The sequence below is a fragment of the Phoxinus phoxinus genome (genome assembly GCF_949152265.1).
Source record: "Phoxinus phoxinus genome assembly, chromosome: 18".
NCBI classification, from domain to species: domain Eukaryota; kingdom Metazoa; phylum Chordata; class Actinopteri; order Cypriniformes; family Leuciscidae; genus Phoxinus; species Phoxinus phoxinus.
This window is the reverse complement of record NC_136893.1, coordinates 26,070,521-26,358,878: the sequence shown is the minus strand read 5'-3', so window position 1 is coordinate 26,358,878 and position 288,358 is coordinate 26,070,521. Positions and strand designations below refer to the sequence as shown.

Sequence of the window (288,358 nt, the reverse complement as noted above, 5' to 3'; positions counted from 1 at the left end):
TTAAAAAGTTGAGGTATCTCTCCAAGTGTCCATTATTTGGTTGCCGTCACTAAACACTGAGTCTATATAAATTTCATTATCATTGTGAATGAATAAATAACAGCCATAAACTCACCTTTTAAACAGCTTTGCCACTGTTTCCTGCCCTTTCGACTGATTCACACAGTTTTCTTGAGAGTAAAATCCTTCGTAAGTTTAATTCCATGTCCTTGGGCTCAAGCAGTCTTGCTTGCTGTCAAACACACACACACTGACACACACACAACTTGAGGCTGACTCTCAAAGTCAGGCTGAGCGTCCACCGCGTCCACACCTCTATGAGATCAGAGAGAGAGAGAGAGAGAGAGAGAGAGAGAGAGGTGGGGGGGGAGAGAGCATATATCTGATGATCATTCTCCTGATGCACCACCATATCACAAGACACACACACAGTCGATTATATTTTGTGGATACAGTAACTGGATCACAGTTAATGCTGCGGGCAATGCAAATAGTAAAAGTACTAGAACATAAGAAAGAGTTTGAGAGAAAGAAAGTTGGAGAGAACCGGAGGGGTTAAGAAAGCGAGAAAAGAGCCAAGGGCGAACCGTCCTCCTCACTACACACACACACACAATTGGGTCACTTTAAAGAGGCTACACATTCAGAAATAGATCTGAAAACAGTCTGAGATAGACGTAGAGATGGGATTTCAGCTCAGCACTCAGTCAGGAGCCAATGCTTTGAAAACACACACACACACACACTCAGGGTGTAACTGCAAGAACCAGACACTTGGTTGACCTTCAGTCAACAGAAGAGAAGAGAAAACTTCACCTCACACACATAAACACCCTCCAGAGGAAATCGGTGAAGTTGTATGAGACACAAAACATTGTCATGGTGTAAAAAATGGCCATTGTTTCGATAACTGTTGCACACTCTTGAGGAAAGTCCCTCAGTGCAGTCCAACAGTCATTCCTGCTTCCTGATACTCAAGTGTTTCCATCACACTTCAGTTTTATACTAACACACACACACAGAACATATTTACGACCTTAATCATGACAAAAGATACAATGCAGCATAAATAATAATAAATGTCCTTGTAAAAATGCCATAAGCACATAGACACACCCGCAAAGGGCACACAGGGGCAACACTATTTGAGCTTGTGTGAGATTTAGGTCACTGTCTGTTATTTGGAGGTCTGGCCCACCCTACGTGGGAAACATAAAGCTAATTAAAGCTGTAAATTGAATTAAAACTTACTTAGGTTTCTGTGATTAATCGTAGATAAAAAAAATAAAAAAAATAAATATGTTTACTAATTGAATTCCTAAATTAAAGTTGAACCAACATTAGGCATTTAATACTTGTTTAATATTATTTTTTCCTAAGCACTCTAATATACCAATACCAATACATAAAAAAAGGTGAAGCTCGTCAGGAGTTTGGCATATAAACTGCACTAAAAAAAGAAGAGGTGAGTTTCAATTCCAGACTAAGCTTATGCTGTTTTCTTCCAACACACTCACGAAAGTGTGTATCTAAAGCAAAAATTAGACTTTTCTCGTGCCATTTACGCCACAAATATTTTTTGCATGCATATGATACGCACCCTTGGTTAGGATTAGGGGTGTCGAGTGCATGCGTACATGAGTACATGCCATAAAGTGCGTATCATGCACACGAAAACTACGTATCATATGCACGCAAAAACTATTTTTAGCGTATAAATGGCATGAGAAATAAAACTTGTGCAATAGATACGTACTTTCGTGAGATTGGGCTGTTTATTCTGTCTCTCCTACCTAGACTCCAGTGACGAGTATGCCCACTCAGCACAAGATAATCACCATCACGCACCTAACGAAGTTAATAAGGAGAAAATTGGTTCACTGGTAGGTTTACCACAGCACAACACAAGTCACAGCCAGCACTGCAGCCACCAATCACACCAACCAACTTATATCCTAAACCCTTTGTCAAATAAAGCGCCCTGTAGGATAAATTCTACTGCATAATGTGTCGGCACTTTATTCCTCCTGCCACAAGTGGTGGAGAATGTGGGCAGCAACGTAAAGGGTGAGAACATATTAAGAAAATCATGAAGATGTTTTCTTCCATTACAGATTAGCTCTCAGATAAGGACGGTTCGCCCTTGGCTCTTTTCTCGCTTTCTTAAACCCTCCAGTTCTCTCCAACTTTCTTTGTTGGTGGTGCATCAGGAGAATGATCATCAGATATATGCTCTCTCTCTCTCTCTCTCTCTCTCTCTCTCTCTCAACATGCATGACATCGTCCACCAACTGACATTACCCTCCACCAGCAGCAGTTCTCTGAACAGATGGAAACTAGGCAGGCGAGGGTGGAGTCGATTAGAGACTGCATTTCACACTGAGATCCCCAAACCCAATGCCTGAGCTAATCAGTTCTTACAAAGTTGACAGAGCAAGATCATATGGAGGCATTCTTGCATACATTTGAAGTGGTGGCCAGAGGCAGAATACTAGTTTCCTTTCTCACTACGCAAGTGTAGTTTGCCTACTACTATCTAGTCCCACACAAAAATTATGACTATGGTAGTCTGAAGTAAGATATCCTGGCAAGGTTGTGGCTTTTACTGGTGTGTGCGTGGCAGCCGTTCCATGAATGGTTTTATGAATCTCACATCACGGTCTACGTCCAGGCAGCCCAATTAACCCGCTTAGGTCATCTGTGGTAGTTGTCAAGACAATACAACACAGAGTAAGTAGCTGAGAAGGTGAGGTTGGACAAACCTTTGTGTTCCTTGGCATGAGTCCATCAAAAGGCGGTAGGGATCCCTGGACTGTCTGCCAACAGTGGAACCCGATAACAACCGCAATGGACACCCCGAGGACAGTGAACCACACCAAAAGAGATGGTTAGATGAATACTCCAACCCAACTCCAAAATATGTTCTCTAATCTATTCAAACAGGTATTGGTAGTTTCAAAAACAAAGAATGTGATTGAGCTTGTACAAACCAAATAAAAGAGATCAGTACCACTGGCCTGGCATGGAGGTAGTAAGATGGTTTTGCCAGAGTTGTGCAGTTTGTATGAGAACAGCACCCAGGCGACCACCCCCCAGCCATCTTATTCTACTGCCTATCATTAAAGGTCCTGTTTTTCCTGTGTTTTTGAAGCTTTGATTGTGTTTACAGTGTGCAATATAACATGTGTTCATGTTTCGCGTGTAAAAAAACACTGTATTTTTCACAAAATGTACTTATCTGTATAACGCTGTTTTCACTGTCCTAAAAACGGGCTGAGGACTTCCTTGTTCTAGGGAAAGTCCCTCCTTCAGAAATACGTAACGAGTTCTGATTGTGTCAGCGGTTCCTGTGTTGTGATTCGCCAGCAGCTTAGCGCACGTTGCCCGTAAAGGTCACGCCTCTTACCATAGTGGAGATGCATGCGCTCAGTGTTATTGTAAGGTGATTTGACTCCGGGATGAAAATAACAGCTTTTGGCGTACAGAGTCCATCAGCCAGAACGTAGACGGGTAGAGCAGATCTATTAAAACCTGCTAAAGTAGTGAGACAAACCGGGTAAGTCAATTCTCTGATGTCTTTTCTGAGTTTCCTGGAAAGACTAATGTTTTCCAAAATTAAATACAGATCGCATTAGGAAAAACTGTGAGGCAGCAGCCCTACCAGGTCCTAGAGCACATAGAGAGTCTGGGCCAAGCTCGCTACATCTCGCTACATCAACCCTCGGCTTAAGAAACCCTCCCTCGATCCTGATGTTTTATCAAATTACCGGCCCATTTCTAACCTCCCATTTCTCTCCAAAGTCTTTGAAAAAGTAATTGTCACCCAAATCCATAACCACCTTCAATCACACAGTCTTTATGAAAAATTCCAGTCTGGTTTTCGCTCCGCTCATAGTACAGAGACAGCCCTGGTCAGGGTCACAAACGATCTGCTTGTGGCTGCTGACCAGGGCTCTCCATCCCTCCTCCTGCTCTTGGACCTCTCAGCCGCCTTCGACACTGTTAACCACACCATCCTCCTCCACCGTTTGCAAAACTTTATCGGCATTTCACACACAGCATTTCAATGGTTTCGGTCCTACCTGACTGATAGAGTTGCGTATATGGCCCTGGGGGGAGCCAGGTCGAGGCCCCACACAGTTACATGTGGAGTGCCTCAGGGTTCGGTCCTCGGCCCCACTCTTTTCTTCATTTATATGCTCCCCTTGGGCCACATCATCAGCAGGCATGGAGTTGCTTTCCACTGCTATGCTGATAATACTCAGCTCTATGTCAGGTTGGATCCCACATCTTCCGCATCATCACTCTCCACTCTAACTGTCTGCCTGGAGGAGACAAGGGCATGGATGACTGACAACTTCCTTCAGTTAAACAGCTCCAAAACTGAAGGTCTCCTCATTGGGACCCCACACCAACTCCGATCCTCTCCCTTGACCGTTTACTCATTTGCTGGCTATGACATTCCTCTCACATCCTCTATAACAAACCTGGGAGTTCGATTTGACCCCCACCTATCATTTAACACCCACATCCAACTTATTTGTAAGACTGCATTCTTTCACCTCCGGAACATCTCCAAACTCCGCCCCTCCCTCTCTCTTTCTGATGCAGAGAAGCTGGTTCATGCCTTTGTCTCCTCCAGGCTCGACTACTGCAATGCACTCCTCATCGGGATCCCTGGCAGGAGCCTGCAGAGACTGCAGTATATTCAGAATTGCACTGCCAGGGTCCTGATGGGGGTGCCCAAATTTGAGCACATCACACCCATCCTCCATAAACCTCACTGGCTTCCTGTTAGGTTCAGGATTGAGTATAAGATCTGTCTCCTGACCTATCAGTGTGTCTACGGCAGCGCACCATTGTACCTCAAAGAACTCATCAATACACACAACCCAACCCGGCATCTCCGTTCCTCTGACAACCACAAACTTCAGGTCCCCAAGTCCAAACTCTGCACTATGGGAGATAGGGCCTTCCAGGCGGCTGCGCCTCGACTGTGGAATGCCTGTGGGGTGCCACAGTCTATAGAGGTTTTTAAAAATAAATTAAAGACCTACTTATTTTTTACTGCTTTTTCTTAATATAATTTTGTTTCTTGCTGTTTTTGACCTGTGCAACTGTAGCACTTTGAGATATGTTTGTTCACGTCTAAAGTGCAATATAAATTAAACTTATTATTATTATTATATTATTATCTTGAAATTAGACCTCAGAATTTTTTTATTTTGCACACCAAAGTCATACTAAGTGAAAGGTGGCATTATAGGTTACCAACTTCCAGACTGCACGGGGCACCCTTCATGTTCCACTGCATGATAGACATTATATTCTGGCCTGCCCTTTAACAGACCTTACCAAGAAAGGGCCAGCCAGAGACTTACTCATGGCTAATTATCAAAAGGTGAAGAACCACTATCATGCTTTCATTGTCAAACTACAATGACTGTTAAACATGTTAAACAGTAGACTGCACTGTTTTTAATGTAAATATACAATGGTTTTATTCAGAGATATGTTCAACTGATGTATTTAAAAAAGTGTCACGTGAATGTACTAGAATTAACGTTAAGCCGGTGACACACTTAACGACTGTAGGGCCTTACCTAAAAAAATGCATACTGTACCTTTAATGGAATACAAAGGATGAAGAAGTCAACTCAACAAGGTTTCAGTGTCTTTCGTAAACTAGTTTACGCGTTTACAGTTCACTAGTTTACAGACACCGCGTTGCCATCCCCCTCTCACCACATACCCCCACCACCCGGTTGGTGCGACCGGGCAGGGGTGAGAACACAGAGCGAGCAGATTGACTGGGATAACTGCTTCTGGTCCGAGATTATACTCTACCGAAATTGCTGTCGCTAGCTCAATTGATGTTCTGTCGATGTCCCCTCATTCAAGCGTTTTAGCAGGTTGAGGTGATAAATTGGACATGCATTACCCCTGACCATCCACCTTACCTCGTAATCGAAATCCCCAACTCGCCCTGTGACCACAAGGACTGTCACTTGGTGAGTAATTAAGAGCTGGAGGTCGGAAGCAATACAAGCACTTTCTCTCCCGGTGTAAAATTTCAATCAACATGCACTGCTTCAAGTCAGATGGCGCCCAGTCTGCACAGCACCACATGAAGTCAACCACGCCTATAATTTTCACATTCAGTTTGGACAAATTGCTAGTTACTGGGATCTTATCAAATTGCACCTGGTATAATGGTAAAATGGCTAAAGTATAATATTCTAGTCAAAATATCATAGAAGGCAGCACAATGTTGCTGTCTACCATTTAGAACCTTTTAGATCATTTAGATTAAATGACTCATCTGTCCACTGATAACGTCACCCATTTTTCAGTGACTAGCTTGTTAAAACAAACAAGCCACACATTTCAGATAAAATCATGTGCAGGAAATGCATCATAATGTGACATCAACTAAAATATACTATTGAATAATTGGCCATTGTGGTATGAGGGGGTTCACAGTTATCTTGTTCTTCTGATTGGCTACGAGCCATTGAGTGATTCATTGATAGCACATCAGAAAGACTCTCGACAGCCAATCAACAGTGAGCATGAGTGCTCTGTTTACAGGTCAGGTGACTACCGCAACAGCACGTTCGCATTGCAACAGGAAGCTCCCTACTTCCTGCTCCGGATTTCTGGAGATTGGGAAGCAAACAAGATGTGATGTCATCTAGGAGAGACCTCAGTCATATGGTAATTAATGGATATGACCTCAACACTATTTATATTGACTCACAAACATCAATCCTGCACAATCACGCTGCTGTACATTATTACTCTGAAAAAGTGCATTAAACACATGCACAGAAGCTACACATACGGAGGACATAAAAAGCTCATTTTATGCACAAAGGCAGAAATAGACAGCGGTTTTTAACACACACTTATAAAAATGGTGTGGGTAAGCCAGTATTGGGATCCCATGTGTTTGGTATTAAAACTGAAACCACAGTCGCTAAAATACAACCCAAATATAACTGAAGTCAAAAGTATCACTGGACTCGCAATAGGGTTTTATTGTTGGATTATCTTTCAAAGTTTGCATGTGCATAGAGATATTAACTTTAGATTTTTGACTGATTGATGTCTGTACAAAACTCAGCACAACAATGCTAGTGTATTGAGGCTTATTCCAATGAAGTTGCTATGTGGTTCCTAAGGGATACTTAGAGGCTCTGAGAGAGTTGCTAGAAAGTTGTGGTTGACTGTCAGGGTGTTGAGTGTGTAAAAATTTAAATGTATTCACATGTTTGATGTCAGAAAGTTGTAGATGGGCCTAGTTTCAATAAATGTTCCTTTTTCATTGTTGAAGGTTGAGGATGATTGACAGTTATGCTTTTTTTCAATGATAAGTAAATTACTGTATTTTTTCTACATTATGAACAATGATGCATGTGGTTCAGGGCTCTGATCTTTCAGATAAAATATTTTGAAAATGAAAATTGTGAATACTTCATAATACACACAAGTCTCTCCCTGTCCCAACAAATCTGAAATGTGAAAACACGAAGAGAGAGAGAAACTCTGTAATTCATTTGGGCTTGGTTTTCTGGTTTCATTGTTGGCTGGACGACCAAAACCATTAAACAGGAGAGCACATGTCTGACTAATGAAGGGTTACCTGTGTCAAAACTCCTCTTAGACATGTATACGCATTCACAAAGCAGTAACGGGCCCAGATGTTTGTCGAGCTAAACGTATGAATATCTCAAAATGTAAAAAATGTCCTGACACAGCAAACTGAGAGACAGCAGATGATCCAAATATTCTTTCTAAACTTCCTTCTACCTTCAACGGAAATACTCAATTTTTTTTTTACTATTTAGAAGAAAATTTGCTAACACTTTATAATAACGACACACTATTAATCATTAATTAAGTATTAGTAAACAGTTAATTCATAATTTATAAAGCATTAACATACATTAATAGATACATACATTAACTAAATACATACAGCTATAGATGCTTTATTATTGATTTATAAGCATATATATAATGTATTTAATAATTGTATTGTCATACTTTATTAATGATCAATTTATAATTTCTAAATTAATTATTGCATTATTTACAAACCAGTTATTTAAGAGTTGTCAGTGATTCATAAGATCCCTTAAGTGTAAGTAAATATAGTAAATGCAGGTAGTTATAAAGCATTTAGTTGTGGTCAGTTAATTATTTTTGTGAGTTTATGTAAAGTGAGGACTATTCATGCCTTGTAAAGCATTAATAAAGGAGACTAAAATGCTTGTTTATCTTCTAAACAGAAACAAATACAACACAGTGATAGAGAACATAGAAATATTAACATATTTAAATCTCCATTGTAAATGCTTTACCACAACTAAATGCTTTATAACTACCTGAATTAACCCTGAATTACAGTAGAAACACATGTTGATAAAGCATTTAATAACACAAGTAACTATTACTATATGCCTGAATAACAAGATGTATGAATGTACATTTAAATAGTTTATTAATCGTTTACTTACACTTTCTAAGGGATCGTATGAACCACTGACAACTCCTAAATAACTGGTTTGTAAATAATGCAATTCTTCATTTAGAAATGATAAATTGATCATTAATAAAGTATGAAATTACAGTTATCAAACTCATTATAGATATGCTTTTAAAGAATAAAGCATTTATCTGTATTTATAAACTGCTTATTAATGTATTTTAATGCTTTATAAATTATGAATGAATTGTTTACTAATGCTTAACTAATGATTAATAGCATGCAGTTATTATAAAATGTGAATGGTGTTTACCTGCTAAAGTCAGCACAATGAGACCAGGATTATGTGTGTGGTGGTCAGGTTGTTACTGGATGGTTCCTGCAGTGCAATAGATGATTGGTTAGGTGGATACAAGACTGGTAAACCTGACATTACTCATGGAGAAGTAATTTTTTGTAAAAAGAAGTAAACTATTAGTGAACATCCGATGCCGCGCACCATGCACACTTTACTCTCAATAACAAAAAATCGACACACAACAACAATGACAGCGGTGAGAAAACAGCAGTTAAGAAAGCATCTGATCATAGCGAGGAGGATAATGTTTGCACCAGCTCTGCAGTTTACCACGTTTATTTATATAGCACTTTATACAATGTATGAATATAAAAGCAAGCAGCTTTACAGTATTAAACATGAAAACATGTGTCAGTGTCTCTTTCAGTTAGAATTGCAACTTCAGTTTCTTCTATAAAGCGGCTCTCCAATGTGTTCATGTTTTCACTTGCGAAGATTTCCACGTCAAAGAAGGCGGAGCCTCAGAGCCACACCCTCGTATTGTGTAATCGCCAGGGACCAATGGTAGTCCGGGGGTGTTTACTAGCCGAAAAGAAAACTTTTCTGGAAAGTTCGCTTTGGCAAGCTGTTTCGAACTCCCAGAACACACTCCAAAGAAACCTCGTTTTGACCTGATTTTCTTTTTTTTTTCTTTTTTTTTTAAATGACTTCACACCAGTTTAAGTTTAGTGGCCAAGAAGTCCATCCTGGTTTTTGTGTGCATCGTCAAAAACCATCATGTAAAATTCATCAGCCAGGACATTTTAAGAATGTGATTATTTAGTAAGTATTGCCAAAAAACATATGCTTCTTCCTTCGAAGGGATTTAGTAATAGACATGATCCAGTTTAACTGGTGGAGCTGTTTTCAGTATAATATTTGCTTACACATGCTTTAGAGATCCGACACTTTTGTGACTGCAGGTTGAGTAAAATGTATATCCTGGGCCGTGTCCTGTAATACACAGATCAACACGGTGAACTGCTGCAGGCAGATCTGCTGTAGCACCGCATGCTGCGCAGACACGCATGTGTGTGTGTGTGTGTGTGTGGACACAGATGGTGAACCTGTGAGTCATCTCTCTGTTCTGCACATAAAACAGCCTTATAATTCTCATTCTGATCTCATATTTCTTGAGTGTTTAATTTAATTTCGGAGCTGTTGTTTTACAGGGCATGAAATCATCATCTCTTTAGATGTCACTTGTTGCTACAAGTTTCTTTCAGGAGAGATGTAAACAGTAGCAGGAATACTGGCAGTGCAGGTGGGATATTGCACTGGGGGCCACAGAACAGGGGCCCATTATCACACTATTTTGAACACGTATACAGCCCTGCTAGATTACATTTTGAGACTCTTAACAGTGCGTGTCCGCTGTGGTGTGATAAATCTATGAGTGTTGTATAAACTATCAGTGTTGTTGACTAGACAAGACCAGACTTAAGACAGAGACTTGGAGGGTCTGAACGATTCAGACACTGTAAATATTCTTTGGGGCGAATGAAGTTAGGGTCACTCGAACCTTCACAGTGGATCACATGCACGAGTTAGCACAGAACACAAAACATGTCTGTCCAAATGCTCCCGAGCCCATGACAAGAAAACATTGCCTTGGAAATAATCTTTAGTTGTTTCCAGTACACAGCCAATATAATCATCATATATATACACACGATTGATATTAAAGATACCGTGTTAGTTTAATGCACTATTGTTAAACAGTCAGAAAGCATCCAAATTGCATATGAAATTGGAATTAAATATGTAAACAATATGATTTATGCACTAAATCCAGCAGAAACTCTGGCTCATGACAGACTGGCTGCTGCCTGGCATTTTAACTCAACATTTGCATATTTTTAGCATTTCTCAACTTTTGCACTCTCTATACCACTCTCAATGCTTTCTCTGATCCACTGTCAATCCCTCAATCGCCCGTGCAAGTGCGTAAGTGACACATACTCCAGGGAATCTTGGGATTTTTTTTATTTAGAAAGTGTTATTGTATGATGTCATTTCTGTCAAGCGTTTTCGTACTGGGGTCCATGAGATCCTAGTTACAGCGCTGAATCCCGAAAATGTCTCAGGTTTACCAGATTGAGCAATAAAATTCCCCTCTGGGTGGAGAATTCATTGTGGTGTGACTTAAAAGAGAAACAAAGTGATGAATGACTAATTACATTAGCTATAAAATTACAAACACGGTGCTGTTAGCTCTCGGCTCTAATGTTAGCTAACTGTACAATAAAACCAAGGTACTGTAAACATACCACAGAAGAGAGTGGTCGACAACCGTTACTAACCCAGTTTATGACCCAGGTGCTCCCAGCATTACCCTGAGGGGTCGGCCAACAACGAAAAGATATGAAGGTCCGTTTATAAATCTGTTACAAATAATAGATTATTATGTCTGTAAAAAATAAAAAATAAAATCTAAATTAATGTAGAAACTCACAGAGACCATGCATTATTCTTTTTTGTCTTTTCTCTTGAAAAGTGACATTTAAAGTAAGAGTTTTGCTAACTGTATGTTGATGGACCCCTTCAGATATTCTGTTAACTAAGCAATGTTGCACATACTCTTCAACTAACTCTCATTAGAGTATTAGTAGACTGTGCTTAATATCTGCTAACTCTTTATTGTGATGCTCCTCAACAGACCTTCTACTGACTATGAGTAACTTTCCAACTGCATGTCAACTTATTCTACTAACCCTATCCCCATATTTTACACTAACCCAAACCTACCCCTACCAGTCTACTAATACTCTACTAATACTCTAATGAGAGTTAGTTGACATGTTGGTGCAACGTTATAGTCAAAAAGATTTAAAGGGAACCATCGCAATAAAGTGTAACCAGATTTTTTAAGTGCCTCTGCAAGAAGAAAAATGAGAAGGAATATTATTGCTAGGTGTAAATTATATTTCAGCTGCACAAATTTATTACATATATTTCATGATTACTGCACGTCATAAATATTCTGTAGAAGTGAAGGGTTGCGTCTGAGCGTTTTCAGACCTGTAGATAGTTTGCTTTATTCTGAAACAACAGATTGTTACAACGATACCTTTTGCCTTGGTTTAGTCGTAGTTGTGTAAGGTAGTTGTTAAGTTTAGGTATTGGGTAGGATTAAGGGATGTAATATGGTCATGCATATATTAAACGGCCAATATCCTAGTAATATGTATGCTAATAAGCAACTAGTTAATAGTGAGAATTGGACCCTAAACTAAAGTGTTACCCTTGATTCACACAACAGTTAAAAATGAATAAAACATAATTTTTCAGACTGGGAATCAAGGCTTTTTTTGGGCCAGCATTCTTGCAATGCTCCAGTTTCAGAGAAGATCAATTACAACACATTTTAAGAACTTCGGTTTTCAACTGCAATAACTAATGTGCTTAACCACACAATTAGACACTACTGCTTTTTATCACATTTCCTATTATGAATTATGACACAGCTTGATTTGTTGGCCGGTTGGGTCAGATTGCTTTCTCATCACAAGCAAACCGCACCAGAGTCTGTTTTTAGTTGTGCCGAGACCACCAGGCGATGCCAGTGCAGATATTTGTGCAGGCTCCGATTCACATACGATTTTATTTTTGTATTGCTGTATAAATGTGTAAAAATGTGGCCAATTTTAGATTCCAGTGTCAACAGATCAGAGGTGGACAAAGTACACAACTTCCTTACTTGAGTAAAAGTACAGATACTACTGGTCAAATATTACTCTGTTACAAGTAAAAGTTGTAAAGACCGATTTTTACTTAAGTAAAAGTACAAAGTACTTGTTTTTAAAAGTACTTAAGTATCTAAAGTAAATTTTTTTTTTTTTTGCATTGTTGTATGTAATACTTACAGTACCTTCATGCCTCTGAATCTATGCCGGTCTACCCTCATATCAATATCACATTTATTTCTAGAACACAGTTCCAGTCGTGGCATTGAATGTGAGATTGAATAAGTGCACTCAACAACGTCCACAATGGTTTCGGACCCCCACCATGACTATTCCCTCAAATATTGCCCTAATTCAAGTTTTTGGGCTTTTTGTATGAATATGTTAGCCTTACTGTTAGCTAAGCTAGTGAGCTCAAAACAATGACAGAATTCGCATTTAGAAGACCAAACCCAACGTTGAAAATGAAAAGACGTCACGCAGCACGCTGTCATATGGAGGTAAACAGGGAAGACATTAAAGTAAGTGATTAAGCATTTATTTATAGCGTGATCAGCCGCGGAAGACAGCAAATTTATGCGCATGCAATATAAAAAAACAAAGATGAGGATGCGAAAAAAGAGATGCGAACGTTGCTCTAGAGTGACTTCCGATGTGACTGTTCAGACTGAGGTATGCAAAACATCTGCCCTGTATCGGATTCAGGATCACATATGTGAAGTGTCCCGAACCAGAATCGAAAAGATCAGATTCCATGAGGTTTGTGTCGTTCACACATGTCATGACAAAAAGTCACAAAAATATGATTTGTGCCATATTTACCTGAAGTCTTAGATACTCATAAAGTTAGCCAAACCTGGTGACATCTTTGGATCCTGCAGCTGTTTGGATTATGTCTTCATTTCTAAAAGGTCATGATGACATTCACGTGGCACCCTAAGGCTAAACCAAACACGACCACACCCACACACATCTTTAATAGGGTCTCGGTAACACACCTGCCTTTGAAACCAAATCTCAACTGAAAACAACAGTAAGGTCCACCCTTACACAAAACACACACACACACACACACACACACACACTTCTTTAGTCTGACACATACAGTACTGGTCCGTCTCAGCTCCCAGTCACACACATGGCTCTGATCTTCAGATACACTGCTCGGCTCGTCTTTCGCCTCAAGTGTGTCACTAATATAGGACAGCTGAACCTTTAGCGACTAAATACAACCTCTCTCAGCTCCCCATAACTCCCCACGGTGCTGTCACAGAATACAGGAAACTAGGACGGAAGACAGGAGGAGGAGAGCGTCAGTTCTGGAAGCAGAGTAAGAGTGCTCTCCTTTCAGAGAAAATCCAACTGAAATGTAACTAATTCACTCTTAACGATAAACTCGATCCACACTCACTCAACACATATCTCCAGAGATCAACCTCTGCTTTTTTAACCAGGGGTGCACTTCCCATTAACATTGTTAGCCAAATGTTCCATCAATACTAACTATCCGCTGTTTCCCAAAACCATAGTTCCACTGAACTTCAGCATCGCAAACTTGTGTGTCTGGAGCTACTGCTCTCGACCTGTGGTTAGAAGCACAGTTCCTTGTTAGCACGACAAGTGGATTTAGGAAAAATAAGCACACTTAAACATGCAGTGGATTTTATATCATCCCTGCTGGAAAATCCAGCATAAACCAGTATGAATTCCATGTTGGTCCAAACTGGTTTGTGCTGGTCTAGTTGCATTTCCTCTTTCCATGATGGAGACCAGCAACCAACATCCCATGCTGATCCCAGCATGTCAAACATACCTTATGCTGGTGACAAGCAATTCAGTAGGGATTATATATTTCAAACGAACGCCAGTTTTAACGACCATGTTACTACGGTTACAGGAAAAGGTCATAACTAGCTAGTTCATTTTTGTCCATCGATGCATTGTACTATGGAAGAAACGCACCCCAGGTCAGTTATTATGGTGAAGGTCACTAGCTGCACTTCCATTTACAGATTTGCACAAAACTTTTGCGATATTTTCTAAATGTCAATAAAAAACTATTGCAAAAAGACAATGTTATGCGACTAACACTTCCAAAAAGTATTTTCCAAAAATCATGGCAACGGATGTTGGTATAGGTTTACGTATATCTCATCCACCACTAGCCATTATTTTTAATGGAAGGAGACATAGGCGTGTTATCCAACATTAATGGCGAGGTAAAGCCGAGGTAAAGAGATAAAGCATCTTATAATAGTGAGCAGCACATGTGAGGAGTTTCTCCCTCATATCTGCTTCAAGGTCATGATCAATTGTGGGATTTCTTTGTTGTTTAGAATCCAGTATTCCTGTAATACTTTTGTCTTAATGTTTCATGAAAAACTGTCTCGTCTTCTGCCCAAACATACTTTAAAGAATGACCGACTTTAACATACGCCATTGTGAAACATACGTTTCCATTGCAGTTTTGCGAAATATTCCTTTTCCGAATTGCTTGAAAAACCGCCACATGCATGTACACACCGTTTTTGTGAACTTGACTTGCTTCCATTGGGCGTATTTTCCATTCGGAATTTCAATTGCCGCAATTTGAAGGGTAATGGAAACGCGGCAACTGACAGATTAGCCTCAAGCCCAAATTATACTTCAGTTTTTACACGTAGGTTAGGGTATGCTTACAGTGCGTGTGATGTACACTTCATCATCAGCATTGTACTAGTGCACTATATGTGCACCGCTAGCATTTTTATTGATTCTAACTTCTGTAGACACTGCTATTTACACGACAGCAATGCACTAAAAATGGAAATATTTTTCCACGCAAAAACGACAACGTTGTCAAAACGATCCCTGTTCGCACGGATCTGCAAAAATGACTAAAATCGCTGTTATTCATGCCAGGCCATTAGGTGGCGATGTCACTTATGTAAAGAAACACTACTTGCCTAAAGACTGAAAACGTAATAAACACGCGCATGATGTTACCGTTTTCTCAAATTCACATTTTTGTAGTTAAAACGATAATGGTTTCGTTCTCAAAAACTTTCAAAGTTGAAAACGGTGTCATGTAAACGGCCAGAACTGATGTACAGGTGCTGGTCATATAATTAGAATATCATCAAAAAGTTTATTTATTTCAAGAATTCAACTTAACAGGTGAAACTAATATTATATAGACTCATTACATGCAAAGTGAGATATTGCAAGCCTTTATTTGTTATCATTTTGATGATTATGGCTTACAGCTTATGAAACCAACGAAATCAAAATCCCAGAAAATGAGAATATTACATGAAATCACACAGTAATTACACAGTAATACCATGGTCATTGAACCAGGTTTTGGTTCTTCACCAGCAGATGACATGGCACCCCAAACCATCACTGACTGTGGAAACTTTAAACTGGACTTCAAGCAATGTGGATTATGTGCCTCTCCTCTCTTCCTCCAGACTCTGGGACCGCGATTTCCAAATGAGATGCAAAATTTGCTCTCATCAGAAAAGAGGACTTTGGTCAACAGTGCTTTATTAAATCCAGAGTCAACGCAGCGTCTACCAGGACATTTCCAGAGCACTTCATGCTTCCTTCATTTTCCAGCAGGATTTGCACCTGCCCACACTGCCAAAATAACCAAAACCTGGTTCAATGACCATGGTATTACTGTGTAATTACTGTGTGATTTCATGTAATATTCAAATTTTCTGGGATTTTGATTTCGTGGGTTTCATAAGCTGTAAGCCATAATCATAAAAATTATAACAAATAAAGGCTTGAAATATCTCACTTTGCATGTAATGAGTCTAATATATTAGTTTCACCTGTTAAGTTGAATTCTTGAAATAAATCAACTTTTTGATGATATTTAAATTTTATGACCAGCATCTGTATACTTTGGCCTCAGACACCAGCAGACTGAACAGAAAGTGAACACATTTACCCAAATTATACGCCTGTTATAAAATCCGTGTGAGGAAATCGTTCGTCCTCACATTCAAAATTGCGTGGATTCCTACAGAAATATCTGTGAATTTGCAGAACAAAGGTAAATGTGACCACACCTTAAGGGTATGCAGGTTTTTATTGGTTCACTAGATCATTTAGATCTCAAAATCAGGCCCAGCCCACCCTGGCTTTTCTGCTCTATTTTCATGTATTTGTTGCAGTCTCTCTCTTTCTCTCTTTTCGTTTTGACTCTGATAATCATTTCCTGCATGTTGTAAGAGGTCATCATTTCAGAAGCACTAGCATTGTGTTTTATCAGTGTGTTCAGCGCTGCCGTTATCAGCGGCTGATAGCATTATTCTGTGTGTCTGTGTGTGAATGCGGTTTAAGGTTAGGTGGGAGCACTGTAACAGAAAGAGATTTATTTCTGGGTCTCTTATCTGAGCTGTATTTAAATCTTCAACCCTGTCTGCCAGCATGTAGATCTTCACACGCACATACACACAAATACACACACGCACATGCCCAGTTATATTACATTTAATTTGTGTTACATCCCATGCCAAACACCTGTTGAAAGGAGTGAAAGAGTCACAGAGTTTGGACAAAAAGGCCCATATGGGAAGTTTTGAATGTCTTTATAGGTCCAAATGCCTTCGCATGCTTGAGCTTTGCAGCTGCCCGCACACACACACACACACACACACACACACACACACACACACACACACACACACACACACACACACATACACACACACACACACACACACACACAAACAAGGCTATTTATACACAGTTTCCTTTTATTTATCCATTGCATTGTTTAGCGCACATCTGCTGCAGTCATGAGCACAATGGACGGGCCACATGACACACAAGCAAAGAGTTACGAACACAGTTTGTTAGAATCAGACTGAAAAAAGTTGTGATGATTTATTGCAAGACTATACCAGATGTTAGCGTCCTACCTAAACAGGATTTTCAGGCACAATTCTGTCACAAAGATCTTCCACAAGATATACTAAGCCAAAGTCTAAGGGCATCAATAGGTTATACTTTAAACCAATTTAAAAATACTATTTTACCCAATGTTTATGTGGGCTTATTTGAGTATCACATTGTTAGCTTAGCTACATGCTAACATCAAATTCTATTTAAATCATTGCGTCCTCTCTACGTTTCGTGTGAGAATGACTATTTGTGTTACACTCAGAGTTACTGCCTAGGTTCAAAATCAATCCGTTATGAGGTTATATTTCAGCTGTGCTGTCTTGAAAGAGGATTGTTCACTGTGTTTTTAAAACCTTTCTCTCTTTCTCTTTGTCCTGTGTTCTTCTCTGGAAAGAGGTATGGTATTTGGACCTGGAAACAACTGAAAATGTTGTGGAAGAAACCAAACAAACCAAATATAGCTATCGAAAAAAGGGCATACCATAGACTTCTATTGTTTTTATACAATAACTAACCCCAACTTTAGCACTACCAATAAAAGACAAGTTAATTTTTTTTACTTTATGTACCTTTTAAGAACAAACACAAGGGAAGTTTTGCTAATGTTTTTTTGAAACGGGTCTTGCCCCAAACTCACGCCGTTGGTTTAGCCAGGTTACGATGTCAGGATGCTTATGCCATAGATATCCACATAAGGCTAGATGTCTTAAGGCGGAGTCTCGAACGCCATTACCGGCGGCCATCTTGTCACAGGCAAGCTTTCTGGCGGACTCTGTGGTATCTGAAGTAAGGTGAGTGATCAGGACGAACACAAATCCTCTTATCTTGCTGAAATCTTGACGGATTTACAAACGGTAATATATTAATTGCACCTATCTGGATCTGTTTAATAATAGGCTATTTACATATGGAAGTCCATTGTTATAATTATTCATAGGCATGCAGTGTCATAACTACATCTTTGACGTTTATAACAAACCAAACCGTTTGAATCGGTAGAAAATTGAGCAAGTTATGGTTATTTAAAAAGTACATGCACCATTAAAACAATGTTACGAGTGAGCGAGCTGACTGTGGCAAGATGGCCGCCATGTGCGAACGTCGACCTCCATTGGCCAGCAGCGCGGATGAGACATCTAGCCTTCATTATATGATATCTATGGCTTATGCTGCCTTCAAGTGCACCTGGGACAATCATACTTCTGATGTGGACATTCATTATAGTAGCCTAAACAAAACAAAATAATTATATTGTGAACAATAACCCCCCAAAAACTACATCTGGATTCAAAATCCTATCAAAAATGATATCACTTATTTATAGTTGGTACCAAAACTAAAAAGGTTACACTTTATTTCTATGGTCCCCTTTAGACATAAGTAATGTTGGTTGTTATGGGAAGGGTTAGGTGTTAGTAGAATAAATTGACATGTAAGTGCAACGTTATAAAGTGTTACCAAACTAAATGTTTGTGTTATATAAAGCAAACTGTGAAAGCATGCAGAGGGATTAACTTGATTAACGGATGTTATCTACCAGCTGTTCCATACATCACACCTTTAAAATGATTGAAATACAGCATGTCAAATTGAAATAACACTCAAAACCATCATAATTCATATCAACAGAGCCCTGCCAACTTGGCAACACATGTATAGTTTAGAATTCGTAAATACAACTTCGTTCATTCATTCGTATGCTCGCAGCTTTTTTCTCCTGTCTTAGCACATTAAACGTGTATATTTTAACATTGAAAGAGTGGACTTGACCTAGTAACCCCCTCACCACATTTAACAGATCAGAGACACTCCCTGGCCATTTGTCTGGGACCACCAAGACTAGATGGTGTTCAGAGACACTGTGTCTTGAACTTCAACACAAGCATTGAAATAGCCTCGGGTTCCCCAGGCTTCTGTCAGGCTAAAGATGAGTGAAGGGGAGAACTGACAGGTTAAGCTCTTAAAAGCTTCCTCAGCAGGTGTCACACACATTAGGAAGCAAACACACAGAGACACACACACAAGTAAACCTTATCAGGGTAGACAACACATTTAATATTTCACAGAAGAAAACAAGACTGAGGGGTGGATGTACAGTCCATTCAATGGCTTCAACTCTCCAAATGTCTCATGATGTGTTTTGAAAAGACCATTCTATCCATCAATCTGATTTCACACACACACACACACACACACACACACACACACACACACACACACACACACACACACACACACACACACACACACACAAATTCCTACCCTCATTTCCTGAATCTGAGTCTCAAAATGGCTGACTGAACTGTAAACAAGATCAGTATCGCACTACACACACCCACAGAATGCAACATCCCAAAACGAGACAAAACACGGCTCTCTAAAATGTGTAGTGTGTGTTTGTGTCAGAGTGGATCAGAGACCTGCATTAAGACTCTTTAACAATGCCTAAAACGCAGCCAGTCAGTCCCCGGGCCATTCCTAAAACACACAGCTGTGAAAAACATGCACACATCTAGATTGTAGAAAGCTGCTGTTGTTGCTGGGTGCTGCTGAGGAAGGTTGTACCGGTTTAGATCGAGTACATTCTTTCCTCCCCAGACAGGAAATGGCAATTTGTCATTGGCTCAAATAACAGTGTTTACTTCTTTTTGCCATCAGAGTACGACAACTGGAGAGCAGATAGAAACTGGAAAGCACATGTTTTCTGGGAATTACCTTAAAGTTATTCAGTGTGTTGACGTAATTTCCACTGAAATATGAAGACAGGACGGGACATATCAAACAGCTCGTCCCTCTTTTTAAAATAGCCAATAGTGTTTTGTTTATATCACAGCTCGACTAGAGACATTGAGCTCGGTAAAGCCGCAATTGACCATTCGCAAAGACCCGCCCCCTTAGTTACCGTCGCTATGTCCGTCAAGCTACGCCGCTCTCACGCCACACCATGTTCTCACGCAGTGAACAACACATCGTGGAGCAGAGAGGAGACTGACAACACACTGACAGACAGGACAGACCAGGTCACTTTTCGGTTACTTTTGATATGAAACATATTAAACAAAGTCTCACCTTTCAAATTTGGTAATTTTTAAAAGAAATTTAAACAATAAATACTGTTTTGTTGCTCTTTAATGTGTCTGACAGATCGCTGTAGAGCCTCAGTTAAAGCCGCTCGTGAACCGATCATCTCTTCCTTCTAGTTCATTTATAGCATCAAATAAACATGAATGAACATCAGAAGGAATGTTGTTTTAACCGCGGACAGGCGTCAGTACACTCCGCTTCTCAAGCTCAAATCCTCCCATGTTGATCTACTAACTCTCCTGACTGCTTTGTCGGACAAAATGGCGGATGGCGAAGTATGATTGGTCAGATCACCTGTCAATCAAGCTCCCTGCGAAGGGTCAATTAATGACAGCCAATCTAATATATTCCCCTTTAATTTTTAATATGAAACTGTTACTAAAGCAAAACAGTGATCATAATCATGCTGAGGATGTACAGTTTGAGATGTGTGAGTTATGTCAACCCGATCTCACGGCAATTCGTACGAATTTTACGAGGTGGCTAATTCGTACCAATTCATACGACCTCACTCGTACAAATTTGTACGTTTTTTGCTAAATCGTACATATTTTACGATTTGCCAAAATCGTATGAATTCATACGAATGACCTACCCCTGACCCCGCCCCTAAACCTACCCATCACATGGGTTTAGACAAATCGTACAAATTCGTACGAGTGAGGTCGTACAAATTCGTACGAATTAGCCACCTTTTAATCACTCGTACAAATTCGTACGAATTGGTCGTGAGATAGCGTTGGTTATGTTGGTGCACGGCACCGTTATCTCTTACACTCGTTAAGGCTTTTCTAATGCCGAGTCTGTCTAACAGTTTCTCCTCCTAATCTCCTCCATATTGCTTTAAAATATAGCATTCGGTGCATAACTCAAATGGGTCCATTATGTTTTCTGGTCTCGACGCCGACTCGATCATATAATCCGCCCTGTGCTATCGTGTCTCTGACCGGAGCTGACTGTGTGCGCCCGCAGTTCGCGTGACACTAACGTGAAACCAGACTTCATTCGCCCCAATGGAAAGCATATTTACACTGTCTGAATCATTCTATATAGTGCACTATGTGCCATTCACGGTGTACAAAATAGCAAATGTGTGAACAAATGACCGATTTCAGCCGCAGCTATTTATAACAGGGGGCGGAGCTTCAGATTCTAGAGCATTTGATTGGACAGAAAATCTGATGAAATGCAGAGTGATATCATCAAAATCATTGACCCATATTGGCAGAAGTCAGAGATTAAGTTTTGAATACATATATCTTCTAAATGCAAATTTTGTCTTTTCGAAACATTGTTTTGGAGCACACTACTGTAGCTTATAGTAACAGTAAGTCTAACCTATTCATACTAAAAGTCACAAAAAAAATATTTTGAGTTTGTGGGGTCTTTAAGTATAAAAGTAGGCTATACGCTTTATTTTAATGGTCCACTTTAAACATTCTAACTTTACAATCACATGTCAACTATCTCTCATTAGAGTATTATTAGTATGCTTAATATCTGCTAACACTCTAACCCTAACCCTACAGTGGAAGTAACTTTGCAAGTATGTCAACTTATTCTGCTAACCTGAACCCTACCAGTCTACTAATACTGTGATGAGAGTTAGTTGACATTTAGGTACAAAGTTACTTATAGTTTGTATGTCTAATGTGGACCATCAAAATAAAGTGTAACCAAAAAATACACATTATACAAACATGGCAAGTTTCACACCTGTACAGATGATGTATGTCATTTTGCAAGAGCTTATAAAGTCATTTTCAAACTAAACAAGTGAAACAAGTGTGGTGTGGATTCTTAATTATGCAAAGAAGGTTAGAAAAAAGAACAAGCAGATTTTCTCCGCATCTCTAAACTCCATTCTGACCGCAGATCTTGTAAAAGTGCATTTAATATGCCATGAAACTGGACCTGCACATGGTGGCTTAAACTCAACTGGTGTTCAGCCAGACAAAAAAACAAAAAAAAACAATACGTTCTTTTTTTTATATTCTCTTGACTATAAAAATGTCCTGAGAAACTAAAATGTAGAAATGACCATTGCCATAAAAATAGTTGATGCCAAGGGAACGTGGAAGTCAGGAACTATTTGAACTAATGAATATTTGCTCTTTTTCACACACACTCAAATAATATTCGTGACCACTAAACTCTAGCATTAACTGCGGGCCCATGCAGGCATCTGATGTCCCAGCTTTTTCATGCCTCTCATTGGACTCGACTCTCTGTTTCTTCTCTGCTTTGCATTGGGGGTTTAATTTTTCGTGCTGAACAGGTGACTGTACATTATCCTATACTTATCCACCCATTATAAATTGGGTCATCAAGCTGAAAAGGGAACTTGTGTAGTGGGAGAGGTCCAGTTATGGACAAGTTATGTTCCTGAATGACATACTAAACAATGTGTAAGTAACATGCAAATTAATGATTAAGAGTTGGATTTGCAACTTAAACAGTCAAAAGGTAAGCATGATAAGCATGCATGAGAAACTATTTACAACTCTTCTCCCCAATGACCCACAGGCATCATCAATCAATCATCAGTTTTACATGTATGCTGAGAAGACGAAGGGGGCCAAGTACTGAACCCTGAGGTATCCCTATAATAAAAATGGGATATAGCCTTAAAGGCCCGCTGAAAGTTTTTTAGCTTTTAGTATGCATATGTTAGCCTTAAGGTTATGAATAAGCTGGTGTATTCATAAAAAAATTACAAAATTTGCATTAAGGAAATATAAGCATTCAAAACAGTCTCTCACTTCCACTAATACAGATCACAGATTTTTATGACATCATGCGGACTTCAGCTCCTCATCACATCTTCTGTCCAATCAAATGCTCTCTAGAATCTAAAGCTCCGCCCCCTATGCTATAAACCCCACCTGATCAAAGCGACCGTTGTAACGTCACAGAGCAATATGGGCTGGAGATGTGTGTTCGGTTGCTCAAACGCTCGAGTTTTCCGTTTTTCAACGGTATGTTGGTTAAGAATGAAATGGCTAGAATTGATTCACTCCTCTACTATTGAATCTAGCGTATCATCAGCGCTCGGATTCGCTTCAATGGTGCTGTCAAGTATGACCTGCATTCTGTGAGGTAAACTAAACGCTATTGGCTATTTTAAAAGGGGGAGGAGCCATTCAATATGTCCCGCCTCAGCTTCCTGTTTCAGTGGAAATTATGCCAACGCATCAAACAAAGCTGCGCGTTCCCAGGCACTCCAGTGGGGCTTTAACACCCGACATGAAAACTTTAATGTGAGCGACTAACTTCTGCAGTTTTTTTATATTTTATGACATTACATTATTAGCGTTTTAAATATGTTGTGTGAAGAAACTGAAAGGATTTCTTATTTAAGTATTGACAAATCAACTCTCTCTTAATAGCAAAGATTCCGTTTTCCTGCCTTCTAATGTTATGCTGCTGAGAAGGACATTGTCAGTGAGCCTAAAAGCTGGAACTAGGGCATACTTATATATTTTTGGTCTTACACTTTATTTCAATAGTCCACTTTAGACATTCATCCAGGGCCGGAGTGGGACTCATTTTCAGCCCTGGAGTTTCATGCCTTAGACCGGCCCACTTTAGTTGCCGACTGACTATATTTTAAAATAATGTAATTAAACCCTCAGTATATAAGTCTGCAATAGTGCACTGTTCTGTACAGCCTTGTAATTCATTGTATTTTTCAAAAATATAATTTTCTATTCAGTGCAATAGCCGTACACAGGGTTTTATAAATACAGAGGTCCCAAAAGTGATCTGGCAAGGGGGTTCGGGGACATATTATTTTTCCACTGTGTCAAAGAACATAGGCTATGTATATCTGTGTTAAATACTAAATAGGAATCCATTGTAATAAAGTTATTCTCATTCTGGGCACAGTATGCAATAGGCTATTCCTCTTCTCTCCTCTCTCATCTCCTTCTCTCGTTCTTCTTCTCTCAGTCTCTTTATCTTTACCTGTAAATCTCCCCTTCCCGAAGCTGAGCTTTGATTGACAGTCTTAAACTGATTACTTATGTCGGTTGTTTAAAACTTCTATCGTAAAACAGCTGTTTAGTTTAGCCACTTGCATCTTATCTCGTGAAGCATCGAGTTGGGATTCGCGCGCGCGGCCGCGGCTTGAGCTTCTGTGAACATAAATCCCGCTTGCTTTGATTGGTCATCTCAAACATTTTGCCATTGCCTACGAGCGGTGTTTGAGTGCTGAAGCAGCTCAGATGAGGAGGTCGGTTATCGTCGCGATATGCGAGCAATTATTTCACAACGTTACACTCAGAAAAATGACGAGGTCCGGACCTCAATGGTGGGTAACATTACGGCTCTGACTCGTAGGCTATTTGGCCGCTTGAGTTTCTAGAGATTTTTTATTATTCTGGCTTTTTCAGCGTTTGCGCCTATTATCCATGTTTTGTATCTCTTATTTTTGTGGGGCTGCGAGAAAAATAAAATAAAATAAATAGTGGGGCTGCGCTGTGAGACATATAGGGAAAGCATTCAACCCAGTGCATGACAACACCGGCCCTTCTGGCCAATAAAACAGAACGGCCCCGATTAGCCAATCCGGGCCTGCATTCATCTAACTATAAGTAACTTTGCAACTACGTGCCAACTAACTCTCATAAGTACTAGTAGACGGTATAGGGTTCAGGTTAGTAGAATAAGTTGACATGTACTGTAAGTTGCTTATAGTCAGCAGAATGTCTCTTGAGGAGCATCAAAATAAAGAGTTAGCAGATATCTAACACTACTAATGACAGCTAGTTGACATTATAGAATGTCTAAAGCGGTCCATCGAAATAAAGTGTTACCAATTTGTAAATTGTTAAGGCCCACCACCACAATTGTTGAAACTGGGATGTCTCATCACATTACAGTGAAATCAAACTGTAGAAATGTCTGAAGTTGACAGCCCACACACGCATGGCTGCACTTCAGTCTGCCCATCATTATCCCCCGAACTTTGACCTTTGACATCACATCCCAGTTTCTCCTCTTGGCAGACAACAGACTCTGACTGACCTCTGAGGGTCATTTCATCTCTGTAGCCTCTAACATCTATGCACATATCAGTGAACCCAGCATGTGCCCGACTCTGAACCCTCAACCCTGACCTTCGGTGACTGTAGCAGATAATGGACAGGTATGTTACTGAAGAACTCGCACACTAGCAGAGGAACAGACTCTGAGCGGGACAGATAGAAAATAGACACTGAGGTAAACATAATAAATGCAGCTCCAAACTTCATCTTACCACAAGAACCAAACGTTCGAATCCATATTTAGCCCTGGATACTTACATGGAATAACTCAGTGAACATCATCAAAACACTCTCACTGAAAAAATACACAACTCAATAGAATTAAACGAGGAAATGTGGAAGAATGGTTAGCTTACACATGGAAGACACACACACACACACACACACACACACACACACACACACACACACACACACAGGAATCCATGCATACACAACCAAAATATAACACGGGTGAACAGGCCCTGGCCCGCTGCCCCAGGATACAGTCTAACACATGAGACCCACACCTGTGTGAATTTCAGGAAGCACACACACACACACACACACACACACACACATACACCGAGACGTTGGGTTTGCATGTTTTATTTGGACTCTCCATAGAGGCAATGGTTTTTAAACTGTGCAAACTGTATATTCTCTCCTCTTACACTAACCCTACCTCTAAACCTACCAATCACACACAACTTTCTGTATTTGTAAAAATAATAATAATGGTCATTCTATATGATTTATGAGCTGTTTTCCTCATGGGGACCAAAAAATGTCCCCACAAAGAGAAAGATTTTGCCATCTCTGTGCGGCAACTCATTTGTTCTTCATGTCCAGGTGTTTGTGATTTAGTTCCTCATATACTGTGTGTTTAAATATCCCTGTTATGGTTATTGTGTTGTCAGTTCACGTTGACGTGGAGTTTGATTGTGCTTCCCTTATTTTAATAAAGCCTGTTCACCTTAATCGTCTTCATCGTGTTCCTGCACACACCACGCTTTACCAGAGTGTGACATACGTTATTACTTTGTACTTTTTTTATTTGATAGTTACGCCACATTATTATGTGATTAAATACGAAAAAGGATCAAATAAATTGTTATATATATATATATATATATATAATGTACAAATAATAATATAATTTTTGTAACACTTTCTAAGCTTATAATGAATTATAGCCAAATTTATACTTATTTATCATTAAGTATTACTATAAATACTATAAGACTCATTAAGACTCATTGTAAAATAGCATTAAGTATTATAGTATCAACAGACAAAAAAAATACACAGGATGTGCTGTGTGTGTGTGTGTGTGTGTGTGTGTGTGTGTGTGTGTGTGTGTGTGTGTGTGTGTGTGTGTGTATGTGTGTGTGTGCGTGTGTGTGTGTGTGTGTGTGTGTGTGTGTGTGTGTGTAAAATCAGATTGATGAGGTTATGACAGACAACAGCCTTGATTGGTCGACAGCTGTTTTCCATGCCTTTCCTGTTACCCTTTTTGCCACACACACACACACACACACACACACACACACACACACACACACACACACACACACACACACACACACACACACACACACACACACACACACACACACACACACACACACACACACACACACACACACACACACACACACACACACACACACACAATGCCAATATAAGGGGTTAAAGGCATCCTAAAAGTATTTTATTAAAACATTTTCACAATGGTTGCGACAAGTTCACTGTGCGTACATTTCATTCAATATCTAAAAGGTGTATAAAGAAGTAAAATCTATTTTTCCTTTTTTTTTTTTTTTTGGCGATTTATTTTTGGCTATCCGCCTCACCCTGGCTGGATGGCACCAGCAGACGCTTGTCCCACTTCCCTTGAGAAAAGGGTCAAGCGTGAGAACGTAGCTTTCTTAATTTTGAATTTATCACAATGGGTGCATTTGGTGTCAAATACCTGGGACACGGAGGCACACACTTCCTGAAAATGCTTGTTTGAATCTTTATCCATGACCATAACATTAGCTTTCACTATGCGCTAATACAAATAAATGGCTGAAGACAAAAAAGCTGATTACGTACATTGTTGGTCCCCCTGGTCCCGCTCTGATAATGATGTCATAGTTATTTATCAGCCAATGAAATTGTCATATTTGCACACATGGTTCAGACACCGGTCACACTGATGGCGTTCCCCATAGCGTCAATCCAAGACGTAGTGTCTCGTTCCACTTCGAAAGGGAACTAGGCACTTACTGGCCCAGATCAAAAGAGCTCTCTATGATATTCTGATCCCTATATGGTTGTATGAACAATAATGGCGATGAGGTAGCATTAAATAAAGGGGAAAACAAACCATATTTAATATTTGAAAACAAGCCAGACTCTGGAAAGTAACAGAGAACTTAACCGAGATGAAGGGACGATGTTTGGAGGAGTGTTTGGTTCATAAAGATCTCAGGAAGACAGACGTTTACCCTGCTGGGACTGAAGTGTGTCTGTGGCTGCCAACACAGCTGACTTTCCTTGTGTTTCCTGTACGGTAACAAGGAAGAGTCATTCAGCGGGACAGGATGTGCATCTTCCTCTCTGTCGCGGTACGGACACGAAGCATTAGAATCACACTCACTCTCTGCTGATTATTGTGATGATTTCTCAGTGATGATAATTAGAAATACAAAGATACAACAAAAGACAAAGGAAAAACTTTCGGTGCATATCTTTCCTCCCACCATTGACAACATGTGTCTTGATGAGAAGAAAATCTGGATATTTAAAAATAAAAATTGTTGTAGAATAAAAATTCTGTCTAAATGTGTTCTCATGTATACATACAAAATTTCATAATGATTTGGCAGTGTAAGGTTTTGTACCATGTTAATAAACTTAAATATGAATCTGAGAGGGACAGAGAGAGGAAGTAGGTTTGTGTTGCTGACAAGAAACAAAAGATGAAGGCACATTTCTCTTTCCCCGTCTCTCTCTCTCTTCTGAAGCGTGACCTCTCTGTGGGTAGTTTGTGAGAGACAGGTGAAAGGTCGTGACCTCGGCGTAAAGCTCTGCTGGGTGCTCTGAGGGTGTGGAAGAGGGTCACAGGTGAACCCCGCGGGGCGAAACACAATGCTCACGCACTTCTCACATGCACCGCTCAGGAACATGTGAAAACAAGCCAATCATCACAGGAGAAAGCTCAAATGACAGCCAATCACAAATGGCTTAAAGCGTCCACTGGCCTCATCCTCATTAAAACATGCGGAGAGCTTCAGAAAAGGCTTTTGGTCTATTCTTCTGATTCTAATAGTCCAATGCAGTATTTGTAATAGATAAAAGATTCTGTTGTGTTAAAGAGTACGGACACATTTAACAGCACAGCAACCACAGTAGCCTAATTACTTTTGCTCTGGAAACATTATGTTTCTATAAACATAAATCATCAGCTGTATGGAATTCAAAATACGTTTTAATGTATTTTTCTGCCCCGGTTTAATGAGCAGAGTAAGACATTTGTAGAGTGATTTTGAAGCATAAACACTGCAGCTATTTGGGGTTTTCAAAACACGTCTCTATTTGTCTGAGAGTCTCAACATGTTGACATAAAGCTAAATCAATGGTGTGAGTTTGGAGTGGAACTACCTGTCAGATCTGTCGGGTGTGAGGCCCTGTGCGAATTTCAGTCAGGCTGCATACAAAAGATAATTTCACTTGGGACGTGGCTGTAATGGAAGAGAGTAGAGCAAGGAGTTTATTAAACAAACATGCATAAACTAAAACTAGAAACAAAGGAACCCGAGAGAGCTCAATGAGCTGCAATTGAAGGAAACTTATGCACATTAAAAAAAAAAAATAAAGAAAGAAAACATCATAAGTTTGACAACACATGTACTGCAAATACTCACAAAGCAAACAAATACAGTCACTTTTGATCAATTTAATGCATCGTTGCTTAATTAAAAAGTATTTTTTAAATCTTACTGACCACATTTTGAACACTAGTGTATACTTACTGCACATTTTGAAAATTACATATTGCGAAAAATTGTGTCCTTTTTAGGCATTATCATCTATAGTCATCTATCAATAACAGTAAGCCATGGCCAATAAAAAATGTGTTAGGTCTATTAAATGTCACAACATGTCAGGCAAAACGAGGAGAAGTTAATCTAATTGCAGCACTTTATTTCTAAACAAAAACAAAGGAGAAATCTACAATGAAGATGATCACAGTAGAAACACGTTGGAGTAAAAACAACACAAGACAAAAAACTGAACAAACTAAGGGCTATATATACACAGGGCAAACTAAACAGACTAGAAAACGGTGTGCAACTAAATCAGTAACTATGGTAACAAATGAAAACCAGGAAAGTGGGGAACAAAAGGAAACAGGAACAGAAAACAAGGTGATACAAAATACGGTGGTGGACCCCGAGCAGGACCCCGAGCAGGCTCTGGTTATGGAGCAGGAAGTACAGACTCTTCTAAAAAAAGGAGATATAGAAAGGGTTCCTCCTCCCAGCTGGGAGTCAGGGTTTTTCAGCTGGTACTTTATCGTTCCAAAAAAGGATGGGGTGTTGTGTCCCACTCTAGATCTGCGCCAACTAAACCGCAGGGTTCAGAAACTCAAGTTCAAGATGCTAACACTCAAACAGATCGTGTCACAGATTCAGTCCGAGGACTGGTTTGTCAGGATAGACTTGAAGGACGCTTACTTCCATGTATCCATGCATCCTCATCACAGGAAGTTCCTGAGGTTCGCTTTCGGGGGCGAAGCGTACCAGTATCTGGTTCTTCCGTTCGGCCAAGTTTTATCACCCCGCACCTTCACAAAATGCGTGGATGCAGCTCTGGCTCCCCTGAGACTCCAGGGCATCCGCGTGTTGAATTATATCAACGATTGGTTGATTTTAGCTCAGTCCGAGCAGATGGCAGTTCGGCATCGAGATGTCGTTCTGTCTCACATAAAGATGCTGGGGTTGAGGCTCAACGCCAAGAAGAGTGTGCTTCTCCCGTCTCAGAGGACCACTTTTCTAGGTGTGGTATGGGATTTGACAACGATGCGGGCACAATTGTCAACGACACGTATTTCTTCGATTCTCTCAGCCGTAAATGGGGTGAAACTAGGCCAGTCACTCACTGTGAAACAGTTTTAGAAACTGTTGGGTCTCATGGCAGCTGTGTCCAACGTAATAACTTTTGGCCTCCTGTACATGAGACCCCTGCAGTGGTGGCTCAGGACCAAGGGGTTTTCTCAGAGGTCAAGGTCCCGCGAGGATGCCTATGTGCCTTAGTCATGTGGAACAAACCTTGGTTCCTCGCCCAAGGCCCAGTGTTGGGGGCTTCTTGTCGACGGGTAATACTATCGGGGGGCCCAGGTTGGGGGGCGATCATGAGTGGTCGCTCATGCGAAAGGTCTTTGGCAGGACCATCTACTTTCTTGGCACATATATCAGCTAGAAATGATGGCGGTGGTTCGAGCTCTCAATCACTTCCTGCCAGACCTGAGAGGCCACCATATGTTTGTCCGCACGGAAAACACGTCGGTGGCCTCCTATATCAACCATCAGGGGGGTCTGAGGTCACGTCCTCTTTGCAAACTGGCCCATCAGATCCTCCTATGGGCCCAGGGGAAATTATATTCTGGGGCATCTAAATTTGGGAGCGGATATCCTGTCGAGGTAGGGGCTGAGGCCCGGGAATGGAGACTTCACCCCGAGGTGGTGAAGCTCCTTTGGGAAAACTTCAGTCAAACTCAAGTCGACCTTTTCTCATCATCAGATACAACTCACTGTCCCATGTGGTTCTCCCTCACGCACCCAGCTCCTCTCGGGCTGGATGTGATGGTCCAGGTGTGGCCAAGTCTACACCTGTATGCTTTCCCTCTGATATCTATGCTTCCGGGAGTTCTGGAGAGGGTTCGCCGAGAAGGGGCCCGTCTATTGTTAGTAGCCCCGTACTGGCCGGCCCGAGTATGGTTCTCGGACCTAGTGTCCCTTCTAGACGGCTCTCCCATGGAGATTCAGATCAGGAGGGACTTATTGTCCCAAGCAGGGGGCACGATTTATCACCCTTGTTTTAATCACCCAACGATTTATCACCCAACAGTTTTGTCTGTTTCGGGTCACAAAGAAGAGGTTACCCTTCTTCCAAGCAGATAATGAGCAAGTGGGTGGTCGAGGCTATCTCACTTGCTTATGAAGCGACTGGTCAGCCTTCACCCATGGGTGTCCGGGCCCATTCTACCAGGAGTATGGCCGCTTTATTATCGGGGGTCTCCCTCCATGACATCTGTGATGCGGCGGCTGGTCCTCACCGCACACATTTGTTGGCTCTCCCATGGAGATTCCGATCAGGAGGGACTTATTGTCCCAATCAGGGGGCACGATTTATCACCCTTGCCCGGAGTTGTGGAAACTCTCGACTGAGGTCGTGGAGACCATACTCCAATCTAGAGCTCCCTCCACGAGAAGACTATATGCATTGAAATGGAAACTGTTCTCTGCCTGGTGCGGAGAACGCCAACTGAATCCTGTTATCTGCCCTGTTGGTACAGTACTTGATTTTCTGCAAGAACGTTTCTCTGCAGGGTTATCCCCTTCCATCTTGAAGGTAAATGTGGCGGCTATAACTGTTTACCACACCCCTCTGGGTGGTGCATCATTGGGGAGAGATCCTCTCATTGCTCGTTTTCTCCGTGGCACCCTGAGGCTGAGGCCTGCACTGCAAAACTTTTTGTCTGTTTCGGGTCACAAAGAAGAGGTTACCCTGCTTCCAAGCAGATAATGAGCAAGTGGGTGGTCGAGGCTATCTCACTTGCTTATGAAGCGACTGGTCAGCCTTCACCCATGGGTGTCCGGGCCCATTCTACCAGGAGTATGGCTGCTTTATTATCGGGGGTCTCCCTCCATGACATCTGTGATGCGGCGGCTGGTCCTCACTGCACACATTTGTTCGATTTTACGATTTGGACCTAGGCTCCACTCCAGGGTCTAGGGTGCTTGCTTCTTAGTGTGCGTATTGACTTTGACACACAGAACAGGCATTTGCTATATGTCGTCGTGGGTATGAGTGTTCCCACCGCGTCTCAAACGCAGCTCGAGTTCCCTTAAAAGGGAACGTCTCAGGTTACGCATGTAACCCTGATTCCCTGAGAGGGAACGAGACACTGCGTTGACCTGCCATACTCCCTGCATGCCTGTGATCGACTTGCTTCAGCCTATCAGAAGCTAACGCGGTCTGTGTTCAGGTGTGCTTTATAGTTTCCTGGTCGATGACGTCACCACCGTGACATCTTGTCTTTCCATTGGACTGATTTTACATGTGCTTCACGACACAATCACGCAGGGCATTCCCACCGTGTCTCAAACGCAGCGTCTCTTTCCCTCTCAGGGAACCAGGGTTACATACGTAACCTGAGAAGTTTCTTCTCCAATCTGCTGTTTCGAGATCTCTCCACTGGTGCTCAATGGGATTTATATCTGGACTCATTGCTGGCCACTTCAGAAATTTCCTGCGCTTTGTCTTATAGTTTTTGGGTGCTTTTTGAAGTATGCTTTGCATCATTGTCCTGCTGTAAGACCCATGACCTCTGATGTACATTTACATTTATTTATTTAGCAGACGCTTTTTTCCAAAGCGACTTACAAATGAGAACAATAGAAGCAATTAAACTAGCAGAGACAACAGTATGTAAGTGCTATGACCCTTCGCAGTTCAATCTAACGTAGTTTTTTTTTTTTTTTTTTAAAGAATAGAAGAGAAAGTGTTAGTATTACTTGATCAAGGGCTGCCGAAAAAGATACGTCTTCAGCAATTTCTTAATAATGGCTATGGACTCAGCAGCTCTGGTTGAGTTAGGCAGATCATGTTACGTAGATCTTTCGTAGACCATGTTACGTAGACCTAGCTTTCTGACACTGGGCCCTACATTGCGCCCGATAATTCTGTTGTAGTCTTCAGATTTCATAATGCCATGCATACAGTCAAGACAGACAGTGCCTTAAGCAGCAAAGCAACCCCAAAACATCAGTGAACCTCCACTATGTTTGACTATAGGGACCATCTTCTTTTCTTTGAAGGCCTCATTTTTTCTTCTGAAAACAGTAACATTATGTGCTTTACCAAAAAGCTCTATTTTAGTCTCATCTGTCCACATTCTCCCAGAAGGATTTTGGCTTTCTCAGGTAAGTTTTGGCTTTTTTAAGTTTCTGTGCCAGCAGCGGGGTCCTCCTGGATCTCAAACCTTTTCATTCAGATGGCGACAGATAGTGTGAGCTGACACTGTTGTACCCTTGCAGGTCAGCCTGCAGGTCAGCTTGAATTTTTTTGGAAGTTGATCGAGGTTCTTTATCCACTATTTGAACGATCCTTTGTTGCAGTCTTTCATTAATGTATCTCTTTAGGGAGATCAGCTCAGAGCCATGGGCTGTAAATTCATTGACAATGTTGTGCAATGTGGATTCAGGAATATTAAGATCTCTGGAGATGGACTTGTAGCCTTGAGATTGTCCATGCTATTCGACAATTTTGGTTCTCAAATCCTCAGACAATTCTTTAATCTTCTTTCTTTTATCCATGCTCAGTGTGGTACACACAGACACTCAACACAAAGGTTGAGTCAACTTTGCCCAATTTGGCTTGCAAGTGTGATTTATATATTACCAGAACATGTAAAATGGTACAGGTGAGTTTAATTACAATATAAAGGAGCATTGCATAAGTCCATTTTTGGAGTTTTGTGTGGAATGTCTCGGATTTGGCTTTTTTTACACCAGCTTTTTTTGTGTTGCTCCAATGTAAACAAAGGAAATAAACACGAGAATACCAAAGCATTTGTAATTGCAACTATTGTTTGGGAGAAGTGGCACATTATTACAGAAATGCAGGGGTGACAATATTTTTTGACAACGACTGTATATAAAATACAATATTTAAAGTATTATACATTTTATCGGGACAAAATGTGTTTATTATTTTAGGGGAATGTTGTTTATGATATAAGAGATTAAACTTAATGGCATATTCAACTCATGTGGCTAGGATGTAAATGTAAATATTTATTTATGTAATACTGTTTGTCGACACAAAATGACTCACTTCACCTTTTAATTATGCTACAAATGAAAATTTAATTTTGGTTTATGTCACCAATTACAATACTTTTGAGTTCTTTAGAGTTCTGCAAAGATCTTGAATGACAGGAAAAAGACAAAAAGATTATAATATATAGTCTAATAACAACAACACATGCCTTTGAGCAGTTTTGTCTTTCTCTCAGATGTTTGGTGGTATGTCAAGTATTTAGATCTACACTGCAGGGATTCATCCCTCTACTGAGCTTTTCCGTTCAAACACACAGTCTGCATCTGTTCAAAGACATATTTGGTAAGTATTTGTATGTGTGCTGTTGAAAAGAAGCTGCCCACAGTGTATACGTTGTGTATGTTTCGTAAGCACAGTAGCTATGTGAGAGGTGTCTAGACAAGACCTTTTGATTACAGGCCATCCACATCTTCAGCCGTCCTGCAGAGCTTTCCCTGAAACATAATCATTCACTCAGCATGTTGTTTCTTTATAACTTATAATAGAGCTTATGTAACACACACACACACACACACACACACACACACACACACACACACATTAGGGTTTTCATGTTTTATGGGGTCTTTCCATAGACATAATGATTTTTCTTACTGTAAAAACTATATATTGTATCCTCTAACCCTAAACATAACCCTCACAGAAAACTTTCTGTATTTTTATGATTTATTTTTTCCTCATACCAAAAATTTTCCCACAAGGATTTTGGATACATTTTTGTGGGGACCCTTTGTGGGGACATTTTGCAATATATAATATCTTACACCTCCTCGCTGATGTTCTGTTGCCAGTGCTAATCCTCATGCTTACAATATAAACAATCGAATTGTTTGGTTTTAAGTGTAATTTCTGACTATGCAATATTGATTGTATTGAAGTATTAGGGAGGATGGTTTCCCTTAAATGTTCTTTTAGACTTTCCCTTCACTTTGCACTTCACTTTTTTGAGCTTGCAGAAATAACATGTCATGCAATAGCAGGTGTATTATCTATTGTTGTGCACCAACTCTAAAAGCATGCTAATGGATTGCTAATGGATTTGCATAATTTGGAACCAATCCTGAAGGGAGCACTTAGAGATCTTTCAAGAATCCCTGCCCAGGCTCACAGGGAAAAAAGCGTTACCTACATTTTTTGCAAAACTCCAAAATGTACCAATAGATAAAATCCACTGTGGTTCCCAGCTGAAAAGAACACTGGTGGCACTGGTGGTTTTTTTATCTCTCTTTTTTTTTAGCGCTAAGACACATTTCTCAATACTCGGGTTACTTTTTCAAAACTCTTCACATAGTGATCACAACAGCAGTCTGCATGAGGTAAACTATGGATCATTTATCATTGCTTTAGCACAAAATGTATTCAATTTCATATTACATAAAACTTTTCTCACTTAGACACAACAACCACCAAAACTCTATGTGCCAACAGGCCGATTTGCACATGATTACATACTCTTCTTGAAAAAGAAAACTGTTAAATTTAAGTTTAAAACCTAACATAAAATTGTGTTTGTTGGGAGATAAACTTTGCTAATGCTATGGAAGAATGAGTTGAATTGAGACATGAAGTGTTTTGGTAGATTTAGTGCATTTTGAATGGGAAATTAATTGCTGTGCCAAGTTAAAAACTGGTTAGAAAAAGTATTGAGAAATGTGCCCTAGCAATAGTGAAAACAACAACAAAAAACCTGTAAAAAACAAACAACCGCGGCACACTTGCGGAGTGTAATCTGTGCTAGTTTGTGTTTGTGGGTGGGTTGAATTCATATGTTTCGGTTTGTTGATTTGATTATTCATATGTTTGGGTTTGTTGATTTGATTATTCATATGTTTGGGTTTGTTGATTTGATTATCAATTGCACCTGTTGTTCATTGCATTGATTAGTTTGCCTTTTGTATTTAAGCCCTTTGTTTTGTTCAGTTCTTGTGTCTGTTCTCGTCTGGTTTAGCGGTTGTTCTGTTCCTGTAAATCCAGTCTAAATACTCTGAATATTTTGTTTCTTTAAGGTTTCATTTAATAAATCTACTGTTGCATTTAGACCCTGTTGTTGCTCGTTGTTATTGCTGACTGAAGAACAGACCGAACAAATGGATCTAGTGGCAGTTAGAATCCTCCTGAGAGATCCAGAGGAATTTTTAGACCTTGTCCATCTGGTACATTACGATAAAGACAGCCTCTGTGTGTTCTGCTCAGCGAAGGACCTCGAGGGAGTTTCCAGGAGACCCGTGACACAAGAGTCATGACCACAGAAGCGCTAAAGCCTTGTAGAAACAATCCAAAATTGCACCGTTGCTTCACCAAATGCGTTATTTTTTTTCTCAGGTTATCATTTGCCCAACCTATCGGTTACATTTATTGGAAGAGTTGCATGTTATTTTAAAAAGCATTAATATTTTAGTGCTAATAACTGGATATTTCATTTATGACGTACTGTAATATATGCATGCAGTCGTATTAATAAAATGTTACTTTATGTAATGCTTTTTTATCACCAGTTTTGAAACTGCCAACAAAAAAAAAGTGCAAGAAGCAACAAGATATAATTCCAGTCAACTTTCTTAATGTCGGGCTACAGTTTGCTGCTGTGAGCCCCTGGGTCATGTTCTCATGTTGACCGGTGTCAGCATCTCATCCGCCGCAGTGGTGTGGGGTTTGTCTTCATCTGCGCTCCAGTCTTCACTCCTCCTGCTGCTGTAGCGGGACGCCGCTGGTGAACAAGCCGTCTGTAAAAGCCCCTGAAAAGCTGCTATTGAGCGGGGCTGGGCAGATGCCAAGCTCTGTGGGCAGACTGCAGGACTACACACTAATAGATGAGGAGGGAATTACACAGAGATCTGAGCGCTTTCACTTGGAAGAGGGCTATCGTTTTGGTTTCAAAATAACTTCCAGAAATTTTTTTTACTTTGAAACTCTGGGAAGTTTTGTAGTTTTCAGTGTTTTCCTATTCCCCCTACAGTATTATTAACCTTATCTTATTGAGTCTGAAGAAAATTATAGTAATGCTTGTTCATTTAAACTCTTGCCACTATGATGCTAGGCTGTTGTGGATGGTCGCCATGGCATTACTATAAAGTTGTTGCAACTGAAAAGAGCGATATTTGGACATGTGTACGGCCCTAGATTCACACGGAGTCGGTGTTGTCCTGGTCATGACTGTGTGCTGTGGTGATCTAACCCACATTCTGATCACGATGTCTGTATGTAGGTCACAGCAAGCCAGGCAAATGTCATAAAGTGGGTTCATATCTGATTATGCCTCTTCAGAAGACAATGCAGAGACTGAGATAGAGTGTGAGAAATGAAGGATCGTGAGGCGGAGAGAGAGAACTGAAGAGAGTGGGAGAGGATGAGTGAGAGTTTGAAATGTTAAATATCAGTGCCAGAGTTTGTGCTTCTGAATACAGTTTTTATTATATTTGTTCATTTTTTGGGGGTATTTGATTTCAGGTAACACATTGTATATCTTAGCCAGCATACTGGGTCATGGGTACTTGTGAATTACTCTTAATGCACATAAAAAATATATATTTTAGATTAAAAAAAAATCTTCAGCTAGAATCTGAAAAAAAAAAAGTCAACGTAATATTGACCAGTGATGCTGACTTGTTAAAGTCATGATGCAATGGATTAAGAGAGAGGTTATTTTGCTGTACATTCGGATGTAACAGTTTATAAACAAATAAAAAGATGTAGGGCGGGACTTGGTTCTATGTATCAGTAATTGATTGGATGTTGAGATGTGGGTGTAACTCAAAAGTGGAGGATTATGAACGCAAGCTAGGAGGGGGCGGGGCTTAAACTAACTACATGATTGGAGAAGTCCAGCATATGTCACCAGAGAGAAGTCTGTCATTTTCACTGGAAGATTATGGCATTTTGGTTAAAAATGAAATGCATAAAAAAAAGAAAGAACAAGGAAACGAATATGAAAGTTGGTGTGGATCAATCTATAAATGTGGCCTTTCTTGCTTTGACAATTAGCATTTAGTGACTGAACAAAGGGACATAATTGAGGACAGCTAAGAGGATAATTGTACTCAACATCATGTTGCCTTTATTTTTTTACAGTGTTTAGAAATAATGACAAATAAATCAAAATATGACAATGCTGTTGCGTTATTCACTTCAAACCCGTATGGCGTTCTTCCTGGAATGCAAAAGGATAATATTTAGCCTTTTCAATAGTGAAAGTTAATGAGGACTGGTACAGTCAAGTTTTAAAAAAAGGGAGTCTATAGTCACTCCGACTCATGCACTATATTACAAGATTCATGAAGTCATATGATAGCCTTGTGTTCGAAACCATTAACTGTTAGTCTTCCTCATCACTGGTTCATTTTAGCTGAATCACTCCGACTCATGAACAATTGAGTCAGACTGTGTTCATGTGTAGATCAACAGACTCACTGAAAATATGTGATTTAAAAGAATTGACTCATAAATCAGACAGTGTAACTTCTCTCTCCTATCACGTGGCTTTAGAAGAATGCAGTACAAGGACAGTTATATTGTGTGTTTTGTAAAAGTCCTCACTGACTTTCATTGTATTGAAAAGAAATCTAATGTAGAAATCTAATGATGTGGATACTATGAAGAACTGAATACAAAGACATATATAAGAGGATCAGCTGGCAATTATCTTAAACTATTACATGATCTTAAACAGCAACAAGCAAACCCAAATGTCTCAAAAACATTAAATGCAAGTGCTAAACTATTCACAGCAGCAGTAGTTCGAAAGAAGGACGGTGATATTAGACAGACAATGAGTGTGTACTTGTTTATAACTTGACCTTTGTACGATAAAAGAAGAGTACAGAAACCTGGAGCCTGATCTCATTGATCACCCACTGAATAATGAAGTTTATTATGAGAGTACACTACTGATAGGAGATCAGACGTGTGCACCGATGACTGATGGACCCAAGGGACCGGTCTTTATTCCCAGACTTCCCCCGGACTCTGCACTTACCGGCACTGAGAGTGATGTCAGCAAACCTCAGAGAGACAGGGAGCGAGAGACAAAAGCACAGGCAGAGAATAGAGAAAAGAGACACAGACGCTCACTTCCGTTATCATTGAGGTTTCAAGTATCATATACGCCTCGGATGTTCTCCTGAAATTCATTAAAAGTCAATTGTTGAGTTTTGTGCTTTAAAATGAGCGTGGATAGTTCAGATCGTTCGGTGTTGAAGGAATTAAATGTTCACTTTGAGAACTTTCAGTTGCGGCATCTTTGTTTTTCTTGAAGAGAAACGGGACTTTTATTTTGTCAGAATACATTTCTGATGTTATTTAAAATACTATTTAAAACATTTCTGATGTTTTTGAATAGTTGTTTAAAAATAGATGCTCTTTGCAGGCAGATGGAACAGATGTAAAAAAATAATAATACTCATAATAAACTCTTTCACCGCAAGCATAAAAAAAAAAAAGGTTGCCTGCCACCGCCAGCATTTTCTTAACATTTACATGAATATTTTGAATATCTGAACATGCAATGAATCAAAAGTTATAAGGTGCACAAGTATATTTAAGGCTGTTGAAAGTGAAAGTGTACTCTCTTTAAATACACGTAATGGGCCTTTATTTCATTAATGTTATCTGCAAGTACAGATTTGAAAAATAAATACTTTCATAGTACTGTAAAATTCGAAGTACATTACAAGTGCACATTCATTACAATTTATTACCATTTCCATATGTTGTTTGAGTCTATTTTTAAATTTTCATACAATTTATGAAGTAGACATCTTATTCAGAAGTAGTGTTGGGAGTTTGGCAGATTTAGAAATGAATTCAACCTCTAAGAAACACAGAAAGATCCCGTATGTGCATTATAGCTCGCTGCCACATCACAAATGCTGAATCTATTTTTTTTTCTTTATATTAAAAACATTTTCAGACCTTTTTTTCTAAAATAATTGAATGGATGCTATCTTTTGAACTCTTGGCATGAAAACAAACTGAGGTTTCTACCATTCTTTCATGATTTTTCATGTTCATCACTATTTCAAAATAAAGGTCTGAACACGCCTTAGGAGTATGAAAATATTATTGTTGCAAATTGATAAATTACGTCTCCTCTGTAATTTATTTTGAAAATCTGTCACCAAATATGTAAACTAGAGATTGTACGCTTTCAAATGATGTATAGTTTGTCAAGATTAGTTTAGGTTTAGTATAGGATATCACTGTTTTAAATATGTAATGGCTGTGCCAATATAAGGGGTTAGCACACTTATTTTTCAGCTTATCCATACCATTGAATTTACTATACGTAGCCGGCGTTTCAGACGAGAACCAGTGTGTGTGAAAGTGTTAAAAAGCGAGTTAGGATTCAGTGTTTACATTAATCCTCTAATATGGTGTCTCAGTTTTATTTTTGGTTATGGTTATATTTAGAGCCAGTGGCTGTAATTGTGGTGTGTAATCGTTGCAATGTGTCATCAGGGAAACATTTCAGCACGTGAAAATCCTTTTTTAAATATTTACAGTAGTAGTTATGTTTTAACTAAGACCAGATGTGTCTTAGTTAAATGTGAAAGATGTGAAATGTAATTTTTAAATGAAAGATTTGAGCGTAGTACTAGCGTCTCGCACTCGCTGCACATTTCTGCAACTGATGGTTCAAATAATGAAACGTGATTAAAGCCAATAATGACTTACTGAGAGACACAGACACTTCAGATTACATCAGAAGAGACACACAATTACGAGAGTCAGAGACAGCTGTAGTTATCGACAGCATCCAGACGTTGTTTTGTCTACTACTGCGTCTTAGAGAGACATTGTTTACACATTACAGCCGACTAACATACTTTACCTTTGAGCCATGCTGCCAATGTTTTCTGAACTGAGAACATTTAAAAATATGTTTTACTGTCTGTCCACAATTTGTATTAGATTAATATTATAAATACTTCATCCTATCCAAGCAAGAAGCACTCAGTATTATATTTTTTTTTTTTGCTATGTTTTACTCATAATGTATATTCATATTATGAGTCATATTTCAGAAAGATTTTATGCTGCATGGAGCAGGCCATGGGCGCCGCATGCTAAGATCACATGACCAGTCGTGTTATGTATTTAAGTATTGAGTAATAATGTTAATGACAACAACAATAATAATATATTTATTATGCCCATTGTTCGGACTCATTACTAGGTCTTGTATGTACAATAATACAAGATGGCGCTGCCCTGCCGGCGACATGGAGGAGGGCTCCTGCTGCAAATTGTTTGTTTACTCGTATTCGTTATGTCTCCGTTTATGTTCCCGTATTACGTCGGTGTCCAGGGGGCACACTGTGCAAGACTTACGCGGACAGTGACTCGTGCTCTAAACTGTTTACTATATATATGCGACATGAGACAGAGGGGAATGGAGCGGATAGCATTGGCGTGGCTAATCCTGTCTGGCCAGTTCATCCAGTGTTTTGCGGATGGGATTATCAACCAGCTAACGTACAGCGGAATTGAGCTGCTGGCATTGCGAGACGGCGGAGTTCTACCATAGGCAGGACTACTCAACGACGTGCCCAGGGAGCTATATCGGCATCACGGCGCAGGTCATCGTCGCGATGGGAAGGCGAGGAAGAGGGGTAAGAGAGGCGGCTTGAGACAGCGCACTCGGAGGGCTAGTAAGTTACCGTTGCCTCAGATGCTGCTTTGTAACTCCCGCTCCCTGAGAAATAAGCTGGATGAACTGCGTTTACTGGCCAGTGGTTGCTATGAATACCGTGAGTCAGGCCTAATGATTTTCACTGAGACATGGCTTAGTCAAGATGTACCAGACAAATTTGTACAGGTAGACGGGTTTTCTCATGTACGCCTGGACAGAGACACAAACTCGGGCAAAGTAGGGGGAGGTGGAGTATGTATTTATATCAAAGACAGTTGGTGCTCAAACTTTGCAATAAGAGACACTATATGCAACCCGGACTTGGAGCTATTGTGTGTCACTTTACGTCCACACTACCTGCCAAGAGAATTTAGCAACATTTTTGTGTGCGCTGTCTATGTCCCACCAAGTGGGAATGCCAACAGGGCAGCAAACCAAATTGCTGACTGTGTCCATCGTCACCTACAGAATAAACCTGACGCCCCAATATTGATATTAGGGGATTTTAACCACAGCAGCCTGAACAAGAGTCTACCTGGTTTCTATCAATATGTGAAATGCAATACTAGGAAAAATAACATTCTTGATAAGTGCTATGGTAATGTCAGGGATGCTTATACAGCCAGAGCCAAACCACCCCTTGCCAACTCTGACCACAATGCAATTCATCTGCTACCTACATATCGGTCAGTCTTTAAGTCCAGCAAACCAGAAATCCGAACTGTACAGGTGTGGTCGGACGATAAAATTGAGGAACTGAAAGGATGTTTCCTCTCGACAGACTGGGACGTCTTTCTCAAGGAGGCGGACATTGACAGGGCTACGGAATCCACAACTGCCTACATCTCCTTTTGTGTTGACTCCATCATTCCACAGAAAACTGTTAAGATATATCCGAACAATAAACCTTACATAACAAAAGATATCAAGGAGTGTATTAAGTGGAAAAAGTCTGCCTTTAAACTTAGCGATAAAGATGGAGTCAAAACAGCTCAAAAAGAGCTAAATAAACATATGAGAGCAGCTAGGCTGCAGCACAAGGAGCGGGCAGAACAGAACTTGTCCATGTTCAACTCCAAGAAACTGTGGGACTCAATTAGAGAAATGACAAACATGGAGGCTAAAAGGAAGCCCCTGTTTGCTCAGGATGAGAGTTTAAAAGCAAATGCACTGAACCAATTTTATATGCGTTTTGAATCTGATAAAAATAGGGAGTGCATTAGATAATGTAAACTGTAATGTGAAGGACAGGATTTTTATAGATCCACATGCGGTAACCAAGGTTTTTAAATCAATGCACCTGAAAAAAGCGACGGGGCCAGATAATATGTCCACTTTTCTTTTAAAGACATTTGCAGAGGAATTGTCTCCGGTATGGCACCAGCTGTTCCAACTTTCTATTGATAAACATGTTGTACCTGAGATTTGGAAAAAGTCCACTATAATTCCAGTCCCAAAAAAGGCATGTCCTCAGGAGGACAACGATTATAGACCTGTTGCATTAACTTCCAATGTCTTCAAGGGCCTGGAACGACTTATGGTAAATGTACTTCGCTCAGAGGTGGAGCCAGTATTAGACAAATATCAGTTTGCATATACAAAGAAACGAAGTACAAGTGATGCCATATCAACTATAATGCACCTTACATTGAAGCACCCAGGTGCATATGCTAGACTGCTCCTTATTGATTTTAGCTCTGCTTTTAATACAATTCAGCCACATATTCTCCTAAGAAAATTAGCCCTTCTGAATGTAAATCCATTTTTAATCAGGTGGTACCACTCATTCCTTACTAAGAGGCCACAGCAGGTGAAGTTTAACTCCTCCTTATCAAACACAGAAATATGTAGTACGGGTGCCCCTCAGGGATGTGTCAGTTCACCATTTCTGTTTATTCTGTATACAAATGACTGTGTTAGTTCTGAGCCTAATCAATACGTGGTGAAGTTTTCGGATGATACAGCTGATCTTTGTCTGCTCACTAAGAACTCTGACTCATCCATTCACAGAGATGCTGTGGACAGGTTTGTGGACTGGTGCGACAATCATAAACTACAGATTAACACCGGTAAGACCGTAGAAATGCTCTTTGATCCCAAATCAATTGGTGACCGAAGCCCTGTGACCATACATGGCAATAACATTAATCAACCAAATTCATGCAAGTACTTAGGTATTCACATTGACAGTGACCTGAGCTGGCAGACACAGGCAGCCACTGTCTGCGTCAGAATCCATCAGCGCCTCCACTTTTTACGCAGACTGCGGTTGTTTGGTGTCAGTAAAAACATAATGTTAATATTTTACAGGGCAGCAATAGAGTCTATTTTACGGTATGGTATCACCAGTTGGTTTGGTAATCTGACTGTCAAACTTAAATCACAGATTCTCAACCTGGTCAGAGTAGCGGGCAGGATTATGGGTCACCCCCCCCCCCCCTTAACCCTCAGGAACTGTTCAATGAGGCTATCCTTATTCAGGCAAAAAACGTTTTAAATGACAGTTCACATGTTTTGTTCAGCGAATACTCGCAGATGCCCTCAGGGAGAAGATACAGGGTCTTCTTATGTAAATACAACCGGTTCAAATATTCCTTTGTCCCAGTGTCAGTTAAGCTCATTAATGAGCAAATGTAGGGAGGTTTTACCAAAACTGTAGCATGTACCAATACCTTTTTTTTTTTTTTTTCTTTTTTTTTATGTACCCTCTACTTTGTTTGGATGTTTTATGTTTTATGCTGTCGTGTATATATGTTTTATGTCTGCTTATGCAGCAGTACCCTGTCTCTAAACCAAATTTCTCCCATGGGAGACGAATAAATGAACTTGACTTGACTTGACTTGATTTGACTTGACTTGAATAAATGTAAAACACACACACACACACACACACACACACACACACACACACACACACACACACACACACACACACACACACACACACACACACACACACACACACACACACACACACACACACAATGCCAATATAAGGGGTTAAAGTCATCCTAAAAGTATTTTATTTTATATCATTGTTGTAGACACACTTGTGACTTTCTAACTTTGAAATGTTTTGGCCAGTGTTTTGGTCTTGTATGTACAGTAAATGTAAAACACACACACACACACACACACACACACACACACACACACACACACACACACACACACACACACACACACACACACACACACACACACACACACACAGGAAGTGGAGGAAATGCCACAGAGGGTGTGTAATGCCATCTCTGCTGTGTTTTTAAAGCCTGCCTGTCTATTGATAACGGCGGATGTGTGTGTGTGTGTGTGTGTGTGTGTGTGTGTGTGTGTGTGTGTGTGTGCGTGTGTGTGTGCGTGTGTGTGTGTGTGTGTGTGTGTGTGTTTTACATTTACTGTACATACAAGACCAAAACACTGGCCAAAACATTTCAAAGTTAGAAAGTCACAAGTGTGTCTACAACAATGATACCAAAATCATCTATATTGTGTTTTTGTATAGGCCTATTACAATTAAAGTTATTATATTTTAAAGATTACCTATTATGCCCTTTTTTAAAGTCACACTGTGCTCTGATTGGTCGGGTGGATCAGTGTGTTGTGATTGGTCAAGCGCTTCGAGTGTCAACACACTACTAACTCACGAGCAGGCTCCGCCCCTTTATTCTGCGAATGCCTTTGGCAGGAATTATTTAAATGAGGAATATTGTGACGTTATATTGTTATATCGTTTCTGGAAGAAAACTCATCAAGGCTACAATGGAGGCTTTTCCGGGAGTTCAGGAGAGAATAAATCCCTTTGCCGTGACTTGCTCAAACAGCAACATTACACTTAAGAAAGATGAACATGTAAAAAAGCATCATAGGTCCACTTTACACGACTTACTTTGTGTAGGGGTAAAAAATATGGAAGTTAATACCGTCAACTGTTTAATTTACACACTTTACAATATCTTCCTTTGTGTTCAGCAGAAGAAAGAAACTCATTGGAACAACTTGAGGGTCAGTATATGACAACATTTTAGTTTTCAGTTTTAATTATCCCTTTATGTGGGTCAAACTAGTTCAGCTTATTGCACTTAATATACAAGTAAACTATAATACATTTGTATTTAATTGTAAAAGTGTTGTAGCAACACTTCTAAAAGCAAACAAAATCATCCACCGGTTGGATGAAAAATAACTTGGTGAGAATCCTTGAAACTATCATTAGCTTTTCTAAATATTATTGGATCATAAAACATTCAACTAAGCTAACTTTTTATAACCATTATAAAGCTAATCAATTATTTCTCACCTAACAATTTAACTATTATTCATTTCACATACAGTGCATTAATGGTAGAGCTACATTTTAATAGTACATAAACACATGCAATGACTTTGTGAAATAAGAACTACTTGAAAGGATAATATATTGCTTGAAATAAGACCACAGATGGTCTTTGGCCTGTTTGAGAGTTTTTAAATCAAGCTTTAAGATCCAATAATATTTATGCTAGTTTCAAGAATACATTTTTGTCAGTTTTGTCAGTTTTGCTGGCCCATAAACTTCCATTGTAAGTGCATTGTTGTGAATATGATTTGTGTTTGGTTTTACAAACTGAAGGGCCAAACCCTAAATATGTTTTGAGATAATTGACAGAATGATAGATGCGACGCCACAGCAATGTATACTGAACACACAACACTCCTTAAAGATTTTGACTTAAACATGTTCTCGAAGCAGAAGTCAGAGACTCGTGAAAATTACAGCTCAAAACGCCTTGCGAACTATAATTGCAGCCTTATTTCCTACACCTGTTAGAAAAGCTTTCTTCAAGCAATTAGTTGCATAACACCTTGATATATTAATGGCCAACCCACACACACACACACACACACTAACGGACGCGCTGCTAATGCCACTTTATAGCATCTGTCTTCCACAATAAGCCCTTGCGTCACAGTTCGGTTCACTTCAAGCTCGTCACTGGCCTATTGTGCAGTATGAGGAGCTTCTCCACACACACCACGGCTTGATCACACAGGTGTTTGCGTGAGCCTTTATGAAGACTGAAGAGGGTCTCAGATGAACCTAGACTTTGAGTTAATCCCTGTTCGGTGAAAGCATAATCACTGTTATTATCTTGTCACGTTTCGAATGGAGCATAAAGCCAGACGAAGGGTTTTGAGGCATCCTCTCAGCTTCAGAATGTGTTATGTAACATATGATGAACATTATGGATTCATGAGGATAGGCATGAGTCAAACATAGCTTTCTTTTTGTTAATATTATATAGTCACGCTTTAAAGGGACGTTTATCTGACCAGGAAGAACTGTTCTAAGGAAGCCACATGGTTAAGCAGGGGATAGGGCGGCCATCTTGATAAAAAGACAAGTGAAACTCGAAAAATTAGAATATGGTGCAAAAGTTAATTTATTTCAGTAATTCAACTTAAAAGGTGACACTAATATAGCTCATTACATTTAAAGTGAGATATTTCAAGCCTTTATTTGTTATAATTCTGATGATTATGGCTTACAGCTTATGAAAACCCCAAATTCATTAGAATATTGTGAAAAGGTTTTCATAAGCTGTTTCATGTATAGATGAAGCAACATCAGTTAGTCTAGAAATCCCTTCTGCTTTTGACAGAAGGACTCTACCTCTAAGGGACAAGCCCCTTAATAACCAGAGATTATTAGCAGAATTAAAGCAGGATTAAAATTCAGAGAAACTCTTTCTTGCTCACTTTTCGAGACAACAACTCCCAAATAATGAACAGCTCCTTTAACAGGGATACCATCCATAGATACAAGGCAGGAGCTTTTCAAGGCTAATATGTATATACTATACTATATATATTAAATATAGGTACAGACCTGAGGCATTTGAAAACAACTAAATACTTTTAATTGCCTGATGAACCAATAAAAAAAAACATAAAAAAAAAAAACACTGTCAACCGCTAGTTGGCTAATTAAAATACTTCTGCCAGCAATATGAATTCCTTCTAGCTTACTATCCTTAATAAATGACAGAAGGCCTGTGCTACAATAAGAAAAATATACACTGAGACTGGACAGTCTCTTTCTAGGTTGTGCCATGCCCTAATTTCACTGAGCTAATGCTTCCTGCAAACAAAGTTTTCATGGCATTACAAAAATAGGGCCCGAAACCAAAATGCTAAAAGAAAACTAAAAAACTAAAGGATGCTGTAATTTTTTTAAAATAATAATTAAACTGTCATCCTCAATAAGATCAGAGTAATCAATGAGGTCGAAGACAAGTCTAATATTATTACAAATATGGCGGCTTTTCATAAAACCTGAATGATTTTCATCAATAATGGAGTTCAAAATCGACTTGAAACACCTTAAGAAAATAACGACAAACATTCATAATCATTATTAAGACCCATAATAATCATTATGGGTCTCCAGTTGTCTAAGAAAAGTGAAAAGTTTAGGTTTAGGTGTTAAGCAAATGACACCCTGCTTCACACTTGCTGTAAGCTCTGAGAAATGAAAGATCTCGAGGAGGAAAGGGGATAATCTCAGGATAAGACCTTCAGCCGTTATCCCGTCGTGAACAGGCGACTTGTTACTTTTTAGTTGAGAAATTGCTTCCTTAACCTCATCAACAGTAATTGGAGAAGCACAAAAAACTTTTTCATCCTGATAAATAGAATTAACATAACCAAGGTGCTTACAGAAAGTCAACTATATTACATCTATAACTAGAGTGATTTGAATAAATTGTATAACAATATTTGGAAATTTCTGTAGGATTTTCTGAGACAGACCCCTCAATATTTATTTGACAAATATAATTGTATTTAGCTCTATTTTTCTCAAGTTTGAAAATAATAAGACGACATCTGTTCTCCAAATTCTAGCCACCTTTGCCATGACCTAATGAAAGCACCTTCTGCTCTTAATTTATATAAATCATCTAACCTAATTGAAGACTAAATCTTATTCTAACACTTGCGTGACATCATTAACCAACATTGAACAACCAACTTGCGACGATACGGTTTCGGGAAACAGAGTCGTGACTAGCTAGTTGATTTCTTCAGCGATGCATCGGTAGTTAAGCAGCGAGTTACGCCGCTGAACGGGAAACACACCCCGGCTGTGTTCAAATTCGCCCCCATACCCTTAAACAGGGCACTACTTGAGGGGACACCCATTTGGTGTCCGAAACCCCAGTGGATGTTATCGAGTGCACTCATTCAATCCCATAATGCACCACAACAATGAGTGTACAACCGATGTACGCTATAGAGAATACCCATAATGCACTCTCTCTGTGAGAGTCGCCGGATTAATGTATTCTTGGACTAACTCCTCCTTGCACTCTCAAAAATACTTGGTTGTTTCAACCCAATTTTGGGTCAAATATGGACAAACCCAAATGTTGGGTTAAAAATGTAATGTAAAAATGTAATCCAACGGCTGGGTTTGTCCATATTTGACCCAAAATTGGGTTGAAACAACCAAGCATTTTTTAGAGTGTGGTGGGCGGGATTGCTCTAATGAAGACCATTTAAGGAGATCCTGGATTTTGTCTAGTTCTCTCTCATTTTTGTTTTGCGTCTTTGTTTGAAGAGTGGGTTCTTGAGTTTGTGTTCCCATGATGTCTACGACTCTACAAGCTCCATTTCTAACAGTTTATTGATTTGATGTTGTATTGATATTTACTATTATTACCTTATATTTTGACCCTAGACACTATTTGTTTAACTTATATATTCTCTATTTAAACCAAACTTGTGAATTGTTCTCTTTATGTCCTCTTAATGTTATGACTTTGAGCCAGGTCGTAACATAAACTGGGCGCGCCGAATGAATTCCCGCATCTGACCAGAGGAAGGCGCCCGCAGCTGAGTCATCCATTCATTTTCCAAACCGCTGGTCTAATGTGGCTAATATCCTACAGGTATGAATTCCTATTTAGTTGGTTATTAAATTGTTTAATTAAGGTTTATAGATGCTAGTTTCCATGACAGAGTTCAAGATAAACCTTTTCATCTCACTGGAGCTGCCTGTTTGCTAAGTTGTTAGGAAGATTATGTAGTGTGTTTTAAAGCCAGACTAAGGCGATTAGCCCTGTGAAGCAGTGGCTTACAGTGAATATAAGGGCATTAGCCATGGAGAGGAGTAGCCTAAAACCCACTCAGCTGTTATAAATTCACAGTAAATCATGGCTTATTGCTTTTAAACAATAGTTACACCTGGTTAATGCAGTCACAGGTGTATGTTTATAGAATAATTTACAACGGCTTCGAAACCAGCTCAACCAATCAGAATCAGAATTTCTGTCCCTATTTCTTGAAATTCACATTTCTGTGGATTACTTCAAGTAAACATGTCGGAAGACAACCGTCAGTGAGATCCATGTGTTTATATTGGCTAATGTTTGGATGTCTTTAATTAATTTGTATTTGTGGTAATGGGGTTTGTTTGATGCTGTTTGTTTTCATTTATATACACTGTCAGTATTGAAGAAAACTTGGCTTCCAGTGTTCACAAAACATGGAGTATAAAATGTTACTTGCTTTGAATGGATGGTATTGATCCCTTTTGGTAACATGGCACTACTTACCAATTTGTGACATCCTGAAAGAAAAAACTGACATTATAAAACGGATAGTTCCGGTCCTTGATTCTGATTGGTTGAGCCGCGTTCAAAGCCGTTGTAAATTACTCAACAAACACACACACCTGTGACCGCATTACATTAGTATTACTGCGCAACTGCCGTTTGTGATTATTTGTTGCTGCATGTGTTGCTTAGCAACCTCTTTGGAACTACATTGCTTGGCGGAGAAATAAATGTGTTATTACGTTATATTTTTTGTTGCTGGGGTTTATTTTATGAATAAAATAAATATAAAAATATTTTTATGGATTAACCATTTTATAAAAGCAATAATCCCCTTGAAGTGAATTTAAAACAGCTAAGGGGCATTGTTAGTTAGCTATGGTGCGGAGCGGGTGTGCCTAAAACCCGCTCAGCTTTTCTAAATTCCCTGTGAAACACGGCTTCGAGGGGCTTATTGCTTTAGTAGAAGATGATGGTTTACACCAGGGTTCCTCAAACTCGGTCCTGGAGGGCCTCAGTCCTGCACAGTTGAGCAAACACACCTGAACAAGCTAATCAATGTCTCCAGGATCACTAGAAACTCACAGCTAGGTGTGTTTGATCAGGGTTGGAGCTAAACTGTGCAGGACTGTGGCCCTCCAGGACCGAGTTTGAGGAACCCTGGTTTACACTAATGCCCACTATAGCACCCCGTGAGGTATCACTGAGAATGTGACACATAAGCCACGTTTCCACCACAGGAACTTTCCCCGGGAACTAGGGAATTTGGGGTGCTACTGAAAAATGGCCCCCTCAAAAAGTCCCTGCTGGCGAGGTAGTACTTTTTCAAAGTTCAGGAACTTTCGGAGGCGGGACTTGGGCGCTGAACACGCTGATTGGTTGAGTTCACGCCACATTTTGATTGGTTGACTCCACACAGTATTTCATTTCAAACACCATTTTTTTTCAAATCTGTTGCGGTGCGTGCAGTCCTACATCACAGGACTAATCTGCCAAATCTTCACAGTACTTTAGTCCGTGATGGACACACAGACAGCAAAAGGTTTGGGGGAAAAAGGTTCCTAGGACATATTGTTTTGGGTAATTTCGGTGGAAATGCGGCTGTACTTGAATTGTGTTATGAATTGCTTTATGACACATTTCAGAACAAAACGAAACCAACCTTGCATTGCTTGATGCATTTGTGTATAGCCGCGTTTCCACCGAAATTACCCGGAACAATTTGTCCCAGGAACTTTTTTTGCCCCAGATCGGTTGCTTTCTGCGTTTACACCGCGGTCTAAAGTACCGGGAAGATTATAACTGCGCTCGACTGCTCCTCCCAGTCTGCGGCGGACAGTAATCAGTTTTGAGCGCCACATTTATAATAACTATGGAGGAGATTCAATCTGTGCTGCAGTTGTTTGTGATGTATTGGTTTACTAACAAGGTAATTAACAAAACGGCAGAAAAGAGACGAGCACTGATACTAAAGCGTGTTCAGAAAGCTCGTAATGCTAGATATAAAATTAGACGATGTATGTTATCAGCTATTGCGGACATTGACCGTGAGACGGCTGGGACGAACGCGCAGAAAATTTCCTCTTCCACAAATACGCTTAATAAAGCCTGAACCTCGTCGTCGGTCCAGCTGTGTTTAAAAAAAAAAATGTAATTCCATATTTGCAGACAGACTCTTACTGCATGAAGCCACGAACCGCAATAGATTTTTAAAAATGGCGGTTAAAATAGAATGCTGCGTGGAGTCATCCAATCAGCATCTTCAGCGCACAAGTCCCACCCCCGAAAGTTCCTGAACTTTGAAAAAGTACTACCTCGCCAGCAGGGACTTTCGGAGGGGGAAATATTTACCCAGAACTTCATTTAGACCCTGATTCCTGCGGTGTAAACACACCGAGTACCAGCCCAAAGCTCCTAGTTCCTGGGGACGATCCCGCGGCTTATGTCGACCTATATCCCAGTACTTTCAGCACTAATAAATGAATGAATAAATAAATGGTTAAATACGACACAGATGTTTTATATCACATCTAAGATCAGCTGCTAACAGCAGTTTCTAGCATCAGCCGAAAGGGAGTTTTGTTGTTGTTCTCTGGCTTTCCTTCAGCCGCACATCAGAGGGAAAGACAGGCTTGACCTTGAATGATGACATAACCCACTGGAGGACTGAAACTGTGACGAATCAGCCTCTTCCTCGGCTACTTTAACCTCTCTATTCCTTCATATATGAGCGTTTCCCTCCTGACCTCACTCCTTATTCTGTCGTGTGTCATCTGTTTTCCCCATCAGCCGAAGGGGGTTTCTCCTGGAGCTTCTGCGGGGAGATGTGTCTGCTATCCCCATCAGCTCGGCTTCTGTCTGGCACTCAGCCTTTTAACTTTCCACGCTTTCTCACAACACTACTGTCACTAGACACTACACAAATAGGCCAAAATTCAAACACCTTTGTTATAATCCCTCGTGTGGTATTACATGATTATATATTGTGGTTGTCCCTGCAGACACATGCTCCAATCTCTTTCATTACGTCAGTTCTCCAAATGCTTTCTGGCTCGCAATCACAAAACAAAATGCAAATGTGTCCCCAATCCTGAGTCCTGATATAGGACACGTCCATGATGTACAGCAGTCAGTTCACGTTCAGAATCCCTTTAACACCATTGGACCATCAAGTAATATTTTGCTGAACCCAACATTTATCCCATAATCCACGAAACCCCAGGAAAGACAGTGGTTGATGTTGGAATGAATTTGGCCAATTGTTACCTCAAATCATTGTGATAAGAACCGACTTTTATATCGAAGATCATGTCAAATGTTTAGTGCATACCTATTTAATATGCACATCCCACTAATTCACATTTTTGACATCAAAACCAGGGGTACATTTCACAAAAAAGCATCGTTAGCCAAGTATGATTGCAAGTTTCGTTGTTACCAACACAATTCATCGATCTGATGTTTCCCATAAGCACAATTACAGCAATGTGTGTGTGTGTGTATAAACCCTAGACAAGATGGAATACATGTTGAAGCAGACATCTGGAAATAAAGCAAAACAACAGAGAATAAAAATGGCAAAATATCCCTCAGATGTCATGTTCATTATAGTAATAATCTGACTTTAATTCAGTCTCTAACAGATAAATTAGCAGATGTCATTACTCATTAACAATAGTTCTATATTCTTTTATCAACATGTGTGTTGTCCAAATGGCAGATGTGCAACAAAGTTGCTACAGTTTTGGGATAATATCTCCAACGATGCATTGTAGTTGGGCAGTGAGTTACTGTACTTTGTTGTACGGGAAACACACACCGACACACCTTTGAACTGCCAATCTATCTTTCAGAACTAGTAGCACCATTGGGGTCCAAACACCATGGTAAAACATAAATGCAATACATGTCCCCAAAACAGCATTAAAACGTTAGCATGTACAAATGCATGTAGTATTATGGTACCTGTTCAAAAACCTATGGAAACACCATAGAACACAGGCCCTAAAAAGTGTTTTTTATGCATGCACACTTTCTGTGTTTCTCTTCAGCTGGCTAAAGTGTGCTGTAAAACTGAAGTTTCAAATACCTCTCCCTCCCTGCAAGCTTCTCTCTTCACTGATCTGTGCATCCTCACCAGGGTTTGTGCTGCTAATCTCCAATATATCTGGTGTCAGTTACTTGTGACCTCCGGGAAGCAGTGAGAAATGTGAACTCTTCAGTTCATGCTGGGTCAGTGTGAAACTGTGAAATGACATTTGAAAAGGTTTGGCTTACCTGCGCGCGCGCGCGCACACACACACACACACACACACACACACACACACACACACACACACACACACACACACACACACACACACACACACACACACACACACACACACACACACAATAAAACGTGGGTTTTCATATTTTTCATGTGAAATGACATTCCATGCATAACAATTTTTATACTGTAGACTATATTTGATCCTCTAACCCAAACCCTACCAACCTCACAGGCAATTTTCTGCATTTTTACATTTTCAAAGAACATATCTTAGCATGATTTATAAGCCGTTTTCCTCATGGGGACCTAAACATTTCTCCAAAGAACAAGGACTTCGGATATTGCCATCTTTGGGGACATTTTGTCCCCATAACGAAGGGTTTACCAGGACAACACACACACACACACATCTCCAAAAACTTCCACCATTTATCATCGTTCTCTCCTCTTCATTTTTCCCTGCAGCCGTGTGTGTGTGTCAGAATCCCTCGATGATAGAACTAGATCTTTTTAAACTGGGTGAGTGCGTCACACACTCAGGGACAGGTTGTCCCACAGCCCGCCCCAGATTAGACCCAAGCTGCCGGTAGCGCTAAAGTTAGCGCTGTAATTAGCACACAGGCTAATTAGCCTAGAGACATACAGAGTGCGCACACACACACACACACACACACACACGACGACAGTGATGGGGGGCAGCGGGTGCCAGTGATACACCACCTCCTTGTGTTCGTGACACTTAAGGTTAATTTCAACATTTACTAATACATTATTAAAATCAAAAGATGTATCTGTTAATATTTAATGGACCTGACTATACGTGAACTAAAAATGAACAGCTGTATTTTTATTAACTAATGTTAAATTATGTGTCGAATGTTGATTGTTAAGTGAAGTGTTACAAATTAATTTATTTAAATAATACATTAAAAACAAATTTGTACATACAGTACATTGACCTGAATGCTGCTCTTCTATAATATTGTATAATAATGTTTTTAATTTCTGCAGAAATGTAAAGTGATCCTATTCTGCTTTTTCAGATATTACTTTTCATGTATGTGTATTTATAGCTGAATGTGAACGTAAAATGTCTGCAAAGTTTCAAAGATTAAAGTGCAGATAGAGCTTTTGTCTCCCAAAAGAAAGAAGCGATAGAGCCTTTTCACATTTTCAGCGTTCTCAGCATAATTTCCATGACTTTCCAAAAGAGGGGAAAATGTATCACTTTAGTTTAACTTTAGGGAACATATACCCTATTAAATAGTTGCTTATTAACATGCATATTACTAGCAAATGGGCTGATTATTAGTGCTTATAAATCACATATGAATGCCTTATTCTGCATCCCTACCCCATACTTAAACATAACCATTAGTAAGGACTATCAATAAGCAGTAATCAGGAGTTTATTGAGGGAAACCTCCTAGTTAATAGTGAATATGTGTTCTCTAATCTAATTGTTTCCAGGAAAAATATTGAGAGATTGATTACAGCAATCAGAAGAGAAAAAGATGTCGAATCCGTCAGTCCCTCAGCCGTTGTATTAGAAACACACCTCGCAGCAGCATTGATTCATTTTTTTTTTTTTGCAATATACTGCCTAGGTAATACATCACAAAGTATACCATTATAAATGTATATTAAATGAAAACATGAAAAAAAACTTTACTAGATTTGTGATGTTGATAACGCCTTGGTTACTATTGTAACCTCCGTTCCCTGATGGAGGGAACGAGACGTTGTGTTGATGTACTGACACTGGGTGTCACACTTGGGTGCCCCAAACACTTCTGATACTTTGAGAAACGGCCAATGAGAAATTACGAGTGGAATTTGCATGTGTCACTGGACATAAGGGGATAAAAAAGGTGGCGTGCATCCGCTTATTCAGGTTTGTGCTAAGGAGCCAAAAGCGTGTCCCGGCCCTTCAGCAGGTAGTTCAGCATTCAGCATCAGGGAATGTAGATTACAATAGTAACCAAGAAGTTCACCATCTGTCAGTCACTTTGATATTGTGTCGCTATACTGACACTAGGTGTCCCTGTGGAAAGCGTCATAACAGCTGAACTGAGTTAGGTTAAAACTGAGGTTTTGGCAGGGCAGATGTGGGTAAGCTACAGCGTGCCAGGTAACAAGTGCACTCACAACATCGTAACCAAACCTACCCCCAACACAGGCCGTGTAGTCCTTCGTACCATGCGGGACAGATGCGAATATATCCTTTTCTTTTCTGATAAAATATTCACAGCTTTGCAGCTCAGAAATTAGCACTGGGGAAGTGCTCTTCCTATTAGGTAGCAGAAAGGACAGCATTGTGGTCATCAGGGATTGGAGATTACAATAGTAAGCAGGAAGTTCACCATCTGTCAGTCACGTCGATGTTGTGTTCTCCTAGGTAGGAGAAAGAAACCTACGGAGACCACATCCTGCCTGAGAGGAGGTTAACATGTGGAGAAAACATCACATGGACTTAGCAACTGGGAAGTACCACACGTGGAAAGAAGTCTCGGTGGGAAGTCCCTACCTGAAAAGGGGGGAGGTCTACAAAAAACAGCAACTGGTGGAAGAGCGGAGCTCTGTCTAGGGAATACACAAGTTTATCGTCAGCAAAACCGTGCTGTGGACAATACATCATATTGGATTACCATCAGGGAATCACTACATCTGGAGCCCCTAGCCAAAAAGTACACATGCTGACCAGATATGGACGTACCTCACGTATTTTGTGCTTGGCATTGAATTCCTGGACATTTGTTCTAGGGGAATCCCTGCCTGTAGAAATGCAAGGGCTGAACATACGGGGACAGATCGGTGTGAAAGCCACGTAATTCAGCGCCATGCCCATCTCGGGACTCAAGTCTGAAGCCAGTGCTGAAGTGGTCTCATACGCATCAACCCAAGCGGCGGTTATGGCCGTTGAGGACACCATATGTCCCAGGAGCCTCTGAACTTGTTTAAGTGGGGCCGCTGTTTTTCACCTGAATGACGTCAGGCAATCCAGCACTCCAGTCGGCTGTGTTCGTTTGTGAGATGCGCTGTCCTGGTGACTAAGTGCAACTCCCTCTCGAGAAAGGAGATTCTCTGCACTGGGGAATGCTTGCCCTTTTCCTAGTTGACCTGAAGCCCCAATCGGCTGAGGTGTCTGAACACCAGGTGCCTGTGCACATACAACAAATCTCAAGAATGAGCTGGGATCAGCCAGTCATCAAGATTATTGGGAATGCGGATACCAACTTCACTTAGCGGTGCAAGCGCCGCCTCTGCTACAGCCCAAAGGGGAGGACCATGTACTGGTATGCCTGACCCTTAAAACTAAACCAAAGAAACGGTCTGTGTTGAGGTAAAAATCGAGACATGAAAGTACGCGTCCTTCAGGTCTTTCGCTGCAAACCAATCTTGTTGGCAAACATGTCAAAATGCGCTTCTGCATTTGCATCTTAGACGGGAGCCTGTGCAGGGCCCAATTCAAAACTCGCAGGCCACCACATTTCTTCAGTACGATGAAACAAGGGCTGTAAAATCCCTTCTTCATCTCGGCTGGAGGGACGGGCTCTATTGTGTCCTTAGTCAAGAGGACCCCAATTTCCACATGCTGGACATGGGCACCTTTGCCTGCCACTGAGGTAAAGAGGACGCTGTTGAACCTGGCCGGTGCCTGGCGAGCTGAATTGCATAGTCGATTATTCTGACTGTTCTGATGAGCCTGTCGCCATTTCAGGAAGCAGTGCGTCCCGACCCTGTGGCTGTGGCTGTACTGGGACATCTACCTTGCTCTGTAAACCCCAACTGTAACCAAAGTGAACCTACAGGCCCTGGATGGGATCCTAGGATAATATCGCCAGGTGGTGGCGTTCTGTGACCCGGTGGAAATGCTCCCGTTGTTGCCGCCCTCAGTGATTGCTGTGGCCGCCTTGTGCATTGGACTGGGGGGGGGGGGGAGTGACTGAAATGACTCCTTCTCTGACTAGGAAAGAGATTCGCGACCGCAACATTGCCGTGGTCATGTTATCAAAATGAGGACATTAACCATCCACAAACTCTTTCTCAGCGTGGAACGACCCAAACCCAGGAGAGGCAGAGATTGTGGCACTCCGATGATGAGATAAATCGACCGCAACCAGAAAAACAGGCAGAAAGGCATCTTTTAAAAAAGACTCTCTCTGGCCTTGCTTTTAGCTCTTTTGGGAGAAAGCTGCTCTTTTAGCTAAAGTGCCCAAGAAAAGCTCTCTGCACTTATCCGTGCCCAGGTAGACAGACTGCTGTGATGTCCTGTTATCGCCAGCAATACTCAGCTTCTTCGCAGAGGTGAAGAACAAATCTGAGTGGATACACACCATCTCCTTTTTTTAGACCCGTATGTCCGGGAGGGAAATTCCACTCGCCAATTCTCATTGTCCTTTCCTCAAATTATCAGAGGTACTTTCCCCCTTAGTAGAAATCGCATCCCAGGGGGGGTGGGTTGGGAAATCGCATTACACGGGGCAGAGCGAAACGACAGGATAGGGCACTTTCGCTTTCACTATTAAAGGGGCAGAGGCTCATTCCTGCCATACTCTTATTTTTATACCTAATATTACAAGTGTTTAAATCTGACTGATGCTTGAGTTCAAGAATCTCTTTCTCTACAGTAACTAAAATGTCCACGTTCCCACATGCTCTCTTAATGGTGTCACTCAGCCGAAACATATCCAACTGATGAAGGGAAAAGGAGAACGAACGAATCTCAAAACAAGAGCCCCGGGAAAATGTGTGCGATGGTAATCAAGACCACAGCCAAAGAATGCAGAGTGAAAAAAATCTAACAATTACGACTCTGTTGGTCAGTAGGAAACTGACTCAGGTGCAATCAGCCCTCATTCACACATTAAATAGAGCTCTTTGTGGGTTCAAACACACACACACACACACACACACACACACACACACAGTATCGCGCCGTATCTCCCAGCATCAGAGTATCAAGTGAATGAATGCACCACACGCATTCTCTCTGAATCATTGCCGGTTACATATAAAAGAACACAATGAGAACACATTGAGGCATCAAGTAACATAGCACTCCCTAATATGCAAAAGCACACACTCGATTGGCCTATAATAAACATGCACACTTATTTCAAAAATTTCTTAAATTCTCTCCTCATTCCCAATCCCTCACAGTAATAGTAGCTCATGCCTCGTTTTTCCATGCACACATACCTGGTTGTGAATAGATGTGGCAGTAGCAGATGGAGCTCCATAAATCACAGCCACAAAGAAGAGTGTGTGGCCTATAAAGCGAGCAGCACTGTGGGGAGGAGCAGAGGAGAGTCCCTGGTCTGGTCTCCAGATCACCCAGGAGGCCACAGGCCTCGAGAAGAACCACAGATCACACGAGAGGACTTTTTCTGTGTAAAGCTAGACTGGGTGAGAACGATTTCTTCAGATATCATTTGTGTCTGTGTAATAGTGTGCACAAATATGTCGGTATATGCGTTTGTGCAAATGTGTATGCAAGTGTGATGGTGTGCATAGGTTTATGTATGTAGGTCATGGGGTCAGGTGGTTATGGTTTGAATATTTCCAAACAATTATTTGCAGGTTATCAGGTTTTGTCCTGCTCTCAGAGGGTTTGCATAAGTGTACACTGTGAATGCAAGTGTAGCCTACTGTAGATTGCCAACATAATAGTATTAGATTACTCTAGTAACGATAGGAACTCAATTTTTATGGAAGGCACAGTTAAAAGTTCAGCCACGATGAGTGACAGGACATTGTTGTATACGCTGCCCTCCATTAGCCAGAGGGGACTTTCCAAACTCAGCACAACCAAACCACTTTTCTGCATCTTTCTCGTCACGGTTTGCTGTGGTCCGGTCATCTCCAGCGTGACCCGACAATAGCACTCAGCAGAGAAACATGCTCTCTTCAGGGCCAGTTAGTTCCTCCTCGAGCCCAGATTTAGACTCAAAGTTTCAGGCTGGACTCACACAATGCCGGCTTTCACCATCTGACTTCACGCATGACCGCAACATCTCAATGACGCCTTCGGCAGGATAATCTACAACCTCGCACACACACACAGACATCTGATGGAATGACATTCACACACATTCATGCAAACACAGCAGCGGCATTCAAATGAAGTAATATAAAGAACTGCAGTGCTGCATACGGCATTTAGTACTGTAGCTCACTGCTGCCTCCTTTTGGCTCTGGCAGGAACTGCGCTATCAAACGTCTAAACATGAAGTTGCATGTTTTGTTGGGTCATTTTGCAGCATGAATGGTTTTAGTGTCAGCACTTTTTTAAAATATACTTTAAAGGTGTAATTTTAGTGATGAAGGAGAGGGACCCATGTAATATCTAGAACATTAAAGAGACTTGGGGATGGACAGTTTAGACCTGGGTCAGTAAGAACCGCCTAGAAACCACACAGAACAACCTAGCAAGAAGAACACTTTCAACCACAGCGGCTCGCACTGAATCTGCATGTGCAGAACTTCACATTAAGAGCACATTTGACCAAGTTCAAATCCAACTCTATATTTCGGTCAGTATATGTACATATATATTCAAACAAGGGCTGTTTTTTCCGCAATTTCAATCTTGTTTCATTGACATAAATGCGACGCTATACTCCATTTGTACATTCCTAAAAGAAATAACACAGTCACCATCAACAATACACGTATTTGTGTCTCTTACTTTAGAATAATGACAGCAACAGAGTTATTTCATTTTCACTCTGCCGTGTTTGATCAGATGCCAGAGAACAATGTGTCCGAGGCTCAACGGAAATGCCGTGCGATGCTTTATGATTCAAACCTCAAGTGACGTGTTGAAGCTCACACCGTGTCCTAACCAGATGCAGCAACACACTCTCCTTTCCACACTGAAGGCCGGTTCACACTGACACCGATGTGCAGATAAAAATGAGAGTTGGTGATTTGAAGCGACATGAATGACGTTGTTATTTGAAAAATACGTAATAGAAAATAAAGTTTACTGACTCTAAACGTTTTGAATGTCATTGATGTCCAAAGTCCAAAACAAAGGGAAACTGAGACATATGCATGGATGAGAGTGGTTATTTCGTCCATCTGCGCCCTAATGTGTATGACATTTAAAAGCTCCAACCTCAACCTGAAAAAAATCTGAGATCATTTTTGTTTTATTTTACAGCTTTAACCAATGACGCACTTTCGTTTACCCGAGTAATCATGACGGTAGGCCATGTGTCTGATGGCCTGATCGGACACAGCTGTGATCTGCGGTCGTGTCCCTTAGCATGGTCAACAACAGATTTGAGCGGATAAATTAAACTCATATGATGAAGAGGAGCCATCTAGTGGTCATTGCATTATTTACTTTAACCTAGTACTAATCTCAGTGCAATGCTTGATATCCCTATTGGTTTATTTTCTGGCTATTTTTGTATGTTGTTGTGCTATCAGAGTTTGTCCCAAGTTTTTTCTGCGCTGTCTGAGTTTAATAGAGCGAAGCGGGGCGAGAGAAAGGGGGGATGTAGAGCACATTATGAAAGCAGCACGCAGAGCTCAACTCTGATTGAAAACATTCCAGTGCAGATCACGTCTTTAAAGAGCTCTCGTCATGAAGAATCAAACCATTCCTTGATCTTCTGAGAGTAAAGAGAAAACAACTGCAACTTTCTCAAAATTTCCTTCTCAAAAAAACAACAACTTGTTCTGAATTTCCAAAACGTTCTGAGGTCAGACACATGAATACATCCATATTACTCTGAGGTAATTATAGAGGAAGCAGGAAACACACAATTATTCCTAAACTCCGGAATAAAACGTAGAATGCTGTCGAAGCCTGTGCCGTTTCAGAGTGTGTGTAGCACCTACTGCTCTGCAGATCTGTCATTTCTGTCTGATCTCAATAATTTGCATCATATTTCAGAAAAGTGCCCGTATTTCGCTATTTTAAAAGCTTCTAATTTTGTTTTGGAGGTCTCTCACGACAGATCTACATGCATCACATCGGTTCTCACAATGGTTTGTTCAAAGATTCATTCTCTCTAAACCCCGCTATTCCACAAGCCTGCTCTGCTCTGATTGGTCAGATTGTCCAGCTCCAGTCTGTTGTGATTGGTCTACTCTGCTCTAATTGGCCACATGGCCCAGTCTGTTGTGATTGGTCTACTCTGCTCTGATTGGTTAGATGGCCCAGTCTGTTGTGATTGGTCTTCTCTGCTCTGATTGGTTAGATGGCCCAGTCTGTAGTGATTGGTCCAGTCTGCTCTGATTGGTCAGATGGCCTAGTCGGTTGTGATTGGTCTTCTCTGCTCTGATTGGTTAGATGGCCCAGTCTGTTGTGATTGGTCTAGTCTGCTCTGATTGGTTAGATGGCCCAGTCGGTTGTGATTGGTCTACTCTGCTCTGATTGGTCAGATGGCCCAGTCTGTTGTGATTGGTCTACTCTGCTCTGATTGGTTAGATGGCCCAGTCTGTTGTGATTGGTCCAGTCTGCTCTGATTGGTCAGATGGCCTAGTCGGTTGTGATTGGTCTTCTCTGCTCTGATTGGTCAGATGGCCCAGTCTGTTGTGATTGGTCTAGTCTGCTCTGATTGGTCAGATGGCCCAGTCGGTTGTGATTGGTCTTCTCTGCTCTGATTGGTTAGATGGCCCAGTCGGTTGTGATTGGTCTACTCTGCTCTGATTGGTCAGATGGCCCAGTCTGTTGTGATTGGTCTACTCTGCTCTGATTGGTCAGATGGCCCAGTCTGTTGTGATTGGTCTACTCTGCTCTGATTGGTCAGATGGCCCAGTCTATTGTGATTGGTCTTCTCTGCTCTGATTGGTTAGATGGCCCAGTCTGTTGTGATTGGTCTACTCTGCTCTGATTGGCCAGATGGCCTAGTCGGTTGTGATTGGTCTTCTCTGCTCTGATTGGTTAGATGGCACAGTCGGTTGTGATTGGTCTACTCTGCTCTGATTGGTCAGATGGCCCAGTCTGTTGTGATTGGTCTAGTCTGCTCTGGTTGGTTAGATGGCCCAGTCGGTTGTGATTGGTGACAAACCAAACTCTTCCAGTCTCATCTACAACTACATTGTCTGAGGGCGGGGCAAAGACGACATCGTTCACGGGTTACATAGGTATGACGACTTGTTTCGGCAGTTCATATTGTTTTTGACAATAAATTTATTTTTTGTAGATTTTGATCTTTAAAACTTTGCAGACCTTTTACATTCACAAACAGCTATATTACACACTAATAATAATGGTAATATTCGAAAAAGCAAGATTTTGATCCTTGGAAAAAGAGTATCTATGAAGTGTCCAGGTAAAGAGTAAAGCCTCTTACTGTATAACTGTCATAAGGAAGTTCACAAAGTTTGATTAGCTTACATGACAGTGAGAGGACATCTGTCTGAAATCAACAAACTGATACTAAAAAAACAAACAAAAAAAACCGTCAAGACCCAACAAGTTCCAACCAACCAGAGCTGATAACAGCAGACAGATCAGATAGATCCGTTTCTGTCTGTCTGAGGCAGAGCAATACATCAGTCACACACAGTGATAACATCTCTCTGTAGAACTAAAGAGTCTCTCAAAGATTTACAACTTCACATGCAAAGCAGAGAACAGTTAAAAGCATCTGCACCGTTTTATTCTGTAGCACAAATATTGCATAATGTGCATTTTCAACTCAACAATCAACTCAACCGATTCAGTTCAGTTTGTGCTTACCTCAGCTTGAACCAGTACAATTCAAATACTAAAATATCTATAAAGGAATAAAGTATTCAACTGTAAAGAACACATTAGGTATATTTTAAGATATTTTACCTCATTATCAAAAGAAAATAAAAACATTATTTTCATGAAAGTGCAATGTGACCTAGACATGTTCTTGGTGGGTTTTGTGAGATTCGCCCTAAAAGAACGATACTAGAAAAAAAAAAAGTTCAAACTTAGCAATCTAATGTAATAAAAAATGGTCTAAAAAAATGTCATACAAATCGGTTCAGTACAAGCACGTACAGAATAAAAATGTACAACAGTTTTAAAATCACATATAAATAACATCATAGACTGAGTTTCTTTAAGAATAAATAAGAGAACTAGTATTAGTAGATGTAGTGTTAAAACACACTGGCAGGGGCACAGGAGCACTACAAAATCAGACATGTATGACATTGATTTCATATACAGCATATCTAGAAGTCTTTATATGACTGCTCTGCTGAGATCTATTGTGCAGTGAGCAGGGAGGCGATGTAGACCCAAACGGAGAGCACGTTACCGGGGTACGGGTGCACGTGGACCGCCAGGGCAAACTCCACGTTTGGCGCTTCCGCCTTATGAACCCCTGTGCTGTGAACGGCTTCAATGATTGGCCGAATCTCTGAGAAAGGAAGGTGCAGGGGAAACCCAGATATCTGAAACAGAACAATTAACATGTATGATTAAATACAGTAGCCTTATACTGATCTGAGAACAGTGTTAGCTAAATGAGCTGGCATTTGGGTGTTTCAGAGAGACGGAGATCAGGATTGGAAAATAAACATTATTTACACAAACAAAACAAGAGTAAATCCATGCACGGGACAGGGAGAAGTAGACAAAAACAGAGTAAATCCAAAAATAGGGACAACGACGCACACGATACATCCACAGAGGACAACAACAGCAGACACTGAACAAGGGAAACAAATACACCGGATAACGAGAGGCTAACTAGCAACAGGTGAGGGTAATCAATCACTATGGCAACAACAAACAAGGGTAACTATAGAAACAAAGTATACCAGGAACTAAACAGAGGACGTGAACACTGGGAACAGAAAATACACTTCAAAATAAAAGTCCAAACAGTACAACAAGAAACACAAAACCAGGGAACATTTAACAGCGTCATTACTAGCAGAGCACTCACCGTGTATTCTCCCAGAAGGCTTTGCAGCTCGAGGCGATGTTCCTCAGCCACCTCTCGTCCTCCGCTCAGCTCTAACTTTGGCAGGAACTGGCGTAGCGTAGAGATGCAGTAGCGGTTCCAGCGAGTGGGGTGACGGGGGCGCCAGTCCATGATCTTCTCCCTCAAAACCTTCTCTATCCTACATCACGGGAGCATGATTACTGCATATGAATATTTCATAACATGCCCTAAAATACGTGTACCTACAGTGGATGTGAGAAGTCTACACCGCCCTGTTAAAACAGTTGATTATTGTGATGTAAAAAAATTAGCCCAGATATGACAGGTTTGGCCAATACCGATAATTCTTTATATTTGAAAGACAATAACCAATATATTGGCCGATAAATCTAAATCCAAATCCAAATTTTGATATCATTTTTGAGAGCCTGATTACAAAAACAAAAGTCTTACCCTTCAAATTCATGTCCCAAACACACAATTATAAGGATGTTTTTTTTATGTAGCCGATATGACAGACTTATGTTGCACCATTATTTATCGGCTTTAATATATCGGTCAAATTTTCTTATAGGGCCAATAACGAAAACATTAAAAATGAACATCGGCTGATACTGATATGGTGGCCGCATAAGTGTTCACACCCCTGAACTGGTGCGTGTCTAAACAAGACTTTTACTACTAACCTGTCTTGTAACTCCACGGCAGCTGCTTTGTCCGTGCGTCGGTACACTAGTGCCTCCGGCTGAAAAACATCACTCAAAATCAATTCTGACAACACAATTTGTGACCCTGTTAAATGGAGGCCTGTGATTGGTGGAGCCGTCCTCACCTGCACACTAGAGAGGCCGGGGTCAGGGAACGATCGTGAGAAAAACGGTTTCCAGAGCTTTGGCTTAGAGACATCAAAACTCATTCTCACGGGTGCAGCGTACGGCTGGATATTAAACCACACCTGAGACACATGGGCACAAATGTACAAATAATCATACACTATTTGACCACATCATATAAAATAAAAGCCAAAACACACTGGAATCAACTTCAGTGCAGCAAACAGGTCAAACGTTTTTAAATATTTGTTTAGTTTTTGAGGCTCTTCTGCTCACCAAGGCTGCATTTATTTGATCAAAAATAAAGTAAATATTGAGAAATATTATTACAATTTAAAATAACTGTTTTTCTGTGTATATATATTTTAAAGTGTCATCTTGGTGAGCAGAAGCAACTTTTAAAATCAATACAAAATCTTAATTATTCCAAACTTTTAAACAGCAGTGCATTTGAAATTGATTGTAATATGTATTTTTGCACTGCTTAAAGGTTGGGTAGGTAAGAATCGTCTAAAGAACTTTTTTTCACATTGGCTTAAACTGTCTTTATATACCAATACATAATTAAAATGTAAGTACTTTGAAAAAGCGAGTATAAAAATTGAGTGACTATAGTGTATTTAATCTTCAAAAAACACAGCTCATTAATTCCTACCGGGACGAAACAAGTGATTGGCTTGCGCGACTGTCACTCTCCGTCGCCATGACTACCGCCGCTATTACTGGCTCTGCCCACGTGCGCGCAGTCGCGCACCCGTTTTTAGGTGGGAGTGAATGGAATTAATGAGCTGTGTTTATTGAAGATTAAATACACTAGAGTCACTCAGTTTTGTATACTCTCTATTTCAGAGTACTTGCATTTGAATTATGTATTGGTATATAAAGACAGTTTAAACAAATTTGAATAAAAGTTTTTTTTAGACAATTCTGACCTACCCTACCTTTAAGTCAGTTATGTGAGTTGTATATGTGGTTACACTAACGTTGTCTGAGTTGATCAGGCAGCCGATGGTCTGTAGGGGGCAGAATATGTCGTACTGTCCGTAGTGCTGCCCAGTGCTGGGATTCCAGATCAGATAGCGGTTCTGCTCATACGTCAGAACGTACGCTGTAGGGCCCTGAAACATGACAGCCATCAAACAACATGTCCATCTCCACTGATGCATGAAGTCAGTCTCACGAACACAGAGATGAGAAAGATGGGATTATCCCACATTAGCAAGTTGTTAATTTTGAGGGCAAAAGTCTTCTGTCAATAGCGTAGTGACGTATGAAGCACACAAGTCACTGTGGTTCAAACCAAGCTTTCTGCTGGTCAGTGTGGCGAATTCACGTGACCAACTTGAATCTGATGCGAAATCTAGTGAGGAAATCTGTCATCCTCACCTGACTTTCCTGATTGCTTGGATTGCTATTGAAACGACTGGACTTGACCTGTGTGAATTAGCCAAACACGATTAGCAGAGAGGCCCGTGACTGAGACGGAGACTCACCTCAGGAATGGCGGATCCTATGATCAGCCAAGCCCGTCTCCCCATTGACAGGAAGTAGTTACAGAGCAGAACTGCATGCTCCTCCTCATCTCCAGCTAGCAGCGTTAGGAATTGCTAAAAACAGCACAAATTAAACATAGAGCATATATATATATATTAGGACTGTCAAAAGATTAATCGTGATTAATCACATCCAAAATAAAAGTTTGTGTTTACATAATATATGTGTGTATACTATGTAGAATTATTATGTATAAATACACACACATTGCATTTATATACTGTATATAAATTTATATTATTTATATTATATATAAATATTTTATATATAAATATAACCAATTTTTCTTAAATATATACATGATTGTATGTGTTTTTATATATATAAATAATTATACACAGTTCACACAAATATATTATGGAAACAAAACTTTTATTTTGGATGCGATTAATCGCGATTCATCTTTTGACAGTCCTAATATATATATATATATATTCAAATTAGAAATTATTCAGACACCAGATATCATTTTTGATATTTTTTTTTACTAGTGGTTGCAGGACTAGTAACATTTATACAAATTTAGGACCAAAAATTATTCAGACACTTTGACCTGATCATGTTTTGCTGAAGTGTTTTTTCTTTAATTGCTAATGCGACGTTTTAACACAGAACAAAATGAAGCATTGCTTGGTAATTGAAAGTTCGGAAAGACCCGCCCCCCTTAGTTACTGTCGCTATGTCCGACAAGCTACGCCGCTCTCACACACACCATGTTCTCACGCAGTGAAAAACACATCGCGGAGCAGAGAGGAGACTGACAACACACTGACAGACACACACCAGGTTACTTTTCGGTTACTTTTGATATTAAACAAAGTCTCACCTTTCAAATTTGGTCATTTTTTAAAATTCATTTTAACAATAAATAGCGTTTTGTGGCTCTTTAATGTGTCTAGTAGATCGCTGTGTCGCCTCAGTTAAAGCTGCTCGTGAACCGATCATCTCTTCCTTCTAGTTCATTTATAGCATCAAATAAACATGTATGAACATCAGAAGGAATGTTGTTTTAACCGCGGAAAGGCGTCAGTACACTCCGCTTCTCAAGTTCAAATCCTCTCATGTTAATCTACTAACTCTCCAGACCGCTTTGTCCGACAAAATGGCGGATGGCGAAGTATGATTGGCCAGATCACCTGTCAATCAAGCTCCCTGCGAAGGGTCAATTGGTTGAGCTAAACTGGTATTATCTAATTGTGTAGTTAAATTTAACAGCTGACAGATATTCATCATAATTCATGTGTGAAACGTCTAACAGAAGGATGGACAAAACCAGTGAAATATCCACTGATCTGATAACTCTGTTCTTCTCATATTTCATTACCATTTTTTAAACTATAGCGAATAAACTGTGATAATGTAAGAAATGTTGAAGGTGTCTGAATAAATTTTGGTTTGACTATATATATATAACACAAACTCAAAGAACAGAAGCAAATGATGAGAGAAGCGCCTCACGTCGCACGTGCTCCATAAGTCACAGACTCCTGCGAACGACACGCTGTCTGGAAGAGAGGGAACGAGCGACACGTATCGTGCAACTAACTCCTGAGGAGAGACAGAGCGGGAGGATGAACAGAAAGACACCAGAGGAGGACGTGTGTGTGTGTGTGTGTGTGTGTACGGACCGCGGTCTCCTGAGGGCTGTTGGGGAAAGCGTCCAGCAGCTCCTGCGGGGGGTTCAGAGGTCGTATGAAGCGTGTGACGAACACGGTTTTGCCGTTGATGTCGATGACGGTAGAGAGACAGGGCCGGTCGGGGAAATGCCGACTTGCCTCCTTCTCAAAGACTTCACTCGCTATCAGCAAACGCTCAACCTCCTGACTGTCAAACTGAGAGGAGGGAAAGCTCACTAGCACAGCGGTTTCTCTTATATTCATTCATTTGAGCAAAATGTTAATTGTAGACATTGCTAATCTTAGATACAGTACATCCACTACCGTTTGGGGTCGGTATGATTTTTTGTATGTGTTTGAAAGTAATCTTTTATGCTCACCAATCAAAAATTCAGTAAAAACAGTAATACTGTGAAATATTATTACAATTAAAAATAACTGTTTTCTATGGAAGCTTGTTTCCGCCGTGGAATAAAAAAAGATAATTGCAACTTTTGTCTCACAATTCCCACATTTTTCCTCGCAGTTCTCACTTTTTCTCGCAATTCTGACTGTCTGGCAATTGTAGGTTTATATATCGCAAATCTGACTTTATTAATTTGCATTTGCGACTTTATATAACACAATTGCGTGTAAAATGTATTATGAGATAAAAAGATTACCTTTTTTATTCAGTGACGGAAACAAGCATCCTTAGTTTCAATATTGTAAAATGTAATTTATTCCTGCGATCAAAGCTGAATGTTCAGCATCATTACTCCAGTCTTCAGTGTCACATGACCCTGCGCAATAAACATTTCTTATTATCATTATGTTAAAAACAGCTGTGCTGCTTCATTTTAGTGTGGAAATATTATATTAGTATATAAATAGTATATTTTTTCATTATTTTATGATGAATAGAAAGATTAGAAAAGAACAGTGTTTATTTGAAACAGTAAACATGTTTATAATGTAAAAGATTTCTATCACTTTATGGCATCCCTGCTGAATTAAACTATTCATTTCTTATGAAAAAAATAAATAAAAAATCAAACTGACCCCAAACTTTTGACTGGTAACGTATAAACAAGTAAATTTGACATGGAGAGATATTACACTTCCTGATCTAAACAAAACTCCACTAACACACAACACTTACAGGGATGTTCTGGGCAAAGCTACACGTAGTACAAGTAAAGCTCTATGACGCTCACAGATGCTGTCGCTCACGACAGAAAAACATTTCAACTTATCTCTCCATTAGTGAAACGAACACAAATCGTGTAATGCACTTACTTACAAGTCTATGGGGCAACCGAATTAAGATATTCTGAAATGTTTCAAATAGAAATGTGCGGCTTGTGTATTTGTTAAAGCACTTATATTAATGTATCTCCTTCAAATGTGATTTATATGAGCTGTGAAGTTTCTAAATGGACTTTTAGAGGCGAGCTACAGTTCTGGGTTCCTGTGGGTGGATTTCTGACATGTGCATTTCATGTGAAAATCTCCCAGTTTACTGGCATTATAACTTTACACAGACAAGGCTACTCATAAATGTTACAACATTGATCCCATATTAACAGAGCATTTTAAAATATGTTGGTCATACTCCAAGAAAAGTGTGTATTTTACTGTAATTGAGGGATAAGTCGAAAATATTTCCTGTGGTAATTGACATAAATTCAGATTGCTGTACTTCTACTGATCCCAGAATATTCCTTCATAAAACTAGGATATCTGGAATATAAGACTCCAAATCTGTTACCTTTATTTCCTTCATCTATTAAAAGCAGTCCAAAGACAAAAAATAACAGAGAGAGAGAGAGAGAGAATACTGAACAAAATGATACAAATCATACTTTTCTCTTAAAAGCCGTTTTGGTTAAGAAGATAAGAATTAAAATACATAAGCTCATCAGATAGCACACGACGCGGTCAGCTTTGGCTCCTGTACCTTCTCTCTGACGGTGTCTCCAGGCACCAGCTGGGGCTCAATGGTGATGAAGAGGCTGAGGAAGGTGCCTTCGCTCAGGCTGCGGATGGTGTCGTATCCCCCTTCACTGCCCAGACTTCTCTCCTTACTGTATCCCAGCAGCACTGGAGGAGTGGACACCTTAAACGTCCCGTCAATCTAAACTCGCAACGTACAAATAAAACAAAACTAAAAGATCACGATCAATCGAACATGGATATTTTCAGCTTTACGGAAATAAAATAGCCAATCAAATTTAAGGGTGTGTTCGCACTTGTAGTTCGGTTCTCTTTGCAGACAAAAAAAAAAGAAAATTACACATTTAGTCCTGGCTTGCTTAGTCATTTTAAACACCGAACCTAAACATATAAAATAAAGAACAGCTTTTATGATGTATATTTTCCAACAGAACTTACCGAATATATAAAACAATGCTGTGTTCTGGGCTAAATTTGCATCTTCTGACATCACATCCTTTTTTTGTTTTGTTTAGATGTCTTTGGTCTATGCTGGGTTCATATACAGTCGAACCGCACCAGAATGCACTTGGAAGTGGATCTCGGTCTACTTTTTTGGTGTGCGTGGTTTACACTTAAGGCACATTCACACCAAGGACAATAACTGTAAAGATATAGTTCTAAAAAACATCTAAATATAAAAGAAAAGCTGAGTCCACACAACAACTATAACCATAGTGGCGCAGTGAAACAATATGGTTGGAATAACTTTCAGAACGATTATTTTTTTCCAGCTGATGAATGATAAAACCACTGACAGCCAATCAGAATCCATCCTGCTTTAAAGAGCTCAGGCATTTAAAACAAAACTGGAGTGTGCGCTTAGAATAAACAAAACAATATCATCCGCTGGACACTAATATAGTTATCTTTATAGTGAACAGGCTTTTATTCAAATGAACTGTACTAACAGAGCAATCGCACCAGAGTTTGTTTTCACTGAACCAAACCTGCCACATGTGAACACACCCAAACAGAAATGAAAGAAAGGTTGAATGAAAGACAGAGACACAGAGTTGGTATGAAGGATTAGCGTTTAGCATCTTGCCCGAGACTGCAGGTAGATGGTGCTGAAGGGAATCTTGATGGAGCCGAGCCAGTGCCTCGCTATACGGGTGTGAATGGTGTTTTCTCTCTCCCTCTCGTCCTGAAGGAGTTAAGATGTCAGTATCACATCATGAAGATCACCGCGACACACATCTGGATGTTTCTCACCTCCACCACATCACTGAGAAGCTCGTCGAAGATGTTGATGAAGACCTCGTCTCTGACCGACTGCAGGCTGGTGGAGCTGTAGTCTCCGTTTGGAGCACTGAGTGAGATCAAGCAAAACAAGATCATCATGATAATACTTCAGCTCTATGTGAAAACTGAGGAAATAACACTTCTGACTAATAACCTCGTGAACTGCCTGCCAAACCACCATTTTACGGCATCATAGGTGCACTCCCAATATGAAGGGACATTATGCGGCCTTCTAACACACTTCATTTTTGGCCAAATTGTATCATTGCACAATGAAAAAAAAGAACTCAGAAGAAATGGAAAATTTTCATAAATGTATATTTATGCTTCATTCAATACTGGGGAATATCAATTAAAACAATTTATTTAGTTTAAAGAAATAATAAATGTTTATATTTTTCCAATCTTTATGCTTCATTTAGTACTGGAGAATATCAATATAAATGTGTTCAAAGAAATAATAAATATTCTTAAAGTGTTTTTTTAACCTTTATGCTTCATTCAATACTGGAGCATATCAATAAAAATACAATTTGTTCAAAGAAGTAATACATATTATTATTTTTTCCCCCAATATTTATGCTTCATTCAGTACTGGAGAATATTAATTAAAATTTGTTCAAAGAAATTATAAATTTTATTAATGTATTTTTTTTTTTTATCTTTATGCTTCATTCAATACTGGAGAATATCAATAAAAATAAATTTTGCTCAAAGAAATAATAAATATTATTATTGTAAATTTATTTTAGAAAATATGTTTGTTTCATTAAATACCGGCCAATATTAATAAAATAAAATCTGTCAAGAAATAATAGATACTACTGATGCACTTTTTTTGTATGCACTACTGAATACTTGTGCTTTATTCAATACTGGAGAATATCAAGAAACAAAATAAAGAAACTGTAATTTTTCAAGATAAATTATCAATATTAATGTACATTTATTTAAAAAAAATGATGTTTAATTTGATACTGAAGAATATCAAGAAAAAAAGGCCTATTTTACCCCCATTTTGTTCTATGTGCTGTGGATTTATATGCTTATTAGAGTAATGTGTTATCAGTTTAGCAACATGCTATTCGTGTGTTGCTTGGAGCCGCTGACAAATGAGCCACGGTTGAGGGATTAGAAGACAGCAGCCTATGCAGACAGCAAGCCGTTCACTAGGTTGAAGACAGCAGCCTATGCAGACAGCAAGCCGTTCACTAGGTTGAAGACAGCAGCCTATGCAGACAGCAAGCCGTTCACTAGGTTGAAGACAGCAGCCTATGCAGACAGCAAGCCGTTCACTAGGTTGAAGACAGCAGCCTATGCAGACAGCAAGCCGTTCACTAGGTTGAAGACAGCAGCCTATGCAGACAGCAAGCCGTTCACTAGGTAGAAGACAGCAGCCTATGCAGACAGCAAGCCGTTCACTAGGTTGAAGACAGCAGCCTATGCAGACAGCAAGCCGTTCACTAGGTTAAAGACAGCAGCCTATGTAGACAGCAAGCCGTTCACTAGGTAGAAGACAGCAGCCTATGCAGACAGCAAGCCGTTCACTAGGTTGAAGACAGCAGCCTATGCAGACAGCAAGCCGTTCACTAGGTTAAAGACAGCAGCCTATGTAGACAGCAAGCCGTTCACTAGGTAGAAGACAGCAGCCTATGCAGACAGCAAGCCGTTCACTAGGTTGAAGACAGCAGCCTATGCAGACAGCAAGCCGTTCACTAGGTTGAAGACAGCAGCCTATGCAGACAGCAAGCCGTTCACTAGGTTAAAGACAGCAGCCTATGTAGACAGCAAGCCGTTCACTAGGTAGAAGACAGCAGCCTATGCAGACAGCAAGCCGTTCACTAGGTTGAAGACAGCAGCCTATGCAGACAGCAAGCCGTTCACTAGGTTGAAGACAGCAGCCTATGCAGACAGCAAGCCGTTCACTAGGTTGAAGACAGCAGCCTATGCAGACAGCAAGCCGTTCAATAGGTTGAAGACAGCAGCCTATGCAGACAGCAAGCCGTTCACTAGGTAGAAAACAGCAGCCTATGCAGACAGCAAGCCGTTCACTAGGTTGAAGACAGCAGCCTATGCAGACAGCAAGCCGTTCACTAGGTTGAAGAACAGAGCTATGGTGGCATGCTGATGTGATGTTACACCGGCTCTCAAAGCCTGACCTGAACGGCAGAACAATCTCCTCGTTCCAGCAGGGGTTAGGACCCTCGGCGGCGGACGTCTGCAGCACTGAACGCTGGAAGGACACCTCCACAAACGGCCTGATCAGAGGCTAAAACACATGCATGAATACACAGTTCTGAGAAAAGCTGTTGAAAATGTGATTATTTGCTAGATGTCTGTGCTCCCTCACAAACTACATCTCTTTGATGTTCTCTGGATTTGTTTGTTTGATTGGACTGCATGATGAGTAATATTACGACATTCACTTACACACTGTAAAAGCACAACAGTAAAAGTAGACGCCTCCGTCTCAACATACTGTACGTGACCGTTGCGACGTATATTCACATCAAATGTCAACGCAGAGGAACTGGACACTGCAGTTCACAAAAGTTCATTATTTGCATGTGATTTAAAGCTTTGCTGGTTAAACGTCATTCACACGCTTTTCTGAGTGCAAACACCCGACGCGCACATGCACTAAAAGCCTGTCAAACAGCGCCTGGTTACTGGGATAAGTTATCTTTCGAGTCTTATTGCGCTAATACTGTCAAATACACACAATGTTTACATAAGCAAAGTTGGACATGTCTAAAGTGAAAGAAAACAGAAAATGTAGAGAAAATCTGCTTGTTAAATGTGTGTATATTAGACGCGTCACGTGCAGGTCTTAAAGAGACAGTACCCATATATATAATAGTAAACACGCTGCCGCTTGTCCTTAAAGTGATAGTTCACCCAAAAATATAAATGATGTTATTATTTACTCACTCTAATGTTGTTCCAAACCTGTATTAACCCTTTCGCACGTACGATCACACCGTTGTGATCAGTCTTGGCTGGTCCCTGGAGTGTACGATCACACCGGTGTGATCAGTCTTGGCTGGTCCCTGGAGTGTACGATCACACCGGTGTGATCAGTCTTGGCTGGTCCCTGGAGTGTACGATCACACCGGTGTGATCAGTCTTGGCTGGTCCCTGGAGTGTACGATCACACCGGTGTGATCAGTCTTGGCTGGTCCCTGGAGTGTACGATCACACCGGTGTGATCAGTCTTGGCTGGTCCCTGGAGTGTACGATCACACCGGTGTGATCAGTCTTGGCTGGTCCCTGGAGTGTACGATCACACCGGTGTGATCAGTCTTGGCTGGTCCCTGGAGTGTACGATCACACCGGTGTGATCAGTCTTGGCTGGTCCCTGGAGTGTACGATCACACCGGTGTGATCAGTCTTGGCTGGTCCCTGGAGTGTACGATCACACCGGTGTGATCAGTCTTGGCTGGTCCCTGGAGTGTACGATCACACCGGTGTGATCAGTCTTGGCTGGTCCCTGGAGTGTACGATCACACCGGTGTGATCAGTCTTGGCTGGTCCCTGGAGTGTACGATCACACCGGTGTGATCAGTCTTGGCTGGTCCCTGGAGTGTACGATCACACCGGTGTGATCAGTCTTGGCTGGTCCCTGGAGTGTACGATCACACCGGTGTGATCAGTCTTGGCTGGTCCCTGGAGTGTACGATCACACCGGTGTGATTAGAACGGTCAGCGCATCACGTGATCAACTGCTAAATTCAAATGTGCTTTGGCGCGTTGGCTGGCGCTGAGCCAGAGATGGACGTGCTCGCGCTTGTCATATATCACAACTATTCAGTGTTTTCAACCACATAATGTTTATTTTAGGTTTCAGGCATTTAAAATTACATAAGTACTAGCAAACCACTGAATTTGAGTTTGTAAAATACACACAGATGTCTATGGAAGCGGCAATAATAATCCTTTCCATTATAATAAGACGAAACGTTTTATTCATATCAGATACACAATGTGTAAGTAGGTTTACATTTTACCCTATTCTTCTCCCAGTTAACCTGCCACTTACTTTCATGTATTTCGTGAGAAGTGGAGGAATTGACGTGTTGTAAATTCTCTGAACTGTGGCACAAACTAACATGGCGCCGCCCATCGCGCATACTGCTCAACTAACGCGATCGTTATAAAAGTGTTTAAACAACCAAACACATCCACATGCACATATTTGACAATCGGAATATCCGTGTTTCATGCTATATATAACATATTGTTGAATATTTTGAATCAAAAAGAGAAAATTACATAAAAGCAGATCATCATTCATTCAGCGCTGTGTTGTGTTTGTGCTGTGTCACGTGACAAGCAATGACACGTCACCATGGAAACGATAAAGTGACAGGTTCTAAATAACGGTCGCCTTGAAAAACTCACGCTGGGGGGTCAGTTAGAATATTTTAAACTTACGAGTGAAAGGGTTAATGTATTTCTTGTGCTGAACACAAAAGAAGATATTCTGAAGAATGTGGCTAACCAAATAGTTGCTGGTCCCCATTGACTTCCATAGTAGAAAAAAAGATATACTATGGAAGTCACTGGGGTACATCAACTGTTTGGTTAGCCACATTCTTTCAAATAACTTTTATTTTCAACAGAAGAAAGAAACTTATTTGGGTTTAAAACAAACAATCAGGCCTTGAATCTGTTGATGGTATGTCATATTTGTATGTCTCAAAATGTCCATTTCTATCCACAAAACTTGCCAGAAGAAGTCATGGTTTAAGGGGTAATAAAAAATAAAAAAACCTTTCAATAAAACTGCATTTGGATCCCCAACCTTCATGTCTCGGAGCAGTTCGTGACGATAAACAGTGTCTCTCAGAAATCGCTTTCTGCACCTTTAAATATAATTACAAGTAAAGGTACAGGATTGATGCAGTGATGCCGTCATGCTGTTACCTGTCCGAAGGGCCACTCACTGCCCTGTTGGTTTATCTGGGACAACACAGGAGCTGCAAACGGCTCTGTGAATGATCGTCCAGACTTAGCCGACACAGGCGGTTTGCTGAAAATACAACAAACAACACATGAGAGAAAGCGGTCATTTAGTGTCCTCTTATCGGGGTGCACAGGTACCTGGTGTGAAGTCTGCGGACAGGGATGTCGTATCCTCTGATGATGTTGACCAGGAGTTTGATGTCTCCATCTGAGAGGTTTTGAGCGGTCACCTTCTTCCTCTCCTTCCTGTGAGGCTTCAGGGGCCGCTTGGGCTCGGCCAGTTTGAACAGGTTCCAGCCCAACACCCTGAAAAAGCACCCGCTGAGAGTCAGTGTGGAGATATCCCATAACACACTGCGGTATTAGTGAGGGATTTCAGTTAACAATACACATTGAGACACAGGACTTTATCAGCCTCACATACAGTTTTTTTTTAAGTCTCTAATTCTATCCTGTACACCCACAAACACACATCTACTAACAGATGCTCACGTTGAACACACAAAATAGTATTTCACGTCTGACTCTATAATGTTATATTATTGAATTTGATTGGTTGAGCGGCATTCCAAGTCCAACAACAAAGAGTTTCTTCAATGTTTGTATCACTGTAGTTGTCTGTGTTTGGACGTTCCTGATAGACTGTCAGTCTGTTAGTGTGTATTAGTGTGTATTAATGGTGGAGATTTATCAGTCACTCTTTCTGCAGGAGACAGAATCATGACTTAACTTCTTACATTTTTTAAGAACGTCATATGGCTTCTGAGAGTGAGAAAAAGCTATAAAGGAAATGTTGTGAAAAGCCCTAATATGGATATGATGTGGGTGTGTTTTATGCAAATTACTACCATGGGGCACGTGATCACTCATTGAGAATATTCAAAATTCATTAACATTACGAGGTTAAGAAATAATTTTTGATGTGCAATTGTGCATACACATGAATTGTGTATTAGGCTAAATTTAAGGTTGAAAATACAAACAATCGACGTAATTATTGGTGAATGAGACCCACTATCTTTACAAGCGAGTCATTGAATTATTTACTTAACTGATTCATTCAAAAACACTTTTTTCAGGAATGAATCACCACTATAGTGTGTTGATTGCGCACTGACTTCGTTTAGTGAATTATTTTAGCTGGCAGAGCCAAAGTAACTGACAATATTGAGTCTAAAATGTCAATGTTTTCATTTATTGATCTGCTGTATAAAAGCTAAATCATACTCCCAATAATGCTGTTGTTCTGAATATCACGGTTACTGTGAAAGCTTAAGCAGAGAAGATTATCTTTCAGCCTGTTCCTCACACAAAGCTTTAATCATTTTATAATGTTGGTTGATGTATGATTTCATTATATGGAAAAGAGCAGCTTGAACACTCAGCTAAACCTCTCCTTTAGTGCTCCACAAAGAAAGAATGGCATTGGGTTTGGAACATAATGCAAAGAGAATATAACTGCACACACTCCCTGAAGCACATTTTATTATTACCAACGTTTCGGCAATTCCTACCTATTCCTAAATAGGAATTATACCTTGACAAAGGCTACTTGTTGTATATAAATAATAAAAAGTGCTTAAAATCCCCCTGTAGTCAATAATTTTATCACTTAAAACTCATCTTTGATCACCAAAATTCCACATTTAAACATTTTCCTTGAAAATTCATGCCTAAAAATAGCTTGAATGTAACTCGACACCCTGGCCTCATTTAGTATATTCTATGCATATGCAAATGAGCCCCGCCTCCACTCACTCACTCAGCTCAGAGATCCACTCGTTGACGATCACACGTTGATCTGATTGGTTACAAGGTAGTTTGTGACGTCAGAAACACCAGCGATTTCACACCGTGTTTTTGAGACTGTCTTTGGTTCACTGCAGTTTTAAGCAGAAAATACTCAGCAATGCTGTCGACTTATGAATTTGCACATGGCTTGTCTTAAAGCAGATTAAAAACACCACAGAGACATATAAACAATATTAAAAGCTTGATTTTCACCACAGGGGGACTTTAAGAGAGTGTGTAGTTATATTATCTTTGCATTAAGTCTTTTCCTTTAACTTGCACCTCAAAAGGTGTGTTTGCTTTGCTTTGTTTTGAGGGATATGGGTTTGTAACAACATGAGGGTGAGTACATACATACATTAGTACAGTTGCTCTAAACACACTATCAGTACTCACCATTCAGCAGATCAAACACACAAACACTCTCTGAGTGTGTGATTTCCACAGTAACACACACACACACACACTGCATTGTGGGACTGGACTCCTCTAACATACTTTACACTGACTAATTCTACAGAAAATGGCATCTCATGAACACACAGATCTGAGGGGGAGGAACACAAGGAAAATAAAGGAATACAAAAGACTGAAAAAAAGAACTGAAAAATCCTCAGAACATACCCAGCACCTGGACCACTGAATATACAAACATACAGGAGAAAAAAAAGAGAAATAAAATACGAGAGCTGTCAAATAAAGATCACTTTATACAGATATCAGATCATAACTGGCGCTCTGCAGTCTGTGCTCAAACTACACTGCTCATGAACATACCATAAACTGCTTACTACATAACAATCATCCTCAAATACAATACTTGTTTAATTAACTACAGTGCATGAACTGGATTTAGCTTGAAAGGAACGTGTCAGGCAGCATTTGTTACTGGGTGAGTGTGTGTACCAGACCACATCTGAATATGACATCTAGGAGTGGGCGGAGTCTTAAAGATGAGGATGCCTCAATACGCCTCTATTTAAAGTCTAATGAAGTAAATGAGATCAACAATAGAGACGTTTTACCCGATACTGGGAACCTCGTCCTCCGAAACCACATCAGACAGCATGAAATGATGCTTCGCTATAAGGGAACGATTAATGACTGACTCCCGAACCTGAGACAAACAGAGAATTTAAGAGGGAATACACACCACATTTATCCTATACACAACTCGCATTACTGTCCACTGTCCTTTCATGTTTAAAACAGAAAGACAAAACATATATTTAGGGTCGGTATGATTTTATATTTAATATTAAATAATAGTTTTATTCATCAAGGATGCATTATATTGATCAAAAGTGACAGTAAAGACATATATATATGTTTATTTTTTAAATAAATGCTGTTCTTTTGAATTTCATACAAGAAACTTGAAAAAAAAAATCATAAATGCTCGTTTAACATCAAATCCTCATATTAAAATGATTTCTGAAGGATCATGTGACACTGAAGGCTGGAGTAATGGTGCTGAAAGTGAAAATCCAGCTTTGATCACAGGAATAAATTACATTTTAACATAGTATATTTAAATAGAAAACAGTTATGTGAAATTGTACTAATAATTCCAAATTTTTTATTAAATAAATGCAGCCAAGGTGAGCTTAAGAGACTTCTTTCAAAAATATTTGTAAAAATCTTCCCGACCCCAAACTTTTGAACGCTAGTCCAAGTAAGAAAGAAAGCAAAATAACTCCATAACTCACTTTTTGCAGATATTTGGCCACGAGGGCTCGATGTGAATCAATGTGCTCTTTTGTATCGATGATCTCGCCATCCTTTAGTCTCTTCTCATAATCCTGAAAACACAATGATGACACAAATCCACCCATTTGTTCTTACATATGTTCAATTAACATATGAACTAATTACAGGTAAATACTTCCTAAAAGATAAGACTGTAATTGCATTGCACTGCAGGTGCTGGAAACCTACATTAACTGCACATTTCATTCACACTTGCCATGACCTTGCACAGACATCTACTCGACACTAGGTGGCACTACAATAAACTATAATAATTGACCATTAAAAAATAATAATAATTCTATTTAATCTTTAAATGCAACTTTTCGACTCCTAGGACGGTCTTCCCATTTTTATAAAGTATATATTTCTCAAACACTATTCATCTAGTCTGGACAATCTTAGGACACCCACCACTTCACAGACAGTTCTGTTGTAAAAATGTTGGACACAGGCCGTTTTAACCGAGCGGCAACCTTCCGGTCTCTCTCTTGAATCCAACACGGTAGTGACTTAAACTGCAATTCATCGACTGGCCGCTAGAGACAGGCTCCAAAAGAGAGTCAATCCCATAGACCCCCATGTTAATATGCCCAATTTTACAGCAGAAAAAAAAACATGTTTACAGCCTGGTACAGAATGTGCTTTTGGTCTATATATTTAATTTTGCCCTTCATGAAAACTGTGAGGGGGGTGAATTTTTTTAAAACTCATCTGTTCAAATTATATTAAGCCTTAAAGTTCTGCATAATTAAGGGCGTGGCCACTTGAGTAACAGGTCATTGCCGCTGATACCAGCCGTTTGTCCGCTTTCTGTTAGCGTCACGTCACCTCAGCTAATCCCGCCTTTTTGCCCATTTTCTGTTATGCGGGAGTGACGCGCTGCCAAGATGGCGACAGTCGGCTCCGTCCACTTTGGGCTTCAAAAATGCTCTTCAGAAACCTACGGGTGACGTCACGGACACTACGGACACATATTTTTTACAGTCTATGGTTTTCACAGAGGTTAAGTGATCTCACCTGGAACACTTTTTGGGATATCTCGCGCTCCATGGAGGGGACGCATTTAAAGTGCCGGAACTCCGCCACCTCCTGACTCCGCAGCCTCAGGAGACGGAAGCGACGGGAAAGCTGCAGCTCCTCATCGGTCAGGAAATTAAACTCCTCCTGAAGCTGCTCCAGACGAAAGTATTCAGGTACCGCCACATCTCCACCACTCACCACCTACAGAGACAGAGAGAGACACCAAGAATAATAGATTCCTATTGGTATTTTCGACAGTGGTGTTGAGTACTCAAATATATTTTTTTAAATGACTAAACTGCATATTTCACCATCCATGGCAAGGTTTTTGTCTTTTTTCTAATTAGAATGGCTAATTGGCACAGTCTTGTGACTCGCAATGATTAAAGGTGCATTCAAGAATTCTGGGAAGAGTACCGAGAGTAGTTGCATGATGGAGGTGTTGTTGGGGTCGTTAGGGTCGAGGCGAGACTCAGCCGCCCACTTCCCCAATTTCTTCATGTCATTCAGACTAGATGCCCCGATACAGGCTATAGCGTCCATCTGCCCAAGACCACTGAAGAGAGAGAAAACAGTCCATCTTATCCAGCACAACTCTGAAAACAACCCGCTAATGCAGGGCTGGCTCTGACCTGTACATGCCCCCTCCAGGCTGACTGGACGGGGGAGCAAGGGGGACGTCATCTTCCCCTACCGCCCATGACACGCAGCAGGAGAGCTTCCCTGACGTCAGCAGGGTCTGTGTGCTGGTGCCGTCAGTCTCGAAAGAGAACGGGACACCTGCCACAAATGAGATATAAAACAATCTGAAGTCTTCCTACAGTTTGACACAGCCTTTGCTTTGGGGGCAGGGTTTAAGAGTGTTTATTACACGGCTCAGTGGAATACTTGATTCTGATTGGTCAATCGAGCCATCCAGCGGTATGTTATTCCCAGATAACAACTGCTGAAAACAGAAACACAGGCTCATCCGGGTTACTGAAGTCAGCAGCGCTATACGCTTGCTAGGAACGTTTTTTCTTCGTGGAAGTTTAGCAGTTGGTGAGCTAATAAAATATTACAAATATTTTGTGTAGTTATTTAATTATGCCATCCAGCATCATGAACTCTCATGTTTCACACAAACGCTGCTGCCATTTTGTGACTGTTGTTTTGTACACTGTTGGATGATAAGAAAACAGCTATGATTTTATAACAGTTTAATCTGAAATCAATATCTCCATAATTATTTATGTGGCGAAATGCTGTGTAATAAGTGGTGTGACTGACTGTATACCGTATCTCTTAAATGTCCGTCTAGTTTGAACTTGCCGCGTCTGAATATCAACTCTTGTTTCGCATTGGGGTCTTCATCACCCTGTCGGGGTTTATTCTGAGATAACAACCGGCTGGATGTCCACTATCCCTTACTTACCACTGCCAACACCCTCGTGGTTGAAGGTGACTCTCTGGTTGCTGCTGAACTCCATCTCCTCAGATGGTGCACTGCCAGTCAGGACAGAAGATTCTGGAACCGGCACACACACCTCCACCAGCAGTGTGGAAGATGAGCCGACACCCTCAAACACCTGCGAGACAACATCCAGGACGTCTTAAACGCATACACACAAACGGCAATGGAATTGTGCATATACACTCAACCCAACCGTACCTGCAGTTTGATGCTTTCTGGCCAGTTCACAATCTTCAGGTTGAAGATCTGACCAAAGTGGACTCTGAAATCCATGTTGAGGGCTCGACTGTCCGTTCTGGAGACTTCTTTATCGTTGTACAGGACCTTGATGAAGAGGGCACGTTTGGACACATCCTCTCTACGAGCAAACTCGGCACTAGACAAGGCACAAACAAAAGCTAGTTAACTTTTTCTGGAGAAACTCTGAGTCTTTACCCAGGCAAAAGTGACTGAAACAATGCAAGGGTTGATGGTGGGGGTTTTCAGGGAGCTGTTAAGGTGTCCTCCTGAGTGGTCTTAAGGTTGTAATGGTGTTATTGGTGTTCGCCAGAGCCAGACTTTCTAAAGGCACAGACACATCAAACCAAGATCAAAGAACTAGCAGCAACAAATCGGACTGTGTTGTCACCTTAACACACCACAAAGCCAATGGACAACTAGCACAATACCTTGATTAAACATGCAAAAAAAGCTGCAGACGGGGGTTTTACTAGAGTCAACGGTGTAGAACACACTGCAAACAAGGCTGAAACATGCTCAACGATGACCCGACACTGATCAACCGTGTGTCACAGCCTCGAGGTAGGCCTATTCTACATGTTTTAGCAGTAGCACGGGGTCTTGAGGGGGAGGCTTGGACATCCTGGGTACTTGTGAAGGCGTTGCTGGAATATTGCAGGCTTTGCTGTGTGGTTGTTAAGGTGTTTTAGGTGAATTGTTTTTGCCCAATTTATACCCACAAGGTTCATCCATTAAATATCGTTTTGACAATGGTGTTGCCTGTATGCGGAAAACTCAAAGGAAAAACTTCTCAGTTTTAAGCCTATCATTGTCGTATAAACGTACTCTAAGTGTTGCTTACCTTGGATAAAACCGTTAGGGGCCATTCACACTGAACGTAGGTCAGTGAAGCGAAAAAAGTTTAACTCATTTTAACTTGAGCGCCCCGGTTTTAGAATGGTGCGTCATGCAAAAGACTCGAGCGCAACAGTTTAACACGTCCATCTAGCACGTGTTTACAATGAAAAACAATGGAAAAGTAGAGCAGTGAAATGGAAAAACGCATCCTGTGTGAACGGCCCTCATTTATTTATCTTTTTAAAGACACTCAAAACCCTGAAGATCTTTGGTAAGTGTATCAGTGTGTGTGTGTGTGTTCATTCACCGTGGACACTGCTCATTGGGGGTGACGGGCCCGGAGACGGTAAGTTCTGGAATCAGAACCGGTTCTCCAGGTTTCCTGCGGATCCTGGCAGCCTTCTCCCGCACTTGCTCTTCCAGGGAGCCCGAGTCTGGTTTCTCTGGAGGATCCGGCTTCTCTGGCTCCTCTCCCAACTCCTCCTCACTTTCCTCATCCTCCTCTTCTTCCTCCTGCTGTCTTTTCTTTTTCTGCTTTTTCTTTAAGACTTTCTGAGAGAATCAGAAGCATGTTGTGAACATCTCATGTCAATCTGGTTTCAAACAGGATTATGGATGCATAAACAGTAGTTTTTAAAGGGGACCCATTATGCAAGTCTCTGATGTCCCCAGAGTGAGTATGTGAAGTTTAAGGTAAAAATAACCAACAGATATTTTTTTTACAGCATGTTTAAATTGTCACTTTTTGGTGCTCAGAAGAACGCGCTGTTTTAGTGTGTGCCCTTTAAATGCTAATGAACCGCTGCTGCACGGCACAGGGGGCGGAGCCTCACGAGCTCGCGCTCAGTCTCAGGAATGATGATAATATCAGAAACTCTCAGTAACGGTGTTCATTTCGACCCGGAGTCGGACAATAATGCCTACAGAGTCAGATAATATGCTGTATGGAGATGGAGATGGTCTTATTTAACTCGTCAATCATTAGATCTTCATTTTCCAAAGTTTCTTACGTGCAGAGGTCAATTTACTATCAGATTTAGGGGTACTAAATTATGGAACAGTTTTTCCCACTTAGCAATTAACTCCTCCTCATTAAAATGTTATAAAAGAGATTTAAAAGCCCATTTAATTGCTGTTCTAAATTTTTTATATAGATATTATTATTTTTTTATTTTATTTATTTTTTAATGTTATGATCATATTTTTTGTTTATTATTTTCATTACTGTATTCGTCATTAAAATTTGTTGATGGTATGTGTATTTATACATGTATGTGCATGTGTTTTTTGTGTGTTTGTTATGGATATATGCATTTCATTAGTTTGTTGTTACTTTTATGTAATATAATGTTTTTGTTTTTTATGTTTTTGTTTTGATTTTATTGTAATTATGTTTATAGGTGGAGGCGTTAAATAAGCCCAGTTGGGGTTTTTTGCCTCTTCCTGCACATCATTAAATTGATAATATTTGTTTTATTTTTGATTATATATTTTATGTTTTGTTATTATTATTTTTTGTCATTTTGTATTTCATGGTGCAAAAAAATAAATAAATAAATAAATAAAATAAAATAAAACAGGTGTAGTTTAGTTTAATTACGGTTATAACGTATTTGTATAACTTGGCTCCACCATCTGCAGCAACCTATCCCTGGATACCAAGCTCAATATAAGGATAGGCAAAGCAGCTACCGCCATGGCTCGACTAGCAAAGAGGGCTTGGGACAACACTCTGTTGACACTCAAAACTAAACTGAAGGTGTACCAAGCATGCGTCTTGAGCACCCTCCTCTATGGCAGTGAAGCTTGGACTTGGATATTCTCGCCAAGAGCAAAGACTGAATGCCTTTCATATGCGCTGCCTCAGACGACTCCTGAGCATCACCTGGCAGGATCGTATTACAAACAGAGCCATTTTGGCTCAGGCAGGTATGCCAAGTATGTTCACCATCCTCACACAGAGGCGACTGCGCTGGCTTGGCCACCTGTGCAGGATGGATGACGGTCGAATCCCAAAGGACGTTCTGTACGGGGAGCTTGCCACAGGAACACGACCAACTGGACGGCCAACCCTGCGCTACAAGGACGCCTGCAAGCGAGATTTGAAAGCATGCAGCATCTGCCCAGCTGATTTGGAAGCAGTGACATCGGACCGCGAAAATTGGCAATCCACCGTTAAGACCGGTGTCCTTCTAGCCGAAGAAAAAAGAGCAATGCAGTGGGAGGAGAAGAGGACCCGTCGGCAGCAAAGCGTTCAGCTTGCCCCCACTGACACCACCACTGCTTACATTTGCAGCAAGTGCCAGCGGTGCTGTCGCTCCTGTATCGGACTCTCCAGTCATAGCAGAGTCTGCAACCAAACCACAGACTGACCTGGGTGCAGATTCTAAACCATTGTCTCTCGAAGACAGAAGGATGCCAACAACATCTGCTTGTATTTATCCACTATTAATCGATCAGGGCGGTTCTATGTTAAAACGGCAGTGTCTGTCAACACTCGTGGGCGGGGCCTGTGGCTTTAGTGACGTCACACCAGCCCCATGGCTGAACACAGGTCGTTGGGGGACACTGCTTATGATTTATGGGGATTAATAAAAAAAAGGAGTGAGTGGATTTTTATCACTATTGGGTGGTTGTGTACACACACTGCCAAAACACATTTATGTCCAAACAGCATGCAAAAGTGAATTTAGCATAATTGGTCCCCTTTAAAGGAACACTCCACTTTTTTTGGAAATAGTCGGAAAACTCCACTCATTTTCCAGCTCCCCTAGACTAGAGTTAAACAGTTTTACCGTTTTCGAATCCATTCAGCCGATCTCCGGGTCTGGCGGTAGCACTTTTAGCATAGCTTAGCATAGATCATTGAATCTGATTAGACCGTTACCATCTCTCTCAAAAAAATCACCAAAGAGTTTCGATATTTTTCCTCTTTTAAACTTGACTCTTCTGTAGTTACATCGTGTACTAAGGCCGAAGGAAAATAAAAAGTTGTGATTTTCTAGGCCAATATGACTAGGAACTATTCTCTCATTCCTGCGTAATAATCCAGGAACTGCTGCCGTACAGCAGCGCAATGATATTACACACTTAGTGCCAGTCACGTTGGAAGTTACGGAGCTGGGGACTATTTTCAGGCGCTGCGTAATATCATTGCGCTGCTGGTACGGCAGCAGTTCCTGGATTATTACGCAGGAATGAGTGTTTAGTTCCTAGTCATATTGGCCTAGAAAATCACAACTTTTCATTATCCGTCGGACTTAGCACACGATGTAACTACAGAAGAGTCAAATTTAAAATAGGAAAAATATCGAAACTCTTTGGTCATTTTTTTGAGAGAGATGCTAACGGTCTAATCAGATTCAATGATCTATGCTAAGCTATGCTAAAAGTGCTACCGCCAGACCCGGAGATCGGCTGAATGGATTAAAAAAATGGTAAAACTGTTTAACTCTAGGGGAGCTGGGAAAATGAGCATATTTCCAAAAAGAGTGGAGTGTTCCTTTAAGACAAAACATAAGTGGCTATTAACATTGACCTGTTTTGCAGGGACAAAGAGAAAAAATCCTTGATTTTAAGTTATTGAGTTACAAGGCGACTAGCAATGAGAATGCAAGCGAGAATACCTGTTTTCTCTTCCAGGATTTCCATTCCTCATGTTGTCTTCTGTATTCACTCATCTTCTTCTGATAATCTTCCTCCGTCTCCGCCTGCAGCTCTTCCACTTCCGCCATAATGTCATCCTCACACTCCTGCTCGTCCTGCTCTCTCTCCACCTTCTCCCTGCAGAGGTAAAGCCACACGTCCCATCACACAAAGCACAACACACATGACACATGACATATGATGACGTACCTCCTGACGAAGAGTTTGAAAGGCGTGTTGGTGAATCTCTGGAAGTCTCGGAGAGCTTTGAGCTCCTTCCACACCCTGATGATGCTTTTGAGGAGAGCTCTGTCCTTGTCCTGCTCCACATCTCGCAGCTGACGAGTGTGTCTGACAATACAGACGACAGATTTAAATGTGACAGAATGAATGACTATCATAAATATAATACTGAAGGTAGAGGTGATTGGAAGTTTCTTCAGGGTTCGTACAGATACTGTCAAATTAATTTCCAGGACTTTCGAGGACTTTTCAAGCACTACTTTTTTGGTTTTGAAGAACTACAATCAGAGACCGCACTTATCAAACAATATCTTTAGTATTTTGTTTAATCAAATTTCAGATATAAGGTATCCAAAATATAATACGCGTGAAAATATTGCATTTGTGTTTTTTCGAATACTCATATATGACTATATATTGAATTTAAATAGGTCAAGCATTTTTCAAGTACCTCTTCGCAAATATGGCTGTTTTCCAAGACTTAAATTTCAAAAAGTCAAATTCAAGTACTTTAAGCACCTTGTGCGAACTGTGTTTCTTACCTCACTTCCTGTTTGTACTCTGCCATTCTCTGCTGGGTCACCTGACTCAGAGCCTCTCCTCTGTGTAGCTCCAGCATATTATGTATCGTGTTCCTCAAGCCGTTCAACTACACAAACACACACACACACACATTCAGAATGAGTTTTAAGACCTTGGTTTTGATGCCCCTCTTCTGCGTTACCTTATCGGTCAGGAGTCGCGTGAGGCTCTTGTGCTGTCTGGTCAGGTGCTGATCGTACAGCTGGGCGAGACGGGCTGCCAGCACATGTTCACGGCTGAAGAGAGGATGATGGGAGAAGATGAGGCCCGACACATCTACATCCAGCTGGTAGTCCGACTGGGGATCGCCCATTCCAGATATGTAGAGGTTCACATGCTTCGACTTCAGAGCCTGAAACAGAGCCGGCAACCGTGGAAACACCATATGTCATTCATCCAGTAAGACGTATGCATTCATTAGGGATTATGCATTTCCACTAATAGTCTTAAAAGTAAATGTTTTGTAGCAAAGGGTCAGTGAATACAACTTTTAGGATATTAAGTTTGTCCCGTGGTTTAACTCTGCTCTAAATAAACTGAATGGCGTCAATGCTAATATTAGTCTATTCACATTCCTGCCAACCCTAGGGATTCTTATCCTGAGGTGATTAGAGATCCAGCTCTGGCTCAGTGAGCTTTGGCTTTTCAACATCTACATTAAGCTCAAGGTCCATCTCAATGATTCAGCGTCTGCTTCTCTACAATCCTCCATAACAGAGGATGAACTTCGGCTGCTCCCAAACTCTGCATCTCCCTGCACTGCTCAATCCTGGACGGACAGATACCTTTCAGTTTTGTAGCAGATTGTCTCCAAATATGAGTTTAGGGTCCAGGTCCCACTATTAACTAACTATTAACTATGATTTTTCCTTCAATAAACTCCCAATTACAGCTTAATAATAGTTAGTAAGGCAGTTGTTAAGTTTAGGTATTGGGTAGAATTAAGGGATGTAGAATATAATCATGCAGAATAAGACATTAATATGTGCTTCATATATACTAATAAACAGTCAATATCCTAGTAAACACATGCTAATTTGCAACTAGTTAATAGTGAGAATTAGTTTAATTAGTAATTTCATTCATACGTGTCTTGTTAATCAACTTATTAGTTCCCTTTGTTTGTTCAGCTTATAGGTCTTCAGTTCTCCCTTAGTGTTTGTTGGTTCAGAATATTGAGAATATATTCCAGAATATTGAGTATGTAAGTCTATCTCCTAGTATTATTCCTCGCCTCCGTGTGCTTCAATACCACGTACCGTGACTTTAGCATTTAGCAACTTTATCATAACATAAATGTGACAAATCAGAGTTGACATGTCAACATTTTTGTTTATCACTTGTTCTAAAAGAAAATGGAAAAACAAAAAAAACTGTTTTAATTGACCGTTCGCAAAGACCCGCCCCCCTTAGTTACTGTCGCTATGCTCGACAAGCTACGCCGCTCTCACACACACCATGTTCTCACGCAGTGAAAAACACATCGCGGAGCAGAGAGGAGACTGACAACACACTGACAGACAGGACAGACCAGGTTACTTTTTGGTTACTTTTGATATTAAACGTATTAAACAAAGTCTCACCTTTCAAATTTGGTCATTTTTAAAAAATAAAATTAAACAATAAATACTGTTTTGTGTCTCTTTAATGTGTCTGACAGATCGCTGTGTCGCCTCAGTTAAAGCTGCTCGTGAACCGATCATCTCTTCCTTCTAGTTCATTTATAGCATCAAATAAACATGAATGAACATCAGAAGGAATGTTGTTTTAACCGCGGAAAGGCGTCAGTACACTCCGCTTCTCAAGCTCAAATCCTCCCATGTTAATCTACTAACTCTCCTGACTGCTTTTTCCGACAAAATTGGCGGATGTTGAAGTATGATTGGTCAGGTCACCTGTCAATCAAGCTCCCTGCGAAGGGTCAATTGTGTCAGGTCCTATTTTGTAGCGTACCATGGCAAGTGCCTGTAATAGTTTTTCTTTCTTAGGTAACCGGGTTGAATGGTTGATAGTCAACACTACTCCTCGACTGTACTGTACTGTGCATGAGGACTAAGTATACTGTGGCTTTCTCATTGGTTATCAGCCATGCACTCCTGATATCCACTTCATGTTTCTCATTTTCACTCTTTTATGTTTTAATGGGTTGCATTACCAGAACACTTTGTGTCAATTAGCTCCACATGTCTGTGAGCACTTTAATATTCAGATGTCCTCATGGCATGTTCTTCTGATTCATTTCAATTTGCATCCAGCAATCATAATACTCAAGTATCTCGATTTATTAAACACACATGGCTGAGTGGGTGTGTTATCACTCCGTGTGTGTGTGTGTGTGTGTGTGTGTGTGTGTACATCCTAATATCCATTACATATCTCCTATTTTGAGTTCTGTAAGGCGTGACCGGCACATGTGACCTCACTGCCCCGTCTCACAGCAGAATCCGTGACATCACCACACATCTGGATCCCATCTCCGTTCTCACACCTCTCATCTCAACAAATATTATTGGCAGTTCATATTGCCTGGAAACACACTGCATGGAGGATTTGAAACCAAAAACTGCTAGTAAACATTACAGGATTGCATTTTAACATGATTTTCAAAAGTCGTAAAAGCGCATTAAAGATTTAGAGCTAAGATAAGCTTGTAAAAAAATATTTACAACACAAATTTTCACAACTTGCCATGATATTTTATTCCATGTTCTGCAGACCTAGTGACCTGAGGTACCTGGAATTAATTATCTTCTAAAATCAAAAGAAAAAGAAAAAAAAGAAAAAGTAAACTAGATTGTGAACAGGGTCCTGTGTTGATTTCAATAATGTTATGTGGGAAAGAAAACAACGGATTCTTCATCGCAAGACAAGCATCAGGGGTCTGGACTGGAGCCTTGGGACCATATAAAACTGTCATCCAAAACCAGTGCATTTAATACGAGTCATGCTTCCTTTGAAACTTTGGCAAATCTAATAACTAGTTATTTTTTGATAAATATAGCCTGGGAACTTGTACATTAACACTGTCAAAAAATGTGTTTGTGATATAAAACATTATGTACATCCAGCCAGTTGTTATCACAAAATAAACCCAAACATGGTGATCAGGAAACCGACGCAAAGTGCTTATTACCGAACGCCTATTTGCCACATAAGTAAATAATTAAGAAATATTGATGTGTGTTTAAATATGTTATCAGCTCGTTAAAAAACGCAAAGCTTCCGAGAATAAAACCTCACAGAATCTAATGTGATTATAGTTATCATTAGCTGGATCTCTGACCTTCCTGTAGGCCGTCTGCAGCGCAGGGTCCAGCTCGTCCTCCAGGTGGAAAAGAGGCGGTCTGGAGGAGGACTCTTTGATTGGGTCGGGCAGAGCCATAATACGCCCATCGTCTCCAAACCACTTCCTGCCCTGCAGAAACCACACACACCCACATTACAGATAATTTATATGTTTTTATATGCATTTGTAAACATGAGTTTTTTACAGTATCATTTTTATTAAGGATGCGCAATATATCGGCCACAATATCGGTATCGGCCGCTATATGTTCACACATGGATTTTAATGGTGAGACTTTTGTTTTTGTAAAAAAAAAATATAAAAACTTGGATTTAGATTTATCGGCTTATACTGTATTTTATTTTTATTTTTAAACAGGAAAATATTAAAGAAAATCGGGCTGATTTTCAGCAGGTTCCTGCTCTGCAGAACATAAATACCACATACACAACAAAACTCCTAGACAAGACAACAGCAAACACACAAACCAAGAAAATAAGTATCAGGGGGAGGCCATAAAGCCATCTCAGTGGTCACAGATATACCTGTCCATTAGATGGCGAGCAAATGTTATTTTAAATAGTCTTGTTGATGTTATAGTTCTGATGTCCTGTGGAATCTCATATTGTATATTGATTATCGGCTTTCAAATATAAAGAATTATCGGTATCAGACAAAATTTTCATATCGGTGCATCCCTAATTTTTATAGAAGTTAGTATATGTATATATATTAGGGCTGTCAAACGATTAAAATATTTAATCGCGATTAATCGCACATTTTTATCTATTCTAAATGTCTCTTGATTTCTTTTTGTCCCATTATTTTTTTTCTCATTTTAATGCTCTTATCAACATGGAAAAGTGGATCGGCTTGCTTTGTGCAAATGTTTTTTTTAATTATTGAAAACAACATTGGCATTTACTGTGTTCAATTTCACACTAACATTCTCACTTGGAGCAAATAATCTCTCACACAATGTAACACTATCCATCAATAAAAGGGTGAAAGAAATACTGACGAGGTAACGTTACTGATATTGACGAGTGGGCGTAAACACATCAGCTGTGTGTGTGCTTGACTATCAAGTGGTATTTCAGACTGGACGATGATAGCTCAGTTCACAACGACACACACACAGATCACTTTGGTCTTGTCAATTGAACCATTTGGCAACTTTTTAAAAGTAAACTTTCCATTCAGAATCTTTATTGGCCTCCATTTCGGCGTCTCTCGCTCATCATTCATCTACTCAAAACGTAACGTTCAGACGAGAAGCGCCGCGTCGCGCAGCGGCTCGTATTTAAAATTCTAACACATTATTATCTATGAGTGTACACACACCGGCGGCGCCATTCAGCGTTTTTATTGCTGGCCATAAACTGAGAAAGTGCGCGTCCGATGTGCTAGACGCGCTCAGTTGTCCTAGACGCGGCTCGGCTCTGCGCTTCTCGTCCACTCTTTGGCGGCTCGCAAACCCAAACAAGTGTGTGCGGTGACAAGTGTGTGCGGTGACAAGTGTGTGCGGCGACAAGTGTGTGCGGCGACAAGTGTGTGCGGCGCCAGTTGTTTTGTTTCTGGTCTAGCTAGATCCGCTGTGGTGTTGTAGTTTTAATAACGTTACTAGTTGTTGCAAAAGCATGTGAAAAAAACTACAAAGTTTGCTAGGCGTTAATCTCGCGATAAAAAAATTGACGCCGTTAAAATGGGTTTGCGTTTACGCCGTTAATAACGCGTTTAACGGACAGCCCTAATATATATATATTCATTACCTCGCCCTGCTTGAGTATTCGGTTTTCCAAAATGTTCTGATTTGTCAGGCCGACGTGTGGCCTCTCGCCCACATACAGCCCCTCCTCCTCCAGGTAACGGGGACGCACGTTCTCGGCCAGCTTACTGGAGGCAGGAACTGTGGGACACACGGCACACACATCATTTTAACCTGCTCGAGGAGGGTTAAGATCAAGAGCGTTTCTGTTTGTGTACCTGTCCTCATGCTGGGAACAAACAGTGTGTCTCGCTCCCTCTGCAGTCGCCTACTGTAGTCCACATACTCCGCTCTCCTCACTTCCAGGAAGTCCTGTGCTGATTGGTCAATGAGGAACAAATCCTCCTCCTCGTCTCTGACCAGTGGAGCATCTTCATCCTAAACAGGGATTGAATTGCATTAAGGGTAGTTTATATGAAATTTCAAGGTAGTGAAGTAAGCTATATCTAATCAAAAACTTGTTGTTGTTGTTGTAATTCTTTAAAATTACAATAAATGCAATTTTTATGGGATAATATTAATTGAGAGACTGCATCGATAACTGAAAATATATTTGTATAATAAGTCATTGCTCAATGAACTGCAAAAAATGTATTAAAAAGGTGAAAAAAGATGACCAGTCATATATAAAAATAATACATGTAAAATGTATATCAATTTGAACTAGGGCTGTCAATACAATAGTTAACTATTTTTAATCGTGATTAATCGCACACTTGCAGTTTGGACTGATTGTTTGAATGATTTCGCTTACTGGATTATTGGACTAAACACTTTCCTAGAGTTTAGCGGCTTAAAATGATCTGAACAGAGAAGTGAAGTCAGGTTAAAGGGTTCAAATGGAAATTTCAGACTGCCAGGGTCACATGAGCTTGTGTCATATGGATGCTCAGCTTGATAAACTCCAGACTTTTAAGATCATCTAACTGCATGACGTAAATTGCGTTAATGAAGCAATTTCGCATGCTTCAGTAGTTTATTTGTGTTAAAGGCGAGACACTACAGGTGAATAGGGTAAAATTTTAAAATAATAGATATCAACATAAAACTTTCTCAGTTGATTACTTACACAAGTATATACAAAAAAATGTATTACAAGTTTTTGAAATTTGTATGTTTAATTGTGCAAATTAGGTATTATCTCATTAAATATGCATGATTATATCTTCAGTAGATAGATCTGAACATAATGATAAAGTCAGGTGCAAAATTCTTTTTTCATTTTGATTACACACAAGATGAAAACAATTCAGAGGGATGTCAGGATATATGCTTTCATTACCTAGGAAATCAAAATATACTGTCCATAGCCTTAAAAAATAGATTTTCGCCATATTTTTTTATTAAAATGTCACATAAATCAGGCCAGGAATGATTTATTAACAAATCCCTCTGAAAAAAATATCTTCAGAATACTGCTAAGTGTATAACTGGGAAGTTTGGTGTACATCGGTGCTACATAGGCTGAGATATTTGTACTGGAGAATGACAAAAACATTTTTTTTGAGAAAACGGCATTTAAAGATTTGCAATGTAAAAAAAGTCATACTTTTTTTAGTAGAAACACCTATTTACAGACACAATATCTTATCAAATCATTAGCAACAACAATACAAACCACCTAAATCACATCAAAACTTATAAACACAGCATTTATGGCCTTCAACTGAACAGAAAAACAGTCAAAAACACACATCTGAATGTACTTAATTTTGAATTAATCGCATGTGTTAATGTTGACAGCCCTCATTTTTCATCTAATATTTTGGTTCACGGACCCTAAAACATGTCTGCTGATTGAATGGACAACGTTTGGTCACTGATATAATTTACATGTGGAAATTGCATTGTTGTTTGTTAGTGTCCATCTTAACATAAAGCACACATACCATAAACAGCCTTTGTTGTTTATTGTAATCAGAAACAAACACATAAACACGACTCACCCTGGCTTCAGACTCTTCCTCTCCTTCACACTCCCTCTCTTCCTCCCCTTCTTCTTCATCCTCTCCATCTCCTTCCCCTGCTTCCCCCTCTCCTTCCTCCTCTGCTTCTCTTCTCCCGGGACGTCTTTTCTTGCGTCGGGGTTGCTGTTGAGGCTCGGGGTCGAAGTTGAAGGTGAAGAAGTTGTACGCCTCTTCAGCGGTCGGCAAACCAGCCTCGGTCTGCTCAGAACCAAACACACACACATCTATGTCAGGATTTGAGGATTTCTAAAGTATTTCTTAATTAATTCTGTTCACATACTTCACCTGGGGTCTCATTTATAAAACTGTGCGTAGGATCCTTACTAAAAGTGTACGTGCGCCCAAAAGCCAAAAACGGCGTACGCAACAAAATATTCAGACATATAAAAGCGTGCGTACGCCAGAACCTGCAGGATTCACTTTATAATCCCAGTCAGCGGAAGATTGTGCACATGCGTCTCCTCCCCGAAATAACCATATATGGAGCTTACAACGCCTCGTTTTACTATGCATATCCTCATCTGCATATCATTTGCATATGATTATTCATCCACGTGATAACATGTTTAACGGTACAGGACATTATGAAAAAATTAAATACGGATGTGCCGCCACATTCAATGAAAAAAAAAAATTTAGGAGCCTCTCATTGCCTTGTTTTTGAATAAATAAATAAAATAGTGTAAAATACATTTCAGAGAAAGTTTTTCTCAATCTTGTCCACTGACCAAATAGTATTTTTAATTGATTTATATTTTTAATGGAACAGATAGACCTCGTTGTGCATTATTTGCACGAAACTATTTTCTCAGACAATCTGCTATTATCATGAGAAGCAATTATTTCTCCAGTTAAAACATTAAAACACAGCATGCCAGAGGAAAAGTGTTCAAAGGCATTGCATCCGCAACAAATATTTATATTTATTGAATATCATTTTTTTTGTAACTTCTCAGTAATGATTTCATGTAGTTTAACTCTATTAATGAGAATGGCATATTTAATCTAAATGTTTATATCAGAATTAAAACAAATCATTATTTTATTTATTTAAACTGTTATTGTGAACATCCACTGTATTTATGATTAGGACTCATAATGAAGATTTTTTACTTAATCTGCCGTTAGATATGCGTCAGTTTCAATAAACGGCCCAACGCGCTCGCTGGCTCGGACATTTAAGATGTGGATATTTGCTTCAAGTGATAGGCTTGGTGAGTGAAATTATATTTGTATTATCTTTCTGTATATGTATACATTTATTTAGATTTTCTGTCTAAAAGTGACCAAAAAGACATTTAACTCCAGCTCACCATCGGTGTCGCCAAACTGCTCCGTCTCCAAACCGTTCGTACGCAGGTGCGCACATTTTCCCGTCAAGTTTGTTTTTTATAAATCACAACTTATGCGTCGGAAGTGGCGTACGCCTCTGGCCCTGTTTCGTGCGTACGCAACGGTTATAAACGAGGCCCCTGATGTGGGAAATATCATCTTTATTAATACACACGTGCAACTATGCACAATGTAGAGTGTAAAGAAATATTACAAAGTCAGAATCTATCCTTTTATAATATGTAATATCTATTGCTGTCTTTACTCTGAGGATGCGTTTGCCCTGGCAGCAGAAGCAGTAGTCTCGAGTCTCTTACCCTTTTGTCTGTGGTTGCCCGTCTGGCCACGTCACGAAACTTCAGCCTGGCAGTGAAGGATGAGTCTTCATCAGCCCGTAGATCTGGGTCCGTCTGGAGGAGGACAGCGTGACAGGATGACAGCAGATCAGATCACATTTCAAACTTCTAAACAAGAGGTGGTGTTTTTTACTCTCACGGTAATTATAAAATCATTTGTATTTACTACTGTTCAAAAGTTGTTGTTTTTTTATGTTTTTGAAAGAAGTCTCTTATGCTCACCACCAAGACTGCAATTATTTAAATGTATTTATTTAAAAGTACCGTAAAAACAGCTTTCTATCGTAATATATTGTAAAATGTAATTTATTCCTGTGATTAAAGCTGGATTTTCAGCAACATTATCAGTCTTCAGTGTCACATGATCCTCCAGAAATCATTATAATATGAGGATTTGATGCTCAAGAAACTTTCCTGATTATTATTTATTATCAATGTTGAAAACAGTCGTACTTTTTGTGGAAACGGTGATACTTTTTTCAGGATTCTTTGATGAATAGAAAGTTCAAAATAGCAGCATTTACTTTAAATACAAATATTTTGTAACACAATTTAATCATAATTGCTGAATAAAAATATTAATTTCTTTAAATACAAAAATTTCTTTAAAAAATAAATAAAATAAATCTTACTGACGCCAAACTTTGAACGGCAGTACACATTATAATATTTGGTTTATGGTGACAGAGAAACTAAATGAGACAAAGAATGCTTTAAACATGACCATCCCAGGACAATTGAACTTTTCATACGTTACATGTTGAGATTTTTCTTACGTCTCTGTCGAATCGAGTGAGGGTCTCCCGGTCCCGTAGACTCTGCAGGCGGCTGGCGGGCTCAATGATGCTTTCCTGCTCTAGAAGACTAGCCGCTTTAGACTGAGGGGACGGCACAACTGTGAGTCAGTATTCTGAAATATATCCTCAAATACATTTCCTATTTTAGACGAACTTCACCTTCGCTGCTCTCAGCTTCTCCGTCATGCGCTGTCTCATGGTGTTCTCTGATTGGCTGGATCCCGGCCTCATCGCGGGACGAGGAGGAAGATCTAGAGAGATTGTAAGGAGTCCTAAGAATAGTGTGCACAGAAACCAAACAGCTTTTTTTTTTTTGTTGTCACTAGGGTTGCCACCCGTCCCTTAAAATACGGAATCATCCCGTATTTACAAGTAAGATGATGCGTCCCGTATCAAATCAATAAGGGACGCGATTTGTCCCGTATTTTACATTAGGCCCACATATAGTTGAATAAAAACATAAGGATTTTGCAGTATGGATAATACTAATAGCAAATATAAAGAAATCAATGTCGTAGTAGAGAAGCTCATTGCGTGATTGCATTTTAGCGTCTTTGTTTCTATAGCGACGGAGTCTCGTGAACATGCGCTGTAAACCTGCACATTTTTTAACCCCTCGTGCGCTGTTCTGGTCTCTGACCCCAAATGACGTTTGCTGAAATAAATACAAAATTATCTTTGTCCAAATGGCGTGAGACTTTGCACGGTTGACAACACTTTCTAGATCTACAAAAAAATGTAAATCAATTTGAATAATATCTGTTTTTTATGTTAGTGTGGGGGGAAAAAAGTCACACTTGTGTTGTTTCAACAAAATGTAATTTTGAAACAACATAATAGTTTTTTTTAGGATTTATAGTTTTAGGAGGATTTATTATAGATTTTTTAATTTAGGCTATATAAATAAAGAAATAAATATTTTTTTATACAAAAACAGTTTTTTTTTTTTTTAAGTAAAATTAACTTTATAAAAGACCCACATTTCTAACGTTCATGGATATGGATAATTTGACATGGTTTAGTCGTGTAAGATTTTTGCCCATCTTTTGGAAAATGGTTTTAAAAGTAAAGAAATGATCACTTTAGTAGATGGCTGCAGAGCTACACAATTTGCTATTTGACTAAAATACATATTTTCACTAGTTTTTAGTTGGATTCATACCTACATATTATGAAATCACAATTATAACAATAAAAATTACTTTTTGTCAAAGTTGAGCATTTTTTGTAAAGGCAAAAATCTGTTTTTCTAAAATGTTACATTATGATTAAAATCAAATTACATCAAGGTCGGACCCTGTTTAGAAGATTGACAAAATTCAACCTCAAAATCAGAAACAACGCAAAACACACATAAACAGTTGCAAAGTGGCAAACTTTAAATTTGTACAATTATATAAAAAAATGGTCGAAAAGCTCTATGGGGGGGGGGGGGGGGGGGGATGTGAATGGGTGTCCCTTATTTTGTCAACCCTAGTCCCTTATTTTGTCAACCCTAGTTGTCACATGCTATATACAGTCATGGCACCCAGCCCTAGTGAAACCCAGGCTTTGTAATGACGTCTATAATCGGAGAGTTCCCTCACCTCTCACTGGCTGTACATCATCATCATCATCATCATGAGGTCTGTCCTGCTCCTGCACTGCTGTCAGCTCCTCGTCTGGAGGAGACTCCACCGGCATCTCCTTCAGCAGCTTCACCACGGACACCACACGCACACATCAGACACAAGCAACCCCAGTGCCTCGTGAGGTCTTATGAGGCCTCTGAGAGGGAGGATCTTACGCACCAGTATTCACACTGTTGTACTTTAGTTTGCAAAAGAAAGTTATTACTTGACTTTTTAATAGCCATTCATTTTCTAAAATCAGAATAATGATGAGAATAGCACAACAGTAATAATAATTAACATTATGTTTTATTGTTGTGGTATTCATCGTATCAAAAAAAGAAGCAAATAAATTGTTCAAACTGATTGCTTTTTATTCTCATCTTCTAAATAAATAAATAGTAACAGAATATTCATAAGTATGTTTTTTATTGTTGTAGAAGTCATTGTGTCAAAAAGAAAATAAATAAATTAATGATTAAAATTGATTGCAGTATAATAACTTATCTTTTAATAACCATTTTCTAAAAAATTAATTAAAATAATAGTACCGGTAATGAAATATCCATGATTATTTTTTTATTTATACGTTTTTTTATTGTAGTAGTCATTGTAAAAAAAAAATATATATATTGTATATTGGTAACTATAAACTATATAACTATATAAAAAGTTAGCACAGTCCTGACCTTCTTCTTTTTTTTCATTCTCTTTGCCATCATTGAGCGTCTGAGTGCCTCACCCGGGTCCTCTTCTCCACCTGCCAGCATCTAAAATAACATATTTAGGAATATTACAATAAAAAAATAATATATATGATCATCAGCACTATATATATATGTGTGTGTGTGTGTGTTTTAAATGTCTATATTTAAGTCCACTGTGAACATATAGATTTTTTCAATTTGTAGGTTTTCAGAATTCTGGTTAAAAGTCAAAAACAAGTCCAACAGGTTTAAAAATAAATAAATAATATAATATAATATTGCAGTCCAATTAAACCCAATTATTGCGGTTATCTCAAATAAATCCAGGGTTAAATCCTCAAATAAATTCTGGTCAGAAGCAGTTTTTAAGGAAGTCACATGCTTGGACACAAGAAGAATGATGAAGAGAGCCATTGAAAGAAGAAAAGCATTGAATGAAATGTGTTACTCAGCCTATTCAAATCAAACTGGTCCATATGCTTCATGTAAAAGCAGAAGACTTGGAATCATATGCACCAGTTTTAAGACACATCTACAGGTGTGGTGCTCTTCTTCAGTCCTTAAATCACGCTCCACTTGTGTGAATAAGAGCAGTGTGGAGATTCTGGAGAGTGTGTGATGACAGAGTGCGTGTGTGTGAGGGAGAATACTGAAGGAAAGCCTAGCAGGAAGTGTTAGAGCACTAGAGGAAGCTGAAAAGGTGAGTCCAGAACCACCAACCTCCACCGCAGTGTGACCATTGTCCTGAGACAGATCCCAGTCTGACGCAACCAGAGCCTACAGCAGACCAGCACAGACTTGACAATGACATTCATGTGTGCAGCTTTATTCTGCTTGACAAGCTGCTAATATAACAAACATGTCTAGCAACTTCAGATGTAAAATATACAGCAAATATGATGTGCATATAGTGCCTGCACACTTTTCCAGCGGCACTGGTTCCGGAAGTTTTTCTTTTTAATTCATTTCTCCCATAGGGATTTAAAAATATCGGTAAAGGGATATTAGCAACGAACCAAACCAGACGGCAACGAGGCGAAACACAACAATAAAAACTGTGATTTGAAGCAAAAAAAAGGTTTTGAAAATTGGTACAAGACTGTGTAGTTTTAGTGAGGGAAATAACTACAATCCCATGAAGCATTGTGAACAGCATAATCAAATATAAAACTATTCATTGACAAATGTTATTTGTCAATAAAAATTTACAAATTATATATACATATAATCAACATTTGTCAATGAGTAGTAGTATATTTTGACATCATTTTTTATTTGATTATGCTGTTCACAATGCTTCATGGGATTGTATAAAAACTATATATTTTAAGTTTATTGCATAAATGTCAATATTTTTAGTGTAGGGATGGGCTTGATTACGTCATTCGCAGTGCTTCATGGGAGTGGGCGGAGCTAAAGAGGCGGGGTTTTCTTCTTAATACTCTCTGATTGGTGTAATGTCTGTACTGCATCATGGGTGGAGCAGTTTTTCACTTCAAATTCTGCTAATAAACACGATTATTTTTAAACCAAGCTGAAATAATGCAGGTTGACGGCTTCAACAGAAGCAAATGCTATCGATTAACAACCTCATGGCTCACAGTAGGGCAGTCTTTAAAGGTTTATAAATGTAATCGGTTTTCCCTATGGAGGAAATGAACGGATTTCCGGAACCCGACAGGTTCGCTCTATTACAGCTTAAAAAAGAAAACAGGTGATGAACAACAAAGATAGTACATGGCAATCACTGTCCATTATATTATACCAGGGGTTTTCAATCTTTTAGATGCTGCAGACCCCAAATATGATCATCCTCGTGTGAGGGACCCTGTCCTAAAATGTAATCTATCATAAAAAAACACCCAATTTATACACTGAAAAACCTATATAATGAATCTAAAATTAGTGTTATTTAGATACATTATATTGTTGTACTCACTACAGTAATGTACTGTTAAATGTATTATTTTTATTTATTTTATATATATCAATTTTTATGTATTTATTTTAATCTAATTTAAGATATTTAATAGATGAACAACTAATATTTGTATTTTTATCACGTTGTATTTATTTATTTGATTGGAATTAATTTATTTAAATACTTTTTTTTATTTTAATTTTTTTATTTAGAGTTTTTTCTCCAAGCTTTTCCCCCGGACCACAGGTTGAAAACCCCAGTAGTACTAATAATGTTCTGCATACTGCTTATTATTATTATATTATTATTATAACCTGTTTATCATCTCTGACTCTTCCTAAAGACTCCTGCAGTTCTCTCCTCTTCTTCCTCATCTTCTCCCGCACATCACTGAAGACAACAGGACAGAAAACTTACTCTCACAACAATCAATCACACTTTATGTGTTTTATTCCTGAAGTAGTAAAAAAAAAAGGAAGAATAACGTTACCTGGGCGAAGACATTTTGAATACAATGAATTAGTTCCTGATGTCAGATATCTTCCCAATTCATATCAGATCAGAAGTAACTTCACGGGCACTTCTTGATGAAACTGTATTAAAGTGAGTTTATAACAGAGGGACAACACACGGTCGTCTATAAACACACATCTGATGTTTATCTTATAAAGTAAGTTCCAGTGCAGTAAGTAACGTTAAATCTCTGTATTATCTCGGTGCAGGAAATAAACATCACCCTGAGTGAAAAAAGAATGCAAATGCTTTCCAGACTGCAACAATGCGTACAGCGTTAGTTCACTGAAGGAGCAGATATTAAATATGTATTTTGGTAGAGTTTTACCGTCATGCTGCGTCTCGCTGCCTGGTAACGGATGTAAATAATCTGCTGCAACCGAACCCACAGCGGTTTGCGTCCGGTCCGTCCCACTCAGTGTCAGAGCGGCTTTTCATTGGCCCAGACTCCCGTCAATCACATAAATCTGCTGACGCCACTAATGTTTATTTTATTTTATTCTTCTTCTGTCGTTTTTTTGTTTGTACACGGCAATATTTACAATACGACTAAACTTATCTATAATGTAAAAATAAAGATATGTTCAGAAAAAAAAAATATTATTAAATATTAGGTCTACCGTTTTAAACTAAAACCAAAAGGATTACTGCAATATTGTCTTAGATGCAATAACAATTTGCACTCAAGTTATAATACCACAAATTTGCCGCTTTCATTATTCCTGATTATTTAAACAAAACCAACCTTACATCAATCAAATGATATTATTTCTGAAACAGACCAGTTCCAATAATAACAAACGTCACACCCCATTTTGATTTCAACTATGTATTGGGTTTATAATTTAAGATTATAATGATTTTAATTATAATCTAAGATCTCTAAACCACTCAAGAGAACTATTCGGCTGCAATATGCAAATAAGTAATTAGTTAGTGGAAGAAATAGGACCATATTAACAGTATTTCCTGTTTGCTTCAGAAAATATGCTCTAAAGCTGTAGAATTTTTTCTTCTTCTCAAGTTTCATCTTTTCCAAAAGAATGCAAAGCCAACCAACATGGTGAGTAGTATACATGTATTAATTCTGTACTGTATGTTATTGGATCCCGTTCAGATGGTTGCAATCAGAATTCAGAGAGGGTGATTTACAGAGAGCTTTTTCCCCCCGTTTGCATTACTCATGAAGGCAGTAATAAAGTACACTGATATTTAGTGTATAATGTAAAATATAAAACTTTTTAATCTTCTGCCAAAATCATCTGTCTGGCCATAACACATTTTCCCACTATTTCTGGCCGGTGTCACATGGAGAATGATTACTCACTAACATGCACATACAAGCAGAATTAAAGGCCGGATACACTGGTCCAAACATCCCATTTATTAAAGGTTGATCTTTGAAATCAAACTTGAAACAAATGTTTGATTATTTATTATTATTATGAACAGATTTAAAAAAAAATCTTCTTTTTTTTATCTCCAGGCAGCATATTCAAAACAAATAATATGTAACTCTAACACCATTAGATCCTTTTGTTCAGGTCAAGGTCTCTGAACAGTCCAGATGGTTGAGCTGTTTTCTCTGACAGCATGAACTCTCCCATGACATATTGAGCTGAATTCAAGATGCAAGTGACTCATCGACACAATAAAACCAAGGGAGTTTCTGTTCAAATGTTTGGATTCATTTGACACATGAATTCATAGCAAATAAATAATGTAGCATTAGCTGAACATGCCAAACAATGTCTTTATAGTCAGCAATGGTTTATTGGTCAGCAAATTAAACAATATATGCTCTTTGTACATTTATAATATACAAATGTAATATTTCACATGAACACTTCGCAGAAACGAAGGGAATTAATATTTCGCAACAACTTTTTTTTTTTTGCATATTTAGTAAGTAAATTAGTATTTAAAAAAGAACTTTGACACATAATCAACACTTAAAATATATACACAAATAGTTTAAGTGAGATTTATATGAATTTGAATATGCTGTGGGCTATATACAGTATGTACAAAATATGGGAAAAGTTAATTGCCAATAAATGTGGGGAAAAAAAAAATTCAGCCTAAAAATGGTTAAATCCCAGTTGAGTCTTAAGGGTGGGTTCAGTGCGTTAAGTGATCATAATTGGTAAGCTCCATCCACACACAAAATATAATCAGCATTTTTTAAGCCACTACATCAACACCTCTCATAATGTAAGTGGAACAGATTCCGACAGATTTTTTTTTTTTTTTTTTTTAGGTGAAACAAGTTCAAGTTCCGGCTCGGGCCATTTTTTTGATCCCATATTTTCCTATTATAAAAAAGGTAAAAACTCCAAAATATATTTCTTTAAACTGGTGCCATTGCATGATTGACTTTTTCACACAGATCAATATAGTGTCCAAAAAAGATCTCATCCTTCTTTGTATAATCGGTAACATCATAATTTTCATTGTATTTCGTGTCAACAATATACATGGTGACTTTCAGCAAGTCAGAAGTTCTTCCGTGCAAAAACAGCTGACGGAGCAGAATTCAGGGTTCTTGAGACAAGTTTTGTACTATTTTTTACTTAACTTCTTTTTATAAATTGAAACAGTGTCTGTAAAAGCAACGTTCATGCCGTGAGGTGCTGACAAAACAGCTTGACCCAATACAGGGTTACAGACAGGAATGGACTGTCTAGAGGTAGCACCATTTGTTGATGTTAACGTAGCTGCTATTTGTAGTCTTCCGCCAATGTATCCATATAGTTTGTATCTGCATAAAGTAAAAACCCAGAGAACAGACTGTCAGCCCAGCCGGGGTCAGCAAACAGGCCGTTCTGGTCCTTGTAGAAGATCTCCAGCCATACCTCATCCTCTGGGTTGAGAAACATCACGGTTGAGCCAGACGCCACGTCATGGTTTCCGGTGTTGGCATCAAAAGTCTTTATCCGGTACTCTCCGTTCTGGACAAGCCCAATGGCCAAGTGCTTGTCAGCCAGAGTTATGTCATAAGAAAAGTAGTATATTCCTGGGTACGCACAGATGAATTTTCCCGTCTCGGGGTTGTAGTGGCCACCTTCATTAAACAGGACTTTGTTGAACTTGATAGGGGCTTTTTCGGTGGGGTAGCTACTGGTGATGCCTACTGAGAAAGCGGATTTGGGAACCAAACTTCCACATCTGCAGATACCTGGTTCTCCCGCAGGGCCACGTTGGCCCTTGTCACCCTTATGTCCAACACGTCCTGCAGTACCAGGAGGCCCTAAATCTCCAGGATCACCCTCAGGTCCACGTTTCCCAATGAAACCTCTCTCCCCACGATCTCCGAGTTTCCCCATAGGTCCGAATCGACCTCTGAGCCCTGAAACAAACACAGTCCTCTTAAAGATGCTGAATTTTTGGGCTAAAACCATACCCCAGGTAAGGGGTTTCTAACCCTGCTCCAGGAGGACTACCTTCCTGCAAACTTCAGATCCAACTCTGCTCCGACACACCTGCCTGCAATTTCCATGTAAGTCTGAACACCTTGATTAGCTGGTTCAGGTGTGTTTGATTGGGGTTGGAGCTGAACTCTGCAGGATAGTAGCTCACCAGGAGCAGATTTGGATGACTCATCAATTAAGCTGCATAAATTAGGTCAGTCGGAACCAGGAACACTTCCAATAACACCCAATGTACTCGTTACATCATAAGAAGAATGGCATCTATGCTAATATTAGTCTCTATGTTTATCCCGGGGTTTACTGTAGTCAACCGGATCCGGGTCGTATCCAGATCAGATAGAGGACCTGCCCCTGGACACGACCACAACGCATCCCTGAAGTGTCAGCAGAGGTTGTGTCCACTAGACTCTCCCCTGTGAAGAACTCATCGACACATGCCATTGGCACTGATCCTGAATCATGCACACGCGACTAAACATCGTGATGTCTGTCTATCGGCACAACCCTAATGGTATATTTTTTTATATTTCTTCTGTCATGATAGCGATGGTGCTGTCAGTTTACCTTGTAGTTGCATCTTCAAAAGTGCACAATAAAATGTGACGCTGAATTTGAAAAAGCACATTGTAATTTCCGCATCTTATCAAAGTATTTAATACAGTGGAAATTAGTAGAAATGTGAATATTTGGTTAGCATGTTGATTTACGATGTGTGCCCCTAAAATTTTCAGTTGGGGGCCACTGTGCACCTAGTGAAAAAAGTTAGTCTGGAGCCCTGTTTCTCCCAAGGATTTTTCACTTGATGGAGTTTTGGTTCCTTGCCATTGTCACATTTGGCTTTTGACTTGCTTAGTTGGGGACACTTAATATTCAACAATATTTTTGATCTGCCTGCATTGACACCATTGAATGAGAACTGGATTCAATGAGAACTCTACCTGGATCTCCTTTTTCTCCCTTTTCTCCCTTCCGTCCATCCCTCCCATCTCTTCCAGGGATTCCGACATGGCCATCCTCCCCAGGAGGCCCTGGGGGGCCAGACTTTCCTAGTGCCCCTGGCATCCCTGGAATGCTGCAAATGAATTGAGGCAGGGCTCCTTTGGACTTGGCCTCCAGCATCTGTCCCATAATGCACTGAGAGAGACAGATCACACCCACCATTGTCCACATCCTTAGACCTAAGTGAGAAAAATAGAAGAGCAAGGGAGTAAAAAAACAATGAACCAAATTGTTCACCTCAAGAAAGAATTTAAATTTTTGTCTGAACTCTTCCTTTAGCCTGCTGGTACCCAAACCAGTATATGTATAAGGAATCAGAAATGTCGCTATTACGGAATAATAAACTGTTCCACATGAAGTAGAAGAGGAGGATGATTGACCTTTTAATGAATGCTGATTTTGAACTTCATAACAGGTCACTTTATTATTTTGATTGTCTGCTGACCACCCTCACACTGATATTATTTGTAATTGGAAAAAAAAGTGTATTAAATGCAGATGGTATGTACATATGTTCCGTGCATGCATGTCAACCATAATTATTCGCTTTTTATTGCATCATTTCAGGAAAAAATTTGTAATGTTATAAAATTGAAACATCTATTAAAAGAGATATCAGATCCTAAGGGGAAACTTACCAAAAAAATGCTAAATAATAAAAATGAAAACACAATACTGAGACTCTTAAAAAGGAAAAACTGCAAGTCCAGTCTTGAAAGAGACAAAAACAGACTGCACAGCTTCTCAGCACGTGTTTTCAATGGGAAACAACTGCATGAGCAATTGATTGTGATTATACATCTCACTGTATCCCTGCCAAGTATTCCAATAAGATCACACGATGTGTCCTTAAGAATTCAGATGTGCACGGGCATGCAAGTACCCAAACCGTGCTTTCATACGTACACAAATATGCACAGATAAACTGAACTCTAGCAGGGCTGTGGGTGTTTGACAGATGCATGGCATGTAGCAGGAGTGATTTTACAGACCTCTCTGAATGATGATATGGTAATAGGTCTGAGGCTCTGATCCAGCTCATTCCAGAGCTACAACATCACAGAGAAACATGAGTGCAAAACGCTGCAAAATACTACCAAATTATTCTATGTTCCTGCTGAAAAAAATTCCAGTGATATTCAAGAATCCTTCAAATAAGATATAGGGTACAACGGGGCTAAAGTTGGGTACAGGGTAAAAGGCAGCTTTGATTGTATTTTCCTCTAAACAACTTAATGGCACAAAAACTTTCAAAACATTTTCTTTTGGGATCCCTGACGCGATCACGGACAGCAGCGGAAAGTTTCAGATGTTTTTTTTTAAATGTTTTAGATTTAAGTAGCGAATACGAATCACTAAAATGATTAAGATATTATTATATTTTGAGACAAAGATCTATAAATGATTTTCAGTTTTGTTCAAGGTAAATAAATCAACAGTTTGAACAAGTATTAACTTTGACATAACATTGTTAAAAACACATTATTTACCTAAAGTATTTGTAACAATACTTTGTCTTTTGCCCCATGGTTTTACCCCGTGTATCTATTAGAAGACCCACCTTGCCACCTCATAAATTACATCCTCATACACAAGAATTTTAAATAAAATGAAAAAAGAAAATGGTTTATTTTCACACAAAATCTGTTGCTCCGTCAATGTACAATACAAAAAATAATAATAATCTGCAATCATTATCATTATCATCATAATCATGTCATAGTTATGTTATGTTTTATTGTGTTTCCCCTGTGACCTAGTTTGCCATGTGTTCGATTAGTCATTTAGTTCACCTGGTGTTCATCAATTATTGTATTAGTTCCCTCGTTTAGTTCCTGTATAAGTACTCCCTATTTTGTTTAGTTCTTTGTCTTGTCTCATCTGTAAAGTGGATGTGACTCCTGTGTATACCCCATTGCCTGTGGATTATTGAAGTAAAGACTTCGTGAGCTACTTATATCCAGCCACTCATGACAGAAGACAGGGATAAGCTCAGACTCTGGCTTGTGTGCCAGACACACTACCTGGACCGCTTGCTCTGTGTATTTTATCACACCAACCTGAGCGAGTAGTCCAAGGCACGCCTTCAAGCGGACGGTCCAAGGGAAGACTTCGCTGCATTTGTGGTTAACAACTCCCCATTAACCATTGTGTCAGCTGAGGATGATACCAGCCCCACTCCACATCCAGAGACCAGCCACCCGCCACCGTCGACAAGCACGATGGAGATACGAGAGCCCACTGCAGACCGTGGACTTCAGCCTGCCGTGATCGATAAGCCTGAAGAGAGGACAGGAGTTGTTGCCCCGGAGCTTGAACCATAAGGTGTGTCTGACCAGATACATGTGTATTGACAAGGGAGGATTAATGGAGTATGAGGGCTGGGACGAAAGTCCTGCCTACAACCCCACTGCGGTGGATGGGGATATTATGGCCTTTGGAACAGTTTTTGTATTGTTGAAGGTGCTTGTAGATCTATTACCCCTATTTCTCCAGACCCCGCAGGTTTTGCCTAACCCTGAATCGTAAGTATCCCTGCTGGTTCCACTCAGCCCTCAACTTCCTGTTTTCCTGCTATTTCCGCCCAGCACTGACTCTCCAGTTTCACCGCTGGTTCAGTCCATCCCTGAATCTCCTGTGATCCCTCCCAGCTTCCCTCTCCCACCTCATCAAACAGCCAGTTCCTCAGCCCTTCCTCCTCTGGTACCCTTCAGCCCCTCTTCTTCCCTTGTACTGAACCATGTGGATCTGATTCGGTTCTTCAGTACACCAGCTCCGCCTCCAGCCTCTGAACCCAACACTCAACCACGGCCTGTCAACACATTATTTACCTTGGCTCCACCCTCATCTACACCAGAAACCTTCAGCCTTACGACTCCACCGTGCTCCCACGATTGGTTCCGTCTGGCTCCGCCTTCCCCCTTCGTCCTCCGTCTCACCGGTCCGTCTCAGTCTTCGGATCCCCGTGTTCCACCTCGGATCGGTCGCCCCGACTCCACCTCAGTCTCACTGTCAGCAGTGTCATGTAGGCTCTTTGGTGTGTCAGCTCCACCTGGGTCTCCATCTCCATCCTGTGCCTGTCAAGACCCCACCCTGGGGCCTGGTCATGGCTGGTTCTCTGGACCAACATCTGGCTCCACCTGTTCTGGACTCCCCCTTGACTTCTCCCACCCTCCACTCCCCCTTGGACTTTTGTGTTGGACTCTTCTTTCACCTCTCTCCAGTCCTCTGAACTCTTTACGGCGTGAGGTTGTGCCTTTTGGAAGGAGGGGCCTCTGTCATAGTTTTGTACGACGTTTTCAGTTCTTTGTAGTGATGTCCGGTTCGTGAACTAATCGTTCTTTTTAGTGATCCGGTCAAACCTATTCACCAAATTGGACTGAATAGTTCAAAACAGGTCATGTCTTGAGTCAGCGGTGATCCACATTTTTCTAAAGTTACTCACATTCCGATATGCCTGACAGACTCCTGTCATAGTTCTGTTTGTACTCCATTTTGTTCAGTTCTTTGTCTCGTCTGTAAAGTGGATGTGTCCCATGTTTATACCCCATCTCCTGTGAATTATTTAATTAAAGACTATTTTGTTGTAATCTCCGTGAGTTACTTATATCCAGAAACTCGTGACATACACAATGAGAGGAGTGAAAAGCACACAACATTTTTCTTAAAGATGGGGTATGTGATTCTCTTTTTGTCCATTTTTTTCGAAATCCTATTTCCTATTTAATCATCTGTGGAACGGGCAGGACTCGGAAAAACTCTAGCCAATCATTTCCAAGACCACCTAGAATCATTGGACAGTAAGTCTGTCAATCAAACGGTCGTACCATACCCCATACCCCGCGTGACCCCTTCGTGCGCATACTCAAAAGCTCGTGACCCAGTCACAGTAAGTGCAAGTACATCTGAGTTTTCGCTCGTGCATGATTGCGCATCCATGTTCTTTGAATGGGTGGAGTCAGGGCCTGCGTTGGAGGAAAGAAGGTAGGACCATTTGAGTTGTGTATTTTCAAAATCTGCCGGCCGTTTTGCAAATCCCATACCCTACCTTTAAAGTGTGCCTTTAGCCCCATTGTACCTTATTTATTAAAATAAAATGTATTTATATATTGCATTAAAAAGAGTTTTATTAAGACTTGTTTTCATTGGCAGATTGATTTTATGCATACATTCCAAAAAAAAGTTAAAATGTTTAACACAATAAATCTTTGTGAATCTTAATTATCAGAAGGAAAAAATACATTTGGGTGGCAGATTTTCGGTGGTTTCAGTATTCAGGTTTGCAAGATTTGCAAAAGACATCTGGTAATGAAAACAAGCACATGTTGTATTGGCCAAGAGAGTTTGACTACATCCATGTTGCTTTGCTTATCATCTGAATTATGCCACTTGAATAGTGACATTACCTGATTTCCAGCACTAAACCAACCCACAACCTTAAACGGACTGATTTGTTTAAATAACGCAAATTCATGACCAGGCATTTTCTCTGCCGTATTTTCAAATGATGTAAAACTAGTATGTTTGCATAGCGTTCTTTTAAAATGTTAACACATTTTGTCCTATGTGACATCTGTTTTTATTTCGGGTTTATATTTGTCATCACATTTACACACTTGTTTTTCCTCTTTTATATACTATATGGCATATTGTTATTTGTTTACTTGTTTGCACCTTTGAATTATCAGGAGTAATTATCAATGCATGACAGTCATCAATCAGTACTTTTTACTTAATTGTATAAAGTACTTAAGTATTAAGTAAAATTTAAAAGGAGTAATTCATATTTTTACTGGAGAAATATTTTAATAGGGTGTACTTTGTCCACATTTGGTACTGTCTGATGAGTCAAGCACAGCTGTGACAGCAGATTGGACCGTAACGCACATTTATATGCTCTCAAATCCAGTTTGTGATGGAGAATGCAATGAAACATCTGTAGGGATCAGCAGAAGTGTGAAATGATCATCAAACATCCTCTCTTGGGAGACAAACACTGTTACTATGACAACAGACAGACTGAACTCTGTCTAAACACAAAACTTTAGTCTGTTAAAGGAACCGTTCACACAATTTATTTTTATTTTTTTTTACCTTGGCATTATTTACTCGCTCTCATGTTGTTAGTCCAAAATCAGCTTTTATTGTTACCAAGCCCAGCGAATGACTCGTTGAGGAATGTGCTTATCTAATAGGCACATTCTGCAGAAGAAAGTCAATGGCTACTTCATCATTGCAAATGTGGCTCCGCCCACTGGCGCGTTGGTGAGATGACGAGGAGAGAAGAAAGATGCAGGATCACTCCAATAAAAATAACATTACCTTCCAAAGGATCCTATGCTAGAAATGTGGTTATGTATTTTCAACAATGTGAATGTCTTATTTGATGATTATGTATTTGTATTCGGTACATTTCACTGTGGATTCTTTGGTAAATCAGTCACAATTTCAGCGCATGCTCTGCAAACATACTTTTACGATTATGGACTCTACAGTAATGCCACAACATGTAAGTATCTGTGTTAATTCTAATCCCTGATCTGTAATCAGTCATTTCTGATATGTAATGATTCATATACAGTCAGATGTTATTTGTATATGTGCCAGTAAATCAAACCAATTATTTATATTTAAATATATATTAGGGGTGTAACGGTTCACAAAATTCACAGTTCGGTATGTTTTCGATACAGTAAAAAGCTAGAAATGCCAGAGATATTTCCTTGATTTTTAATTTATTGAAAAAAATATATATTATTTTTAAATAAGGGTGAGTTTTCCTACATCTTGAAACTTTTAGCTTTATAAATGGGGGTAATATTTGAAGGATGAACAAATAATGTTCTGGTCATCACATTAAAAATAACATTATATGATAATATTTGAGTTTTGAAGTGCTGGAAAAAGATGTGATAAGTACTTGAAAGCATTTCACTATTCCTGCCAAACTTCCATGGTCACAGTTAGTGTTACTACATTAAATCCATTGTGAATGTTGCTGATTTGTGGACTTAAAGCCTATAGTTCATTCACGGCACAATGTTTCTCCTGGTTTCCACGTCAGAGCTGTTTGATCTAATAGAGATCTACGGTTAATAACTGAAAAATTTGAATGCTTCTCACTAGATCTCGCAGCAATGTTATTACTTCAGTGGCGATAAACGGTCCGTGAAGCACGAAATAATGAGTAGTGCAGTTTTATTCCACTTGTTGGGCAACGTTGTGGTGTCAGCGCGACTGCTAGCAAAATTTTGGTCGCACCGAATCATTCGGTTTGTAATGCGTACCGAACCGAAAGCCTCGTACCTAACGGTTCAATTCGAATACGTGTATCGTTACACCCCTAATATATATATATATATATATATATATATATATATATATATATATCCCTTTCCAATCGCTGGAGCTGTCAAACACTACGGACTCTTATTTACATTGAAAGCTTTCGCGAGAGTGCAGAAATCGAGTTGCAATGACGAGATCACTGCATTCATGCACTCAACATGTCTGTGATCGACTACATGCTCATCTTTGTTGCAACCTTTAATGCCACCATCTAAATATAATGCTGTAATCAACACTTTTCACGATTAGTTAACCTTGAGAGCTGTAATAGTAAAAACGTGCTAAAAGTTTTCGAGAGAGTTCCACATGTAGTACTTATTGCATATGCAAAGATGTCAGCCAATCACAGCAGTGGACGTTTACACTGAAGTTTCACACAGACACGCCCCTTCAAACAGAGCATTTAAATCTGAGGCTAAAATCAGAGTAGGAAAATGCCTTTTTATTTATAAAGTATGACAATTGTTTATGTACAAATCATTCTAACATTATAAGTGCACCCCAGGAAACATTATAAAACAATGCAGTTCATGTCCCCTTTAAAATTACACTGAGAACTCCATGAAAGCACCTTAAAATAATAACAATGATGCATATGTAAATACGTATAATCCAACACATGAAAACCACGAGACCTAATCTTAGCAAATCAAATCTGACATCTCTTAACAACACAACAAATGGTAATAAATCAAAACACCGCTTTTATTGAAAAGTTATAATGCACATCTTAGAAGCAATAACAAAAACAGAAAAATAAAATTAGTAACTTGCCAGTAAGTTGCAGGATCGTTTTCGTCATCTTGATTTAGTCTTTCAGTGATGCCCTTTGCCGTTTTGAATTCCTAACTTTGAGCTGTGTCCTATTTTCTTCTTTTACTTTTATCTTTCTTCCTTTCTGTACATCCATGAACAAGCCAGATGCCTGGAGCACATACTGTCCGGCATATTCATCTCTCTATCTTCTCTTTAGTGAACCTCTCTGTCCCACATCTCTCTGAACGAGTGCATCTCTGTAAGATCTTTGCAGTGATTGTTCAGCTTTCCCGGTGCGCCGACTATGAGAGACACACCTCTTGAGTTCCTTAGTGAGGTCACGCTTGCCACGGCTATCACTCACTACACAATGAGGAATTTACAAAAATGAAATTGCTGAGACAATTACTTAAGCACAAACTGCAGCATATTTGTACATTATTATGTCTTCTAATTCAATGTCATTCTCATTCCATTCTTTCTACATTCTATTCCATTTCATGAACACTTTTTGTCTGGTTTTCATGTATTCATTCCCCCCAGCACCACCCATTACATTAATATCTACAGTATACATAGGATACTGAAAATCCTAAACTTTCTAATTGACCTGTGAAGCTACACTTGCATCTACACTAGAATAAAAGATTGATGTTTGATATGGAACTCAGAAATTGCTCCATCTCCTGGCTGATGTTGTTTCTGCTAAGGTCCAGTTCAACAGATATGGACTGACAGCTGAGAACGGACGCCAGGTATTGACAGCAGCTGTCACCGAGAGCACAGTTGGATAACCTAAAAACGAAAACATATGGAAACAATGTCATGACGTAGTTTATTGAAAATGCATTCTCAAATGAGTATTTTATTTATTTAAAATGTTTTTTGTAGTTGTTGTTTTGGGGTGTACTTGTTTTGTTTTAATGTTATATTACTGTTGTTTGTTCACATACATAAAATGTAAAAAGAGATTAGGTTATTTTGTAAATGTTTATTTGATCTTACTTTAAAGTCTTCAATGCACAACTGCCTTCCTGTAGTCCAAGACAGAGCAACCGAACACCTTCATCTTTAAGACTGTTGTTGCTCATGTTCAACTCTGTCAGACTGAAGTTTTGGTTTAGACCTTTAGCCACTAGCCCACACATATCTGGAGTGAGTTTACAAGAGTCCAGGCTGAAGGGATAAAGAAACAGAACAATTATAATCTTCAAAAATGTATTTTCTTTTAATAGATAACCTTGATGCAAACATCAAGTCTCATCTCTCAAGTCAAGTCCCCTTTATTTAAATAGCGGTTTTTACAATACAGATGGCATCAAAGCAGCTTCATAATACAACAAAGTTTGTTTCTAGAAGAAAATTGCATCATCGTCTACCTTAAGTAAGGCAGATCAATAATATTGTTGAATATTAAATGTCTCCAACTAAGCAAGCCAAAAGCCAAGGCAACACTCTCCAACACTTCCTCCAAATAATTTACTCAATTATACTTTTTTATGGTATTTATAGAGGCCCTTTTATGCTGCGCAGTAACTCAAAAGTGCTGTACAATGCAAATAATATAAACAGATAACACAACAAAAAAATTAAAACCACCATTATAATAATGTGTCAAAATGCAAGCAAGCACAGGTATGCCTTTAAATGGTCTTTAAAAATATTTAAAGTTGAGGAAGATCTAATCTTAAATGGGCAGGTTGTCCAATAATCTTGGACCAGCGACAAAACAAGCGAGATCAGTCTTCGAGACGCACTCTGGGAATTGTTAAAAGGATCTTATTTTATGGATCTTAGCATTAAACTTGAATTATAAGGCTTAATACGCTCAACTAAATATTCTGGAGCCATTCCATTGATTGCTTACATAGTAAAATCACTTGATTTACACTGATGGCTGTAAATAATTTTGGATCAGAGTGGATTGAAATCTCCAAGAAGGTCCTGTTTGAACTGTGTCCTGGCACAGCGTTGTGTAGCTCACAAAGGGCAACTGAAAGATGTCAACAATGTTAAGAGTTGTCTAAAACTACTGAATGAGGCTGGTGAGAATGTTCCTCGCTTTGTGTCCTATCACTTGGATGATTTACCATCAGTGACTTTTGATAGCCTCGATGTCTCTTGCCTGGTTAGTAAGATTGATCGCCTAAGTGTAGAGTTGGTCTCCATGAAAAATACTGTGAGTAAGCGGTCGACTGAATGTGAGAACCTTCGTGGAATAACTACAGACATTAGCAAACGACTGAGTGTGATTGAGCAACCCAGTGCCAGCAAGGGGAATGCAGCCACAGCCATGGCCAGTGAGGAGGCCCAGCTCCATGAACCAAGTCACAGGGAGCCTGCACCCGGACCCTCGGCGTTGCCCGTCATTGAGGAGACAGCTGGTGGCGGGATTGAGGTGGCGAAGTCCCCTGCATGGAGCCGTGTATAAAGCATGACAAGCGCAAGCTACGTTTTGGAAAACAATCTACTGCTGCAGTACAGAACAAGACTGGTATAAATCCTGTCAGAGAGAAGAAGACCTATGGAAGAGTTGGAACTGGTGCAGTGGAGAACATACATGCAGTGACAACTAAGCTGGTGAGTGTGTTCGTGACAACGCTTGCTCCTGACCTAGACTCAGAGACTCTGGCTAGTTATTTAAAAGAACAACTTTCCAGAGATGAGACTTGTCAGAAGATTTGCACTGAATACGAGGAAGTAGCAGAGATGTATGCGCCGCAGCTGTGGCCAGAAGGGACCTATGTAAGGCGCTTCTATGAGAATCGCAAGCCTAGGACTGCGGTAGGGGCAGGTTTTAAAGCACCACTTGACACAGAGATGAGTGCGCCTGAGCCAAGGCTATCCCATGCATGTTAAACAATGATAAACTGCTATGAGAGTTGTGTCTTATAACTCCCGTGGTCTGCAGCTTGGACAGGATGCTGGAGCGAGAGCCCAACGCACTGTTATTGACAAGCTCTTTGAGAATGATGTGGTGTGTTTGCACCACTATATAAGTATAGTGGCTTATAATGATGCACTGAGAATTGTGCTTAAAATTCCTAGGTGGAGTAGTGCAAGTGAAATGTTTGTTTCTAACAATGTGCCCACTTTTAACGCTGTTTTAAGAAATTGTATGTATAGATTCATGTGCAAACTGACAGGGTCTAAGAATATGATCATTGTGTCCATAGCTGATGTTTCTAAGAGTGACACAAAGTACACATCTTGCTTTTGGAAACATTGGACCCGAAGCCTGTATATGTTTTATAAATGATGCCTCATCTGCATCATTCTTAAATGTTTTGTATTGTTTTACATATATATATATATATATATATATATATATATATATGTACTGTGTTGTCTCTATGGACCTCTGTGTCTTGAATAAAGTTGATTGATTGATTGATTGATATCAAAATCTTGTAATGAATCCTATATTGAACTGGTAGCCAGCCCAGTGAGGATAACAATGGCGTAACACGGTCAGTCTTCTTAGCATTCATAAGCATCCTTGCCGTGACATTTGTACTAGCAGGACGTGCAACATTACCATAACAGGTCCCAATTACAATAATCTAAACGAGAAAAGATAAAACCATGAACGACTCTTTCCAAATCCAGGGCTCGACATTAAGGGCTTGTCCGGGACAAGTGGATTTTTTTGTAGGACAAATGGAAGTTAAAATTAGTTGTCCCACTGGACAAGTTAAATTTCAAACCAGATAAAATGCCATGTTACTTCACGTTATGTGCCACTCATTACGTCTATTATACAGATTTAATTATATAAAGATTTGAAATGAACACATTTTGTTCCCCACAATCCGTCGAACCAGCGTCTAACTCAGAATGCTTTGATTGGCTAATCAGGAATCGGTCCAAGTTGAAACATTTTTACCTGCCTCAAAACGCCAGGAAAAGCTCCAAAAACAAGTCACCTACTGTTACACCAACAGCACCATACGAATTAAAACGGCAACGAAAATTTGTAACCAAATGGAAATGAATTCGACTGGGTTATTTATGAAGACGGAGTGATGGTCTGTGGCGTCTGTCGGGGGAAACCCAACCCGACTGACAAGTAAGTGACGTTAGCTAGCTAGCGTCGGCAGCCGTGTACTGTAAACAGGCATTAACAACATTTTTATTGGTTAAATGAACATAGTTAAATATTAGCAGAAGTAAAGTAGCCACACGTTTTAAAGTATCCCTTGGTAAATCAGCCTCTGCCGGGTAGAAAGTGGCATTTATCAAAAATAAATGATAAAATTATAAATCTTTATCCGGACAAGTGACTTTTGTGCATGGACAAGTGAAACATAAATGTACTTGTCCGAAGGACAAGTGCCTCAAAAAGTTAATGTCAAGCCCTGCAAATCACTAGCTAAGAGAATCAAATGTATTTGGTTATTGCCCTTAGATAACAAAAAAGCAGTTCCAAACCACAGTTTTTTTGTCTATCGAACTTCAGTTCTTTACTTAACCCTGCAGGTAACTAACCCATGGGCCAAAGTTGTCATTTACAGTCTTATTACAAACTATACGGCCAAAAATAATGTCTGTTTTCCGTTTATTCAGCTAGACAAGATTATCATCCATCCAAGTTTTTGTTCCTCCAGACACCCAAGGAGTATTGCACTCAATCCCTACTATTCCTACTCAAAGGCAAATCAAGTTGAGTGTCGTTCGCATATAGATGGTAGGTCCATGTTTTGTTTTTAAATCTGTGCTTTTGGCAAATACTGACCACATCTTTTCGAGAGCGCAGCTCTTTTCTCCAAGGACTGTAAAAAGCTGCATTATTCCAGAGCATTCAGGGACATTTTTGCTCAAATCCAGCTCTTTCAGGCTGAAGGGGTTTGATCTCAGAGCTGAAGCCAGAGATGAGAAACCCTTATCTGTCAGTCTACAACACGACAGCCTGGAGAATATGACAAAACGTTTTTAAGCCATCTAGTTATAGAGTATAATGCTATGATAGTCAATGAATATCACATGTAAAGCCTAGCAGTTGATTAGTCAATTATTATGAGTACATTATGACAAGATAATTTATATATATTTTTTACGCCATTAATATCTTTTTTTTCAACAAGGTGATTAACTTACACTCTAAAAAATGCTGGGTTGTTTCAACCCAAATTTGGGTAAAATATGGACAAACCCAGCCGTTGGGTTAAATTTTTACATTACATTTTTAACCCAACGTTTGGGTTTGTCCATATTTTACCCAAAATTGGGTTGAAACAACCCAGCATTTTTTAGAGTGTATAGACAATATTATTTATAAAAAAATACATAATAAAACAGGGCTGATCAAGTGCTGTGAAAAATGAAGCATTACCTTAATTTCTGAAGTTTACAGGATGGATTCTTCAGTGATTTCGCGAGTTGCTTCATCCCAGAATCCTGCACGTCATTGTCAGAAAGATCTAGAACTGTGAGACGAGAGTGCTCCATACCAAGTCCACAACTTCTAAATGTAAAATTGCATCTCTCTAATCTGAAAATAAAAATAAAAATAATGTTTTTGGCCCAAACATACAGCAATTATGGCAGCATAATATCTGTCATAATACCATAATATCATGGCAGCAGATATATTCAAATTTGAACTAGATCTATAATTTAGAATCCAAATTTAAAATTTACTGGTACCCTCAGGGCATGGTGCCTATGCCCTTGCCATCAATTTGTCACACATGAACTATATATTTAAAATATGTCAGTACGCTCTTGACCAGTTGTCAAATTTGGGGAGGATTTGATGAATGTAATAGGACAACGTGAAAAATATGATTTCAAGATTCCAACCCAAAGCATTCCAAAGATACAGTCTCACTGCCCGTTTGACATCCTCACTTGCGAATTGCTTGTATGACATAAATAAACTATTTGGCATACCAAAAACTTGACTATGTAATGCAATTTTTGGGGATGATTAGCAATCTATGATGTTGAAAAAAAAATTTTTTAAAAGATGTAAAATCGAGTTGGGCATAATTTGAAACAACTGAATAAGGCATTACCCAAGGTATCAAATTACAAAACCTTATGGTTATTATAAGTTCTACAAATATCCAAAAGAAGCATAAGTGCAATTTTGAAATGCTTTTTGCATTATAGGGTTACAGACTCTCCCTTACTACGAGAGTACCGATTTTAAAGGGTTACTTCACCGCTGGTTCTTTATTTGTTTTAAGCAGCAGACTTAATATTTACCCGTTTCTGGTCATAATTTGGAGACAATGAATATATTAACCGTTGTCGCAAACGTGCTGCTTATATTCATCACACAGTAAAATGCCCAAAACTAGTCGTCTGTGGATGAGAATCCGAAACAAGGACTGGTGGGACGTTGTCCTGCTCCACTTCACAGACGCTGAGGGAAAGGAGAATTATAGAATGATGGGATACTCATTAAAGGGATAGTTCACTTTGAAATTAAATCTTGGTATGTTTTAGCTTACCTCAAGGGCATCCAAGATGTAGGTGTCTGTTTTTCCGCAGTAGTTTCAATTTTGATATTTTTAGGTCAAACCGTTCTTTTCTGACAGTCATATCATGCAGGTCTATGGTCACTGTCTCAAAGAGCACGCACAGAGTCCAAATTAAACAATTCCCCATCGAAAGTACACATTGATGGCCTATGACACGAAACGAGCGGAGTGTGTGAGAAAACAAACGGTATTTATATCGTTTTTACCTCTTGTAACACAGCCACGTCCAAGTGATCTGAGGGCGCGAGCGCATCCTGGTGTGTGACGTGTGCGCAGACTGGTGCATAGATGTATACACTAGATGTCGCCTTGGCTACGGCAGTTCATTGGAACGAATGTCTTTAATGCGACATCTAGTGTATATATATCTATGCACCAGTCTGCGTACACGTCACACAGAAGAAAGCGCCCGCGCCCTCAGATCACTTGGTCGTGGCTGTGTTACAAGAGGTAAAAACGATATAAATACCGTTCGTTTTCTCACACAAACCGCTCGTTTCGTGTCTTAGGCCATCAATGTGTACTTACGATGGGGAATTGTTTAATTTGGACGATGGGGAATTGTTTTAATTTGGACTCTGTGTATGCTCTTTGAGACGATGACCATAGACCTGCATGATATGACTGTCAGACAAGAACGGTTTGACCTAAAAATATCAAAATTGAAACTACTGCGGAAAAAAAAGACACCTACATCTTGGATGCCCTTGAGGTAAGCTAAAACATACCAAAATTTAATTTCAAAGTGAACTATCCCTTTAATACGACACTTTATTCAACAGGAAGAACAGCCCGTTCTGCACGTAATACGTCATTACGCTATTTCAACATCATTGCACATGCGCAGTCCTTTCATTTTTGAACCGTTTCAATCCAATCGAAATCTCATTCGGATCGATTAAGGTGTTTACATGAAGGCTTTTCAGTCCGATTGAGCAGTCAATCAGATTACTAATGGATTATTTGATTGCATGTAAAAGTAGCCATTTAGAATTAGATGACTACCAATGCAGTGTTTTTGGCTGAACGAAAAGAAAAAAAAGATGTTCTGTCAGTTCCACCTGGAGCAAATCGCCATCGCGTACAGGGAAAAAAAATCTGTTTCCAGTGTTCCATTTTTACCACAATGCTGTTTAAACAAATGAACAAATACAACAGTTGATGACATACCTTCTATTCCTGGCCCCTAAACAGTACAAAAACACAAATAAAAGATACATTTTACAGAGATAAGATTATAACACACCTCAACTCTTCTATGTTACAGTTCGGGTTTGCAAGTAAACCAGAAAACAGCCCGACTCCCAAGTCCCAAAGTTTGTTATCACTCAGATCCAGTTTCTTAAGCTGGCATGGTTTTGAACTCAGAGCAGATGTGAGGAAAGCACAGGCCTCCTTTGTGATTCCACAGCTTGAAAGTCTGCAAGTGACATTGAATATCTCTTTTAAGGTGCAAAGATTCATCAAAATGTCAATGAAACAAAAATTGATAAATAAATAAAAAATACCTGAGAGTCTCCAGCCCACAGTCAGGCAATAAACCCACAAGCCAGGTTGCGGCCTCATTTCCAATGTGATTGTAGCTCAGGTCCAGCTCCTTAAGATGTGATGGGTTTGACTTGAGAGCAGCAACAAGGGCTGAACAGCTGTCTCTTCTGAGTCCACAAAACTGCAATCTAGAAAACAAAATACAGGTTAGAGGGACAACCATATACCAATTGTATTGATTTGTAATACTGTTAATATAATAGAGGCATACAAGTACTTTAGTGTCTCTAGTTTGCAATGTGGACTCCTCAGCCCAGAGCAGAGACTTTTCACCACTCTGTCTTCAAGGTCATTGGAACTCAGATCCAGTTTCTTAAGTTGGCATGGTTTTGAACTCAGAGCAGATGTGAGGAAAGCACAGGCCTCCCTTGTGATCCCACAGCTTGAAAGTCTGCAAGTGACATTGCATATCTCTTTAAAAGATGCAAACATTAGTCAGGGGTCATCAACTCTTTCTACTAGTTATTGTGGTTTTTAGCAATTTGGGAAGCCAGATAGTTATGTGCTGCTCTGTGCCATGTTACCACTGGGTTGTAGTAATTCTGCATCATTTAGTGACCAACCAATTGGTCTGCACTGCATGGTTTGGTTGGAAAGAGTAAATTTGTTGCAATTTCCAACCCATTCAAAGACAAGTTTACTTCACGAAAGGATTACGGAAAGAGTGAATTTGGCCAAAGGATTTCGACCCCTTGATCAAAAGTTGTTAACTGCCATATCAATATTCATCAAAATGTCACTGAAAACAAATGAATGAATAAATGAATGAATGAATGAATGAATAAATAAATAAATAAATAAAGACCTGAGAGTCTCCAGCCCACAGTCAGGCAATAAACCCACAAGCCAGGTTGCGGCCTCATTTCCAATGTTATTGTAGCTCAGGTCCAGCTCCTTAAGATATGATGGGTTTGACTTGAGAGCAGCAACAAGGGCTGAACAGCTGTCTCTTCTGAGTCCACAAAACTCCAATCTAGAAAACAAAATACAGGTTAGAGGGACAGCCATATACCAATTGTATTGATTTGTAGTACCGTTAATATAATAGAGGCATAAAAGTACTTTAGTGTCTCTAGTTTGCAATGTGGACTCCTCAGCCCAGAGCAGAGACTTTTCACCCCTCTGTCTTCAAGGTCATTGAAACTGAGGTCCAGTTCTCTCAGAACATTGGGATTGGACTCAAGAACAGAAGCCAGAGCTGGACAGCTTTTATTCGTCAGTTTACACGAGGACAATCTAAGAATTATGAAATACATTTGCTAAAACATGTTCAATACTGACGCTTTATTTAGATGATTTTTCAAGTGAGAAAGTTGATGACACTTACATGGCAGTCCGGCTGACTTTGACAACGGGATGAAGCTTGAAAAGACAATCATCTGATTTAAAGAATTTTCTCAAGTCAAAAATCTCCAGTCCCTCGTCACTGGTGAGCAGCACAAAGACTAGAGCTGACCACTGCGCATTTGAAAGTACCTCCATTGAAAGTCTTCCAGAGTGAAGGAAGGTTTGGATTTCCTTGACAAGAGAATGGTCGTTCAGTTCATTGAGGCAGTGGAATAGATTGATGGATCTCTCTGAGCTAAGACCTGTCCCAAGCTTATCCTTTATGTACTTGACTGTGTCCTTACTGCTGTGTGCGATGTGTCCAATTTGTACTGAAAGGTGTTGAAACAAGGTCTCATTGCGCTCCTGTGAAAGGCCGAGGAGGAAGCGGAGGAAAAGGTCAAAGTGCCCATTTCTCGACTCTAAAGCCTGATTTACAGCACTCTTGTGTAGGTCAAACAGAGATGAATCCAGGCAGAGCTTTCCGAAGTCTGTGTCTTGAATTGGTATATTGAATTCATCGCTGCTGGGCTTTTGAGTTGTAAACCAGTGAAGGTGAACAAACAAAGCTGCAAGATACTCTTGAAAACTCAGATGCACGAAACAATAGACTTTCCTTTGATATAAGCCAAACTCCTCTCTGAAGATTTGCGTGCACAGTCCTGAGTATAGTGATGCATCTTTGACATCAATGCCACACTCTGTCAGGTCTTCTTCATAGAAGATCACAAAACCTTTCCTCAATTGCTGGAAGGCCAGTTTTCCAAGTGACAGAATGTTGTCTCTACTCAAGTGTGGATCCGAGTGATGCAGTTCCCTGTACTTATCCTTCATCTGCAATGTCTGGAAAATCAGGAAGTGTGTGTACATTTCAGTTAGAGACTTGGGGATGTGGCAACTCTCTTTGTCACCTAACATTCGCTCTAGAACAGTGGCTGAAATCCAGCAGAACACTGGGATGTGACACATAATGTACAGACTTCTTGATGATTTGATGTGTGTGATGATTTGGTTGGCCAGACTTTGATCAGGTATTCTTTTCCTGAAATACTCTGCCTTCTGAGGGTCATTGAACCCTCGTACTTCTGTGACCTGGTCAACACACTCGGGAGGGATCTGACTGGTTGCTGCCGGTCGAGAGGTGATCCAGACGAGAGCAGAAGGAAGCAGATTCCCCTTGATGAGGTTGGTCAGCAGCACGTCCACTGAGGCTGCTTCAGTTAGATCAAAGCACCTTATGGGGTCCCTAAAAAGAGGTAGTCGACACTCATCCAAACCATCAAAGATGAATATGACTTTGTATTTCTCAAAGTTTGAAAGTTTGAATCCCTCAATTTCTCTGAAGAACAAATAAACAAGTTTCTCCAAAGTGTACTCCTCTTTGCCAATCAAATTAAGCTCCCGAAAAAGCAATGGGAACACGAAATGAACATCCTGATTGGCTTTTCCTTCCGCCCAGTCCAGAACAAACTTCTGCACACAGACTGTTTTTCCGATTCCAGCAACTCCTTTAGTCAGCACAGTTCTGAGGGGTTTGTTTTGCCCAGGTAGGACTTTAAAGATGTCATTACATTTGATCTGTGATTCCTGTGTCTCTGGTTTCCAGGATGTTGTCTCAATCTGTCTCACCTCATGCTCATTGTTGACCTCTCCACTCCCTCCTTCAGTGATGTAGAGCTCTGTGTAGATCTTCTCGAGTAAGGATGGATTTCCTTGCTTAGCAATACCTTCAAATACACATTGGCTCCTGTTCTTCAAACTGGATTTAAGCTTTTGCTGATATGCATCAATTTGATGAACTAAATACAATAAGGAAGATAACAATCAAATTGTTACTTTGTCTGTATTTAGTGGATAACTATGTTCTACTCATACACTCATACTAACATTGAAGTAGCTTGTCAAAGAGGCTTTGCTCCTTCATACACTTCAATATGTGCAATGTGATTTTGACGGCTGCTTCTTTGGCTTCAAGACCATCTTCTTCTCCTTCTGGTTGACTCTCTGTACACTCTGTGAGATCAGAGTCCAAAACGCTGTTGATTTTTCTGAGCTCCTTCTTTACAAAAGTGATCACATTGCGTTGAAGTTTCTAAGGCAAAATGCACAAAAACAAAAAATATATTCAGACAATATTGTATTCAATAATATACTGTTCCTTTGAATGTGAATGAAGTAAAACATAAAAAAGGCTAACCCTCAAAATAGCAGCCATTTGTGTCTTTTGGGATGACTGAGTGTGCAATTCTACTGGCTGCTCTCTGCGAACAAAACAAAGTATTAAAAAAAGTTAAAAAAAATTTTTTTTAAATTATGATTGAATATTTATGAGGGTAAAAACGAATACAAACAAGACCAGACATACAAGACATAATCAGCCATGTGGAGATTAGTTGGTTTATCCATTGACCAGTTACTCTGAACGGACACATGGGTGTTGGCGGAAGAACCAAGCCAGTCTACTGGGAGACTTTAACAGAACAGAAGAAGACAGTGATTTAATGGCTAAACCACCTTATTCATAAGTAAAGAGAAGAACGTCATCGTACATGGTGTGAAGGAAGCTCAAATGGAAGAGTATAAACACATGGGTTTAACTGAACACGAATACTTATAAAATGTACATCTTGAATGACTGAAAGTCATTTTGTTTAAACGCATCTTGCAAATTCTTATTTTTCTGTCATTGAGTAATTATTACATGTTCTCTTGATCTGTGTTTCTTGGTTTTGATACATTGACTTTTATTTTGAAGTGTATTTTCTGTTCCCCTTGTTCCAGTGTTTAACTTATTGTGTTTAGTTCCGGTCTGCCTTTATTTCCGTAGCTGCCTTTTTTTTTTTTTTTCATAGGCCGATTTTTTTTTTTCACCCTTGAAGGGCATTTCGGGAAGGGGATCCCATTTGTAGCGTCGTACCTACCAAATGAAAGTGAACAACTAAATCCCTTCACAAAGGACCCTTCCACAAGTTTGTGAGCAAAGGGAATGTGCTATGGTCACCCCAAGGAAGTAATTGAATCGTTTATGGTCATGTGACCCAGGGTGTCAATTCCTCGCCATTCTTTTTAAATCTAGATATGGCAGGAGAGTTAGAGTTAACGTATAAACACAATAATTCACAGAATAAGTCGTTTTGTTGTGATACACTGCAAAAAATGCCTTTCTTACTTAGTATTTTAGTTTTTTTTACAGTCCAAATATCTAAAAATTCTTAAATCAAGATGCATTTACTAGATGAGTAAAATTACATAAGATATTAAGTCTTGTTTTCTGGGGAAATAAATCAAAATTGAGTTTTTGCTTAAAACAAGCTAAATTATCTGCCAATGGGGTAAGAAAAAGAATCGTGTTTCTGTTTGAATAAAATATTAAGTAAGAAAAGCATTTTTTGCAGTGTATTGGCTTTAATAACCCACTTTGTCATGCATTTAATATTAAGTTTAAAGCTACACTGTGTAATTTCTTAAGTTGATTCTTAGCAAAAAACACTTTGTTCTTTCAAAATGATATGTGCTCATTGATGTATAATTACTTCTACCAACTAATCAAGTATTGTCGCAAGCGTAGAATCTGCCATTTATAATACATGTGAGCGAGTCGCTCGAATGGCGGAAGCCATGTTGCGCCTCCATCTTGAAAATACATTAGCCAAAGAGGGAAATTTAAGCTTCGCCTTTAGCGTTTTTACAGTCAGTGGCACCGTGACGAATGCGAGGGGGAGATTACTCACGACTGCCGGCAGATTTTAAATAATACGGCCACCGTAGGAGTTAAAACGCGCTTGGAATGGGAGGGGCTAGAAAGTAATATTCAGTTGGTAGTCATATACAATTTCACCGCTAGATGGGAGATAATCCTACACAATGTAGCTTTAAAAATTGGTAAAAAAATTTTTTTTACCAAGAGCAGATCGGTAACCCACACATGTAAAGGATATTTTAAAAACTCCATTATAAATGTACATTTATTTGTATCATATTAACAGCAATAATAAGATCTTCCTGTTATCACTGCCTAGCTTTGTAGTGGTAACATTCGAGGTGAAGCTAATGAGGAAATTATGTGGTCTTTTATTAATTGCTCCTTTTGCCATGTGCGTTCCAAACGGCTTAATTTTGGCTACGTTCACACGGTCAGTCCAAATCCAATTATTTATATTTATATTGGAATCTGATCTAAAATGATTGACTGTCCACACTGTATCGCAAACGTTCAGATCCAATTTGTGTGTCCCATGCTGATCTTGAGGCTGGTATGAGCGGCTTTATTCTGTTCTGTAACCTTGTTTCTGTAGCGACTTTCAGCATATTTCCTATAACATTTATGTTTTACATGTGTGAGAAAGTCCAACGCTATCTCACGACCAATTCGTACAAATTTGTACGAGTGATTAAAAGGTGGCTAATTCGTACGAATTTGTACGACCTCACTCGTACGAATTTGTACGATTTGTCTAAACCCACGTGACGGTTGGGTTTAGGGGCGGGGTCAGGGGTAGGTCATTCGTATGAATTCATACGATTTTGGCAAATCGTAAAATATGTACGTTTTAGCAAAAATCGTACTAATTCGTACGAGTGAGGTCGTATGAATTGGTACGAATTAGCCACCTCGTAAAATTCGTACGAATTGCCGTGAGATCGGGTTGGAAAGTCATATAAACCACGCAAAATCCAATCAGAGGGATCAGACTGAAGCGCATTTCATGTGATTTTTAGCTGTTCACACTTGCTAAATCTGATCTGATTTCAAATTTCCTATTGGAATTTGGCCATAGTTACCCTCATAAGTTTCCATAGTGATTAATTGTTCACACTTGTTCCGTGTTAGCCCTTTGTTTCCCTGTGTATTTATACCCCTGTGTTTCAGCAGTCTGTTGTCGGTAGTTGTCTTAGCATTCTTGTTCCTTTGAATTTTGTTCCTATTACTGGTTTGGATTATCTTTCTTTCTTTTGTTTGTGTTTTTGAATAAACTTTGCCGCAATTGGATCCTGGCCTCTCCTTTTTCCTGTCCACAGTAATATGTACATTTATTATGTAAATATTACTCAGTGACAAAAATAAGAAAAAATAAGAATTTGCAACAATAATAGGTTTAAAATCTAGTTACTATTAGAAAATATTACACTTCATCTGAAATGGATCGTTGAAATGTTCACCATCAACTAAAAATGAGCATCGACAATGGTGCTTTTGAATAACCATCTATATTTTCTGCTCCAAGTACAGACATTTAGCAAACTAAACTAGGAAAGAAATATTTTTAATGTTGGTTCATAATGAGAAAGCCATCAGTCAAATCAGCAAGGCATGGTGACACTATAGCCTCACTGAGTAAATAGGCTTGTTTGAGATGCGCCTTGCCTCGCCTGAATTGTATGCGAGAGTAGCCGGCTGCAGTGAGGGGAGGAGTGAAAAAAGCGCAGGCAAGCCGGACAGTTCTCTCTTCTCACAGTGGATCTGACCATGGATCTGACAGCTGTGAGATCAAAGATGGATATCGCGGGATTCACGGAATTCACGCTCGTGCACAGTGTTGCTAATCAACTGGATGTAATTTAAGTTCTGTTGCTTTTATATGAAAATAAATATAATGAACAAGACACCCAAAGCACTTATTCAATCCCACTCCAAATAGGCTACGTGTTTATCAATCATTTGTTTCTTTACTACAGACGTGTTTTTATATATGGCCTATATATCTTTTTTTTTTTTTTTTTTTTTTCTCACAAAAATGACATAATCACATAATCCATAGAGATCGCACTGTCAAATAGTTTGGGAATACTCACACATAATTTATACACATAAAAACACGAAATCAGAGTTTTAAATTCAAACATTTAAAAAAAGAACAATACATCACGGTTGTTTAAACCAATGAGCATTAAGCTGTGTCGTCAGCAAGTCGTTTCCCATCATGCTTTTGAACCGCGCAGTCGGTGGAGAGCAACTGCGCTCGACTGCAGAATCCGACAGGTGTGCCTTGCGCTCGCGAGAGACTTTTGACATACGTCAGCATGACATCAGAGCCAGGCGGAACGCAGTCGGACACATTTCTAACCGGCATGCATCTCGCGGTGATCACCGGTGATCGGTTCTGCGCAGATTTTGCTCATCTCAAACAAGCCTATTGTGTTTTACCGTGGATCTTCCTGCTGGAATTTAATTGGAGGATCCATTGACGCATCACTCTTCATAGAAACACAGCTAAGCACTGGAGATGCAACTCTCTTCTGCTGATGAACCTCAACACTAGAAAAACACCATAGTCAATAACAGGAACTGAATAAGGCTCATTTTAATAACTGTTCGTAAATGTGTTTTACCGTGGATCTTCCTGCTGGAATTTAATTGGAGGATCCATTGACGCATCACTCTTCATAGAAACACAGCTAAGCACTGGAGATGCAACTCTCTTCTGCTGATGAACCTCAACACTAGAAAAACACCATAGTCAATAACAGGAACTGAATAAGGCTCATTTTAATAACTGTTCTAATCAAAATACTTTAGTATTAAACAATCAAATTGACACATTTTTATTAAAGACATATGATAAGATGGAAACATTATCTTTCTAGTTGAAAAAATGCAGTAATAAAAAAAATATATATAAAAAAAACGTACCTTTGGGATTCTTTGAACATATGAGGTTCAGTAGGAGAGAAGCTGCCATCTTTGTCCTCGTGGCTGGTTGTGACATTATCTTTGATTTCACTAGACTCACTCATGGTGCCGTTTTTCAGCCCACCTTACTCTAAAGTCTACAGTGACACAAGACACCCAAAGTGCTTTCTGTCAGTTGAACATCATTTGCACACTTCCTATATTTGCTTGCCTGAACCAGTATGTGTATAACATGATTGCCACCAGTGTTCGGATTTTGAAATGTGGACGAGTTAAAAAAAGAAAAAGAAAAAAAGGCTTCTATGTAGTGATTAAAGTAAGCTACATAATAATACTACTACTAATAATAAAATTACATTAGAACTACCTAATCATGTCTAGTGTAAGATGACTAGAATGACCGGACATGTTTAATTCTCATGCTGGAATAAATGTTTTATTTATTTATTTGTTTTTCCAAATTATGAGAGACAGACAGAGAGGGTGATATGGATTTTCTCTCTCTCCTTTTTTCCTTCTCCCATTTAATTTGAACACTGAAGGAAACTGAATTTCACATGGCATCTTTAAAGAAGTAAATAAACCTGAATTTGATCTTCACGGTCATGGTCATCTTGGTTCTTATTCACTTGGCCATTCAGCAGCTTCTGAAACACCACATGACCCATTTAATGGCGTTCACATCATCTAACACAAACACACAATTTCACAGAGTTCCCACAACTTTTTGACGAATGAATAACATTGTCCTGTCATATTTTTACTCTTTTTAAGATGAATGTAAAAATATTATCTTTGCCATCGAGGAACATTTTACAGGTTTAACCAATTCTGAGGGGATGCACTATCTGCACAAGTGTATTTACCTTGTTTGTGTATTTGCGTCGGTTGAGCTGCGGTTATACAGGCCTAACTTACCTGTGAGGAAACACTTTACCTTAAGTTTCGGTTTCTGTTCTCATTCAGGACTGAACGACGTAATATTATATATGGGCGGAGTCAGGCACAGTCACGCCACATATATGACGGGTCGATTCATTTCAGAGGTCAGAGGTTATGTTGTGAACTTGTCGGCCTACATAATATACATTACAGAAAAGTTTCAACTTACCAGGCGGATAATGTTTTTTTTTTATTATTAATGAATTTACCATTGTTAAAAACAAAAACAAAAGAATCTTCCGGGTTAGACACAGAGTTGTGTCCTCCAGGGGGCGCCTGATCGCTCGTCCTCTCGCGAGCGTCTGGAAATCTTTACAAAACGACTTTATAAAAAGTGCTTTGTACAAGTGCATTACCACTGCCAGATATGGCTCCCTAAATGTCAAACAACATGGCAAAAACCAGACCAAACCACAAATATTTCAGCCAAAGACTACAGCTGAGACGTGGCTTGTGTCTGAACAGAATGGGTCTTTATTCAGGAAATCAAGAAAAAGATTGTAATCAACACCCCATTTAAATACAAAACAAATCAAAAAATAAGGAACAACATGATATTCAGTTTGCATATCAAAGAGCCATTCAGTAATAATTACAGTCTGAACACTTCATAAACCACTTGTGTGAATCTATACACAAACTTGATTTAGAAACTAGAACATTAACATTATTACAAAGATTTTAGCTTTAAAAATAATTCAAATTGAAATAATATCTTAGCAGTTAGCATCATAAAATTATATATTCATATCTTTCCACATAAAAATACAAAATAATATTAATGACATATAATATGAAAAATTATCCCAAATATTTCGCTACTATTAGAGTAAAATAAAAAAAACAAGAAACAAAAAAACAAACCAACAAACAAAAAAGAAATAGAAATATGCATGAAAAAGTTTCTCCTTTTGTTAGCAAAACACTATCCAAAATAACTACAATCATTTACATCAGTACAAAGATATCTGGATTTAAAAATAGTTGCAATGAAAAAAAGGGGTTTCATCTTTTCTGACAGTAAAAAATGACACTGTGAATCAGAAATTTGCAAAATATGCAATGAAAAAAATAAATCTGCATTTAAAAAGGTATACACTGCAATTCTCACTTTTTTTATACAAACATTAGAAACAGTATTGCACGTCACAACACAGATTCGAGGTTAGTAAGCCTTTCAAAATGTGTTATATTCAAGTTTCTGAGTATCAGTGAGGGGAGGGCTGATACCCCTCCATCTAACCAGGGAGAGTCTCAAGTGTTTTCCATGAACATAGTAGAACCCTCAATGCTTCCTTCCTTCAAATAAACTACACCACCAACTTAAATAGTAATCAAATCCATGTGTGCTAAGCAATAACACATAAATAGATTCATACACACACACACACACACACACACACACATACATACACAACTGCACGGATGATGATGAAGATGATGATTCAAGAAACAGCCTTTAGCGTGTGAACGCAACCATAAATACGTGGGCAAATCAAGTGACAGTCAGAGGTCTACAGAAATAGAAAAATACAATTTAAATCAAATAGTTATCTGTCTACAAAAATAGTCAAATAAATATGATTTTTCAAAACGACGACAACGAAAACCCACACATACACGTACGAAGCGACAGTGTTGAACACGGAAAAAGGACTGCGGGTTTCAGTTCCCAGAAACGCCTTCGCTACTTATTCAGAGCGGATGACCGTAATCTGGGTCCAGCGTCTTACACAATACATCAAATAAATTACTATGCAAAAATAAAGATATTTAAATTATCCAATAGACTTAAAATAGGTCGCAATTCTTCTAGAATGAAATAGTACACACACATATACAAAAACAAAAAAAGTGACGTGATTCAAAATAAAATAAAGACTGTTTTGCGTTCGACTCCAAACGTCAGGGAAAGAGGGATTGGTTCTCTCAGAGGAGAAAGGAGAGGAGAGAAATCGAAAAAGGTAGTGCATCACGTGTCCTCCAGAGTCTGGGACACGTCAACAAATAAATATACACATATATAATATACGCAATAAATAAAACACACTGTTGACACTTGAAAGGTTAAATCACATACACGACAGTACGACGAGGGCACTGAATTCTTCACCGAACCCGCCAACACGAGGATATATAGAGTGCAAAAAAGAGCGACAGAAAGAACAGTACAGTACCAAACGGACGGCCGGTCCACTGCTTCTGTAGAGATTGTCCACAAGACTGATCCGATCGGACGCAGAGAATCCCCTGATCGCTCGGAAAATCAAAACGGCTCCGCTACACAAATATAACCGCCGACAGGTTTCCTTTCGTAGCGTCTCTCTCCTCTCTTTTCTCCATGTCTGTTCTTCTTATGATAGCTTTTATATGGAAGCTTTTTTTCCGCCACGTAATAACAATTTTAAAGATAATTGCGACTTATCTCACAATTCTGACTTTATTTCTTGCAATTTTGCAATGACTCTTTGCAGGGAGCTTGATTGACAGGTGATCTGACCAATCACACTTCGCCATCCGCCATTTTGTCCGACAAAGCAGTCGGGAGAGTTAGTAGATCAACATGGGAGGATTTGAGCTTGAGAAGCGGAGTGTACTGACGCCTGTCCGCAGTTAAAACAACATTCCTTCTGATGTTCATTCATGTTTATTTGATGCTATCCCAGATAGCAAACTGACATTGAATCAACGTGGAAACAAAGTTGACGTGACATCGAAACAACATAGTTTTGCTCATCGAATTAACGTTGAATCAACGTCAGACACGCCATTCAACCGCATTTCAACGTTGAATCGATGTTTTATTTTCGACGTAATAACGTTCTGATATACCGACCAAATAGTGAGCGTTGATTCAACGTTGAAATTTGATCGATGATTGATACTGACCTTTACAACTAAAAATCAACATTGAATCGACGTCTCGGATAAATGAACTAGAAGGAAGAGATGATCGGTTCACGAGCAGCTTTAACTGATACTCTACAGCGATCTGACATTAAAGAGCCACAAAACTGTATTTATTGTTTAAATTTCTTTAAAAAAATGACCAAATTTGAAAGGTGAGACTTTATATAATATCAAAAGTAACGAAAAGTAACCTGGTCTGTGTCTGTCAGTGTGTTGTCAGTCTCCTCTCTGCTCCGCGATGTGTTTTTCACTGCGTGAGAACATGGTGTGTGTGAGAGCGGCGTAGCTTGTCGGACATAGTGACAGTAACTAAGGGGAGCGGGTCTTTTGCGAACGGTCAATTGCAATCACGCAATTCAGAGAAAAAAAGTCAGAATTGCAAGATGTAAACTCACAAGTGCGAGGAAAAAAAAGTCTGATTTGTGAGATAAGTCGCAATTACCTTTTTTTATTCCGTAGCGGAAAACAAGCTTCCTTACTTTTTGTCCAGAGATTAAACTAGGAAACGCGGAGCTAGGCTCCGCCCACACACAGACAACGAACGACCACAGGTACAATTCCTTCGCCAGTTCCTACCAACTACACCAGAGCTACCACAGAGAAAAGCTCTTGTCCTGCGCTCCAGCGGCTACTGTAACACGAGGGGTGGACTTCAGGGGTGTTCAGGAAGGGCAAAGGTTAAACGTCGATCCTCTAGATCGTAGAGTTTAAATCGAACTGAAACCTCAATTCATAACTAGACTCACACTGCACGAAGACAAGACACGAAAACCACAGGACAGCACACCGTCTCTTGACTAATTATCGAGTTACAAAATGGCAGAACTCACTACTCTAAAAACTAACGTCACTTCTCTCGTAATAAGTTCGTAAAGGAATCATCACAACAACGCATGCAAAGGTTTACGAAGAATTTTACACTGTTTTTTTTCCTTTCGTTATTAGTAGTGATTATCTAAGAGTCTGACCTTTTTTTTTTCCTCCTCATGCTACATAAATTCCTCTGTTTATCGTTAATATGCATCTTTTTTTTTCTTTCTTATATGTGCTGGTAACCTTTACACTGCATGCAAATGATGTACGGCCACAAACATGCACGAAAGATTTCACATTCTGTGTTTTCATGGCGCCGATCGGCCATGTCGTGCGAGAGGGACTGCATTTCTTGTGTGTGACTTCGCCAGTGACGTCACAATGGCATTTCATAGACACCGACACTATCTATTTGTTACATCCTATATAGCAGCAAAGCTTCTTCTATAGCTTGTGATTAAATTGCAAGAGTAGAGCAACAACAAGCCAGATTAATATTCTGAGGTATTGTCTTTTCTTTCTTTTTTTGCCAGTGGAAAATGGAAAGTCTCAGTAATTCATTATTGAATCATTCCTATTCCTGCTAAGAGCACATTGGAGTGAAAACAACGGGGAGGGGGGGAAATATTACTCCTTTTTTTTCTTGTATTCGGCGGCAAACGTCTCGTTTTCAGGCCGCGCGTTTTGCTACCTTTGGTTCGAGATCCAGGGCAGGCATTAGAGATTACGTCATCAAGAGACAATTGCGCACTTTGCCCACTAGGGGGGGATTTAGCAGCAGACGGACACGCGACGGACAGAACGAATGAACAGAACGGACAGGCTGCCCCCCCAAGCGAAAAACATTCTCGTTTCTACTTTTTTAAATCTCACATATAAAAATAATTTGAAAAAACTACAAAAAATCAATCTCTTTTTTTTTTTTTTTCTCAATCTCCTTTTTAAAAAACACGAAGGTACCACAAAAAAACTCTGTTCGAGCCTGAGATGTGCAGGGAGGGAGGGAGGGAGGAGAAAGAAGTGGTTTGGTGAAATAAACTGAGGCTTGTAGTGTTTCTGGCTGCTACAAAAGATAAAGATATATTTATATATTTATAGACATATATATATTCTCTATATACTGTATACGGTTAATTACTCTATACTGACAGCTTGAGTTCGGGGGGGGTCAAACTAAGCATCTTTTTTTCCCTCCCCGTAGCAGACGCGATGTTTCCGCTTCGTCTTGCATGCTGCCGCTGCCGGCTCTCCAGGGACTCCCGTCTTTAGTTCCAGCGGAAGTGGATCTGGCGGGGACGGTCGGCGCCCTCTTTGACCAGCGGCTTGTGAAACTCGCGTCCGGCGCGGGAGTGTATGTTCGCCCAGCAGAACTCGCAGTAATACTGAAGGCAGGTGACGTTGGCGCAAAAGAACGGGGCGAACTTCCCTCCGCAGCGCGCTCCCTGGCACTCGTCACACAGCTGGTCGTCCAGCACGTACGGCTTCACCTCCACCTGTGTGACGCACAAATAAGACAAACACGCTTGATTTCTACTCTGATAAAGTACAGCAGCTGATGTGGTCATCAATAAACAATAGTGTGGACTATAATGTGACGGGTGAAATAATGATACGTTTATAGCCTTGAATTACTCAAGATCAGTAAATCATTCAAATGTTGTAATACTTAGGGTAAAAATAGGGTATTATGATTTCTAAAAATATGATTACATGTTGTTACTACTGTAAACCACAATGCAATCCCTTAATTGTATCGATTGTGCATTTGTAGTGTACTTCAAATCTTATAAGTTGCAGAATAACAAGGATATTGAATACACTTTCATTATTATGTTTTTTTAAAGTCCCCCTTGTGGTGAAAATCCAGCTTTTAATGTTGTTTATGTGTCTATGTGGTGTTTTTAATCTGCTTTAAGACACACCATGTGTAAATTCATAAGTCGACAGCATTGCTGAGTATTTTCTGCTTAAAACTGCAGTGAACCAAAGAGCGTCTCAAAAACACGGTGTGAAATCGCTGGTGTTTCTGACGTCACACACTACCTTGTAACCAATCAGATCAACGTGTGATCGTCAACCAGTGGATCTCTGAGCTGAGTGAGTGAGTGGAGGCGGGGCTTATTTGCATATTCATAGAACCGCTTATTCAAAATGAGGCAAGGGTGTCGAGTTACATTCAAGATATTTTAAGACATGAATAATTTTTTTATATGTAATTTTGGTGATCAAAAGATGAGTTTTAAGGGATACAATTATTGACTACAGGGGGACTTAACACACTTCAGTAAACTTTTGTGCACATTATAATGTCAAATTAAGTACATGTTAAATAGTCGTTAAAGAAGTACATTTACTGATGCGTTAACTAACATACTAAAGCACATGTAAAGTACTTGATTATAATTTTACCTGTAGTGTGTTATTTGATATAACATTTCAAATTCATTTATTTGAAAAATGTACTAAATTCATTCCAAACTACAAATGCATGACATACAAGTTTCAATAGAAATTACATTAAAGTATATTGTAGTTAACCATAAATACTCGTCGGTACATTCAGCAGTACACTTTACCCATATTTCAAAGACAATAGAAGTCATTATTAAATAAAATATAAAGGACTAAAGAGCTGATTATGGGTCAAAATAAGCTCTAAACTGTATTAAATATGAAATTAAATTATAATGCATTTTCATTTGTTGTGTCAGAAAACATTACATTCAGTTCGCACTTTAGTATATTATTTCTGTAACAAGTGCTGTTTTAAAAATAAGCTGAAGTGCACTTCTTTTCACATAAGATGCACTCATTTTGACCATCTATGTTCAGAGTAATAGAAGAACTGGATGATGTACAGTATTTGTTGTTCCTTGTTATAATGCACCTTTTGCCAAATCTAGCACTTGGGTATTCTATATACAGAAAACTAAAACACAGAATGAATACTATACACAACTGAAATAGCAAGTACAGGTGAAACTCAAAAAATGAGAATATCATGCAAAAGTTCATTTATTTCAGTAATTCAACTTAAAAGGTGAAACTAATATATTATATAGACTCGTTACATGCAAAGTGAGATATTTCAAGCCTTTATTTGTTATAATTTTGATGATTATGGCTTACAGATAATGAAAACCTTTCACAATATTCTAATTTTGATTTCGTGAGTTTCATCAGCTGTAAGCCATAATCATAAAAATTATAACAAATTAAGGCTTGAAATATCTCACTTTGCATGTAATGAGTCTATATAATATATTAGTTTCACCTTTTAAGTTGAATTACTGAAATAAATGAACTTTTGCACGATATTTTTCGAGTTTCACCTGTAAGTGTGCTATTCTGGATGTGGCTAGTCTCAAAGAGTCGCGCGAGTGGCATCTGGTTACCCGTTTGTCGATGTCTCCGTGCTGCAGCTGGACGAACCGGGCGCTGATGGCAGCGATGTAGCTCTGCTGATTGGAGAAGGCCACACGCCCCGCCCCCTTTGGGTACTTCAGCTCGGGGTCCGTGTCGATGCCCGCGTAACACACGCCACCATACAAGCGGTCCATGATCATGGCCAGCTCCACTGCAGAGCACACACACACACACACAGAAAACTCTTTAAACAATAAATAGATAGAGAACATGATTTTAATTTGTCACAATGTTTGAAATAAATTGTGATGATTGGCACAGGTTAGGTGTACCGGCTCTCAGTGGACGTGGCACTCCTCCCACAAAGATGGTTTTGCGAGGGTCCAGCGGCTGAGATCCGTCCATCACGAAATCACTGTCACTCAAGTTCCACGGACGAATCTGGACCTGAAACAAACGCCACACACACATCATGAATGTCAAACAAAGATACACCGCGAAAAAGAAGTTTGCATTTGTAGTGTACTTTAAAAGTGTATACTTCAAAAAACTGTACTAACAGATTATGTAATATTAATTAAAATATTTAATTGTATAAAATGTTTCTTAACACACTTAAATGCACTCCGCAATAATGTCAAATGAAAAGTGTTACTTTAAAATGCATTTTAAAATCGATGTTTTAATAATCTTTTGTTGTGTTTAAAGAAGTACGCTTGTTTTATTTTAAGTGTACTAAATTGCAAATTTATTTAAAACAAATTGTAATTACAAATATATTTATATACATGACACACAATAGAAATGACATTATTAAAGTATATCTTAGTTCACCATAAATGCTTTTCTGTACATTTAACTTTTTAACAACCATACTTCAATAGAAGTAATTATGAAATTACATTTTAAGATGTACTAAAGTCCTACTTAAGCGGATCAAAAAACACTCAGCTACATGAATTTAATATACATTTAAACTATAATACATTTTCATTTAATTGTAAATAACATGTAATCAAGTGTCCGGAGACATCAGTTCGCACTTCAATATATTATTTCTGTAACAAGTATGCTGAAGTGTACTTCTATTTCACAGTCAGGGCATATTCAAGATCAGAGCTGTTCCCAAGCAACAAACACTTCTTTAAAACCCAACGGCGTGTGTTCATTCTCTGTTCTGAACACAAACTGATGTCTTGTTGTGTCACATCCGGTTTAAATAGATCTTAAGGGTGTTTTCACACTCGAGTCCTCTTTAACAAGAACCGAACTCAGACTCCTTTAAGTGGACCAAGAGGTGAACCAAGTGAAAAAGGACCCAGTTCTCTTTACGTTCACACTGTCCCTGAAAGAGGACTCTGATCCTTTTTTGGTCCACTTAAGTAGGAATGTGGTCTCAGACCTCTTTGTGTTCATACTGTTGTGTTCTGGATCTAGTTCAGTGTCAGCTGAAAGCGAGCCGTACTCAGACCGCCTCCCGAGATGGTCTCGGTTCGGTTCGCTTTTAAGAGGTCTGAGATCGTTTGTAGTGAAAAGGCCCTATCACACACCCGGTGTAATGCAGCGCCAGGCAAGTGTGTTTTGCTAATTTCAGCCTGACGCAGTTTTCATTTTTACGTCCTACGTTGTTTAAATAGCAAATGCATTTGCACCCATCTTTGCGCTCATGTGCTGAAGGGCTGAAAACCAGGTGTGTTCAGGCGCATTGTTGGCGCGTTGCGATTTTGAGGAACTGAAATAGACTGCGTCATTGAGCAACTGAAACCTGCTCTAAATGAAATGGCGCAGTTTTTTTAATTTGTTATTTAAAGATCGCATTAGTAATGTGTGCCACTAGGCAGGTCCACAACGCGCGTACACTCTTCTAATTAAACACGCACAGGGACCACCGCGCAGCATCACACAAACTAGCCAAATATTTAAAATAAAAGGATTACAATGTAAAAGATTATTATTGTGTACATAAAGACATGGTGGAATCCGGCTTGTCCAGTAGATGGTGCGCTTTAACCTCGCGCGCGAGCCGATCCGTTTTCTCGTTAGAGAAGCGTTCAGTTTTTCCGCTTGCAAATCCCGCCATGTAAATAGCGAATCCGCCATGGCGCGATCGCAACTGGCTTTTAAAGGCAATGGGAGATGAGACTCTGATTGGTTTATTGCACGTTACGCCCCAAAACACACCCATTACTCATTAGGAGAATAGGGACAACCCTTTTACACCATGCGCCAGCCATTTTTCCCATCGCTAAACTAGCAAAATTCGGACACGCCCTCAGTACACTTGCGCTTAGATCGCTATAGGGCCCAGTGTGTGGACTCACAGGCTTGTCTTTGATGGTGGGGCTGGACACACACAGGTAGAGTTTGCCATCCTCCTCCAGACAGGCTTCGATCAGGGCCTGCACCGAGCTCTCCTCTTGAAACAGGAGGAAGGCGTAACCTAGACAAAAGCCCACCACACAGTCCATCCGTCAATCAAAGGATGGCGAATTTGATGGTGATAAAGTATAGCAGGGTTTTGATGTCTCAGAGTTTACTGTTATTTTATAAAGCAGTAATAATCACAGTGCAGTATGTACATGCAGATTTACATTAATGCGGTGATTTTTCTAGACGTACCTTTAGGAGGGAAGTAGGACTTGCTCTCTGCTTTGTGCGGCCAATCAACAACCAGGTGACCAAAGCGCCGAAAACTGCTTGTGATTTCATCTGTGTGAAAGATGAGAGACTGAGAATCAGAGAGAGATGCAGGAGCTTTTGCATACAGGAAACACAATGACTTTAATCTGCACGAGTAGAGGAGAATCAAACATCGGGTCAAAGTCTCTTGCGTTATGTTTCGGTGTGGCCCTGATCGATATATCTGCAAGGTGAGGGATCAGTATTTGAGTCCGGCCAAATTCTCTTCAGACGGACAGTAAATCAACATCTCTCATCAGCGGCAGCCATTTTGTTTGCTGATCTGCTCTGGGTTTTAAGTGTCTCGGTGCTGTTATCGAGTGATCTGCTACCAGAGAGATGTCAGAAAGATGTCAGTGGCTTCAGGGCGAGACTGAAAGTGTTTTGTACGGTACATCTGAACGACTGTGGATCAGAGCTTGACAGCAAAGAAGACGAAACCAGAGAGTGTAAGAACCGGTGACGAGTTTCCTGCTTTCTAAAGCATTCATTAAGAGTTGATATAATATAATATAATATAATATAATATAATATAATATAATATAATATAATATAATTCAATCAATGAGACGAAGTGAAATACAATATTGCATATTTATAAAAATACATTTTTAGGAATCCATTATTGTAAATTCTATAATAATAATTAATATATAATATAATATAAGGGAAATGTAATATTATTAAAAAATATATATAATTCATTATTATAAATTCTATAATAATAATTAATATATAATATAAGGGAAATGTAATATTATAAAAAAAAAAATTTAGATCCATTATTATAAATTCTATAATAATAATTAATATATAATATAAGGGAAATGTAATATTATAAAATATATTTTTTTTAGAATCCATTATTATAAATCCTATAATAATAATAATTAATATATAATATAATATAAGTGAAATGTAATATTATAAAAAAAATAGAATCCATTATTATAAATTCTATAATAATAATTAATATATAATGTAAGGAAAATGTAATATTATAAAATAAAATATATTTTTTAGAATCCATTATAACACATTATATTAATTCTGTAATAGAATAGAATAGAATTGTATAATTATTATAATATATTTGTTTTAATTAATCCAGTTCATTGGACTGCCAAACAGAGAGGAGGTGTACAAACAAAAGCTGCCTTCAAAAACATCTAGACGGCGTGAAATATCATATAATCATATTATTATAATTATATAATAAAATAATATAACATTTTCAGAATCCATTATTATCAATTATTTAATATAAATATATGTAAAATATAAAAATATATTAAAATTATAATTTAACATCATTTTAGAATTTATTTTTGTAAAAATTGTTTTTTTATTACCGGTAATTGGACTGCCATACAAAAAGGTGTACAAACATAAAATACTTTCAAAAACCTCTAGACTGAATTAAATTAAATAAACAAATACATCAATTAACTAATTAAAATGTTTAAAATATAATATTGTTGATTTTGAAATATTTTATGTGGCATTTTAAACATCACAATTACATGTGTGTACGTTATGAATATCTCCCATGAATGCAAGCGTGACAGTTGACGGACCTTCATCGATGTCCGGGGGCAGGCCGCCCACAAACACTTTGCGGGAGAACCTCTCGATGCGCTCCCCGTTCTGATGGGGGTAACAGTGAGGAGACCCCAGGACCCCCGGGACACCCTGGTTGCCGTGGCCGTCGTCCAGGAGACCGTCGTCAATGGGGAAGAGGGAGGAGCGTCCTGTTAAAGAGTGATTGACAGGTGAGACACAAACGGCATCTTCTGACACGGGAAAGTGTCAAATCAATATACATCATGTTAGTAAGTGGTTATTCATGTCTGAGGTGCAATAGGACACAAACTCGTTTATCGTAGCACATTTGTCTCTGACTAGCTCTGAATGTGGTTTGAGAGATCGGTTCAGTTGTGATCAGACCACCCGATATAGATATATAATGCCAGTATAATTATTTTATGTGTCAATAATGCCTGTTTGCATCATGAACTGCGCAGTTCTCAGTCATCACAAGCCTCGAAAACACACGTAAGACTTGTGATCATACTGATAAACTGATCAAGTTATTTCTAGTGGTCAATGAAGATAGAAATGTCACAGCGTACACACATATACACCGTACACAGACACATCCATGCTAACACAGATAGCGTAATGAACAGAGGTTTACCTCGTCGTCTCCCATAGCTCCTGGCTGCATGTGAACAGAAACAATACAGAACACTATGAAACAGCGGGCCGAACGCTTCACTTCATGAGTGTGTATACAGATAAAGGTTTATTGATGAAATGTTCAGTACAGCGGGTCATCGTGGCTAGACGTAGCGATGGGCGATGTGACCAAAATCTCATACAACTTACAACGATATTTATCATGTTTTTGGCTGGAAATAAAGCTAAGACACCAAGCTTCTTGACACCAGTAAAATGTCACAAGACGATACCAATGTTAATACCACAGCAAAAACTAATACTAGCCTAATTAATGTTAGGGTGTGTTCACACTTGTAGTTCGGTTCGCTTATTCCTGACCAAAAATAAATAAAAACATTTAGTCATTGTCCGCTTAGCATTCACTTTGGCATTTTAACACTGAACCTAAAGACACCAAACCTAAAGGCACAGGGATACTTTATGTTCACGAGCTGGGGTGCGTTTCCCGAAAGCATCGTTAGCCAACTATGGTCGCAAGCTCCGTCGTTATCAGCAGTTCAACGATTTGGTGTTTCCCGAAACCATCGTTCCAACAAACGTTCGCAAACAGCATCGCAAACTTGTGTGGTTGAGATGTAGACTGAATAAATCCTTATCTTTAGCTAAATAAGCAAGCTGACATTCAGTACAACCCGTGTTATTTATTCAGAATACATACAAATGTAATTTACGTCTTTTAGTTTGTCAAGAGATTTAAAGCACCGGTTTTGAAGACTGCGCATGTGTGAACGCGCTCTACTGTGTAAGAACGAGCCAAATATTGAGTCTGGTAATAAAGCAAAATTAGAAATGGTCTTCGGATGCCATGTCTGTAACTTATATGACAAAATCTAGCGTTAATTCGATCTCAAACAGATTAATTAAAATAAGTTATTAGTCCACCACGTGCGATACGTCATAAACCAACGTGGTTGAACGATTCTTTGAGACATACGGTTTCGGGAAACAGTCGTGACTAGCTAGTTGATTTCTCCAACGATGCATCGTACTATGGTAGTTAAGCAGCGAGCGATATAGTTGTACGGGAAACGCACCCCTGATTGGTCGGCTTTTATGACGTATATTCCGTCACGGAGCTTAATGAACATCCAGAGCAATGATGTATTCTGGGATAAAAGCACTCGTTGAATGTGTGTGTAGCTACATATGATGGTATTTGGACCCGCTGAGAACTCGTGAAGAGCTTATATAATGTGTAAATGAGATTAAACAGCGTCAGGAATCCCTCCGTCACACACACATGAAGATCTGCTGTGAGGAGACCCGGTTCTGATCCTGAAACTGTGATGGGAAACATCACGACTATAGTGAGAAAAAACTGGTGCGGTGGAGCATTTTAGGGGCGCATCTTGTGACATCATGTCCTGTTGTTGGTGCGTTTACATGTCTTTGTGTTCATATTTCAGTCGAACCGCACCAGAGTTCGTTTATATGTGGATCGAGTCTCATCTTTTCAGCGTCTCGGTCCGCTTGTTTGGTGGCACCAGGGTTCAGACGGCAGCGTTCACACTTATTCAACTGAACCGCACTAACAGAGCAATCACACCAGAGTTCGAATTAATCCAACCAAACATGCCACGTGTGAACACACCTTCAGTAACAATCACATTAAAACAACAGTAAGAAATACTACAGAAGTTGAATAAAGTAATTGAAAGTAAAATAAAACACTGCATAGTCTTCACTGTATTAAACTAAACATTAAAGCTACTAAATATTTGTTTTCTATTAGGCCACTGTCACTTTAAGACCTAATGACCCGATCCAATATACTGACACACATCAGCTGTTCACGATAAAGACACTGACTGTGTGTATGTGTATTCTTGCCAAGACAAGCATTTTGACAAATGTTTGTGTGTATTTGACCATTTAGGCGCTACTCCAAATTCGTACAATATGATTAATAAAAAAACGTATGAATTGTATAAAAAAAAAGTTGCATGTTCATCATGCATGAATTTGCATACAACATAAAATAGTTGTGAATTGTCATGAGACAGAACGGCGGCTTACTGTATTTCTCAACAATCAGGACTGTTTAAACTGACATGAATGGTATTTAAAATAATAATAATGAACCGGTTACACCGCCCTGCCCTAGCTAGACCAGCATCAAAACCAGTAAACTGGTCTTTTCAGATGACTGAAGGTTCAATGTAAAGGTTGTGCTCAAGATTTGAACTGTGATAGTTTCTCTTAAGAGGAGTGCTTTTCTTTTCTTTTTTGAACCAAGTGAAGAAACAGGACTGAAGCCTCACTGCCGTCATCCCTCAAAGCACAATACTCCAGAAATCCTCTTCCCACTGTTGTGTCACTCCATATAATCACATGGCAGACAGCACATGCTCCAGTGGATCAGCTGACTAACATTAGTGACTGCTCTTAGACATCATGTGACCTATACTAGCACACGTCCTTCTCGCTCATGTGACCCAAACTAGCAGCAAAACCAGTTCAGCAGCACATAAGTCTGTCAGAGCTGTGGGGCAGAGGGCTATGAACATGCTCAGGTTGGTCCCAATCCCATTACCCCTCTTTTACCCCCAATATTTTTGTCTACACTTCACTTTGATATAAAACAAGTGTTCAAGCCTTTCAAAGTACACTCCATTGAGTGTGAGTGTAGATGGACACTGTCTATAGAGGACCTTTCTTTTTAAACTGTCAAATCACGTGCATATGCGCTGTTGTCAGGACAGACGTGAAAATCTAGCTACACGCGGACTGTGCACTCTTAAAAATAAAAGTTACAAAATGTTTTTTTTTCAGTGATGCGATAGAAGAACACTTTTTGGTTCCCAAAATAACCTTTAAGTGAACAGGTCACTCTAAAAAAAAAAAAGGTTCCTCGAGGTTCTATATAGAACCCTGGTGTTCTGTACTTGGCCAATAGAACCTTTTACAAAAAAAAAAAATGGTTCTATGTAGGAGAGCAAAGAACCTTTTTTGGAGAGCAAAGAACCTTTTTTATTAAAATGGTTCTATAATTCATGTTTTATGACTGAAGTGTAAACAAAACATTACACAATATGTATAGGCCTACACAACACATTCACAAAGCTTTTTGAATGACTGCTGTAGTCAAACACAAGTCAATATTAATATCTAGTCAATGTATGATTTGAGCTTTCTTTATGCACGTTTATACATTAGCATGAAACTTATATTTCCTAATACATTATAGTTTGCCTTTTTGACAAATAGTGTAAATTTATGTATTAGATGTTTTAATTGTTCATGTATTGTTTTTTTATCTGCATTTGTCAAATATCAAAAAATGATTTGTTTTTCCTCATTTCAGAGATACATGTAAAAGTTAAGTACTGTACATGTACATATAGTACATAAACAAGCTTATGTATGTTTATTGCAAAGTGAAAATGCTTAAATTAAATAATTCAAATAAATGGTTTAATGTAATTAAACATCTTTAATGTAAAAAAAAGTTTGCTGTCTAATACAGAGTATACAGAGGTGCAATTTTTAAATATGACACTAATATTTTTGTATAATCAATTGAATAAATGTATTTTTAGAATTTTCTGGATTGGTTATATTTTCTTATTCAATAATAATTAACTTGTTTAATAATAAAGTACCCTTAAATGGTTCTAGAACCATCTAACTTGGATTCAAAGAACCATTTGGTGTTCTTTTTTTTTCTGGAACCCATTAAAATGGTTCTATATAGAAACTCTAAATAGTATGCTATCTGAACCACATTATCTAAGTTTGGCAACAGATAAAAGTTGTGATAACAAATCAAGAAAATATTTTTTTCACAGTGAAGTTTGAAAGAGGCAAATAATGTTCATGTCATGAAGTTAGCTTTGAATATCAAACATGGAGATGAAAAAACAAGGATTGTTGCTGCTTGCTAAATGCAAAACATTCTGCAGTCGCCTTAACAAAAAAAATTAAGTTGAAAAGACTGTTTAACTGTTACTGATTAGATGAACAAAAGTAAAAGTTAAAAGTTGAAATTAAAAATATATAAATAAAAGTTGACTTTAATTGGAGCAAATTAGTTGAGCTAACTTTAAAAGTTTAGTGTGATATGTTGTCTTATTTTTTTTAGTTGGCTCAACTTTTTTTTTTTTTTTTTTAGTTACCATGACAGGAATTTTTAAGTTCAAAACACTACCTATAACTCAGATGAATAAAAGTATTTAAGTTGACTTTAATTGGAGCGAATTAGTTTAGTTAACTTAAAAAGTTGAAAGTGATAGGTTGCCTTATTTTTTTAAGTTAGCACAATTTACAGTGTAGTGGTCGAATGGTATATTGCCAAGGTCAATATATCAGTTGATATTTTTAATCATCGCCATTGGCCGTTACATATTTTGGTGAGATTTTGATTTTGACAGCAAAACACCTCCGTTATATTGTCATTTTCTGCTCATCCGGCACTTTGCAACAACACGACTTTCGGCACGTTTTCTATAACAACGTCTGACGTTTACGTTTTACATGGAGTGTAAAATGTCACATGAACTACGGGAAAAAGATTTCCAGAAATGCGATTTGAATAGGATTTCAAACCACATGAATGTAGTTCAAAACGGATTTGTAAATCAATTTTCTTTATATATGTCGACGACTGGACCAATTCCAACTCCCAAATGGATAGATCTGGCTCAGGTCAATCCATCAGTGTAAATCTGTGGGCGGTCCATTAGACTAATATCGTATGTGTAATGCTTCTGGTTAGGAGTTAGTTCAGATTACTAACCCTAAATATGTGCCATAGTGATGCTTGTCTTGGTAAACACCACTGATTAAAGACACAAAGCAAACAAAAAGAAAGCCTTTTGGCTACAATCACAGTTATTTTTAGAGTATAATCAATGATGATCCAATTATCCAAAAAAGGAAAGCAACAGCTGTTTCTGAAATATGGCATCACAAGAGAGCAAACCACAATTTTGCAAGGCTTCAGAGACTGTGATCTAAAGCGAGCGTAGCCAAACACAATGAGCAAGAGTTCAGTCACGCTGGCTAAAAATGGACGGAGCCCTCTGGATACAGCGAGCTGATTGGTCAGCCAAGACTGCAATACACTATGCATAAAATGCGAAATTGTTGAAATTCCATTACGACGTAATTCAAAATGCGAAAGTATCTGTAACATAACATTACGACAGCAATATGGCACAAACATAAATGAGTTAAACATTTAAGAGTGGCAAAGTGAGCCAACTGTGGTAATATGACTAACAAAACAAGTATGAACGACTTTAAACCAAAGGACATGCAGAGTCTTTCAGATTGACAGATGAAGACATCAAGCATCAAACTACATTGGGGCCTCAATTATAAAACATAAAACCCTTCCTTAAAATCTTCTTTAAAATAATGTTGTGTGGTCCAAAGGTATACAGTCAGTGACCTTCAATGTTCTTCAGACCATGCTGAACGTTTAAAGGTTTAGCAGCAATTAAATAGCATTATAAGTACTATAATAACAATAGTTGAGGTCAGGATGCTATGCTAACAGACATCCAGTCATGCTAAAACACACAGTACCAGAGTATGTCACGTCATCAGTGGGAATAGTAGTTCATCAAACACATCTAGATTCGCAGATTCCCGTGTTTTTCTCAAGATGGCCTCTGCTACACACAGGCATTTTACAGAGAGAAGAAAAACAAAAAACTGTAGCTCACTGTCATAATTACCATTGAGCATGAGTAGGCCATCAGCGCCGGGGTGGGGACATCCCACACGGCCTGAACATGAGAGAGGAGACAGAGACAGAGAGAGAGCAGTATGAAACGTGGAGCCATGTGTCAATCTTACAACACCTAGAGACATGCCTATGTGGGGAGCAGCGTTAGACATCTAGAGAAGGCAAACCCAGATCGCACTGTTACGATCTCGGTGGAACAGACCTGGAAAATCATAGCGTTAGCTTAGCATTATGCTAAAAACAGAGAATGAATAGGGAGTTGGTTCTCTCATGCGCTTTACATAAAGATTGTATCTAGCATCCAAATCAGCCATAGAGCGCAACAGTCGGGTTTCTGAAGTAAAATCTAAATAAAAACCTTTCCTTTTTTTCCATATAGATTTTCAACGATAATTTATAAACCTTTAAAGACAAGAACTGCTGAACTCAGAGGTTGTTAATAGACCCCTATGGGAAAAATTTATGGGAAAAAATACTTCCAGAACCGAAGCAGCTTGCACTAATGCACTTTATTAAAGACCCATTCACACAACGGATGATAACTATATCAATAACTACAAAGTTTTAATAATCGTTTTCATTTTATGAGAATGGTGAGGTCCACACCACAGTTATTATGATAAAGACACAAAGGAACGACATCACTGGAATCACTTACAGATAAAACATTTTCTAGCTGATTAACGATTAAAACATTGACGGCCAATCAGAACTTGGCTCGGGCATTTAAAGTGGCCGACGACAAAACTGCAGCGTGCGCATATAATACACAGAACGTTATGGTTTGCTGGTGTGGAGCTAATATAGTTATCATCATTCTCTGTATGAACGGGGCTCAATAGGTTTTGAAACAGAGCCCCTTTCTCTCATGAGGAATGTTTCTAGCAATGATGAACTAGCTTTGCTGTGTTATTAAGGTCATCCTTAAGTTCGACCCCAGTCACATGACAGACGCAAACATAGAGAATCCGAAGATCTGTCACATGACACATCCCAGTTTAACATGTGAGCACTTCCCTTTGAAAAATTCCCTTTGAATTGTTGTTGCAAAATCTGCAAATTCCCAGGTAATGTTATCTAGCCTGCTAGTGCTAACATACACAAGGTTTTGTTGAAATTGCAAAAAATCATCTTGAAAGCACCAGTAAAAACAATTTGAAAACAACAAACCAGTCATAAATTGTTTGCATTGTGTGCCATTGTTTTCAAGCAAGAGTTTTTATGAATTTATGAGTTACTTAATTTCTAGATTTCTAGATGCAAATGTTCTCTTTTCTAAAGAAACAAATATATTTTTCTTTCTTTTTAAATAAAAAGAACTATCTAAAACTATAAATATGTACAAATAATAGAGGGAAAAGTCTTTTTTTCTGCAGGGCATTATTTTCTTAATGCAAAATGTATTCAAAATATTTTTCTGTTTGATTTTGGGAGTCAAATGTGACCTGGACATGATGTCCTGAGATTTATCCCTAATCTAGTCTGACAGATTTTTTTTTTTTTTTTTAAACGTCCAGGTACACAGACAATAAGCTTTAATTCTTCCAAGTCCTCACACACACACACACACACACACACACACACACACACACACACACACACACACACACACACACACACACACACCATCTGTTGTCCAATTATTAAACATAGAAGCTCCTAGAGACAATATGTTTCACAGAGCTCTCATCGTCCTTCCACGGTCAATCAAACTATTGTTTCGTTTCATCTGCTTTGTGATTACATACAATAACATCACAAGACAAACCAATACTGGAAGTGGTCCGGTATCTCTGCCAAGTGTTTAATATTTCAACAGCGGTGTGTTGTTTTGAGCGCTTCAGCTAGTGTCAGCACATTCCCTGATGCTGGCAAACACCCGTGACGACCCATTAACTGAGCCATTGTTTACTGAGCCAACGGCGGCATGCTAGAAAAGCTAAAGCACAGGTAATGCACAGGTAGCTTAGCTACAACACAACTACTAAAACCTTTAGATCATAATTTGGTGGTTTCCTACTGTTAACCCCGCAATTCCCATATTAAAGTCAACATGAAATGGCATTTGAAAGCTGTAATTCTTCCATAAAGAGATTTTCCTGACTGAGGATATTCCAGAGCATCTCAGTGAATCCAAATAATAATATTTCTATATCATATTGTTATTTGCTTTTATTCTTTATTTAAAATTCTCGGTTTTTTAAAGAATATTGCAGTCTTTATTATAAATTATCTATCCATGCACATAATTATTTTTTTAAACTCATATGCCCTGTAAACTTTAATCAAAGTAACTTCCCCTCCCTCTATCAGCTCATCTCTTCTCTGATGATGTTTACTGGGGGCGGGACTTAAACCTGTCAATCACATGATATCCACCAATAGCAAACCACAAGCATCCAATCAATTCCCCCGTGGACAAAATCAAGCCCCGCCCTACATTTGTTCTTGCCACAATAGGGAAGAAAGGGGTCATGACATGAGAAATCAAATTTGCCTTGATCTTTCGATATATTAGAGGTCTTTTACCGTTAGAACATCCTGTAAGTTTCGCCGTTTAAAACGGCCTTCTTGATATTACGGGATCTGTGACGTCACATGGGCAAATATATTTGAACCTGTTGCCAGCTGTATTGAATCTGACAGCAGCTGCATCACAAAACGCAAGTAAACGATTTCATAATGCTTTGTAAACGACGTTTTGATAAGGATAATGTTTTCAAAAACACTTAATCATGTGGAATAGTGAGTAGACGTTGATACTGTTTCCTAGGCGATGACGTTAGCCAATCATAACAGTGGCCGTTTACTGACAAGCCTTAAAGGAGCAACGCCTTAAAAACTGATAATTTCAGAGTGAGGGTTGAAATTAATCCTTTTTTTCTCACATATATTTGTTTTTAGTGCAAACAACTTTAATAACATTAGAAGGTAATCTCAAGGAACATATTAAAATACAAATATCCATGTCATGACCCCTTTAAAAGAGGACCTGTGGAAGCTGTAGAGAGCCCCATTCACTCTCCTGTCCTTTATCTGTCACACACAGGGTGGCATGAGCTAAATATAGAGCGTACGCCCTTCCCTCTCTCTCGGTCTCTGCAGTGAGTGCCGCCCATGTGTCTGGTCCATCTGCTCCGGCAGGCTGAGCGAGAAGCTCCAGTGAGAGAGGCCGAGCGACTGTAGCGCAGTGCCACACCCAGATCCACAGTACCACACACACACACACACACACACACACCGTGAGGCTGGGACTCAACACACAAACAATCATCTATTTATCATTAGCCTTTTCAGTCCTATCTGACTCTTGGTGATTCTATGGGCCATATCTCCCGCCATACGCCAGAGACCGTCTGTGGATTTGTCTGGGGTAGGTCAGCAGGTCTTTCCCCAACCCTCCCAGTTATGGCTTGGGGACTCGCACACACACACACGCACGCATTCACACCTACGGACAATTTAGCATCTCCAATTCACCTTTGGCTAAGCCCCGCCCCCCTTAGTTACTGTTGCTACGTCCGTCAACTTCATCTGGGCTCTGGTTTGGTATCAACATGGCTTATGCTGTGACGGCTCTTCCTGCTGAAATTTGATCAAACTTTTATAAAGCAGCAAATAAAGTGTCTGATAGAAGTAGGCAAAAGCTGCAGTGTGCGTTCGAAGGCTATATTCAAGACATACCGGAGAAACACAAGCAACAACAAGGCATCAAATAGAGGCAAAAGCATAACGGTCACAGTCAAACAATGAACCACCGCATATCCTAATGGAGACGGAGGCTGGGACTAACAATATCAGGAGCAACACTGTTCATGCAAAGCTGGGTAACGTTAGGTCTCTGTTCACTTTTATAATCATTACAAAGCAAACGGACTACGCAAGTATAAAGTTGTATTTATTAGCAGCGTGTGCTAGCGTATCAACAATTTTGAGCACAAAAATATTTGCATTTATATACGCATTTATATACTGCATATATATTTTTATATAATTTATAGTATATATAAATGGAACTATTATATATATAAATAAAAAAAAATTCTTAAATATAAACATGCATGTGTGTGTATTTATATATACAAAATAATTATACACAATACACACACATATATTATGTAAAAACAACCTTTTATTTTGGATGCAATTAATCACGATTAATCGTTTACAGCCCTACTCCGAATCTTAAAAGTATATATATATATATATATATATATATACTGTATATATATATATATATATATATTTAAAACTGTGCTTACAGATATTATAATTTTAATGAAGGCAACTTAAGTGTACTTAACTAGAGCACACTCTCATGACTTTCACAAAACAGAACTCAATTAAAAGACCGAACTTAAACATGGGAACAAATTAATAGACCTGGCCACAATATAATTTTTCTTCCACGTCATGTGCAAGAAATAGAAGTAATTATGAAATTGCATATAAAAATGTCCTAGTAAAGAGTGTTTTTGACCCACTTAAGTTCAGATAATTGCATTCAATATACATTTAAACTATATTACATTTGAATTTCATTGCAAGTCAAATTTAAGTGTCAGAAGACATTAAAACATGTTTTATGTATATTCTTTTAAAGTATATTATTTTCATAACAAGAAGGCTACTCTTTAAAAGTGTATTGTTTTTCACAAGGGAAGTTGCTCTTGATGAAATATAATAATGATCCTTTTTTTTTAGTAACATGAACGGTTGAATATTGCAAAATATGAACTTTTACCATGCTACCTTCAAATAGCTTATTTATTATCAGAATGATTTATTAATAAAAAAAAAAAACTGTTGCAAGACACTGTCAAAAAAGTACATTATTATCCTAATTTAAAGTCCCTGTAAAGGTAATTCTAAAAAAAAAATTCTAAACACATTATACATGTTAGAAATGTATTGCTAAAATATATTACAAAGACTGTGAACTGCGAAGTACTGAATTGTGGAGTTAGACCGTTAAACAGTTTTTCACCATTGCTATTTTCCGGATTTTTTGGGCGGGGCTAAAACGGGGGCTCGATGACGCACTGGAGCCCCTGAGCTGCTGGACACGCCCCTACTTGATGACGCACTGGAGCCCCTGATGCTGGCCGCGGCGCATTTTACACGGGATAGTTTTATAAACTTTCGTCAGAGACAACTGGGATGCTCTGATTATCCGCTGTTACTGGTGAATGTGGCCGAACCGACTATCTCCCGCCTCGGCCTTCATCCTCCCGTCGCACCGACAACTGTGCCATCATCGGCAGTGCGTGCCCACCAATGAGGGTAGGCTGCCTTGTGTGCTTATGTTATAATTATAAACCTAATAAGCTGCTAGGAGCATTCATTCCGGCTGTAGCGGTGACAGTTGAGTGTGGCGACAGCAGCTTCCCCGCGAGTGGGCGTGGTTTCAGCGCAGCCGGCGGACACGCCCCCAGCGTTTGAGAGCAGAGACCATTGCTCATTTTTTCAAGATTTTGATAGCTTATTTTATGTTCTTGCCGGCTTTTTTTATCATTCAAATTTGGCTGGGTGGCTAATAACAAATTTTTCTGTGATATGACAAACTCAGAACACATACTTAATTTTGACTTTACAGGGACTTTAACTGTTGTGTGTCCATAGGTGTGCGTTTACGGCTATTTTACAACCCCTTTGAGCATCATCTAATCAGATTTAAGAGCCCAAATTATCCATTTTATAAGCTCACTTTTTGATATTAAAGGATTAGTTCACTTTCAAAAAAAAAAAAATCATGATAACTTACTCACCCCCGTGTCATCCAAGATATCCATGTCTTTCTTTCTTCAGTCGAAAAGAAATTAAGGTTTTTGAGGAAAACATTCCAGGATTTTTCTCCATATAATGGACTTCAATGGCAACCAAATATTCCAATGTTCAAAGAAGGTTCAAATGTCCGTGTCAGTGCAGCTTCAAAGTCTGCTTAATGACTTAATAACATCTCATTTTCTCCTCCAACTTCAAAATCGTCCGACATCTTTGTTTTAATTTATTTTTTGTATTTTTTTCGTGACTTTTCCAACGTGATGACGTACATCTCAGAGATGGTACAAGACGGGGATTTGTGGTTAAGAAGTATATATATATATTAGAAAATGACCGACCGATTTCTCGACTGGGATCGTGTCGAGACTTTGAAGCTGCATTGAGACGGACATTTGAACCTTTTTTGAACATTGGGATAGATGGTTGCCATTGAAGTCCATTCTGTGTAGAAAAAGCCTGGAATGTTTTCCTCAAAAACCTTAATTTCTTTTCGACTGAAGAAAGAAAGACATGGATATCTTGGATGACACGGGGGTGAGTAAATTATCAGCAAAATTGTTTTTGAAAGTGAACTAATGCTTTAAGAAACATTTATCTGTAGATCCAAAAGTGTCTAGAATCACAAGGCTCAATGCAACCCTCTCAATTATATGAATCAATCAAAAGTAAATCAGTACAAAACGCTGGTTCTTCTAAGTTAGTGATGAAGACAGACCTTATAACATGTGAACCTCTACTTCCTCAATGTACAAGTAGTCTGTTTTCCAAAGCCTTATAAGACTCCCATGACACCAGCACCATGATCAGGAAATATGTCTTACCCTTCAGAGGGTCCTGCTCCGCCCTCATGATGTCGATCAGGGAGCTCTCCAACGAATGCATGTTCAAGCTGTCATACATCCTGGACCGATCCTGAGGAACAGAGTTGAGGGATGTGTCAATAATACAGAGGGAAGCAGGTAGTTTTGTGGGATTATGGGATTGCATGCACACAGTCAGGAGCAAACAGGCTCCCTCGAACGCAGGGAATGGCATTCTTTCCGAGCTGATCACTCTAAGCAGGAATAGAGCATGTTTGTGTAGGCCAAGCTCGTCACCCCTGAATCCCAGGAATACTGCGGCAGACCGGATTCTGGGACACAGAATTCCGACCCTCTGGAATGTTGTTTGTAGAGCTGTCACGAGTGGAGTTAACCAGGCAGGGTTGTTAGCTTTAGTGTATTTCGGACTGAAAGTTCAGCCAAACGGGTCTCGATGCGTGGCTGTTTCAAGGCAGAATGCGTGCGTCGCTTGTTTTTGATATTCGGCTGCTTTACGAGAATATCCTTCTTCCCTTCTGTAGGGGCATCCCATCTCCCTATCACAACACCTGCCTAACAACATGCCACGGATATCTGTGCCATTACCGCAATGAGACCAAGAAGGAATGTGAACATAAACACAGTTATATCCGCCACTAGACCTGTGCGTTCACACACTGCAGGAAACACATTGACACAAACACAGCACACATACAGGACCAAGTCCAGGGGACCCTCAATATCACCACCCTTGTGGAAAAGAAGCGCACTTAGTTGTGGTGAATATGCACTTGAATGTATATTTTTGTAAAGCTTAAATATAATAAAAGTCCACTTAAGTGCACTTAAAGAGAGTACACTTTCATATAGGGACGCGCGATATATGGTCACCATATCGGTATCGGCGATATATGTTCATTTTTAATGTTATCATTATCGGCCTGATAAGAAAATTTGGCTGATATATTAACGCCGATAAATGATGGATTATTTCTGAGACACTTCAGATGCACACTGTTCAACATGATGGTTTTGAATGGTTTGAAATATGATTGGAATCACTTAAAAAAAAAGAAACATCAAAAAAATAAGTGCAACACCAGTCTGTCATATAGGCTACATAAAATAATTATGAGAACATCATTATAGTTGTGTGCTTGGGACATGTGTTTCGATGGTGAAACTTTAGTTCAGGCTTCATCAACTTGAGTTGTTGTAGTTTCTAGTTGTACATTATGGTGCAGTATGAAGTGTTTTAGTATGTGGTCCATCATGGTGAATCTTCAGCAAACACACATACACCCATTAACCAACAGCAGCTGCTGTGCGGCAGGATAATACCAGATTACTGCCGCCCGCATCACTTCCTGTCACACACTTTCAGCACAGCTTTACAGTTATTCTAATGGAAAATATATATAAAACAATCTGTGTTGTGTTTTTTATGCCATATTGCACTAATTCGTTTCGTGGTTTAAGTTAAACCGTGGACACATTGTACAGATTTTTTGTATGTTTAAGTTAAATTCTGGTCATATTGTACTAATTCGTTTTGTTGTTTATGTTAATTCGTGGCCATATCGTATTAATTTTTTCCGTTGTTTAATTTACTTTGTGGTCACATCGTACTAATTTGTTTAGTTGTTTAAAGGTCCCATGACATGGGGTTAATATATTATTTTATAATGTTTCCTGGGTTGCCCTTATAATGTTAGTATGTTTTTTAGATAAAAAATAGTCATAATTTAGAAACAAAAGGCATTTTTCCTAGCCCAGTTTTAGCCTCTGATTTGAACGCTCTGTTTGAAGGGGCGTGTCTGTGTGAGACTTCGGTGTAACCGGCCACTGCTGTGATTGGCTGACATGCTTGCATATGAAATAGCTACTTATTACATGTGAAACTCTCTCGAATACTTTTACTACAGTTATTATACGTTTTTACTATTACAGCTATCGAGATTAACAAATCGTCAGAAGTTTTTAAAGTATTTAGATCTATACACAGGTTTCTTGTATACAAACAATACCGGATGCGCGCGCATCCAAGAGGCAAGACCGCTATATGTTATGCCGAGTTCTGTAAAAGAACATTGTAATTAACGTAGATTTCGCATTGTTTGTAAATTCTTGTTGACTCAATAACAAACTGCAATTTCAGAGTTGAATCTGTTTGCTTGTGTTTTATTTGCATATTAATATAACATTAGCCTATGTAAAACGTTAGTTAGTTGACTAGTATGGAATTGTCCAACTAAGTTTGCGAATCATAAAAACATGACATACCCTATGCATTTAGGTTTGTTTACAGCACAACAGCTCCGCGTCATCTCTGCTTCTGCTAGATATAGCCCAGGGGGGCAGTGTTCCAAAAGATATTGAAGCCGACCTGGGCGCCGCCATTGGCTAGCGGACCCCCACCTGCTGTTAGCATTCCATTGACTCCCATTCATTTTGGCGTCACTTTGACAGCGAATAACTTTACATCTGAGGCGTTTAAAGACACCGTTTGTCCATTGTTTATTTCTAAAGAAACACGAAAATGTATAAAAGGCTCCATTACCTTGTATCTTACGTTATGGCCCCGTAGAAGCAGTTTTTGTAAAAACAGGCTAACGATTGCGTCATACCTGCGCGACTCTGTCGCACAAGTCGAAAAATTACCGTATGGACAGGCAGAGAAGCTCGCAAGCAATCGGGAGGACGTGGAGGCATAAAGTCAAGGGAGAAGCCCATAGAGAGTGATAAAGTTGCTCCCGTTGCTAGCTCATGGACAGCAAATACCCACGCTCTCTGTCTCTGCGAGATTCGGAAGGGAATGATTCAGATTTCTCTCGGCACAGCTACTAGAAGACCTACAGGTTGCTCACGTCACATCTACGTCGTCAAGCTCAGTTTGAGCCTGCGCAGTTCGCCTTGCGATCAGGAAGTAAGTGCTTCTAATTGACTTCACTGCTCTCCGTTGAAACCTATGGGGTCGCTGTGTCCAGTAAAGACTGTTGCTTTCTGCCTCTTAGATGCGCGCGCATCTATGTGATGACGTTGCACAGAAACCCGTGTATTCCCATCACATAAAATGTTGCCGTGATGAGCATTGCGCAAGCAGATGACAGTCTGTTGTTGATCGCGAGAATGAAGATCTTATCATTGCAACGCAGTTTCTGCACTCGCTTTCACCAATGCAAACACGAGGATGTAAATACAGTAAGAGCGATCATGTGCAGTGTAACGTGCGTCATTGATTTCATAACGAGTTTGGCAAGTGTCCAGATAAACTTGATCGCGCTGTGTCCATGAGAAAATGAGCTAGGAAGTAGAAACGCGTGCGCGCGACTCCTACAAAGATTGTTCTTTGATCGCTTTCTGTATATAATTTATTCACAATTTAAATACGATTATTTTCATCCTACTAAAAGAAACGATGTGAAGTTTATATTTTAGTCACTGGCTTGACTTACTTAGGCATAAACAGCTGTATTGAACGATTTGAGAGAAAGATTACCTGTCTGAACTTGAACAATTACACATCAGAAAGTGTTGCTTGGCTCGATCGATTTATTTTCAGACGTTCGTCGAAGCCACCTCTATGACCCAAGTTGAGGAAACAGTCGTCGGTGAAATGTTTGCCGCAGACATGCAAAACTTTGGGGAGTTGTGTCGGCGCATTTCCAGAGAAAATGAAATGAATCCACTGGTTCCTCTGGGGCTTGGATGAAGGAACTAAAAAAAGGCTTCGGTGTTCATTTGTACATCCAATTATTGAGCAATTATTATGCTTCACTCGCTCAAAAGCCATGATATCTCCCGTGGACAAACTAAAATCGCGCGCACGCGTTCCTACTTCCTAGCTAATTTTCTCATGGACGGGAAATATTCTCTGGGCGGGCAAAGCAGAGAAAGGGGAGGTAACATTTCCTCCGTATGACGTCATACGGAGGAGATTCAAGATCAGCCCGATTGAGCTTCCACTTTCTCAAAGGCAGAGAAAGATAGCAAAAGCTCGATTTACACCGATTGAAATTTCTAGAAATTTGGGGACCATATAAAGGCTAGGGGAACTCATTTTAATGTTAAAAAACCTCAAAAAGTGAAAATTTCATGTCATGGGACCTTTAAGTTAAACCGTGGCCACATTTTACTACCGGTAATTAGTTTCGGTGTTTAATTTAATTCATGGTCATATTGTACTAAATCGTTTTGTTGTTTATTTAATTAGTGTCCACATTGTTCTACTCTGTGGCCCGAATTGAACCGATTGAACTAAATTTAACTGACTGAACTTAAAATGAGGGAACAAATTAATAAAGCTGGTCACAATATCTATTTCTGTCAGGACCACTATCGCCAAATACGATTGACAGTTAGCATATAGTTTGGATTGGCGGTATGGTCCCGTTCTGGGCGAACTCTCTGCGCATCCATGTATGCAAATATATTTAATAAAAAAAAATTAAAAGTACAACATAATTCGAGAATTCTGATTCAAGGGGAATCAGAAGGCCAAATCCTGACTGAAGACAGGTGGAGCTGGGGAGGGAGGAGGGTAATTCGCTCCTTAGAAACGCTACAGCTGCTGATAATACTGAAGGAGCTTACATATGTATACGGTGATTGGTCGTATTCCTATAGGTAGATGTGGACAGTCAGCTGATGCGAGCTTGACTAACGTGACCTGCCAGAACTGATTTTTTCTTCCACATGTTATGTATGAGGCTCCATAGTAAATATGTAAAGATACCCTGACTGACACATACATGTATGATGGACATTGTTTGGAAAGCACACAGGGGAGCCAGTGTTGACGGCGTCAAGCGCAGATGCTTCCAGTTGGATATGTCACGGCCATCTGCCTCCCACAGGTAGAGCAGGTTTTGAAAGCAAGCTCTTGTATCAGTCCTGTGCTGTTTTCTGTCTCCGGTCCTATTCCCAGGCCCTCACGCCGGAGCTTACAGACAGCCCGAGGCTGGAAGGTGCTAAATATAGTTTTAGCAACATTGCCAGAAATAGTGTCTGAAAAGCAGCTCAGTTCTTCAGTGAAGAACACGAGGCCTGAAGACTCATGGTGATCTGAGGCTTGGGTTATTATGCTACCATTCAATATCATTCACATTCAAAATGTTTACGAAAAAATATGTATTTTTATAACCTCTTTTTCCTGCCTACAACAGCTACCGTTGTAGTCGAGACCAGATAATTCGAGTCTGATTGAAGACTGAGACCACGTTCTCAATTTATGACAAGACCAACACCATGAAATATGAAGACTGATGCAGCGTTCACACCATGACATAATTACAAGATGACGTGACGTGTAGAATTACAACACGTGGCATTCTATTCCGAACATTCCTCGGAATTATGCATCTCTATGGCAACACTATCAATGGCAAAATGAATCTGCAACTGTCAGGTGGTACAAGTCGGATCTCTCAGAAAATTCCAAGTTCTACGAGGACAAGAACGCTTTTTATCAATTATGGTAATTGCGTCATGACGTAAGCGCACCTCGAGTCCGAGACCATATTACATGTGGATTCAGACTCGACCCTGTCTTGATTCAAACACATTTCGACTACGACACTAACATTCGAATTTAAACAGTTGAAGTTAAAAGTTAAAGCTACAATATGTAAATAATTTCGCCGCTAGTAAGCTAACCTCTTACAATAACAAAGGCGTACGTTGATGACGCAAAATTCCGGCAGAATTATGGAACTTGCTATAGATCAACATTATAATAACATACAGATCATATTCTAACATTTCATCATGTTGAACATTGATTAGTTTTATGTTACATTTGCTCACCTGTCTAATAAAGTACATGCCCTGTCAAGTCGTGACTCGTGAAGCTCTGTCAAGTCGAAGTTTGTCACGGACGTGGAGCTCTCGGCATCTCGAAAACGCCACGCTGATATTGATCCTCGTTTTAGTTTTCCTTTTCCCCCCCAAGTCTGCTAGCCATGGTCCATAATGTTTAAACGAAACAACAACAACGTGAGCTAGACGCAAAGCTGTTGTTCACGTCTGTCGCCATGGTTACTATGGCAGCACGAGCGTAAACCAGGGATAGCGCGGATATTACGTCATTGACAGGCGACAAATGAACAGGAATTCAGCCATTATTTAAAATGGGAATTTCTCTGAAATTAAAAATCTTTGGGAACTTTTGAGATATTGTAAGTACACAACTGCAGGAAATGTATCACACTGTGCAAGTGATTTTGGGATATTTTAGAACAAAATTCGTACATATTGTACCTTTAATCTTGGGAAATCTAATGAAAAAGCCGCATTTTATCTCTGTCCTCTCCCTCCGTCTCTATCTTTTTTGTTTCTCTTTTCAGCACATGATGCTTTTGATCTCTGGAACGCAGAGCAAACATGCAGAAGGAAGGAGAGACGAGAGAGGAGAGGAGAGGCTCGTGGAATGCGAGGAATCCCAAACGGCACCGTGTTTATGGAAATGAACAATACCGTAGATACTACTAGAGTCGGACCTGTTTCCTGCGAGAGGAGGAAAGAAAGTGATGAAGGCCAGACCACACTCATCTCAGGTTCCTCATTCACTTCTGTTAGGCGGAATTAGCTGTGACGCGCCAAACACTGATCTGGTCCGAAATAAAGTACAAACTAACAATGAGTTATTCTGTGCCAGACCATAACAACAGGTCTTAATGACAGAACGGCATGTTAAATATGTCAAACCTAAACTGGTTTAATTCAATAGCACATCTATAGCCATTAATTTAGCACACAGGGCCTGAATGAGATAAGCCAACTGTAGAGACTGAGGATGGCAAAAATACCAGTAGTCATCATGTGACACTAAGTCGAAACTAAAATAAAAAGTAACAATAGCAGTTTGTATCAGCAGAGGTTTAAACATGGGGTGTATCCACACACACTTCAGAGATTCACATGTAAATGACCTGCTGTTTCAGCTCATCGTCAAAACAATGGGGAAACACGACAAAAATGTGTTACTCGCGCCTTTAGCCTCTCACACACTCACAGTTTTAGCTTGAAAGTGAGAAACTTTCAGACTCCCACTAAAATTTGCATTTAGCATTAAGCAGGGCTGGACAATATATTGAATATTTACTATATGTTTCTTATAATTTTTTTGGTATTATAAAACATGAATATTACAAAATCACAAGCTTTTTGCGACTTAAGTGTGGGAGCATTAAAGTGTTTTAGCATCAGCTAAATATATCATATTTATATAATATTTTATATAATTTTATATAAATTTAAAGATATACACCTTTAGAAAGTCAACCTCATTAATAAAGGTCAATGGTCATAGGAACATGTGATTGCACTTGAGATTCATGAGATTCATGAACATTTCTTATTCCCATGTGTCCCATCTAACAGCAAACTGGAGATCAAATAGGTTGAATTCATTTTTCCAAAAAGCACACCGACGCAGATTTCCAGAACTGAGTTCAGACCGCCACACAATAATGAAGGGAGAGGACAGGTTCCTTCAGGATCAAACCGGCAAAATGAGTCCTCACCGTGAGTCATCAATGATCCTGTAGGAGGTCTTTGAACGTCCTATTGAACTCAACAGCCACACACAGGGCGTACCGGGCGTACACACAGACTTCGTCTGATGCTAATGTATATTGAGCAACAATTAAAAAATAACTGGCTCCCATCCCGGCCTGAGAACCTGAACATGGCCAGCTCTCACACACACACACACACACACACACACACACACACACCACACACACACACACACACACACACATACACACATACCTGCGGCGGCAGCAGCGTGTTGCTGTTGTTGTCGGTACGGAACATGTTTTCCTCAATCCAGGATTTAGGTCCCATGGAGCCGGCGGAGCGGGGGAACTTCGGTGGAGCGATGACGTTACTGGAGAAGGGTTTCTTCATGGGAGAGATGTGGTTGACGGAGCCGGGCACACCCATGCCGCCTCCACGCCGATGGTCTCGGCCCCAGGACATCCCGCCCGAGTTCCAGCCGCTGCCCTGGTGGGAGCCCCACGGGGACTGCTTCATCATGGGCTGCAGACACACAGGAAGAGTAGTTAGGGACGAGACGCAAGTATACTTGAACGCAAAGGTCCATTTGAAGTCCATTTTAAAGCAATCAGTTCACCCGGCGGCCATCTTGGGGACGCATCGCATCTATTGTTAGTCACGCAAGTACAGCTCCTCTCTAATTGAATAGGGATATATCTAAATTTTACAAAATGACTCACATTTCTATAACATATTTTAAATCCGCAATACATTCTGATATGAATTGTATTTGTAAATGTTGGTTATTATCCTCAGAAAGCACGGAGAACTGTATATTTGAGGACGGAATAGCCAGTGAGCATGTGGCATTAGTGGTATTAGAGGAAGGAGACATTCTCAATCTAAAATAAAATAAAATAAAAGGACAAACATATGGGTATCCTTGTAAAAAGAAGTGTGCTTAATTGTATTGAATGTGCACTAGTAGTGTACTTGCAGATAATGCAATATTAATGAAGAGAGCACACTTTCACGACACTGAATTACACTTTTGAAAAGTGCCTTTTGCTGTGCTTTAAAGTTCACTTATTTTGATGTGTTGAGTAACATACTAAAGCACATGTAAAGTACTTGACTATAGTTTTAGTGTTATTTGATATTACATTTAAAGTTAATATATTTTAAATGTACTTAAACTGCATACTAATGTGTAATTACAACTATATTTCAATGCATGACATAGAAAATACATATTTTAGTTTACCATAAATGCTTATTAGTAAATTCCCCAGTACACTCAAACCATATTTCAAACATGAAATAATTACGAAATTACATTAAATAATTACATTACATTAAGTCACGTCCTTCTTGAGAGGTTAAAAAAGCACTAAGCTCAAATAGTTGCATTTAGTATGAATTTAATAATAGGCTACATTTTAAGTTTTTGCAATTATTATGCAAATACATGTCCGAAAACATTACATTCACTTCACAGTTAAGTATATTATTTTTAAGTATATTATTTGCGCTCTTATTTAAGTACTCCTTTAAAACTATGCTAAAGTATGCTTTTTCTCAAGGGATACGCCTGCGAGTACAAGATGATGTAAACGATACTTTTGTTTTGTTTTCCAAAAAGAGAAAGCCTGGACATTTTTTATTGTATATATTTGTTCAAGTTTTAACTGCATCGAGGAGAAGCACGAGCACAGATGACCTCAAAGCCAACAGAAATAGAGTGAAAGCTACACATTTAACGCGTGTGTGGGAATCTGAATGAGAGTGACTGGTGTAATCGCCCGTGAGTGTGTGCGCGCGCGCGTGTGTGTGTGTGTGTGTGTTACTTTGAGCATGGCCAGGCTTTGCCTTGCTGTACATGTAAGAAGATTTAAAGCTTTACATCTAACACTCCACATCTCGTGAAGAAAGTTTCGACAACACACGCTGTCTTTATCCTGGAATATAATGTTAAAACACACATGGATGCACTTCTTCGCAAAGCGTCCGCACCAAACAATGACAAAACGAAACAAATGTTCATTTTCAGCAGGTGTTGTCATTGCATTGTGTGCACAACTCTCCCCAAATGAGAGTCCCACCCATCTCCGTAATGTCTTTGTGTGTAATTGGGTAATGGCCTGAGTGTGCGCGTGTGTGTGTATGTGCGTGTGTGTGGGTGTGCGAGACTGCGTGCACATACAATCTGGTTGAGTGTTTAAGGGATAGTGAGAGATAATTACCGCTGATGTCGTCTAGACACTGGAGAGATGTTGAGACCTATGCAGCAAAACCCACATCCCAGAGCCTGCGTTTGCAGTTTGACGGATATATGCGACAGTAGAAATGTATTAGCCAGTAGAGATGATGCTACGTTATTTAAACATACAAAAGATCAAAGCATCAGAATGTGAAGTGTCCCAAACAAGCGAGTTATTCGGAGTTGCCAAGCAACGTTTCAAGTTGCCGCAATAATCCAGGTTGCAAGAGTTTAGGCAGATGACTTACTGACTTTCTGCCCTGTCATATTGACTTCACTGGCAGCATTTGAGCACAAAGGTACCCCGCAAAAGTTTAGAAGCATAACGATCTAATGAGCTGGAACATATCAGTATTTTAACAAGTTTTGGTGCTAATCTAACATATATTTACTACGTTTTACTACAATGACCGCCAACTACGACTCATGTTTGCTACAGACTGTGTGATTTCGGCCATCCTATAAGATCATTACAATATCACACTGTGGATCTAATAAACTTATATGTATTCGACATGTATGTAGACTGTACGATGATGACACCTTGAATCGAAGGCTACGACGCAACACGCAAGTTAGTGTAGAAGAATAAACCGTCATTAGCATGCGCTAGTGCTGAACAAATGGAGCAAGATGAATCACACTTTGGCAGTTGTGGCTTTTATGTGCAGTGAGAAAAGTGAAAGAGGAGAATGACACGGTCATGGTTTGGGAAAAGAGGCTAACTTAGGATGCTAATTTTGCAAATGGAGCTTGAGGAAAGCAGTTTTAAGTTTTAGCGCGTTGATCAATACGCCATTTCATGTTGCATTTTGATTGGCTAGTCCGCAGACGTAGGTTGTAGCAGCAAACACACTGTGAGATGATCATGATCAATTTATGACACTTGACTCTGTCATAGAACTCTATTCATATGCAATCACAGGCGAGCATTTATTGGCTGTTTAATTACGGCTTTAAATATGGCCCATCCAATCATCATTTAGAATCAGATCTATGTATTTTATAATATAAGGTTTACCGATGTGAATGTTTGATTTTGAACTCAAGTGTTACTTAATGTAATGCCATATTTATCATTCATTTATCTTATCTTTTGGTTTATGTCCATCAAGTTCTAACTAAAATGTGCAAATAATTAATATGAGATGAAGTAGGCTACCTTTTATTTTTAAGTACTTAATTGTCCAAAAAACGTGTATCACCAAATAATCCATTTGTTTTGTTTAATTCATAGCAAAACTGATGAAAGTTTTGGGGTTGGTGAGATTATTATTATTTTTATGTTTTTGAAAGAAGTATCTTATGCTCACCAAGGCTGTATTTATTTGATTAATATTATTATTATTTAAAACAACTCTTTTCTATGTGAATCTATTGTAAAATGTCATGTATTCCTGTGATCAAAGCTGGATTTTCAGCTTCATTACTCCAGTCTTCAGTCACATGATCCTTCAGAAATCAGTATAATATGAGGATTTGATGCTCAAGAAACATTTATGATTATTATCATCGTTACAAAACAGTCGTGCTGCTTCATATTTTAGTATATTTAGCGGAAACAGTGAAACAATTGTTTCAGGATTCTCTAATTTCATTTATTTGAAATAGAAATCATTTGTAAAATTATAATTGTTCACTGTCACTTCAATTGAATGCATCTTTACTGCTTTTCCCGACCGTTTCCCATGACTCATCCGGTGTTATAAGATTACGGTCATACCTCTCACACCTAATAAATACATACATGCAAAATCCCCGACTCCTGAAAAAGGGCGTCTCCAGCTTAGCTGCGATATCATGCTAAAAGACGTTTACTCTTAACAGCTGTTAGACCAGCATGACTTCAGATGTACAAATATCCCAGTGACAGATATAGGGCCACTCCTAAACCATGTGACCGTCTCTACCCCACCCCCACAAGACCAAACCCACACAGGCCTAGAATACTTCACCACCAGATACCTAGATATCAGATCTGCGGCGACGCAACTGGCTTTTGTGAAATGCAAAATGTCTCTAAAACACGGCATGTGAGTGTCTAACAGACGGTTGACTGATTCAAACCAACAACACAATAAAAGACGTATTTATTGTCTTTGTATTTTTGCGGCACTTCATCTCACATCTCATCAAGCTCAATTCAGGGTGCAAATGCACAATACTGATATAATAGAATATGTATTCGGTGCTGTTGTAGATTCAGTAGCGATGCAGTGCAGCAAACACTGTCATAAATGTGAAATATCTAATATAATATCACAGAAATGCTGAAATTTAAAGGAATAGTCACATTCCCCAAAATGGCCACCATGCCACATTAGTGAAATGCCAGTGCAGAGTGAAGCTCGGACCGCAGATTACTGTAATAACAGCTTTTTCAGACAGCGCTGCAGTTTAGCAGGGTGTTGACGTCTCGAAGCTCTCGATGGGAGACTTCACTGAGTGCCACACAGGTCAACACATCCCTGGAGAGTCACGTGAAGCCCTTCAACAATATCCCCACGACTCTGTCCCCCTCCAGAAAACACTATTTCTGCATTATGCAGAGTGCAAATGAACTACTTTTGCCAAAAAAACGTGTAGTATAAAACCAGAGCAAGCTGTTTTTTAGTATCCCACAATGCACTGAACTAGGCCTGACCTTGCGTTTCCACTGTGATTGTACCACAATTTATTTTGACATCACACCAAATTGCATTAAAAAGCACAAAATGACAGTTGTTATTTTGGGAGATTATAACTGGATGCCATCCTCAATGTTTCATACTGCAATGTAGGATACTAAACATTACTGTTGCATACTGGGATTCTGGAGCCGTATTGGATTACTTTTATGATGGATGGATGTGCGTTGTGGGCTTCAATATCTACCATTTACTCCCATGATAAAACTTGGATGAGCCAGGACATTTTAAATATATATTTTTAATAACCCATATTATGTTCGGCTCAGAGAAGTCATATACACCTAGGATGGCTTGAGGATGAGTAAATTATGGGATTTTTTGGTGAACTAACCCTTTTAATTATTATTATAATTTATTTTAAAGAAGTCTCTTCTGCTCACCATGGCTGCATTTTTTAGATAAAAAATACAGTAAAACAGTAATAGCATTACTATGTTATTATAACTTTGTAAACATACTAATACTACTTACAATACCATTTTTTAATCCAGTCCTCATTGCCGTAAGATAGTAGAATTTGTATTCAACGCACACACGTCACAATGGCTTCACTCACAGCGCTGCATTATGACGCAACAGCAGACGTTCCAAGGCCGCGATTGCGTCACAATGACAGTTTAACAGCCTTTAGAATTCTATGAATTCTAGAATTTACTACGTGTACGCGTTCTCTACGCCATATAGGCTACAGTACGTATGTAGTTGACCTGAACGGGCGATGAACCGAGGCCGGTGCGCTCACCTGGTGGTGGTGGTTGTAGTTGTTCCTCTGCTGCAGAAAGGCGCCCTGCTGCGGGGGAATCTGCGGGCTGACCGGGGACCGGCGGCTCTGCGGAGGCTGCGGGGGGACGTTGATCTGCGGGGGGAAAGGGCTGCTAAACCCCTGCACCGGGCACGGGTTGGCCGAGAAGCTCTGGAAGAAGCCGGGGTTAATGGAGGAGGGGATGCCCGGGTAGAAGTTGTCAGGCTCGGTGGTCGGGATCGGGTTTATTGCGTTCACGGAATTGGAGACGGGCGGAGGAGGGGAGCTCGTCTGAACGGACCACGGCGTCCCGAAAGCGGGCAGGGTTGGGGAAGCTGAGCCGCCGCCACCCCCGGGGTTCTGCATCTCCGGGAAAGCGGCCGCGAGCATGTTATTGCCACCGGTGCCGTTGATATGGTGCGCGCTGGGGGACTCCATCGGGATCTTCACCTTGGACGATGGCGCATCGGTGTCCAGGCCCGTGGAAGAGGAGGAGGAGGAGGAGTACGGCTGCTGCTGCGGAGGAGGATCACCCTGCTGATGTATGTTCCGGTCGTGCTGAAGGTCACCGGCTGTCTGTGCGTGACCTACAGCGGAGAAACTGGACTGAGAGGCTGTCAACCCCGCAGGCTCATCCTGCATGTTGCGCTGATGTGACGGGAAAAGAGGGGACACCAGAGGCGAGCTGCTGGCGCGCACCGGAGACGGGCTGGAGTAGGGTGTGAACGCGCCTCCGCCGAACAGTGTCGAGCTGCTGCTGCTGATGTTCGCTGTCTGCAACAAGCCGAACCCGTAATCACCCATTTAATTGCGTCAAAAACAGCGCAGCTTTCCTATTCCCAGGCCTGGTCTGGAACAATAAGAGACGCGCAGTGTCCTATAACTTCCTAATGCCTGTTTGGGAGCGAGAGAGGAGGAGCTTTCGGTCGAGTCGGTCACCTTTTTGCACACTATAAATATTGTTCGCGGATTTAATTGTCTGCGGCTTTTTTTAGCCGTTCTAGCCGTCCGTCCGTCCGACCGACCGCGCATCCCCCTCCTCGCGTTACCGGCTGATCTGCTGCTGCGGCACAGGATTAAAACTCCTGCATGCGCGTCACAGCCGCGTCACAATGCGTGCGCGACCCCGCCTCCCTCCCAGCCGCAGAGTAAAGAGAGAGCCGCAATGTGCGCGTCACTCATTCATTATTCAGGAGGTGCAGTAGAGCAGAGAGCGGTCCGCCCGGTGTCCTGAACGCCGCTGAGCTTTGACACTGACTGTCGGAAATATGGCAGCTGTTTGGCCAACTGCTCATGCGGGTGTCTTCCAGTCTTCTCTCACCTTTAGCCTTTATAATCTGCCGCCGAGGCCACTCATGCGATGCGCATGACTATAATAAACTGCTTACTGTGCTTAATGAACATTCACATATCATATTACAGGGCGGACCTTCCTGATCCTGATACAACATTTGGATAATATTAGTTTGCGCATGGTAGTAAAGCATATAGCTAGGCTACATACAGTAGTATATGCAGTGTGTTCTACAGTGTAGCATACTAGGCCTATTCAGTAGCATATTGTGTATACTAGCTCTAGTAGGCGAGTGTATTCTATATAATGTAGGCTACTATAGAATATAGATTATACATTTGATATTTAGTACATAGTCAGTAGGCTACTGTAGTGCCCTATATATTATGCAGTTATTTGTTACTTAATATATTGTGTAGTGTACGTATGTGCTATACAATCTAGATTACCCCATATTCAGTACATATTATGTAGTCTTGTATATTATATAGTACGCAGTCGTTTTTTAAGTATGTCATATATTGTGTAGTGTACAGTCTATACATTGTATAGTGTATACTACAACACCATAATGTATTCTATAGGCTTTAATGTACTATACAATATAGATTATATGATAACACTTTATTTACTGTGTCATTGTTACATGTCACATGTACTTACTGTAGTAATAACAGTAAATTATGCATAATTACATCAACTCTCAACCAAACCCTAACCCTCATCCTATAGTAAGTATGTTGTTACACAGTACTTAAATGTATAGTTACACTGTAACACGGACACCATACAATAATGTGTAACGATTATACATTTAGTATTCAGTACATACTAAGTACTGTAGTATGCTCTGTGTAGGGCTCTATATAGTATGCAGTTGTGAATTATTTAATATTTTGTGTACTATATAATGTACTAATCAATAAATTACACCATAGTAGGCTACATATATATAATGCAGAGCACTATTGTATGCATTTTTAATAGCTATTGTGTACTATATAGTATATTCTATATAATGTATTGTGTAGTATACAATCTAGATTACAGTATTCAGTACATATTAGCCTATATATATTCTAAGTGCATTACATAGTATGCAGTCGTTTATTAAGTATTTACATTGTGTAGAGTACAGTACATAGTGTATTATTCTACATATTAAATCTATAGAAGTATTCATAATAGAGTAGTGTATATTCTGAATACTATATATTCTGTGTTATTCATACTGTGGTATTTAGTATGTTACGTAGGGTAAAATACATATCTACTATATAAGTTGTAATGTTCTCTACTATATAGTATACTAATTAGTTTATATTGAAGCATTTTGTTTTTGGTTTATTCTCTAAAGAATAATAGTGTATAGAAAAGTATGTTTTCTATATAGTGTACATATACAGTCTAGATTGTACAGTATACAGTTACTGTGGTAGTGCACTATATAGTGTACAGTCTAGTTTATACTGAAGTATTGCAAAGGGTCTAAAATGTAATGAAGCACACAATGAAGTGTGTATTGTAAGTATACTCCATTTAGTGTAGCATATTATATATAGTATAAAAAAGTAGGCTAGTATAAAATCTACTGACGAATTCAATACTTTTTAGTGTAATAGCCTACATAGTGAGTAGAATATTCAGTAACAATTTATTTTACAGTGTCCTTGATACATGTTACATGTACTTGCTATAGTAATAACAGTAAATTATGCATAATTACAAGTAACTTAACCAAACCAAGCCCTAACCCTATAAGCACATGTGGTTAATATTACTCAGTACTTAAATGTATAATTACACTGTAAAAAGGACACAAAACATGTAACAGAATATTCAGTTACACTTTTTTTGGTAACAATGTTATTGACAGTGTCCTTGTTACATGTTACATACTTGCTAGTAATAACAGTAAATTATGCATAATTACATGCAACTAATTCTCAATCAAACCCTAATCCAAACCCTATAGTAAGTACATGTAGTTGATAATATTACTCAGTACTTAAATGTATAATTACAGTGTAACAATTACACCTTAGAATAAAGTGTAGTAGTCGTTGTAGTCTTTGTTACACTGTAATTTTACAATAATAAGTAACTACATGTACTTACTATGGGGTTTGGATTAGGGTTAGTTACTTGTAATTCTGCATAATTTATTAATAGTTATTACTATAGTAACTACATAGGTAACAATGACACTAAAATAAAGTGTCACCGAACATTCTACAGCCTACTTAACAGAAACAAACAAAAAACTGGCAAATAATGCAATTATCATGTTTTTTGTTTTATTCAGAAATATACTATAATGCCATGCTATTCATCATTTGTGTAACCATTCAGTACCATGGTGTATATCAAAATACCACAGTATATCATCTACAATCGCGGTACCATGTCATCGCCATGGTATTTATTTTTAGCAATATCGTTTTGTTTAGTACATTCTGTAGTGCATACTTAAGTATACACAGCTGTGTATGTGGTATGAGAGAAAGGAGATAAGTGAATCTGCGGTGTGCGTCCTGTCCTCACAGTGCGCAGTGACGACGGCGTCTAAAAATATCTCTTTAAAATGCACCCGGGTGTCAAGGAGATTAATTCCTCATGCATGCTTAAACAGCATCCTCATGCTTCTAACAAGGGGACACGATTCTGTCCCTCTAGTCTTTGTCCACCTTTTACAGCATCTGATCCCGTTTGACAGCTGGTCGTGTTTGTACCTCCCACGTCAAATGTGACATTTGTTTTAAGCACTTTCTCTCTCTCGCTGGGGTCTCCACAGCCCTGATCAATAATGGACGCTTTTACTGGAGGTGTACGAAGGGGGTCATTCTGTCACTAAGCACAGTTCATTACGGTTATATTGACGTCAATCCAAGGGCCAACGGATTCCCGGTTCAAAATCCCCTGAAATATCTTACTTTCCATTGATGTGATCACACCTCTGAAACACTGAGGACAGATTAATCATATAATCATAGATCTAAGCCCATCACGGCTTCTCCTCAATGCAGCGACTCTTGTGACAGTTACAAATTAACCAACACGTCGCAATTGATCAAAGTCTGCTCACTTTTCCTATTTGCATGCCATCATTATTCCTGCGGTTTTTCACGCACCCAAAAAGCTAAAAGACACATGTGATTTGTTTCAGGAATTTACGGGCTTCAATCCCTGTGTGTGCCATGTGAAAAAAATGCATTTGAGAAGAAGATGATGATAAGGCTGGTCCTGAAACAAGAGCATCAAGCCCTGCAGGCTGCCTTTAGTAATTGGTCATTACTGGCTGGTGGACGGTGGTTGCGTTTGGAGATAAACTGGAATTACCAGGACTAGCAGCTGACGAGATGCAATTGTCCTTTTTGAAATTCATTTTCATCACACATACACAAAACGGTGTATAGTAACAGAGATGGATGATTGTGTTTGAAATGTGGACAGACAGATGAGATAAGGAAAACAGAGTTAGTCAGGAATGGGATTGTGGGATACGGGGAATAGAGAGTCAGAGATATGGCGAACAGACATTGTACACAATCTAATTTGCTGATTACCAGCGTATAGATTTCAACCTACAACTAAATACCAGATGGTGTGTGTGTGTGTGTGTGTGTGTGTGTGTGTGTGTGTGTGTGTGACACACATCCACTTATGTTAGCAAACACTTACCTGGCTTTGTTAAATCCCTCTTTAAATCTTTCTTATAAAGTCTATATTAAAATCAGTTTTATATGTCCAGGTCACGATCAAACTATAATGGCAGCACATGTGGCCTGCTTTTCTTAAATATATCTATATATAAAATAATTTCTCAGATCATACACACAATCATCTTCAAAACGTCTGTTAAAGAGCACTTCATTTGGAAAACATCTGTTGCGTAAAAACCCCCACATCTGATAAAGGTCTTTTTAAACAGCATACATTGTCAAAAAAACATTGTCTAAATGTCTATTAACATCTGACAGAAAATATTTTAGGGATTTATTAGAGATGACATCTCCAAAAATACATCTTGCAGATATCTACGTCATGTACATGTGCTATCAGGGTTCTTATCCTTTGGACAAAAAAGATTGAAAACTAGGGTGCGTCTCAATCAGTTCCCTAACTGGTGAATACTATCAAGGGCATGAATTCGGGCACTGGTAAGGACAGTAAAGGACGCTGCTACACACTGGACACTGATAACGCCTATTTTTGGCGACATGACAACGTCCTCATTGTACAACAACACTACTGGTATTTATGTACGGCAGCAGAACTCATATCTTTCTGACATTATGTTTTAATCTTATTTAAAGTATATTATGATAAATACTTACAATTTGTCATATAACTGCAACATTTTCAGTCATAAATCAATTATAAATCAATTATAAATGTTATAACAGTTTGTTTTTAAAAAGTTGGCTCACGTGATTTAAGTTTCATGCTTCAGAACTTCAGTTAAGGGAACATCGTGAGCATCGATGCTCCCTGGTCTTCACAGTGAACTGCTTGTCTGACTTTTTAGGGAGCAAAAGTTTCAGTGCACTGGAAGGTTTTTGCGATTGGGACAGCCCTTAAAATGGGCGACTCCCTGGTTCCCTGACTACTGAACTAGGGAGCTGATTGGAACGCACCCAAGATTTTAGTGGTGTTTGGTTAAAACTAGTCACAATGCTAGTTGTTCAGTGTTTTTAGCATGTAGCTAAATGGTTGCAAGCAATGATATTCTGGTCTCTAAATATGGTTTAAATTTTTTTTTACTTTTAATAATTTAGGAGACGCTTTTATACAAAGCGACATACAAAGAACAATAATATGCAAGTGCTGTGATCTTTCCCAGTTTAGTCAAACGCAGTAAACAAAAAAATCGAATAGATATAGAATAGAAGAGAAAAAAGAAAAGAAAAGAGAGTGTTAGTATTAATGGATCAAGTGTTGCCGAAAAAGATGCGTCTTCAGCCGTTTGGCTGGAAAAATGGCTACGGACTCAGCAGCTCTGGTTGAGTTAGGCAGATCATTCCACCAGCAGGGAACAGTCCAGGTAAAGGTCCGTGAAAGTTATTTTGTGCCTCTTTAAGATGGCACCACAATGTGACTTTCACTTGCAGAATGCAAGCTTCTGGATGGCACGTAAGTTTGCAGTAATGAGTTTAGGTTAAAGGGAGCAGAGCCAGTGGTTGTTCTGTAGGCAAGCATCAGTGCCTTGAATTTGATGCGAGCTGCAATTGGCAACCACTGCAGTTTTGTGAGGAGAGGATGACGCGCGTCTCTTCGGCTCGTTAAAGACACTCTTGCTGCAGCATTCTGGATCAGTTGCAGAGCTTTGACAAGCTGGAAGACCAGCCAGGAGAGCATTACAATAGTGCAGTCTGGATAGAACAATGACAGATCCTAGTGATGACGTGTAGATGGAGAAGAGCAGTGGTCCAAGCACTGAGCCCTGAGGCACCCCAGTAGCTAGATGTTGCGAATTAGACACCTCACCCCCCACACTACACCCTGAGAGGTAAGACCTGAACCATTGGAGTGCAGTTCCTTTGTCATATGGATTGACAGGAGGATCTGGTGGTTAACTGTGTCAAACGCAGCAGACAGATCCAGCAGGATGAGAACTGAGGATTTGGAAGCTGCTCTTGCCAGTCTCAGTGCTTCAGTAACCAAGAGCACGGCAGTCTCAGTTTAGTGGCCGCTTTTGATACCAGACTGGTTCTTGTCCAAGAGGTTGGTCTGTGTAACAATAAGACCCTCATTATTGTTTTTGTGGGGGTTTTTTTACCCTGTTTTATTGTATAGCATGTTATTTCCCTTAGAAAAGCAATAGCACTCCTCTCTTCTATAAGTGTGCTGCAGTTTTGGCATCTGCCACATTAAATGTGTTCTCATTGCTATAGTTGTGGTGTGGGTGTTTCTATCCTCATACAATTAGAACGATTATTATAAATTTTATAGCTATCATTATAGTTATCTTTCTTGTTGTGAACACAACTAGAAACAATGCTTTTGCATTTATTCGCTTCACAATGTTTTGCTAAACAGTGAGAAAACGAAATGGGAAATTCATGCCGATCGCTACAAGGTAATAGATTAAAAAGAGGAAATTTCACCAGCTGATCACTACAGAGATGACACTGAATATTCCCTTGAGGCCTAACACACACACACACACACACACACACACACACACACACACACACACACACACACACACACACACACACACACACACACAAACACAAACACACACACACACACACACACACACACACAAACACAAACACACACACACACACACACACACACACACACACACACACACACACACACACACACACACACGATCTTCGTCATCACTTGTATCCTCTTGAGATCTCTGTTTTTCCCCCTTTCTCCATGTTCCTCTTCAGCTGTTGGGCCCATAAACTCCTCCTGCTCTTGTTGCCCAGATGGGGCAGTTCTACCAGTTTAAGGGCAGGTGTGGCGGCCCTGGCCGCTTCTGAGCAATCATTGGCTGTGATTAGTGTGTGTGATTTCTGGGTGGGGTTGAGTGTGTATCTGCGGTGGTGTTGGGGGGGGGGGGGGGGGTTATAATAGGGCAAGCTGCCAGCTGCTGTCCCCTTCTCAATGTATAGCCTTCTTAAGCAGGATGGGGGTTGTATTTGTGTGTGCCTTTCTTAGTGTGTCAGCTGCCACAAAACTGAACGTGACACCTCAATCTGATGATGAGCACATACTATGGCTGCGTTCCAAAACCTAGCGAGAGCGCCTTACTGTCGACTTTCTACTTAGGCGCTTACCTGGTAACCAAAATGTAACCTTATAAGTGACCTATTTGGAGCGTCTCTTCAATGGCAGCTGCACTCAAAATAGCAAGTTGCACGTAAGACAATTGGTTCAATACAATCTGATGTTAGCATGTTGCTAAGCTAACAACACGTGCGGTCACATTTACTGTTGCAAATTTTGTAGACGAAATACAGTCACTTTCATTAGAATCCACACGATTGGGAATTTTGCGTGAGGGCGAAAGATGTCCATACACAGATTTCACAACGGGTTAAAGTTTGTTCGCCACGTTGAACCACAGACAGCTGCTTGTTATTTAAGTGGCTTTCTGTGTGAGCTGTCCTTCGAATATCACTACACTATTGACAATAGAGATGTTTTGCCGTGACATTTCGCAGAAATGTTGCTAATGTGACCGCACCATTATAATAGTCTTATAGTTTAGCACATTTATTGATACTTATTTCGCCAACTTGGATGGATATGCTTTTATTCCACTAGGCTTGCCGCAATGCATTCTGCGATTGCTTTATCCAGAAAGGATGCCTTAGAATTAGGTTAAAACAGAGTATCCTAAAACAATTCTTTCCTTTTCCTTGTCTGGCTTGTGCTACTCTGAGCAATGCCTGAACTTTGTATTTTGAGCACTTCTTGTGTTGTTTTTGTGATGACTCGCTTGCTTTAGTCCTCAGTTGTAAGTCGCTTTGGATAAAGCGTCTGCTAAATGACTAAATGTAAATGCAAATGTAAACCGTGTTGGGGGACACAGTTATGTTACCTTAAAGTGCTTCCTAAGTAGGCATTTTTTGGGCAGAGCTTCTCAGGAAGGGGGACAGTCAGTTGGCATGATTGTTGTGCGGAGCAAATTTAGATCGACGGTGGACTTGCTTACCAGACAGGCTATTTTCAGATTTCTGAGAAGACCTCTGTCTCACTCCCTGAAGCGTCTGACATGTAATTAAGACTGAACCAAATGTTTATAGTGATGTTGTTTATGATATTGAGATTTGAAAAGATATGAGATATCTATCTGGGTTTATATGCATGAGTTCATATAATAAACTGAATGTAGTCAGGGTAGACGACATATTTAATTCATGCAAATGCAAACATGGCCGTGAGGGATAGACGTACTGTCTATTGCATAGTTTTATGGTCATATGTCTCGTCTCACTTTTTTTCCAAAGTACTCAAAGTTCCTCTCACATAACACACATGCATGCACGCACGCACACACACACACACACACTGTTTGAATCCTGGTCCTGTAAAACCAGCAAGGCCACCAATTTGTTAAAATAAAACTCTCAATTCAGGTTTTTTTATTTTATTGTCTTAATGGGGTGATGACAACAGCAATCAAATAATAACTGTCTACCAGTATTAAGTGTGTATCACTATAAAGTAATGCTACATATGCACACTCAAATCATTAGTGGTGTTTGTAAAGGCAAGTATTGCTATTACTATTGCTCATAATTAGTGTTAAAGAGATTTTTGTCTATTTTTTAAGACACACAAATGTTGTTGTTGCATAAGGCCAAATGTGTTTAATTGGTTTAATCACCTGTACAACCCAGTAACAGAATGTAATGTACAATATGTACTATATTGCTCATTACGTCACATCTGTAGACATAAAGAAGAGTCTCAGCTAGTCGGCTATATTGCTCATTACGTCACATCTGTACACATAAAGAAGAGTCTCGGCTAGTCGCTATATTGCTCATTACGTCACATCTGTACACATAAAGAAGAGTCTCGGCTAGTCGCTATATTGCGTCATTACGTCACATCTGTACACATAAAGAAGAGTCTCGGCTAGTCGGCTATATTGCGTCATTACGTCACATCTGTACACATAAAGAAGAGTCTCAGCTAGTAGGCTATATTGTGTCATTACGTCACATCTGTACACATAAAGAAGAGTCTCGGCTAGTAGGCTATATTGTGTCATTGCGTCACATCTGTACACATAAAGAAGAGTGTCGGCTAGTATTGGCTATATTGCTCATTACGTCACATCTGTACACATAAAGAAGAGTCTCGGCTAGTATTGGCTATATTGCTCATTACGTCACATCTGTACACATAAAGAAGAGTCTCGGCTAGTCGGCTATATTGCGTCATTACGTCACATCTGTACACATAAAGAAGAGTCTCGGCTAGTAGGCTATATTGTGTCATTACGTCACATCTGTACACATAAAGAAGAGTCTCGGCTAGTCGGCTATATTGCGTCATTACGTCACATCTGTACTAATAAAGAAGAGTCTCGGCTAGTAGGCTATATTGTGTCATTACGTCACATCTGTACACATAAAGAAGAGTCTCGGCTAGTAGGCTATATTGTGTCATTACGTCACATCTGTACACATAAAGAAGAGTCTCGGCTAGTAGGCTATATTGTGTCATTACGTCACATCTGTACACATAAAGAAGAGTCTCGGCTAGTAGGCTATATTGTGTCATTACGTCACATCTGTACACATAAAGAAGAGTCTCGGCTAGTAGGCTATATTGTGTCATTACGTCACATCTGTACACATAAAGAAGAGTCTCGGCTAGTAGGCTATATTGTGTCATTACGTCACATCTGTACACATAAAGAAGAGTCTCAGCTAGTAGGCTATATTGTGTCATTACGTCACATCTGTACACATAAAGAAGAGTCTCGGCTAGTAGGCTATATTGTGTCATTACGTCACATCTGTACACATAAAGAAGAGTCTCGGCTAGTAGGCTATATTGTGTCATTACGTCACATCTGTACACATAAAGAAGAGTCTCGGCTAGTAGGCTATATTGTGTCATTACGTCACATCTGTACACATAAAGAAGAGTCTCGGCTAGTAGGCTATATTGTGTCATTACGTCACATCTGTACACATAAAGAAGAGTCTCAGCTAGTAGGCTATATTGTGTCATTACGTCACATCTGTACACATAAAGAAGAGTCTCGGCTAGTAGGCTATATTGTGTCATTACGTCACATCTGTACACATAAAGAAGAGTCTCGGCTAGTAGGCTATATTGTGTCATTACGTCACATCTGTACACATAAAGAAGAGTCTCAGCTAGTCGGCTATATTGTGTCATTACGTCACATCTGTACTAATAAAGAAGAGTCTCGGCTAGTAGGCTATATTGTGTCATTACGTCACATCTGTACACATAAAGAAGAGTCTCGGCTAGTAGGCTATATTGTGTCATTACGTCACATCTGTACACATAAAGAAGAGTCTCGGCTAGTAGGCTATATTGTGTCATTACGTCACATCTGTACACATAAAGAAGAGTCTCGGCTAGTAGGCTATATTGTGTCATTACGTCACATCTGTACACATAAAGAAGAGTCTCGGCTAGTAGGCTATATTGTGTCATTACGTCACATCTGTACACATAAAGAAGAGTCTCGGCTAGTGGGCTATACACGGGTTTCTGTGCAACGTCATCACGCAGATGCGCGCGCATCTAAGAGGCAGAAAGCAACAGTCTTTACGGCTATATCTAGCAGAAGCAGAGATGACGCGGAGCTGTTGTGCTGTAAACTAACCTAAATAAATAGAGTATGTCAGGTTTTTATGATTCGCAAACTTAGTTGGACAATTTCATACAGTCAACTAACTAACGTTTTACATAATGTTATATTAATATGCAAATGAAACACAAGCGAACAGATCCAACTCTGAAATTGCAGTTTATTATTGAGTCAACAAGAATTTACAAACAATGCGAAATCTACGTTAATTACAATGTTCTTTTACAGAACTCGGCATAACATATAGCGGTCTTGCCTCTAGGATGCGCGCGCATCCGGTATTGTTTGTATACAAGAAACCTGTGTATATTGCTCATTACGTCACATCTGTACACATAAAGAAGAGTCTCGGCTAGTCGGCTATATTGCGTCATTACGTCACATCTGTACACATAAAGAAGAGTCTCGGCTAGTCGGCTATATTGCGTCATTACGTCACATCTGTACACATAAAGAAGAGTCTCGGCTAGTCGCTATATTGCTCATTACGTCACATCTGTACACATAAAGAAGAGTCTCGGCTAGTAGGCTATATTGCTCATTACGTCACATCTGTACACATAAAGAAGAGTCTCGGCTAGTATTGGCTATATTGTGTCATTACGTCACATCTGTACACATAAAGAAGAGTCTCGGCTAGTAAGCTATATTGCTCATTACGTCACATCTGTACACATAAAGAAGAGTATCGGCTAGTATTGGCTATATTGTGTCATTACGTCACATCTGTACACATAAAGAAGAGTCTCAGCTAGTAGGCTATATTGCTCATTACGTCACATCTGTACACATAAAGAAGAGTCTCGGCTATTCGGCTATATTGCTCATTACGTCACATCTGTACACATAAAGAAGAGACTCGGCTAGTAGGCTATATTGTGTCATTACGTCACATCTGTACACATAAAGAAGAGTCTCGGCTAGTAGGCTATATTGTGTCATTACGTCACATCTGTACACATAAAGAAGAGTCTCGGCTAGTAGGCTATATTGTGTCATTACGTCACATCTGTACACATAAAGAAGAGTCTCGGCTAGTCGGCTATATTGCTCATTACGTCACATCTGTACACATAAAGAAGAGTCTCGGCTATTCGGCTATATTGCTCATTACGTCACATCTGTACACATAAAGGAGAGTCTCGGCTAGTCGGCTATATTGCGTCATTACGTCACATCTGTACACATAAAGAAGAGTCTCGGCTAGTAGGCTATATTGTGTCATTACGTCACATCTGTACACATAAAGAAGAGTCTCGGCTAGTCGGCTATATTGTGTCATTACGTCACATCTGTACACATAAAGAAGAGTCTCGGCTAGTAGGCTATATTGTGTCATTACGTCACATCTGTACACATAAAGAAGAGTCTCAGCTAGTAGGCTATATTGTGTCATTACGTCACATCTGTACACATAAAGAAGAGTCTCGGCTAGTAGGCTATATTGCTCATTGCGTCACATCTGTACACATAAAGAAGAGTCTCGGCTAGTAGGCTATATTGCGTCATTACGTCACATCTGTACACATAAAGAAGAGTCTCGGCTAGTAGGCTATATTGCGTCATTACGTCACATCTGTACACATAAAGAAGAGTCTCGGCTAGTAGGCTATATTGCGTCATTACGTCACATCTGTACTAATAAAGAAGAGTCTCGGCTAGTATTGGCTATATTGCTCATTACGTCACATCTGTACACATAATGAAGAGTCTCAGCTAGTAGGCTATATTGTGTCATTACGTCACATCTGTACACATAAAGAAGAGTCTCGGCTAGTCGGCTATATTGCTCATTACGTCACATCTGTACACATAAAGAAGAGTCTCGGCTAGTAGGCTATATTGCTCATTACGTCACATCTGTACACATAAAGAAGAGTCTCGGCTAGTCGGCTATATTGCTCATTACGTCACATCTGTACACATAAAGAAGAGTCTCGGCTAGTCGGCTATATTGCTCATTACGTCACATCTGTACACATAAAGAAGAGTCTCGGCTAGTAGGCTATATTGCGTCATTACGTCACATCTGTACTAATAAAGAAGAGTCTCGGCTAGTATTGGCTATATTGCTCATTACGTCACATCTGTACACATAATGAAGAGTCTCAGCTAGTAGGCTATATTGTGTCATTACGTCACATCTGTACACATAAAGAAGAGTCTCGGCTAGTCGGCTATATTGCTCATTACGTCACATCTGTACACATAAAGAAGAGTCTCGGCTAGTCGGCTATATTGCTCATTACGTCACATCTGTACACATAAAGAAGAGTCTCGGCTAGTCGGCTATATTGCTCATTACGTCACATCTGTACACATAAAGAAGAGTCTCGGCTAGTAGGCTATATTGCTCATTACGTCACATCTGTACTAATAAAGAAGAGTCTCGGCTAGTAGGATATTGAGTGTGAGGATGTTGGAGATTTATAGCCTTTTCTCACAGCACTTGATATAATTCAACTTAGCAATTTGATGGCGGATCCAGAAAGATTCAAACGACAATCATCAGTGACAACTGGAGATTCACCCGATGTAAAATGCAAAAGACTTGGTAAGTATTATTTGTAAAAGTATGCTAAAGTGTACTTCATTTTCACAAGCATTACGAAAGGAAGTGGACTGTGATTTGTAGGTACTGTTTCATGTGGACTTTAATTTTTAGAGTGTGAGTGCATGAGTGTTTGTGTGTGTGTGTGTGTGTGTGTGTGTGTGTGTGTGTGTGTGTGTGTGTGTGTGTGTGTGTGTGTGTGTGTGTGTGTGTGTGTGTGTGTGTGTGTGTGTGTGTGTGTGTTGAGGCTGTGGGGGGTTAGGGTTTGGCCTCATTATCACCCATTTTTAAACTTGTCAATGAAGCAATCTGTTCTGAGGATTAAGACTAAGACACACGTGAGCTTCCTGCTCACTCAGATGTGTGTACACATGGGAACACATGTGTGTTGTTGTTTGAGGTGTGCTGCTCTCTGTTTGCATGTGCGTGGGGGTGTTTGGCAGGGTTTGTTTATGTATTAGTGGTGTTTACTGAGGTTAGCCTGACTATTAGTATTGCACATACTTCAGATTAGTGATTTGAAGAAACCCATTACCATGTAACTGTTCTGTAACTCATCTTTCTTAATTTGTGCACGCACACACACACACACACACACACACACACACACACACACACACACACACACACACACACACACACACACACACACACACAAAACCCTACACTTAAAAAAAAAAAAAAAGATTCCAAAAGGCTGCACTAATGCCTTAAAAGAACCATTGGGTTCCCCAATTAACCTTTCCATTATCAATTATTAATATAACCTTTTTTCTTCTTGGTGTAAAGAGCATTTTAGATAAAGAACATTTTTCCACTATAAAGAACCTTTTGTGGAATGGAAATATTCTATGGATGTTAAAGATTCTTCATGGAATCATCGTTGCCAATCAAGAACCTTCATTTTGAAGAGTAGCAAGTTTAGTATGGATCAGCACCACTCACATTTTGATCAGAAACATTTCCTTGTACTGTCCTGGTCTGACATACAGTATGATCTAAAACAGTTTTTCAGATGACAGCATTCATCCGTCCTCTATAGATCACAGCATGATTTGCAATATTTGAGGAGGGTGAGGGGAGGTCCGACCCGTGAGAGAGGAGAGAAAGCGTGAAGAAGAGGGGGATGGTAATAAGAGGAAGACATTTCCAACATGATCAGGGTGAAAGTGTCAGATGTGTCTTCCTCTCATTACCAAGAGGGAAACTCAAACATTTCCTCATGTAGTTCTAAACATTTGTGCCTTGCTTTACGAGGAAGACAATCAGCAGAAAGTGAATGTAGGCTGTCGAGGTCGAGGTTCACATTCAAAGAATTTACCAGGTGTTTCACACTAGGCCAAAGACATGGGTCTTCAGCATATTAGAATGATTTCTGAAGGATCATGTGACACTGAAGACTGGAGTAATGATGCTGAAAATTCAGCTTTGATCATAGTAATAAATTACATTTTAATATACATTACAATAGAAAGCAGCTATTTTTTATATTTCACTATTACTGTTTGTACTGCATTTTTTATCAAATATATGCAGCCCTGAAGAGCATGAGAGACTTCTTTCAAAAATATTTTACCGATCCCTAACCCCAAACTTCTGAGCAGTAGTGTTGTTAATAAAATTCAATTATTAGTTAAGTCAAACAGGTATGACACAGTTCTACCAGAAAGACTCGGGAGATATAATAATTTGTCAAATCATACATTTATTGACAGCCCAGCAAGCTGACATTTATAAAGTTCTTTGGCGTAGGCCCCGTCCGTAGTGCATAATCCGAGGGTAGCGGATCTGCATCTCCTGCCTGAAGACGAAGGCAGGGGCGCAGTCGACCCCCCGGGAGGTATGGACAGGACCATCCTGGTGGTGGTGGGGAGGATGGAGGTAATTGTCGCGTCAACATCTGCGAACTCAAACATGTGTAAGTACCGATCTTTTATACAGCGAGTATGAGAGACATGATTGGATAGATGTGAAGGTAATAAGTGATGTAGGAATTTAGTCTTCCTGGCATAACTTTATGCTGAAGCTTTCTGAGAAATTTATGACAGAATGCTCAATTTCTATTCCTTTAAGAATCACACAAATGACTCCGGCAAAGATCATATCCTCATCATCAGGATCGCAACCGCTACAACTCTTATATTTTTTGTTATGTAAGTAATTATATGGTTTTAGCCATCTCACATGAGTTGATTCAGTTTAACAGATCTGATAAGTGTGTGTTTGACACATGAAGTAGACTGGGGCTACTGGACACCTGTTTACACAGCACACATACAAACCATTACCTACAACTTACACAACAAACACAATCATCTGCTTCAAAGAGCACATTTAAAGGGACAGTTTACCCTAAACACAATTCTGACATTTACGTCTAGACACATGTATGTAATTACTCTATGCGGTTCCAAACCTGTCATTGCTCTTTTTAACATCAAATGTCATTGGTTCTTGCATGTCTTGTAAATTATCATATAGCAGTTTGTTTAAAGCTGCAGTCCGTCGTTTTTCCTCTTTGTCGCCATCTCTGTTCGAAATCTGCAATTGCAGTTATTCGCGGAATTATTAACTGTGCGTGGGTAGTAAATCGGCATGAAACCGCGCGGATGAACACAATGTATTGAGGCTGCAGCGTCGCTGTGGATACTGTAACGTTACTGTCATCAGCAATCTCAGAGTATACTTTTTGAAAGTGTCAACATTAGAATTTTCATCGGAAAATGTCATCTGAACAAGTAAGTAACATTCACTTTTGTTCTGACCAAATCCGGGGGGTGGGGGGAAGCATTGCAGTAGCTATATCATGCTGATTAAATCTAACGATTGCTTATATCACGTCAAAACGTGAAAAATATATTTTTTCTGTAGCCACTCTGAAGTCCGAAGTCTTTGGGTTTTACAACTGGTGAATCTCCAGTTGTCACTGGTGATTGTCGCTTTAAACTTTCGGGATCCGCCATACCAAGTGCTAAGCTAAATCTCCACCACCATCATCCACACACGCTAGCCGGGGACTCCTTCTCTATGTGTACAGAAGTGACGTAATGACGCAAAGACATGCTCGAAATTCCCGCGGAAATCCACCAGTACCACTGGAATTAAAATCATTATTACAAGCTTACCGTTTTGAATCGAGGTAAGGCAAGCAGATCGTTTTGAACACTGGCTGGTTACGTTTTTTTTCAAAAATGTCTTTTTTGATATTTTTAAACCCAAAAAAGTGCCGGACTGCAGCTTTAAATTAAACATCCACAAATTCAATTTGAGACCTACAGTAGAAGGGAACATTTGTGAATCATGACTTAGTAAAGAAGTCCACTAAAGGCAAGTAGTGCGAACCCAAGTGCAATTAATTAAACAAAATACAGATTAAAAACAACAACAACAACAACAACACGATGAATAGAACTTGGCTTGACTGAAAACATAATTTGAACATAAACTTGTCTAGACTCACCAAAAGCTGGTTACAGCAAACAAAGCTTGACAATAGACAATAGTAACATGAGGGCTACAGGTATATACACACTTGAAAGAGACAAGGAAACCAATCGGAACATGACACATGAGAGAGGAGAATCACATGACAAACAGAAACAGGAACCATGACTATGAAAACGCCCAAATAAAAAAAACATGAAAACATAAACATGATACAAAACCCAAAACCAAACATGACATATCCCCCCTCAAAGGACGCTCCAGGCGCACAGGACATCAACCCAAAACCTAAACAAAGAGTCCATCAGGGTGGAGGAGCAGAGGCAGTCTTGAGTGAGGGATGAAGTGCTAGGCTCGTGAAGAGGAACTGAATCTGGATAATGACATGGTGCAGGCCTGGACCATGAAGCAGTGGTGGACCTGGGCCATGGATCAGTGGTAGGCACCGCATCCGCTGGAGTGTTTCCCAACCCTGTTCCTGGAGGACCCCCAACACTGCACGTTTTCTTTGTCTCCCTAATCAGACACACCTGATTCAACTCATCAGCTCATTATCACATGGGTTAATGAGCTGATGAGTTGAATCAGGTGTGTTTGATTAGGGAGACAAAGAAAACGTGCAGTGTTGGGGGTCCTTTAGGAGCAGGGTTGGGAAACACTGCGCTGGAGCATTGGGCATATTGCCCCCCTTCAAAAAAGCTTTAGGGGAAACGACGACCCTGGAGTGTCGAGGCCCTGATGTGACTACCCTGATGTGACTACCCTGACGTGACGACCCTGGCATGACGAGGCCCTGACATGACGAGGCCCTGATGTGACGAGGCCCTGACATGACGAGGCCCTGACGTGACGAGGCCCTGACGTGACGAGGCCCTGACGTGACGAGGCCCTGACGTGACGAGGCCCTGACGTGACGAGGCCCGGACATGACGAGGCCCTTGTGTGACTACCCTTGTGTAACTACCCTGGCGTGACGAGGCCCTGACGTGACGAGGCCCGAACGTGACGAGGCCCTGACGTGACGAGGCCCGGACATGAACAGGCCCTTGTGTAACTACCCTGGTGTGATGAGGCCCTGAAGTGACGAGGCCCGGACATGACGACGCCCTTGTGTGACGAGGCCCTGACGTGACGAGGCCCTGACGTGACGAGGCCCTGACGTGATGAGGCCCTGATGTGACGAGGCCCGGACATGACGAGGCCCTTGTGTGACTACCCTTGTGTGACTACCCTGGCGTGACGAGGCCCTGACGTGACGAGGCCCTGACGTGACGAGGCCCTGACGTGACGAGGCCCTGACGTGATAAGGCCCTGATGTGACGAGGCCCGGACATGACGAGGCCCTTGTGTGACTACCCTTGTGTAACTACCCTGGCGTGACGAGGCCCTGACGTGACGAGGCCCTGACGTGACGAGGCCCTGACGTGACGAGGCCCTGACGTGACGAGGCCCTGACGTGACGAGGCCCGGACATGACGAGGCCCTTGTGTAACTACCCTGGTGTGATGAGGCCCTGAAGTGACGAGGCCCGGACATGACGACGCCCTTGTGTGACGAGGCCCTGACGTGACGAGGCCCTGACGTGACGAGGCCCTGACGTGACGAGGCCCTGACGTGATGAGGCCCTGATGTGACGAGGCCCGGACATGACGAGGCCCTTGTGTGACTACCCTTGTGTGACTACCCTGGCGTGACGAGGCCCTGACGTGACGAGGCCCTGACGTGACGAGGCCCTGACGTGACGAGGCCCGGACATGATGAGGCCCTTGTGTGACGACCCTGGCGTGACGAGGCCCTGACGTGACGAGGCCCTGGCGTGACGAGGCCCTGACGTGACGAGGCCCTGGCGTGACGAGGCCCTGGCGTGACGAGGCCCTGGCGTGACGAGGCCCTGGCGTGACGAGGCCCTGACGTGACAAGGCTCTGTCGTGACGAGGCCCGGACATGACGAGGCCCTGGCGTGACGAGGCCCTGGCATGACGAGGCCCTGGCATGACGAGGCCCTGGCGTGACGAGGCCCTGGCGTGACGAGTTCCTGACGTGATGAGGCCGTGACTTGACAAGGCTCTGTCGTGACGAGGCCCGGACGTGACGAGGCCCTGACGTGGTGAGGCCCTGATGTGACGAGGCCCGGACATGATGAGGCCCTTGTGTGACTACCCTTGTGTGACTACCCTGGCATGACGAGGCCCTGACGTGACGAGGCCCGGACATGACGAGGCCCTTGTGTGACTACCCTGGCGTGACGAGGCCCTGACGTGACGAGGCCGTGACGTGACGAGGCCGTGACGTGACGAGGCCGTGACGTGACGAGGCCGTGACGTGACAAGGCTCTGTCGTGACGAGGCCCTGGCGTAACGAGGACCTGACGTGACGACCTTGGTGTGATGAGGCCCTGGCGTGACGAGGCCCTGGCGTGACGAGGCCCTGGCGTGACGAGGCCCTGGCGTGACGAGGCCCTGGCGTGACGAGGCCCTGGCGTGACGAGGCCGTGACGTGACAAGGCTCTGTCGTGACGAGGCCCGGACATGACGAAACCCTTGTGTGACTACCCTGGCGTGACGAGGCCCTGGCGTGACGAGGCCCTGGCGTGACGACCCTGGCGTGACGAGGCCCTTCTATGACGACCCTGGCGTGACGAGCCCTGCCGTGACGAGCCCTGCCGTGACGAGCCCTGGCGTGACGAGGCCCTTCTATGACGAGCCCTGGCGTGACGAGGCCCTGGTGTGACGAGGCCCTGGCGTGACGAGGCCCTGGCGTGACGAGGCCCTGGCGTGACGAGGCCCTGGCGTGACGAGGCCGTGACGTGACAAGGCTCTGTCGTGACGAGGCCCGGACATGACGAAACCCTTGTGTGACTACCCTGGCGTGACGAGGCCCTGGCGTGACGAGGCCCTGGCGTGACGAGCCCTGGCGTGACGACCCTGGCGTGACGAGGCCCTTCTATGACGACCCTGCCGTGACGAGCCCTGCCGTGACGAGCCCTGGTGTGACGAGCCCTGGTGTGACGAGCCCTGGTGTGACGAGGCCCTGGCGTGACGAGCCCTGGTGTGACGAGGCCCTGACCTGATGAAAAAAATATACCACTCTGAAACGTCCTGTGAAATCCGTTCTGCATGATCCTCTTGTTTAATAACAATAACATTGTCAGGGTCTGAATCTGGCTCGAATTGGTTTGAAATTGATGCCATCCTCAATATTTACACTAGAGAAGAGCTTGCAGTTATGGAGGGGTGGGACATTTCCTGAACACGCGCTGAGAGCTGCCAATCACAACACACTGGGCCAGCTGACCAATCACAGCACATTTCACATTTCGGAAGGAGGGGCTTCATCGGCGTGTTCGAGTCAGACAGGGGAGTTAAATATATAATGTACAATATGTGAAAAATCATGTGTTTTTTGAACAATCAAGCATGAAAACATATTCTTGACCCCAAAAACAAAATCAAGACTTCGTAAAAGGGAATAATAGGACCCCTTTGATTCTGTGGCACTTGAATGTGTCGCTGTAGAGCCTCAGTTCAAGCGGCATGTGAACCGATCGTCTGTAGTTATCGCACAAAATAAACATGAATGATCATCAGAAGGTATCTTGTTTCAACCCCAGAAAAATGTCAATACACATTGTTTTTCAAGTTAATTTTTCAATGTTAATCTACGTTTGTATAACAAAATGATTAGGCAGATTCTGCATTATGATTGGTCAGATAACCTGTCAATCAAACTTTTTTATTTTTCATTCGGAGGTGGAAACAAGCTTTCATACAAACCTACCCACTCTGTGTAAAAGAGCAGTGTAAATATCTTTTAAAATATCTCCTTTTTATTTTTCAGAGGAAATAAGGTTTTTTTTAAGCAGGTTTTGAATGACGAGGAAATTACGACATTTCTTCAAATACTTGTTCTACAAACATTTTATGCTTACCAAAATTCTAAAGATTAATTCATACAGGAAGTGAGCAAGATTTGTGCAAGACACAGAAAAGACTCACATCCCCTAAACAAACACTACATGATGCACAAGACAATTTGATTCAAAATCAGCTTTAATTTCTCCCCCAATTGTTGAATGCTTGCCAAAACAATCCTCTCAAAGCCTACTGACAGGTCTGTCTCTCTCTATCTGTGTGTGTGTGTGTGTGTGTGTGTGTGTGTGTGTGTGTGTGTGTGTGTGTGTGTGTGTGTGTGTGTGTTAATTACACCTTTTCTCGTGTGTCTGTTTGTAACCTCACAAGCTCCAGCTGGAGGTCAGAGGTCAATAATGACAGGTGTCTACAGCTCCAGATGCATTCTGGGAGCTAGGCAGGTGCAGCGAGAGGGGTATTGTCCCTCTATTAAATAAAAAAAGCAGATAATGCAGAGTAAACAAAAACATCTCTTTGTCTCCCGGATACTGAAAAGAAGGTTGGTGGAAAAGACAGACCTCACCGAAGCCGCAGCGTTTGGTTTATTTATGATCTGTTTGTCTTATAAACAATGGATGTCATTAGGTGAAATGGTCCTGATTTGGTTTCACGATGAAGCTCAGCTGATATAAAATGACCACACAAATCACAAACCTATTACTGCTTGATTTTCAGGCATTATATATATTGCAAACGTCAAGAAACATGAAATAAAACAGCTTATATAAATATACTTTTGGATCTGTATAAAAAACAGATTTTTTTTGAGTTTCAGGATCTAATTGTACATTATTAAACTGTCTAAAATGTGCATCTGGAAATGAGAATTGGTTCTATAAATTTGACCCGACTACAAAACCAGTCACAAGGGTCATTTAAAAAAAAACTAATTTGATTTATAGATCATCTGAAAGCTGATTAAATAGTGGTACGTTAGGACAAGATTTGGTCGAGATAAAACTATATGAAAATCTGGAATCTGAGGATGCAAAAAAATCTAAACATTGAGAAAATCGGCTTTAAAGTCCATTTATGTTCGTGATTGTGCTGCATCCACTCACATTATTTTATTTTTTTCTATTTAATGTAGGAAATTTACACACTATCTTAATGGAACATGATCTTTACTTAATATCCTAATTATTTTTGGCATAAAAGAAAAATCAATAATTTTGACCCATGCAATGTACCGTTTGCTATATGTGCGACGCGTGTCTTGTGGTCCTGGGTCACAAATGTTCTCTCAGTGAAATGTTCTCATATATTTTTCTGTACAAACACAAGCAGGCTGCAGGTGGGAGGTATGTACTTATTTATTTAGAAATGAATCTGTTGTCTTATGGTCACTGTATAACTACAAGCAAAGGAAACTGTCACCTGCTTCTCAATAATGTATTGGGTAACTCAAGCTTCAAACAGTAAATTATGCATTAACACAGACAGACATGGACACACACTGAGACAGATACATTAGCATTATAGAGACAATGTGGAAGTGTGTGTGTGTGTGTTTGTGTGTGTGTGTGTGTGTCTGTGTGTGTGTGTGTGTCCTGATAAACCCTATTATGTGGACAAAATGGTTTTGTGGATCCCCATGAGGTAAACCGCATAAACACACTAAGTGATGTTGTTTGAAAATGTGCAAATGCAGAAAGTTATGTGTGATGGGTGGTTTAAGGGTAGGATTAGTGTATGGGGACATAATATACAGTTTGTACATTATAAAAACCATTATGTCTATGGAGAGTCCCCATAATGATATAAAAGAGTTCATCCATTATTATTATTATTATTATTATATGAAACTGTGTTGAATTAGCACAGAACACTCCTGAATCTAAACCTCTGCACGCACACACGGCGCACACACACACACACACACACACACACACACACACACACACACACACACACACACACACACACACACACACACACACACGTTTATTTTACACCATAAGTTCCATGAACATTATGATAAATATAATTTTAACACATCTGAGTATTTTACAACATTAGAATCCGCAGAAATGTTTTCTCAATGTAATTTGACCACAGTACTTAGTGGTGCACTGAGGTGTCTCAGTTTATCAGTTTCCATAGAAAACAATAATTAATATGAATTATTATAACATAATAATATGCTTTAATATTTTTTCTTTAATATTTAACCTTGAATCATTTTACTATTTAAAAGACCATTGAAGCTGAAGAACAATTGTGTTTTGTCTCCCTCTACTTGTGAAAACCGATCACTACAACATTCAAAAAACATTAGTCTATACTAGATGGACATTATAATAATATAATATAAAATAATATAATATAATGCACTATGAATAATATTGTCTTGCTGTGGGCAGTAGTGTCCGTAATCTGAGCTGTCAGTGTTCTTGTCTTTATTAATATATGTCACTCCGAAGGAAGCAATTTTATGAAACTCACCACTTTTAAAACTGTTTTATTGAGTTTTTTTTGTTTTGCAATTGATTCCTGGGATTCTGTGCCTTTTGTGTCCCCAGTAGGCTAAAGATCATGATCTTACTGCCTTAAAATGCGGAACGATATACATTTTAAACCTGTCATAGTCAAAACATAACACCATTTTAACTCTAAGCATTTTGAAGCTGATTAAAAATAATAATTTGATTAATTTACAGCATTTGAACTACTGTATATCCCCATTTTCCTTTTGTCCCCAGGCCTGTGCAGCCCAATTTCATGATGAACACAACACTTACTATAGGTGAGTTTTTCAAAAATGTCCATACAGTATAGAGCATGCAGGTGCATTCACCCGACAGAGAATAGGGTTTTTACAGCCGTTACTTCATTGTTCTGAAAAAGGATGGGGGGTTGCGTCCTATACTAGATCTTCGTCAGTTGAATAGTGCAGTCAAGAAACTCAAGTTCAAAATGCTGGCACTCAAACAGATCGTGACTCAAATCAGGACAGAGGATTGGTTTGTCACGATCAGAGTTGGGTATAGTTACTTTGGAAAGTAGTTAATTAGGTTACAACGTTACCATCAATTAAAAGTAATCAGTTACGTTACAGCGTTATCTATTCATAAAAGTAACGCGTTAGAGTACTCGTGCGTTACCAAAAATTAAAATCCGTTTGCAGCGCCTCACACATGCTGCAGCTTGATTGACAGACACGGCCCCCTTTAAATGCCCCTAGAAGTCGTGACTCCTGGCAATGAATAACGTCAGTAATCCGACTAAATTAACACTGCAGGATAACAATAACAGGAAAGATAGTCATCAATAGGCTATTCCACATAGCGTTTTATTTATTTATTATCACAGAACATATTAATCAAAATTCACACCTTCCCAGCCCGGCTAGTAGAGATGCGCGGATGGGCTATTATTTCAATAAAAAAAACAATAATTATAATGCCAATATTAATTTCAGTATAGAGATGCAGACATCCCAAGTCTACCCGAAAGGGTCCGGGAGTGTCCCTCATATTGATAGCGACTCACTGATGCCCGCGAATTAGTTAAAATCTCCCGGAATCTAGAGCGAGCGCGCCCGCGAGACAGAGTCTGTGCTCCAAACCGCGTAGTGCGTGCACAGCAGAGAGGGAGAGAGAGCAAGAGAGGAACCAAAACTCATCAGGTTTCAACGACTCAAAACTCAACTCCTCTGGCCAACGAACGAACATTGTATGATTATGATTCACGCAGCATTATAGGCCTCAGCCCCTGCCTCGGCAGATTGTCCTATATTTTGGTACCCCAGAATATACACTGCCCTCAGAGAGAGTGTCTTCCCTAGGGACTACAGGAGGATCTGGTGCGCCAGTTTGCATAGTAGACGTGAGCCTAGACCCCCCTGGAGATTTATGTAAGAGACCACCGATGTGTTGTCTGACCGGACGAGCACATGATGGCCACTCATGTCTGGGAGGAAGTGTCTCAACGCATTGAAGACCGCCATCACCTCCAGGCAATTTATGTGCCACGAAAGATGATGACTCCTCCAGAGACCCTGAGCTGAGCGGACTTTCATTGCCGGTCCCCAGTGAGAGAAGCATCTGTCGAGAGCGCAACTCGATGGCAAAGAGCTCCTAACACTGGAGCCTGGGATAGGAACCAAGGTTTCCTCCATATAACGAAGGCACGGAGACACCGCCGCGTGATCTTGATCGTATGGAGTCCTGAGCCACCACTGCAAGGGTCTAATGTACAGCAGGACAAAGGGTATCACATGGGATGCCGCTGCCATGAGGCCCAACAGTCTCTGAAACTGTTTCACAGTGCGTGACTGGCCTAGCTTCAACTCTTTCGTGGCTGAGAGGGTCGAGGCGACACGAGCGGGCGATAGGACGGCTAGCATCGTGACTGAATGACGACATCTCGATGCCGAACCGCCAACTGCTCCGACTCCACTAGAATCAGCAGTCGTCGATATAGTTCAGAATGCGTATAATGGTATTCTTTGCCCCTGAAAACCTCAGGAACTCCCTGTGATGACTACTGAGGGAGGATGGAGACATGGAAGTGTGCGTCTTTGAGATCTATCGTGACCAGTGTTGTGGGTAACGCGTTATAAAGTAACGCGTTAGAGTACTCTAATTACCTTTTTCGTGAAATGTGTAACTTAACGCGTTAGTTTTGTAACAGTAATCAGTAACTTCGTTATTTTTTTTAAAAAGTAATCCGTTATTTTAAGGAAAGGAAAATCCCGAATAAAATTTTTTCCCCAGGATCAAGACAGTGTTTCTGCGCTTCAATACCCCACCACCCTCCAGCGAACCCGTGGAGAGGCTTTTCAGCCTCGGGAGTCTCGTTTATATGCGCTTCATTAAGGCACACGCGTGCGGTCTCCTTGCCACTGTCGCCTTTTTCCACCTTTGTTGCCAATCGCTTTGCTTGCTTAGTTGGGGACATTAAATGTAACATTTAATTTAATATTCAACAATAATATCGATCTGCCTGCATTGACACTATTATACAAGAACTGAACTGAGCTGGACGGGACGATGACATCACGGTTTACTCCAGAGCGGCTATATATATATATATATATATAATACAAAAATGAAACATCACTGTGGAACTTACTGAACACAACTGCACTGTGATGCTATTTTATTCTGGAAACACACTTGTTCCATTATTTTCCTGTTATCTCTGTAAAAAAATCTGTAATTGTAAAAAGCGCTATATAAATAAATGTGACTTGGCTGGACTTGTGGGGATTGGAGAGTATATATGGGAAGGTTACGGCAGAAGTGGATCTGTTTGCGTCTCAGGACACGACGCACTGTGGTTTTCCCCTCACACTTCCAGCCCCCCTGTTGCTCTGCTCCCTGCAGTTCTGGAGAGAGTCCGCCGGGCTGGAGTCAGCTGGCACTGCTGGTAGCACCACGCTGGCCGAGCAGATTCTGGTTTGCGGACCTGATCTCTCTCCTCGGCGGCTCTCCCTCAGGAGAGACCTTCTGTCTCAGGCGTGGGGTTGGAGAGACCATACTTCACTCCAGAGCTCCAGCCATGAGGAAACTATATGCTCTGAAGTGGAAGGTTTTTACTTTTTGGTGCAATGTTGGTACAGTGCTTGAGTTCTTGCAAGATAACTCTTGCAAGCAGGGTTATCTCCATCCAACCACCCAGTTTACATGGCGGCCATTACAGGCAGTGAGGAATAGGCTACTGTACACCTGCCTTCAGAAATCGATCAGATGATGGTATCTCAGCAGACAGGAAGTGACACGATCAATGGATTCCGATGTGCTTCCTACCTCTGTATGCCGCCTGTGGAGGGAGCATTTCCCCACAATTGGACGCAGCCGCTGAGTTTGCTCTGCAAGCGGTCAAACGAGTAACTCAACAGAAACCTGGTATTAATCATGTTGCTGAGGGTCCATCATGTTCAGATTAACAGGTAAAAGTGGCCCATATGTTCATCCTCCTATTCTAAACAACACAAATCAACAGCAGAAGAGGTTGTTGTTCAAATTATGTGCCCGCAACATTTTAGACATACACTTACATTAAAAACATGCCCAAATTCTGTCAGCAACATCAATAATGAACAGATCTCTGTTGTGTCCTCTGGGAACAATTTTTGCTATACTGCTGTAGTGTCCAATATTGCAGACGGATAACATCGTTTGCACTTTGAAAAACACAGACATGAACATTTCTTTCATTTGTTGTAACAATTATTTAAAATGTTACTATATCTTGTGTGACAATATAACTTTATATGGCAAGTGTTTAAATGTATAATTCTCAAGACTTGTCTCATGGGCACAGTTTCCGTTTGTTTACAATCTGTAAACCGTCACTGGCTACATGTAAAAGATGTTTACTCTCTTCTACAGAAGTGCAGATGTGTGTATATCGCCGATGTTCAGTTGATTGTAGTGTGTTACGCCTTTTCACACACATCTGTTTTTGGGAGAGAGAAAAAAAAAACACACAGAAAACACAAAGTTATTTAAAAACAGAGTTCCAGTTCCAGACACTAGTGAACCTAATGAACTTGAGTCAGCATTTTAAAGCCTGGAGCTGAGCTCCCAATGCAACGTCTCAATTAATCTTTAAATATATCTAAGTGAAAAATAACAATTTTGTTAAAAATTTGGTTGGCACCATATTTCATTTAACCGATATGGGCTGATATATTTTATTTCTCGTGAATTTTACTTGGAGCACACGAACAACAGGACATTCGGAGAAAACATACAACATTTTATAGACTTCTGATGCTACGAGGATTACAGCCAATTGTAAATGATCAGCCATTTATGTCAAGTTCACCGTGATTCTTCCAAGTAAAGGTCCATTCACACCAGACCGACAGATGCTGACCAACGCGTACAATCACCAGAATACAGAATATCACTCCTGTCCGAAAATTTTGTCCTAACCCAATCCCTACCCCTAAACCTAACCCTACGCATAAGTTATCCCTAAAATCAGAGAGAAATGATAGGTGAATAACACTGATATAGAAGCACTGCTGTGAGCCAAAACTTGACATCAGCTGTGAAGTTGTCCCTCAAATCTGATTGGTTGATTGGAATGTTGTTCCAGGATCAACACACATGTTGCATTGGTGAAATCAGGTTCAGGTGTGTAGAAGGTTCAATAGCTTCACATACAATAACAAAATGCAAGGAAATTCCTTTAATTTCATTCACCATCGGTTGCCAGACATGTAAACTACATTTTACATTTGGCAGACACTTTTATCCAAAGCGACTTACATTGCATTTAAAGGTACACATTTTAAATTCTTATCAGTTCTTGCTTTCCCTGGAAATCGAACCCATGACCTTGGTGTCGCAAGTGCCAACGCTCTACTGGTTGAGCTACAGGAAAGCTACAAGTCCCTATCTCTGGGAATCAGAGACCATAAGTCACTCTCCTCCTAGACAGTTGGTCAGATTTGCAGAAAGTTTGGGAAGCATCATCTCAAGACCATCATGACAAAAAAGTTATAAAAAGAGTTTAGATAAGTGTTTAAACTTTAAACATTTGTAAATTTGTATGTGTCTGGCTTATAGTGTCATTCGCTTCCAGTTATTTTTAGCTCTACAAGACTTGTTATGCTGCTTATTATATTGCAAATGGATATTTCTTTCCATATTGTTTTGATTGTATTGTCTTAATTAAAAACACACTGGCTTGTAGCACGAACACGTTGACCATTTCCTGCACTTTGTTATTCTTCTAGTTGCGGCTTATGAATCGGAAGTCTCACACATTTACAGAAAACAGCTTACTTCCATGTTGAAAAAATAAGGTGGAAAAGCCATTTTAACTAATAGACCTGCATCTGCTGAATGCAAAGTCCAAACTTAAAATAACTTGACATACATGACAAGTCATGTTAATCTCTGCTCAATCTTTGCTCATGCGATATGATGCTCAGGGCAGCAAATGATGTAATCAGCCATTTACTGTATGTAAATGATAGATGAGGGGTTGTAATTTTTCCACAACACATTTTTTTGGGTCAAATATCTTGCAACCAAAATGCTTTTATTTATTTAGAAGTCAGTTGTCTCCTTTGAAACAATCATGCATTTTTGTAAGCTGTTTCACCAAACTAAGAATATCAGTGAAGGTGACTCTTAACTTCGCAGTAAAGTGAATCAATTGTATCACCTAATTACCGATTTGAGCCGTTGGTGCTTGGACCCCGATGATTGCTGTTTGCGGCTATATTTATGTAGTCAGTATATGGAGCAAGGCGACTGATAGAGATAGATTCATCTTTGCCATTTCAACACACATTTGAGCAATAACACTTTGCATATGTATGTGTGTTTTCACTTAATGAGTCACAGAGACCAAGACCTTCATTCATGTTTCGAATCGGTGCTCCCTGCAGAGATCAGACATCACAGACACGCAACTGTCTGATTGGATAATAAGATCAAACTCTGCTCTGATTGGATAATGACGTGAATAAGCCATCGTGGCATCTGGATCCAATCGAGGCTTCTTCTTCCACTTTAATTGAAGTTCTGCCTTTCCTTCTCTTCCTTTTAGACGAGAGCCAGTGGAGAGAAAAGCTCATTTTAGAAACACTCCATGTAGAGGAGAGGGATGCATTTTTGTTAATGTATATAATCATGTCTCTCTGCTTATGAGTAACTTGAGTCTCAAAGAAACACGGATAAAGGCAAACATTTGTAACATTGTTTGAAGAAACTGTGAGTAGAGCTTTTCAAAAATAAAGCTTGCCACTAGGGGTGTGCAGCAGAGCCAATATCTGTATCTGTGTCTGTAACAATCTCAAAATGATTTGTATCTGTATCTGTATTAGGATAAATCCATAAGTAGGTGGGGCTTTAACGGGAAGTTCATGAAATTACACGAGAAACCCCTTTTAAATGTAATTCTGTTCTCTTCATAGTTTTCATTGATATGCATATGTATTACAATATGCATTGTATATCTAATAAAAAGTCATAATAAAAATACTTATAAAACAACTTTTTTTTATTATAACTATAAAATGTCTTGAAAAAATGTTCTCATTAAAACAATAATACTAAATGTTTATTTATTAAAAACGTGTTTTTTATTACTAAATAATAATTATTATATATATTTTTAAACCTTCTAGAAAACTCTTATTTTATAACAAGAGGTCTCTATATAAAATAGCTGATTAGAGAAAGAAAATACTCAGTGGTTGAAAATTGCTTGAAAAACCAGAACATGATGTCTGGGAGGAAGTACATCAGAGCTTGAGACACAGCTAGCATCTCCAGGCAATTCTTCTGGCCTTCCATGAGCGCACCCCAGCCCGTCAGGGACGCATCCGTTGTCACGATTTTCCCAATGACATGGTGCTCCCAGCACCGGGCCTTGGGACAAGAACTAAGAACGAAGTCGTCTGTGCATAACCCTGATCATAGGGAACCCTTGGTCATGAGCCACCACTGCTGAGGTCTCATGTACAGCAAGTCAAAAGGAATTATGTTGGACTGCCATGAGCCCCAGTAATCTTTGAAAAGTTTTAAAATGATGCTTGGTCAAGCTTAATCGTGGTTATTGCCGTCAAGATAGACTCGATACGAGCGGGAGACAAACGTGCCCGCATTGTAACCAAATCCAAAACATCGTTTTCTGAAGAGGGAGTAGCACGCTCTTCTTGGCATTAAGCCTCAGCCCCAAGCGAGATGTACATCTCGATGTCGAACCGCCATCTCTTGTGACGGGTCTCTAGAACTCTGCAGGGCCACAGCGACTTCGGGCAGACACTGCGGTTTGAGTTCTCTGAAAACTATTGTGCCCTGAGCCCCGATGTGGCTGGGAAACAACATTGATTTCCTGAGGGCTTCGTGGAGGCACTCGCTTTCTGCCCTTGGCGACACGAGGAGCAGGAGTCTGGCAGCTGCGGCTGCTCACTCGCAGAAGCCCCATGGGAACTAGAGCTGCGAGGGATGAACATCTAAAACACTGCTGATTGAAATTTCGCCTCCTGAAACCTCTCGAAGACAGAATTTACAGCATCGCCGAAGAGGCTAGAAGGCAACAGCGGGACATTAAGGAGGAATGTTTGATCCCTCTTATTGGAGCCTGAGAGGTTATACCATAAATGCCTCTCCATTGCTACCAGCGCTGCGATCGAGCGACCGATGGCTTGGGCCGTCTCTTGGTGGCACAGAGAGACAGATTGTGGCCCGGCGTAGCTCTTTAATATCGTGAGGCCTGAGCCCCTTGTCCTCATCAAGGTCCCTGTTACGACCCTTGGCTCAAGGGAATCAACAAAAACAAGGTACATGCAAATGTAAATGCATGTAAATTCAAAAGGTAACAAAATGCAACGTAAGTCAAGTCCAAAAGCAAAGTCCAAAAGCAAAGTCCAAAAGCAAAAGTCCAAAGTCCAAAAGCAAAGTCCAAAAGCAAAAGTCCAAAGTCCAAAAGCAAAGTCCCGTCTCCTGGCTCAGTTGGTGATCTCTTTTAAGAAGCGTCTAAGGCACGGTCACAGGTGTTTCTAGTTGACTGCCAATTGAGTGGGTGTGGCGAGCAGGACGAGCCCGAGGGCCCTGGGGGTACGGTTGGCCAGTGGCGTGATTGCTAATGAGTGACACCTGCGCGTCGCACCGGTCTCGTATCTCTCAGAGAGGAGCGGAGGCATAAAAGGAGGAGCAATGACGGTGAAGGACGAGAGAGGCCAGGCCTGGATTTATGCTGTGCTGTTTTTGTTTTATTATGTGACAGCAGTCGTCCGTGAGGGGCTGATGTCTTTTACTTTCGTTTTGTATTTGTTTTATTTTGTTATTAAATTCTTTAAATGTTCGCCTGTTCCCACCTCCTTCTTACCATAATATCTGAACTGCGTTACACTGGGCAAAGGTACCAAACAGCAATTTACAAAACCAACAGCAGAGGTCATCACCTAAGCAAATCTGCCTGTTAAGCCTGCGAGATGGCCATAGCATGTAAGGATGCACAGGCACGACTATATATGCCCTGCCTGGAAGTTGTTCTTTGATGAAGTTGTGGAGACGGTGTGAAAAGTTGTGGAGATGATGTGACTGTACTTTATATGTTACAGCGTGAGCTGGAAGTGAGTCTTCCGTCAGCTCACTTTCTGATCGAGTATTGTTCCGCTTCACGTGATAATCTCCAGAGTGTGCACACGTTTGTCCTCGGGGTTCCTCGCACACAACAGAACTTCTGATTTTCTGATTCGAGATCAGGGTGGCTCCGACGTTCTTCCGAGCCAATTCAGTCACTCTTAACACACCTCACACCACAGGAAATCTAATAAGATAATCTGTAGAACCATCAAGATAATCAGACTTTACGTAGGATTGTCGGAAGGGGAGAAATCGGTCCAAAATCAACCCGAATATCTTGTAGTGTGTACCCAGCATAAGCTATTGCTCTAGTGCAGTGTTTCCCAACCCTGGTCCTGAGGATCCCAGTACTGCACAGTTCAGATTCGTCCTAATCAAACACACCTGATTCAACTCATCAGCTCAATAGTAAAGACTCCAAGACCTCAGATGTGTGTGTTAGATAAAGACATCCAAAATGTACAGTGTAGCCATTCGAATACTATTACTTAAAGTCCACACTAGAGGCTTAGTAACTGCTAGCTGGTTTGTAACTAACTCCATACTTTATTCGGTTGCACCCTTTGTCTTAAGGTAGAACGTAGATAGTAGGTCGCAAGCTCTCCATAAAGTTATGAGTGGTCACATAATTTGACGGTTACCCAAAATTATGCAATAGCAGCCTTCGTGAGCAGAAGTTGTGTTGAAATGCTGGCATGCTTACATTGATTTTAAGCATATTGCTATGTGGTTGCTAAGGGGTTGTGGAATAAAACTTGTGAAAAATCTGGAAATTGCAAAAACAACTTGATTTGTTGAGGCAAAATCACATGACTTTTAAAAAAATGTATTCAGCAAATGTGTTTCCATCAGTTTATGCATAACACTCTCCTCAACAACGCATAATTTCAGGTGTCATTCATGTCCACAGCACAAACAGTTTAGGTAGTTAACAACCTCAATGCGGGTGGTAAGTAAAAGCCAGGGAGGGTGAGGTCAAAGGTCATGCATTGTGTTACCCAGAACAGGAAGAGGAAACCGTAAACATCCTGAACTGTTTACTGAAGGACTTGTTGTCATGGTGAAAGTGTCTATGAGGTTAATGACCAGAGTGTGTGTGTGTGTGTGTGTGTGTGTGTGTGTGTGTGTGTGTGTGTGTGTGTGTGTGTGTGTGTGTGTGTGTGTGTGTGTGTGTGTGTGTGTGTGTGTGTGTGTGACATCTCATTCAAGACCAGCATTCCATGGCTAGAGAGAAGAGCTTCACGATAATACTGTGTGTGTACGTGTTATAACACTCTCTTCAACATGTCTCTGTTTTCTGTCTCCAGCATCTCGCATATCGATTTTGCGCCATGAAAAGCTTCTACCACTCACTGCTGAGATCCGCAGTGTCTTCCTACAGGACGCTCATATCTCCACAGGAGAGCAGATATCACAGCACACACAACACTACTGTGACATGACAGACTCCCAGAGTCCTACTACACAGATTCATCTGGTTTAATGGTTATCAGTAGATACAATACATGCCTTTACATGGAGATAATTGGGATAAAGATGAAGATTCATCTTCATGGTCTGTTCAGAATCAGAAATACGCAGAGGCCCTTTTGAAAGCTAAAACAAATGTAAAGTTGAAATATCTGAAATAGTTGGAAAAAAAAATTCTGTATGCTCTAAAGAAAGTCTGTAAAAACAGGGCACAGTGTACTGTGTGAAGACAGTTTCTGCATTGATTTTTCACTGGTGTTTTACCCGTATTTTGAATTATGAATTGAACTGTGTTGTGTTTTAGTAACAAAGGAAATGTCTGTAATCTTAATAGATAATTTCCTGCTAGAAAATTACCAGTGCCTTTTCTGTTCTTCTGCATAAATAAAGTACATTACGTACAAAATTAGTTCTTCCAATTTAGCAGACTTTAGGTATATGAATTTAGTATACCAAAAGTACAATTGCACGGTATTTATATTAAGGACATAGATATGTAAATGTATTTGTAGTAAATTTAGCATAAAATAAATGTTTCTCAAATACATTTTCATATATTTATTTTTCACTAAGGCTAGCAATGCCAATCTGGCAACAAACCACAACCACAAGCTTTCTTCAGAAAATGTAAAAATCGACTTATTTAGTTTTAGTGTGTTTTTCTACAAATCCCTTATAAAAATACACTTTAGCGTACTTTTACATTGTTAGGTACACCTTCCTAGTGCCGGGTTGGACCCTCGTTTGTCTTCAGAACTGCCTTAATTCTCAATGACATCGATTCAACGAGGTGCTTGAAACATTCCTCAAAGATTCTGGTTGACACGATAGCATCGAGCAGTTTCTGCAAATTTGTCGGCTGAACATCCATGATGTGAATCTCCCGTTCCTCCACATCCAAAAGCTGCTCTACTGGATTGAGATCTGGAGACTGCGGAGGCCATTGAGTTTAGTGAACTCACTGCCATGTTCAAGAAACCAGTTTGAGATGATTTGAGTTTTATGACGCGTTATCCCACTGAAAGTAGCCATCAGAAGATGATACACTGTGGTCATAAAGGGATGGATATGGTCAGCAACAATCCCTCAGGTATACTGTAACATTTAAACGATGCTAAGTTGGTACTAAAAGGCCCAAAGTGTGCCCAAAAAATATCACAAACACCATTGCACCTCCAGCAGTCTGAACAGCTGACACAAGGCAGGACGGATTCATGCTTTCATGATGCTGACCCATCTAAATGTTGCAGCAGAAATCGAGAGTCAGGGAACAGTTTTACAGTCTTCCACTGTCCAGTTTTGTTGAGCTTGTGTGAATTGTAGCCTCAGTTTCCTGATCTCAGCTGACAGGAGTGGCACAGGTGTGTCTTCTACTGCTGTAGCCCGTCGGATTCAAGGCTTGATGTGTTGAGCATTCAGAGAAGCTCTTCTGATTCAAGGCTTGATGTGTTGATCGTTCAGAGATGCTCTTCTGATTCAAGGCTTGATGTGTTGAGCGTTCAGAGATGCTCTTCTGATTCAAGGCTTGATGTGTTGATCGTTCAGAGATGCTCTTCTGATTCAAGGCTTGATGTGTTGAGCGTTCAGAGATGCTCTTCTGATTCAAGGCTTGATGTGTTGAGCGTTCAGAGATGCTCTTCTGATTCAAGGCTTGATGTGTTGATCGTTCAGAGAAGCTCTTCTGATTCAAGGCTTGATGTGTTGAGCGTTCAGAGATGCTCTTCTGATTCAAGGCTTGATGTGTTGAGCGTTCAGAGATGCTCTTCTGCTTCAAGGCTTGATGTGTTGAGCGTTCAGAGATGCTCTTCTGATTCAAGTCTTGATGTGTTGATCGTTCAGAGATGCTCTTCTGATTCAAGGCTTGATGTGTTGAGCGTTCAGAGATGCTCTTCTGATTCAAGGCTTGATGTGTTGATCGTTCAGAGATGCTCTTCTGATTCAAGGCTTGATGTGTTGAGCGTTCAGAGATGCTCTTCTGATTCAAGGCTTGATGTGTTGAGCGTTCAGAGATGCTCTTCTGATTCAAGGCTTGATGTGTTGAGCGTTCAGAGATGCTCTTCTGCTTCAAGTCTTGATGTGTTGAGCGTTCAGAGATGCTCTTCTGATTCAAGGCTTGATGTGTTGAGCGTTCAGAGATGCTCTTCTGATTCAAGGCTTGATGTGTTGAGCGTTCAGAGATGCTCTTCTGCTTCAAGTCTTGATGTGTTGAGCATTCAGAGATGCTCTTCTGATTCAAGGCTTGATGTGTTGAGCGTTCAGAGATGCTCTTCTGCTTCAAGTCTTGATGTGTTGAGCGTTCAGAGATGCTCTTCTGCTTCAAGGCTTGATGTGTTGAGCGTTCAGAGATGCTCTTCTGATTCAAGGCTTGATGTGTTGAGCGTTCAGAGATGCTCTTCTGATTCAAGGCTTGATGTGTTGATCGTTCAGAGATGCTCTTCTGATTCAAGGCTTGATGTGTTGAGCGTTCAGAGATGCTCTTCTGCTTCAAGTCTTGATGTGTTGAGCATTCAGAGATGCTCTTCTGATTCAAGGCTTGATGTGTTGAGCGTTCAGAGATGCTCTTCTGCTTCAAGGCTTGATGTGTTGAGCGTTCAGAGATGCTCTTCTGATTCAAGGCTTGATGTGTTGAGCGTTCAGAGATGCTCTTCTGATTCAAGGCTTGATGTGTTGAGCGTTCAGAGATGCTCTTCTAATTCAAGGCTTGATGTGTTTATTGTTCAGAGATGCTCTTCTGATTCAAGGCTTGATGTGTTGAGCGTTCAGAGATGCTCTTCTGATTCAAGGCTTGCCAGTCTGCTCATTCTCCTCTGACCTCTGGCATCAACAAGGCATTTTTTACCCACAGAACTGACGCTCACTTGACATTTTCTCTTTTTTCTGACCATTCTCTGTAAACCCGAGAGATGGTTGTGAGTGACAGTCCCACTAGATCAGCAGTTTTGTGAAATACCAACAACCATGCCACGTTGAAAGTCACTTAAATCACTGTTTTCTTCCCCATTCTGATGCTCAGCTTGAACTTCAGCATATCGTTCAGCATATTGACTGACCCTGCATCCCAATGTCCATACTATTCATCTTAAATAGTATGTGGGATTTAAAAAAGTGTCCCAAAGTCTCATCCCATAGTTTGTTGAACAGAGTATGCCAGAAGTCCCCGGATGATCTACTATTTATGGAGGATTTTCGATGTGTGGATCCGTGATCACTATAACATCTAATATTGCTCACAACCCATTGCGCTTTGGAGGAGGATTCAGTTCAGAACTACAAACACCAGTAAAAAGTGTTAAAAAACTACAAAACATGGCAGATGTGCAAGTAGAGAGGTTTGGATAAAGAGGTGACTAATAACCAGCATTTAAGTGATACATTTATATTTCATCTGCAACAACAATGTGAACTTTTATAAAGATCCGTTTGGCCATTCACTTTTAAATGTCTCGTTACGCCTTAACATGAGAAGAGTTTTCCACATGAAAGACACGCGACTGCGATGTTATCTGTGACAAGATGATTGACAGGCCAGTTTATGGTGACAGGATGCGTGTAAATAAGCGTCAGAGAGCAACCGTTAAATACACTATTTTATGATGTGATAGTATATCCCACAGTGTATACACATTCTCAAAAGTATACTTTTTCTCCACAAAAAGAGCACATACTTTTAGCGTGTAGTATAAGTAGGCGAATTTGGACGTAACACATGTCTATATGCCTAAATGCATTGAGATGCTGCCATGTGATTTGCTGATTGGATATTTGCGTTAACGAGCAGTTGCACAGGTGTAGCTAATAAAGTTAAGCTAATAATTTGAAAGCTGAAAAATGGTGCCTCCGCATGCATACGGATATGTCTCCTTCATCTGATCGGGTTTGAAAGGCAGCATAGATGTAATCCTTTACTGCTTATGATATCATACAATCCTGTGCTTTCCATTTTGTGACCTTTGAGCTAAAAAGTAAAGATGGCGCCTGAAACATTGCTGTTGGTTGCTAGTTTGGGTGTAAATCTAGGCCTAAATTTTTGGCCAATATTTTTCACACATTTGATGTCATTTCTAGCAAATAAATTCCTATTGTAGGAATTAAATATTTAAGTTTTCAACAAACCAAAACTCTCTATTTTGCGGTAGATCATTAAACCGTCACGCTGTCTCAGTCTGTCCGAAATCAGTTTCGTGAGGGACCTTCATGCCTACACGTCATTGCCTGATAGAAAAGACAGCGAGGGCAGAGCCTAAGCTTTAGGACACAGCCTTAATGTGTATTAAATATATATATATATTTTTATATTTAAATATATACGTTTTCGGAAAGGTCAGTGTTGTCCATTCCAATTTAACCCCCAAAAAAACATGCCCTTGTGATAAAGAAGTGTGCTTAATTGTATCGAATGTTCACTTGTGTGCTTTAAATCTTAAAGTATTTACAAAACAGCAGATAAATAATATAGCCTATACTATTAATGAAATAAGATGCCACAAACTGTAAGTGTACTGAAAAAAGAGCAGACTTTCATGACTAAATAACACACTTCTGGCATAACACACTTTAAAAAGAGTGCACCTAGTAAAATGTCAAGTTAGTTTCACTTTAAGGTACGATTTAATTAATTAGTTTTGATGTTTTGTCATGCTTTAAATAACTTCTGTTGATGTATTGTCTAACATACTAAAGCACATGTAAAGTAGACGTATATATAGTAAACACACACACACACACACACACACACACACACACACACACACACACAGCCCCTATCCCTAAACCTACCCATCACAGGAAACATTCTGCATTTTTACATTTCTAATAAAACATTGTTTTTTATGTTTTTTAAGCTATTTGAATTATTGGGACTCATGAAATGTCCTCATAAACCACGTTTAAGTTGTAATACCAGTGTAATACACATGTCATTACACAAATTTGTGTCCTCATAAATCACATAAACAAGAGCACACACACACACACACACACACACACACACACCCTGTACAAAGTCATTATCAACAATCACACAGGTCTCTAGAAAACCACTAGATGGTGATATTGCTCTAACACTCACTAACGCTGGTTCTCTGAAACCGAGCTCCCACTCTCCTTTAAAGTCAAAGATGATCTTTTGAAAACAACCTTAACAGAGTTCGTTTTCACACTGTATGAAAATAAAACCTGAATTACGAGTCACTCCTACAATGATTGGCCCTGATCTAATTTCAGCAACATTAAGAGACGAGTTTTAAAGCTCTCATTCCATGAGATTGAAGCCCTCAGACCCTCATTCAGTCATAAATGACCATTCATCACTGAGAGCATTTGTTCAAGCTGCTGTTATCTTTCATAAATATTTACTTCCCCTGGTTAAAACCTCCCCTTCACACCTCCAAGAGATGCGGGTCATCGAGACAGCAATGGAGAGAATGGCCCGCTGTAAACAGCCGAAGGAAAGGAAACAAGCCATGCCTGTGCTCTTCAAACAAACCACACAATTGCGTGTGTGTCGGTAATCACAAGCTATTCAAGTATGCAAATACTGCAAGCACAAAAAGAAGATCGGGAAGCATCGTGGGACTTTTCTTCAGCGTGACACGGCTCTTTTGATGAAGTGTTCAGGAGTTGTGTGACTACCTGCAGGATGAGAGACAGATGCCCTACAGTAAACTGTCATGTGTGTCTCCAGAGAGAATAACACATCACACCTGACTTCATCAGTTCACACCGTGCCTCCGTTTAGTGAGTTACTATTGTGCACAGCATTGAGTGCTTTTAAATGTTTGTATCTTAAAGTGCTTATATGAGAATTGCTGAATTTCAGAGGAAAAAAAAAAGGTAACACTTTATTTCAATGGTCCACTCTGTTACTCCATGTCAACTTACTCTCATTAGAGTATTACTGTGCTTAATATCTGCTGACTCTTTATTGTGATGCTCCTCAACAGACAGTCTACTGACTATACGTACATGTCAACTTATATGGACCCTAAACCTAACAGTGTACTAATACTCTAATGAGAGTTAGTTGGCATGTAGTTGCAACGTTTCCTAGCAGAATGCTTGAAGTGGACTATCGAAATAAAGTGTAAGCAAAAAAAAAAAAAAAAAGAAAAGAAAAGAAAAGAAAAGGAGCTTCAGTTTATTGAAGTTTGAAGATTCTTATATTTGATCTCATTAGGACTGGTTTAAGTTATGATCATAATTCTTTTCACATACCTTTACTTTGACCAGAGATTTGACGTCCAGAAATGCTGTAAGGCAGCTCTGCACTATTTGATGCATAAAACCTAAATCATGACAATTTTGTTATGCTATTTTACTTCTTTTTCTGCACCGGCTGCAGAATACAGTAGCATTGTTAGCTTATTTTCAGGAAGCTTTATCAAATTACAGCATGCTTTCAAAAGTCAATCTGCATTTTTTTTTTTTTTTTTTTTAGTTCTGTCAAGTCATACATTCAGTGTGTTCATAAATATATTCGGATGTTCACCTGTAAATAAACTATATTCAGAGTTATTTGTATGTATATATTTACAGTTACTATATTTGATGATTTATAGCTTTATATTCAGATCTTTTTGGATTTCAAATTATGGTCACACTTTAGATTTAATGTTCAATTCTCACTATAAACTAACCATTAACTACAACTTTTGCCTCCATACACTCATAATTACCGCTTATTAATAGTTAGTAAGGTAGTTGTTAAGTTTAGGTAGTCTATTGGATAGGATTAAAGGATGTAGAATATGACCATGCAGAATAAGGCATTAATATAATAAACAGCCAATATCCTATTAATATACACAGTATCTTTTTAATTTTAACTGTATTATGCACTGTAACAAATAGCTATATTCAGGATTTTAAACCTTTATGATTTAGAAATATAGCTATTATTTACAGGAAAGTTATTTTGCATTCTCAGTTTCGTACTTTAATTATGTTTAGCTTTATATTCAGAATCATTATGAATACCTTTTTTAAAAAATATTTAAAAAAAAAATTTCGTCCGGTTTCGTCCGCGCGCCACTGAAGTTTGTTGACTGTTGACTCGTGTAGGACAGTGTGTTTGCGCGCTGTGTCAGATGAGTGGGCTGGTCTTCAGAGAGAGACACTTCACAGCAGTCCGACCCTCACTTCTCTCCCAGTCTCTACAGAGGAGAACAGCAGGAGAACAACTCAGGATACCCACCAGGACGAGAGACTAACTTTGGGACGAGAGAAACTCCGCTCGAGATCCGACTGCAGGAATCTAGCAGCGACACACAGGGACAACTTTACCACACTTTCTCCCCAAAACTCCTCTTGTTTCCACCTCACACAAGTTTGCGCTGCTGGAAGACATCAAAAACAACCTTGCTATCAAGACACTTGAAACGCTCTGGAGTGATTTTACCCAAAAGAACAAGGTAAGGAACTTCACATAAAATTGAGATGTTTTCTTGACTATTTAGGGTTTAGTTTCCCGGAGAAGATGCGTTTAAAATCCCTAAGAAGCATTTGCACTATTTTTGAGAAATTTGCTCAGATGTAGGCTACCTGCCTTTGCATTTCCCAAATGCGTCCAAGCCTCATGAAAGAGTTGAAACACTTGTGCAGTCACGGGGAAACGGAGCGGGACTCCCCGCGCTCTTTGAACCCTCTGCCAGAACAAGCGACGGGGCTTTTGCGGTCTGCGAACTCCTGGAAGTGAACGATTTCAAACACCTCTGCATCAAGCCCCAGCTCGCAGGCTCTTTTAATGTTCGTCTGGATATCAGAGGTGCTCGTTAGGATGGGAGTTTTTTGGACATTGTGTTGGAGACGCAGTTCCCATGCGCTCCCATCCGCCAGACGCAATTCATCACAACTCGTCCTCGCCCTCTCAATTGTGCGTCTGTTATTCAGTCTTTCATAGTGTTAAATGCTCCTGTCTCCGCTGAAGGGAAGGCATATAGGGAGTTTTTCTTTTAATATCTGCTTGTTAGGAACTTATCCAAACCTTAACGCATTAAAAGCACCTGCAAGATGCGAAATTTTGGCTCATATCTGCACTGCTGATGCACGAATGAACTGTGCTTTTCTGTTCAGACTAATGCTTTGACAGGAACAACTTATTACACAAGTCTGCATTTAACTTTGCTTTAAGTAATGAGAAGATCAGTAGTTCACAATTACATCAAGTTTATTTGTCAACATCAAGGTTTTAGGTTAGGTTTACAGTTTATGAATGAATAAGAGAAAGTGAATGAGTGCTAAATTTAAGTTTCAAGAGGTCTAGTCTATACATTTTCTTTCCCAAAATCCACAATGTACATTGTACAGGAGACAATTTGTTGCATGAAATTAAATACACCTCAGGAATATTTATTTTAAATGTTCAAGTTGGCATGCATGCAGAGCTGATAGCCTGACAACATAAATCAAAATCTCACAAATTATATCATAAGTTTGCACCATTTGAATCACATTTGAGCTGTTTTGCAGTTTATTAAATGGTCCTGCAGTGTATCAAATTAATTTTAAAAGCGCAAATGCTCTGTGTGTATTAATGTAAGCCTATAAAAACAGCACACATAATTGTTGTATAAGAAAAAAAATATATTTCTTTAAAGATGAGAAGGTATGACATTTAAATTTCACATCAGCTTCCCATCTGCGGCATTCAGTGAAATGTCGGTCCCATTTGCATCCTTTTCTTTTTGAATTTGAATAGTAAACTGTGTGGATTTTTTTAATCTCTCCGATGGGATTTCAAGGATTAGTCTCCTATCAGACACAAACAACTATGAAGTGGATTGCTGGCTACCTGATGTGGTTCCTGGTGAGAGTGATACTTTTCTCTGGGCTGGGAGACGTAATGAAAGGCAGACTCAGAATGAGGGAATTTGAATAACTGTATTTAGTGGCGAGGCCAAGCTGCACTGCCTCCCATCCTCTCTCGGAAAGAATGAAACAGGAACAAAAGTCTAAGAACGGGAAGGTCTGTGTTGCATAGCGTATCTAAACCCTTATTTGCATATGAAAACTCTGGCCGTGAAAGAATTCCGCCACTGTTGCAACAGCCATTTGTGTGTCCGACGGAGTGACAGTCCGATGCGGAGATACAGTCGTCCTCACGCTGGTCTTTGTGGGGTCTGACGTGACTGTGTGTCATGTCCTGTTGAGGAGAACCAGGGATTTAATCGCAGCTTTTCGAACTTTTTCTGACCCCCTGGTCTTTCATTTCCATATCTGTTTGTTCCTAAAGCTTCTGAGCTCAGATTCAGTTTGAGTTGGTTCATTCAGCGCGTCCCGTCAGCGAAAACACGCAAACAGCGCTGCTCACATAAGATTATTTTCCTTCTCGGTAGGTAGATGGTAAATAAACGGCAGTGGCTTCTTTATTTCCCAGCATGCCTGTTTGTGCACTTCCTTCAATATGCTCGTATGGGTGGAGTGAGAAGGACAAATTGTCCCTTGAGTCTGTGAATATCTATGAGATCTCAACTTCATCTTACAAAGACAGCTATGAAGTGAGCATCAGTCAGGGGCCTTCCCATTCAATGGTCTGTTTGTGTGGCTCTTGCAGAAAGTGGCCCCTGCACCCTCAGCTCAGCTGCCGATGAGCATTCCCGAACGCTGTACTAATTGGGACTCCTGAGATAAGAACTAATGTGAGGATAATATGAGTGGGACATCCCAGTCTGGACACTCTCGAGTGGCTTAATGATCTCACAATCACTTAGAGACATTACACTCCACGGCTTCTCTGTGTGTATCCAGTATGCACGTTCACACACTCTCAGATGTTCCTCAAACGCACACATATCTTCAAAGATTTTACTCAACAAACGCTGTTATGGGTCCTTGCCAAAGTAAACAAGCAGCGGACAGCCAAGTGTCCACTGTGGAGTGCTGGACCTCAGCTCTCGAAACCGGCCTCTAACAATTAGTCATTGTGCCGTTTGGCTGTCCAAGAGCACCAGGATTGGCATAAAGATACAGTCGGAGTACATGTCAAGCACCTCAGCTTTAAAGTCTCATTTCTAAGAAATCATAATATTTAAGGTGAGAAAAACACAGTGGCTGTTCACTTGCACAGTCATTCACTTATCAATACAAACCGAATACCACAAAATTAGGGAATTGAGACACAGCTGACACTGCTGTGTTTGTGAAATCCTACTCCTGAAGGGCTAGTGTCTTCCAGGGTTTAGATCCAACCTGCCCCCAACACACTTGGCTGTGGGTGTATCTGAAATCACCCCCGTACCCTCATTCACTATTCCCTATATTAGTGGTTCTCAGTCCTGGTCCTGCATGGGGAACCACTGCTTTGCACATTTTGTATGTCTCTCTTATCTGACACATTCAGTTGAGTTCATGGAGCTCTGAAAATCTGAGAGACATACAAAATGTGCCAAGCAGTGGGTCATCAGGAGCAGGACTGAAAACCACTGCCCTACATTGCTCCTCTAAAATAGTCCACTGAATGAGTGAATGTAATCGAGTGAGTGTATTCGGACGCTGAGTGCACCGGAAGTGCTGCGGACGTGAGACACAGGAATTAATTCGGTGCGACTCTCGCAGTTTTCCAGTGGCTTGCAGCTGAGTAAATCCATTGTATTTTGGGGCCAAATGAGGGCAGTCAATAATGTCGACTAGGGCAGTGTTTCCCAACCCTGTTCCTGGAGGCATACCAATAGTGTACCTTTTCACTGACTCTTCCTAATCAAACTCACCTGAAACAACTCCAGCAATAGGGTTTGGAAACACTGCATTATGGTTTCGGACACCACTACAAATGGCTGTCCCCTCAAACAGTGCCCTATATAAGGGTATAAGTGGCGAATTGCATTGAATGTGGTATTGAGCCGGGTTTGTGAATATCATATATGAGTGAGCTATACCATAACAATGTCTTATTAGTGCAGCAGGATGCCGGGATTGTTCGAATAGGTGGTTGTCAGAATAAAACTGCCCTACAAAATCCAACATTGTCCCCATTGTTTTCTGCTGTTGAGGTTGGTTTCTTTCCCCCCTTCTTTAGCTTTCCAACTCCACGAGGAGCCCAGGGGACGAAACTCACAGTAAATGTCTGTTCGGAGGTTTCGGGAAGCGCTGACAGAAGCTGAGGGAAACTCACCCATTCTCCAGTTTCAGGGTGTCGTGCCTCTGTTGAAACAGAATCTGAAATGTTTCCCTTATCTCGGTGCAAATGAAGGCGATGGTGGAGAGAGTTCACATATGTAACACTGAGCTCTATAGGGAGGAGAGGCTGTATGGAAGCAGCATGTGTGTGTGTGTGTGTGTGTGTGTGTGTGTGTGTGTGTGTGTGTGTGTGTAAACCTGCAGTCATGCATGTTTAAAAAGCAAGTGAGAAAGAAGTGACAGCCCCACACAGGTTAGTGCGATAATGATGGCTCTCCGCTGTTTGTGGCCTGGACCGTTGCAGTTTGATTGACAGGTGGTAGCTGCGCTGGTGCGATGTGTGTTTTCACCCTGTCAGTAGCGCTGCTTTTCATGCATCGTACATGTGCTACTCATCTGTGTGTGTTTGTGTGTGTGTTGTTACCCCGGCTGAGCCTGTTAGTCCCTGTCTTACCTTGGTGAATTGCATGTTAACACTTCCTGCGGCAATTAATCAGTCTATTATTTGATTGATTGGAGCATTTAACGACAGGCTGATAGAATTATCCGCTCCTAATTGTTGATCAATCAGTCAGACTTTGCTGTTGTTGCATAAAGCCTCTTGACGAATGGTCATTTTATCTGATTTGGATACACATATTTTGAAGAGAATGACATTTCTGTCTCCAGAGAGATAATTAGAAGAATTGAAACGAAAGGAAATCGTGTTATGCAGAGTGGAATGCAGCCAGATGTTTCCGAAACACCTGACACAAGATTATTATAATGCATTTGTATTGCAGAATTATCTTTAATGACTCTCTTAGATCACTGGACGATAATCAAGGAAGTTAAAACGAGGTAAATTACTCAAAGTTAAAGAGTAAACTGTTTAAATAGCACCATTACCTTTCAAATTTGTTGTCTTTTACTCGCATGTGAAGTGATTAGGCGCATTTTAGTATGATAATTCAAACATTACAGCTCGTTCTGTTCAAAGGGTTTAAGCTGTTTAACATTATGAACTTGACTCTACGACCTTCCCAAAACACACTCTCTCCCGAAACCACTTCAAGGTCCAATTCATCACACGTCTCAGATTTGTACACGGTCCATAAGTGATCAAGGACCCGAAGAAACCCGTTCCTGTCAGAAAAAAAAAGTTTGGTAAAAACAAATGAATGTAGAAAAAAAAAAAAAAAAGCAGCAAAACAAAGTTGACACGATTGCGGCTGACTCTGCCTTCAAATTATCCTCCCCCAAATTACGATCAGGCATTCTCCTCGGCTGTAATTAAACATTAGCTTTTATTTGTTCCAGATGGGGCTTTGTTTTGAAGTTTTATTTTAGAAAGAAAACTTTTTCTGCTCTGGGAAACACAACTGCATCCAAACCTGGCAAATCGGAAATCCATGTTCCTGTGTTTCTTTGCTTTCCTCTCTTGGCTATATACTGGAATTCAATCCAAAGAGATATAACATTATGATTCCTACCCAAATATCATGATGTCCGGTATCATAAGAGCTTTTTAGTTCCAGACAATTGACACTTTTAGCTAATTTGTTCTCCTAAATCATTTCTTCAATGAACCCATACTTATTTTCTGCAAGCCTAAAATGGATTTCTACGAGTAGATGTTTTTCTTAGATCAGTGATGTGAAGTAGAAGATATTCTTGTGTATCATTAATAGCAGTTCATAACTGGGAGTTAAGATGAATTTCACATACTCCAAAGTAAGCCAGACCACTTTTTCAAACATACTGGTGCGCACCACAATTTTACCACAGCCAAATGAACCGAAATGTCAGACACCAAAAGCGTCCCAAAAGTGTCTTATAAATGATCCAGCATAATCCCCATATAAATATTTAGATGAGCCTTTAAGAGAGAGCATCTCTTTTCTGTGTGAATATCCTATTACACAATCACAGCCCAAGAGAAAGCAGCACTCTTACTGTGAGAGATAGAAAAGAGGAAATGTAATGCATGATAAAAGCAGTGCTTTGTGTGCAAATGCAGTTAAGTAGATTTTGTGATTGACCAAAGCGAAAAGCCCAAGTGTAAAGGAGGGGGGGTGTGCAACTTTAAAAGAAAAGGCAAGCGGAAGGCACGTAAAGAAAAAAACAATGGATGAAAGTGGTGGAAGAGAAAGACAGTACTATCTGAGACTGGCAAATAAAGAGGGAGTGAAAGAGGTCAAGAAAAGTGTGAATAAAGGCAGCAGGAGGGGAGGGGTTCCTGGAGAGGTCATTAAGAGGACAAGCACTCACTTGCTGTTAATGACAGTGGAGTATCACTCTAATCTGCCATCATTAGCCTGATTATATCAGCGGCGATTGGCCTTTGCCTTTAGCTCCAATCAATGGCACCAAATCAATAGAAAGAGGATATCATGTGATCCGGGGCAAAGCCAAATCCAGCCTGGACTGTAGTAGCCCAACACAGCCAGACTCAGCCAATCACAGTTGAACCAAGTTCAGCTCTTCCTATAACTCACCCCAGCACAGTTTACTTCTGCACAGAATGCATAACCGTAGTCCAGTTTAGCCTAGATTTGCTATTCTTATTATTGATGTATACTCAGTTTTTCTTTCTTTTTTTTTAGAAATTAATAATTTTATTCATCAAGGATGCATTATATTGATAAAAAGTGACAGAAAGTACGTTTTTAATGTTACAAAATATGTTTATTTAAAATAAATGCTGCTCTTTTGGACTTTCTACTCATCAAATAATTCTGAAAAATCACGGTTCACACAAAAACATGAAGCAGCACAACTATTTTCAACATTGATATGAATCAGAAATGTTTCTTGAGCATCAAATCCTCATATTAGAGTGATTTCTGAAGGATCATGTGACTGAAGACTGGAGTAATAATGCTGAAAATTCAGCTTTGCATTACAGAAATAAATGACATTTTAAAATATATTACAATAGAAAGCAGTTATTTTAAACTGTAATAATATTTCATAATTTTACTGTATAACTTTATTTTTGAATAAATAAATTCAGCCTGGGTGAGCAAAGAAAAGACCTTTAAAAAACAGAAATGTATATAGTTTTATATCTCTTGTAAAGACTTGTCTACAAGTGTAAATGAAAGGAAAATCATGTTGTAATGTCGCTTAAAAATTAACAATGCACTGGACAGATGCAGCAGATCGCTGAGAAAGAGAATCTGTGAATAGTTATAAGCAGGTGTTTAACACCAACCAGACATGGATATTCTGTACTGTGAGCTCGGACACTGGCATTCAAACAGTGATTAGTGAGGGAACGTGTGTGTGTGTGTGTGTGTTCACTGAGCACACACACAGCAGATGTATGTGTCTGTGAGTGTCTCTGAGAGCCTGGATGTTCTCATGAGTTGTATGAATGTTGTTTGCGTGCAGTATCAACCACTGCATAGCCGTCTTTTACCCAGCTGTGGGTTAAAAAGCACCAGAACTTCAAAGGTGGTCAGTAAAGACATTCATTTGAATTCTTCATCCAAAATCGGCTGTAGTTTGATTTGCTTCTTGTAGTGCGATGGTGCTATCCAGTCATTGAACTAAATGTTAAGAAGAGTGTGATGTTCTTTTAGAAGAAGAACATCATAAAATTCCTCCATTAGAGTTTTTAAATAGTCGTTGACTGCAACTGATGGCTAAACTGTCCATGATCTCCTCCATCACAGATACACTGTATAGATTTTACAGACTACGTGAAATAAAACGTGGGGTTAATTGCTTTTAGTTCCTGTGTGTTAGCTTTGCAGTCATCTATATAAGTGCACTCCTAAAATACAAAATTCCCTTTCTGCAGATCACATTTCTGCATATTTAAAAAGTTGTTATCTTTTAAGAAAACAGAGCAAAAATGTTGATGACTCATCCTGCACTACACAGATTTCTGTCCAATCAAACGATCTCTAGTGTGCCCCTCCCCCAAGTAGCAAATCATGTTAAGTGGCTGTGATGTACCTGGAGGCCAATGTGATGTAACATTCACACCAAGAACGACTGTAACGATAATTATAAAATTTAAGAATTGATTCTATGAGAATAGTGAAGTCACAAACAAAGCTATTACGAGATCGTCACAAAGGAACAATATTGTTGGAATCACTTGCAGAATTTATTTTTTCACAACATGAACGATACAAATATTGTAGTTGACAGTAAATCAGACTGCAGAGTGCACTTATTATAAGCAGAACATTATCAAGCATTGGTGTGGACTGTGGACACGTTATATAGTTATTCTTACAATTATCCACCAATAGTATCCAATAAACCTGGTCATGAAATCCCATTCTCTTGTTCAATCTCTGTCAATGTCTCTCTCTCTCTCTCTTTAGGATGGCGTGGATGTGTGGATGTTATGGTTTGGTGATGCTGGTCTTGGGGGTGATGGGACAGAAGCTGCCCACGCGTGATGAAGGACTCTTTCAGATGCAGATCAGGGATAAAGCTCTGTTTCATGACTCTTCTGTCATGCCAGATGGGGCCGAGATCAGTGGATACCTGTTCAGGGATACACCGAAAAGGTGAGATCATACATCACACACACACATGCCCACTTTCACTTAGCAATTTGCAATTATATGAAATAAAGTATAATTACTAAATTATGTTTCATTAAACAAAGTTCGGGAGGAACACGTTCAAATAATCAATCCAATTAACTTGTCATCAACAATCATCATGACTATCCCATCAGCATGAGAAGAAGTATATATATATATATATAGGCACTCAGTCGACTCACCTACATCCCTTGACAGTTTCCAGCATCCCCCCCCCCCGACTCCTCACTCTTGGCTTGTTCCTTCCACAGCCAGGCATACGGGGGGAGTTCTCTGGGTTCGGGCCGAATATCGAGCCTGGAGCCCTCTCCCCGGACAGCACGCCAAATATGCATACCATTTATTCTATCTGACTTATTTGTAAGTGTGTGCTCGTGAAATTATGACAGATTAACACAATCATAGACCTTAACTTGGACTGCTAATAGATACATGAGCGTGTAAGATCTGCTGCTGCATAAATAGACATACATGAATCCTGTAGCAGATCTAGGCAGGTGGAGCTGGGGAGGAGGAGGAGTTAATCCGATATTGCAAACAATGTACCAGACTATTTAAATGTTAAGCGAGAAATATAATTGGGTGCTGGAATAGCAGAGGCCAATCAGCTTGTGCCATGATGTGATCGCTTGCATATTGCATGTAAAGGACCGAGTTTCATGACTGAACTAAATTATACTATATATATATATATATATATATATTCAAAATAATTGAACTATTCAAATTCATATAGAAATCATCAGGAACATCCAAGGCACTCTCTGTGGAAAAGTTAAAAAGCCTTTATTTCTACGGCTTGGTCATAATCAACACTATTAAAACACTCCGACGCGTTTCGGCATACAAGCCTTCGTCCGGAATTCATAATTGGTTTTATTCTGGATGTCCCCATGTTTGAACATCCTTGGACGGGAGGGTTTTGTATGATCATGTGCATTTGTGGATATGTCTGTATGTGTGGGAAGAAGAAAATATGGAATCTATTATAGCCACAGTGCATTAGATGAGGGTAAGACATGCATTATGAATAAGATGCTGGAAACAAGTGTGTGTGTGTGTGTGTGTGTGTGTGTGTGTGTGTGTGTGTGTGTGTGTGTGTGTGTGTGTGTGTGTGTGTGTGTGTGTGTGTGTGTGTTGGTGCGACCGGATTATGAGGACAAAAACCATGGATACATACCGACTCTATGAGGACATACCGTAACTACGAGGACAGCACTAATGTCCTCATAAGTCGAGCAGTGTAGAAAGGCTTATCAGGCTGCGCCTAACCACCTCCCGCTTTTTCTGAAAATGTCCTTATAAATCCGTTGTACCCGTTTTTCAGTGTGTGCCAGTGTATGCTCAGAGTGTATAATCTCCCTCTATGTGAAAGTCGACGCTACTGCAGTATCATACACATTTCATACACCCAGACCACGCCCAAGCGCGATTCATTGGTGGAACGCTGGAATCCTCGTCAGTGATTGTCTATGTGAAATTCGACGCTAATACACCCAGACCACGCCCAAGCGCGATTCATTGGTGGAACGCTGGAATCCTCGTCAGTGATTGGCTGCTGGAATCCTCGTCAGTGATTGGCTGCATTTCACACCCGTCAAAGTCAGCGCGCCTGCGCCTCTGATCTTCTATCGCAGACGTGTGGTGTGACGGTGTGATTAATCCACTGTCTATGGATTAATCTGAAGGTTAATCATCATCATGAAAGATTAATTAGCAGAATTCGAGCGAAGTTGACGAGCTATAGTGGGAGATTTTCACTTTATCACGAGGAAGGTAAGTGCGTTTATTTATATATTCTACCTTTGTGGAGTTAAGTGAGTCAGACAGTTTTGAATAACGTTAGTTACATTAACGTTACTTTAAAAGTGGCCATTAATCGGGCTAATATTATAAGTCCATAAGCAGTTAAAATGGCGTCTCCAAACAACTTGCACATGCTATTCACGTTTTTTGTTTTGTTTGGTACTTAAACGAAATTCTCTTGTTGTTCATAGATACATACAAGTATTAGTATTAGTTGATGAAAGATACATCTCCATGGATGCTTGAGAGAATTAATTTACATTTTGAAATAAATCAAATCTATGTTGTCATCATGATGACTGGTAAAGTTGAGTGGATGCATTTACAGTTTAATACAGCAAGATACAGAAATCTATTAAATAAACAGAAACGAAACTAATGTAAAAGTATACTTTCATTAATGTAATGTTACTGTCATTAGAATGACTTGAAAAAATATTTAGTTTATTCATTTAGGGCTGGATATTAGCAGACATTTTATGATTCAATTTTAATTCACATTCTTTCGATTCTATTTCCAATTTGATTTTACATCTATTATTTTAATGTAAATCAGGTGTAATACATGTAACATTTTCTAAAACTTTCTCTCTATAGTTAATTTTTGTAAGTAACGAGTTTAGCTTCGTTTGATCTGAGGCGCCACATTAAAGAGTGATAAAATGCTATTAAAATGGACTGAATTTGAAATCGGAGACTGTTATCAAAAGTAGCAAGCCTCAAAACCTCACTTATCAACTATTTATGTGTAACATGTTGTATTTATTGATATAGACTACAGTCTGACAATAATGTACTGTATATAAAGCATCTATCTATCTATCTAATATGTATATATATATATATATATATATATATATATATATATATATATATATATATATATACACACATACTAATTATGTTGTCTGGAATGTTTTCAGTCAACATGTTAAGAAAGAAGAGAATAAAACCTGAGCAGGATGCAAAAGAACACATATTGTCGGGCAAAGACAAAGCCTTCATTGAGGGACGACAAATCAACACATTCAAAGGTAAATTGTGCACCACAAGGCAATCTGACTATGTTCAGACTGCAGGCAAATCAAATCATAAAGTAGGCATGCACTTGTAAGAATGCAAAGTAGGCCTATTGCTGGCAGTATGGACATGATCTTTCACATTCACACATTTTACCCTTGGGTAAGCCGCTCATTTTCATAAAGGTTAAGAGATGGAAAAAAAAAAAACTTTAAACAATTTTTTTATTATTATTATTTTAAAATAAATACTTAGCTATGTATACAGAGAATAATGTTTACATTATTCTCTGTATTCATAGTTAAGTATTTATTTTTATTTTATTTTATTTGTTGTACCTAATTTGGTTACAACCAAATTCAACTAGTAGACTATATCACAGTGAAAACCAATGCTTGATTTTTTTTTTCTTTTCTTTTTTTTTTCTTGCACCTCATATTACATTACACAGTTTTACAGGATTTAACTCTTTAAAAGGATAGGTTGGTTAGCTGTGTAACATATAGGTGCACTTGGATTCATGTTTTATTTGTATTATTATATATTATTTTGCTCTTTTAGGGAGAGGTGTGTTTGCACTTGAGCACATTGAACCATCCACCTTTGTTGTTGAATACCGTGGGATTCTCTCTCAAAGTAAACATGTTAAAGATGTTCAAGGCAACTACTTGTTTGACTTCACATGGAATGGAACACGTTATTGGTAAGTTTCTTTTTTGGTTTATTTATTTATTTTTGGTTCATATTCAGAGCAAACTAGTTGCATGTCATTCTAATAAAAACAGTTATGCTTATGATGATTATTATTATTACTATTATTATTACAATATAGGGCTGCACGATTTGGGGAAAATGTCATATTGCGATTGAGGTCAATATTGCAATTGGAATATGCAATTGCGATATAATAAACAAATGGTTTCATGAGTCTACTTGCTTGGATCTAAAGCAAAATGCACACACCGATTAGTGATAATTCTGAAATGTGTATTTCTCAACTCAAACTAGCAACAACAACTAAATGATTGATAACATCGAAGCCATTGATTTCTGGATATAAATTAATCCACCCCCATTAAAAACATTAATTATAGCCATCCAACATTACAGTGATTCCATCATTACAATTGAAAGCTATAATAAAAAAACATTTATTAGACTTTATTAAATATAACAGCTTTTAATTTAAGTGAACTTCAAATAATCATCACATAAACCCATAATAAATGTCATATTTACCTGTGCCCTTCCTGTCTTTCAGGTATACAGAAATTTAATAAAGTTATCAAACATAATAAATAGACTAATCCTTATTAAAGCTACATAAGTTCTTTAGTCAAGAGCAGTGAGTAATTTTCTCTGTCCCCTTTGTTCTTTGATTAACTTTACTGACAGAAAGCTTTGGCTGCTGGCCCTTTAAGAGCAGCCGCTGCTGACAGAGACGCGGATCTCACATGCGCCTCATTCTCTCACAACTCTATACCTCCATCATAAGACTGCTCTTATGTTATGAAGATACTCGACAAACGACATTTTGGCATAATTGTGTGTTATTGTTCGTTCAAGCGCGAAAGAGAACTGTATTTCTGGCGCGTGTCTTTCTATGAGTCACAGTCGGACATTCAGCGCTAGGCTTGGGAATCGGTTCCAGGTTCCGGTTTGGAACCGGTTCCAAACGTTCCGATCCATCGGTATCGTACACGTCCACACGTTAACGATTCCACTAACGATTCCGAATGTTCCTTTCCATTAGGCTGGGCGATAAATATATTTTATTGATTAACTCGAATGTGTAGTGTACGTCGATATGTTTGAATGAAAATCGGTTTTCTCTTTAACATCCGCCGACGCTCGGTCTGGGCTCCCGTAGTTCCGAACGCGCTCAGCGCGTTTGCCATAGAGATACAAAAACAACAAAGCAAATGAACAAGACCGCGGCTGCACAAGCACACCCGCCAAAAACATTTACAAACTGAATCTGCACGCAGGGCTGCCAACTCTCACGAATTCACCGTGAGACTCACGCAGTTGTCACTTTCCACACGCTCTCACGCCACACATCCATTTTCTCACGCAGAGAAAGCACCGACAGAGAAGCGTACGGTACTATTGACATTAAACTAATTCCCAGCTCTCAGATTCTGTCAATTTAATTACAAAATTCAAACAATAAACACCGTTTTGGTGCTTGTAAATTGACATGACAGATTTCAGTTCAAGCGGCACGTGAGCCGATCATCTGTTAGGCTACTACTAAGTTAATAGTAGCCTAAATTAACTTAAGTTCGAATGATCAATAGGTTATTTGAAAGATACAGTTCAACTTACGAAATGTAATAAAATCGATCGATCAAGTGTTTTTCAACCTCAGAAAGAGGTCCATAAACACTAAACAGCTCAGTCACGTAATGTTAAGTTCACCGGAAAGCCATTTAATAATCACAGCACGTAGGTAGACTTAAAAAATTGTCTGTTGAGAGGAGTATTTTGCTAAATATAATATATTACATATTTATTATATTTTTACCTATATCATTAATATATTATAAGGTTGTCATAAAAAAACGCATTTTATTATAATTTGAGATGCTATTTTTAACCTTTAATAATAATACCAGCTGACAGGGCTCTGCATTAGGTGAGATTATTTTGGGAGGAGAAAAATTAACATATTAACGCATCTACTGTACCTAATATTTATCCAAAGGAATCGATATTGAATCAAGATCAGAATCATTGTTTTAGAAATGTTCACTTTTTTTTTTACAGAAGCATTCAACTTCTGTATTGATATTCCACACTTGGTTTTCATTCTCTAAAACCACTTTAAATGAGACATTCAAAGCCAACAACTCTCAAAGCCACCCTGTAAGTGTTCAGCAAATAGTACAGGAATCGATATGGGAATCGATAAGGAATCGCATCGATAAGCAGACTTGACAATGGCATCGATATCGATAATTTCTTAACGATGCCCATCCCTATTCAGCGCGCTCTCTTTTGACTTGTCTCGCATGAATGGTTTTAAGCAATCGCATGAGAGCATTATCATGTAACACTAGCCAAAGGATGACAAAAAATAACAGATGCTGCGTTAATTGCGTACCAGCCCATTGTTTATTTTACATAAAATCGCAGCATTTTGCGTCATATAATTGCACAGGCTTGACATCGCGATTACGATTGCGATAAGATTAATCGTGCAGCACTATTACAATAGCAGATTTGCTATGGTTCTCATAACATGAGGAACTTATTAGTTAGTGATAATCAATAACATGGTTATTTTTCAACTGGGGTATTATTGTTTTACCTTAAGTGGATCATCTGACCTATTAAATTCTTAGGAAGTCAAGTTAACTTTCACAATGTGTATTTGAATATAGGTTAAATAGGCCAAGGTTAGCCTAACCCAAATGTTCAGTTAGAACCGTATGTTTCAGTGTGTGTCTATGTTTTAAGTTTCTTACTGCACTATTTTTCACAACATAGATGCAACAGAGTACGGTGGACATTCACTTGGACGACTGGTGAATGATCCAAATTGCAAAGTCAAGACAGTCATTGTTGACGGAAGGCCACACCTGTGTCTGTTTAGTATAAGACATATCTTTCCAGATGAGGAGGTCACATACAACTATGGGGATTCCTCTTGGCCTTGGCGTTTAAGGGTGAGTCTCTTAAAGAATTTATCACTGAAAGTCAACCATGTTCTGTATTTCATGAATGTTAGTTTTTTATATGATGCAGATTATTTTTAAAAATTCTGCATGTCTGCTTTGTGCACGACGGAGCAATGAAAGGGACACTAGATATTTAGACTTTGGTTGATACTAGAATTAGTTGCGGTGACCAATTGGCAAACATCCTTGCCTCAGTGTTGTACCTGTCTTTCTCATAATTACAGGAATTGTGTGACGAGACATCAGTGGCTGTGACTGAATGCAGTGTGAATCCTTCCTCATCAGTGAAACAGAAAGTAAGTGAGCGCATGTTCCTTCATTGTTTTCTTCTCTTTGACACAGGCAATGTTAAGTGTAGGATGGTTGGGTAGGGCTGGGTACCGAGTCTCGATACTTTTTAGGTACCGACCGAATTGCCTCGATACTATCGAGTATCGAAACATGACATGTTGTTCGGTTCCAGATTTCGATACCTAAGGAGTTAACTCGTCAACGTCAGTGCTCAAACAAATACATATGAAATGCACAACGACACACATAAAGTCGCTCACGCACATACACGCAAACTCTCTTCACACGAAACGCGCGGAACTCTCCGCGCACACTCATATGAGACGCGCGCGCGCGCACGCACAGACTCTCGACACGCATACTTATGAGACGCGAGCACACACACACACACACAAACTCTCCGTGCACATATTCATATGAGACGCGAGCACACACACATAATACCTTAAAGATGTGGAAAAGTCGATCAAAAGTGTGGCTACATTTCTCCAGGCTCGATGCCAACAGCGCAATGCAGTATTTGCGGTAAAATAATTGCTGCAAAGACCGGTACCACGACAAACACGATGAAGACCTTGACAGAGCACGGAGTAAACATAAGAGCAGAAAGTTGCTTCGTCTTCGACTGGTAAATGAAGAGATACCTTGTTGATCACTCCAGTGTTTATATTGCAATAAATAATAACCTACTGAATGTACACTGCCGTTCAAAACTGTGTTGGTTAGTCAGAATTTTTTTTCAGTAAGGATGCATTAAAGTTATCAAAGGTGACATTAAAACATGTGTAATGTTACAAAATATTTAGTTTTTAAATAAATGCTTTTCTTTTGAATTTTTTATTCATCAAAGAATCATGAAAAAAATTATCATAGTTTCCAAAATATTAAGCAGCAAACTGTTTTCATACTTCTGAAGTTTCATGTCACACTGAAGTAATGATTTTGAACATTCAGCTTTGACATCACAGGAATAAATTACATTTTGAAATATATTAGATACGATTTTAAATTGTAATACTATTTCACAATATTACTAAAGTTTTACTGTATTTTTTTATTTAAAAATTCAGCTTTGGTGAGCATGAGCACTTTATAAAAAAAATGTTATTCCTTTGTGCACTGGCTAAGGAGCATGAGTCAAACTATTTAAAAAAAATTATAACTAAATAAAAAAAAAAAAAAAGTTTTTCTGAGGTAATATGTTATGTAATCTTGTTAAAATGGATTTCATAAAATTGGTATCGAAAAAAGTATCGTTAGGAACCGGTATCGAAACTGAGGTATCGAAATTGGCACCGGATCGAAAGATTTTGAACGATGCCCAGCCCTAGTTGGGCACCATACTAGACTGGTTGACGTGGACTGGTGTCTTAAAGACCCTGTTGTGACGTCTCAAATTCGAGTAAAATGTACCTTGCTCGGTTCATTCATTTTCATAACTCGTGCGTTGGGGGATGGGCATGACACTGACCTGAAATGTAAGGACAGTTCTCCACTACGAGGACCGTCATGTCAGGGATAGGGTTTGAGGAAAAGATGTTGTTTTGGGTATGTGTCGGCTGCTTTATTGTGGATAAGCTGTAGACCCAATATGCACACTTTTCAATCTGGATATGCTTTGTGACTTTCAGTCACAGAGACGTAAACTGTTAAGGCCCATTCACACTAACCATAACTGTGTTAGGGTCCAACCAGCAGACGGTAACGTTCTGTTTATTGTGATCGCATCTTTTACTGCCGCTTATATATTGAAGCATGTTATAGCAGAATTGATTCCGATTGGCTGTCAATTAAGCAATGTATCGCAATACAAAAATGCAACAATATATATTGTGGATAGTGACAATATGTATTGTGTATAGGACGCCCAAAATAAAAATTACTGTTTGAGGGGAAACAATCAAGTTTACAGAGTTTTAGTGTCAATACTATATTAAACTACTATATATATATATATATATATATATATATATATATATATATATATATAATGCAGTGGGGGAATATTTGTGGGTCCTGATAATGCTAAATGTCTTTTGTTACCAGTGAAAAGTGGCCTTCATTAATTTAAATATATCTAGTTGGGGACAGAGTGCAAGCATATTTGTCTAAAACAAATCCATCCATCCATCTTCTTCTGCTTATCCGGGGCCGGGTCACGGGGGCAGCAGTCTAAGCAGAGATGCCCAGACTTCCCTCTCCCTAGCCACTTCCTCTAGCTCTTCCGGGGGGACACCGAGGCGTTCCCAGGCCAGCCGGGAGACAGTCTCTCCAGCGTGTCCTAGGTCTTCCCCGGGGTCTCCTCCCGGTGGGACACGCCCGGAACACCTTCCCGGGAAGGCGTCCAGGAGGCATCCGGAACAGACACTCCACCCATTTGCATTAACCCTTTGAGCCCGACGGCATCGTCCACGACGCCACACGACTCCTCCGATAAATATTTATATTATTTGATTGATTTTCTTACCGTTTTTTGCAGCAGAAAGCTAACGAGCTAGCCGTCACGGGGGTGTCTTTGGTGTCTTTCTAGCCTTTACAGAAGTTTTTCTATCCAGCCTGGAACTTGTGCGTCCTTTCAGAGTGTTTCAGCAATAAATCCAAACGCTTATATCCAAGTTTTATCCACTTGATGTCCATAATTTATACATTTTCTGTAATTTTTGCCGCTAGCTCGATGCTAGCTGCCATTTTGGATATCACGTGATTCTTTGCGTAAGGTTGTTGACCAATGACAGGCTGATCCGTCGTCCACGAGAGAGAGAGAGAGAGAGAGAGAGAGAGAGAGAGAGAGAGAGAGAGAGAGAGAGAGAGAGAGAGAGAGAGAGAGAGAGAGAGAGAGAGAGAGAGAGAGAGAGAGAGAGAGAGAGAGAGAGAGAGAGAGAGAGAGAGAGAGAGAGAGAGAGAGAGAGAGAGAGAGAGAGAGAGAGAGAGAGAGAGAGAGAGAGAGAGAGAGAGAGAGAGAGAGAGAGAGAGAGAGAGAGAGAGACGCACGGCACAGTGGTTTCGAGGGGAGAGAGACGCACAGAGAGACGCGAGTTTTGAAGAATACACGGAGAATAATGGATCGTCAGAGATTGAGAAACATGGATCTAAATCAAGCGCTTGCCTTTTTTGATGCCATGGAGGATGATGGATTTTCTGGAGAAGAGAGCTTTTTGACTGATGAGGAACTAGATTACCAGGATGGTCTAGACCCTGCTGAAGAGCAAGTTCCATTTATTTCTTTACTGTAAAAGTATATTAAAAAAAAACCCGAATATAATAAAATATAAATTTTCTAAATATGTAATAATAAGTTCTGTAAAAGTAGTATTTCGTTTTCTATGTTTGTTCCAGAGTAGTATGAGTTGTGGATTACACTTTGTCTCTCAGCCATTGAGTTTACCTAGAGATACAAACAAAGGATAGTGGGGGGTTGGTCACACCTTTTAGCTGTGGAGAGAATGTCTCAAGGATGTTGTAGTGGGGGGTTGGTCACACCTTTTAGCTGTGGAGAGAATGTCTCAAGGATGTTGTAGTGGGGGGTTGGTCACACCTTTTGGCTGGGGAGAGAGTGCTCCCATTCTCCCATTCTTCCGCTGAGGAGGGTCCTCCCACTTCTGCTGCAGCATCCCAGCCTCCCACTTCTGCTGCAGCATCCCAGCCTTCCACTTCTGCTGCAGCATCCCAGCCTTCCACTTCTGCTGCAGCATCCCAGCCTTCCACTTCTGCTGGAGCATCCCAGCCTTCCACTTCTGCTGCAGCATCCCAGCCTTCCACTTCTGCTGCAGCATCCCAGCCTTCCACTTCTGCTGCAGCATCCCAGCCTTCCACTTCTGCTGCAGCATCCCAGCCTTCCACTTCTGCTGCAGCATCCCAGCCTTCCACTTCTGCTGCAGCATCGCAGCCTTCCACTTCTGCTGCAGCATCCCAGCCTTCCACTTCTGCTGCAGCATCCCAGCCTTCCACTTCTGCTGCAGCATCCCAGCCTTCCACTTCTGCTGCAGCATCCCAGCCTTCCACTTCTGCTGCAGCATCCCAGCCTTCCACTTCTGCTGCAGCATCCCAGCCTTCCACTTCTGCTGCAGCATCCCAGCCTCCCACTTCTGCTGCAGCATCCCAGCCTCCCACTTCTGCTGCAGCATCCCAGCCTCCCACTTCTGCTGCAGCATCCCAGCCTCCCACTTCTGCTGCAGCATCCCAGCCTCCCACTTCTGCTGCAGCATCCCAGCCTCCCACTTCTGCTGCAGCATCCCAGCCTCCCACTTCTGCTGCAGCATCCCAGCCTCCCACTTCTGCTGCAGCATCCCAGCCTCCCACTTCTGCTGCAGCATCCCAGCCTCCCACTTCTGCTGCAGCATCCCAGCCTCCCACTTCTGCTGCAGCATCCCAGCCTCCCACTTCTGCTGCAGCATCCCAGCCTCCCACTTCTGCTGCAGCATCCCAGCCTCCCACTTCTGCTGCAGCATCCCAGCCTTCCACTTCTGCTGCAGCATCCCAGCCTTCCACTTCTGCTGGAGCATCCCAGCCTTCCACTTCTGCTGCAATATCCCAGCCTCCCACTTCTGCTGCAGCATCCCAGCCTTCCACTTCTGCTGCAGCATCCCAGCCTCCCACTTCTGCTGCAGCATCCCAGCCTTCCACTTCTGCTGCAGCATCCCAGCCTTCCACTTCTGCTGCAGCATCCCAGCCTCCCACTTCTGCTGCAGCATCCCAGCCTCCCACTTCTGCTGCAGCATCCCAGCCTTCCACTTCTGCTGCAGCATCCCAGCCTTCCACTTCTGCTGCAGCATCCCAGCCTTCCACTTCTGCTGCAGCATCCCAGCCTTCCACTTCTGCTGCAGCATCCCAGCCTTCCACTTCTGCTGCAGCATCCCAGCCTTCCACTTCTGCTGCAGCATCCCAGCCTTCCACTTCTGCTGCAGCATCCCAGCCTCCCACTTCTGCTGCAGCATCCCAGCCTTCCACTTCTGCTGCAGCATCCCAGCCTCCCACTTATGCTGCAGCATCCCAGCCTCCCACTTCTGCTGCAGCATCCCAGCCTCCCACTTCTGCTGCAGCATCCCAGCCTTCCACTTCTGCTGCAGCATCCCAGCCTTCCACTTCTGCTGCAGCATCCCAGCCTCCCACTTCTGCTGCAGCATCCCAGCCTCCCACTTCTGCTGCAGCATCCCAGCCTCCCACTTCTGCTGCAGCATCCCAGCCTCCCACTTCTGCTGCAGCATCCCAGCCTTCCACTTCTGCTGCAGCATCCCAGCCTTCCACTTCTGCTGCAGCATCCCAGCCTTCCACTTCTGCTGCAGCATCCCAGCCTTCCACTTCTGCTGCAGCATCCCAGCCTTCCACTTCTGCTGCAGCATCCCAGCCTCCCACTTCTGCTGCAGCATCCCAGCCTCCCACTTCTGCTGCAGCATCCCAGCCTCCCACTTCTGCTGCAGCATCCCAGCCTCCCACTTCTGCTGCAGCATCCCAGCCTCCCACTTCTGCTGCAGCATCCCAGCCTCCCACTTCTGCTGCAGCATCCCAGCCTTCCACTTCTGCTGCAGCATCCCAGCCTTCCACTTCTGCTGGAGCATCCCAGCCTTCCACTTCTGCTGGAGCATCCCAGCCTTCCACTTCTGCTGCAGCATCCCAGCCTTCCACTTCTGCTGGAGCATCCCAGCCTTCCACTTCTGCTGGAGCATCCCAGCCTTCCACTTCTGCTGCAGCATCCCAGCCTCCCACTTCTGCTGCAGCATCCCAGCCTCCCACTTCTGCTGCAGCATCCCAGCCTCCCACTTCTGCTGCAGCATCCCAGCCTCCCACTTCTGCTGCAGCATCCCAGCCTTCCACTTCTGCTGCAGCATCCCAGCCTCCCACTTCTGCTGCAGCATCCCAGCCTTCCACTTCTGCTGCAGCATCCCAGCCTTCCACTTCTGCTGCAGCATCCCAGCCTCCCACTTCTGCTGCAGCAGCCCAGCCTCCCACTTCTGCTGCAGCATCCCAGCCTCCCACTTCTGCTGCAGCATCCCAGCCTCCCACTTCTGCTGCAGCAGCCCAGCCTCACACTTCTGCTGCAGCATCCCAGCCTCACACTTCTGCTGCAGCATCCCAGCAGCTGCCAGGAATAGGCTAGAGGATGGATACCCGACCCGAGCCCGACGGGACCCGCCGGTACCCGACGGGCCGGGCCGGGTTCGGACAGATATTTAGAAATGATGGGTCGGGTCGTTCGGGTCGGGCTCAGTCACATCAGCGCGAAGACATTGAACATTTTAAATTTAAAACAGGTTATTATGTAGGTAGCCAATGTGCCTGATGCTTTCACTTGATGCAAACGTTCGTTTTTGTGATTAAAATATATGTAAAATATTACCATAACGTCTGTCTTCCTGTGTGCGGAAATTTGTTTATGTAGCCGTGGCCCGTGACAACGAAACACGTGCATGTACGCCTGTGTTACGTGCGCTTGTTGCTCCGCGCGCTGACACGCTCATCTATTGACATTTCTGAATCTCTTCCTTAAGTTGCTTAATAAAAGCGGGCTTTCCACACAAACAAACGTACATGTGTCATTAGTATGAGAATAAAAAAAACGGGATTTTAACTTTCGGTCTCGGGTCGGGCTCGAACATAAATATCTGTATGCCTGTCGGGTTCGGTTACTGCTCTGTCGGACGCGGGCCGGGCTCGGACAGAAAAATTCGGCACGATCCGCACTCTAGAATAGGCCATGGACGGCTGCAGTCACGGTCTAGAGGGAGAGCGCGGTCAAGGTCAAGATCCAGATCCGGCAGCTTGAGGGGTCGACAGAGTCCTGAATCCACAAGGTCGAGATCTAGATCACCACAGCCAGCAGCCCCAACTCCATCATGGAACAGTAAGAGTCAGCCAGACATCCCTCCAGTGCCCAAAAGGTTCGTCCCAACAATAAAGCCAGGACATCATCCATATACACACCATTGGACCTTTTCAAACTTTTTGTCAGTGACAGTGCAGCAACCACTTTGTGGACTGACATTTAGGACTGACTTTCTTTTTTGCACTGGTGAGACTGACAAATATCCGGGACTACTGGAGGACAAACACCATTTTCAGCCAACAGTTTCCCCACTCAGTGATGGCACGTGACAGGTATCAGGTCATTTCCTGGAACATCCACATGAGCGACCCTGATGAAGATGTCCACAACGACCGGAAGAGAGGGACACCAGCTTATGACCGGCTGTTTCGTCTGAAGCCCCTTTTAGATGACATCAAACATGCATGCAGAGCATTTTATCGCCCACGGCAGAACCTTTCAGTGGACGAGAGGATGGTGGCAACAAAGGCTCACACTGGCATGACGCAATATATGAAGGCGAAGCCAACTAAGTGGGGCTTCAAACTTTTTGTGCTGGCAGACAGCAGCATTGGGTACACTTTAGACTTTGCTGTATACACGGGGAAGTCTGTGTTTGCTTCTGGTGTAGGACTGGCATACGACTCGGTTATGTCCCTCATGAACAAATCATTCCTAGGGAGTGGCTACAATGTGTATGTAGACAACTTCTACACAAGTCCAAAGCTGTTCATGGATCTCTACAGCATGAACTTTGGGGCATGTGGCACCTACAGGGACAACAGACGAGGATGCCCCCGCACAACCACAAATGCCATGAACAAAAAGGATCCTAGGGGCACCATCAGGTGGATCCGTGACGGCCCTCTGGTTTTCGTAAAGTGGATGGACACTCGGGAAGTCTCTGCTCCACAATTCACCCGGCCTTCTCTGGCAACACAGTTCAGAGAAGGGTAAGAACTCAGGATGGAGGCTGGAACACCAAATCCATTCCATGCCCAACCCCTGTCACTGAATACAACAAGAATATGGGAGGTGTTGATCTTTCTGATCAACTCATCCAATACTACTCAGTTCACCAAAAACCATTTCAGTGTAAAGTGGTCCTTTTCGTGTTACACAGGACCAGAGACTAGTTTTCCCTGTGTGCTTATCTGCTGATATTTCACATGGTCCGAAACTGTTTAGATTGTAGGGCTGGAATACATTTTAATTGTTGCTTTTTACCCCTCAGGAAAAAGCCAAATAAATCAGGATGAAACTGAGAACTCCAGAGGTATTTAAACATTTGGGTATATTAAAGTTATTCCATGTATATACATAGGTGTATAGGTATACATATGTATGTTTGTTTGTTTTACAGAGACCAAATTGAGGAGAATAGTGAAAAGGCCATGGAGCCCAAATGAAGTGAATGCTGTCATGAAACATTTCAGAGTCCATATTTCAAAGGGACACCTTGCAACAAAGGCAGAGTGTGAGCAGTGCAAGACTGCAGAGGACCCTGTTCTGAGAGAAAGAACGGCCCAAAATATTAGGGATTTCGTGAGGAACCGAGGTTTGATGTTGAAAAAGAAATCATCTTAGAGTTCTTCGAGAGATCAGTGTTGCCTTCCATTAAAGGTTGTATCAGCGATTTTAGGCCCAAAAAAGGCCCAAATATAAATGATCACATTCATCTAATTTTTCCTAACGATCCGCTAGCTGCCCGCCCCATAAGTATGCCGTCCAAAAACCGCGTCTCTGTAGGCAGCCTAGGCTCTGAGATCTGCACACAAAAGGTGGGGGTGTTGTGGTTTGAGATTTTGCGGTGATTGGTTGGAACACTGTTTATTTTGGTTTTGGTGGTTGGTGAAACCCATTGTTTTTGTGTGCAGATCTCAGAGCCTAGGCTGCCTACAGAGACGCGGTTTTTGGACGGCATGCTTATGGGGCGGGCAGCTAGCGGATTGTTAGGAAAGATTAGATGAATGTGATCATTTATGTTTGGGCCTGAAATCGCTGATACAACCTTTAATGTCTGTGGGTTTTGTTCTCTAAAGTGTTTTTGGGCCAGAAGAGTGTTCAAGACATCCTTTTATTTACTTTTATTAAAACACTGTTTTGAAAGAAATTTACAAATACATGCATTTACTTGAAGGCAATTTAATTTGGTTTTATTTCCAGTGTGTTGCTGTGGTCATTTTGAGGCACACTCCCTCATGCACTTTAGTCCCATAATGGTTAGAGATGTACCGATTACAATTTTGTATTGTAATCCAATTCCGATTTTTCCAAGGTTGACCCGCCGATACCGATTTTAGCCGATTCCGATTTCATTTTTTCTAACCACTTAACAGCACACACATTTATTTTCTATATGTTTTTTTTTTATAAAACACCATATACTTCTACCCAAACTGAATAATAAAAACAAGTTTAAATGGGTGAATTTTCTATAAATATTTTTGAGTCATTTCATTTTCTTTTCTGACATAGCCTATTCCAGTTCTTGTTAAAACACACTAGACATGCAAATTCAGTGCATTTTTGGCACTTTTTGTGTGAAATCATATTTATTTTGCACATCAAAAAAAGTGTGCTTTCACTTTAATTGAGTGTGAGCAGCGCAGCAAAAATAGACTCTGCGCTTCACTGCTGCTCACGCGACGCTCCTGCTTGACGCTCACGCTCTGCTCCTGCTCCCGGTGTGATGCACTCATTGATTAACATGCACGCCGGAAAAAATACGCGCCTCTCATGCTTGCGGTGTGAAACTGACGTAATTCATGAGGTTTTCTACATGTGCGTTCCGTGTGCACGTGTGATGCTGATGTTGCGCGATGTTAATCATGCGGCGCCAGAGTGCGTTTGACCGGTATATGTCAGACTGACTGGCCGATCGCCGGTCATGGCCGATCACGTGAAAATCGGCCAATTCCGGTCCCAAGCCGATCAATCGGTGCATCTCTAATAATGGCCTTATTAGACCTCAGTTGTTGAGCCTTTTTTTTACCATTTGCAAAATAAAAATTGCCCTTTCAGTTTAATTTTGTTAGTTTTTATTGGCTGTCTAGTTGCATTTCTTCATCTAATTGTCCTTTAACTAGTCTTCTATGAAGTGTAAAACTTGCTGATCTTTAATCCTTTTCTCCAACCAGGTTCATTTTGCACCACGTGTATATGTTGGTTGATATAGCAACAGCACATTGTAGCACTATTTCCTTAGGTGTGCGTATTACTTTTACAGGTTTAGTGGCAGCAAAAAGATGCACAATCATTTGTGAATTCACTCTTTAACGTAGAATAGTTGATTTGGTTTAGTATGGTTAACTCTAATACAGGTACTCCTGCTATGTGTGGAGTTAATTGTGATGTCCATTTAAACCCAGTTTGTCCTCATAATCAAGGGTTAGTCAGGTGTTTGTGTGTGTTTGAGAGTGTGTGAGTGAGGTCCAGTTAAACCCAAAATGTCCTCATAATCAAGGGTTAGTCAGGTGTTTGAGAGTGTGTGTGTGTGAGCGGTCCAGTTAAACCCAAAATGCCCTCATAATCAAGGGTTAGTCAGGTGTTTGTGTGTATGTGAGAGGTCCAGTTAAACCCAAAATGTCCTCATAATCAAGGGTTAGTCAGGTGTTTGAGAGTGTGTGTGTGTGAGCGGTCCAGTTAAACCCAAAATGTCCTCATAATCAAGGGTTAGTCAGGTGTTTGAGTGTGTGTGTGAGAGGTCCAGTTAAACCCAAAATGTCCTCATAATCAAGGGTTAGTCATGTGTTTGAGTGTGTGTGTGAGTGAGGTCCAGTTAAACCAAAAAATGTCCTCATAATCAAGGGTTAGTCAGGTGTTTGAGAGTGTGTGTGTGAGCGGTCCAGTTAAACCCAAAATGTCCTCATAATCAAGGGTTAGTTAGGTGTTTGAGAGTGTGTGTGTGTGAGCGGTCCAGTTAAACCCAAAATGTCCTCATAATCAAGGGTTAGTTAGGTGTTTGAGAGTGTGTGTGTGAGCGGTCCAGTTAAACCCAAAATGTCCTCATAATCAAGGGTTAGTTAGGTGTTTGAGAGTGTGTGTGAGTGAGGTCCAGTTAAACCCAAATGTCCTCATAATCAAGGGTTAGTCAGGTGTTTGAGTGTGTGTGTGAGTGAGGTCCAGTTAAACCCAAATGTCCTCATAATCAAGGGTTAGTCAGGTGTTTGAGTGTGTGTGTGAGTGAGGTCCAGTTAAACCCAAATGTCCTCATAATCAAGGGTTAGTCAGGTGTTTGAGAGTGTGTGTGTGAGAGGTCCAGTTAAACCCAAAATGTCCTCATAATCAAGGGTTAGTTAGGGTTGTGTGTGTATGCATGATTCATATGGTTACAGATGTACAGTTAAACCCAAATGGTCAGCAATGTTCATTTAGATACTAATACCAAGTCTTGAACAATCTTCTCTTTTCACATTAACAAAACCCAATCAACTGGAAATATTTAGCTTTATTCAAAACTATCTTTAGACACAACTTCTTAAAATCTAATGAATAAATTAAGACTGACATTCAAGGTTCAATTATGAAAAATACTTGTGGGTGAATGCATTTGTCAGTGATGGTTAAATAGTAAACTCTCCTTTTGATTTTTGATTTTCTTAATTTTTAAAGCTAAAATATTTCCGTATTTCACTTTCCCTCTTCTCTCTTTGCTCTTCACTCACTTCACACCTGTAAATCTCACATTACAAACTCAGGTTAGTTTTCTGAAATCTCTCTTAAAGTTTAAGCCAGGGTGAACAATTGCTGATAATTTCTTGTTTTGTTTTTCTATATGCTGGTATTGAAACAAACTTAAGTGATGTGGCACTCTCATGGGTAAAGTTAGTCCAGGTTATACCAGGTTAGTCCTCATAATTAATGGTCAGATGTGTGTGTGTATGTGAGTGATGTCCAGATAAACCAGGGTAGTCCTCATAAATCATAATTAAATCAGGAAACGCCCACTCCTGCCCTGTCCTTACAGTGCTTTAGTTTGTCAGGTCTTCATATTACCAGACTGTTTCATTAGAATTAAATTCTGAGCAGTCAGATTTTTACCCCATGCCATAAGGAGCAGTTTAATATTTTTTATTAATGTCTATGACAAAGGGAAAGGTGGGTCCCCATAAACCAGGATGGATCTTTTTAGGGGGAAAAGTCCTTATAAAGCACCCGTACCAGTATGTGTGTGTGTGTGTGTGTGTGTGTGTGTGTTGAGTAGCAGGTGGACTCAAATGGAAGAATATCAACCATGTTCACCACGTCTATCAAACTGCAGCACATGCGAGATCTTAGCAAAAGGCTACAGGGTTATTTCTGCTGAGGATCCTGCATGAATTAATCAGAACGTACATACCACAGATGGTCGTATGCGGAGCTATTCGCAATTTAAAAACGCTTTATAGTAATAACGAATCTCCCAGTTTTCCATTTGATGTCCATGCCAGTGATTCTGTCAATGTCGTGTCCTGCTAATGAATCGCAGTGTTCTCAAATATAGCTGATTACATTGATGTCTACCGTACATCTGTCATAATTATTTAGCAGAACATGGAGTTGTAAGGTGTTTCTGCTCACAGAGGGTCTGAACAAATGTTAAGATTGCTTTAATATTATATTACAGTTGAAACGTTTTTATTTCCTATGAATGGAACCCAATCTAATGAGAAAACGTAACTTTTTCCAAAGATGCCGATTATGTATCAATTTGTACGTTGTGACTTGTATGGAAACATATGTTGGTCCACCAAACGAATGCGTGACATCTTACAAATTATTCGTACAAATTCACCAAAATGTAAAATAGTTACGAACTGCCATGAAAGATGGATATCGTTCATAAAACTCAACATATATAATGATGGAACTAATTGAAATGTTTATAATTGCATGATGCTTTCTGTTTAACATATAAAAAGAAAAGAGAAAGGGTAGGCAGTGTTCCACTCCGAAAATGGCATTATAAATAGTTAACAGCTGAAATACATAGCTGTGTTTGGTGTGCTTTTTTAAGACATCTCCCATGTGCAATGCATTGTCAAAAGCACACTTATTCAGTGGCAACACGGTGCTAAAAACGCTAACAAAGATAGTGGAAATGTGTTGAGACAGCAAAGCCAGTGTAGCAACGTTTGGGGAATATAGTCCTAATACGGTAGCGGTCTCTGAAAGGCCAGCTAGTTCTAATTTCAGTACATTGTGTCTTGGGACGGGTTTTAATATATCTCAAGTACTTTTAAAGACGAAACATGACTGCAATCAGACGGGCTAAATCAGCAACACCATTATGAATAACCTCGCTGAAATTGAAGTCTTATACTTAGGGAGTTGTGTTTTTTTTTCCAAGCTCTGATATAGAAAGTATTGTTGTATGCTTTTTTATGTCATTTTATGCTAAAAGTGCATCTAAAACCTGAAGATATAAATGCATACAGATGGCTAGTTTTCACACAGTCATCAAAACCGATTTAGTCCAAACAAAGAGCACATCTGCTACAACATACAATGAGTCATGTTTAATTTCCTGCATACTTCCTATGTTGTTGTCCTTTGTGGAGTGCATGCTAACTTTCCTCGCTTTTGCAGGTATTATTTTGTGGTGGAGGAAGACAACACTCCTCTGCTGGTGACCGTGACACCTTGCGATGCTCCTCTCGAGTGGAGATTGACGTTGCAGGAGCTCCCAGAGGACCGCAGTGGGGAAGGATCAGGTATCCGAATTAAATCTCCCAATCGATGTTGCAACTCTGCAGTAATTTAAGACTTGTTTTCCATGTAAACGTTCTAAACTATTATTAGAAAAACTGGCCTTAGATCTGTGGAACAAGAGAACGTCTCCCATAGCCATTCAATACAGCTTAAGGATTAAAGCAGGCAGTGGTATCTCCTTCCATTTATCTCCATAGGATTGAACCTGATTAGGAAAGAAGTCATTCCTAAATTAGGAATCATTTCAATCATGGAGGATTAGGAATTCCTTTCAACTAATATGTAAGATAAACTGAAAGGATTAAACTGTAAAATAAGAACTACTATAAGTGCATTGATAGGAAATATCCTGGCTCTGTTCCGAAACCTAGTGCGCAACTTCCATAGGCAGCTTTTTAATCTCCCGGTGTCCTACAAATTCTAATTCTAGCCTTTACAGAGAAAGGCATCCCACAATGCACTGTGACAAAAGATGAGGATAGGGGAAATGTCTGAAATATACTTAGAATTTATTGAAAAAAATAGTTAAGTTGAGTTGAGTCTCCTGGATGCCTTGTTTGAGGAGCACTTTATGTATTATGAGGTTACATTTCAGTTAAGATGCTTCCTATGTAGGGAATAGACGGCAAGGCAGCTCACTACGTTTTGGAACAGGGTATTAGTGTTTGCAAGTTTTCAGATTTAACCCAAAAAAAGTCAAAATGAGTGTCCTATAGATGCCCCCTTGGAAAGTTTTCTACAGAAATAGCAAAGCAGCAGGGCTTCAGGTAAATATGTGTTTTCTGTGAAGTACTGTGGAGCGTGTCCAGTGTGGGTCAGTGTTTTCCAGTGTGGTCAATCATTAGTCCTGTTAGTGTACTCTTCTGCATCAATGTGTGTTGGTAAGCACGTGTGCATTTGGGCCCCGTGTGACCGCACCTGGTGTGCTAATGGACTGCATCTGATGTCTGCCGACTCACTAGAAAGCAAGAATGAAAAAGAGAAAAATATTGTATTGGGACAATGTCAAAAAACCTGTCAAGAATGTCCAGGTGACCCCAAAATGAAAAGACAAAAAATAACAACAATACTGCTTCTACTAATAGATACACAGACTGCATATAAGATATGCTTCGGCTGCATACTGTAAATAGACAGACACAAATCCTGTCGCAGATATAGACAGGTGGAGCTGGGGAGGTGGAGGGGTTCAGAGCAACTCTGATAGCAGGACTAGCCTACAGCAAACAATGAACCAGACTATTTAAATATTGAGAAAGCGATCTCATTGGCTGCAGGATCAGCAGAGGCCAATCAGCTTGTGCCATGTGGTAATGCTGTGAATGCTTGAAGATTGCATGTAAAGGACCTGTCAGGCTGCGCACTCTGGAGTTTCATAACCAAACTATATAAACAATATAATATTTACTTAAAGAAAATGAAGTCTATATTTACAAGTGTGGGTATCTGCAGGTCGGAGTAACAGGCGTGCCGAAAGGTCTTCTGAATTGGTCTCGAAAACTCCCTGTTAAGGTGTGGGGTAGGGTAAGGGGTTAGTTTCTGTTGTAGCATTGTGCAACTTTTGGAACGCCCCTACCTTCGGCATTCCCAATACTCCGAACCTGCTGCAGTCATCCCTATCTCTATATGCATGACCTATAAACGTTTTTGCTTTGTTTTCACCATGAGTAAGCACATGCAGGGATGACGTCAAAACCCGGAGGACTAATTTGGCGTTGATTCCTTCAAAATTAAAATAAAGCCTGTGATAAACATAAATTGACTATACTTTGATGTTTTGTTCTACAAAAATCACACACACCCATAGAGAAAATGTGAATTTTGAAGCAGTTATGTTTATTTTTGCAAATTTAATTTTTTTACAAGTGACTAGATAAGACAGTTTTGGGTTGTGAGTGTGTGCTGTGTATGTTGTAGAACAAAATGTTAAACTATCATCAAGTTATGTTTACCACAGGCTTTATTTTACTTAGAAATTGAAAACCATAAAACATAAAACCCCATAGGGAAACCTCAAAGGAACTAGCGGCGAATTAGACTTCCGGGCTCTGTTGTGCTTACTCATGGTGAAAATAAAGCAAAGACGTTTTGTTAAGCAAATAATGAAACAAATTGCAATTATCATAAAATTAGGCTTCATTTTCTGAATCTTTTTTTTTGTTCATTTCATTTTGTAGTGTAAAATGTGACCTAGACATGCTTTCAATCACAGCTGTAGGATTCCTCTCACTGTTCCCATCAACTCAAAAGAAAAAAAAAGGTTGTGACCAGCGCATTTCTTCAAAGCAAGATTCTCGCTTGCACTCTTGTTCTCTCTCTCTCTCTCTCAGCTGTACTCCCACCTCTTTTGCTCTCCCTCCTGGTACTTTTCTTGTTTCTTCTCTTTCCCCCCCATCACCCTCTCTCTACATCTCTCTTTTTCCATCTGGACAGTATCCTAAAAAAGAAATCAATAAAGTTCCACAAAACACCCTTGTATTTCAGTCCAGACACATGGAGCAGCGTAGCTGTTTCCGTTAGAGCGCATCTGTGAAACCTAATGTATAGGACCGAAACGAGGCAGAAGCCGCTGTGTCAGAAGCGTGTGTGCAGAACATGTCCATGTGTGTGCTCACATAAAGACACAAGTGTCTCCCTGTGAGACGACAAGCTTCTCTGATCATCTCTGACTTTTTTGTGCAGTAATGACTCCCAGGCCCTGGGTTTTCCTCTACCGCGGTCTGTGGCCCAGTATGGTTGTCCTGGCTGATGAAATGCAGAGACCCCCATCATTCACTGCTGTACCTTTGGGTTTTAAGCAAAGGATTTAGATTTTTTAATGATCGTCTTGCTTAGCTGATGGCGTGACTTGGCTGTGATTGGGAGATCCTGGAAGACAGATCGGTCACAGTTGATGATATCCTCCTTCAGACTCATTTCCTCACTCATGTACCCATTCACAGTTGCAATAAATCAAATACACATACATACACCATAAGAAAGAACATCTTAAAGAAGATCTCTTCATCTCATTTGTTTCAAGACAGCAATGAGATCAAACAGAAAGGAAATGGACACTTGAAGTGAATAAATAAAATCATGCCATTGGCAGTCTGTCATTTTGAGACCACCTATATGCAGTTTCCTTGGTTTCTATGTCACCTGATTCACAGATTTGTTTTACCTGAGAGTTTCAGAATACATCTCAACAATTTCTTGAACTGTGTCAACCCACATTGATTTTACATCTCTAAGCACTGACACTGATTTGCATATTTGGCAGATGCTTTGATCCAAAGCAACTGACATGGCATTCAAAGTATATACTGTACATATCTATCAGTCCTTGCATTGACTGGGAATCGAACCCATGACCTTGGCGTTGCCAGTACCATGCTTCACTGTTTGAGCTGCACGAATGCGTAATGAATGTCAACAATTGTCTCAGTTTTCCCCCCTAAGGATTTTCAGGAGATACACCTGAGACAAAGTTGACATTAAAACATAATTGAGAACTCGCTTTAGTCTCCTGAGCTACAACAGAGCAAATTCTGTGCAATACACTACATTATAAATGAAATCCAAACAAGGACGTGGAAGCGTTTTATTTTTTGCAGTCACTGTAAATATACACTTATACACACGTCTTTTTCCATGTTTGCGGAATATATCCACCGGGAGCCGGTCTTTGAGTGTAACTCGTGTTCCTTTAGCTCTCTGGTTGACAAACATAATATTATGTTTTCTCGCCCAGCTGAACGGAGAGGGCTTGGAAAGGAACTCAAGGAACAGAGAGGCCACAAGGCATCTCTGTGTAGCTTAGAGTTCCCGGTGAAAGTAAAGTGAAAGTCACCCTCTGATGTGCAGGGTTGTTTGGATACAAAACACAGCCGCCAGCAGACGAGCGGCTAACTGTCCATCCATATAGCTCCCAATGACCTCACCTGGATTAACACATTAAACGATGCTCTTTCTGTTAAGATGAAAATTGCTGCTTCTTTTTCCAGTGGTGATAATTGGGGTGTGGGGAGGAAGTGGAAAGTAAACAACTAGATGAGAGGATTTGGAGTGGTGAGGGAAATGCGTCATTATGTGGCAGTTAACGTTAAATGTCCCAGTGATTGATGTTCAGAGAGAGCTTAAGTGTGTACATCCATTTGTTTGATAGTTTATGTGGCTTGTGTTTGTGTGCGGTTTAAACAAGTCAAAATGTGCATCTCCAAATAGCACCATGCCATTGTACCCCAACAAAATGGGCCATGTTTTTTATGTTTGTGGTTTGTTCTGTGGGGGAGACTCATTTCCCCACCATTTCTTGATTTTCTGTGCTTGTTTCCCTAAGTCTAATGGTGAATATTTTTGTCTTTTTGTGTCTCAGGTGAGCCAGAACCTCTGGAACAGCAGAAACAGCAGGTCACGGCCAATGAGGGTACCGAACTCTTTACCTACAAAGGAAATGATGTTGAGTCATTCATCTCTACCAGCTCCCCCTCAGGCTTGTACCAGATGGAAATCATCTCCACCGAAAAGGACAGCAACTTCAAGATTTACTCAACCACAACTCCTGAGTCCGACCAGCCATACCCTGAACTGCCTTACGACCCCAGGGTTGATGTTACCGCGCTGGGTCGCACTACTGTCACACTAGCCTGGAAGCCCACTCCTACTGGCTCCGTACTGGGCCAGCCGATCCAGTACTGTGTGGTTATTAACAAGGAGCACAACTTCAAGAGCTTATGTGCTGCAGAGGCCAAGATGAGCTTGGATGATGCCTTCATGATTGCTCCAAAACCCGGCCGGGACTTCAGCCCCTTTGACTTTGCTCATTTTGGTTTCATCCCATCTGAGAATGATTTCAATAAAGATCGTTCCCTCACCACCAACAGAGCTCTGAGCAACAAGATGAGTCGCACATACATCCCCAAGCCAAAAGTGGCAGACATACAGAAAATCTGCATAGGCAACAAGAATATTTTTACCGTGACAGACCTAAAGCCAGACACGCAATTTTACTTTGATGTGTTCGCTGTCAACACAGGCACCAACATGAGTACTGCGTATGTGGGCACTTTTGCCCGCACCAAGGAAGAGGCCAAGCAGAAGACAGTGGAGCTCAAGGATGGGAAAGTAACTGACGTCTTCATTAAGAGGAAAGGCAGCAAATTCCTTCGTTTTGCACCGGTCTCCTCTCACCAGCGTGTCACGCTCTTTGTGCATGCCTGTCTGGATGCAGTGCAAGTTCAGGTGCGGCGTGATGGGAAGCTTGTCCTCTCTCAGAATGTGGAGGGCGTCCGTCAGTTCCAGCTCCGTGGAAAGCCCAAAGCCAAGTACCTGATCCGTCTGCGGGGGTCCCGCAAGGGCGCCTCCACCTTGAAAGTACTGGCTAGCACACGTGCCGGAGGAAAGCAACCTTTCCCTGCGCTTCCTGAGGATACCCGTATCAAGGCTTTCGATAAGTTGCGTACCTGTTCTTCCGTCACCGTGGCTTGGCTTGGCACACAGGAGCGCAACAAGTACTGTGTTTACAAACGTGAGGTTTCAGAAAGTTACGGCGAAGAGCATCGGCGCCGGGAGCAGAACCAGTGCGCTGGACCAGAGAGCCGTCGCAAGTCTGAGAAAGTGCTTTGCAAGTACTTCCACAGCGCCAACCTGCAGAAAGCCGTCACCACAGAGACCATAACAGGCCTCGAGGCGGGAAAGAGCTATCTCCTGGATGTTTATGTGGTGGGACACAGCGGGCACTCAGTCAAGTACCAGAGTAAACTGGTGAAAACAAGGAAGTACTGTTAAAAAAAGAGACTCCGAAGCACAGACTCTGCACAGAAGTAAATATATTATATATATAATGAGAAAAAAGAAGTTTATTTAACTCGAAGTGATATTCTACTAAGGAGAGTTTTGCAGACTGACTACTTGCGCACAATGCTAATGCTAACGCTGCATGTGTCGCAGTTACTGAACTGCCTGTAGAGTGAGATATCAACCTCTGTATTTATGTTTACATTACCGAGTCGAGTCGAGTCAGGCGCTCTCAATCGACCTTAGGCACCTGAAGGTTTGTTCTCAGGGGGTGCCATCGCTGTTGCAATGCAAAGAGTCCCTGTACTGCATCCTCAATGCCATGGAAATGGGAGTTCGGAGGAGTTGCAGTTCTCTTTTAGCCACTGCATGCACCATTTGTCTGCCTTATGTCTACGTTTTATTTGTTGGTTCATTACGCCAGCCATCGCAGAGGTAGCTCCATGACTCCTTCTCTCCGCTCTCCTGCCCTGTATTAAAACATGGTTTAGAAGACTTTTTTAAATTATTTCATACTTCTTAATGTTTTATTTTTTTAACTGTTATTTTTTGTTATTGTCAACAATTATTAGTGGTAAAAATGTGTTTTAAATCTATATGAAAGTCAACGTTGTTTCCCCACTGTCAATTTGTGTGTATAATCTCAGTTTGTGAATCTGGTGTGTGTAAATGTGTCTCATCTCCTTGTCACATGTACAGATTTTCTCTGCCAATATTCATGTACATAAAACACTAAATATAGACATCTGTAATCCCAGTGGTTCTGTGTTTCTCTGCCAGTATTATATACATGCTGGAAAATACCCACATGAATGAGGTGCATGTTCTACTATGAAGTAAACAATCTTTCGCATGACTCATCATAGATATGTCTATACTGTAGATGTCACATTCGGCCTCTCCATACACGTCGAAGCTTCCGCCATCTTGGAACTGTTAACATAAAGCTGTTCATCACTCACACTAACAAATCAATGCGTTTTCATCGAATTTTCAGTCTACAGTTGTAAAAACCACAAGCTATATATTCCAGATGAATAGAGGATAAACTTTCAGAGGTGAGAATGTGTTGATTTGTGTTTTTATGTACAACTCAATCTGCAATATCCTTATGTAGATTTTATAACATTAATGATAAGCGAAATGCTGTGAAAATCATTTGCTGATGTCTATTGCAGATATAGATATTCATACATGTGAATAACTAGGTTGCAGAAGCTCATTTAACTTGGTCTCGATTGTTCACGGATCGGATTTGACCACTCCAATATGGCGGACATCTTACGTATAGCAGCCCATAGAAACCAACACTAATGAGGGATCTATATATTATAGACTATATATAAAAATATATGTTACTCATAGCAATGCATGTCATGCATACATAGAATATCTAAATGTTAGTTTACAACAGAGCACATATTCCCTCAAGAAACTGAATTCGGACAGACTTGTGTGGGGAATATTGTATCCCACAATGCTATTCAAAATATTAGCCGCTAGTTTACTTGATTATTTTATATAATCACCAGGTTTGTAAAGTATGCAAAATAGTGTCAACTTCACTAACAAACAACTTAATTTAAACTAATAGAATTATTTCGTCAACTCATATATGATAAAGCATATTTACACAACAAGAACAGTTTCCCATTATTACTGTTTCTCGTTCTCCTTCACAAACACTTGTACACACAAACATAGAAGAGAATTTGTACAAGATGCTCAAACCAAATCATACTTCTCAATGTCAGTCTAGTGTCTTTCCTGAGGAGTTTGGTTTGAGCTTCCTTCAGCTTGTCAATCACTACAGACATGACAGAACCTTGACTGGATTAAATTAGCCTAATTTCTTTCAATAATGAGGAAGACCAGTGGGAATGGTGTGGGAATGGTTTGGGAATGCTTGAGGCAATGGTTAGGGAATGCCATGGATAGCCCTTTACAGAGAGGCTAATGAGAACGTCAGCAGAGAGAGAGAGAGAGAGAGAGAGAGAGAGAGAGAGAGAGAGAGAGAGAGAGAGAGAGAGAGAGAGAGTGTGTGTGTGTGTGTGTGTGTGTGTGTGTGTGTGTGTGTGTGTGTGTGTGTGTGTGTGTGTGTGTGTGTGTGACAGAAAGAGGGTCAGTTGGAGACTGAATGTGTTTTTAATAAAACCAAAATTCCCTGGATCCCAAGTCAATCAAAAGAAGAGGTGGCCAAAGCATTCAAGTTTTCTTTTTCTTTTCTTTTTTTCTTTTCTTTTCTTTTCTTTTCCAAACCATAGTGAACACCCTTGCTCACTAGAGTCTATATAGCCATTTGCCTTCTAAGGTAGAAATCTGAAATAAACCATTATAAGTGGCTGAACTAGAACCCTACATTGGCAGCAACACTGTGCATTACACAAATAGTGAAGCACATGGGAGACACTCTCAAGTCAAGTCACGTCAAGTCAAGTAATCTTCATTTATATAGCGCTTTTAACAATGTGTATTGTTTCAAAGCTGCTTTACAGAGATAAACGGATAATTTAAGGTAACAGATTGTTTTGGCTTTATAGCGGTTCTTGAATAAAGATATTTTCCAGCTAAAGTTAGTTTTGATTGATTCACTTCCGTCGCAACGATCGTTAGTTATTAAATTAGAGACCGCTAAGATGACACCGTTCTCTCTACACAGACTTTAAATGCGAACCTGTGATAAACGCTGATGGCGCTCACGTGCGCATCAATAATTAATTCTATAGTTATGCGCATTTTATTATATGTGCGCTGGTTTGTAATTCCCTACAAACCAAGCTTTAACAAACTACTTGTCTGCCCTTAAACACTTTAAGACAGAATTTGATCACTTCAGGGTAGATACGCGAAAACGAAATTATTCCACAACGCTTTATCTGTAGAGTGGTAAAGGGATCCTCCATAGGTAGAGACTAGTTGGCACTTCAGCACTGCGTTGACATCGGGTCCAGGCGAAGGTCCTTCGTCAGATCTGGATACGGCCTGGATACGGCAGGCTGCGGGAAAACCTCGGGATAAACAAAGACACTAAAATTAGCGTAGATGCCATTCTTCTTATGATGTAATGAGTACATCAGGATTTATGGGAAGTGTTCCCAGTTCCGGCTGACCTAATCTATGCAGCCTAACATTGAGTTATAAAAAGTCTATAATGTGTTGTGTGAATGCTAGGTCAAAGTGATGTGTCTTTAATCTAGCTTTGAACTGACAGTGTGTCTGCTTCCCGGACAATGGTAGGAAGACTCTTCCAAAGAGAAAAAAACTCTCACATAAACTAGACTCAACTCACAATCAATGTCATTTTTATGTAAAAGTTTTTAGTTAGCTTATTTCAAGGGAGATGCAAACGTGTGGTCAGTGCATTGCGCACAAATACTAAACATTCGCTGTACATACTTATCTTGCATTGTTGTGGGGTAAAATGACTGTGCCTTTAAACTGGATGTCCTTTTTTTCATAGCAAGTGTTTCGCAATGCTTTTCTAGGATTGCTTTATTTCTCAAAGGATATGTGGTGTGCTGATAAACAGGTGTCTTCAAAAGCAGCATAACTGTACTGCGTCTTGGCATTGGTTGCGCTCCATCAAGTTAGGCCGCTCATTAGACTCTGGAAAAGAGCTTATGTTTATCTTTTGAACTTTTGTAGCTCTCCCTCCCACTCAGTCTTTACACACACTCACTCCATTTACCTTGTTGTATCCTCTATTCTGGAATTCTTATGAGCCACAGTTGCTGAAGTTGGCCGCCAACACTCACTCAGAGTAAGATGATAACAGCACTATCAAAACAGGTCTTCTCTCTGTAAAAGCAGTTCACATTGGTGTTGTAAAAGAGGAAAATACTCAAATACACAGAATAAACGGTCCCGTGCTGGCCGCCTGCTCTTCGGGGACTATAAAAGGAGAGAGATGTGGTTGTTAGGGGGAAGAGTGAGAGATATAAAGCCAGAGAAAACAGCGAATGAAATAAATATAGAGGAATGGAAGCCATGACTCAGAGTGATGGGTTTCAGCTTTTAGCGTTGAACTTTGTTCTTATCTGATCTTTGGCATGCGTGTGTCTGTGTGACTGCATCTATATGCATAGCTTGCGTCCCAGTTCCTTAGAGCTCAGTGACACTTTTGAAGATAGTTTGTGAAGAAGAGTCTGAAATAACTCTTTCACACACACAGATTCGCTCAACATCCACAACTCCGGTTATGGTGCTTGTGAGTGATGGTGTTCGTAAGATAGAAATGCTGATAAAAGATCTCACAAACCACAGTCCTGGCAGTTCATCTGAGGTCAGACCATCTGTACCTAAAGACCTCCTCACAAGGATAAAAAACTCCCTCTAAAGTGTGGTCCAACGTGGTTCATCATCGTGACAAAAATGGGGGGAACAACAAATACTGCTGGTTTGGTGGATATTTCACAAAACGCTTCACAAGTTCTCTTTTTCTAAGGGAAGGAAGGGTGGTTCCTAAAGACTTTAAGCAGACTTGATTTTTGGGTCTCATAAATAATCTTTCAAGGTAAGTCGATGTAGACTAGGTCCTATCCAGAATGTTTAGAATATATTTTATTGATTTACTGCCACATTTTGTGTTAGATCTGTTGCCAATGATCTCAAACAGCATTGGTTTCAATATGTCATGTGACCAAATGTGACATGGTAAGTGGTACACGAAAATGAGAATGACATTTAAGAGCTGTGGTGGAAAGGAATTTGCTTGCATTTGCGTATTCCTCAAGTTACACTGTTTTAGAAGAATTATACTGACACATGGACAATTTTTATGTTATGTTTAACAATGTAGACTTGATGTACAGTATAAGTTTAATTAATAGTCCTTCAAGAAAAGTCAAGAAATTATATATGTGCCATCTAAAAGTAAAGTTTCCAATTAGCAAAAAGGGGTTTGTACCCTGTAGTCGGTTGCATAAACTGCTTAGACTCTTTCAAGTTTGTCATTTTCTTTACGACTGCGGTCATAACTTTTGTCAGTTACATAAAGTAAATCAGTCTAATTTGAATCTGAAAAGTAAGACTGATGATTACCCCTTGACTAACTGCTAGTTGTCCTGCTGAAAAATCCAGCATAAACCGGCATTAATTCCATGTTGGTCAAAACTGTTTTATGCTGGTGGACAAGCGAAGTCATGCGGTCCTCAAGCAAAACTGAGCTGGTGTCGCTGGCAAACCAGCGTCCCATTCTGATCCCAGCATGCAAAACACACCTTATGCTGGTGACCAGCAGGGTTTTTCAACAGGGTGGTCAGACTAGTTCTTAAGGCACAGTCCTAACATAGTGGTTGTGTTTATGCAACTGGCTGCTGTGATCTCACGGGGGAACCATTCTCTTCTCTAGTTCTTCTTCTCTATACACTCTCGGACAAGAAATGCGCAAAAATTGTACAACAGCACGTCACTAGGCCAATAATCTTAAAGTGATACCTTTGTAGGCCTTATTTACCTGTAAAAAGCTTATAGTAGTACCTTAAGGGCATGTTACAACTCCAATGTCCTAAAATTCACTTTTTAGGGGTATGTAAGGTACAAATGTGTCCTTGTAAGGGTACTGCCCAAGGACAAGCTGTTGGGTACAATTTTCACTTTTTCTCCTGACAGTGAATGAATGCTTTGAAGAACCTAATGAAACATCAAGAACGAGAGGCACTTCAATAACTGCATAGCTCTGGACAGGAATAGGGTTAGTTTCTGAACCAAATCTGTGTTTTGAAGAGTTTATATTAGGTATTATTGTCTCAGTCTGCATTAAGGGAGTACAAATTATTAAAATGGAGACAGAGTTTTGTTACACCCTCGTAAAGGGTGGTCTGGTGTCTGTGTTGTCCTTCATCAGATGTCTGTTGTTAGTGGCAGTCATTTTCTCACGCTTTATCTTCACTGTAATCTCTCTGTCTCTCAGGACTATTTCTCTACCCACCCTTTCATTCTCTCTCTCTATCAATGCTTCCCATCCTGGTGGCCCTCAAGAACCAGCGGGGGCTTGACAAAGTAAAACACAGTGTATATAGTAATGTCAGCAGTGCAGGACAGGCCAGAAATAGCATTCATTGGGATGTTGGAGAGACTAAGGGTTGGTTTGGAGTGAGGTTTGGATGATGGAGACACCTCAAGTTTGAAGAGATCTCTCAGTATCAAGTTTTCAGAAGTGTTTCTGAAATATGGTAAAACGCTGGGGAAAATCCTCCCTGAAGGCGGTTGTGTGGACTGCCAAAATGAGGTTTGTTCGCAGAGAAAATATTTGGGCAAAGAAATAGAGATCCTGAGGAGTGAGAGAGAGAAAGGGAGAACTCTTTATTTTTTTTCTTGGTGGTACTCAGTGGTCTGCACTTGTGTTGGGATCTGGTTCCAGCCTCAGTCTGTGGGTTCTTGAGTCAGAAAGAGACGCAGAATTACATCAACTCGAATAGTTGAGGAACAGTGTTAAGCCTGGCTCAGATTGTCAGTCCAAATCCGATTTTTTTGAGCGAATCCATTTGAAACCCAATCAGATTTAGCAAGTGTGAACGGCAAATAAAAAAAGCAAAATTCATATGTGGTTTGAAATCCTTTTCAAATAGCATTTTTGGAAAAGTGTTTCAGTCAGACTTACATTTAAATATTTAAATTCTTTATTTCAGAATATTAAGGGTTAGTCTACTAGTTTAAATTTGTCTTCAATGCCAACACATCAATCATTCATCAATCAATCATGCAGCAAAACACGGACTTCAAATATGACAATGCATGTATTGTGTTTGAAATGGTGTGCATGGATGAATAAGGGTCACAATGGTCTCCTTAAAGTTTTAGAAGAGATCTTAAAAACATCACACACTGCGCTTGGGTTTTTCTCCTTAGCTAGAGACTTGAGATCACTCTCACTAGAAGTGATCTCAAGGGCTTTTAGAGTGTGTACCAAGTCAAATGTCTCAATATGAGTTCAAACATTTCTACCATATAATGTATTAATGATCAAATTAGTCAAGGATTGAGTCAAAGGCCATTTATATAGTAACTCCTGTAAATTCTGATGTAAATGCATCATCTTTACTCAACGATTCTGGGAAAACAGATTCAAAGATTAATTGCTTTGAATGATATTTTTTTGTCCAATCAAATACTCTGTAAGAATGTCCCTCCCCCAAACCACCTGTCATTGACTAGCGGTAGGAAGTCATGATTTTGCTGAGCTATGTTATAAACTAACGGCTATTGGATATTTACTATTAACATTACTATTATTATTGACATCCTGCCTCTAATGTTTCAAAAGGAAATAAGTCAACACAAATAATAAAACATCAAAGCATTTTAGACTTTTAGTTCCCCTCCTTAGTTCAAGTGTGTGTGTGTGTTTGTGTGTGTGTGTGTGCGCGTGTGTGTGTGTGTGTGTGTGTGTGTGTGTGTGTGTGTGTGGTCAGAATTAGTCTGTGATCAGTGACTCTAGCTGAGAGAGCGAGAGTAAAAGTTGATGCTCAAGTGTGTGTGTGTAGGGTCAGGTCAAGGGTCACTGAGTCCTAATCGTTGCAACTCTGCTTCCTCACAGTCCTCACTGCAGGCACACTGACAACAGGGGTCAGCAGGGTCCTAGAGGTCACTAGGGGTCAGGGGATCGAAAAAGACGGGCCACACAGAGATCACTCTCACAACTTCTGTCACTCCAATACTCTTCAACACATGCATTCAGTAGCCTTTCAAAGACTCCATGAAATGGTCGGAAAAGCAGGTTTCTTCCCCTTCTTGACGTATTTCCTACTGAAAGGAAATTGGGCGGGACTTACAGTATATATAGGCCCTTCATATTAAACTTTGTGTTCCATTCACTTCCATTCATATCCATCCAAAAGTGGGAGAAAGTTCAAAAAGAAATATCTCAAAGCTGCATTGTTTGCAGCGTGGTAAGTGGAGTAAACTATATTTAAAAATTGGTTGGAACACTGTGGATTTTTTACAAGCAATACTTTTCATAATGCGATTATAATGGGATTTTGTCAATATTGCGATTAAACGAATGCGATTAAGCTCATAATCGTAGTAACTATAATCTACAAACCCAGCATTGCTATGTTCATCACGGTGCCGAATAATATCCAGTACATCCATAAAAATGTGTTTTGAATTTGATGAGTAGATTAAATCAATGGCTGGTAACATGCATACTGTATGCCTATCTGAGTGTGGTATAAACTTATTAGCAAATAATCAGAATAATGAAAATTGCACGACTGCAGTGAATGTAGACATCTGACTGCGATTAAGACCTCTAGACCTTAGAAATAATCACAATATTGGTGCACATGTAAATGTAGTAATTGTTTTTGTTCTATTTTCCCAAAAGAAAGTGAGATGAATATGAGTATCTAAAAGTTAATTTATTACATCTCAAACATACAAGACATGGACTGAAAGCCACTAAAACGTTTTCTTGGGATATTAAAGTGCACCCTATTATGCTATTTTAAAGGTTCCTAATTTTGCTCTGCTCTGATTGGTCAGATGGCCCAGTCTGTTGTGATTGGTCTACTCTGCTCTGATTGGTCAGATGGCCCAGTCTGTTGTGATTGGTCTACTCTGCTCTGATTGGTCAGATGGCCCAGTCTGTTGTGATTGGTCTACTCTGCTCTGATTGGTCAGATGGCCCAGTCTGTTGTGATTGGTCTACTCTGCTCTGATTGGTCAGATGGCCCAGTCTGTTGTGATTGGTCTACTCTGCTCTGATTGGTCAGATAGCCCAGTCTGTTGTGATTGGTCTACTCTGCTCTGATTGGTCTACTCTGCTCTGATTGGTCAGGTGGCCCAGTCTGTTGTGATTGGTCTACTCTGCTCTGATTGGTCTACTCTGCTCTGATTGGTCAGGTGGCCCAGTCTGTTGTGATTAGTTTACTCTGCTCTGATTGGTCAGATGGCCCAGTCTGTTGTGATTGGTCTAGTCTGCTCTGGTTGGTCAGATGACCCAGTCTGTTGTGATTGGTCTACTCTGCTCTGATTGGTTTAGATGACCCAGTCTGTTGTGATTGGTCTACTCTGCTCTGATTGGTCAGATGACCCAGTCTGTTGTGATTGGTCTACTCTGCTCTGATTGGTTTAGATGACCCAGTCTGTTGTGATTGGTCTACTCTGCTCTGATTGGTCAGATGGCCCAGTCTGTTGTGATCGGTCTACTCTGCTCTGATTGGTCAGATGGCCCAGTCTGTTGTGATTGGTCTACTCTGCTCTGATTGGTCAGATGGCCCAGTCAGTTGTGATTGGTCTACTCTGCTCTGATTGGTCAGATGGCCCAGTCTGTTGTGATCGGTCTACTCTGCTCTGATTGGTCAGATGGCCCAGTCTGTTGTGATTGGTCTACTCTGCTCTGATTGGTCAGATAGCCCAGTCTGTTGTGATTGGTCTACTCTGCTCTGATTGGTCTACTCTGCTCTGATTGGTCAGGTGGCCCAGTCTGTTGTGATTGGTCTACTCTGCTCTGATTGGTCTACTCTGCTCTGATTGGTCAGGTGGCCCAGTCTGTTGTGATTAGTTTACTCTGCTCTGATTGGTCAGATGGCCCAGTCTGTTGTGATTGGTCTAGTCTGCTCTGGTTGGTCAGATGACCCAGTCTGTTGTGATTGGTCTACTCTGCTCTGATTGGTTTAGATGACCCAGTCTGTTGTGATTGGTCTACTCTGCTCTGATTGGTCAGATGACCCAGTCTGTTGTGATTGGTCTACTCTGCTCTGATTGGTTTAGATGACCCAGTCTGTTGTGATTGGTCTACTCTGCTCTGATTGGTCAGATGGCCCAGTCTGTTGTGATCGGTCTACTCTGCTCTGATTGGTCAGATGGCCCAGTCTGTTGTGATTGGTCTACTCTGCTCTGATTGGTCAGATGGCCCAGTCAGTTGTGATTGGTCTACTCTGCTCTGATTGGTCAGATGGCCCAGTCTGTTGTGATCGGTCTACTCTGCTCTGATTGGTCAGATGGCCCAGTCTGTTGTGATTGGTCTACTCTGCTCTGATTGGTCAGATGACCCAGTCTGTTGTGATTGGACGAACGCTTACAGTGCATGCTGGATACCAAACACCTATTACCATATCTGAATTTTAACTTCGGATCTTCCTCAGCTCTTGATACACAGTGATATGAAGGATGTCGGTTTTTCCGTATCAATTCCAGCTCGAGTTCTCTTCTTTTTGAAGATAATACAAAATGAATTCACATTGCTGAAAACAGCTTCTTCTTTACATGTTGACAACACGAACCAAACTCTTCCAGTCTCAGCTACAACTACAGTGTTCGAGGGTCAAAGTAGACGTTGTTTGAGGGCAGCCAATGAAGTCCATAGGCTGGCATTATGCAGATTATTACATTGTTTTATATGTAATAGGAATAGAGGAAATAATTGGTGACGACTCGTTTCAGCAGTTCAGAATTGATTTTTTTCTTTTAGGAGACAATAATGCTTGTTGTGGACTTTGATCTTTGAAAATGTGCAGACCTTTTACATTCACAAAAGCTGTTTTACACACTGCATGAAAGGTAATATACAAAAAAGCATAATGGGGCACTTTAAAAATGTCTTGTATTGTCTATTTCACTGACTTTCTAAAAAACAACAACAAATAGATATTCAATGAAAAAATACTTCTAAAGCTCTGCTCTTCTTTACGTTGAACAACAAAAGTCACATTTTTCATGGTTACACATGACTAGAGAAGGATTTCATGTTTATTTACAACAGTCTCAAATAAACATGCTTGCTAAAGAACTTTCTTATACACAGGTTTCTTGTATACAAACAATACCGGATGCGCGCGCATCCACGAGGCAAGACCGCTATATGTTATGCCGAGTTCTGTAAAAGAACATTGTAATTAACGTAGATTTCGCATTGTTTGTAAATTCTTGTTGACTCAATAATAAACTGCAATTTCAGAGTTGAATCTGTTTGCTTGTGTTTCATTTGCATATTAATATAACATTGTGTAAAAAGTTAGTTAGTTGACTAGTATGAAATTGTCCAACTAAGTTTGCGAATCATAAAAACATGACATACCCTATGCATTTAGGTTAGTTTACAGCACAACAGCTCCGCGTCATCTCTGCTTCTGCTAGATATAGCCGTAAAGACTGTTGCTTTCTGCCTCTTAGATGCGCGCGCATCTGTGTGATGACGTTGCACAGAAACCCGTGTATACGAACAGCTGCTCAGAAATTGACTGGTTTCTTTCTCCCCTGCTGGCAGATGCAGTAACTACACCATTATGATGGCAAAAATCATGTATCCCCATTGATGGTTCTCCATTTCAAAGTAGCCATATTCAAATACAATATTATAACTATATCCTAAGCAACGTATAACTCAAGTATTTCTTTATATTATCATAGATCAACTGCAAATGGATAGCTTTTCTTGCATGAAATGATGGACTTCCTAGGGCAACAGCTGTCAAATGACCCTGTTAAACAAAATAATTGCAATAAAATGAGTGAACAGCTCATTCTGACAACATCGCTCTTTTTCTGTGACATTAAAAGAACTAGCCAAATATAAAAATAATGTCATAATTTACTCAATTCTCATTTTGTTCCAAACCGAAATAACTAAATGGAATAAACTACACAACAGTTTTGTCTATGCTATAGTTGCCAAAACTCAGTCTTCCGATATTGGGCAGATGGAGTTGGCAAATTTGACAGAAAATCACGTGGTGTGTATGAGGGACACATTTTTTAGCCTCAGGCTATGAATCCATCCAATCAGCGGTATCAGTTTCAGCTAACAGGGAACGTTCCCATAGCTTTCACTAACTTTATGTAAAAGTTAGTAAAAAACGTTCCTGAAATAATGTTTCTGGAACGTTTTTATAATGTCTATAGAGTTAAAATTCATTCTTGTAACGTTGAGAGAAAAACGTTCTTAGAACAAAGGTTTTAGAACGTCCTTCTGATGTCATTTGTTCTTGACTGATGGTCTCATAATGTTGTGAGAAAAACGCTCTTAATACGTTAATAAAACGGATGTTTTGAACGTTCAGAAAACGTTCAGAAATAATGTTTTCAAATTTTCTTTTAAATGAGTGAATGTAAAGTTCCTTTCACATTAAGAAAAAAAACTTTCTTAATACATAAAAAAACTGGAGGTTTTCAACGTATAAAACATTAAAATAACGTTTTAATAACATTTTCAAACTGAGTGAATGGAAAGTCCCTTTAACGTTCACATTAAGAAAAAACTTTCTTAATACATTTAAAAAAATGACTCTTTCGTAATAGAAATAACGTTTGCCTAACCTAATGGGGATGTTAGCAAAACGTTCTGACAACTTATTTATGTTAGCTGGGTTGTCAGAACAGCTTGAAAGTCTGCAGTGTGTGATCCTCAATCATTTAGCATATGCTGCTCAGTTTCTCACTGTAACCATTTACAAAGTCGGAAAGTGCATGCCTGATTTAAAAAAAAATAGTTTGGAATTTAAAGCCGTGAGTGTATTCCATCCTTTTATTTCTTCATCAACCACAAAAAGAGATGTTTTGAGACTCTTGACAGCAAACTCCATTGGTTTTCATATCTTATCATGCCTACTTGACTAAAGTGGTTGTGGATATGACTGGTAACACAACTCACGATTGTACAGACAGCATAACATGTACTAAGTGACTGTACAAATTACTCAGAGTCATTGGTTTTAGTCTAATGGGCCTGGCCTTAAAAGCCCCGAGTGATATGAGTGTATCCTCTCTCATCTAGATGCCTGATCATCCAGTGCTGTTTGTATGCCCATTTTCCTTAGTTGCTTTCTGCAGAAACTAGTTTTAAACAGATGTGGGTTGGCAGGTACTGATGAAGGGCCAGTAAACAGCATCTAAACACGTGGCACACAAACACAGAGCCGCGATCGTTAACGGCAACTGCACATCCATCCTCCATTACTGTGGCTGATTGTGCGACCACCTTGTTTATAGAGCATTAAATCAAATGGCTTTGAAAATCAATTAAAGAAAACACAATGTGTACATGAAACATGACCACACAGTCAGACCAGAGCCTAATGTTCATGCTGAGGTGCATTAGCTCTGTTTGGATGTTAGATGTAAATATAACATGTCAGTAAAATGGTAATGCTAATTTAATTTAATGCTGTTATATGTTTAAATCTGGAACATTGCTTATATTCAGAGGCTCTCCTTGTCATAAGGATTGGATGTCCTGACAAACCTAAACCCAAAAAATTACTTAAAAAATGTATTATGCACAATGCACATCATGTATTTGTATTATTATTATTAGTAGTAGTAGCAACACCATTATTGTTGCTAATATTATTATTAGGGTAACACTTTACAATAAGGTTCATTAGTTAACTGCCTTAGTTAACATGAAATAAAAATAATCAATACATCTACAGAATTATAAGTTAATATTGCAACATTTACTAATACATTATTAAATTCAAAGGTTGTATTTGTTAACATAAGTTAATGTACTGTGAACTAACTTGAACAAACAATGAACAGCTGGGTTTTTATTAGCCTAACTTACGTTAACAATGATACAGCAACAGATGTATGATGTATCCTGATCGTTGTTAGGTCATGTTAGTTAATACATTAACTAATGTTAACCTTATTGTAAAGTGTTAACATTATTTGTATTCGTGATTTTAGCTTTCTTTAGCTGTGGTGATTTTTTCCCGGGAAAGTAAAATATGTAGCTCGCGGTAACAAACTTTTCACCAATCAGAGCGCAGAAACTCACTCTGTGACTGACACTAACGTGGACGTTCTTAAACTTTCCACCAATCAGAGCGCAGAAGCGCATTCCCTGTACGGCCAACAGCCAATCGGAACGCAGTGTCGCTCTCATGTACAGACAGTAACATGGAAGACCAGCCTGGATTGAGATTTACAAACACAGCCAGCAGAGAATATCAAACCAGCCCCTAACCTGTGTTTCCGAGCGCGTTTCATGCGTTTTGTTGGGAAGAAAGGCGTCTTTCTGAAGTGATGAGAATGTTGGGCATGTACGTGCCGGACAGATTCGTGCTGAAGTCCTCTAAAGTTCAGGACGGGATGGGGCTTTACACTGCCAGGGCAGTCAAGAAGGTTCGTGCATAAAACAAACTCTCAGCATGAAAGATAAAGTGTGGGTTCTGTAGTTACTTCTGGAGACAGACTTGTTTTATTACTATTTTCACTTTTCTCGTAGTAGTGTATAAAGTATAATCGCCTGGTTGTAGTTGCATTCCTCTGTGTATATGTGCTTACGTGGGCTGCCACGTCCCTTACAAACAATCACCATGGTAACCATAGTTTCCGCCAAAAAATCACCATGCCAGCCTCCGTTTCCGCCATAAAGTTACTGCAGTTATTGTTATTATTATTAGAGTACAACTGCGGTTTATGTGATATTAGCCACCGCTGACATTAAAAGTAAATTAAACACATGCCAGAAAGTTATTTTTTTGATATAATTGATAGAAACTCATTATATGACTTTTCAGCAAAAACAATACATTTATTTACTGTGGTAATTGTTTGTAAGGGCTCTACATCTGCAGCAGGACTTTTACCCTCTTCAGCTGACAAGAGAAAGTGTGTGAACATCACACAACCTGCAAGAACATGTCCTGCTCATATTTCACCACGACAACAGAAAATACACTAGCACTACATGTTGAATCCATGGATATGTATATATATGTTTAAAGTGTACTGCTGAATGTGTACTTAATGTACCTCATATTTATGGCAAACTAAAATATACTTTAATTGGCATTTATATTTAAACTTGTATGTGGTTTAATTTAAATGTTTTAAATTGCAACTTCACCAATGTGTACTTACAGATATTACATGTATAACTTGTATAATGTAATATCCAATAACACCCTACAGGTATAATCAATCACTTTACATGTGTTAGTCAACATACAAATTATGTAGGCATAAACATGTAGGCTACTTCTTTAAAGCACAACAAAAGATTTCAGACCATTTTTGTGTAATGTCCTGAGATGTGCCTGAGGACTCCTGATATTAAAGTGTGTTTTCACACCTGAGCGTTTGTTTCGGAAACGGCTGCGTTTTCTCCCGTTGGTTCGGTTCGTTTAGGCATGTGTGAACACGGCAATCGCGCTCGAATCCGCACCACTATGAGTTCGTTTGAGGTGTGAACGCAATCCGACCCAAAAGACCAATGATCCAGATGGTATTATAATTCATAATGGGAAATGTGCTGTATAAAAAGCAGTGTCTGATTCTGTGAGTGAGCACATTAGTTATCACAGTTGAAAACCAAAAGAGCGTCTTCATCTTAAAATGTTGTGTATTGCGCTTCCCTGTGCGAGAATACTGTCCCGATAAAGCCTTGATTCCTGCTCTAGCTGCGTTATAACATTCGTCTAGTGTTTGCGTGTGTCTTGACGATTACAAATAAAGCCATGACACAGAGGAAACTGACCAATAAGAGGACAGTTACTTGCGTGATCACATTTGGTACGCTTTGAAAGGTTGCCTTGTGAAAGCGAGCCGATCCAAGAAGAAAATGCAACATTGTAAGTAACAAATCAAGTCCCTGTTTCAGAACAAAACAAACAATCTATTGGTGTGAAACGCCCGTTTTGGTCGATCAGATCGGATCACAAGTGGACCACACTTAATACTGGTGTAAAACCTTTCCTCCACTTCCAGACGTAGTCGAAAATGCATTCAACCGGATTGCTTTCGTAGTGTAAACGCTCATGTGGGCGAATGTGTTCAAACAGCCACAAAAGACCGTCTTCTCTCCGTCGGCTGAACTAATGCGTAACATTATGAGAAGAGCTCTAGACACACAGGGTTTAAACTGTCGGCTGGAGACCCAAGTTTGGTTTGAAGATGAAAAACACACCAAGCACAATGTCCTCTCATCATCCCTGATCTCTAACACACACTCACAGCGTTCGGCTGGTCTTGTGTCTGTCAACAGAAACTAAAGCTGATGCTCTCTGTGTGTTACTCCGTGTCTCCGGTCGTGTTCATGTGTAAATTGTGTGAGCTTAAATTGTCCATTAGATTAAAAGATCTGTAAAAGCCCTTAGATCTACCCACCCATAGACTCTCCCCTCGAAGAAATCAGGACAGAAGTGGTTTGAAAATGGACAGAAGAGACGGATTAAAACACCAGGTGTAAACAGGAATGTGTCTCCCTCGTCTACTTGTGATCCGATCCACCAAAACGCATCTTAATACCAGGTGGAAACAGGGCCTGTGAGACTTCTCTCTAAGTTTGGTTCGGTTAATACGAACTCTGGTGTGATTGCTCTGTTAGTGCGGTTCATTTGAATAAGTGTGAACGCTGCCGTCTGAACCCCAGCGCCACCAAACAAGCGGACCGAGACGCTGAAAAGATGAGACTCGATCCACATACAAACGAACTCTGGTGCGGTTCGACTGAAATATGAACACAAAGACATGTAAACGAACCAAAAACAGGACATGATGTCACAAGATGCTACCCCAAAATGCTCCAGCATGCCTGTTTTTTCTCACTATAGTCGTGATGTTTCCCATCACAGTTTCAGGATCAGAACCGGGTCTCCTCGCAGCAGATCCTCATGTGTGTGTGACGGAGGGATTCCTGACGCTGTTTAATCTCATTTACACATTTTATAAGCTCTTCACGAGTTCTCAGCGGGTCCAAATACCATCATATGTAGCTACACGCATACAACGAGCGCTTTTATCCCAGAATACATCATTGTTCTGGATGTTCGGTAAGCTCCGTCACAAAATATACATTATAGAAGCAGACCAATCAGGTTGTGAACATCTCCATATGCCTTAAGTTTCGGTGATAAAAAATGCCAATGTGAACATAAAGCGGACCAGGACTAAACGAACCAAGCGAACCGAACTACAAGTGTGAACACACCCTAAATGTGTGAAGTCTCTGAATAAGTCTCTGTGAGTTGAGAATCAACCTTGATCATGTTCAGATCCCGCACAGACACTCCAGAAACCGCTGGATGTGGCATCAAAGCCCAATCCTACTACACACTCTCACACAAACTTGCTCTTTCTCTCCACAGGGTGAGAAATTTGGCCCGTTTGCTGGTGAAAAGCGGATGCTGAGTGACTTGGATGAAAGCATGGATCCACGACTGATGTGGGAGGTGGGTGACTAGACTCAACAATGATCCCATCGCTTTACCCACAATACATTTGCAGCTATGTGTCGCCACAAAGCTTTTTGTTTTTGTGTCACTTGGGAGCACTTCAAAGGCAACTCATATCTGATAAAACTTCTTTACAATGCTAGATGCTAGTTTTTTTTTTGGGGGGGGGGGGGGGGGTCTATTTTATGACTGTACAACATTTATGTTTTTCAAAAAAACTCACCGCGACTATGCTAGGTTGTTCAAAGGGAGACATTCAATTGCTAAGGTGTCCTAACTGGCTTTAAATGTGTTGATGTGTGGTTTTCTAGGTTGTAGATTGTGTTCTGTCTGTGATTTCCTTGCCCTTCTAAAAAAGAAGTGTGCTTAATTGTATTGAATGTGCACTTTTCATGCTTTAAGAATAATTTTGATGTGTTAACTAACATACTGAAGCACATGTAAACTACTTGATTATAACTGTAGTGTGTTATTCAATGTTACATTAAAATATAATATATTTTAAATGCACTGAATTGCAACTTCATCATTATATTGGCGCTTTTCCACTGCATGGTACGGCTCGGTACGGTTCGACTCGGCCCGGAACGGTTCGGCTCGCTTCGCTTTTCCACTGCGTGGTACGACTCGACTCGGTACGGCACGGTTCGGTTCGCTTTAGCTCGGTTGCTTTACCACTGCAGTTAGTACCGCTTCAAAGTGGGACTGATCATTAATACTAGTTGTAGGTCCGGTGGTAGCCGTGTGCGGCTAAGAGCTGTGCTACTTCCCGCTCCTCGGCAACCAACGAGAGGAACGTCTGCACCTCGTCCACTGACCACGATTTAGCCATTTCTTCTTTGATTTTTTAAAACTTTTTTTGTCAAGTAAATACTCTAAAAACAGGTGCTACCGCGCTGTCTGGCTATTTAAATCTAGCGGGTTTAGTGTCTCGTGTTGCAAATACAATGACGCTGAAGTGACGATTCTGTCTGACCAATCAGTGATCTGCAGTGTTTTCACGTCACATTATAGTATCGGTACAGTACGCTTGGAACCTCAACAGAGGTGGTACCATTTAAAGCGAGCCGTACCGTACCGTACCATGCTGTGGAAATGCGCCATAAGTGAGCCTTACCGTACCGAGCCGTACCATGCAGTGGAAAAGCGCCAAAGCGTGCCGTGCCGTACCGAACCGTACCGTACCATGCAGTGGAAAAGCGCCATAAATGTGTACTATGACCGACAGAAAATAAAAAAAGTTGGGATGTTCTAGGCCAATACGACTAGGAACTATACTCTCATTCCTGCCGTACCAGCAGCGCAGTGATATTACAAACTTAGTGCCGGTCACGTTGGAAGTTTCCGAGCTGGGGACTATTTTCAGGTTCTGCGTAATATCATTGAGCTGCCGGTACGGCAGCACAGTAATGTTTTTTTTTTGCCAAACCATGTGCAAATTCATAAGTCAACACCATTGCTGAGTGTTTTCTCCTTAACAATGCAGTGAACAAAAGACAGTCTCAAAAACACGGTTTGAAATCGCTGGTGTTTCTGACGTCACACACTACCTTGTAACCAATCAGATCAACGTGTGATCGACAACCAGTGGATCTCTGAGCTGGAGTGAGGGGAGGCGGGGCTAATTTGCATATTCATAGAACTGTGTAAACTAAATGAGGCAAGGGTGTCGAGTTACATTCAAGCTATTTTAAGGCATGAATGAATCTTTTTTCAAGGAAAAAACTTTTAAATATGTAATTTTGGTGTTCAAAGATGAATTTTAAGGGATACAATGATTGACGGAGACTTTAAGTCCTACTTAAGTGGGTCAAAAAACACTCTTAATTCTCTCATTTGTTTTAAAGCTGCAGTCCGGCACTTTTTTGGGTTTAAAAATATCAAAAAATACATTTTTGAAAAAAAACGTAACCAGACAGTGTTCAAAACGATCTGCTTGCCTTACCTCGATTCAAAACGGTAAGCTTGTAATAATGATTTTAATTCTAGTGGTACTGGTGGATTTCCGCGGGAATTTCGAGCATGTCTTTGCGTCATTACGTCACTTCTGTACACATAGAGAAGGAGTCTCGGCTAGTCGGCTATTATAGCGTGTGTGGATGATGGTGGAGATTTAGCTTAGCACTTGGTATGGCGGATCCCGAAAGTTTAAAGCGACAATCACCAGTGACAACTGGAGATTCACCAGTTGTAAAACCCAAAGACTTCGGACTTCAGAAAAAATATATTTTTCACGTTTTGACGTGATATAAGCAATCGTTAGATTTAATCAGCATGATATAACGTTAGCCTACTGCAATGCTTCCCCCCACCCCCCGAATTTGGTCAGAACAAAAGTGAATGTTACTTACTTGTTCAGATGACATTTTTCGATGAAAATTCTAATGTTGACACTTTCAAAAGGTATACTCTGAGATTGCTGATGACAGTACAGTATCCACAGCGACGCGGCAGCGACAGGTTCTCCTCAATACATTGTGTTCATCCGCGCTGTTTCATGCCGATTTACTACCCACGCACAGTTAATAATTCCGCGAATAACTGCAATTGCAGATTTCGAACAGAGATGGCGACAAAGAGGAAAAACGACGGACTGCAGCTTTAAGTGAATGGGACTTTTTCACCCATTTTATTGTTAACCAAACAAAAACCACCTCTCATCAACATGTCACATGATAGACGCAAACATTGCGCGATGCGTACTTCAAAGTTTAATACTTTGGATAGAGATTTATTCAAATCACTAAGTGGTGTTTGTCTTTGCAAACAGAGATGGTTGAGGTCTGACTGAATTTTAACCATCTTGGAGAAGTTGTTGCCCCTGTTGTTCAGACAGACGCATCATTGCTCGTCTCCAGGCAACGATTAATTGGACGAGACATGCCAGCATGAACTCAACTCACACTGACTCTCCCAGGCCAGACAGAACTACGGGAGCGAGACGCGTCTCCCAGTGCACGCCGTATCTAATATCCCATCAAATATCTGCTCTTGAAAGATTTGAGTTTATTTTCAGCTGCATTAAAGTTTTAATTATAGTGCAGATCAGGTCGTGTTCAGCCACATTAGAGCTGTGATTTACTGATCTGCCTGCCCTGATGACACTTTTCTGCCTAAAGTATAGTGAGCCTAACTCTTAAATTACACACTTGTGCATATAATTATTATGATATATCATGTTAGTGTGCAATCTTTCAGTGTGCCGCTCTTTCATGCTGCTCGTGTGTTATGATGCAGGGAATTTACCTTTCAAGATTAGTCAGAATAAGTCACTATTAGCCGGCGTTTAACTAAGTTGAGACCGAGAAATGGCTCAAAATAATAATTTTGTATCCATAAACAGTGGAATATAGGTATTCATCAGATTTGGGCAAAGAGCATGTGGGAAGTGAGCAATGTTCCAGATATATAGTATTAGACCCCATTGGAAGTTTATACGTAAAATACGGCTGGTGTACTTGCAATGATGAAAATATGTTTTGTTTGATGATATGTATGATCACATGACAGCTGGGTTGTTCCTACAGATGTTGAAAGTACTTTTGTACTCCGCAGCAACAGATACTCTAAATCTAAAACTGTGTTAAGTAAATTATTTTAGTAAAAATCGCTTTATAACTGCTGTGTAAGGTACGTTGAAATACAATGTCACTGGATAGACTTGTCGGCCTGGTTGTACCAACAAAGAATTCGATTATATTTGCATAATAAGTAGGGATTTAGGCTAATATAAAAATTCTGGCTGACATTGCTATTTTTTATGTTATGGCTGATGGGTGATAAATGGCAGATTCAAATTTATACTAGTAAAAAAAAAAAAAAAAAACGCTAATCAATAAAATCAAAGTATCATCATGACATTATAATGCCAGAAAGGCACTGTCTGCATCTGATTGGTCAGCTTGCCCAGTTTGTTGTGATTGGTCTACCACTTACTGTATGTGTGTCGGAAATGTTGCACCCTTTACCATAATAGGTTTTCAGCTCCCGAGACTTAGCCTAATATGTGCCGATACCCTTTTTCCCTTCCCGATACCTGGACTCAGGGTATCGGCCAATACCGAGTACTAATCCGATACCTGGGTGTGTATCTTTACAGCTGCATTTCATACTAGCCCTGTATGAATTGATAGAATTATTTTATAAAAGGTACTTAAGTTTTACAATATAACTGTATAAAAAAGTGCAACAAAAAATGATATATGAATAATAGGGGTGTAACGGTTCACAAAATTTACGGTTCGGTTCGATAGGATACACTGGTGTCACGGTTCGGTACGTTTTCGATACAGCAAAAAGAAAGAAATGCCAGAGAAATGTCCTTGATTTACTTTTTTTTTTAAATTAAAACTAACATCATAAAGTATGATAATTTTTTTATTTGAGCAATGATGGTGCTATACTTGACATATAAAACAAAAAACAGCTCCTTATAAAAAAAATGACATGTAATATTGTAGTAGTTATAAACAAAGGTTTATTTTATTTCAGATTAACATTTGAGGGCAGCAATTTTATTCATAATGTCAAAATAAAACCGACGTAACGTTACCTGAAAGCACAATGTTTCTGGTTTCCACGTCAGCGCTGTTTGATCCATTAATAACAGAGACATTTTAATGCTTCTCACTAGATCTCGCAGCGATGTTATTACTTCAGTGGCAAATTCAAATGCTTTCTTTACTGGATCTCTTAGCGCTGTGTAGTGACAGTGCTGCTTGATCATGATTGGCTCGCGCTGCATTGGTCCAAACTGATGAATGGTCTGTGAAGCACAAAATAACGAGTAGCGCAGTTTTGTTCCGTTTTCATTACGTTTGCCATTTGATGTTGGGCGCCAGCGTCTCTTACATTGTGAGTGCGCGTCAAATTTTGGTCGGCAGGAAAAATGGTCAAACGAGTGTTGTTAATACTTGTGCCACCCCTCGAAATTGCAGTATGGCAAATGAGACATGTCGCCGTTTGACTGCCTGGTTGGTCCAGTCTGAAATACTGCCAAACAGCGGACATGCTGCTAGCGTGCGCATTTTGATTTCTTCTTCGCTGCTCTAAACTAGGGATGGGCAACGATTAATCGCATTCCAAAATAAAAATTTGTTTAAATAATATATATGTGTACTGTGTATAATTATTTTGTATATATAAATACACACATATGCATGTACAGTATATATTTAAGAACTATTCGCATGTATATATTTATAAATAATTTATATTATAAATAAACATAAATATTTTATATATAAATTACACATTTTCTTAAATATATACATGCATTTGTGTGTATTTATATATACAAAATATACTTTTTTGTCCATAAAATTATACACAGTACACATATATATTATTTAAACACAAACTTTTATTTTTGATGCGATTAATCGCGATTAACCGTTGTCCATCCCTACTCTAAACAGTGGTTGCTTGTGGCAACAGCACAACTTCCTGTGTTAGAGCAGCGAAGAAGAATTGATCTCCGATTTGCAGCATTAAGCAAAGCTAGCGTGCATAACTAGGTATTGTTTAGTAAAATGGTATCGGATCGGTACATGGGTAGATGTAACGATGATACCGATGCCAGCATTTTTATTGGTATCGGCGGCATACCGGCGGTATCGGAACAACCCTACTAATAAGCAGTTATAAACAGTATTATATATGCCGTCAGTATACGCTTTGCAGCGTCTGATCAAAATCAATTATCCAATAGTTTTTTTGTGGGCGGACCAAAGCAGCCAGTAGGCGGGCGTTATGCAAATTTATAACATGATGAATTAGCTACGTCACATAAATAATGGAAGAACTACAAACAGGGCGTTTCAGGATTTTTTTTTCTGTTGGAGAGATTGAAATCCCTTAGGCGTGGCCTAAAAAATGATCTAATATTGTGAGTTAACCTGTGTGTAACCTTTGAATCTGTGTGCTTCTGCAGGTTCGAGGGAATAAAGGTGACGTGCTGTATATCCTGGACGCTAGTAGCCCTCGTCATGCTAACTGGCTTCGCTTCGTTCACCAAGCCCCTTCACAGGAGCAGAAGAACCTGGCCGCCATTCAGGTATGACAAGATGCCACAGGCTGATAACCACAGACTCTCTCTCAAATACACACTGTTGCTGTGTACTTTATTTGAGTTTGGAAAACTCTACATAGACAAACAGTTTGCGCATCAAAGTATGCCAGTGTAACTAAGGCTTGACTCATAAATCATTTTAATATAGCTGGACTCCACCTCTAAAGGTGCAGTCACATATACCATTGTTCAGCGAATTTTGCAAGCAAAATGTAATCACTTCAATAGGAATCTTCAACACTGGGTATTTCGTTTGAGTGCAAAAGATTTCCCCACGAAGAACTTGTGATTATGATTTTCACGTGAGAACGATTGTGAATTTTTCATGAGGAAAGTTCCCTTTCTAGGAAACTCCACGCTGCATCCAATGACGGCGCTATGGCGTACCGTGGAAGCTATAAGCAGCGTTAGCGTCTGTGTCTTCAGCAAGCGCTCTTTGTAAACTGTCTGTCTTATTTGGTGTTCGTTTGTCCCGTACGGCTATATTGATCACGCATCATGGGGGTCGTAGATGGAGCTCGCAAAGAAGCTTGAACAGGACGGCCCATCCCTTCCTCAGCTCTCACTCGGGATCCAGAAGCCTCGTCCTGTAGGGCTGACTGGGTATCGAGTTCGATAAATTTCAAGATTCGATAAGATGCACAAATTTTGATTCCGCTTACCGATTCCTGACTTTGGGGCCGTTCACATATCGCGTTTTTTGCGCATGCAAATTCATGACTTTAAATGTTGGCGCATGGCCGCGGCGAGATGAAAACATCTCAACTTTTCAGAATACCGCAGGTCATGTGACAAAAACCAAGCGACCTTTCCGTAACAACATCGAAAGCTCGGCCGAAGAGCTGATCATAGCTGTACAGAGCAGGTTTTTAAATGCGCTGTGAATGGTACCTAATTCAGGATAAATTTAAAATTTGGTTTAAAATAATTTTTTGTTTTGTTTAAAATGGAGATCACGATTACATGCAACATACAACTACACAGAATAACATGTTCCAGTCTATTTAAAAAAAATGGTTCATTTGAATCATTAAGTCAAACACGTTTAAAACTAATTAGTTCAGCGTCTCATTAATAAGTACCTGTTTAATTAATGGATGATTCACCGTTTTTAAATGAATCTCTCGAGTCTTCTTGAATAAATGATTCAATGAAAAAAAAATGAACAGTCGATTTTTGCCACTTAATGGAGTAATAATGTAATCAACACAATCTTTATTTGAAGATACTCCTTTACCTTTAGCCATTTTATTGGTTATTGCTTAAAATTGGCAAGAATAAAAGTGATTTGATTTTTATTTGCCCTTTTTTATATATTTTTTTTTATATTGGAATCGGAAACAATAATCGATAAGAACCGGATTGAATAAACAGAATCAGAATCGAAACGATACCCAACCATACCGCTCTGTGGCTTCTTCCGCCCTGAGTGAAGGCGCTATGTTGGCTTTGGATATTGTCATCATCAGGGCAGAGGATTTCCAGGATTTGAGGAGCTGGTGGAGATAGTGACATGTGCCATGGTCAAATTGAAAATCGTTGGGCTGGCCGAGAAGCAGGACGAGAAGACGAGTGCCTCCTGCCTAATAAAGCACAACCTCCGTGTCTGCGCCTGACACTGAGGCGTCGAGGTCCTGGAATAAACTATTCTCGGCTCAAATCTCCAGCCCCACAATTTCTAACTTTTCTTCGGTCGTGGGGATGAGGGAGCACGGGGATGGGATAATGCCTAGGGTTGAAGAGACGCTGGCTAGCTATCTCTCCCCTGTAGCTGCACTCACCCTCATGGCCCCGACCTTGCCGACCAAACCGTGAAGAACAACGTCATCTTTGGTGGGCAAAGCTTAAATGGCAGTGGGTCATGAGTTCTTCAGGCACACCAGGCTGACCTGCTGAGGGACCTGGATGAAGGTGAGGGGGTCGGGCCCCAGACCTGTCTCTTCGGGCCACCAAGGAGTCGGTTGAACCTCTCTGGCGTTAAGGAGAAAGATAGATCATTCCTGTTGGACGCCCCGTTGTCTCCTCCTGAGTATTCGGTTATCGTTTATAGCTCCACAGTACACCGTCACACAGTAATGTAGCACCAATCAGCATTGGAATAGTTGCACATGTGCTTCAGACGCAGTCACGGCGAGGTGTTACCCACAGCGTCGTCATTGGACACAGCGTCTCGCTCCCTTCACAGGGAACCATGGTTACAGTCAGAACCTGAGACGATTTCCCTGCACGCAGATTTCATGATTATGATTTTTTTGCTTGGATGAAAGATTCCCGCAGATTTTGCAACGAGTTCAAGTTTGTCATATGATTTTGCCGCATTGATTAAAATATTTTTCTAGATTTTTGTTATTTATTTGTCCTTTCTTTCACTTCTGACATTTTAGAGGGATTTTTTTCCACTTTGATTGCCTTTTCAGTGAGGAACACTTGGGATGCAGCCTTAAAATTGTATAACTTAACATAACTGCTTGCCTTTTGCAACAGCCTTCGCATAAGGAGCGCACCTATAGCCCCTTTCACATAGCGTGTTGATCCCGGGAAATTGCCGCGAAATTGCCAGAGTGCCTTCTGTGTGAACGCAAACATCCCGGGATTAATGCCGACATCGATCCCGGGTTGGGGACCTAGTAACATTGCCGGGATCAGTCACGGAACGCGCCCTGTGTGAACAAAAGTCAGGATCAATGCCGTAAGGGGTGTGTCGTAGTGATGACGCACGTGCCATCACGCGACTCTAGAAATTTTGTGTTCGTCAACAACAAAGAAAGAACGAAAAAATGGCTGCAAACCGGAACGAAGCAGAGACCAGAAGCTCCTCACTGTCCGCGCTGAAGCTGAGAGCGCTCGCTAGCTTGTGGAACGGTACGCGATGCGCTAGTGTACATGTTTTTGACGCGTACGTTACACGTCTCATCCTGGCGTCACGTGTCTTTACGGGATCTTACCGGGATGTGTGTGAAGGCACTCACAGATCCCGGAAAATCACTGGCAGTGTGAATGAACCAAGGGCACTCATTAGGTTTTGGACCAGAGCCACAGAGTGTGACAGCAGCTTTGCATAAGGCTTTGAACAGATGCAGACAGCGGAGGGATGGGGATGGAGTGAGTTGTTTATGTCTAGTGGTGGTGATGTGCGTTCACAGTGCCAGAGATCTGAAAACACCAAAGAGTGCGGAGATAAGAGAAGTGCAATGAGCCTTAGATGAATAACACACACACACACACACACACACACACACACACACACACACACACACGCTCAAAGACATGTGGGCGTACACATGTAGGCATAAACATTTGAGATGACATGACTTCTATCAATGAGTATCTATCAATAGTGCAGTGACCTGGCAATCTCCCGTGACCTAATCACAGTCTGTGTTAATGCGCCTTTAGCACCTCATAATTCAGTTGCAATCATGGGAATAATGCTGTGATATCACAATGATTTCACAACTCATCTCAACACGTGATGAACACAGGGAACACTATAAAACTGATCGCTACAAAACTAGTATGAAAATGTGCGGTATGATTCTGCATGTTAGACGTGTTCCTAGGGTTGCATGATAATGGTTACACTGATAATTACGGTTATTTTGCTCCAAAAATATAATCATGAATAACAATCATGAATGTTGCCATTTTAGAAATTTCTTCATAAATTATTATGACGTCATCTGAAACGAGTTGTTTTGGCCGCTTGGAAGTTAAAAGCTTTTTTTCGACTAACAAAGGACGTTTTGAGTCCTGAAACTTACAGGATATTTGTATAGTACAATGTCTTCTTATATGTAAAAGTATCATGTTCATGACCCCTTTAAAAATCAGTTTTCTACATGTATATTATACTGACAACCACATTAAAACACTGGTGGTAAAGAGAAAGCAACATGAGGAATCAGGGTTCATCACTCCACAAGCTGAGCTAAATACTAACATTTAAGGGGCACAGTGTCAGTTACACAAATACAAAACACCATCATGGTAACAAAAGCTAAGTTATAACTACCGTAAGTTATTTAAATGAAAAAACATAAAATGTGAGCTGCAGATAATTCTAGGAATAACAATTTACAGGTTTTCCTTTCACTTTATGTAATTTTACAGTAAAACAGGATTTTACATTTTAATTTACTATAAAATATTGTGTTTTACTATAAAATAACACAATCACAGATTATACTTTTTGGAAGTATGACCAACATAATAATTTTCACCGGAAAATGTAATCTGAACAAGTAACATCCACTGTTCTGACCAACTAATTTAAGCATTGCAGTAAATCGTGCTGATTAAATCTAACGATCGCTTATCATATCACGTCAAACCGTGCAAATTATACTTTGTTCTCAAATGTGTTAATGTTAACAACACCAGCATTGCGTGACTACATTTAATGCCCTTCCGATATTTGTCCTTGTGTTCGCATGGGCCGGTTGCAGTCTCTTTTTTTTCTGTAGTCACTCCGAAGTCTGAAGTCTTTTGCATTTTTCCATCGGGTGAATCTCTAGTTGTCGTTTGAACCTTTCTGGATCCACCATCAAATTGCTAAGTTTAACTATATCAAGTGCTGTGAGAAAAGGCTATAAATCTCCAACATCGAGACTCTTCTTTATGTGTACAGATGTGACGTAATGACACAAAGACATCCTCGAATTTCCCACGAAAATCCACCAGTACTGGAATTAAAAACATTATTACAAGCTTACCGTTTTGAATCGAGCTACGGCAAGCAGAGAGTTTTGAACACTGGCTGGATATGGACTTTCTCAACATTTATTTTGGATAATTTTTAACCCAAAAAATTTACGGACTGCAGCTTTAACTAAATTATTAATCATTTTAAATAATTTTACATTCACATTTTTTTTTTTTGCATAGATGGATGAAGAAAAATTAGCGAAAGCATCAGAGTGCTTGTGGATAATTTTTTGCCAGTTGTGGTCTCCGGTGAGTTTGAGACGTTGACGATCTGATGACCATTACAACCAAATCAAGAGAACGGAGTCTGCGTTTCATCACACACGGCACTTCTCTCAGCATCTCCCTGTGGATAAACCTCTGGCTCCGCTTTTAGCATAATGTACAGCAACTGTGCTTATTTCTGCATGACCTTTTAGGAAATGAAGGTCTGATAAAGCCATTAAACAGAGGTTGAAGTGTTTGCCCTTTGACCTTAATCAGGATGCTCTGTTGATCTTACGCTTCCCCTCGTGTGAATGTTTGATTGCTCCTCCCAGCGGTTCTCTGTTATGTTGTCTGTTCAGTGTCAGACCACACCTGGATCTCTGCTTTTCAACGTCTAATTCAGTTTATTCCCTTTGTAATAAGACACATTTGATAGATTTACACAGTTGATGCTAGTAGTGTTTTTATATATTGAAATTGAACCAGACAAAACTTTGCTGACTGCTTTAACTCAAGTTAATAAAGTGTAGGCGTTCACTCACACGGGTTTCCTATGGTCGTGGAAATCCTGGAAAAATCATGTGATTTCAGAAGCCTGGAAATTAATACAACAATGTTAAAAGTTATGGAAAAGTCATAATTTCTGAGCACACAGGAACCAGAAAGCCGAATCCTTTTGCCGTTTATAACTTATGGCTGGAGACATTTAATGGGGTCATTTAAATCTAACTTCAAGAATTGACGCCTACAAATGGAAAGTCTTTATTTTCAGTGTTTTAGTAAAAAAATAAAAATAATATCCAGTAGTTATCAACAATTTAAAAATTCAAAAGTTATGTTAAAGATTCTGATATAGAAATGTGTCTAATACCAAGAGCTGGTTTTTATGTGTTAGGTCCCATACAGAAAAAAATATATATTTCAAATATATTTTCAGAATATATTCGAAATTGGCCCAATAAATATATTCTAGTTAAATATATGTAAATATATTTTTTTGAAAATATATTTTAGTAAAATATGTGAATATATTTATGTCAATATATTTACTAATAACATATGTTCATATATGTTTTAACTTTTGCAAATTGTTTCATTTGAAATACATTTAAAATTTAAAAAGTATATTTTTACAAACAAAACACATTTTCAATTTATTTTTTTTAATTTTTATTTTTTTCATTTTAAAGAGTTCAGCTATTTTTGAGTTGACAGCTGCCCCCAGTTAACATCATATATTTTTGTTATATTTCAGAATATATTTCAAAATGATAAATATAAGTGAACAACAATGCAAATATATTTCAATGTACCGGTATTTGGAATATATGCTACATATATTTTTGACACTTTAAAATATATTTCAATTTTTTTTTTTTTCTGTCCTACAAACCGTAGATGGATTTTGGACTGAGCAGGTTTGTTAAAAACCATTTTTAAAACTCAATATTTTTTTAGTCTAGTCAGAGAGAGAACATGTCTGTCTATCATACAAAAACATACTAGTCAAGCTCAGGCTAGTATAACATAATAATCCTGACCAAATATTTCAAATTTCACTTTCTATGGCATTTGTCCACCCTGTTACATCATGACACATTTACAATGCGACGTGTAACAGGGTGGACGTTTTAAGATAATAAAGGCCAATAGTAGACTAGCTCGAAAGGAACAACAAGCTAGTATAAGATTAACGGGAAGAATTTTAGTAGATATTTAAAATCTGTTTTATAAAATAAAGAAACAATTTCATGTCCAGAATAAACAGACTCAACAGGGTGGACATGTTTTACACTATTAGATAAGTCACATACAAATTGAGGAGAAGAGATTTATGAGGAGAAAAGTGTATGACTAAACTTTGTTCTTGGAGTTGCTTTCCCTCTAAGGAGGAAATGATGTCACTTCTTGCAAGTCATGTGATTTAGGGAATATGCTTAAGATTTTAAAGGGCAATTGGCACCAATGTAACAGGGTGGACTGGAGTTTGAGGGACATTAATTTAATGATTTTACCAAAAAAAAAGTTAAATCGCAATCAAAATAAATAGTATTTTATGTCAAATAGAATAAGTTGCTTCAAAGTGAATGATTGGGGACATGGGAATATGTCTGTCAAGTGCTTCGATTCTTAGGTACTAACCATTATGAATTTGTTAATTGGGGTACATCTATGCATGGAAAACCATTTGGCATGAACGTTTATTAAAATATAATGTAAAGAAAATGTAATGGGGACATACAATTCTGATTTGCTGCTCAAGAAACATTTCTGATTGTTATCAATGTTGAAAACTGTTTTGCTGATTCATATTTCTGTGGAAACCATGATACATTATAGGGTTTCTTTGATGAAAAGAAATGTCAAAACTTAAAGAACATATTTTTTTGTAATAGAAATATCATCATATTCTTGCTGAATGAAGTAGCTGACTCTCTTTCTTTTAACAGGATGGAGAAAATATCTTCTATCTGGCTGTTGGTGACATTGCGACCGATACGGAGCTTCTGATTGGTTACCTGGACAGTGACATGGAGGAGGAAGAGGAGGACCTGGAGGAAGATCAGGACATCAAAGAGGAAGAGGAGAACAGTAACGAGAGCAAACACCTCAGCACAGAAACAGGTGTGTGTGTGTGTGTGTGTGTGTGTGTGTATGTGTCAGTGATGCGCGGGTCAATGTATAAACAACACGCACCCGACCAACGTTTTCAACTAACCCGCCCGCAACTCGGACCGCAAAAAAAGAGAAAGAAAATATTGTACCCGACCCGCTTCCTGACCCGCGTTTTTTTAAAGTAGCTAGTAAATGCTCATCGCGTCATGGGCCATAGACGGAGGAACTAGGGGTGCGCATTTTTCTGAATGCTGTATGATATAGCCTAGTGTTTTGTAATAAAGGCTTGATTTATTCATTTATTTCGTTTCATTTTCTTAACAATTAAGATGCTGCATGTGTTTATCCAGTCTAATCGAAGTGTGCGTCTCTCCCCGGACTTTCCCAACAAAAACCCCGCCCCCTCTCAGCAAATAGGCTACATAAAACTGACATTACTGAGCTATATGCGTTTAAAAGTAGCCTATTAAAATGGCACAATGGCATTGCTCAGTTCAACGTGTTGGGAAATCGGGCATTTTGTCCCGCGTCAGCTTTTATTCAAAAGTTAATAACGCGCTCAACATTCAGGTAAATAAGGATTTTCCACTGTCATCTCTGCTGCAGACTGAGCTTGTGCGTCATCCTCGCGCATTTATTCAGCCAATAAAGTGTAGACCTGTGTATTTCATAGAACATTATTGTGTCTAGTAGCTACAAAGGTTTAATTGGCATCTTTATTTCAAACGACCCGACCGACCGCGACCCAAATATCATTAAAAATATTTTTGGATGACTCGTAACCGCGGGTAACCGCTCATTTTGGATCAACCCGCGCATCACTGGTATGTGTGTGTGTCTGAAATGGATTTTAATAAAGGATTTAGTATAATAGTAATTTAAGTTATTCTTATGTTTACTTTAGTTTTTTCAGCCAAATGTGATAAAGATAAAGTAGACTTTATTGGGTTAATCAAACATATTCAGTCATCATTTAGATATAATAAAGACTTTTTCTTCTCTAGACTTTCTAAAATCAGACATTGAAACATTATTTGTAAGAATAAAGGATACTTTATTATGTGTGTGTGTGTGTGTGTGCGCAGAGCTGGTGATTAAGAATGAAGATTACCCATGTCTGCTGTGTGAGAACAACTTCCCCAGTGAAGACATGTTAGCGGAGCATCTTCAGAGCTTTCATCAGAGAGGAAGTACCGAGGACAAAGAGTTTAAGTGTCGCTCCTGCGGAAAAGAGTTTCCTGTCAAACAGGCCCTGCAGCGCCAGTCAGTACCACACACACACACACACACACACACACACACTCACGGTATATACAGCGTCTCCTGTGTGGTAATGCTGATGTCCTGTTTATTGGTAGTGTTCTTCACTGTACAGAGAGCTCGGCTTCATCAGAAGACCCTTCAAAAGTTCATCAGTGTGTCCTGTGTCACAGCACTTTCTGTTCAGAGTCCAGGTACACGAATCTGGAGTCGCCTTACCGTACCAAACCGGCTAATCAAACGTAGCAAGCCCTTCCATGCTAATGCACGACGCTCACTTTTCACCATCATCCATATATTTTTGCATTGGATATTCTGCTTCACGTGGATTTACAGGAGCGTTACAGTTGGTTGGAGACAACTTGTTTTATGTTGATTTTGAACAACAAATTCTGTTTGTGTGTGACAGTTTTGAGCAGCATAAAGAGGCGTGTAAAGGAGATGGTCGGTTCGTCTGTAAGTCGGAGAGCTGTGGGAAAAGATTTAAAAGTAAAGACGCCCTGAAGAAACACAAAGGCAACGTCCACACAGGTTGGTCACACACACACACACACACACACACACGCGCGCGCGCTCGACGAGTGTGAAATTACCCGTCTGTAATGAGAGTCTAATCAGCGGCTGTTTAACATCTTCATTAATCTCCTGGTTTCTGATCCGCTCTTCATCCCCTCTGTCTGTCAGATAAACGTTAAGCGCTCCCTCCCTCTCTGCACTCATCTTTTCTCCAGACTCTCCGCCAGAAGCGCAGACAACTGAGGAAATTAGTCAAAGACCCCTAATCGGCTGATGAAAGCATGATTCAGAATGTTTTCAATATTATTGTCAGTAATTATAATTGGACAGTTTGGCCACGTGCAAGTCAATCAGTCATTTGCAAATGAATCCGAACGGTGGAAAGCTGAACGATTTACTGAGTGCTCGCGGAAGTGCTCGTGGGTACATCAATGATTGTGCGTCTGTAATAAGAACACTTAAAGTTGACATGGAAAGCAGGATTGGTTTGCTGTTTTGAAATAAAGATTTGGTGTACTATGTAGACGTAAACACTGACAGTGCTCTCTCTCTCTAGTCTTCTCCATTGTTCAGTGCATTCTGGGCTGTAAATATTGGCTCTGAATCAGTTCCTCAAATGCACTGAGGGATGGAATAGTGCAGTCACTGCATCAAGGTTTCAGTTTGTAAATTTTATTTATTAAACAACCTCGTTTTGCATGCCAACATCTCATATTTAGTTGACGGACACCACCTTACAACATAGTTTTTTGCACAGGTACTCTAGACACTTTATTTGACCTGTTTCTTTTGCAGTAAAATTGTTTATTTACAAATATAATTTGCGTGAATGTTTCACAATTTTCTCAAATTTATTTATTTATTTTAATAATTTTTGACGCTCACATCAAAGCCAACTCAAGGAGGTGATGAATCACTCTGGATGTTAAAATATCCTCAAAACCATGAGTAACACCGTTTAAAAATATATTTTTTTTATAATTGCTGAGTGACTGAAATAATATTTCAATATTTGTTTTCTTTAATATATTTTGAAGATTGAGGTGAATTTTCCATTGTTGCTTTCAGTATGGCTAATAAGAGTCATGCAAAATTATTTTCAAACAAAATTCATGGGCAAAATTCAATAGGCAAAATGCAGTTATTTCAATAGTTTGAAACTGACCTCTGAGTAAGCAGTGTTTCATGTATAACAGACCCTCTTTGCTCGCAAAATTTCACCTAATTTCGATAATGCGACCGCGCCTTAACACTTAACGCTCAGAAATCATCATGGTTAGTTATGATATCACAGTCATTACCTCGTTAACATTTGATAGCTCTCAAGTACATAGCAACACTTATTAAATTTGAACAGCTTGCCAGTATGCTGAAATTAACCAATCACGAGAGGTCATTTACATATTTACATTTTAAAGATACAGTACAAAAAAAAAAGTAAATGGATTAGTGAGAGGGTGGAAAGTAACTAAATATATACTAATAATAACTAAGGGGGCATTTACACGACAACTAAAAACAGAAAGTGTCTTAAGCGTTTTGGCCCTTCATTTTCACGACAACTGCGTTTTAGGGGCCTGAAAATGCTAAATTTTGCTAACGAGTTTCAAAGTGCAATTTTTTTTAAAATTAATAGCGATTTAATCTCTGTATAAACTTCATAAATGTGAATGTGGGAAAACATGCGTAGAAGAATGCATATGTGCGCAGGTGCGTGGTGTTTGTTTACGAAGTGACATCGCCAACTACTGGCCTGGCAGCAGAATACAGCGTTTTAGTCGCTTTGATGGATCTGTGCGAATGGGGATTGTTTTGACAACGTTTTTGTCTGTACGCAAAACCTTTCAAAAACACAAAGGAAAAACTTTTCCATTTTAGTACATCATTGTCGTGTAAATAAACCCTAAATTACGATTGCTTTTACTGCAAGAAACCTTGACTGACATTAAAGTGGATTTATAACAGAATACAGTGCTACAAAGGGTAGAATTTGGCCTTTTAAAGCCTTTTAAAATACCAGTGCTTTAAGAACTGTTATTGACAGATCTTGTATCCACTTACTTCTCTGTAGGAAATGCATGTTAGCTGACCTTTCACCCCTGATAGATATAGTTTTTTCTTGGTGGTGTACTTCATGCTGAACCAGGAACTGATTTATTTAAGGGCTTCCTGATGTTTATTTGAAAGACTGTTTGAACTGATGCAGTGTCTCCATTAGCATCTCCTCATGCCATTAGGATGTTTCCTACCGCTCATGTGATGTATGATCTGTGTGTGTGTGTGTGTGTAGGCAGTGCTCGCAGGAAGTTGGTATGCACCATCTGTAGTAAGAAGTGCTCATCCTCACTCAACCTGCAGGAGCACCGCAAGGTCAGATCACACCTCCATAAATCTCCTCTTATCATTCATCCACTCCATCTCTTCATATTTCTTACCTTACGCACATCTATTTTGTCTTTAATCTTTCTCCTCTGTCATGCCATCTATCCATCTGTCCTTTCTCTGGCCCTGTCTCAAATGGCACCCTCAGCCCTTGCAGGTCTCCATACTTTGAGTTCATGCTTCTAGCATTCAAAGTGATTCACTAAAGGAATAATGCAAATATGGTAATGAAACAAACATGCTCAAAATATAGTGCTGAAAACAATTAGCACCAGGCAATTCCCCACCTTGCAGGCTGGATCTAAATGCTCTGTTGTGAAGCACCAGACTACCTCAATCTGACAGCATCCACCAGTCCACCACAGGGATCCAGAAACCTCTATCAGCTCTTTGAAATTAAAAATTTAGTTCACGTTCTGCGGTAATACCTCAATGTTAATTGTGACAGGCAAATACTGCTGATCTTTGTGAATAAAACACAATTATACATTTATAATTCTATATACATTTAATTTAACTCAAATAGCTCAAATTTCACAGCATGCTTTTTTTTTTTCACGTGGTGACTGTTCCTGCGTTCCAAAAAGGTAAAATGTTAAATAGATTGAAAGTAATAGTTTTCTGTTGTGAATAAAATAATAAATTAATGATTTAAGTAATAATTTGTTGTGCTTTTGAAGGAGAAATCAGTTTTATTTTAAAGCTGTTAATTACAATAACTAGCTGATAGACCTATTGCAAAAAAATAGAACGAAGACTTGAGACATGACTTGGACCCAAATAAATGAACTTGGACCCAAAGACTTGATGCTTGACTAGGACTTGGATCCAAAGACTTGATGCTTGACTAGGACTTGAATCCAAAGACTTGAGACTTGGGGTGCTTTCACACCTGCCTCATTTAGTTTGGTTGAATCGCACTAGAGTTCGTTGTCCCCCTTGGTGCGGTTGGTTTGGGCAGGTGTGAATGCAGCAATCACACTCGGGTGCGCACCAAAAGCGGACCAAACAAGTGTACGAGGAGGTCTCGGTACGCTTTCAAACGAACTCTGGAGCGGTTCGTTTGTGGTGAGAATGTGATCCGACCTCGAACAGACCCAACTGCCAAAGAACTGCACATTTTTGGTCTAAACCAGCTGCCGTAGTCAGCCGCGCTGTGCATTATGTCTTTGTTTAGCAACATTAATGCACGCGTCTCCTCCTGAAGTGACTCGCCGCGTGCATTGCATAAAACATTATTTTCAAGCGAATCCTCCCTTCATTCTCAAATGTTATTGTTTGCCTAAAGTGGTGTTGACAAACTATATAATAAACTATGACCAGGGATACAATCAGCCCACGCAGTCGTTTCTCCATAGTAAAAAGCAGCGTGTTGTCTGCCGGATTTTCCTCCTCTTTGTTTACTTCCGGCAGTTCTGTTGGAATTTTCCCGCACGTTAATTCTGACAATCGAAGTGCAGTTATAAAAATACGTTCAAGACCCATCTGGCCAACGAGTGATGTGGATGTTGTCACGTGACTGTGTTTTGGTTCGTTTCATCAACTGATTTGGCATGATTTGAGCAATCAGTGTGGTGTGAAAAGGAACCAAAATGCCTGAAAAATACTACAAAGTAGAATTTTTCTCCCTTGGTCCGGACCAACTGAACTGAACTACAGATGTGAAAGCACCCTTGGACCCAAACACTTGACTTGTACCCCAAACACTTGAGACTTGACTTGGACCTGGACCCAAAATACTTGAGACTTGGACCCAAAGACGTGAGACTTGACATGGACCCAAAGACTTGAGACTTGGACCCAAAGATTGAGACTTGACTAGGACTTGGACCCAAAGATTGAGACTTGACTAGGATTTGGACCCCAAAGACTTGAGACTTGGACGCAAATATTGAGACTTGACTAGGATCCAATGATTGAGACTTGACTTGAACCTGGACCCAAAGACTTGAGACTTGACTTGGACCTGGACCCAAAGACTTGAGACTTGACTTGGATCCCAAAGACTTGAGACTTGATTTGGACCCAAAATACTTGAGACTTGACTTGGACCCAAATACTTGAGACTTGACTAGGACTTAGCCTTTTAGGGACTTGTGAACATGTCTGCCAAATATACATGTGACACCAAATGTTACTATACATATACACAAACAACATCTGTCGCTGAAACTGCATAATCACAAAAAATACAACTATTCTAATCAATATTAAATTCACACTTAAATATAACTAAATGACAAATTACAGGGACATCTTACAGTCACAAATGAAGGTCACTAGATGATAAATCCACGTCAAGTGCGCCATTTAGGACAAGGCTTCTATTTGTCCATCTCTCATGCCTTGATTGTGTTTTCGACATCCTCTTTTTCTATTTCTTTGGCTGCTGTATGATCCATATACATAATTTTCTCCTCATCTGTTTCATTTTTTTTGAAAAGCTAGGAAATTAGGAAATTGAAAAAATATTAAATTTGGCCGTCTTGGACTCTTGTATGCCGTCCATCTCTCTGTCTCTCAGTAGGAGGTGGGCTTCATGTTGATGTTGTAAGGTTTTCCACTGGTGTGAGTGTGTACAGAAAGGTCGTCTTTTGTTTCACAAGCTCATCCCTGTGGCCCTTGTGAAATTTAAGAGCTGGGAGACCAGACTGCCCGGCCTTCCTGCTGGCGTCAGGGTTCCTTCTGCAAAAAGACCTAAGAAATATCAGACAAATAGCTTCAAACAAATAGATGACTTCATCATCACCATCTCCAAAATCACCACAAAAGTCAGAATTCTGAGCTTCTCTTCACTGTTCCTGGTTCATTTTCTCTTGGGAATATTCATGGTTTGGGTATGTGGGCTTCCTTTTCAAAATATATACCACTTTTTAGATGCTTTTCATTGAAACCGCAACTTAAACCTTGGCAGAGTGAGTTGAGAAGGACAAATGAAGGTAATTTGAGTTTCTGACTGAAGGAGGTAGGTGAAGAACCACAATGCAGTTTTAATGTTCTTACAATTGAAATGCATCCCAAGCTTCCACTGCTCCACCAAACCAACATCCCTTTCTGTTTTGGCCTGGAGAATGCTATCGTCACTCTCTTTGCCTAAACTTGACGTAAAACAGGCACTTCCTCCTGTCAGCGTTCACTCATCAGCAGTTATCAGTGCAGCCGTTCTGAGAGCGAGCCTTTCCAGTCACAGCTGTCCGGATTTGGCTTCAACCTGCAAGAGCATCATCTGCATTTGCCGCTCTGGTGTGTGTTTCTGATTGTTCGGCAGCGGTCAATTACTCTAGAGAGGAAATGCTAATGTTTCTGTAAAATTCGTCCCACAGGTAGTGTTAAATCCAACCTGTTTGGCACTTCTATGTCCTTTTGTTTTATTGGACATTTTCTTGCTCTTAAACAAAAATACATTCAAATGAATTAAAGGTATGGTGTAATATTCATTAGTGGTACACTACAGTTGCTGCATGTTGAGTTGAGATTTACATTTATCCAGTTAGTCAAACATTTATACATTTATTCTATATCGCAAGGCATAAGCAATAAAACTTAACAATACAAGCAAAGAATATAAATATAATATTGATTTAAAATGTATTAAAACAGTTAAAAAAATAGAAGGATGCATGTATAAGATACAGATATATATATAGTCTGGATTTGAGTGTGACTAATGTTGGAGCACATCTGATCTCTTCTGGAAGGAGAGTTCTGTTAATATTCAGTGAGCATATATTCAATGTAGTGAGGTCCTAGGCCATTGAGTGATTTATAATAATAATTTGTTACATTTATATACCGTTTTTCTGGGACCTCAAAGCGCTTCACATATGGAAGGGGGGGATCTCCTCAACCACCACCAATGTGCAGCATCCACCTGGATGATGCGACGGCAGCCATATTGCGCCAGAACGCCTACCACACACCAGCTTACTGGTGGAGAGGAGACAGTCAGTATATGGGGATGATTAGGAGGCCATGATGGACAGAGGCCAAGGGGCAAATTTGAACAGGATGCCGGGGTTATACCCCTACTCTTTTTCGAAGGACATCCATTCGAAGGATTTTTAATGGCCACGGAGAGTCAAGACCTCAGTTTAACGTCTCATCCGAAGGACGGTGTCCTTTGACAGTATAGTGTCCCCGTCACTATACTGGGGCGTTATGACCCACACAGACCACAGGGTGCTGGCCTCACTAACACCTCTTCCAGCAGCAACCTGGTTTTCCCAGGAGTCTCCCATCCAGGTACTAACCAGGCTCAGCCCTGCTTAGCTTCATTGGGCAACCAGCCATGGGCTACAGGGTGATATGGCTGCTGGCTAAATTTGTAAACAACTAATTGTAACTAAAATTCAGAGTAAAAACCTGAGGACTGGTGTGATATGTTCAGATGTTATGGTTCTGCTCAGACTCCTGTATGAGCTGCAGCTGTCTTGTGCTCTTTTTGGGAAGGCCGGTAAGGACATCATTACAAAAGTCCACCCTGCTGGTGATAAAAGCATGAACAAGTTTCTCTGATTCTTGACTAGAAACAAAACATCTAATTCTTACAATTTTTTTTAGATGATAATATGCTAGGACAGAAGTGGTTGAAAGTGGACAAAAAAGACAATTAAAACACCAGGTGTAAACGGGAATATGTCTCCCTAATCTACTGTGTACAAAGGGCATATGATGCAGTCGGAAACCAGATTAAAAGTTGTTCAAGTATCCATTTGAGCTTAGGAATTTGCTCATTAAAAAAAAAAAAAAAAAAAAAAACTTTCTTTGACCATCATGCATATGAAAGGAAGATTTGACTTTAGTCTATAGTTGCTCAAAATTGTGTTATCCAGATTGCTATTTTTCAGGAGGAGTTTAACAACTGTGGTTTTCAGGGACTCTGGAAAAGTCCCAGAAAGAAGTGAGGCATTGACCACTTCTAGCAGCTCTGCTTCTTAAACACACTTTTGAAAAAAGATGTGGGACGTGTTTCAAGGGAGCAGGATGATGTTTTAAGATTCTGTATAGTTTCTTCCAATATTTTACCATCAATTGCCTCAAAATCAGACATGGTGGCTAATGGAAACAAACTCATTGCATTTGCTGGCAGTTCACTCGGAATGTGACTCGTAGGGTTTGTTAGTCTCTCTACAGTAGCAAAAAGAGTGTGGATGTTGTTTAAGTTGCTACTTATAATGTTTGAGAAGAAAGTGTCCAGGTAAAAGAAAGTTTAGGCGGAAGCTAATCTTTTAAAATGTTAGGTTTTTTATGCACAACTAACACATGCACCTTTCAGAACTCATTGATGGAAGAATTTTGGCATTATGTAGGTCTAAGAAAAACTCCCCCACTGCATGATGAATTTAAGTTTAATTTCAGCAGAATGAAGTTTAAATCTCTGTGGCCTTACTTGATTTCCTAGGCTGCCCGTTATACAAACATGCAATTTGGTCACAGACCTTTTTCCTGGCTCTCCATCTCTCTCCATCTTTGTCTGACTAATAGATGTCCAGCCTTCCCTTTTGCACCAGACCATGTCCATCTGACTGTAGTTCATTCGTACCAGCAATGTCATTTGGAAAGCCTGCAAATATGATTTGCTCTGTGAGGGTGGAAGCTCAATGGCTTTCTTTAGAGTCTCTTCCACATGCAGACAATTTCTCTATATGTTCGTAAACTGGCATGAGAAGATTACGAGTGCCAAACGTTTCACAGAAAACTAAGCTGTTAGAGATATGAATTGAGCTGCAGAGCGTGCAGCTCTGCTCTCAATATTTAAAAACACCAAGAAAAGAGAGTTTCAAGAGTTCCAGCGCAGTAATCGTGACATTTCACATTAAATGACCACAAAAGCAGATATATTCACAGAGGAGAGGAGAGATGAGTAAGATGGGCCAGTTTTTACTTAGAGTTAATTTTCCTAAAACTTGAAAATGTTGTCATCATTTATTCACTCTCATGTCGTTCCAAATCAATAAGACTTTCATTCATCTTCAAAACACGAATGCAGATATTTTCAATAATACCTGAAAGATTTCTGTCCCTCCATTGAAATCCATTAAACCAAACATTTGACATAAAGTCTAAATTAAATCAGTTCATCATATAAAGCTACTGTGTCTCTTCAGAAGACTTGGATTAAACCGCTCAGTTCATATGGATTACTAAGGGAATTAATATTTATAATAATTAAGGGAAAAGTGTTTATTTATTTATTTTCTTTTCATTTTTTTTTTTTTAGCCATTACGTTCTTCCAGTTGAAAAAGCTAAGTGAAGCAAACGTCATGAAAAGTGAGGTGTTTGTGTTAATTCGGAGTGGTTGCTGTGGCCGGAGAGTACGTGTCTACCTCATCAGTTTCTGAGCTTTTCTCCGCATTATTCATGAGAATTAACTTTTTTAATCCAATCACGGCACTGTATCACAGAAACGAAAGCTGATGCTTTCCATATGTTTTTCCATCGTCTCTGGTCGTGTGCATATGCAAATTGTGTAGCTTAATTTGTCCATTAGATAAAATGATCTAAAAAAGCCCATACATTTACCCGCCCATAGACTCTACCCTCGAAGAAATCAAGATAGAAGTGGTTGAAAGTGGACAGAAGAGACGTATTAAAACACCAGGGCCATATCTTGCACCCAGCGCAATTGATTTTGTACGCCGACGCATGTATCAATCCTATTTTGCACCCGACGCACAGCGGACTTTTCCCTCCAGAGACGCACGTCGGTAAATCAGTGAATGAACTTGCGCTCGCGGGGCGGTTCAGCGAAAAAGAGGAGGCGTGTTCCGGCGCAAACGCTCCCTGGTGATATTTTGCAGCTCCAGAAAACAATTCCGCCACTGACCAGGAAAAACCTCGTCTAAAGTCAGTGGCGCGTTGCGCGTGTTAGTCATATGGTATTTTAAGGGCGCATGCTTGGCCATAATGTAGCGTGTGAACAACACGCATACACTTTGATTCTCTAATATAAACAGACGCAGCAGTTTTCATTTTTGCAAATCATACATTATTACAAGGAAAAATATTATCACACGAGGGAAATCATTGTTGTGTCCGTGAAGATGTGAAAAAATTCATCTAGCTTACACATTTACCCAAATTATTATATGCCTGTTTAACCGAAGCTAATTTGTGTGGGTTTCTCCCATCATCCCCAATGTCACTTCTCTGTGTTTTACGGCCCTGGCGAGAGCGTCGTTCTCCTCGGCTGTGAACCGCTCCTGGCGTGCGCTGGCAAATCCGCCGTTATAATAGCAATCCGCGTTGGAACAAGCGCGCCGGCTCTTAAAGGGAATGTGAGAGGACGTTCTGATTGGTTTATTGCACGTTACGCCCAAACCACACCTATGAGTAATGAAGCTACTTCAGACCAACCCATTTTAGATTTGCGTCGGGCGCAAGAGTAATTTATCCCGCCGGTGTAATAGCAACAGCGCCCGGGATCCGCCCACAAAGTTACTTGCGTTTTGCGTTTGATACTTGCGTTTCAGATCGTTGAAATAGGGCCCCAGGTGTAAACAGGAATGTGTCTCCCTTGTCTACTTGTGATCCAATTCACCAAAACACTCTTAAGAAGGCCTTTAAGATGATCGAATGACTTATAGGCCTGGAATGATATCAGGGAAAGTAAACAATGACAGAAATGTCATTTTTGGGGTGAACTATACCTTTACAAATATGTAAATTAGTCTAGTGGACTTCTGCATTTTGTGATACAGCTTACCCCACCTTGTAGATCCCCAGTGTAAGTCTTTATAGGTCCTCACACAGACGACTTTTAAACATAGCATGTACTTGACTTGACCTTAAAATTGAACAAAACAGAATTATAAGAAGGCATTGCTGCAAAAAAAGCCTTGTTGAAGGGCAATAAAATACCACTGGAAAAAATCCCTCAGATTTATAGTTGTGGCTAATTTTTTGACATTAAACATTAAATCTTGTCCAGCAACACATACAGCGTATGAAGACAGTACATTTGTTTTTTTATGTTGCATTATATTGTAGCTTTAGAGTACACTGACTCCCAGAATGCTTTCTTACTCAAGTTTATTTCATTGAGTCAGGTTATTCATTCAGTTTGTTTGAATGAACTAGTTAAAAAATATCTGTTAATTTGAGTTGTCACTCAGTAGCTTTCATTAGTCAGTTTACATCTTATAATGTAACAAATGTTTTTCAATAAGTTATATTTTCTATTTTTATGATATATTTCAATTAATT

At 40.1% G+C, this 288,358-nt stretch overlaps 8 protein-coding genes across 16 annotated transcripts in view; 3 read left to right on the top strand and 5 right to left on the bottom strand.

Annotated features, from left to right (window-relative positions):
- Window positions 1–319, bottom strand: part of LOC306985677 (pleckstrin homology domain-containing family G member 1) — a 74,143-nt gene extending 73,824 nt beyond the window's left edge. Inside the window, exon 1 of the mRNA XM_079588206.1 lies at window positions 116–319. The gene's annotated coding sequence lies outside the window, so the exon portion shown is untranslated. The remainder of the gene's footprint in view (window positions 1–115) is intronic.
- A 63,923-nt stretch (window positions 320–64,242) lies between these two features.
- On the bottom strand, window positions 64,243–103,949 carry cc2d2a (coiled-coil and C2 domain containing 2A). 2 transcript variants are annotated; one of them, XM_079588203.1, is made up of 41 exons: window positions 103,865–103,945; window positions 103,514–103,616; window positions 103,338–103,413; window positions 101,823–101,879; window positions 101,085–101,165; window positions 100,372–100,480; window positions 98,945–99,036; window positions 98,765–98,866; window positions 97,950–98,042; window positions 96,280–96,498; window positions 94,552–94,711; window positions 94,338–94,474; window positions 92,563–92,694; window positions 89,422–89,631; window positions 89,240–89,346; window positions 88,665–88,805; window positions 88,436–88,592; window positions 85,117–85,361; window positions 83,931–84,108; window positions 83,694–83,847; window positions 82,912–83,059; window positions 82,697–82,835; window positions 82,277–82,480; window positions 81,217–81,309; window positions 80,533–80,624; window positions 80,132–80,146; window positions 77,855–78,022; window positions 77,678–77,783; window positions 74,911–75,020; window positions 72,722–72,818; window positions 72,555–72,653; window positions 71,472–71,648; window positions 71,283–71,297; window positions 69,545–69,748; window positions 69,375–69,464; window positions 67,856–67,969; window positions 67,346–67,480; window positions 66,362–66,484; window positions 66,216–66,274; window positions 65,530–65,707; window positions 64,243–65,032 (listed from the first exon to the last, which is right to left on the bottom strand). In XM_079588203.1, exons 2-41 carry the CDS (start codon window positions 103,525–103,527, stop codon window positions 64,844–64,846), a joined length of 5,019 nt encoding a protein of 1,672 aa, XP_079444329.1. In that variant the 5' UTR covers window positions 103,528–103,616; window positions 103,865–103,945; the 3' UTR covers window positions 64,243–64,843. The 2 variants fall into 2 exon arrangements, with proteins under 2 accessions (XP_079444329.1, XP_079444330.1); XM_079588204.1 differs by lacking the exons at window positions 71,283–71,297; window positions 80,132–80,146 and having other exon boundaries at window positions 103,514–103,949.
- Window positions 103,950–105,292: 1,343 nt separating this feature from the next.
- On the bottom strand, window positions 105,293–115,221 carry c1qtnf7 (C1q and TNF related 7). The gene is made up of 3 exons (XM_079588235.1): window positions 115,089–115,221; window positions 107,906–108,145; window positions 105,293–106,885 (listed from the first exon to the last, which is right to left on the bottom strand). The coding sequence occupies exons 1-3, from the start codon at window positions 115,114–115,116 to the stop codon at window positions 106,257–106,259; spliced, it is 897 nt and encodes a 298-aa protein (XP_079444361.1). The 5' UTR covers window positions 115,117–115,221; the 3' UTR covers window positions 105,293–106,256.
- Window positions 115,208–132,058, bottom strand: LOC306985678 (NACHT, LRR and PYD domains-containing protein 3-like). 6 transcript variants are annotated; one of them, XM_079588207.1, is made up of 18 exons: window positions 131,930–132,058; window positions 131,648–131,710; window positions 131,064–131,200; window positions 130,763–130,873; window positions 130,578–130,688; window positions 126,798–126,902; window positions 126,630–126,693; window positions 126,320–126,524; window positions 124,434–126,231; window positions 124,169–124,342; window positions 123,912–124,079; window positions 123,324–123,497; window positions 123,067–123,234; window positions 122,805–122,978; window positions 120,403–120,561; window positions 119,806–119,979; window positions 116,076–116,246; window positions 115,208–115,865 (listed from the first exon to the last, which is right to left on the bottom strand). In XM_079588207.1, exons 3-18 carry the CDS (start codon window positions 131,165–131,167, stop codon window positions 115,706–115,708), a joined length of 4,020 nt encoding a protein of 1,339 aa, XP_079444333.1. In that variant the 5' UTR covers window positions 131,168–131,200; window positions 131,648–131,710; window positions 131,930–132,058; the 3' UTR covers window positions 115,208–115,705. The 6 variants fall into 6 exon arrangements, with proteins under 6 accessions (XP_079444333.1, XP_079444336.1, XP_079444335.1 ...); XM_079588210.1 differs by lacking the exon at window positions 130,578–130,688 and having other exon boundaries at window positions 131,930–132,034; XM_079588209.1 differs by having other exon boundaries at window positions 131,064–131,710; window positions 131,930–132,017.
- Window positions 132,059–136,240: 4,182 nt separating this feature from the next.
- Window positions 136,241–171,388, bottom strand: cpeb2 (cytoplasmic polyadenylation element binding protein 2). 3 transcript variants are annotated; one of them, XM_079588194.1, is made up of 11 exons: window positions 169,483–171,388; window positions 164,064–164,333; window positions 156,312–156,402; window positions 149,696–149,746; window positions 143,971–143,994; window positions 143,351–143,524; window positions 141,714–141,803; window positions 141,416–141,534; window positions 139,427–139,541; window positions 139,124–139,305; window positions 136,241–137,221 (listed from the first exon to the last, which is right to left on the bottom strand). In XM_079588194.1, exons 1-11 carry the CDS (start codon window positions 170,284–170,286, stop codon window positions 136,994–136,996), a joined length of 2,148 nt encoding a protein of 715 aa, XP_079444320.1. In that variant the 5' UTR covers window positions 170,287–171,388; the 3' UTR covers window positions 136,241–136,993. The 3 variants fall into 3 exon arrangements, with proteins under 3 accessions (XP_079444320.1, XP_079444321.1, XP_079444322.1); XM_079588195.1 differs by lacking the exon at window positions 143,971–143,994; XM_079588196.1 differs by lacking the exons at window positions 143,971–143,994; window positions 149,696–149,746.
- A 39,283-nt stretch (window positions 171,389–210,671) lies between these two features.
- On the top strand, window positions 210,672–246,027 carry ndnf (neuron-derived neurotrophic factor). The gene is made up of 4 exons (XM_079588192.1): window positions 210,672–210,948; window positions 218,974–219,162; window positions 239,371–239,495; window positions 243,851–246,027. The coding sequence occupies exons 2-4, from the start codon at window positions 218,975–218,977 to the stop codon at window positions 245,260–245,262; spliced, it is 1,725 nt and encodes a 574-aa protein (XP_079444318.1). The 5' UTR covers window positions 210,672–210,948; window position 218,974; the 3' UTR covers window positions 245,263–246,027.
- On the top strand, window positions 220,828–234,300 carry LOC306985672 (uncharacterized protein). Its single transcript, XM_079588193.1, has 7 exons — window positions 220,828–220,977; window positions 221,931–222,041; window positions 222,589–222,730; window positions 225,520–225,698; window positions 225,935–226,006; window positions 234,035–234,076; window positions 234,164–234,300. Exons 2-6 carry the CDS (start codon window positions 221,970–221,972, stop codon window positions 234,047–234,049), a joined length of 480 nt encoding a protein of 159 aa, XP_079444319.1. The 5' UTR covers window positions 220,828–220,977; window positions 221,931–221,969; the 3' UTR covers window positions 234,050–234,076; window positions 234,164–234,300.
- A 13,078-nt stretch (window positions 246,028–259,105) lies between the features above and the next one.
- prdm5 (PR domain containing 5) overlaps window positions 259,106–288,358 on the top strand; it is an 86,119-nt gene continuing 56,866 nt past the window's right edge. Inside the window, 8 exon segments of the mRNA XM_079589066.1 lie at window positions 259,106–259,344; window positions 262,311–262,394; window positions 268,330–268,452; window positions 275,829–275,970; window positions 275,973–276,013; window positions 277,094–277,257; window positions 277,664–277,785; window positions 280,061–280,140. Of these exon segments, the coding sequence (XP_079445192.1) occupies window positions 259,246–259,344; window positions 262,311–262,394; window positions 268,330–268,452; window positions 275,829–275,970; window positions 275,973–276,013; window positions 277,094–277,257; window positions 277,664–277,785; window positions 280,061–280,140 (855 nt within the window). The 5' untranslated portion in view covers window positions 259,106–259,245.

Bases quoted from the DNA above. Each gene is read 5' to 3' on its own strand.
- cc2d2a (XM_079588203.1), bottom strand. The intron at 80,625-81,216 runs GTGAGTTATGGA...TGTTTGTCTCAG, and splicing joins TGGCCAAATATCTGCAAAAA to GTTCGGGAGTCAGTCATTAA. The intron at 77,784-77,854 runs GTACCTGTGCAC...TTGTATTTTCAG, and splicing joins GTCCGCAGACTTCACACCAG to CAAACCGCCTGTGTCGGCTA.
- c1qtnf7 (XM_079588235.1), bottom strand. From the start codon at position 115,116: ATGACGAAAACGATCCTGCAACTTACTG. The intron at 108,146-115,088 runs GCAAGTTACTAA...TTTCTCACTTAG, and splicing joins AACGATCCTGCAACTTACTG to GTCTAAGGATGTGGACAATG. The intron at 106,886-107,905 runs GTAGAGTTCTCA...TGTTTGTTTCAG, and splicing joins GGGAGAAAAAGGAGATCCAG to GGCTCAGAGGTCGATTCGGA.
- LOC306985672 (XM_079588193.1), top strand. From the start codon at position 221,970: ATGCAAAAGAACACATATTGTCGGGCAAAGACAAAGCCTTCATTGAGG. The intron at 222,731-225,519 runs GTAAGTTTCTTT...TTCACAACATAG, and splicing joins TGGAATGGAACACGTTATTG to ATGCAACAGAGTACGGTGGA. The intron at 225,699-225,934 runs GTGAGTCTCTTA...TCATAATTACAG, and splicing joins CTTGGCCTTGGCGTTTAAGG to GAATTGTGTGACGAGACATC.
- LOC306985678 (XM_079588207.1), bottom strand. From the start codon at position 131,167: ATGAGTGAGTCTAGTGAAATCAAAGATAATGTCACAACCAGCCACGAG. The intron at 123,498-123,911 runs GTCTTTATTTAT...TGTCACTTGCAG, and splicing joins TGTGGGCTGGAGACTCTCAG to ACTTTCAAGCTGTGGGATCA. The intron at 119,980-120,402 runs GTAATGCTTCAT...CATATTCTCCAG, and splicing joins TGTAAACTTCAGAAATTAAG to GCTGTCGTGTTGTAGACTGA.
- ndnf (XM_079588192.1), top strand. From the start codon at position 218,975: ATGGCGTGGATGTGTGGATGTTATGGTTTGGTGATGCTGGTCTTGGGG. The intron at 219,163-239,370 runs GTGAGATCATAC...TCGCTTTTGCAG, and splicing joins TTCAGGGATACACCGAAAAG to GTATTATTTTGTGGTGGAGG. The intron at 239,496-243,850 runs GTATCCGAATTA...TTTGTGTCTCAG, and splicing joins CCGCAGTGGGGAAGGATCAG to GTGAGCCAGAACCTCTGGAA.
- cpeb2 (XM_079588194.1), bottom strand. From the start codon at position 170,286: ATGGGTGATTACGGGTTCGGCTTGTTGCAGACAGCGAACATCAGCAGC. The intron at 143,525-143,970 runs GTAAACCTCTGT...ACTCTTTAACAG, and splicing joins GAGCTATGGGAGACGACGAG to GACGCTCCTCCCTCTTCCCC. The intron at 141,804-143,350 runs GTCCGTCAACTG...TCTTTCACACAG, and splicing joins GCCCCCGGACATCGATGAAG to ATGAAATCACAAGCAGTTTT.